Source organism: Gorilla gorilla, chromosome X (assembly GCF_029281585.2).
Source record: "Gorilla gorilla gorilla isolate KB3781 chromosome X, NHGRI_mGorGor1-v2.1_pri, whole genome shotgun sequence".
NCBI lineage: Eukaryota > Metazoa > Chordata > Mammalia > Primates > Hominidae > Gorilla > Gorilla gorilla.
In genome coordinates this window covers 33,948,806-34,197,572 of record NC_073247.2, presented here as the reverse complement: position 1 = coordinate 34,197,572, position 248,767 = coordinate 33,948,806, and the positions used below count along the sequence as shown (strand labels likewise).

General features: G+C 40.5%; 1 protein-coding gene, 1 long non-coding RNA gene and 1 other non-coding gene across 5 annotated transcripts; 2 read left to right on the top strand and 1 right to left on the bottom strand.

Annotated features, from left to right (window-relative positions):
* Positions 1-13,943: 13,943 nt before the first annotated feature.
* PRDX4 (peroxiredoxin 4) lies at positions 13,944-36,055 on the bottom strand. Of its 3 annotated transcripts, none has more exons than XM_031005948.3 (7): positions 35,615-36,055; positions 28,697-28,814; positions 25,216-25,332; positions 21,073-21,195; positions 17,844-17,974; positions 16,666-16,700; positions 13,944-14,056 (listed from the first exon to the last, which is right to left on the bottom strand). In XM_031005948.3, the coding sequence occupies exons 1-7, from the start codon at positions 35,811-35,813 to the stop codon at positions 14,006-14,008; spliced, it is 774 nt and encodes a 257-aa protein (XP_030861808.1). In that variant the 5' UTR covers positions 35,814-36,055; the 3' UTR covers positions 13,944-14,005. The 3 variants fall into 3 exon arrangements, with proteins under 3 accessions (XP_030861808.1, XP_030861806.2, XP_055232355.1); XM_031005946.3 differs by lacking the exon at positions 35,615-36,055 and adding an exon at positions 32,521-32,899; XM_055376380.2 differs by lacking the exons at positions 13,944-14,056; positions 35,615-36,055 and adding exons at positions 14,275-14,340; positions 32,521-32,846.
* Positions 36,056-39,793: 3,738 nt separating this feature from the next.
* LOC129530073 (uncharacterized) lies at positions 39,794-238,880 on the top strand. Its single transcript, XR_008675604.1, has 3 exons — positions 39,794-39,852; positions 40,749-41,003; positions 238,601-238,880. It is a non-coding gene; the product is annotated as an uncharacterized lncRNA (long non-coding RNA).
* Positions 196,617-196,719, top strand: LOC115932569 (small nucleolar RNA U13). The gene has a single exon (XR_004068833.1). It is a non-coding gene; the product is annotated as a small nucleolar RNA U13 (small nucleolar RNA).
* Positions 238,881-248,767: the final 9,887 nt, after the last annotated feature.

The following is a 248,767-nucleotide window of genomic DNA, read 5'->3' as shown; positions in this document are numbered from 1 at the left end:
CAAGAGCAAAATTCCGTCTCAAAAAAAAAAAAAAAAAAAAGCTCTCAGCAGCGGAGAGTGGGGGCCTGAACGGGTTGCCCACTATGAGGTTGGGGTTGGGGATTTTGCTGACTGGGAAGGGGAAGGAATTTGCTTAGTCTGTGAGCTGTCTTGGAGAAAGCTAGACTCAGCTTGGCCCGGGACCAATCAGGAGCTGAACTGATGATTCATTGGGGCTACTCAGCTTGGTCCGGGACCTATCAGGAGCTGAAGTGAAAGCTTGGCCCGGGGACCAATCGTGCTGAAGTAATTCTTAGAGGCCGGGCTCACAGTTGAAAGAGGAAAGGAAAGTGCCCACCGGAGTCGTCGGAGCCCACAGTATTCATGCCCACGAAAGGAGAAGAAACTTTTTCCCGGGAACCTGCTGATTATACAAAAGACAAAGACATTTCTGTGTCAGGTCTCGTTCCCTTATCTGAGTGAGCCGGAGGTTTGTGCAAGTTTTTATCTAAGTGGGCTGGAGGTTCTCCGATCTGTGCAGCCGCGGGCTTGTCTCCAGGCACACCACCACCCTGTGCTACTTCCCTTATCGGTGTCTGCAGCTTGATTTTTATCCCCAGGCTGCTTTCTCTGTTATGTGGGGATGAGGCACTGACCCGTGGGTTGGGGGCTCTTTGGGGACCCTTCCCTTGCTGTCTACCTAAGGAAAGCTAGCTAACTCCTCTCAGCGTGATGGTGCACACCTGTAGTCCCAGCTACCCAGGAGGCTGAACTGGGAGCATTGCTTGAGTCCAGGAGTTTGAGGCTGTAGTACGCCAAGATCACGCCACTGCACTCCAGCCTGGGCAACAAGTGAAACCCTGTCCCCCCAACCCCCCCCCCAAAAAAGAAAACTGACATTTGTTCATTGTCTTTCTTTGAATTCTACTGAGATTGAAATTAAATTGCTTATTGTCTTTGTTGTCTTTTTGTTAAATTGCTCACGTAATTTTGGATACCAGAATCTTCACCCCAAATCTGTCCTCTACCAATACAGATATAAAAGCTAGAGGTTTTGGTTTTTAATACAGGACTTTTAAGAAGATGAGGTGACGCAAACTAACGGATATACACTAGGTTCTGGATTATTAGTGTTATGTCCCTCTCAAAGAATAAAGGAGAATTTTTGACCGGGAGCGGTGGCTTACGCCTGTAATCCCAGCACTTTGGGAGGCCGAGGCGGACGGATCACCTGAGGTCAGGAGTTCAAGACCAGCCTGGCCAACATGGTGAAACCCCGTCTTTACTAAAAATACAAAAATTAGCTGGGCATGATGGCAGGTGCCTGTAATCCCAGCTACTCGGGTGGCTGAGGCAGGAAAATCGCTTGAACCTGGGAGGCAGAGATTGCAGTGAGCCGACATGGCGCTCCAGCCTGGGCGACAGAGCGAGACTGCGTCTGAAAAAAAAGTTAAAGGAGAATTTTTACCCAGCACCAGCACTGCTAAGTTCTAGCATACATCTTCCTCATGTGAGTTGGACATTGTTTTATATTAAATAGTCTGTGCTGAGATCCCAGTTTTACTTCAGGCATTTATTACCAAGTTCTTAGTTTTTGCCTCCATGCTTCTTGAATGTGTAGTCTTTGAGGATGCTGTCTTTTTCACTGGTTTCTTTAGGAGAGTTTACTTCATTCTAGTATGCTTTGCAATGTGTTGGGCATGCCCATGTGATTCTGTGGTAACCCAAATCTTCTGTCAACATGTTCCACCTGATACCTGTGTTTGCTCTGATCCAATCTGCTTTCTTGCACCTTTTTGAATAGAGCCAAGCACTTGACTCCTAGAGAACTGAAGTTGCACCCAGCTCCCCTGGGGTTTCAACATTTTTCTTTTTCTTTTCAATTAGTTTGTGCAGTTTATCTTTCTAAAGATATACTTGGTTCTGTGGGATGGCTGGGCTCACCTGGGAGGTTCTTCTGTTCTATGTGGCATTGGCTAAGGTCACTCAGTCAGCTCTGTTCATCTGGGAGTTCATCTGGGGCTGGGACATCTGGTGCCTCAGCTGGGGTGGCTGAGGTGGCTGGCTACCAGCCTGGTTGGATTTCTTTCTTTCTTTTTTTTTTTTTTTTTGAGTCAGAGTCTTGCTTTGTCACCCAGGCAGGAGTGCATTGGCACTATCTTGGCTCACTGTAACCTCCGGCTCCCGGGTTCAAGCGATTCTCCTGCCTCTGCCTCCTGAGTAGCTGGGATTACAGGCGCCCACCACCGTGCCCAGCTAATTTTTATTTTTTTAGTAGAGATGGGGTTTCACCATGTTGGCCAGGCTGGTCTCGAACTCCTGACCTCAAGTGATCTGTCTGCCTCGGCCTCCCAAAGTGCTGGGATTACAGGCGTGAGCCACTGTGCCCGGCCTTGGATTTCTTTTTTTTTTTTTTCTTTTTTTCTTTTCTTTTTTTTTCTTCTTTTTTTCTTTTCTTTTTTTTTCTTTTTGAGGTGGAGTCTCGCCCTGTCACCCAGGCTGGAGTGCAATGGCAAGATCTCAGCTCACTGAAACCTCCGCCTCCCAGGTTAAAGTGATTCTCCTGCCTCAGTCTCCTGAGTAGCTGGGATTACAGGCACGTGCCACCATGCCCAGCTAATTTTTGTATTTTTAGTAGAAACAGGGTTTCACCATGTTGGCCAGGCTGGTCCAGAACTCCTGACCTCATGATCTGCCCGTCTCAGCCTCCCAAAGTGCTAGGATTACAGGCATGAGCCACCGTGCCCACCCGGCCTTGGATTTCTTAAATGGTGGCTTGAGGGCTCTAAGAGCAGCCAGATTCCCGGGTCTTAACCACAGCACCCTCCTTCCTCTCAAAGCCATTTTCTTGGAGGGATCAGTGGTGTCACTGAAGGTGGTAAGGATGAATACTGGGAAAAGGCCACTGATTGGATGATTAAGAGGTCCCTATTAAAAAGAAAGTTTCAGCCAGGCACAGTAGCTCATACCTGAAATCCCAGCATTTAGGGAGGCTGAGGCAGGAGGATTGCTTGAGGCCAGGAGTTCAAAACCAGCCTGGCAACATAGTGAGACCCTATCTCTACAGAAAATAAAAGAATTAGCCGGTCATGGTGGCACGTGCCTGTAGTCCCAGCTACTTGGAAGGCTGAGGCGGGATGATTGAGCCCAGGAGTTCGAGGCTGCAATGAGCTGTGATAGTGCCACTGCACTCCAGAGTGAGACAACAGAGTGAGACCCTGTCTCTAAAAAAATAATAAGTGCTGGGCGCAGTGGCTCACGCCTGTAATCCCAGCACTGTGGGAGGCCAAGGCAGGTGGATAACTTTAGGTCAGGAGTTCGAGACCAGCCTGGCCAGCATGGTGAAACGCCTATAGTCTCAGTACTTGGAGAGGCCAAGGTTGGTGGATTGCTTGAGTCCAGGAGTTTGAAACCAGCCTGGGCAACATGGTGAAACCCTGTATCTACAAAAAATAGAAAAATCAGCTGGGCCTGGTGGTGTGTCCCTGTAGTCTCAGCTACTTGGGAGGCTGAGGTGGGAGAATTGCTTGGGCCCAGAGGCAGAGGCTGTAGTGAGCCAAGATCATGCCACTGAACTCCAGCCTGGGCAACAGAGGGAGACCCTGTCTCAAAAAAAAAAAAAAGAAAAGAAAAGAAAAAGATGTAATCATATAATTTTTATATGTGGCTAACACATATGTGTCAGGCACTGTACTAGTGACATTAAAATGTATACTCTCATTTAATCCTTACAGTAATTCTTTGAGATCAGTACTATTATTACCCACATTTCGCAGGTGAGGAAACAGGCTTAGAGAGGGAAGGTAACTTCCTAAAGCCTAACTTGTAACTATATAAGTGGGAGAGGTGAGACTAGGTCTAGAATTTTGGTCCTTTGCCACATTTCTGACATATTTTCTCAGCTGTTATAGTAAAGGGTTAACTAATGCCATCTATATATGGATCAGAATGCAGTCAAGTCTCAACCATAAGAATGAATTATGGCTGAAATGTTCTGGGCATTTGGTTTATTTCCTCTTAGAATAAAACTTTTGCTACAATTGTGATTGACTCTCTAAATTGACTTGTGGTTTTTTTTTTCTTTTGAGATGGAGTCTTACTCTGTCGCCCAGGCTGGAGTGCAGTGGCACGATCTCAGCTCACTGCAACCTCTGTCTCCTGGGTTCAAACAATTCTTCTACCTCAGCCTCCCGGGTAGCTGGGAGTACAGGCACCCGCCACCACGCCCAACTCATTTTTGTATTTTTAGTAGAGACTGGGGTTTCACCATGTCGGCCAGGCTGGTCTCAAACTTCTGACCTCAGGTAATCCAACCTCCTCTGCCTCGCCTCCCAAAGTGCTGAGATTACAGGTGTGAGCTACCGCGCCCAGCTGACTTGTGTTTTCTTTCCCTTCTGTTGGCAGCAAGTAATGAACTTACTATAAAATAGGAAACAGAAAAGAGGAGTTAAAAGAAGGGATTAGGGCCAGACGTGGTGGCTCATGCCTGTAATCCTAGCACTTTGGGAGGCTGAGGTGAGCGGATATCTGGAGCCCAGGAGTTCAAGACCTCCTGGCCAACATGGCAAAGCCCCATCTCCACAAACAAATGAAAAAACTATCCAGGCATGGTGGCACGCATATGTAGTCCCAGCTACTTGGGAGGCTGAGGCAGGATAATCACTTGAACCCGGGAAGCGAAGGCTGCAGTGAGCCCAGATCGCGCCACTGCACTCCAGCCTGGGTAACAGAGCGAGACTCTGTCTCAAAAAAAATTATATATATATATCGGCCAGGCACGGTGGCTCACGTCTGTAATCCCAGCACTTTGGGAGGCCGAGGCGGGTGGATCACGAGGTTAGGAGTTCGAGACTAGCCTGACCAACATGGTGAAACCCCGTCTCTACTAAAAATACAAAAATTAGCCAGGCGTGATGGCGGGCGCCTGTAATCCCAGCTACTCAGGAGGCTGAGGCAGGAGAATCGCTTGAACCCGGGAGGCGGACGTTGCAGTGAGCTGAGATCGCGCCACTGCACTCCAGCCTGGGCAACAGAGCGAGACTTTGTCTAAAAAATATATATATATATATAAAATATATATATTTTTTAGACAAAGTTTATATATATATATAATATATATATATTTTTCTAACTATGGGCTTGAAATTAGTGGGACATAAAAATGAGTGGGCTTGAATATTTAAAAAAAGAAAAAACATCAGAATGCATCATGCATAGTAATGTTAAGTGTTGTGTGACACGTTATGTATGCACATGGTACACACATCTACGTGAGTACTAGGTCACAATGTAAAATATACTTCTGCATGGATTATGGTTAAAAAGTTTGACCTTCCATCATGGATGGAAGCAGTATACTTAGTAAAGTTCACATACCTATTTAAGTTGTGCTTAGTTTTAAATTGTTCTGAATTTCTAAGTTATTTTCCTGTTTTTTAATAAATTAAATTTGTAAAAACATTAGTTTGACAGTTAATTGTTGCTGTTTTAGTTTAGGGTAACGCTCCCCCGCGTTATCCCCCACCCCCGCCGCACCCCCCCGCCCCCACCTGCCCCGGCTTCGCAAGTGGCTGTTTGCTTTCTGTGGGCTGGGTGCCATCTTGTGGCCTTTGTGTTACAGTGCAGTGTATTCCCTTTAACACAACTTGGAAATCCTGTTTCTGATGTCCAGAGTGAACTGTACAAATAGCCAGAGCTTGAAGTTAATGAAATCAAGACTACAGATTCCATTCTTTTTTTTTTTTTACTATTATTTGAGACAGGGTCTTGCTCTGTCACCCAGGCTGGAGTGCAGTGGCTTGATCACGGCTCACCGCAGCCTGGACCTCCTGGGCTCAAGTGATCCTCCCACCTCAGCCTCCCAAATAGCTGGGACCACAGGCGCACACCACCAGGCCTGGCTATTTTTAACAATTTTTTTATAGAGTTGGGGTCTCACTCTGTTGCCCAGGCTGGTCTCAAACTCCTGAGCTCCAGTGATCCTTCTGCCTCGGCCTCCCAAAGTGCTGGGATTACAGACATGAGCCACTGCCCCCAGCCTTGATTCAATTCTTAAAATTTCCATCTGGCCTTGGCCCCACATTTGACCCCTAACCCTAGCCAATCAACTCTAAAATATGTGCCATTTCCCAGTAGATAATCATCAAAGAGGAAAACCAGTCAGTGCTTGGTTCTCTCGACATTGGGTGATAAGTACTGTCTTCTTCTGTAAGGGCTACTTGCAGATGATATGGCCTTCAGTGGAGAAATGGGAAATGGGTATACACCTCTTCTTCCCTGTGAAACCTTCCCTCATTCCATCCCTGATTTTTCCTGTGGTTGTTTGTGCTCACCATGGAACCTCCACAGGAGCTGGCGTTTTTAGCACTTATTCCAAGGTATTGCAATTCCATTTTTAAATATTTATTTATTTATTTACTTATTTATTTGAGACAGGGTCTTACTCTGTCACCCAGGCTGGAGTGTAGTGGTGTGATCATGGCTCACTGCAGCCTCAACTACCCCAGGGCTCCAGTGATCCTCCTGCCTCAGCCTCCCGAGTATCTGGGACTACAGGTGTGCACCACCACATCTGGCTAATGTTTAAATGTTTTGTGGAGACAGAGTTTCACTATGTTGCCCAGGCTGATCTTGAACTCCTGGGCTCAAGTGATCCGCCTGCCTTGGCCTCCCAAAGTGTTGGGATTACAGGCGTGAGCCTCTGTGCCTGGCCATAATTCCTTTCCTTACATGCTTATTTCACTTATGAGACTGTGGGCTTCTTGAGGGAAGGAATTGTATCAGATCTTTTTATTCCTATTGTCTAGCAAAGTCCCTTGCACATATTTAGGTAATAAATGTTTTTTGTGTGAACAAATATACGATTTAGGTGAATTTGGGTGTTCGAGTTGGCTTTTGAATTTGTTAATTAAAAAAAATTGTAAGTTTAAGACTCAGGAAGGAGGCTCTTTTAAAATATATTTTTGGGCTGGGCACGGTGGCTCATGCCTGTAATCCCAGCACTTTGGGAGGCTGAGGCGGGCCCTTCACTTGAGGTCAGCCTGGCCAACATGGTGAAACCCTGCCTCTACTAAACATACAAAAATTAGCCAGACATGGTAGTGCTTGCCTGTAATCCCAGCTACTTGGGAGGCTGAGGCAGAATTACTTGAACGTGGGAAGCAGAGGCTGCAGTGAGCCGAGATTGTGCCGCTGCACTCCAGCCCCTCTCAAAATAAATCAATAAAATATATTTTTAGCATTTTACATAAATGTACAATATTATGCTAAAATTGTTATTTAGTAATAGGATTGGTAAAAATTACTTTGCTATATGAAACTAAATACATAGTAACTATGATAAACATTTTCTTTTCTTTTGAAAAGCTAGGTAAAAAATATAATGAGTTTATAGAAGCATCTGTGTGTGTATATATACATATGTATATATATGTGATATCATTATATATATATGTGATATCATTATATATATATAGCTTTTTGTCCATGGTTCCTGGCTCATAACTCCCATAGCCCTTATTATTTCCCAAGTGATTAAGCAATAAGCATATCTTTTGTTAAAGTGTTCGTCCTTTAGTCCTTGGTTCCTGAAGCAGCTTTGGAAGTGCTTCAGAGCGATCAAAGGAAAAGACCGTCTTTGGTTTTAATGTGCGGGTGCTGTAGGCCTCAGAAGCAGGGCTCAGAAAACAGCCTCTCCCTCTGACCTTCTCATACCCTCCTTTTTCACCTGCTCCTTTGTCTCTCCAAGGCAGGCCATAGAAACTGAAAATATAATCTGCCCCCACCTTTGTATTTGGAGCCAGTCATAAAGGAATTCTCTGACCTATCTTGTCTGATTGTAGGTCATAAGATCCTCATTTTAGAAAGGGTCCTGCCCTCTACCCAGGAGGAAGGAGTGCCGTGCAGAGACGCCAACAGGAATCTGAACAGACAGGCCTTGCTAGGATTCCCCACTCCGTCTATTAGCATTAGATCATGCCCTTTTTGTCCAATCACGTTTTGCACTTGATCTTAGCCAAAAGGCCGAGAAGCGATCCAATCACATTTTGACACGGTTGTCCATGCTTCAGTCATGCCTATCCAATGAAGTCTCCATAAAAGGCCCAAGAGGACCAGGTACGCAGAACTTCTGGACAGCTGAGCTGGTGAAGGCTTGCAGGAAGGTGAACAAGAATTCACCCATGTGTTGGGATGATGGTGCACCCCAACTCCACGGGAATAGAAGCTCCCGTGCTCAGGACCCTTCCAGACCTCACCCTGTGTGCCTCTTCATCTGGGTGTTTATTCGTATCCTTCAAAATATCCTTCATAAGAAACTGGTAAGTGTAAGTGGGCATTTCCCGGAGTTTTGCAAGCTGCTCTAACAAATGAATTGAGCCTAAAGAGGGGGTCATGGGAACCCCAACTTGAAGTCAGTCAGTCAGAAGTTCCAGAGGCCTGTACTTGGGAGCTGGTGTCTGAAGTGGGGGCAGTCCTGTGGGTCTGAGCCCTCAACCTGTGGTATCTGATGCTATATCCAGGTGGACAGCATCAGAATTGAATTGGATCAGAAGATTCCTGGCTGGTGTCCACTGCAGAATTGCTTGCCTGTTGGGGGGGAAAATCCCTACACATTTGGTCACAGAAGTCTTCTGTATTGATTGTTGTCATGTGAGAACAGAGGAAAAACAGTTTTTCTTTTTCTTTTCTTTTTTTCTTTTTTTTTGAGACAGGGTCTTGCTCTCTCTCACCCAGGCTGGAGTGCAGTGGTGTGATCACAGCTCACTGACGGCTTGACCTTTTGGGCTTAAATGATCCTCCTGCCTTAGGCTCAGGAACAGCTGGGACTACAAGTACAAGACACCACGCCTGGCTAATTTTTATACTTTTTGTAGAGATGAGGTCTCACCATATCGTCCAGGCGGGTCTCAAATTCCTGGGCTCAAGTGATCTTCCTGCCTCGGCCTCCCAAAGTGCTGGGATTATAGGCATGAGCCACTGCACCCAGCTGTAAAAGTTTTTTGACCCTATATATATGTATGAATATATATAGACACACAAATACATAGATATGTGTATATATATTCCCCTCCACTGCAGACACCTTTATGAAACTTTTTTTTTTGAGAGAGAGTCTTGTTCTGTCACCAAGGTTGGAGTGCAGTGACATGACCTTGGCTCACTGCAACCTCCGCCTCCTGGGTTTAAGCGAGCACGTCCAGTTAATTTTTGTATTTTTAGTAGAGATGAGGTTTCACCGTGTTGGCCAGGCTGGTCTTGAGCTCCTGACCTCAAGTGATTGGCCCGCCTCGGCCTCCCAACGTGCTAGGATTACAGGTGTGAACCACTATGCCCGGTCTATGAAATTATTTACCTGAAACACATATTTTGTTGCATCTTATATATTAATAACCTTGTATTCAAAGATTTCTCAGTGACATAGTGTTGTCACAAAGTTCATAGGGGGGTTAGGATACCAAAATATCATTAAATAATAAAATAGTAGTTAATGTGTTTGAGAACAAAATATACAACCTGGAAACCTAGTGACAGATGGGAAGTTTAGGATGTAGGGTTAGATGAGCTCTTGGACAGAGAAGAGACAATGGGGATGTGGGGGGGAGGGCGTGAGGAATGATCTCTTGTGTGAGATTCTAGGGACTAAGAAATCCCTGAAAGAGCTGTCCACCATGATCACTGGAAACCTCAGAACACTGGCCAGGTTTAACTGTGAAATATTCAACAGAAGACTAGAAATTATAGGGAGAAGCAGGGAATAATAGATGTAATTCATATATTAGTGCACTGGAAAGATATTGCCTGGTGTGCTTCATAGAAACTTCAGGTCACTTCCGTTTATTTGAGATGGAGTCTCATTCTGTCGCCCAGGCTGGAGTGCAGTGGCGCGATCTTGGCTCACTGCAACCTCTGCCTCCCAGGTTCAAGCCATTCTCCTGCCTCAGCCTCCCAAGTAGCTGGGATTACAGGTGTCCACTATGAAGCCAAGCTAATTTTTTGTACTTACTAGAGATGGAGTTTCACCATGTTAGTCAGGCTGGTCTTGAACTCCTGATCTGAGGTGATCCACCCGCCTAGGCCTCCCATAGTGCTGGGATTACAGGTGTGTGCCACCGCGGCCAGTCAGTCACCTATTTATTTACATTTTTTTTTTGAGATGGAGTTTCGCTCTTTTTACCCAGGCTGGAGTGCAATGGCATGATCTCGGCTCACCACAACCTCCGCCTCCCAGGTTCAATGGATTCTCCTGCCTCAGCCTCCTGAGTAGCTGGGATTACAGGTGTCTGCCACCATGCCCGGCTAATTTTTGTATTTTTAGTAAAGACAGGATTTCTCCATGTTGGTCAGGCTGGTCTCGAACTCCCGACCTCAGGTGATCTGCCCACTTTGGCCTCCCAAAGTGCTGGGATTACAGGCGTGAGCCACTGCTCCTGGCCTCCTATTTATTTTATTTTATTTTATTTTATTTTTTTGAGACGGAGTCTGGCTCTGTCGCCCAGGCTGGAGTGCAGTGGCGTGATCTCGGCTCACTGCAACCTCTGCCTCCCGGGTTCAAGCGATTCTCTTGCCTCAGCCTCCCCGGTAGCTGGGATTACAGGCATCCACCACCATGCCTGGCTAATTTTTGTGTTTTTAGTAGAGACGGGGTTTCCCCATGTTGGCCAGGATGGTCACAAACTCCTGACCTCAGGTGATCTGCCCGCCTCAGCCTCCCAAAGTGCTGGGATTACAGGCGTGAGCTACCATGTCCGGCCTTATTTACTATTTTTTAAATGTTTGTGGGCAGGTCATCTCTTGATCTATTATTTTGGGTAAGCTCCTACTGTTGTGGCATTGTTCTGACCTCCTGCTGTACAGGCAGCTACTAAATGATACTGGTCTCCTCCTTTCCTTAGTCTCTAGAGCGGGTTTTCTCAACATTGCCACAGTTAACATCTTGAAGCAGATAAGTCTTTGTTGTGGGACTGTCCTGTGCATTGTAGGATGTTTAGCAGCACCCTTGGCCTCTACCCACCAGATGCCAGTAGTAATTTCAGTTTTTTTTTTTTTTCTTGAGGCGGAGTCTCACTCTGTTGCCCAGGCTGGAGTGCAGTGGCGCGATCTCGGCTCACTGCAAGCTCCGCCTCCTGGGTTCATGCCTTTCTCCTGCCTCAGACTCCCGAGTAGCTGGGACTACAGGCGCCGGCCACCACGCCTGGCTAATTTTTTTTGTATTTTTTTTAGTAGAGACGGGGTTTCACAGTGTTAGCTAGGATGGTCTCGATCTCCTGACCTCGTGATCCACCCGCCTCAGCCTCCCAAAGTGCTGGGATTACAGGCGTGAGCCACCGCGCCCGGCTGTATTTTCGGTTTTGACAATAAAAACATCCCAGATATTGCCATGTCCCCTGGGGGCAAAATCTCCATCCCTCCCCATTGAGAAGCACTGCTCCAGATTATGGTAGGTCAGCATCTTCTGGGAATAGGTCTCTAGTAGCTGCATCCTGGTTAGGCCCAGGGTCCATCCTCTCCAGTAAGGCAGGGGACTATCCTTTCTCAACTCTTTTTCCGGTCTTGTAAATGGCCACGAGACCATCTTTAAGATGTAAGCTTGGATTTATGGACTTTCAGAAGTCAGCTCTTTGAAGGGATAGTTTATAAAAGGCACTGACAAAAGGGGTGCATTTAGTGCTATTTTATTCGGAAGCTATGTATATCACTCAGTTAATATGAAAAGTGGTGAGAGGCCAGGCGCTGTGGCCCACACCTGTAATCCCAGCACTTTGGGATGCCGAGGCAGGCAGATCACTTGAGGTCAGGAGTTTGACACCAGCCTGAGCAACACGGCGAAACCCCGTCTGTACTAAAAATACAAAAATTGGCCAGGCATGGAGGCACATGCATGTAATCCTAGATACTCGGGAGGCTGAGACAGGAGAATCGCTGGAACCCAGGAGGTAGAGGTTGCAGTGAGCTGAAATCGTGCCACTGCACTCCAGCTTGGGTGACAGAGCGAGACGCCATCTCGGAAAAAAAAAAAAAAAAAAAAAGTGGCAAGTCAGGGTGTGTATCTTCACTTACTTGTGAGTACCAAGAAATTACTATTCTATCAGTACCCGCTTCAGTAATCAAATACTGAGCTCCTTGAGGGCAGAAATGTGTTATTTGGTCATTGATGTACGCCAAGTGTTTAGGTGGTCAATAGTTGCTGAATGTTGAATGAAACATTAATGACTGGTTTTTCTGAGTGGACCTACAAATAGTTCTCCTTGTAAACCATACTAAAATGAACAGGAGGCTAGAAAAGCTCCAAAGAATAGAAACTATTAATCAAGAAGATGCTGCTGGTGCATGCTTGTAGTCCCAGCGACTTGGGAGGCTGAGGTAGGAGGATCGCTTGAGGCCAGGAGTTTGATGCTGCAGTGAGCCATGATTATGCCACTGCACTCCAGCTTGGAGTGTACGTGTATGAATATATACAGACACATAAATACATTGATGTCAGAGTGAGACCCTGACTCTTAAAAAAAGGGATACCAGCTTATTTCATGAGTAAAACATTTGTACTTTTTAGATTGGAAGGAAAAAATCTGCATATAGAATTCCCATTGTATTGGACCTATTGACAAGGTTATCACAAACCTGTTTAGATATCAAAGTACTAACAGTCTTCAACTTTACTAATAGATTGGTTTATAAAACTTCAACTGTAAACTAGCATTAGAACATACTCTGCTATAGAAAAAGGTTATAAATGGCAGCTGGATTCCTGTGTATCTACAAATCACCCGCCATTTGCGACAGACCTCAATTTCAGCCAGAAGCCGAGTAATCCCCCCACCACTTCTAGTGATGGCCTTTCCCCGGGAGAAGGGCTTTTTGTATTAAGAGAGGGGATGGCTGGGCACAGGGGCTCATGCATCTTCCCACACTTTGGGAGGCCAAGGCGGGTGGATTGCTTAGGCTCAGGAGTTCAAGACCAGCCTGGGCCACATGGTGAAACCCCATGTCTACAAAAAACATAAAAATTAGCCGGGCATGGTGGTGCATGCCTATAGTCCCAGCTACTTGGGGGGCTGAGGTGGGAGGATTGCCTGAGCCCGTGAGGTTGAGGCTGCAGTAAGCTGAGACCATACCACTGCACTCCAGCCTGGGTGACAGAGTGAGACCCTGTCTCAGAAACAAAACGAACAGAGATTAGCAGATTAGCATGGAAGACAGGATGAAGTTAATTCTCCTGGGTACCTGGTCTCTTAACTACATGGCATGTCTACAGATAATGACAATAAAGCAATTGCCATATTGGGGTGGCAAATGGGATGATGAAGTAGCACTGGAGTTCAGCTTTGTATATGGTCATTTGTTAAGAGCTAGTTATATGTATTTAAGGATTCAAATTTTGTTAAACTAAATATCTAACTTACTTATAAATTTGGTACAAGCTGAAGATGTAGATTTAGAGATGGGGGCGGGGGCAAAAGGCTTTATGTTATTACAGAGCAGTGGGCCATGGGGCCAGCTATTCCTATTACTGTGGAAGGTGAGTGTGCTCACAACCCGTTCTTTACCGCTACCCTCAAAGGTATGGAGAGGTGAGCCACAGTGGAGTGTTAAGAGCTCAGAAACTAGAATTAGCCTGTCTGGGTGCAAGGTCGGATTTTGCCTTTGCTAGCTAGCTATGTGACTTTGGGTAAGTAATCTACCTGCACTTCAGTTTCCTCATCTGTAAAATAAAGAACTCAATGAGTTGCTGTGAGGATTAAATAATGCCCCTAACCTGGTTAACACAATGCCTGGCACATGGCATGTACCCCGTAAATGTCATTATTGCTATTACTCAGTTTGATTCAATCTCCCATTTCTTCCTTTGGAAAGACAGAGAATAACTGCTTGTCTTTTGGCATCAGTGTCTAACGCTAATGCTAAATATCTTTGGACTTTGATGTGGATTTTTATATTCTCCAAGAAATTACTACTGCAACACAATGTGGTAATGAAACCGTGAACTTTATTGAGAACTTTCAAGCATCATAACTTGAAGAAGTATTTCTCAATTCAGTTTATCGAAATACTTCAGCTTTCCAGCTGGATCTGGGATTATCTGTTAAAACAAAACAAAAAAAGGAAATTATTCATTTTAAAGCCAAAGTACATAATGAGTAGTCTGACATTAGTTGCCCATGCCTTGACTAAAAATTATTTTTGTATATCAGATTGTATATTTAGGAAAAAATGAGATTTGTCCTGCCTACTAATTTCGGCTATTCCAAAAGACAAATATTTTTATTTTGTGTGAATAAATTAACATCTGTACTCAAGCACCCCAAAACTTACTTACAGCTCTTCTCTTGGCCACCAGGCTTTCATGGTATCTTCAGGTTTGATCTAATTAAGTCAAACACATTTAGAGAGCATGGCTACAGATGTTAATGTACTTTTAAAATCATGCTGCTAAAATGATGGTATGCCACAATTATCTGAAAAGGAGGCAGGTGTTCACTAAGGGCTTACTAAAGTCCAGAATACAACTTTTAAATCTCAAGCTGCAAAGTAAAAAAAAAAAAACAAAAAAAAAAACCCAAACTCAAATACATCAAGCACTACTGTCAATAGTTAATGAATACTGTTGTGTTCCCTCTAAGAGCATCACAGCCTTAGAAACCTGTTAGACTTAAAAAAAATTTCCAATATAATTTGACCTCACATTATGTTATTTGCTAGTTATAGGTAAAGTACATCTATCTTTATATATATAAAAATAACTTATTGTAACTTTTGTAATGGACTGATTCTGAATCAATTTCTGATGGGTTTGCAAAACAGTTTTGCCTTTGAGGTCAAAGTTAATGTTACAATAGCAAACTTACTCATCTCTATGTTAATCTGATGGATCTCAAAGGGGATTTGAAATTACACATTAAAGGTACTTTGACCACTAGGTACCTTAAAGTATAAATCAGTCACATTAGTTTACATTTGTTGATTATGAGGCTTATAGAAAGAAATATGAATCAGAAGCTGCTGGCTTAAGCAGCAGCTTAAGAAGCCTTAAAAAGCATTTCAGACACATCTTCAAGGTAGGGGGCACTTCCCCCTGGAGGTGCAGCAAAACCCTCTGTGACTGATGAAAACATCATCTCCAATCACAGGCATGTGCTAGGTGTCCAAGTTCCCAGAGATCAGTGAGAGCTCCCAAGAAGTACGATTTCACTCTGAAAGGTATTATAGGATGAGTACCGGACATTTCGGAAAACATGTTGACTATTTACATGATTAACTTTTGGGGGTCACAAATCTCTGAGAATCTGGTGAAAACTATGGATTCTCCCTCCAGAAAAATGCATACGTGTTATCACATACTGTGGTGGTCATTCTTTTTAATTTTATTTTTGATTGATTGACAAATAATAGTTGTATATATTTATGTGTTTGGACATTCTTTCAACAGACTCACTATATGGAAACTATTCAAAGTATTATGATAGGCAGTATTTATTAGTGAACAACACAGCCAAAGTCCCTGCCCTTGGAGTTATATCCTAATTCTAATTTTAGGTTGTGGTAATAAATGCTTTTATAAATAGGTTGGTTGGGCCAGGTGCGGTGCCTCATGCCTGTAATCCCAGCACTTTGGGAGGCTGAGGTGGGTGGATCGCTTGAGGTCAGGAGTTTGAGACCAGCCTGGCCAACATGGTGAAACCCTGTCTCTACCAAAAAATACAAAAATTAGCTGGGTGTGGTGGTGCAGGCTTGTAGTCCCAGCTACTTAGGGGGCTGAGGCATGAGAATTGCATGAACCCTGGAGGTGGAGGTTGCAGTGAGCCCAGATCATGCCACTGCACTCCAGTCTGGGCGACAGAGCAAGACTCTGTCTCAAAAAAGAAAAAAAAAAATTATACAGCCTCCTAAATGAAAGAATATACGTGTTTCAATCTTTTCTTTCTTCATGACAAGGAGAGAATCATTATCTTCAGTATTAATTGAGCTAGATTTTCTCAAAACCTCTTACTGTGCATAGAAAGGTTTTGCTTGTGACTGTTTTCTTTGTCCGCAATACAGGAAGAAATTCGATACATGACCTGTAAGACCTCTGAATTATTCTACCAAGTCTCCACTCTGCCCTACTTTTTTTTTCTCGAATGGTGTATTTATCTGTATACCTGGCTTTAAAATTCACAGCATCACGCCCCATATTCTGCTTTCTCCGGTTTCAGCTACTCTTCCTACAGGCCAAAGAATGTCTGTACTCTGATTTCTGCTTAGCAATGTTTACTTCATTTACAAAATCAAGACAGTTCTAGTAACAAGGGAAGATTATTCTAAGGTTATCATTTTTTTTTTTTTTTTTTTTTTGAGAAGGAGTCTTGCTCTGTCGCCCAGCATGGAGTGCAGTGGCATGATCTCGGCTCACTGCAACCTCCACCTCCCGGGTTCACGCCATTCTCCTGCCTCAGCCTCCCAAGTAGCTGGGACTACAGGCACCCACCACCATGCCCGGCTAATTTTTTTTTTTTTTTTTGTATTTTGGTAGAGACGGATTTCACCACGTTAGCCAGGATGGTCTCCATCTTCTGACCTCGTGATCTGCCCGCCTCAGCCTCCCAAAGTGCTGGGATTACAGGCGTGAGCCACCGTGCCCGGCCAGCATTTTTTTCTATTTTTTTTAACTCTAACCATCAACTCAACATAAAAAAATATATATATACTTACTGTTTCACTACCAGGTTTCCAGCCAGCAGGGCAGACTAAAAGAAACAAAAAGAGGCAGAAGACATTTTAAAAACAGAATTCAGTTACCTTCAGCAACTGACTTTTTCTGTTTCTATATGAAACTGAATAGAATATACTAATAAGAACATTTCCAGACCACCAAGCACATGACTTCTATTAGCCTCCTGTTGACACCAAGGAATTTTAGTCATGGAGCTCATAAGCAGGCAGCTAATCTATTTTCATTTTTACCAATTATGTTTAGTTACATTTAAAATATAAGAAATCAAATTGATTGCCCCTCTAATACAGTTGGAAAGTTTGGGAATCTGGTGAGCTGAAAGGCCTGGGCATGGCAAAAATTCCTCCAAATTTACATAAACTTCCAGTATGCTTGTTTGCCATGTATCCTGCAGTACTTTGTACTGATGACATGATTCACTGTTTGTCAAAAGAGACATTAGAATGCATCCTGACTCAGTGACATTTTTAAAAGGAATATATAATGTGTTCTATTTTAGCAAAACGATGAACTTGTAGATTACAAATGTGATACTGAATAAGCCCAGAGATTACATTACTATACTTCATCTTAGCTGAAAGGCAGAGAAGTGATCAAGGATTATTTAAAAGGCTAAATTCAATAATGCAAAGAGGCAAATGAAAACTACATCACTAAATGTTGCCAGATTGACACATTCTAAGCTTGCAGAAACATAATTTTAAAAATTGCAGTAGCAGAAACTTTTGTCTTTGAGTTTATCAAAAAGGACTATGCAAATAGTGAATATTTTTGCATCTCATTTAGTAAGCAGAATATATTAGTTTATATATATATATATATATTTTTTTTTTTTTTATTTTTTTTATTTTTTTTTATTTTTAGTAGAGGTGAGGTTTCACTGGGTTGCCCAGGCTGGTCTTGAATTCCTGAGCTCAAGCAATCCTCCTACCTTGGCCTCCCAAAATGCTGGGATTTCAGGCATGAGCCACCATGCCTGGCCTGATATTTCGTTAAAGCACTGTAAATTATAATTTGGTCTGTTAAAAGGATCTGCTAATAATTTGTAAATAATCAGAAAACTTTGGAAATATCCAGATTACTTTTACGATAAGAAACCTAACTAATTATGCTATCTTTCAAACTAAAAAATCAAAAGGTTAGAAGGGAGAGGTACCTTCTCCGTGTTTGTCAGTGTACTGGAATGCTTGAACCAAACGTAGTGTCTCATCCACTGATCTACCCACAGGAAGATCATTCAGAGTAATTTGTCTTAGGATTCCTTTGTCATCAATAATGAAGAGACCTCTGTAACAAACAGAAGAATGGTAGAGATGAGGCCATTTCTTCTCATTTATGTATTGTGAATTCCTATACCATGCACACAGAAGGATGCTATACAGAACAAACACCACACTACCTACCTCCTCCAATGGTATACACACACACACACACACACACGTACACACACGTGTGTGGACATCCCTCCCTCAATCTAATGTATAATTTGGAATTATCACTGTAAAACTGCAGCTTTAAAAATTTGTTTTTGGCTAAGAAATGTACCAGAGTATTTACAGTTGTTCACGATAATCTGACCTTTAAAAACTATATGCATATGTGCATGTATTATTTTGAAAATAAATAATAAATTTTTTATTTGTTTTCAAACAGGATCTCACTCTGTTGCCCAGGCTGAAGTGCAGTGGCATGATCTCGGCTCACTGCAGCCTCAACCTCTTGGGCTCAAGTGATCCTCTTGCCACAGCCTACTGAGTAGCTGGGACTACAGGTGTGTGCCACCATGCCCAGCTAATTTTTGTATTTTTTTGTAGAAACAGGGTTTCGCCATGTTGCCCAGGCTAGTCTCAAACTGCTGGACTCGAGCAATCTACCTGCCTCGGCCTCCCAAAGTGCTGGGATTACAGGCGTGAGCCACCATGCCCGGCCTTAAAAAAAAATTTTTAAAAAGAAACTACTGGCTCAGGTCAAATAATATAGCTAATGTTAGATAATTTTACTTGGTTAATGTTCAAATGATTCCACATTTTAAAACTGCCTCAGTCTTTTTTGGGGCATATTTATTCTTGGAAATTAACTTAGTAACAGATTTTATGAAAGCAGAAAACATTAAATACTTAGCAAGTACAAAAGAGGGGAAACTACTGGTAGCAATACATGATACAATACAATGAACCTTGAGAACATTATGCTGCGTGAAAGAGGCTAGTCATAAAAGCACATATTGTAGGATTCCATTTATATGAAATGTCCAGAATAGGCAACTATAGAGACATAAAGTAGATTTGTGGTTGCCTAAAGCCGGGGGAAGTGGGTTAGGGGAAACAGGGAGTGACTGCTAATGTGTATGGGGTTTTTTGGAGCATGAAAACATTCTAAAATTGTGGTGATGGTTGCACAACTCTGTGAATACACAAAAACCACTGAAATGTATTCTTTATTTATTTATTTTTTTTGAGACGGAGTCTCGCTGTCGCCCAGGCTGAAGTGCAGTGGTGCGATCTCGGCTCACTGCAGGCTCCGCCCCCCGGGGTTCTCGCCATTCTCCTGCCTCAGCTTCCCGAGTAGCTGGGACTACAGGCACCCGCCACCACGCCTGGCTAATTTTTTCTATTTTTTTAGTAGAGACGGGGTTTCACCGTGTTAGCCAGGATGGTCTCGATCTCCTGACCTCGTGATCCGCCTGCCTTGGCCTCCCAAAGTGCTGGGATTACAGGCGTGAGCCACCGCGCCCGGCTATGTATTCTTTATTTTTAATTTTAATTATCTTTTTAGAGACAGGGTCTCACTCTTGTTACCTAGGCTAGAGTGCAGTGGTGTGATCATAGATCATTGCCACCTTGAACTTCGAGGCTCTAGCGATCCTCTTATCTCAGCCTCTTGAGTAGGCTGCGACTACAGGAATGTGCCACCACAACGGCCTAATCTAATAAAAAAAATTTATTTTTTTTTTTGTAGAAGACAAGGGTCTTGTTATGTTGCCCAGACTAGTCTCAAACTCCTGGGCTCAAGGGATCCTCCCACCTAGGTCTCCCAAAGTGCTGGGATTACAGGCATGAACTACCATGCCCAGCTGAATTGTATTCTTTAAATGGGTATTGTATTATATGTGAACTATATTCCAATAAAGTTGTTATAAAAAAACACAGGATTATAAAATACTGACACTTTCACATAAAACATTCAAGAAAAACTATTGGCACTACAAAGCAAATCAATACAACCAAATTACAACTGTTTCACACTAAAATTGCCCCCTTTTCAAAGAATTCTATTAATGTTTGTTAGCTCAAGTAACCCAGTGAGAGCGTCTGGGTAAAATATTTCCTTAATTTTTCCTACTCCAAAGACACAGGTTTGCTAAGTAGTATGACACTTGTATTTAGAAAAAAACATTACTGGAGTCAGGTTGCAAAAAAGGAAAAAGAAATGGACAAGGAGTTGGGGGACCTGGATTTAAGTCTGGGCTCTGCAGTTAAATTATTATATAACTTTGGCTAAGATCACGGAACTCTATGAATCTGTCTCTTTTATCTGTAAGATGACAGGGTGGGTGAAAGACCTCTAAATAATCTTCCAGCTCTAAAAGTCTATGATGCTAACATAGTTTAATCAGGGTAATATAAACTAACAGTTTAAGTTTAGTAGTTTAAAGACTAATAGAACAAAGTAATATTTTTCTTTCTTTCTTTTTTTTTTTGAGATGGAGTCTTGCTCTGTCGCCTGGGCTGGAGTGCGGTGGCGTGATCTCGCCTCACCGCAACCTCCGCCTCCCGGTTTGAGCGATTCTCCTGCCTCAGCCTCCCGAGTAGCTGGGACTACAGGCGTGTGCCACTATGCCCAGCTAATTTTTGTATTTTTTGTAAAGATGGGGTTTCACCATGTTGGTTGGCCAGGATAGTCTCGATATCTTGACATCATGATCCGCCCCCCTCGGCCTCCCAAAGTGCTGGGATTACAGGCGTGAGCCACCATGCCCAGCCAATTATTATTATTTTTCACTCTGTCGCCCAGGCTGGAGTGCAGTGGCATGATCTGGGCTCACTGAAACCTCCGCCTCCCAGGTTCAAGCAATTCTCCCACCTCAGCCTCCCGAGTAGCTGGGACTACAGGCATATGCCACCATGCCCGGGTAATTTTTGTATTTTTTGGTAGAGACAGGGTTTCACCATGTTGGCCAGGCTGGTCTCAAACTCCTGACCTCAAGTAATCTGCCCACCGTGGCCTCCCAAAGTGCCAGGATTACAGGCTTGAGCTACTGTGCCTGGCTTCAAAATTATATTTCTTGATCAAAATTTGTTCTTCTATTTCATAAATAACATCTATTTCAAGGAGGATTATAAACACGCTTGGATTTGTCATAATATAAAACCACTGAAAGGTACCTAAGAGTGTGGCCTGAGTCCTCTAGGTATACACCATAGTCCTTTGAGATCTGATGGGTCAAATCTGAAAGAAGTGGAATCCTTATTGGCCCAAGTCCTCCTTGTCTTCGAGGGGTATTAATCCTGTAACAAACAGAACGCTTACCTCTCAGAGCTAAGTAAACGGCATATATTAAAACAGCACTCTTTCTCTATACATGCACACGCACACACGTGAAATACACACATTCTTTCACTAACAACAACAGGCTAATATACTATTTTCTTGCTTTTCCCATTTAATATATTCATATCCTTTAAACATTAAAAATATATATACACAACACATTTTTATTTTATGTTTTTGAGACAGGGTCTTGCTCTTGCTCTGTCTCCCAGGCTGCAGGGCAGTGACGTGATCATAGCTCAGCGTAGGCTAAAACTTCTAGGCTCAAGCGATCCTCTTGCCTCAGCCCCCTGAGAAGCTGGGACTACAGGTGTGCACCATCACACTGGGCTAATGTTTTAAACACTTTTTCGTAGAGATGGGGTGTGGCTTTGTTACCCAGGCTGGTCTCGAACTCCTGGCTTCAAGCAATCCTCCTGCTTCACCCTCCCAAAGTGCTGGGATTATAGCCGTGAGCCATTGTGCTCAGCCTACAACACATTTTTGTTTTTTCTGAGATGGAGTCTTGCTCTGTCGCCCAGGCTGGAGTGCAGCAGCATGATCTCGGTTCACTGCAACCTCTGCCTCCCAGGTTCAAGCGATTCTCCTGCCTCAGCCTCCCAAGTAGCTGGCATTACAGGCGTGTGCCACCACACCTGGCTGATTTTTGCAGTTTTAGTAGAGTCAGGGATTTACCATGTTGGCCAGGCTGGTCTCGAACTCCTGACCTCAGGTGATCCACCCGGCTTGGCCTCCCAAAGTGCTGGGATTACAGGCGTGAGCCACCGTGCCTGGCCTATAACACATTTTTAATGTATGGATACACAGATACTCCTTGACTTAAGATGGGGTTGTTTCTTTTTTTTTTGAGATGGAGTCTTGCTCTGTCACCCAGGCTGGAGTGCAATGGCACGATCTTGGCTTACTGCAACCTCTGCCTCCCAGGTTCAAGTGATTCTCCTGCCTCAACCTTGTAAGTAGCTGGGATTATAGGCACCCGCCACCACGCCCAGCTATTTTTTGTATTTTTAATAGAGACGGGGTTTCACCATGTTGGCCAGGCTGGTCTCAAACTCTTGACCTCAGGTGATCCGCCCACCTCGGCCTCCCAAAGTGCTGGGATTACAGGCCACTGTGCCCGGCTGGGGCTGTGTCTTGATAAACACATCATAAATTGAAAATATCATTAGCTAAAAATGTATTTACTATCCCATAAACCCACTGTAAAGTTGAAAAATTATACGTCAAACCATCATAAGTCAGGAACATCTTTACTGTATTTTACTTAATTCCATGATGAAGATTTAAACCATTTACTTTTTTTGCTTTATAAACACTGCTGAAAACATCCTTGTATTCTTACTTTTATACACTTGTCTAATTGATTTCTGAAAGTGAAACTGATAGATCAAAAGATACGTAGTATCATAAGCATAACCTTAGTAGTGTGATCATAAGATAAAGCCTTGAACAGACAGGCAGGATACAAATGGATGACATTTTAATATTCTGAGAGACAAATGCAAAGTCCACTTGAAGCAGTGAAGGAAGTTAGTTATAGTATCAGATGCATCAGTCTTCACTACAGGTTGAGTATCCCTTATCGGAAGTGCTTGGGACCAGAAGTGTTTTGGATTTAGGATTTTTTCCGATTTTGGTATATCTGCATACTTACTGGCTGAACATCCCTAATCTGAACTCTGAAATGCTTCACTGAGCATTTCCTTTGAGCATCATGTCAGCACTCAAATTTTGAACTTTGGAACACTGTGGATTTCAGGTTAGGGACGCTCAATCTGTATTCTGTAACTTGAAACCAGGAGACATGGGCTGATGCTCTAACAGGAGGGTACTGACACAGCAGATAGAAAACAAAATGACATTGCTCTAGATATCTGGAGCCCCAGTTCTGACACCCAAGTAGAAATCTCCGGTTGATGTGAACCCTATCAGGCTGAGAATGTATCCCCAAATTTCCTTGGGAAAGCAATCCCAAATTATTTGGGATGACATAACTTTTTCCTTAGTGGATATGCATTTTAATCCTCGGAAGATTTAGAATTACTACAGAAGTGATGAAGCACAGCCCGGGCAACATGGCAAGACTCCATCTCTACAAAAATAAAAATTAAAATAGGTATGGTGGTGCAAGCTTGCAGTCCCAACTATTTGGGGAGGTAGAAGGATTGTTGGAGCCCAGGAGTTCAAGGCTGAGGGAGCTATGATTGATAGTGCCACTGCACTCCAGCCTGGGCAACATAGTAAGACCCTGTCTTTCCTTTTTTTAAAGGAAATGATGAAGCAAATTAAGCCTATATTTTAATTTTTGTTTTTTTTTGAGACAGGATCTCACTCTATTGCCCAGGCTGGAGTGCAGTGGTATGATCTTGGCTCACTACAGCCTCGACCACCTAGGCTCAGGTCATCTTTCCATCTCAGGCTCCCGAGTAGCTGGGACCACAGGCATGCACCACCAGACCTGGCTAATTTTTTTTATTTTTTGTATAGATGGGGTCTCACTATGTTGCCCAGGCTGGTCTTGAACTCCTGGGTTAAAGTGATTCTCCTGCTTTGACCTCCCAAAGTGCTGGGATTATAGGCGTGAGCCACCATGCCAGGCTATTTTAATATTTTTATATTAAGAAATAATCAGTACATATTTATATGTTAAGTTATTTATAATGTTTAAGAGAATTTGGCATATTAGAACTACTTAAGTATTTGGGAAGGTTTGTCTGAAAATTGAGATACTTAAGGAATTCAAATATATTAAATATATAACTGCATTTAAAAATACTTATGGGAATTAATTTCTTAGGGAAATGCAATTAATTAAATTGTAGCTCACCAAGCAATGAAAATTTGTTATACACACACAGATTATAAATGAAAAAAGCTCGTGTTTCAAATTTGTAACTTTAATAAATTGAATATTATGTTTTAAAACCAATAGTTCTGAATCGTTTTTTTTTTGAGATGGAGTTTCACTCTCGTTGCCCAGTTGCCCAGGCTGGAGTGCAATGGCGTGACCTCGGCTCACTGCAACCTCCATCTCCTGGGTTCAAGTGATTCTCCTGCCTCAGACTCCTGAGTTGCTGGCATTACAGGCACCTGCTACCACGCCTGGCTAATTTTGTATTTTTAGTAGAGACGGGGTTTCTCCATGTTGGTCAGGCTGGTCTCGAACTCCCGACCTCAGGTGATCTGCCTGCCTCGGCCTCCCAAAGTGCTGGGATTAGAGGCATGAGCCACGGTGCCCGGCCCAATTCTGAATGGTCTTTATTGTGCACAAAGTTTTCTGCACAAGACTGTGGACACTATAAAAACTCATATTAACATGTAAATTTCCAATTTTGAGACATGTTGCCCAACTGCTCTCCAGAAATGCTAAACAGCTGTGTGTGAGTGCCGTTTCTTCAATTTTTGTCCACAGTGGATACATTTTTTCAATCTTTTAAATCTTGGCCAACCAGACAGGGAAAATTGGCATCTCTTGTCATTTTAATTTGCAATTCTTTATAACGAATTTAGGTAAAACATCTTTTTATGATTAATGAATTTTTAAACATTTTTTAAAATTAATTTTTAAAAAGTATTGTTTCTTCAAAATTGTAAAAGCTGAGTTTGACTATATAACTGTGTAACAGAGAAATGGCATATTTTAAAGATTTTTTTCCTCCAGATTATGGTAACCCAATTTATCATAAGCATATAATTCAGTGGTTTTCGCTATAGAAATCACATCTATTGCATTTAACTTTTCCCCTTATTTTGAAATGTCCTATAAAATCCTTAAGCATTTTTACTATAGCAGCTGATATTACTCTTCTTTTTTTAACCTGGAAAATGTGTAGTTACATGTATTACTCTTAGATAAAGCTATTCCTGAATTGTCTCATAAATCACTATATTCTTATATCATATCAAGAGTTATCTGTCCATGCTTTAAGAGTAAATCCATTCTTTTTTTTCTACGAATATAAGTGTAAGATACTGACCAGGCCAAATGGGTAAACTGTGAATCAACAGAGCATGCTACCACTTCAGTATTTATAGATCTGAATTCTTCAAGTCTGTCGCCAAAAGCGATAATTTCAGTTGGACACACAAATGTGCTGAAAGGTAAAAAAAAAAAAAAAAAAAAAAAAATTCAGTATTCTCCAAATAAGCATATACCTAAACTTTCAAATGACAATTTTTACAAATACCTTTAATAATAAAAATGCACATTAAGAACAATTTTATATTTGAACCTTTTCAAAATGGAGTAGTCTAAAAGACTGTCATTTAATCAAATATTTAAGAAAGAAACATATTACAGAGTTCCCAACTGCATCTCAATAAACTTTCTTATTACAACTTAATAGATCAGTAGTCAACCAATGTTCCCTTCTCCCTTATAGCAATAGCCACCCCTCATTTTATTACTTTTATTTAATAATACCTTTTATTTATATAGTATTTCATAGCTTTCAAAGGATCTATACAAATTTTATGTCATTTCACTATGTTTTTTTAATATTCCTATACCAACCCTATGAACTAGATGCATCTATGTGTATTTTGGAGAGGAGGCAATGCTTTCCAGTACCCCCACCCCTCCTTTCTCGATAAGGTCCTCTTCCACCTTGTCTACCAGTCCTGTGCAGCCAGGGATTTTATACCTTAATACCCTCATGTTGTCAGGCCATGTTTAGAGAATATTACTAGGGTGGCATTTTTTCAAACTGTGGTAGGGACTCCTTAAATTAACTGAGTTCCAAACAATATTTTTAAAAAGTGAAATCGAATAGAAAACAGGAGACTCTATCATACATAGTAAGGGTAAATTATGAAACACATATTTATATATACAAATACATATATATGTTTGTCTTCAACGGTGATGATATTCAAAATATTTAACAGTCTTAACTCAAAGCTGGCTTTAGTTCTGGAGGTTTCTGAAAGGGATCAGGCAGGAGGACTAACTAGTTGGCGAGGAAAGGGAAGTGGCTATTTACCACATGATGAGGGTTTTTCGGTATTTTAAGAAGCATGGCTGTGCTGGTGCATCCAGATGGAATGTTACCGTATATATATGTGCCTGTGTACTGGCTGACAACGAAAAATGTATTTCCTACTGTGAGACATGGTCAAGAAAGTTTGAAAAACATAGACTTAGTTAGGGCACAAGTTCCTACCAGATACCAATACAGGATTTTAACATGTTTCAGTTATTCAGGTACAGCACTGTCATGTCCAAGTAGACAGTTCTAATCTCGGATGATGTCCCTGGAAACCTGGGCTATAAAATGTATTTTTAATATTTTCTAAAGGGTAGGAATGGTCAGTCTCAGCCTTCCTTTATTTTTTTTTTTTTTTGTGGCAGGGTCTCACTCTGTCACCCAGGCTGGAGTGCAGTGGCGCGATCTCAGCTCACTGCAACCTCCGCCTCCCGGGTTCAAGCAATTCTCCTGCCTCAGCCTGCTGAGTAACTGGGACTACAAACGCCCACCACCACGCCCGGGTAATTTTGTTTGTATTTTCAGTAGAGACGGGGTTTCACCTTGTTGGCCAGGCTGGTCTAGAACTCCTGACCTCAGGTGATCCGCCCATGTTGGCCTCCCAAAGTGCTGGGATTACAGGCGTGAGCCACTGCACCCAGCCTCTGTCTTTCTTCTTATTTCAAGGAATGCTACCTAGAGATACATTTGACCAACTTCTTAGTGAAGACAGAAAAAGTTTTGGCAGGAAACTGAAGGGTTACGTTTGTAACTTTCCTCCTTGTAGGCTGTGGCAAATGCCCCAGAATTCTTCCTTCTCTAACCAGGCACAGTCCAGCATTACATGAAAACAGGAAGAGGCTATCTTAGCTCCTTGTCCCAGAAGACCATTGCTAACAACATGCTCCAATTAACTATCTCTTACCCGTTATGGAGTTATGAATAACAGTGGAGAAACACAGAACATATTTTTCTGCTACATGAGACTAATTTCCAAATTCAGGGTGTTAGTCGTATATATTTAACATACATGTTAAACTTCTGGTTTTATAACAACATGAATTTAGAAGGCCTGTCATTTTTTATGTCTACTGAAATTTCTACTTCTGGTTTCTATTAGAAATTAAGCTATACTTAAAAAAATCAAGTCACAATATGAGTTGATTAGAAAGAAGCAAGTTCTTATCATTTAAAAGATTATATATTATGCAGACTCATAACTTTAGTCTCAATGTAATAATTTTCATGAGAATTCTTCCTATGTGGCTTAGAGCGGGGGTTGGCAAATAGGTCAATAGGCCAAATCCAGCAGAAAAAATTTGTTAATCCCTGGCCTAGAAACAACCTATAGAAATGAGCTTAAGTATACCCTCCCTGCAAGTTTAAATTTGATCTATGTAGTTCCAGATTAGTCCTAATGGAAAAAGGCACAGTGGCAAAGATAGAGGAGGAAACTTATAGTTATTTGTTGTAACCAAAAAGTAAGTTCCAAGAGAATAAAAGATAAAAATTGACATAACTCTTTTTGGTCTCTTCTCACTTTCATGAATTTTGAAAAACACTCAAAATAGTGTTTTGTAAAATAAAATTAAATCCTCAATGTGAATAAAGCTGTAAGGGTATTTACTTTTAGTCAACTTTCTGACCATATACAAAAACCCTCACTGTCACAGAGTTAAAAAAAAGACGAGAAACCCCACAATAACCATAACATATACACAGGTGTTATTCCTTATTCCTTAAGCAGTATATAATATTTTCAGCAAAATGTTCAAATCCCAGAAAAGCAACAGATGCAGCAAAGAATAAAAATGGAAAAACCACAGTTACATGGTATCACTAGAGAAAATGACTTAATTTTCTTTTTCTTTTCTTTTCTTTTTGAGATGGAGTCTCGCTGTCGCCAGGCTGGAGTGCAGTGGCACTATCTCAGCTTACTGCAACCTCCGCCTCCAGGGTTCAAGCAATTCTCCTGCCTTAGCCTCCCGAGTAGCTGGGACTACAGGCGCGTACCACCACGCCCAGCTAATTTTTGCATTTTTAGTAGAGATGGGGTTTTACCATGTTGGCCAGGATGATCTCGATCTCTTGACCTTGTGATCCACCTGCCTTGGCCTCCCAAAGTGCTGGGATTACAGAATTAATTTTCTAATCAAGAGAGATACAGTAAAAAGAATTATGGCATAGGTCTTGCTATTAAATGCTTTCCAATATATTATCAGTCCATTTTCTTGCCTTAGTAGGTATAGCTTAATGAATATATTGTAGCTTTCCTCTAATTATTCCATTATAACATAATCATGTAGACATAAGTATTGAGGTCGGTGTGTTATGACTCTGAAATATATGGTAGATGTTACCTTTTTAAATACATTTCTTTACTTCAGCTTGCCTTTTTAAAAACCAAGAGCTGAACAAAATAATTTGTTTGATACTCCTGAAAAATAATTGATAAAGACTGAGATTTTACTAGCTATTTACATGTATTACTTACAAATCAAGTGGGTAGAAGAAAAAAACCAAGTATTTCCCACGATAATCAGTTAACTTCAGCTCCTTAAATTCTCCATCGATCACAGCTGTTCCTTCCCAGTAGGGCGCTGGCTTGGAAACTAAGAAAGAAAAATACATGATGTTCTGTAACACTGAGAAAGTTGGTGGAATGGTAGAAGGACATCTTTAGAAAATCACTAAAAATCAGGGCTACCTTTAGATCTCTTTGGCAGTCTGGTGAAGCTTACAGACTTCTTAAAAGAGTGTTATTGAATGCAAAAAGGAAAATACATAGAATTACAAAAGAAACCAATTGTATTTAAATGCAATTATCAAAATATTAAAAAATTGGTGATATCATAATACATGTGCTCTATAACACTTCAAAACTGCAAGATCTAGTAGTAATCTGACAACTACGTAAGATAATGATGAGTGAAAATGGCGTTTCAGGATACCTGCGATAACCATATGTAGCAAGAAAATAAGTGATTCTATTGGTGAAAGGTACAAGCAAGTGCTGCTGAAGATAGTGTAGTTTGTTGCTGACATTCATAATAGAAGGAAACACTAAATTTCAGATGGGGGTTAGTGAAAATAAATACTTTTTTCCCCTATTCATGCTCACAGACCCCTTAAATTCTACCCTGCACTAAACCCTCCTGGATACTTCACTATAGTCCCGCTTCAAGTTGTCAACTTCTTACATTTCAAATAATTAGATTTTCTCTAATGGCAGTCTTCCAGATGTACTAGTTTGTCCAGCTTCTGACATACACATGGAGAACCTGCTGCAGATGAGGCTACACAAAATGAGGAGGGAATGTACAAATATGTCAGGCCAGAAGTGTAAAATCCCAGACCATGGGATCATTTTCCTAGAGGGCTTTGAAAGAAGACTCCCTTGAACAGGTTTCAAGTGACCCAGTGGAAACTGAATAGTTCATGCTGCTCTCTTGTAAGGGCGTACAGTAATTTTAGCCAACACACTTAGATACTAATGCACCTTCATGCTCTGTTAACACATTCAGATAGCACTTATACTTTCAGACCCCTTACAAACACTGAAGTCAATGCTTGCTTCTAAGTTTGGCTAAGGGTCCTAGAAAGTAAGGCTTATACTTCTCTGTAACAGCCACCATTTATGGTCACTCCAAAATAGAGACAAACAACATGAATTTCTCTTAAAAATTAATATATAACATATGATTACTTATCTTGAGCCAGCATCCTACCTCATATATATAATCCTGATCTGATTAGGTAAAGGCCAGGAGGGAGAAATAGAGACAGCAGAAGAGTATTCAATTATATATACTTTAAATAAATTACTTAAAATGCTACTCAAGTGAGAGGTTATAATAATTGTAATGATCTATTACAATGACACGCCTTAATGATTTTAGCATACTGGGAAAACCATATTTGAAAAATAAATTTTGTTCTGAAAATTGATTTTGGAAATATTTGGTTAAGAATGGTAGTTACTTTGCTAAGATCTATAAATGGAATTCCCAAAGCAATCCCTTGCATTAAAAAAACAAAAATTGTCTTGAATATAAATTATGTAATTAACATAAAGATTCTGGTAAATGCAGAGAAGTACAAAGAATACTTAAATCCTCTCTCTCCATAAACTCCCATCAACTACTGTTAACATTCTGATGTCTTTCTAGTCTTATTTTTTTTAATTTTAGTTATTTATTTATTTTTTTTTTGAGACAGAGTCTCAGTCTGTCGCCCAGGCTGGAGTGCAGTGGTGTGATCTGGGCTCACTGCAACTTCCGCCTCCCGGGTTCAAGGTATTCTCTTGCCTCAGCCTGCCCAGTAGCTGGGATTACAGGTATGCGCCATCACACCCGGCTAATTTTTGTATTTTTAATAGACACGGGGTTTCACCATGTTGGCCAGTCTGGTCTCGAACTCCCGACCTCAGGTGATCGGCTGGCCTCGGCCTCCCAAAGTGCTGAAATTATAGACGTGAGCCACCACACCTGGCCTTTCCGTTCTTTTTTAAACACAAATTTGCCACGTGTTGCATCCCGCCTTTTTTTCTCCTTAAAGGAAACAGTAAATTAATTATGAAGTTTTTGATATTACTAAAAATTATTTGAAAATATGGCCTTAATGGCTCCATAATAGTCTTTACTAACAAAAGTCTTTGTATCTTTAATTCTAGATAAGCCTACATGTGACAGAGAAATGTAGTAAACAACTAAAATGTTAAGTTTTGCTGGTAAAGGGAAAGCTTTGAAGTAGATTTGTTTCCTATGGAAAATATATGTAATGTAAGTAAACATTTAACTGGCTGACATATTTAAAATACTTTCCCAGGCAAGTAAAACCAGTGGGACTTGGAAATACTGATTTTAAAATTTAAGACTGGTTTTGTTAAAAATCTCAAAGTAGGCCGGGCACCGTGGCTCACGCCTGTAATCTCAGCACTTTGGGAGGCCAAGGCAGGCGGATCATGAGGTCAGGAGTTCCAGACCAGCCTGGCCAATATAGTGAAACCTCGTCTCTACTAAAAATACAAAAATTAGCCGGGTGTGGTGGTGCGCGCCTGTAGTCCCAGCTACCTGGGAGGCTGAGGCAGAAGAATCGCTTGAACCCGGGCGGCGGAGGTTGCAGTGAGCCGAGATCGCGCGACCGCACTCCAGCCTGGGTGCCTGGGTGACAGAGCGAGACTTCATCTCAAAAAAAAAAAAAAAAAAAAAAAAAAGTCCCAAAGTAGTTAACTGAAAGTACTTACTTTCAGCAAGTAAGAACTGTAAATGTTTAAGAGGACAAAACAGTTTTTCTCATTTATCACTCCCAACCCATCCTAAGTCATAACAACATTCCATTTAACTCTAGGGATTCAGAATTGTGAAGCATTACTTTTTTCACTGAATACTGGCATGGAACATGCTGTAACTGACCCATAAAAACCAACTACACACCTACAGAATGTCAAATGATCTGCAGGAAAAGCAGGTTACTGAATAGCAAGCAAGAGACAGCCTTTATCTATAGCCACTGTTCACTTTTGGTTAATTTTAACATCCAGATGTAGCAGGCTACAACTTTTCACAGTATCTACTTCGTCTGACGTGTCATTCCTGAAAGTGGCCATTAGCTTTGTACACTGGACAGAAATGCAAATAATCAAAAACCAAATTGGCAGGACACAAATTTGCCACGAGGTTTATCATCAACCCAAATGCATACTTCTAACCTTTTCCCCCATTTCCCTCAAAAGTACACTCTGTAATAGGTTCTTCGTGTCTGAGAAACATAAGGAATATCCATTAACTACACAGGCTTTGGGGAAGGTGGCTTTCAGTAATAATCTTTGTAAGATGCAAACAAAAAGGAAGAAAGAAAAATGAAATGTTTGACCTCCCGAGCACTGTGTTTAGCAACTTTTCTGTTTAATCAAACTTTTTGTGAATCATTATTCAACCTATCAATGTCTTCCTTCGCTGAAATAGTACCTGAAAAAGACGGGATGTGCTGAAGGCACTTTGAGATGTTTCAGGAACTGTTTCAGTATGCCCAACATCCTCGATGCAAACTCGGGACTAGGGCCACCCACTTTCCCTCAGCTGCGGCTTTTGGGGTAACCACTACCTCTTCTAAAATCTGATCAGTGGAAACCATACCTTTCTTCACAGCTAGAACTCCCCTTTATTCCCCTCCCCGCCCTCCTAGGAGAGAACCAGGCCCGCCCAGGGCCCGGAGGCAGCCCAGGGGGTGCCGCACAAGCCCAGACTCCGGGGGTGTAACCGGGGTACACGTGTCTCCGGAGTCTCCCCTCCCACCCTTTGGCGGGACACCACCTACTCTTCGCTTTGCTTAGGTGCAGGGAGTGGTCGGCGACCGATACCCGGGATGCCTCTCCCGGGTAGACTTGTCCACCCGCGTAGAAGTGGCACTCCTCTTCGCGAGTCCGGGGCCTCTCCTCTGTCTCCCAGCCCTGCACAGCTCCAGCCGGCAGCAGGAACAGCAGTAGCGGCAGCAGAAGCAGCCTTCGGTGGCGGCCTTGGTCCGGAGTTGTCGCGGCTAGCAGCGGCAGCACCTCCATGACCACGCGAGCGCAGAAACACGTCCCTTGGCGCGAGCGCCGCTTCTGCCGCCGCCGGGCAGCTACAACCGCGTGCACGACGCCCGCGCGAGCCGGGGCGCGGCCTCGCGAGACCTGCTCCGCCCCCTACCCCCCTCTGCTCCCCGCCCCGCCACGTGGGCGCCGGCCGCACCTCCCCCATCCCAAGCATGCATTTGCGCCTGCGTCCCGCGGCGGACCAGGACCGGGAGCGTTGCCCAACTCTGCGAAGGCAGCGGCAAGGTCTCCTGACCTCCGCGCTGTTTTAGACATCTTTCCACGTCCATCTCTTCCACAAAGCCTCACCACTGCACACAAGCCCCTCACAAGCGGAATCTAACCTATATGCTTGTGAATGGCTTGCATTTTATACTTCTAATAAGCTTTTTAAAAAGTCACTTAACGTTTTTAAAAATTATATTTACTTGACAAATCATAATTATATACATTCGTGGGATGCAATGTGATTTTTTGAAATATGTATCCAATGTGGGATGATTACATCACATTAACTTATCCATCGCCTTGTTTACCTATGACTTTTATGGTGAGACATTTCAAATTTACTCTTATTCATTTTGAAATATACATTATTATTGACTGTATTTACCCTGCTGCTTACCAGAGGTTGGGAAGTAGGGAAGGCGAGGCGAGAGGGAAGGAATGGGGAGTTAGTTGTTGGTCAGAGGTTACCAAGTTCCAGATAGACAGGAATAAGTTTCAAGATCTAATAGACATTTACTAATTTTTTTTCTTGAAGTGATTTGTGTGAACGGGGCCATGATCTGCACTACTTGCAGTTCTTTTAAGTCCTGGAAAAACTTAGGGAGGGTAGGTCTAACGTTTACTTTCCGCCAGCATGCAAGGGCGTACAGGCAGTTTTTAGTGACCTAATCTATTGTTTCAAAGACAGCTTTTTTAAAAAAAAATTTAAATGAAGACTTGAAAAGTTACCAGAAAACTCTCCCAGCAGTGTTGTTCCTTTTTCTGACAATTACCCCATCACCCAACCCCTGGCCTTTTCCCTGCCCTCCCCACCCATCTCCCCGCCGTGGGCACCGCCCCGCTTGCCGCTGTAACCTGCCGTGTGCGTATGCGTCTGCGCACTGGGGGCAGGCCCAGGCCACCGAGCGTCCACCAACTGGACTAAGACCACCTTGTGTCGTCACTTGTGACCGATCTTCTGCACTCCCACCCTCAGCACTGTTTTAGACCCTGTTCATCCTTCTGGGCCCATCTTGTACACAAAACTTCGCAGGTGACTGGCCTCGCGCCCTCAGCACTGTTGTAGGCCTTCTCATCCTTCACACCTATTTCTTCCACAAAGCTTCGCCCATGGCTGTCTTCCCACCATTGAAGTGCCAACGACCCTCGCCGCCAGCACTTGTTAGACATCCTTCCACGCCCATCTCTCCCAAAAAGCCTCCTCATCCCACGCCACCCCCGCCCCTCAAAAGGGAAACTAACCTTTCTGCCTCTGAATAGCTCGCGTTTTATCCCTCTAACAGACATTTCTTATTCTTTTCCTTGCAGTGATCTTTGTGAACAGCCATGACTCCTCTCTCGAGTCGGAGCCCTTTTCAGGTCCCCAGAAAACTTGGAGAAGAAAAGTCTAACCTGAAAAGCCATATCCCTAGACCATTTCTTCTCTTCCAGCTGGAAAGGAACTATGGGGCAAACAGGCAATGTTGCAACTTAACCCTGTGTTAGGTTTTGTTTTTTTTTTTTTAGACAGAGTCTCGCTCTGTCGCACAGGCTGGAGTGCAGTGGCGCAATCTCGGCCCACTGCAACCTCCACCTCCCAGGTTCAAGCAATTCTCCTGCCTCGGCCTGCCGAGTAGCTGGGATTACAGGTGCGCGCCACCACGCCCAGCTAATTGTGATCCGCCCAGCTTGGCCTCCCAAAGTGCTGGGATTACAGGCATGAGCCTGTATGATCCCAGGGTGCCCTCTGTCCTCCTGCAAGTGCTTGTTATCTTTCTTTTTAAATTAAATTTTTTTTTTTGTGGCTACATAGTAGGTATATGTATATATATATGTATATGTATATATATATATTTATGGGGTATATGGGATATTTTGATTCAGGCACACAGTGTGTAATAATCACATCATGGCAAATGGGTTATCCATCACCTCAAGCATTTATCATTTGTGTTACAAACAATCCAATTATACTCTTTTAGTTATTTTAGGGTATACAATTAAATTGTTATTGACTATAGTCACCCTGTTGTGCTATCAAATACTAGGTCTTATTCATTCTAACTATATTTCTGTACCCACTAACCATCCCCACTTTCCTCCCCAGCCCCCCACTACCCTTCCCAGCCTCTAGTAACCATTCTACTCTCTATCTCTATGAGTTCAATTGTTTTAATTTTTAGCTCCCACAATTAAGTGAGAACATGTTAAGTTTGTTTTCTGTAAGCACCTGTTATCTTTCTGAATCCTGCAGAAACCATCCTAAGTTTGTCTTTCCTCTACTAGACTGTGGGCTCTCTGGGGCTGAAATCAATGTGTAATAATAGGTCTTTGTTTCCCAAAGAACCTGGCCCACAGTAAGCAACTGACATTGCAAACACCTGATTTTATAAATAACACCTAATATGGCAGACAGCCTCAGTTTCAAGTTGCTTTCACATATTTTATCCTTACTCCGTGTGAAACAATCTTTTGTGGCAGATAGAAAATCTCCCCTTTCCAAACTCATCCCTCACCCTAGTTCTGCCCATTGTATACTCTGCTTTCTGCCTCCCGGCCCCTGCTTCCTGGAGGTAAAGGATGAAAAAGGTGATGCCAGCCTCCTTCTGCCGAGGGAGGGTGTGTCCTTACCCATAACATTATCTGGCAGCTCTTCACTTTCTGGTGGCTCATAGATAGGAGGCCTCTGACGAGGTGGCTCTCGCTCCCAGTCTTCTCCTTCCCTGGCCTCCTGTTCCACGTGGAAGGGGAATGGGACTCGGGGGGCTCGGGACTGAGTCCCAGGGATTCGGTTCAGGCCTGTGCCCCGTAGTCGGCTTCGGTGATCCATGGTGACTGTTGGACAAACAGCCACAAACCTCAGTGAATTCTAGGCCCAAAATTGGGCCTCTAAGTTTGGACCTGGGAAAGGAAGCTTGAGGAAAGCGTTATGTCCCTACACGTCTTTGCTCTGGGCTGAGCTGAGATGCCCTAGCTGGCAGCAGAGACTGCCCACCAAGTGGGCCCCTGTGGCCCACTGGAGAGAGTGACCAGATCGGCCAGCTCTCAGGCACCTACTGTTCGTCTCTCAGTTCTGTTGGAGCCCCCTGGCAACTGACATTCTGGGTGGCAGTTGCTCTGAATCCTTTCATCCAATGATATTTGTGCAGACATTGTGATGTCACAGTGACATCAACAAGGAAGCTTGAGGTGGGGGCCCTGCCCTCAAGATACTTACCATCCAGCTGGAGTCAGTAGCCCATATTAATAATACAAAACCATCAGAGACAGGGGGCAGGTTCCAAATCCAGGATGCCCCTCAGAAACACTTGGGGAGCTTAAAAACATTCTGTCTGGGCGCGGTGGCTCACGCCTGTAATCCTAACACTGTGGGAGGCCAAGAAAGGCGGATCACTAGAGGTCAGGAGTTCAAGACCAGCCTGACCAACATGGTGAAACCCGGTCTCTACTAAAAATACAAAAATTAGCCGGGCGTGGTGGTGCACACCTGTAATCCCAGCTACTCAGGAGGCTGAGGCAGGAGAATTGCTGGAACCTGGAAGGCGGAGATTACAGTGAGCCAAGATTGCGTCACTGCACTCCAGCCTGGGCAACAGAGTGAGACTCCGTCTCAAACAAACAAAAAAACAAAACCAACCAACCAACCAACCAACAAAACCATTCAAGTGCTGTGATTACAGGCCCAGAAGTGATGTTTCCTTCTTTTTTTTTTTTTGAGATGGAGTCTCGCTGTGTTACCCAGGCTGGAGTGTAGTGGCATGATCTCAGCTTGCTGCAACCTCCGCCTACCGGGTTCAAGCAATTCTCCTACCTCGGTCTCCCGAGTAGCTGGGATTACAGGCACACACCACCATGCCTGGCTAATTTTTTGTATTTTTTTAGTAGAGATGGGGTTTCACTGTGCTGGCCAGGCTGGTCTCGAACTCCTGACCTCGTGATCCGCCCGCCTCGGCCTCCCAAAGTGCTGGGATTACAGGCATGAGCCACCGTGCCCGGCTTAGAAATGATGTTTCAATACGTTTTTGGGAGGCCCCAGGCATTTTTGGTTTCACAAATGGGCACAAATAGGTTTCACAAATGGGCAAATTAAGAACCACCACTGATGGTAGTTAAAAGCACAGGTTGTGGAGTCAGGTATTTTTAAATTCAAATAGGAGCTCTGCCATGTATTGGCCTTGTGGCCTTGGTAAGTTTATTCAACCTCTCTGAGCCTCAGTGTGTTTATCTGCACATGGAAGACAGTAATAGTTTCCCTATGTTGTGAAACTGAAATGATAGGGTAAATGTTAAGCCTCACTTTGAATGTGGGCCAGACTTAGGTACTCACTTCTGATGAATATGGCAGAAGTAATGCTTTGTTGCTTCTGAGGCTGCGTCATAAAAAGATACTTTCTGTCTGTCTTGTGCTTAGATTACTCATTCTGGGGGAAGACTATCTGCCCAATTTTTAAATTGAGACAAAATTCACAAAACATGATTTTTTCATTTTTAAGAATAAAATATAAAGTGGTTGTTAGCATCATCACAATGCTGTGCTTTGTGCTCACCACTATTTGATTCCAGAACACTTATATATACACCCCTAAAAGAAGCCTCATACCTATTAATCACTCTCAATTTCCCCCTTCCTCCTATCCAACAAGCAACATCCCCCCATACAACAGCTAATTTACTTTTTCTCTCTCTAGATTTGCTTATTCTGGACATTTTATTTAAATGGAATCATTTGTGTCTTCTTTTACTTAAGCATAATGTTTTCAAGATTCATCCAAGTTGTATCATGTTAGTACTTCATTCCTTTTTTATTGTGGTAAAATATACATAATGTAAAATTTACCATTTTAACCATTTTTAAGTATTTTTACCATTTTTGCAGTTCAGTGACATGAAGTACGTTCACACTGTTGTGCACTCATCACCACATCCTCCGGAATTTTTTCATCTTCCGAAACTCAAATTGTAACCAATTAGCAATAAATCTCTGTCTCCCTTTCCCCCTATGCACTGGAAACCAATATTCTACTTTCTGTCTCTATGAATTTGAATACTTCTAGACACCCCATATAAGTAAGATCATACAATATTTGTCCTTTTGTGCCTGGCTTCTTTTACTTAATGTTTTCAAAGTTTATCCATGTTGTAGTGTGTATTGGTACTTCTTTGCCTTTTATGGCTTAATAATATTCCATTGTTGATATACCAATTTTGTTTATCCATTGATAAATTGATGGATATTTGTGTTGCTTACACTTTTAGGCTATTTTGAACTATGATGCTGTGAACATTCTCATACAAGTTTTTGTGTTAACATATATTTTTAGTTCTGTTGGGTATATACCTAGAGTGGAATTGTTGGACCATATGGTAACTCTATGTTTAACTTTTTGAAGACCTGCCAAAGCGTTTTCCACAGCAGCTGCACCATTTTTCATTCACACTAGCAATGTTTGAGGGTTCCAATTTCTCTACAGCCTCTTCAACACTTGTTATTGCCCATTTTTTTTTTTTTTTTTTTTTTGGTTATAGTCATCCTAATGGTTTGAGATTGTATCTCATTGCAGTTTTGATTTGCATTTCTCAAATGACTAATGATGTTGAGCATCTTTTTATGTGTTCTTTGGCCATTTGTATATCATCTTTGGAGAAATGTCCACTTAAATCTTTTGCCTATGTAATAATTGGGTTATTTTCCTTTTGTCGTTGAGTTATACAAATTCTTTTTATATTCTGGATACTAAACCCTTATCAGATGTATGATTTACAAATATTTTCTCCTATTCTGTGGATTGTCTTTTAACTTTCTTGCTAGGGTCTTTGATGTAAAAAAGTTTAATTTTGTTGAAGTACAAGTTGTCTCTGTTTTTTGGTTGCTTGTATGTTTGGTGCCATTTTTAAGAAGCCATTGCTTAATCTAAGGTCATGAAGATAAAAACCTCTCTTCTTCTTCTAAGAGTTTTATAGTTATCGTTTTTATATTTAGGTATTTGGTCCATTTGAGTTAATTTTGTGTAACATGTGAGGTAGGGATCAGGAATAGTTTTTGAGCACTTACTATGTGCCAGACACTGTCACTGGGAGGCAGCAGTAACAAAATAGACATGTTCCTGCTATTATCAAGCTAAAATTCCACTGATGCTCACAAATATTAGTCAATGGTCACGTAAATGTTCATATGTAAACTTGATTTCACCACACACTGTTTCTGATCTACAGCGGGGACCCGGAAAGTAGCAGGTTTGTGGGAGAAGGGCATACCCTTGCATGGTTCGCAAAGTTGCAATATAGCCTTAGGGCTTGGTGATATGGAGGAAATCCTTGTCTGACACAGTAAATGGGGATATTTGCAGGTTCCTTGAGGGACCTCAGAGTACATGACCCTGCCACATCCAGTGTCTTTCCTCTGGCCACTTAGGCTTCCCCTCAGTCCCTAGGCCTTTTGTAGCCCATCCCTGTGTTGGGGTCCTTCCACCCCAGTGGGTGGCCCACTTAGCTATTTTTCCTTTTAAGGTAATCTCAGGCCACTCTCTTTTGTGGGATCCTGTGGGGAAAAGAAAGAGAGATCAGACTGTTACTGTGTCTATGTAGAAAGAAGTAGACGTAAGAGACTCCATTTTGTTCTGTGCTAAGAAAAATTCTTCTGCCTTGAGATGCTGTTAATCTGTAACCCTACCCCCAACCCTGTGCTCACAGAAACTTGTGCTGTGTCAACTCAGGGTTAAATGGATTTAGGGCTATGCAGGATGTGCTTTGTTAAACAAATGCTTGAAGGCAGCATGCTTGTTAAAAGTCACCACCACTCCCTACTCTCAAGTACCCAGGGACACAAAACACTGCGGAAGGCTGCAGGGACCTCTACCTAGGAAAACCAGGTATTGTCCAAGGTTTCTCCCCATGTGATAGTCTGAAATATGGCCTTGTGGGAAGGGAAAGACCTGACTGTCCCCCAGCCCGACACCCGTAAAGGGTCTGTGCTGAGGAGGATTAGCAAAAGGGGAAGGCCTCTTTGCCGTTGAGATAAGAGGAAGGCATCTGTCTCCTGCTCGTCCCTGGGCAATGGAATGCCTCGGTGTAAAACCCCATTGTATACTCCATCTACTGTGATGGGAGAAAACAGCCTTAGGGCTGGAGGTGAGACATGCTGGAGGCAATACTGCTCTTTAAGGCATTGAAATGTTTATGTATATGCACATCAAAAGCACAGCACTTTTTTCTTTAACCTTGTTTATGATGCAGAGACATTTGTTCACATGTTTTCCTGCTGACCCTCTCCCCACTATTACTCTATTGTCCTGCCACATCCCCCTCTCTGAAATGGTAGAGATAATGATCAATAAATACTGAGGGAACTCAGAGACTGGTGCCGGCGTGGGTCCTCTGTATGCTGAGTGCCGGTCCCCTGGGCTCACTTTTCTTTCTCTATAGTTTGTCTCTGTGTCTCTTTCTTTTCTCAGTCTCTCATCCCACCCGACGAGAAACACGCACAGGTGTGGAGGGGCAGGCCACCCCTTCAGGATCCATATTTGTTCCTTGGAAACACAGATTTTTCTGCATTTGCTGGTAGTTCAGGTTGTGTCCAAGCATCCCATTTTTATTGTTCCTTCTGCCAGGAACTGCTCTAGCCCCAGCCTCTAGACTTTACTTGTATGAGTCAAATACTATTTCCTGCAATCCTTAACCTGCAGGAGATAAAAGCCAAGCTTTCTGAAGTTTTTTGTCATTTGCTTGAGGTAATGGGGAAGCAATATTTGTTCCTCTTTCATTCTAGAAGAAGTCATCCACCAGGTTGTGAGGACATACAAACAGCCTTTGGAGAGGCCCACGTGGGAAGAAACAGATCTCTCATTAACTACCAGCACCACCTTGCCAGCCTTGTGACTGTATCGCCTTGAAAGTAGACCTTCCACCTGCAGTCAATTTTGATGTTGCAGCCCCAGCTGACATCTTGACTACAGCCTCACGAGATGCACTGGGCCAGAACCTCCCAGCTCCGCCATTCCAGAATTCGTGATCCACACAAACCGTGAGTTTGAGAAATGTTTGTTATTGTTTAATTTTGCAGTTTTGGGGAAATATAATTAATATGCATACATTTTGCTATTTTAAAGTGTATAGTTCAGTGATTTTTAGTTTATTCATTATTATTCGACAATTACCACGATCTCATTCCAGAACATTTCCATTAACCCAAAATGATACCCCATACCTCTTAGCAGTTACTGTCGGTTCTCCCTACTTCGTGTTACCTGACAACCATTAATCTACTATCTGACTCTATGGATTTGCCTATTGTGGATATTTCTTATAGATGGAATCATGCTGCTGTGAACATTTGAGAGTAAGTTTCCATGTTCAATTCTATTCCAGTCGTAGGTAAATACACAATAGAATTGAACATAGGTTCACATGGAAACTTACTCTCAGATGTTCGTAGCAGCATTATTTATATGCAGATCCCCCATATATGTGACTGTCTTTAGGTCTCTCTGGATTCAAATCCACCTGGTTATTCTCAGAGAGTTTTCATACTGGACTATCTCCAGTGTGATATCGTCCACACACTTTTGAGCCTGGGTGTTTAGTCTTGTGGGTTTTCTCAGGGAGCCTGTTTTGTAAACTTAAATACTCACTTAGAAACGTCTTGGTATTTGTTGGATATTGATTTCACTACAGCTTCATGAATCTAGGCAATGTGACTGATCAGTACAGGTAGCGCTTCATTTTGGTGATCACCAGTTTCTTGTGTTATATTCATTTTGCTATTCATATAGCAACATGTCCGTCCTCTAGGCTCTATGCGTGGCATGGACTGGCTCCATGCCAGTCCAGAAAGCCTGAGCCCAAGTTTGTGTTTTAGGCAGTAGAAGCACCTTGAGTGGTTTGTTTTTATGTAGGCCCCCGGCCTGAGCTGATGAGCTTTCAGAGGGACTGGGTGGTCACTGGTCCAGAGCTTTTGACTCCATGGGATTTTAACTCCTTCCTCCGGGAGGCTGCTAAGGCCATAATGTTCTATTGGAAAAATACAGGCGAGACCCTGTAGGCTGAAATGGGATGCTCTCATTTGAGCATCATAGCTGTGAAGTGAGACATTATCATCTCCTGTCTCAGATGTTATCTGTTCACATTTGTCCGGGCTTTTCTAGGAATGGTTTCTTCTTTGAGATACATTTTTGATATTGCCATCCCACAATTGTTGGAGGGAAGGTAGACCCTTTTCTAAACGGTGGACTTTCTTCCAGAACACGTCTTCATCAGCAGTTTGTTGAGAAGCCTTTGATGGTAATAAAGAGATGGTAATAAAGAGGTGGTAATAAAGAGAAGGAAACTGCCTTGGGGATCGGTTTTTCCCATGTCTAGGAGGAAATCTCTGGAAGGTCCCATAGACATCTGTTGACTTTTAAATAACCAACCATCCTGTTGTCACTTCTAACCAGTTAGAAGCCCAATGTACTATATCAATCGAAACCCTATGCTCCTAAAGACTGAGGCGTTTCTGCCTACTCTATTTTTATTTATTTATATTTAGTAATTTTTTTATTTTTATTTTTATTTTTTTGTAGAGGCAAGGTGTCACTATGTTGCTCAGGCTGGTCTTGAACTTTTGGCCTCAAGCTATCCTCTCACCTTGGCTTCCCAAAGTGCTGGGATTATAGGAGTGAGCCACTGCACCCAGCCCATTTCCATGAACTCTTAACTGGAGCATTCATGGATTTTGTCATCCTGTCAGTGATGTGTATATATATGTAATAGGATGGATATAGTAACTCTTTTTTTTTTTTTTTTTTTTTTGAGACGGAGTCTCGCTCTGTCGCCCAGGCTGGAGTGCAGTGGCACGATCTTGGCTCACTGCAAGCTCCGCCTCCTGGGTTCAAGCCATTCTCCTGCCTCAGCCTCCTGAGTAGCTGGGACTACAGGCGCCCGCCACCAAGCCCGGCTTATTTTTGTATTTTTAGTAGAGACGGGGTTTTGCCGTAGTCTCGATCTCCTGACCTCGTGATCTGTCTGCCTCGGCCTCCCAAAGTGCTGGGATTACAGGCGTGAGGATATAGTAACTCTTTTTGCCTTTCCTGTCTTCATCTCCTCTCCCCTTGACCACCACTCTTTTTTTTTTTTTTTTTTGAGACAGGGTCTCGATCTGTCACCCAGACTGGAGTGCAGTGGCACAATCGTTGTTCACTGCAATCTCCACCTCCCAGGCTCAGGTGATCCTCCTGCCTCAGCCTCCCAAGTAGTTGGGACTACAGATGTGTGCCACTACACCTGGCTAATTTTTGTATTTTTAGTAGAGATGGGGTTTTACCATGTTGTCCAGGCTGGTCTTAAACTCCTGACCTCAAGTGATTCACCCGCCTTGGCCTCCCAAAGTACTGGGATTACAGGCGTGAGCCACTGCAGCCGGCTGTAAAAGTGTGTTTTTAGAGTTTTTAGTGGAATAATAATTTGGGCCTTGTCCTTGGCCTTGCATGTCTCTGTGCATGAGATGACATATCTGGTCTGGAATGTGTGGCTGAAAAAGTTGGCCCTTTTATTAGACAAGACAGCACACTAGTTAGGTTGGTTTCTAAGACACATCTTCTCACCTAAGTGGTAGGCAAGAGGGGCAATAAAGTTCCTCCACTAGGAGATTGTAAATTCCATGTTAGGATGGATAAGGCACCAGGGATCCATGGCACTGGACTTACTGTGGTCAAGCCATTGAATGAGATGAGATTCTTATGACTGTGTAACACAGATAGGGTGGATTAGGAGAGCTCAAGGCTCCCTGGAATCCTTGTCTACACGATGGGTGAGTGGGGAGTGTAGGGGTCCTCCCACTGTCCAACAGTGGGCCAAGGTAGGGGTAAATGGGCCTGCTGTGTGTGGGCCAAGTTAGGGGGAAGATAAGATAGTTTCTTTGGGGTCCAATAGTGTATGTCACCTGTTGCAAAAGTTTGGAAGGTTAGGCAGCAAGAGGTAAGATTGAAATCATCTGTTTAATTGGTGCCTAATTATTGTTAAAGGTACATTTTTTGTAACCCCAGAGGATGGCTGAAAGCAAGTACAAACTCGTGCTTACTGGTGCCAGTTGTTCCCGTGGTGTGTCTCGCACCTCCTTATTTTCTGGGCTTCCAGCCAAGGAGAGTAGATGGTCTCCTGGAAGCTGGTATTGTAGTGTCTGTGTAAAAATTATTTATAGTCTTTGTTTCTGTAAAAATTGTCTGAATGCAGCTGGTAGAACTTGTAGCGAAAAGATAAAAAAGTTAAAAGTGATCTTATCATTGAGAGGCCTGTGAGCTGATTCATTGTATGCACTGTTTACTAATGTGTAATTAATTTTGAAATGTGTTATATGTTGAATTGTGAATGCTCAAATCTTATCGGTGAAAAATTATTCTTTTTTTTTTTTTTTTTTTTTTGAGATGGAGTATTGCTCTGTCACCCAGGCTGGAGTGCGGTGACGTGATCTTGGCTCGCTGCAACCTCTACCTCCTGGGTTCAAGCAACTCTCCTGCCTCAGCCTCCCGAGTAGCTGGGAATATAGGCATGCACCACCATGCCCAGCTAATTTTTGTATTTTTAGTAGAGACAGGATTTCACCATGTTGGCCAGACTGTTCTCAAACTCTTGACCTTGTGATCCACCCACCTCGTCCTTCCAAAGTGGTGGGATTACAGGTGTGAGCCACCGTGCCCGGCCTGAAAAATTCCTCTTATGCCTAATGCTTTCACTGTGTTATAATCTCTCAACTGGCAAATTGAAGGTGTCAACCCTATGGCCTCAGATGCACACCAGCAAGGGAAACTTAAGATCCCCAACAAAATCCGGGGCTTACCTGCCAGTTATGATACTTGAAATAATGTAAGTGGTTTCCCTCACTGAATCCCATTTGTAGTCAAAGAACAACTATTGTCTTTCACCAAATAAAGTATTCTGTGTTCCTGAGAGAACAGTTATAGCTACAAAATGGCTGCAAAAGTTGGCCTGTTTATTTTAAAGTAAAAGAGGGAAAACTACATGGGGCTCTGCCACACCTGGTTTTTCACAGATTGATTCCATCATATTTTTAATTCCCTTTTCCCGGAGGCTGATAAGGTCATAGTGCCCTTTTGGAAAAAATACAAGTGAGATCCCACAGGTTGATTGGACAAGTATGGAACAGGACTTGAGGAGCAATAGCAGACCTCATTGATAAAGTGGTGACAGGGACAGTCTATTATACAGAAATGTACTGAGGTCCACTCCTACAGTCAGTAGGAAAGAAGTGATATTGAGGATGGGCAAATGCCCAGTGAGGCAATATGTGTTTGGCTCCTTGGTTAGCAGATGAGGGAGTCCTGTCAGTTGTGCTGGAGGACAAGGGGTGAAGATCACCCCATCATCTATGATCCACCCTATGTTCCAAGCCAGTCTGGCCATGACCACATTGCTAATCACAGGAGGAGGACTGAGAGGCTTATCCTCCCTTGCTGAGATATGTACTCTTCAGACTGACATTTATCACATTTAGTACATTTTATACCACCTTTCTACCTAGATCTTTCTCCTGTTTTTTTTTTTTTTTTTTTTTGAGACAGAGTTTTGCTCTTGTTGCCCAGGCTGGAGTGCAATGGCCCGATCTTGGCTCACTGCACCCTCCACCTCCTAGGTTCAAGCAATTCTCCTGCCTCAGCCTCCCGAGTAGCTGGTATTACAGGCGTGAGCTACCACGCCCAGCTAATTTTTGTATTTTTAGTAGAGCTGATGTTTCACCATGTTGAAACAGGCTGGTCTCGAACTCCTGACCTCAGGTGATCCACCCACTTTGGCCTCCCAAAGTGCTGGGATTACAAGCAAGAGCCACCGCACCTGGCCCAGATCTTTCTCCTTTTAAGAACATACAAGTCTAGGGTAGAGGATGTGGCCCTTCCTTCTCTAAATGGAACTGGAGGCTTTATGCACCAATCAAGGTATGTTGGGAACTTGATGTAGTCAAGGGTTGAGGACTTAAAGTAGTCAAGCCTTTTCAGTCCTTATGGGCATGGGGACACAAGTCACTTTGGCTCTAAGAAGTCCCAAAGGGCACGGTCAAAAATTTATTTTGGATGTGGGAATAACTGTCAGATTGGACTATGGACTGATGTGAGTTTACGGGTGGGCCTTTTTGGGCCAATACATAGGCAATATATTACAATTGATACTGCTGAGTGTTTTGTGGAAAGAGTTGTGTTAAGTATACGTAATTCTTCTCTTGATTGTAAGGGCTATTTCCAGTGGGGGAAATGCCATGATAGAGTAGTGGTAGTGGGTCGAATAGGTAACCCAGAGCCTGCCAGCCTTCTCCAACCCAGCCGTGGGGCATAAGTAAAGCAGTATAGGGTTCCATGTTGGGGGCTGGTGAAAGGAGTTCCTTTAGTTGATCAAAAAAGCCTGTAGTACTTGATGCTTCCCTGTACCATATCACAAGCTCAATATGGCAACAGTCCTCATTTTTGCTCCACTTGCAGATATCAAAGTGATCACAGAGCTCATTGTTGAGAAAGAATGGCCTGGTTTGTGGTGGTGGACATGCTAATGCTTTCCTCAGTACCCCTGCATTATTTTTTCAGAGGCTTTTTGGCTTCATAGATTATATGTTCACCTGCTGCCTCATAATAACCAAAACATTGTGATTTCTCATCAGTGGATAGGATGAAACCTACAAAAGGCGGAAATCTAACCGGAGGTGTCCTGGTGTCTTTAAATGATGACATTATTCTGATTGTAAGGGCTATGGACACAGTATTGTCTGTGTTTAATAGTCCAATATCTGAGTGACCAGCACTGGCAGATTAATCCTGACAAGAATCAACAGCCAGTCATTTAGATATAGTTCTGGTGAACCATGTGGGTTGGTGCCCAGAGTATAATCTTTGAGCCTGTTCAGGAAAAACTGATGGTCTTAAAACTGCCCTAAAACCAAATTTGGCACAGAACATTATAAGCTTGTTTAGTATTGGATATATTTCATGCACATAACATAGAGATTCTGTCAGCTCATTACATAAGATTGCTTGAAAGGCATTCAACTTGACCAACAGCCTGCCTTAGAAACTCTCCAACAAGTTGTCTAGATCACCTTGCCACTGAGGCAAGTCACCCAGAGGCATTTTGAAAGAAAGTGTCAGTAACTGCTATTAATGCAGACAAAAACTTACAGCAAAAGACATGGCTCTTTCGTTAAAGGTAATAGCACATTTTGGGATTCATTTGCGGTCCTTGTCTGAAACTATCACTTGATATATGTCACTTTAGAGGCTTTTGATGGCTTGTTAGTTGGTGTTGGTGGACATCAACAGAGTAACAAGACAAGAGCAGGTCTTGATACACCCTGAATTCTTTATTATGGGATGAATCCCAAATGAGAATGCTATTAAAGTGAGTTTTGGCTAAGAAACATTCATTTTAAAGGGAAAAGGGTATTTCCAGAGAAGAAGTACATCAGGTAGTAAAGGTATCTTGGAGGTGTAGGAAAAAGTGTCCAGTCACCCTCTAGCTGTGGCTGTGTCAGATGCAGGGACTGTGCCACCTTGATGTTCCTGGTGGCTTTGGTGCATCCAGGTTCCTGAGTGTTCCTGAGTCTTGTTCATGGATACATCCACTAAGTTGAAGGCAGATGGGGTGTAGTAGGCTGCAGAAATTGTACAATCTGTACAAAACCTGCTTGCTTCTGTGCATGAAAAGGAAATTCTGATGTATTGGTTTAGATATAGGCTGCAGTGCTTGCCTTAGAAATGGCCCCCCAATTCACCTTGTTATATTTTGAATCACTCCTGGGAAGGTGCCCATGGGCTGACAGTGTGGACTAATGCCTGGCAGGGGGCCGACTATATGATCAAGTCTCAGCCTCAGAGGTGGCAGCTGTAATCATGTAATTGCATAAAATACATACTTCCTATTTATGCCCCATGTAAATCCTTGTGGATAAAATCCATTTGGGGATGAAAATTAGTGGAATTAATAAGCTCATCAGACATGTCCTGCCCATGTTGAGATAATGGCTACCTTGATAGACTATGTAACAAGGCATGGTAGTCCATCTGCAATTCAGGATCTGGCCCCAAATTAAGACTTACTGTTTCCAGCATATGAGACCAAGGGAGTCTGGCAAATGTGTCCAGGGTGCCAGCTGTCTAGTCGAGTAGAAAGATCTCTGGATCCCACATGCAGATAGTTCAGACCTGGCGCTGTACCCTTTCTCAAGGTTACCACTGTTCATGGGCTGCAGTAGATCCCTTTTCTGTGTATGGCCTTGTCAATCCTGTGCACACAGCAGATGTGGAATTCTTTGAAATAACTGTTAGTTGGACTGGTTTAATATTTGGATTCACCAACCACATGCAGTTACACATTGGTGCAACCTTTACAGCAAACAGTACTCCCTGCAATGAACTATTTAATTCACATACTATCCCCAGACAGCAGGTGCCATTGAAAAATGACTCAAATTCTCAAAGAAAATGGGTCATTACACATTACATACATATATCAAAATATCGCATGTACCCTCAAACTATGTACAACTGTTATTTATTGATAAAAAATAAAACAACAACAAAAAACCTTAGCAGAGGGGACGGTTCCAAGATGGCTGAATAGAAACAGCTCCAGTCTACAGCTCCCAGCGTGAGTGATGCAGAAGATGGGTGATTTCTGCATTTCCAACTGAGGTACTGGGTTCATCTCACTGGAGCTCATTGGACAGTGGGGGCAGGAAAGTGGGTGCAGCCCACCAAGTGTCAGCCGAAGCTGGGCAAGGCGGGAAGCGCAAGGGGTCAGGGAATTCCCTTTCCTAGCCAAGGGAAGCCGTGACAGATGGCACCTGGAAAATTGGGACACTCCCACCCTAATACTGCACTTTTCCAACAGTCTTAGCAAGCAGCACACCAGGAGATTATATCCCACACATGGCTCTTAGGGTCCCATGCCCACGGAGCCTCGCTCATTGCTAGCACAGCAGTCTGAGATTGAACTGCAAGGCGGCAGCGAGGCTGGGGGAAGGGCGTCCACCATTGCTGAAGCTTGAGTAGGTAAACAAAGCAGCCAGGAAGCTTGAACTGGGTGGAGCCCACTGCAGCCCAAGGAGGCCTGCCTGCCTCTGTAGACTCCACCTCTGGGGCCAGGGCATAGCCAAACAAAAGGCAGCAGAAATCTCTGCAAACATAAATGTCCCTGTCTGACCACTTTGAAGACAGTAGTGGTTCTCCTAGCACGGAGTTTGAGATCTGAGAATGGACAGACTGCCTCCTCAAGTGGGTCCCTGACCTCCGAGTAGCCTAACTGGGAGGCACCCCCCAGTAGGGGCAGACTGACACCTCACATGGCCGGGAACCCCTCTGAGACAAAGCTTCCAGAGGAACGATCAGGCAGAAACATTTGCTGTTCAGCAATATTCGCTGTTCTGCAGCCTCTGCTGCTGATACCCAGGCAAACAGGGTCTGGAGCGGACCTCCAGCAAACTCCAACAGACCTGCAGCTGAGGGTCCTGACTGTTAGAAGGAAAACTAACAAACAGAAGGGACATCCACACCAAAACCCCATCTGTACGTCACCATCATCGAAGACCAAAGGTAGATAAAACCACAAAGATGGGGAAAAAACAGAACAGAAAAGCCGAAAGTTCTAAAAATCAGAGCACTTCTCCCCCTCCAAAGGAATGCACCTCCTCGCCAGCAACGGAACAAAGCTAGACAGAGAATGACTTTGACGAGTTGAGAGAAGAAGGCTTCAGACGATCAAACTTCTCCGAGCTAAAGGAGAAAGTTCGAACCCAACGCAAAGAAGTTAAAAACCTTGAAAAAAGATTAGACGAATGGCTAACTAGAATAACCAGTGCAGAGAAGACCTTAAATGACCTGATTGAGCTGAGAACCATGGCACGAGAACTACATGATGAATGCACAAGCTTCAGTAGCCGATTTGATCAACTGGAAGAAAGGGTATCAGTGATGGAAGATCAAATGAATGAAATGAAGCGAGAACAGAAGTTTAGAGAAAAAAGAGTAAAAAGAAACGAACAAAGCCTCCAAGAAATATGGGACTATGTGAAAAGACCAAATCTACGTCTGATTGGTGTACCTGAGAGTGACGGGGAGAATGGAACCAAGTTGGAAAACACTCTGCAGGATATTATCCAGGAGAACTTCCCCAACCTAGCAAGGCAGGCCAACATTTAAATTCAGGAAATACAGAGAATGCCACAAAGACACTCCTTGAGAAGAGCAACTCCAAGACACTTAATTGTTAGATTCACCAAAGTTGAAACGAGGGAAAAAATGTTAAGGGCAGCCAGAGAGAAAGGTCGGGTTACCCACAAAGGGAAACCCATCAGACTAACAGCAGATCTCTCAGCAGAAACTCTACAAGCCAGAAGAGAGTGGGGGCCAACATTCAACATTCTTAAAGAAAAGAATTTTCAACCCAGAATTTCATCTCCAGCCAAACTAAGCTTCATAAGTGAAGGAGAAATAAAATCCTTTACAGACAAGCAAATGATGAGAGATTTTGTCAGCACCAGGCCTGCCCTACAAGAGCTCCTGAAGGAAGCACTAACATTGGAAAGGAACAACTGGTACCAGCCACTGTAAAAACATGCCAAATTGTAAAGACCTTCCATGCTAGGAAGAAACTACATCAACTAACGAGCAAAATAACCAGCTAACATCATAATGACAGGATCAAATTCACACATAACAATATTAACCTTAAATGTAAATGGGCTAAATGCTCCAATTAAAAGACACAGACTGGCAAATTGGACAAAGAGTCAAGACCCATCAGTGTGCTGTATTCAGGAAACCCATCTCATGTGCAGAGACACACATAGGCTCAAAATAAAGGGATGGAGGAAGATCTACCAAGCAAATGGAAAACAAAAAAAGGCAGGGGTTGCAATCCTAGTCTCTGATAAAACAGACTTTAAACCAACAAAGATCAAAAGAGACAAAGAAGGCCATTACATAATGGTAAAGGGATCAATTCAACAAGAAGAGCAAACTATCTTAAATATATATGCACCCAATACAGGAGCACCCAGATTCATAAAGCAAGTCCTTAGAGACCTACAAAGAGACTTAGACTCCCACACAATAATAATGGGAGACTTTAACACCCCACTGTCAACATTAGACAGATCAATGAGACAGAAAGTTAACAAGGATATCCAGGAATTGAACTCAGCTCTGCACCAAGTGGACCTAATAGACATCTACAGAACTCTCCATCCCAAATCAACAGAATATACATTCTTCTCAGCACCACATCGTACTTATTCCAAAATTGACCAGATAGTTGAAAGTAAAGTACTCCTCAGCAAATGTAAAAGAACAGAAATTATAACAAACTGTCTCTCAGACCACAGTGCAATCAAACCAGAACTCAGGATTAAGAAACTCCCTCAAAACCGCTCAACTACATGGAAACTGAACAACCTGCTCCTGAATGACTACTTGGTACATAACGAAGTGAAGGCAGAAATAAAGATGTTCTTTGAAACCAATGAGAACAAAGACACAACATACCAGAATCTCTGGGACACATTTAAAGCAGTGTGTAGAGGGAAATTTATAGCACTAAATGCCCACAAGAGAAAGCAGGAAAGATCTAAAATTGACACCCTAACATCACAATTAAAAGAACTAAAGAAGCAAGAGCAAACACATTCAAAAGCTAGCAGAAGGCAAGAAATAACTAAGATCAGAGCAGAACTGAAGGAGATAGAGACACAAAAAAACCCTTCAAAAAATCAATGAGTCCAGGAGCTGGTTTTTGGAAAAGATCAACAAAATTGATAGACCACTAGCAAGAATAATAAAGAAGAAAAGAGAGAAGAATCAAATAAATGCAATAAAAAATGATAAAGGGGATATCACCACTGATCCCACAGAAATACAAACTACCATCAGAGAATACTACAAACACCTCTATGCAAATAAACTAGAAAATCTAGAAGAAATGGATAAATTGTTTGACACATACACCTTCCCAAGACTAAACCAGGAAGAAGTTGAATCTCTGAATAGACCAATAACAGGCTCTGAAATTGAGGCAATGATTAATAGCCTACCAACCAAAAAAAGTCCAGGACCAGATGGATTCACAGCCGAATTCTACCAGAGGTACAAGGAGGAGCTGGTACCATTCCTTCTGTAACTATTCCAATCAATAGAAAAAGAGGGAATCCTCCCTAACTCATTTTATGAGGCCAGCATCATCCTGATACCAAAGCCTGGCAGAGACACAACAAAAAAAGAGAATTTTAAATAAATATCCCTGATGAACATTGATGCAAAAATCCTCAATAAAATACTGGCAAACCGAATCCAGCAGCACATCAAAAAGCTTATCCACCATGATCAAGTGGGCTTCATCCCTGGGATGCAAGGCTGGTTCAACATATGCAAATCAATAAACGTAATCCAGCATATAAACAGAACCAAAGCTGAAAACCACATGATTATCTCAATAGATGCAGAAAAGCCTTTGACAAAAATCAGCAGCCTTTCATGTTAAAAACTCTCAATAAATTAGGTATTGATAGGATGTATCTCAAAATAATGAGAGCTATCTATGACAAACCCACAGCCAATATCATACTGAATGGGCAAAAACTGGAAGCATTCCCTTTGAAAACTGGCACAAGACAGGGATGTCCTCTCTCACCACTCCTATTCAACATAGTGTTGTAAGTTCTGGCCAGGGCAATCAGGCAGGAGAAATAAATAAAGGGTATTCAACTAGGAAAAGAGGAAGTCAAATTGTCCCTGTTTGCAGATGACATGATTGTATATCTAGAAAACCCCACCGTCTCAGCCCAAAATCTCCTTAAGCTGATAACTTCAGCAAAGTCTCAGGATACAAAATCAATGTGCAAAAATCACAAGCATTCTTATACACCAATAACAGACAAACAGAAAGCCAAATCATGAGTGAACTCCCATTCACAATTGCTTCAAAAAGAATAAAATACCTAGGAATCCAACTTACAAGGGATGTGAAGGACCTCTTCAAGGAGAACTACAAACCACTGCTAAACGAAACAAAAGAGAATACAAACAAATGGAAGAACATTCCATGCTCATGGATAGGTAGAATCAATATCGTGAAAATGGCCATACTGCCCAAGGTAATTTATAGATTCAATGCCATCCCCATCAAGCTACCAATGACTTTCTTCACAGAATTGGAAAAAACTACTTTAAAGTTCATATGGAACCAAAAAAGAGCCTGTATTTCCAAGACAATCCTAAGCCAAAAGAACAAAGCTGGAGGCATCACGCTACCTGACTTCAAACTATACTACAAGGCTACAGTAACCAAAACAGCATGGTACTGGTACCAAAACAGAGATATAGACCAATTGAACAGAACAGAGCCCTCAGAAATAATACCACACATCTACAACCATCTGATCTTTGACAAACCTGACAGAAACAAGCAATGGGGAAAGGATCCCCTATTTAATAAATGGTGCTGGGAAAACTGGGTAGCCATATGTAGAAAGCTGAAACTGGACCCCTTCCTTACACCTTATACAACAATTAATTCAAGATGGATTAAAGACTTAAATGTTTGACCAAAAACCATAAAAACCCTAGAAGAAAACCTAGGCAATAGCATTCAGGACATAGGCATGGGCAAGAACTTCATGTCTAAAACACCAAAAGCAATGGCAACAAAAGCCAGAATTGACAAATGGGATCTAATTAAACTAAAGAGCTTCTGCACAGCAAAAGAAACTACCATCAGAGTGAACAGGCAACCTACAGAATGGGAGAAAATTTTTGCAATCTACTCATCTGACAAAGGGCTAATATCCAGAATCTACAAAGAACTCAAACAAATTTACAGGAAGAAATCAAACAACCCCATCAACAAGTGGGCAAAGGATATGAACAAACACTTCTCAAAAAAAGACATTTATGCAGCCAACAGACACATGAAAAAATGCTCATCATCACTGGCCATCAGAGAAATGCAAATCAAAACGACAATGAGATACCATCTCACACCAGTTAGAATGGCGATCATTCAAAAAGTCAGGAAACAACAGGTGCTGGAGAGGACGTGGAGAAATAGGAACACTTTTACACTGTTGGTGGGAGTGTAAACTAGTTCAACCATTGTGGAAGACAGTGTGGTGATTCCTTAGGTATCTAGAACTAGAAATACCATTTGACCCAGCCATCCCATTACTGGGTATATACCCAAAGGACTATAAATCATGCTGCTATAAAGGCACATGCACACGTATGTTTATTGCGGCACAATTCACAATAGCAAAGACTTGGAACCACCTCAAATATCCATCGAGGATAGACTGTATTAAGAAAATGTGGCATATATACACCATGGAATACTATGCAGCCATAAAAAAGGATGAGTTCATTTCCTTTGTAGGGACATGGATGAAGCTGGAAACCATCATTCTCAGCAAACTATCGCAAGGACAAAAAACCAAACACCACATGTTCTCACTCATAGGTGGGAATTGAACAATGAGAACACTTGGACACAGGAAGGGGAACATCACACACTGGGGTCTGTTGTGGGGTGGGGGAATGGGGGAGGGAAAGCATTAGGACATACACCTAATGTAAATGATGAGTTAATGTGTGCAGCACACCAACATGGCACATATATACATTTGTAACAAACCTGCACATTGTGCACATGTACCCTAGAACTTAAAGTACAATAAAAAAACCAAACCAAACAAAAAAACCTTAGCAGAATGGACAGCTGATGCTCAGCTTGCAGTGGAGCACAGGCTTAAGAAAGTCAGTTTCGATTCTAAATGTGACATTTTCCCAGCAGGTTTCCTCCATTTAAATTAAATGTTTGTTTATGAGATTAGGAAAAGCAAGTGAAGGCTTTTATTCAGGACACAGAAGAAAATGCCTACCACAGTGACAATTCCCTCTAACATTTCTTTCCTCCTTCGTCCACCTCAATATTCACATCTTTAAGGTTGGAAATGGACTAATGTCGCCTGACCCAGTTTTGCTCAGAGTTTTGGCAAGATAGTGTGGTACCTCACCTTAGGATATGGGGTCCTAGACATTTATTGTTTTGACCTTCAGAGCCTGTGCCAAAATACTTACATCCAAAAGCATATTGCTTTCAATATTGTTCAAGACAGACTTTCAGGAACTTGTCTGACCCACACCATCTTGCCTCAATGCAGCCTTAATTGTGGGTCTGAGGATACATTTAGTTATCTAGTTTACGTATTTCAAAAGTGAATGTAAGCCAGTATTCCTTCTTTCTGCCATTCTGTGAGATGTCAGCATGTATGCAGACCCTGTCACAGGTTGACTTCCTTCTGCTCTGTAGACTTGAAGCCTTCTGGTTGTTCTTAGAGATAATTTTTATATTGTATTATCTTTATATCTTTAAGTGGGGGTATTTAGACTAATGGTTATTCTCTGGGAACCTGTTTTGTATTTTTAAAGGTACTCTGAAAGGACTTGGTGATTGTTGGCTTTTGAATTCACTGTACCTTCTGGTGCCTACTAAATCCACATGTGTAGTCCTGTAATTTTGCAAAAATCATTTCCTCCTATTTGTATTCTTTCTGCCTTTTGGATCATGACATGTTGTGTATCCAGTTGTTAGGCTAGGAACTGCAATCCCAAGTTTGCAATGAGGTGGTTGGCAGCCCTCAGAGGGCCTTATCTCCATGTTGGCCTTTGGCCTCAGCTCCCGCACAGAGTGGATTTTCAAGGCCCCAGCTGCTTTTGACAAATGAACTTGATAGAATTTTTTTTTTTTTTTTTTGAGACGGAATTTCGCTCTTGTTGCCCAGGCTGGAGTGCAATGGCGCGATCTCGGCTCACTGCAACCTCTGCCTCCTGGGTTCAAGCGATTCTCCTGCTTCAGCCTCCTGAGTAGCTGGGATTACAGGCATGTGCCACCATGCCCAGCTAATTTTTTTTTTGTATTTTTAGTAGAGATGGGGTTTCTCCCTGTTGATCAGGCTGGTCTTGAACTCCCGACCTCAGGTGATCCACCTGCCTTGGCTTCCCAAAGTGCTGGGATTACAGGCATGAGCCACCGTGCCTGGCTGGAATTTTTAACCTACCTTCTAATTCCAGAGGCACCTAAGGTCACAATGCACTTTTAGAAAAATGCAGTTGGTAGTGAAAAGGGTAGGAGGAGAATCTGGATGTGTTCCATGGTCGTTGGAGAACAAATCTCATTTAGGAAACCACATATATGGGAGATGAGTATGTGGAAATAAATTTTATTAGGATGCTCCCTGCTCAGCTATGGCTAGGAAAGCGTCCTTGAATGATTGGGGTCCAGTCTTCATTGTGAGTATCATTGCATTTTTTTTCATAGATAGCACTCAGCTTAATAAGAACATGGGAAACATGGGAAAAAATAGAGAAAGAGCACAAAGGGGAACAAAGGGATAAAAGGGGCTTGAATGGAGAGAAATTCAGGAAGACAAGGCAGGTATAATGTGTGTGTAACCCAATATCCCTTTATCCCATCTTTCTGTGAGATGTCAGGGTACATGCAGACTGCCACATGTATGACTGCCATCAGCTCTTTTTGGGTTAGTAGCCCCTTTTTATTCCCAGAGGATCATCTCCTGTATGAAATTCTCCTTCCCTCCTTTTAAGCAGGGGAATTTATACTAGTTGGTTTTCTCAGGGGGGCCTTTTTATTTTTTCATATTTTCAATATCCACTGAAAAATGCTAGAACAGTAGGATTGTGCATAGCTGAGAAGTTGCTATGTATCTCCTACCTTAGGGCTACCAAACATTCCAGAGAGGAGTGCCATCCTGCAGTCCTCATTATAATTTCTTGGCTGTCCGATTTCTCTGGAGCATATTCAGTTAGAAATTCGTTCACCATGTCCACAGTTGTGTTGTTGTTGAGCTGCCTTCATGGAAACAAAAAGAAAGTAACTTTCTTTTTATGTGAAACGACTGGCTTGAGAATGTTCTTTCCTTGTATGGGAAGGAATCTCAGGAAGTTCCCATAGTCATCTGGCTGCTCTTAACGAACTGTCCTGCGGTCACTTCTAAGCAGGTAGAAACCCAATCTAGAATAATACATTAACTATAATCATCATGCTGTACGTTAGATCTCCAGAACTTACTCATGTTATAACTGAAAGTTTGTACCCTTTGACTAGCATCTCCCCATTAACTTCATCCTGGTAACCACCCTTCTCCTGTCTTTCTATGAGTTCAACTTATTGAGGTTCCACATATAAGTGAAGTGACAAGTAATGCCAGCAGATCCTGTATGTTTCCATTTCTTCGCAAGGTGTCCTAGTGCCTCACTTTAGATTATGGCAGTATTTGACATTTATTATCTTGGCCTTTGGAGACCAAGGCCAAGTCTGATAAGGCTGGCTTTATCAGATTAGTCGGATAAGGCTGCCACAACAAAGTAGCACCAACTCAGTGTTTAAACAACAGAAATTTGTCTCACAGTTCTGGAGGCTATAAGTCAGAAATCAATGTGTTGGCAGTTGGTTCCTTCCAAGGGCTGCAAGAGAAGGCTCTGTTCTAGGCCTCTGTCTTTGGCTTATAGATGACCGTCTTCCTATTCACATGGCATTCTCTCTGTATATGTCTGTGTCCAAATTTTCTCTTCTTAAAGGACACACGTCATATTGGAACAGGGCCACCTAATGTTTTTGTTTTAACTTGATTACCTCTGTAAAGTCCCTATCTCCAAATAGTGTCACATTATGAGATACTGGGTGTTAGGACTTCACATATAAATGTTCTGTAGGACACACTTCAATCCATAACAGAGCCTCTGCCAAATCTCTTACCTGAGATAATGTGCGTTCGACTTCCCATTCAATGCAGGCTTTTAGGACGTGCCTTTTCTGGGTCTGGGCATCTTAGTCCCTAGGATTTTGCCACTCACTCCTCTGTTGTGCTCCTTCTTTTCTTTTCAAGTGTTCCTCTTGGATGCTTTGATTTTAATACGATCTCAGGCCACTCAACATTATAGCCTCCACATGCAGACACTGGAAAGCGCAGTTCTTTCTTGTGCATGTGATAGACGTGTGGTTCACTCACAAGTCAGTCTCTTATTGTATCTTCCAGCAAGAGCATTCCAGCCACAGGTTCTGGACTTCATTTGTGTGAGTCTGATATTAATCCCTGTTTTTGCTAATTCCAGGAGGATATAAGACAGACTTTAAAAAAATGGCCTTGTTGAAATATCACTGATATATTAAAATTAGATATATTTAAGGTATACAACTTGTTTTGATATACATATATATCATGAAATGATCACCACAATAAAGCTAATTAACATATTCATTACCTCTACAGAGTTACCTTTCTGTGTGTGTGTGTGTGTGTGTGTGTGTGTGTGTGTGTTGAGAAGATTTGATTTAAGATATATCCTCTTAGCAAATTACAAGTATAGAGTACAGTACTGTTAGCTATTGTTGACTATGCTGTAAATTAGATCTCCAGAAATTATTCATCTTGGAAAACTAAAAGTTTGTACCTCTTGACCAACATCATCCCCTTTCCCCTACTTTCCATCCCTTGATAACCATACTTCTCTGTTTCTGTGAGTTTGACTTTTTTAGATTCCACACATAAGTGAGATCATGCAGTAGTTGTCCCTCTGTGTCTGGCTTATTTCACTTAGCATAATGTCCTCCAGGTTCATCCAAGTTGTCACAAATGGCAGCATTTCCTTCCTTTTTTGAGGCTGAATAATATTACACACACAGACACACCACATTTTCTTTGTCTATTCATCCATCCACCAACAATGAGGTTGTTTTCATATTTTGGCTATTGTGAATAATGCTGCAGTAAACATGGGAGTGCAGATATACAGATATCTCTTTTAATTCTAATTTCAATTCCTTTGGATATGTACCCAGAAGTGGGATTGCTGGGCCATATGGTAATTCTATTTTTACTATTTTGAGGAACCTCCATACTGCTTTCCATAATGACAGTGCTGATTTACATTCCCATCAACAGTGTATAACATCCTTGATGACACATATCTTTTGACTCTTTGATAATAGCCCTCCTAACAGTTGTGAGGTGATATCCCATTGTGGTTTTGATTTGCACTTCTCTGATGATTAGGGGTGTTGAGCACCTTTTCATATACCTGTTGTATTGTCTTCTTTTGAAAAAAGGTCTATTTAGGTTGTTTGCCCATTTTTAAACTGAGTTGTTTGGGTTTTTCTTTTCCTGTTAAGGTGTAAGAGTGGCTTATATATTTTAGATATTAATACCTTATCATATATGGTTTGTAAATATTTTCTACCAGTCTCTAGGTTGCCTTTTCATTTTGTTGATTGTTTCTTTTGTTGTGCAGAAACTTTTTAGTTTGACATAGTCCCATTTGTTTACTTTTGCTTTCGTTGCCTGTGTTTTTGGTGTCATATGCAAGAAATCATTGCCAAAACCAATGTCAAGGAGTTTTTCCCCTGTTTTCTTCTAGGAGTTTTATAGTTGTAGATGTTATGTTTAAGTCTTTAATCTGTTTTGTGTTGGTTTTTGTTTATGGTGTAAGATAAGGGTCCGATTTCATTATTTTGCATGTGGATATCCAGTTTTCCCAACACCATTTATTGAAGTGACTATCCTTTCCCTATGGTGTATTCTTGATGCCTTTGTTGAAGATTAGGTGAGCATATATGCATGGGTTTATTTCTTGGGTCTCTTGTTTTGTTCCATTGGTCTATACATCTGTTTTTATGCCAGTACCCTACCATTTTGATTATTATAGCTTTGTAATAGAATTTGAAGTCAGGAAGTGACTCCAGCTTTGTTCTTCTTGTTCAATATTACTTTGGCTATTCAGTTTCTTTTATGGTTCCATATACATTTGTTTTTTTCTGTTTCTGTAAAGATGCCATTGTGATTTTATAGGGATTGCACTGAGTCTGTAGATTGCTTTGTATAGTATGAACATTTTAACAGTATTAATTCTTCCAATCCATGAACATGGGATGTCTTTGTATTCTTTGTCTTTTACAATTTCTTTTATCAGTGTTTTGTAATTTTCACTGTACAAGTCTTTAATCTCTTTGGTTAATTCCTAAGTATTTTTTTTTTTTTGCTAATGTAAATGGGATTGTTTTCCTAATTTCCCTTTTGGATAGTTTGTTGTTAGTGTATGGAAACACCACTGATTTTTTAATGTTGATTTTGTATCCTACAACTTTACTGAATTTGTTTCTTAGTTCTAAGAGTTTTTTTTGTGTGTGTATGTATGTGTGTGTGGAGTCTTTAGGGTTTTCTAGGTGTATGGTCATGTCATCTGCAGACAGAGATAATTTTACTTCTTTCTTTCTGATTTGGATGCCTTTTATTTCTTTTTCTTGCCTGATTGCTCTGGCTAAGACTTCCAGTACTTTGTCAAGTAGCAGTGGCAGGAATTGTCATCTTTGCTTTGTTCTGGATCTTAGATGAAAAGTTGTCAGTTTTTCCTCATTGAAAATGATTTTAGCTGTGGGTTTTTCATAATGGTCTTTATTGTGTTGAGGTAAGTCCTTCTACACCTATTTTGTTGAGATTTTTTATCATGAAAGAATGCTGGATTTTGTCAAATGCTCTTTCTGCATCTATGGAGATGATTATGTGGTTTTATCTTTCATTCTGTTAATGTGGTATATCACATTAAATTTTGCATATTGAACCAAGGGACAAATCTCACTTGGTTGTGGTATATAATCCTTTTGATGTGCTGTTGAATTTGGTTTTATAGTGTTTTATTCAAGATGTTTTGCATCTATGTTTCAGGAATATTGGCCTACAGTTTTTTTTTTTTTTTTCTCTTCTGCTATCTTTGGCTGGCTTTGAAATTAGGATGATGCTGGCCTCATACAATGAGTTTGGAAGTGTTCCCTCTTCTTTTACTTTTTGGAAGAGTTTAAGAAGGGTTGGCATTTTTTCTTTGAGTAATTGGTAGAATTCACTCATGAAACCATGTGGTCTTGGCCTTTTCTTTGTTGGGAGGTTTTTGATTATGGATTCAGTCTCCTTATGTGATACTGATCTTTTCAGGCTTTTTGTTTCTTCTTGATTTGGTTTTGCTAGGTTGTGTATTTTTCAGAATTCATTTCTTCTAGGTTATCCAATTTGTTGGTGTATAATTGTTCGTAATAATCCCTTATAATCCTTTTTATTTCTGCATCATTTATTGTATTGTACTTCTTTCATTTCTAATTTCATCTGAGTCTTCTCCCTTTTTTCTTAGTCCAGCTAAGGGTTTGTCAATTTTGTTTATCTTTTCAGAATACCAACTCTTAATTTTATTGATTTTTAAAATCGTTTTTCTATTTCATTTATTGCTGCTGTAATCTTTATTATTTCCTTCCTTCTGCTGACTTTGGGTTTCATTTGTTCTTTTTCTAGTTCCTTGAGTTATAAAACTAGCTTGTTTAACATCTTTCTTCTTTTTGATGTAGATGTTTATTGCTATAAACTTCCCTTATTACGTTTTTGCTTCATCTCATAAGTTTTTGTAAATTGTATTTTCATTTTCATTTGTATCTAGGTAGTTTTAAAGTTCCCTTTTGATTTCCTCTTTTGCCTAATGGTTGTTCAAGAGTGTGTTATTTAGTTTCCATGTGTTTGTGAAATTTCCTATTTTTAAAAAAAATTGAATTATTTGGCTGGGCGTGGTGGCTCACGCCTGTAACCCCAGCACATTGGGAGGCTGAGGTGGGCAGATTACCTGAGGTCAGGAGTTCGAGACCAGCCTGGCCAACATGGTGAAATCCCGTCTCTACTAAAAATACAAAAATTAGCCAGGCATGGTGGCACACGCCTGTAATCCTAGCTACTCAGGAGGCTAAGGCAGGAGAATTGCTTGAGCCCGGGAGACAGAGGTTTCTGTGAGCCAAGATCATGCCACTGCATTCCAACCTAGCTGACAGAGCAAGACTCTGTCTCAAAAAAAAAAAAAAAAAAGAAAATTAAATTATTTTTTATTTCTTTAAAAAATATATTTTTAGAGATGGGGGGTCTCACTATGTTCTCGCTGTGTTGCTCAGGCTGGTCTTGAACTCCTGGCCTCAAGTCATCCTCCCACCTCAGCCTCCCAAAGTTCAGGGATTACAGGCATGAGCCACCATGCCTGGCCTGTTTTCTTTCTGTTATTAATTTCTTGTTTTATTCCACTGTGATCTGAGAAGGTACTTGGTGCGATTTCAGTCTTCTTAAATTTTTTAAGAGTTGTTTTGTGACCTAACACGTGATCTATCCTGGAGAATGTTCTGTGCGCCCTTGAGAAGAATGTGTATTCTTCTGCTGTTCAGTGGAAAGTTCTGTATATGTCTGTTAGGTCATTTGGTCTATAGAGTTGTTCAAGTCAGCTGTTTCCTTATTGATTTTCTGCCTGGATGTTCTATCCATGACTGAACATGAGATAAGAAAAGCTTTCTAAAACTCTGCCATTTGCTTGAAGGTAGGGGGAAGTTCTCTATGCCTTTTCTCCTCTGGATGGAATAAAAGTCTGTCATTCTTTCTCAGGGTCCACATGTCCACATGGAGATCACAAGCCTTTTTTCTGCAGGAGACAGAGGTACAGGTCACTGTCTAGCTAGCCCCTTTTTGCATATTCTGGCAGAGGCATCTCCAGCCCCAGATTCTCTTCATACATGTGTCAGACACTAGTCTCTCTATCTAACTCAGGGCCATGAGTGAAGCTTGTGGGACCTGTTACATTTGTATCATCCATCCCATAATCCATCATAAATCTTCAGTCATGCAAATCAGAGTTCTACAGAGAAACACATGGTGGATGATAGATGGCACCAGCTTCCTCCAACAATGAGGGACCTTTTGACTTACGCATATCCTAGGAGGAGGGCATTGCATGTGCGTTTTGTCTTGGTGACCTTCACATATCTATATAGGCCATGTAGGGACAATCTTATAGCATGGCTCATTTGAGTGTGGTGAAATGCCTAGAGATCATTCTGGAACATGAGCAAATGTGAGACCTATGAGAAATTGCTCAGAGGCCATGTCCCACTCATTTTCCCACTCATTGTGTGGCGTGGATGGTGGCTATAGCAGTGGTGGGACAACCCTTGGGCTCCTGGGTGGCAAACGCTTGTGATAGTGGCGCCTATGGCAGGCTGGGTGGGCCATTCCCCAGCCCCCTTGTTGGTGTGTGCAGGTAGGTGCTGGCTATGATGGTAGTAGTAGGCTGGGTGGGCCTGTCCACATGTATCCAAGAGGAGTGCACAGATGCCAACAGTAGTGGAAGGAGCATGCCCCCAGGTGGCATGTTTGGGTACTGAAGGGGGTGGTATCAGGCTGGGCAGGCCTGCCTTCAGGCCCTCCCCAGTGGTCCATATGGGCACAGGCTGTGGTGGGCAGGGCAGGGTGATTCCCTAGGCTCCCCAGCAGTGTGCTTGGGTGGTGGCACAGCAGTGGCAGCGAGCGGGGATAGTCCAACTTCAGGGTATGTGCAAAGGCACTGTGGCCCTGCTGCTTGTGGGGAGGATGGGTTTGCTGTCAGTGGCAGCAGCTGCAGGCAGGCAGCTCTTAGGCTCTGGGGAGCCTGTGCTTCAGCTCTGGTAGTGGCTGCCATGGTGGTGGCAGCAGCAGCAGCTGGGGGAGCCAGTCCTCAGGGTACATGCAAGTGTGTGTTGGCCCTGTTGCTGTTGGCGGAGGGGGGAAGAGGGGGCCAACTCACTGTCAATGGTACCTGCTTTTGTCCTTAGTGGTGGCAGCAGCAATGGCTGCTTTGGGGGAGAATCTGGCCTTAGGGTGCATTTAAGTTGCAGTCCTGCTGGTGATGGGAGCGGGGTTGCTGTCAATGGCTGTGGCTCCAGGCTGGTGAGTTTCAGGCTCTGAGGAGCATGTGACTTGGCTCCCTTTGTCTTTGGGGCAGCCTCCTGGGTACACTGCACTGCCCATTCCTGGGGTGCAGGGCAGTGTGTGTGCCAGAGTGCTGGGGAGCCTGCTGCTTTGCTGTGTCTAGCTGGTGTCATACTGCTGCAGACCTCTGGGTGGATGTGAGGGGATGTTAGTGGGGCTCCAGGGATGTACAGATGCAGGGGCTGTTGGGTCCCCGGGCAGAATGCAGTATGGTGGGGGTTGGGCTCTCAAAATGGTGCCATGCTACAGCTGCTTAGGACTTGGGGAGTGTGTGGGACCCAGTGTGAGCAACTTCTCTAGAGCAATGCCATCGCATGGTCTCCAGGCAGCTCCCCATGCTAGTCTTAGGGCCTGTGAGGGTTGAGGGGCTCTATTGTGGCTAGCATTATAGGAGTCTGTAGAGGGAATGTGGACCACTGGGGATCTCTCACTTACCCTTTCCCCACACTGGGGAGCCTCTGGGCTCCCATCTGATACTGGCTGAGCTGATTTGTGTGCCTCTCCTCTCCTTCCATGCCTTGGATATTTCCTTTCACTTCTCTGTTGAATTCCAGTGTTCTCTCTTAGATGCTCTATTCATAGTGTAGCTGGATTAGTTTTTATTCTACCTTGCCATGTTTGTTGGCTGTGGGCAGTTATGGAGCATTGTGATAAAGATGGTGACTATAAGGTGATAACTAATAATGTGTTCCTGGTGTGGCCAGGATGTCTGAGGGTGGGAGATGTTCTAGGATGGTACAAGGTATATGTGGAAGGAATCGGTGAGCCACATAAGGATGATCTGGGCATACTGTGTAGGTAAGGTAATGGGAGGATTATAAAAGGCGGATAGCTCTAGGGAGTGGTCATCCCACAGTTATTATATATAGATCCATGAGTCTTTTCTCAAGCCTTTTTTCACAGTAAGACTGATGGTCCCTGTACCCCTATGACTTTGGTGCTCCTCTGTTGTTCATCTTGTTGCTCTGATTGTTTCTTCTATGACTAGTCTTTCTCTTTCTAACCTCTAAGTTTTGGTGTTTTCCAAGGACATGTCTTTAAACTCCTCGTCTCAGGCTCCTCCTTTGCCAAATCTCACAAGTGTGAAGATGTCTCCATACATATCTCCTCTCTTGACCTCTCCCATTGCTTCCGGCTTTCTGCCCTAACCTCTCCACTTGTTCCTTTCTCTCTTATGTAAAATTCTGGTTGGGAACTCCAGACTGGCATCAGGCTGCTATCTTGTTACGCTGCCATCTTAAACTCTTTGCCTTCCTTCACACGGCCAGGGATTGCTCACCACCATGTCTAGCCCCTAGAAGGAAAGGCAAGGGCAAGGGGCTAAAGTCTGTAGCAGGGGGCCTGGACATTTCCTCAGGTAAAACTTCCAATTCTGTAAAAGAAGGAGAGTATGAATGTTGATCAACAACTAGCCTTCTCTTTCCCAGATAGCTTTACTATTCATCATGTAGCAATTTAGTATTGTAACCAAATTTGGAGTGCATTAATGTAGAGGATTATTGGAGCTGCCCTCTCTCCATTAGCTGACATCATGTCCTTAGGACAGAGAAGTCTGAAAGGTCATCACATTGCAATGCTAGCTTTCTTGTAGTTCCTTTTGTTCTTTCTGTCATTCTCTACTAGTGACTTTACGTATCCCAGTTATTTTTATAGATTTGTAAACTTAATGCTGCTTGTTTATCGTAAGCTCAGTTCAAAGCTACTGTGGAGGTGGGAGGGGGTGGATGATGATAGATTATTTAATGGGTACAGTGTATGATATTTGGGTGATGGATGCTGTAAAAGCCCTGACTTCACCACTATGCAATCTATTCATGTAACAAAATTACACTTGTACGCCTTAAATTTATACAAAAAAGCTATATGGGCCAGGCGCTGTGGCTCACGTCTGTAATCCCAGCACTTCGGGAGGCCGAGGCAGATGGATCATGAGGTCAGGAGATCTGAGACCATCCTGGCTAACACAGTGAAACTCTGTCTCTACTAAAAAAATACAAAAAAATTAGCCGGGCGTGGTGGTGGGCACCTGTAGTTCCAGCTACTCGGGAGGCTGAGACAGGAGAGTGGCGTGAACCTGGGAGGCAGAGCTTGCAGTGAGCCGAGGTTGCGCCACTGCACTCCAATGTGGGTGACAGAGCAAGATTCCGTCTCAAAAAAAAAAATAAATAAAAAATAAAAAAGTCATTGAATAAATATTTATTGTGATTTTTTTCAAAAAAAAAAAAAAAAGCTATATGGAGGTGGTGTTCATTGAAGAGCACCAAAGGGGATAAGGCACTGGGGACCTATCTTGCTGTTTTTGTTAGAGGTGTTTCTTGGTGTTGGGTAAAGGTAATGAAGTAGTAGAATGACTGTATTAAAGCAAAAATGTTTCAGTGTAAAGTTCAGTAATTCCACTAGATGGTAGCAAAAGGTTACATGTTGTACCCTCACAGTGACTGGGTTATTGATAACATCTTTAAAACTAGTAAAACGATTCTGGAAAAGTGAAAATTACATCTGAAATATTGGTTCCTTTGGAGAGGGTAAACACACTGGGTTCAAACTTCTAAAAGAAAGTGCTGAAAAAAGTTGTTTTCTCAATAGAATAGTCTTTGTTCAAATGGTAAGAAAACACCAGTCTCAGGTCTGGAAAAGCACTTTATTTGAGCAGTCAACAACTTACATCTGTTGGTTGTGTAAGGACCCCTTCACTTTCAGTTGTCCTAGTGCCTTCTTCCAGGAGGAGCCAATGATCTGGCACCCCTCCCAGTCAAGGGGCTAAGACTTCAGGTAGAAACATTCATTGCTGATAAAGTTTTTCATTCTAGGTCTTAAGTCCGAAGTGCATTACTCTGTACACATCTTTGTACAGAGGCTTCGGAAGAGCACCTGCATGGCTGCTATGGAACATACAACACCAAAGGGGGTTAGCTATTAGTGTACATTTTGAAACTCTTTGATATTCTTTGGGTATGATGAGGATTTGGTTGTGTAGGGGGCCTCAAATCACTCCCAGACAAAGACCCACTTGGGAGTTGCGAGAGAAAATTTGTGCTGAGCATTATTTTCTGACACCCTTTTGCTCTGAGTTGGATTGAGATGCCCCTGACTGTGGCAGGCACTGACCCCAAGTGGGCCCTAGTGAATCTCCTGCCTACTGGAGAGTATCCATGTTGGCCATCTCTCATGAATACTTCAGTTCCCTTGGAACCTCCTAGAAACTCTCTTCCTGGGTGGCGGTTGCTCAGAATCCTTCTAGTGCTTGCTTCCTTCGGGCAGATATTGTACTGTCACAGTAGGTTCCACAAGGAAGGTTGAGGTGGGAACTCTGTCCTCAAGGCACATACCATCCAGCTGGAGTCAGCTACCCATATTAATAATAGAAACCCATCAGGCTCAGAGGGGGTAGTTCTAAACCCAAGATGCACCTCAGCAACACCTAGGGATCTTAAAAACCATTCAGGCGCTTGGTCCCCAGCCCCAAAGATGAGTATTTAACTGGTCCTTTGGGCCACATGCATCATCTTTGCTTTTGCATATAGCATGTCTGGTTAAGAAACACCACTGGTGGAGGTTAAGAGCACAGGTTTTGAGTCAGCAGTTTGTACGTTCAAAAACGAGTTCTGCATATGTTTATTGCAGCACTATTGACGACAGCAAAGATATGGAATCAACCTAAGTGTCCATCAATGGATGGTTGGATAAAGGAAATGTGGTATGTATATACCATGGAATACTAGTCAGCCATAAAAAGAATGAAAGAAATCATGTCTTCTGCAGCAACATAGATATAACTGGAGGCCATTATCCTAAGGGAAATAATTCCTGAAACACAAAGTCAAATATCTCATATTCTCACTTTTTTTTTTTTTTGAGGTGGAATCTTGCCCTGTCACCCAGGCTGGAGTGCAATGGCGCAATCTCGGCTCACTGCATTCTCTGCCTCCTGGGTTCAAATGAGTCTCCTGACTCAGCCTCCTAAGTAGCTGGGATAACAGGCACCCACCACCACGTCTGGCTAATTTTTGTATTTTTAGTAGAGACAGGGTTTCACCACGTTGGCCAGGCTGATCTCGAACTCCTGACCTCATGATCCGCCCACCTCGGCCTCCCAAAGTGCCGGGATTACAGGCGTGAGCCACTGCACCTGGGCAGCCATATTCTCACTTTTAAGTGGGAGCTAAACAAAGGGTACACATAAATATATAGAGTGGAATAAAAGACATTGGAGACTACAGAAGATAGGAGGGTGGGAGAGGGTGAGGGCTGAAAAATTACTTGTTGGATACAATATTCACTATTTGGGTGATGGATACACTAAGAGCCCAGATTCTACTACCATGCAATATATGCATGTAAGAACTCTGCACTTATACCCCCTTGATATGATTTAAATCTCTGTCCCCACCCAAATCTCATGTTGAATTGTAATTCCTAATGTTGGAAGTGAGGCCTGGTGGGAGGTGATTGGATCATGGGGACAGTTTCTCGTTAATGGTTTAGCACTATCCTCCTAGTGCTGTTCTCGTGATAGTGAGTGAGTTCTTGGGACATCTGGTCACTTAAAAGTGTGCAGCCCCTTCCCCTTCTTTCTCTCTTGCTCCTGCTCCCACCATGTGAGATGCCTCACTCCTGCTTTGCCTTCCGCTATGATTATGAGTTTCCTGAGGCCTCCCCGGAAGCTGAGCAGAATGCCAGATCATGCTTCTTGTATAGCCTGTGGAACTGTGAGCCAATTAAACTTTTTTGCTTTTTGGAGTCTCACTCTGTTGCCCAGGCTGGAGTGCAGTGGTGTGATCTCAGCTCGCTGCAACCTCCGCCTCGCCTCCTGGGTTCAAGCGATTCTTCTGCCTCAGCCTCCCAAGTAGCTGGGATTGCAGGCATGCACTACCATGCCCGGCTGATTTTTGTATTTTTAGTAGAGACGGGATTTCACCATGTTGGCCAGGCTGGTCTCAAGCTCCTGACCTCAGGTGATCCACCCGCCTCGGCCTCCCAAAGTGTTAGGATTACAGGCATGAGCCACCACTCCCGGCCATTAAACTTTTTTCCTTTATAAATTACCCAGTCTCAGGTATTTCTTTACAGAGTGTGACAGCTCATACAACCCTAAATCTATAAGAATAAAAAAAAATACATTAAGAACAAAAACAAAAATGACTTCTGGCAGCTATTGGCCTTGGGAAATTTATTTGATCTCTCTGAGCCTCAGTTTCCTCATCCGTAGATGAGAGAGAATAATACCTTCCCTATGTGATCGAGTTGAAATGATAGGATAAATATGATTTACCCTGAGTGTGGGCCAGACTTAGGGACTCACTTCTCTTAAATGTATAAGATGGAAGTAATGTTTTGTGACTTCTGAGGCCTGATCATAAAAAGAGAATAGCTTCTCTCTGTCTCTCGCTGGGATTACTCATTCTGGGGAAAATCATCTACCGAGTCATTGAAGATACTCCAGCAGCCCCCAGAGAGGCTCATGTGGGAGGAATCTGAGGTCTCCCACAACCTACCAGCACTACCTTCCCAGCCTTGTGACTGTACCATTTTGGAAGCAGATTTTCCAGCTCTAATCAATTCAGATCACTGCAGCCCTGGTTGACATCTTGACTGTAACCGCATGAGATGCCCTGTGCCGGAAACACCCAGCTCAGCCGTTCCTGAATTCGTGATCCACACATAAACTATGAGTTTGATAAATATTTATTGTTTTATTTTACAGTTTTCTTGAGATACAATTCACCATTTTAAAGCATATAGTTCAGTGGTTTTTAATATAATCACAGTGTTATGGAACAATTGCCACTGTCTCATTCAAGAACATTTTCATTATTCCAGAAATGATACCCTATATGTATTAGCAGTCACTCTCAGTGCCCCTACTTCCCATTACCTCACAACCACTAATCTTCTATCTGACTCTATGGATTTGCCTATTGTGGATATTTCCTATACATGGAATCATGCAATGTGTTACCTTTTGTGAATGGCTTTTTTCATGTAGCATAATTGTTTTCTAGGTTCATCCATGTTGCAGCATGTGTCAATCCTTCATTCCTTTTTATGGGTGAATAATATTTCATTGTATAAACATTTTCTCTATACATTTATCAGTTAATGGACATTAGTTTGTTTCCACTTTTGGCTATTGTGGATAATGCTGCTATGAACATTTGAGAATAAGTTTTTCTATGAACATATGTTCAATTCTATTGTGTATTTACCTAGGACTGGAATTGTAGGATATGGTAACTCTGGCTTTGTGAAGGCCTGCCAAAGTGTTTTCCACAGTGGCTGCACTATTGCATGTCAGCAATGTATGAGGCTTTCAATTTCTCCAAATCCTTGCCAACATTTGTTATTGTCCCTGTTTTTTGATTATAGCCATTCTAGTAGATGTGAAGTGGTATCTACTGTGATTTTGATTTATATTTCCCTAATGACAAATGATGTTGAACATCTTTTCATTTGCTTTTTAGGACTTTGTATATCCTTTTGGGAGAAATGTGTATTCATATGCTTGCCCATTTTAAAGTTGGGTTGTCCTTTATTGTAGAGTTTTAGGAGTATTTTGTTTATTCTGGTTACTACAACCTTATCACATATATAATTTGCAATTATTTTCTCCGATTTCGTGGATTGTCTTAACTTTCTTGATAATGTCCTTTGGCGCAAAAGATTTTAATTATGATGATTTCCAATTCACATATTTTTTATGGTTTATCCTGCGCCTGCTGTTTTACTTATGAAACTCTTATGTAACACACTTGCAGATATTTACAAATATTTTTCTGTCTAAGAGGTTTATGGTTGGTAAATAGGAGAAGTGAAAAGGGAGATTATGAGAAGCAAGAGAGGAGAAACTGGTTGAGGCTCAGGTTCTTTATAGGTGGATATTATTTAGGAACACATACATATGGAAGATAGGAATGACAAAATGGATTATTTTAGAATCTCTGTACCCAGGTACTCCTAAGAAGCCTCTCGTAGCATTGGGGACCTAACCTGAGAACCACTGCATTCTTTATAAATACCACTAGCGGAATGAGTGAGAATGGGAGAGATGTGGGGAAAGTAGACAACGAGGGGAAAACTGAGGAAGGAGCAGAGAAAAGAGGACACTGAGAGAATACTGGGAAATTGAGGTTGAGTAAAGTGGGGTAAAACCTGTGTTTCTTTATCCCATCCTTGTAGGAGTAGTCAGAGATCAAGCAGACCCTCCACATATGTGACTACATTTAACTCTCCCTGGGCCTGAGTTATCTTGGTTATTCTAGAGAGAATTTATATATTGGATTATCTCCAGTGTGATTATGTCCCCATATATATTTTTTGAGACAGAGTCTCACTCTGTTGCCCAGGCTGCAGTGCAGTGGCGTGATCTCTGCTCACTATAACCTCCACCTCCTGGGTTCAAGTGATTCTCCTGCCTCAGTCTCCCGAGTAGCTGGGATTATAGGTGCGTGCCACAATGCCTGGCTAATTTTTTTTTTTTTTTTTTAGTAGAGACAAGGGGTTTCACTATGTTGGCCAGGCTGGTCTTGAACTCCTGATGTCCAGTGATCCGCCTGCCTCGGCCTCCCAAAGTGCTGGGATTACCCATGTGAGTCACCACGCCTGGCCGTCCCCATACTTTTAAGCCTAGTTCAGACACTAGTTACTGTCCCCCTCAACCTTCATGGGCATCAGCCAACTTTTCTGAATCTCTTTGTCAATGGTTTGCATCAGGGGGAAAGCAATCATTGTTCCTCTCTCATGAATGTGGAGAAAATGTGATGTTTGGACTTGAGGGTTTTGGGACGCAGCCTGTTTTGTATATTTAAATGTCTCTTTAAAAGACTTAGTATTTGTTGGCTGTTGATTTCACTGCAGTTTCAGGCATCTAGTCAAACTGGGCTGGCTAATGTGGGGATCCCTTCATTTTATAGAACACCAGTTTCTGCATTTTTTTAAAATTATTTTTTAATTTTTTTGAGACAGAGTCTTGCTCTGTCACCCAGGCTGGAGTGCAGTGGCGCGATCTCGGCTCACTGCAAGCTCCGCCTCCCGGGTTCATGCCATTCTCCTGCCTCAGCCTCCCGAGTAGCTGGATCTACAGGCGCCCGCCACCACGCCTGGCTAATTTTTTGTATTTTTAGTAGAGACAGGGTTTCACTATGTTAGCCAGGATGGTCTCGATCTCCTGACCTCGTGATCTGCCCGCCTTGGCCTCCCAGAGTGCTGGGATTACAGGCGTGAGCCACCGCGCCCAGCCAGTTTCTGCATTTTTACTCCATTTTCCTGTTGTAATGTGACACTTCAGGGTACTAGGTGATTTCTTTTGTAATTTTAAAGGTCCCTTAGAAAGTAATAGAAAAATATATTTGTGGATGGTTGAAAGGTCACAGTGTGTCATTATCTCTGGCATTGTGCTATCAAATAGTGACAATGTGGATGACTCTCCTGCAGTCCTTAATATGACTTCTAGGTTGTCATATAACTTTGGAGCATAGTCAAATTGGACTTTGATCACTGTTTCTTCATTCAAGTCCTGTTGAACTGATGTGAATAAAGTCTAACAAAAAGAAAGCAACTTCATTCTTTTTCCTACGAAAACTATGTTGCCTACCTGTTCTTCTCATGTATGGGAAAAAAGCCCAGGATGTTCTCATAGCTTTTCTGGTTACTGTCATAAAGCTGAATGTCCTGTGGCTACTTCCATCTTGTAAGAAGCTTATTCTAGTGTAATAATCAATACATCATTTCCTGAATCTTGGGCAAGATCTTCTACTCCCAGATGAGGCTTGCTTGAGTATTGGAATCCTGCGAGTGACGTGCATATATGGGTTGGGAGTGGAAATGGCACCCATTTTTTGGCCTTTATTTTCTCCATCTATACCCCAGTTGAGTATTTGCTTATTTTTATCCCCCTGATGAGACCTTGAGAGAGCAAGAGAAGGGCTCAGGGAGAAAATCACACTCTTGCATGATTGGCTTTGTAATGTGGGTATGGGGTTCTGAGATAAGAAATCCTGAGTGGAAGATCTCATGGGGACTTCAGACATCATGCCCCTGCCCGATGCAGGGCCTTTCTTCTGATTGGTCACTTAAACTGCACGCCCCCCCACCCCATAGTTCCTTGGCCTTTTGTGGTATCTCCCAGTACTGAGCTCTTTTTGTACCTCCATGTGGTTCTCTTGGCTGACATTCCTTTAAAGGTATTCTCAGGCTCTTTTTTCCCCCCAGGTCCACAAATGGATTCTGGAAATCAAGTATTTTTCTTTTGTAAATGGTAGAATTGCTGTTCACTTACCAGGCAAACTTTTGCTGTGCTCCAGGGGCACCCCCAGTCTCAGCTTTCTGTTTTTCCTTGTACAAGTCAGTTGCTAGTTCCTGTGTCCCTCAACCTTTATGGGCATCAGTCAACTTGTCTGAATCTCATTGTCAGTGGTTTACATCAAGTGAGAAGCAATCATTGTTCCTCTCTTACAAATGTGGAGAAAATGCCCACCATACCAACAACTCTCTCTAAGAATTCTTTTCTCTCTCTACCTCAAATCTTATGTGTGTGTGTTGATTAGAAGTTGAAATTCAAGGTATTGGCTGGGTTTATTTTTTCTGAGGGCTGTGAGGGAACAATCTGGTCCAGCCATCTCATTTTGGCTTGTAGATGGCTGTCTTCATGTTCAAATGGCATTCTCCTGTATTTGTGTCTGTGTCTAAATCTCCTCTTATAAGGACACTATTCATATTAGAATAGGACCACTATAATAACTTTATTTTATCTTGATTACTATTGTAACCCCCCGGTTTCCAAATAAATTTGAGCTTTGAAATACTGGATGTTAGGTATTCAACATCTGAATTTTTGAAATACATGATTCAATCAATAACAGAGCATCTGAAAAATCTCTTAAATGAGAGGACTTGTGTTCAACCTCCTATTTAAGGTAGGCTTTCAGGAATGTTTTTCCTCTGCCTGGCCACTAGATGTGCCCTAGCCCCTGGGAACTTTTGGCCCACTTTTCTGTAGGGCTTCCTCTTTTATTTCCAAGGGTTCTTCTTGGGTACTTTAATTTTAATACAGTTTGAAGCCATTCAATATTGTAGCCTCCACATGTGACACTGGAAATTACAGCCTTTTCTTCTGCATGTGGCAAAAGTGCAGTTTGCTCTCAAGCCAGCCTCTTATTGTATCTTCTGGCAGAGAAGCTTAAACTCCAGGTTCTTGACTTCACTTATATGAACTTATTACTAACCCTTGTGTTTCAACACTCCAGGGGTGTAAGACAAGGCTTCAGATGCTCTTTGCCATTTGTTTGAAGCGAGGAGGAAGTTCTTTTCATCCTTTCCTCTTGATGGTGGAGAAAATCCCATCACACTCCCTTTCTTATTGTCCATATTTCCACATGGAGAATATAAACTTTTCTTCTACAGGAGATAGAAGTCACTACCCAATGAGCCCCCTTTTGTAAATTCTGGAAAGGATAGACACAGCCTCAGATTTTTTTTCTAATGAGTCAGACACTAATCTCATATTCCTATAACTTAGGGCTGTGAGTGAAGTTTACTGATGCTGTTTCACTAGTGTCATTCAAACCATCCCTCTTCCCCTCATTCATCGTGGTGGGTCTCCAGTTATACAACTTAGAGTTCTATAGAGTAACACATGGTGGGTAATGGACAGCACCAGCTTCCACCATGAATGGGAAGATATTTTGACTTACAGATGTTCCAGGAGGAGGAACTCCCAGGTGTTATCCATGTGTAGGGCACTGCATCTACATTTTGTCCTGGTCGCCCTACAGATACCCATATAGGCCACCTAGGGCAGAGCTTGAGCATGGTTTATCTAAATGTGGCAGAATGCCTTGCAGTCTTCTCAGAATGCAAGAGGATAGGAAGCTTGTGAGGTATTGCTCTGAGGCCATCTTCCACTCACCTACGTATCCTCCTTGAAAAGTTTTTATGAGGCAGTTTTTCATCTTCTCCGTGGTCTTTTGGGATGAGGGCTTTGTGCTGCCCATCCACCACCAGAATAGTGCTGCAGAATAGAAAACACCTTAATGTTCACAACACTGGTACTCATAAACAGACCACATTGGTAAATTATTTGATGATAAGGGCCATGTGATCTTTCACCTTTGTCTCTGAGACACCTGCTCTCTTGAGTTGATAGTTCATGGTAGACATAAATCTAAGAAATGCAATTCCTCTTTGTTGAGTATCCATCTGTGTTACTGGGAAATTGAAACAGTTTTCCCCTGGCCATTACCTATGACCACAAGTGAAACAGTAGCTGCTGGTAGAGTGCAGTCACTTATATAGAGATGTTCTGAAGTCTACTTCTGCAATGAACAGAATGGAAGGAACATGAAGGATAGGTTTGAGTAAAAGCCGGATGAGTCTGTAGAGGTTTCCTCCTCCACAAACAGATGAGGGAGCACTGGCAGTCGTGTTGGAGGGAGTGAGCGGAGATCATTGTTTTGCCTAATCACCTACCCAGTGTTGTAAGGAGATCACCATTTTGCCTAAAAATCTACCTGATGTTTTAAGCCTGCCTGGCCATGACTACATTGCTGATGATATGAGGGAGACCAAGAAGACCTAGAAAACCTTGCTAATGTCTGTGCTGTTTGGAATGTTGTTGATCTAACACCTTCAACACCACATTTCTACCCAGACTTCTCCTCTTTCAAGAGGAAATAGCCGGGTGCGGTGGCTCACACTTGTAATCCCAGCACTTTGGGAGGCCGAGGCGGGCAAATCGCTTGAGGTCAGGAGTTCGAGACCAGCCTGGCCAAGATGGTGAAATCCCATCTCTACTAAAAATACAAAAATTAGCCGAGTGTGGTGGCACATGCCTGCAATCCCAGCTACTCGCAAGGCTGAGGCAGGAGGATTGCTGGAACCTGGGAGGCGGAGGTTGCAGTGAGTCAAGATCGCGCCATTGCACTCCAGCCTGGGAGACAAGAGTGAGACTCCATCTCAAAAAAAAAAAAAAAAAACAAATAGGTCTAGGGTAAAGTTGAGGTCCATTCTTCTCTAATAGCAACTAGAGGCTTCATCCACTTGTCAAAGTGTGTTGGAGGCTTGACAACACTTTCCAAACTTTTTCAGTCCTTATGGATGCTGAGGCACAAGTCCCTGTAATGCCTTGAAGCCTCCATGGGCATGGTACAATTTTTACTTTGGATGTGGAAATAAGTCTCAAATTAGACTGATGTAAGTTTATGTGTGGGCTCTTATGGAACAGTACACGCAAGATGTTGTAACTGATATTATTGAGTGGATTGTGGGAAGAGCTGTGTTAAGTATTTGTGATTCTTCTCTTGATTATAAATGATGTTTCCAATGGGGAAATGCCATGATTGGAACAGTGGTGTTATAGAACCAAATTGGGGTCTGCTTGCCCGATGTAGTAAAACCAGATATCCACACTGAGGTTTCTGCAGCAATAGAAAAGAAGGTGTTTATTTGCAGAATGCCAAGCAAGGAGAACTAGGCAGCTATTGCTCAAATCCTGACCTCTTTGGTGGCTTGCAGGTAAGGCTTTTTAAAGGCAGGGTTAAATTTCAAGAAAGCAGAAGCTACAGGCAAAATCATAAATCAATGCATCGAGGTTACACACTGGGTTTGGCCTAAAAGGGTAGGATATGTTGAAGCGGGGCTTACAAGTTGTAAGTAGATTCAGAGGTTTTCTGATTTGCAATTGGTTAAGGAAGGAAAGCTTTGTTTAAAAATTTTGGGTCAGCAGAAAAAAATGTTAATTGGCTTTGGAGTGTGACTCCAAGGCCCTCAGGAAGAAATTTAGAACAGAGAACAGTGGTCAGAGTTCACCACTGAACAGTCTTCAGTTCCCCTTTATTTGAAGTCTACGTGCCAGTGGATCCATTTGGTGGGGGTCCTCAGTATGTGTGTGTGGGGGTCCAAGTTTCTGAAAGATAACTCAGGGACATATGTTAAGGAATTATCTTTATTTTATTTTATTTTATTTTATTTTATTTTTGAGATGGAGTCTCTCTCTGTCACACAGGCTGGAGTGCAGTGGCACGATCTTGGATCACTGCAACCTCCACTGCCCAAGCTCAAGTGACCCTCCCATCTCAGCCTCCCGAGTAGCTGGGAGTACAGACAAGTGCCACCATGCCCAGCTAATTTTTTGTATTTTTGATAGAGAGGGGATTTTGCCATGTTGCCCAGGCTGGTCTTGAGTTCCTGAGATCAAGCAATCCTCCCGCGCTGGCCTCCCAAAGTACTGGGATTACAGGCGTGAGCCACCATGCCTGGCCAAGACGTTATCTTTAATTTCTATAGGGGAACCAACATCTCTGGACTCTAACTTCCTTGGCTATTGTTTTAGGCTACTATTACCCTTTTCCTAAACAAGTTGCTTATTTACTTCTCAGGGCTAGCTGGGTGCCTGGAATTTCCCTTGAAGGGAACTCAGGATTTTCCTTTATTTCCATGCTCAGGGAAATGGTCCCTAAAAACAGAGTCACTACTCCATCTCAGTGGTAGTGAGTTGAGTGGACAACCGGGAGTCCACCAGGCTTCCACAGCTCAGCCATGAGGTATAAATAAAGCAGTGTAGGATACTACGTTGTGGCGAGGGACAACGAGGGGAGGAGGGTGAAAGGAGGAGGTTCCTACCCTGATCAAGGATGTAATAGAGGCAGAGGTGCTTAATGAGACTATATGACTTTAGAATAGCCCTGTTATGTCCCTGAAAAAGCCAAGGATTCTTCACATCTCACTGTGCTGTATCATCAGTTTAATTTGACAGTATTTGACAGTAGTCTTTTTTGCACTTGCAGTTCCTGATATCAGGATGCTCTCTCATCCATTGCAAAGACTGGGATCCCTGGTTAATGGTGGTGGACACGTTGATGCTTTATTCAAGTAACCACTGCATCCATGGGATCGGAGTCCATTTGCCTTCATGGGCCTTCATAGCGGGTGCCATTGAAACATGGCTTGGATTCTTAGAGATGAGACTGAATAAGACAAGTGGAAAAGCGAAACTCAGGTCCCAGAGGAGCACATACTTATGAAAGCAAGTTTGGGTTCTAAATGTGGCATTACATATATGTTTACCATGCTGCCACAGAGAATCTATACTCTCCCAAGATTTTTCACAAGTGGACATAGTCTAGACGTGGAAAAGATTGAAACCTTACCAGCGCTGTCTTGATACTACTACATGGATGACATGATTCTAAATGGAAGTTCTAAGGGTAGAGTACAATTTGCTGAAGGTAGATGGTCAGATATCTGAGTGACTAGGGCTGGAAGATTAAACCCTGAAAAGAACTGGGAACTAGACACTGACATAAAGTTTTGTGAACAATGTGGGCTGATGCTCAGAGTGCAATCCTTGAGTCTTTAAAGAGAATCCGATGGACTAAAAAAACTCCAGCTAATCTAGTTTTGAATAGCATATGATAAAAAAGCCCACCTTATGATAGGCTTGTTAAGTATTGGATATACTTCATTTCTCACAGAGGAACTTGCTTAACTAATGACATAAAATTACTAGAATGGCATTCAGTTTTACCAAAAACATGCCTTAGAAACTCTCCTGAAGGCTGTACAGAACACGTTTCCACATGAACCAAGTCTTGAGGGAAAGTGGCACCGATTGGCATTTATGCAGATAGGAACTTGTAGCAAAAAGATGTGGCCATTAGATGAAGGAAGGCTTTGGGATTTGTTTGTGGCCTTTGCCTGAAACTGCTACCCGATATACCCCATTTGAGAGGCTATTTCTGGCTTGTTAGTTGTTGCTGGTGAACATCATGAGAGTAACAAAGCAAGAACAGGTGTTGTTATGTCCTGACTTTCTCTATCATGAATTTGGTGTCAAATGAGAACACCATCAAAGTGAATATTTCCCAAGAAGCATCCATTTTTAAGTAAAAGTGGGATATCCAGGGAAGATGTGAAACAGGAATTAATAGTGTCTCAGAGGTACAGGAAAAAGTGTCCAGTCACCCTCTAGATGTGGCTGTCTCAGATGCAGGGACTATGCCAGCATCTCAGGTTTCTGGTGGCTTTGGAACACTCAGGTTCCTGGGATACCTGGGTCTGGTTTATGGACGCATCCATAAGTTAAAGGCAGACAGTTTCTACTCACAGCAGAAGCTGTGCAACCCCCAAGAAATCTGCTTGGACCTGTGCATGGAAAAGGGAATTCTGCTTAATGGGTGGCGATATGGGCTGTGGTGCTTGTGCTGGAGAGCCTCCCTGTAAATGCACCTTATTACATTTTGGCTCACATCTGGCCAGGTGCCCATGGGCTGACAGGGTAGATGATTGGTGCCTAGTAGCATGACAAATGGTTGGTCAAGTTTCAGCCTTATGTATACAAAAAATACCAGCAGATTTCTCAAGTAACATTTCTCCTGTTCATGCCCATGTGGATGCCTATGGATAATGACCCTTTGAGGATGGGAACTAATAAAGTTAATAAGTTAAACAGATCTGCACTGCCCAAGTTAGGACAATTGTACAGGGCATGATAATCCATCAGGATCTGGCTCAAAAACAACCAAGTGATTCCAATTCCAGCACGTGAAGACAAGAAATCCTGGGAAATGTTCCCAGAGTGGCAGCTAAACATGAATATAAAAGGGATCTTTGTGTCTCCTAGTGAGAAGTACTAGACCTGGTGCCCTAACTTGCTCTCCAAGGTACTGCTGCTCAGGGACAGTAGTGAATAGCTCCTCAAAGAATGGCACTGCCATCCCTGCCCACATAGCACATGTAGGCAAATATGCAAGGACTCTTAGTGGGACTGTGTTTTATATTAATATTTGGAATCAATGACCACATCCAATCAGACAATGGTAGCACTTTCACAGGAAACATACCCAGCAGTGTGCAGCTTCACGGGATATTCAATGGACCATTTATTCTCCATATCATTCCCCAGTAGTAGCTGCCATGGAAACATGGCTTGGATTCTCAGAGATGAGATTGAGTAAGACAAGTGGAAAAGAGAAACTCAGGTCCCAGAGGAGCACACACTTACGAACGCAAGTTTGGGTTCTAAATGTGGCATTTTCCCAACTGGCACCTCCCATTTGAATAGTATGTTTAATTATGAGTTTCCAGAGTGGGTGGGTGTTGCCCCAAGTCAGGATAGGAAAGAAAATGCCTACTGAACTAACAACACTCTTCAAAATCAATCCTCCTTCTTTTCATATCCTTAAGGTAGGTGGTGGAATAACGTCAGCAGGGCCAGTATTAGACAAGATTTTGCTAAAACAAATAGCTCACAATCTCATTTTAGAATATGGAGTCTTTAGGCTGGTCTAAAGGTAGTGAGTTATCTCAATTGATTGTTTACAGTCAGTTACAGATCAAACTCCTTGTTCTACTCTTTCCGCCTTTCTCACTACTGCACTTGACTAGTCTAAAAAAAAAAAAGCAACATGGAGTCTTTGTAATTTATTGTTTTGGCTTTTGGACCCTCTGCCAAATTCTTACATTCAAGGATGTGTTGCTTTCAAAATCCTTTTCAAGAGTGGATTTCAGAGACATGTCTGACCTAGGGAACCTTTGCTCACTGCACCTATAGTTGTAGGTACTGTGGGCGCATTTCCTCATCTGCTTTACATATTTTTAAAATAGGCTGGGCGTGGTGGCTCACGCCTGTAATCCCAGCACTTTGGGAGGCTGAGGTGGGTGGATCACTTGAGATCAGGAGATCAAGACCAGCCTGGCCAACATTGTGAAACCCCATCTCTACTAAAAATACAACAATTAGCTGGGTGTGGTGGCGTGTGCCTGTAATCCCAGCTACTCTGGAGGCTGAGGCAGGAGAATTGCTTGAACCCAGGAGGCAGAGGTTGCAGTGAGCTGAGATCATGCCACTGCACTCCAGCCTGGGTGACAGAGTGAGACTCTGTCTCCAAAAATAAAATAAATAAATAAATAAATAAATAAATAAAATGAAGAGAAAGGCAGTATCCCCTTATTTTATCATTCTATGAGTTGTCAAGATGCATGCATGCCCTGGCCAATATGTGACTACCTTTAGCACCCTCTAGAGTTAATGTCTTTTTCTTGTACTCAGAGATAATATTTCCATTATTTTATCTTTAGTGCAAATGTATTTGCTATCTTCTAAGTTAGCATATTTAGACTAGTAGGAATTCTGTAGAATCCTTTTTAATATTTTCAAAGGCCCCTTTAAGAGATCTGGGTTTTGTTTGTTGTTGACTTTACTCCAGCTTCTGGTGTCTATTCAATCATTGTGTATGACCCGTGAATATAGCCCTTCAATTTAGCAAATTCCAATTTCACATGTTTGTAATTTTTCTCTCATTTAGATTGGGACATGTCAGGGCTCCAGATGCCAAGATAAGAAACCTGATCCCAACTTTGCATGTGAGCTGATGGTGGTATCTCAAGAGGTCCTGTCTCCATGTTGGACATGGTCAGAGCTCCTGCATGGAGTTGGGGGTCAGAAACTCAGCAACTTTTGGCAGATATACTCCATGGAATTTTTAACAACCTAATCCTGGAGGCTACTGAGGTCACATGGTCTTTTGGAAAAATGTTAATTTATTCATTAAGTTAAACATATTGAATGTGAAAAAGGAAGGAGGAGAACTTGGATGGGATCCATTGTCATTGGAGGGAAGATCTAGTTTAGGAAACCATACATATGGAAGATGAGCTTGTGGAAATTGATTCCATTAGGATTCTCCGTGCCCGGCCCCTTCTAGGAGTCTCCTTGAATGGTTGGGGTCCTGCCTTCAGTCAGAAAATCACTCCATTCTTTGTAGCTATCAGTCAGCATAATAAGTGAGGTGTGGGAATAAGTAGTGAAAAATGGGAAAGGAGAAAGAAGGGAGAAAAGAGGGGTGAACTAGGAGAAATCCAGGAGCCAAGACAGGATAAAATGTGGGGAGAAGCTAATATTCCTTCACCCCCTGCCACGTTTTCTGAGTTGCCAGGGTGCATGTAGACCCTGCTGCATGAGCGACTGCCTTGAGTTCTCTCTGGCTTGGCAGCCTCCTTATTGTTCTTAGACGACCGTCTCCAGTGTGAACCTGTTGCCCATCCTTCAAGCAGGGGATTTCTCTGCCACTGCACTGTGGGTTTTCTCAAGGGATCTTTTTTTTCTTCACACTTTTGAAGGCCAATTAAAAAATTAGAAAACCTTAGGTTTGTGCATAGGTGAGAATTCATCATATGTCATCATCCCTTGCCTTGGGCTATCAAATAGTCCATAGTGGAGTGCTTTTCTGCAGTCTTCACTATGACTGCTTGGCTGGCCTCTTTGTTTGGAGCAGATTTAGATATGAATTTGTTCATTGTGTCCGTAATTGTGTTATTGTTGAGCTCACATTCATGGGTGCAAAGAAAAAGTAACTTTCTTCTTGTTATGTATTAAAGTGGCTTTGGGATCTGTTCTGTCCTTGTCTAGGAAGAAATACCGGGACTTTCCCATAGTTATTTACACTTAAATAACCAAACATGCTATGGTCACTTAAAGGCAGTTAGAGGTCCCATCTAGATTAATCACAGCTCTCAATTCCTGGAATTGAAAAATTCTTCCCACTCCTATTGGCATCTGGCACTTAATGGCTCTGTATCACTGGGACAGGTATTTAATCTCTCTGATCCTAAGTTTCTCTATGTGTAGATGGGAGATATTTCTTGACCCTTTCTATGTGGTGATGCTGAAGTGAGACGTTAAATATAAAGCCTTAGTACAGCTTTTTATACTTTAATACTGTAAAACTTCTGCAATATATCAATCAAATACCAGATTCTGGCCGGGTGAAGTGGCTCATGCCTGTAATCCCAGCACTTTGGGAGGCTGAGGTGGGTGGATCATGAGGTCAAGAGATAGACCATCCTGGCCAATATGGTGAAACCCTGTCTCTACTAAAAATGCTAAAATTACCTGGGCATGGTGGTGCAGGCCTTTAGTCCCAGCTATTTGGGAGGCTGAGGCAGGAGAATCGCTTGAACCTGGGAGGTGGAGGTTGCAGCGAGCCGAGATCGCACCACTGCACTCTGGCTTGGCAATAGAGCGAGACTCCATCTAAAATAAATAAATAAATAAATAAATAAATAAATAAATAAACGAATGAATGAATAAAATACCAGATTCAGTATAAAACGTACAAGTTCAAAGGAGTGTGAGCTAAGGTTCCTAAAGCTGAAAGTCACAAATGGTTGTCCTACACCTTGCTTTTAGGACATTTGAACTTTGAATGTAGCCCCTAGACAAATATGAGTAAGTTAATAGTTCATCATTTGTATGTGTAGTCAAGGTTGTATAATAGGAAGAACAGATTTCAAACATGATTTCCGTTTTAATTTACATTTTGGAGAATGAGCAAGAGAGAACGTTTTAATTCCTGGGACACCTCTCTGAGTATTCCTTATGGCTTGGCACTTGTGTTTTTCTTTGATTGTCTTTAAAAAATCAAGGTGGCACTGATTGGTATTGGCTTGTGGAGCAGGCCTTATCCATATGTAGAAAGTCACTCACTGAATGTCATTCCATGATCCCCTGAAAAGCACGTGCATCTCCAAATATCTCCCTCAGCTGTGCCACTGACTGAAGTCTTCTCATTGAATCATTTATGTTTTGTATTGAGGAAAGTCCCATTCTTGCTGAGTCCTGATAATGGTTATAGAGGGAAAACTGCAAAAAATATATCTTCATGACATAATTTCAGGAATACTTTTGAGTACCTCCAGTGGCATTCACAGACTGTAAACCAATGTTGTATAAGTGTTTAGATGTAAAGCAATAACTGCTACAATGATAACATACTTTTCTTTATACTGCTTTCATCTTTCCTTGGTGACCTACAGGATAGGATGCAGATGTTAGCTTGGACAGCTGTAACATAGTGCTATACAGAGAGAGTGGTCAGAGATGGTTTTATGAGGAAGTGATATTTGAACACCTGAGGACAAGGAGGGTGAAACTAGGTGAAGAAATGGCCTGGGTAGAGGAGGGTGGTTTAAGAAAGGGCATCCCAGGGACCCAGAAAACAATATGGAAGTCTTGACACTGCAAGGCATAAAGTGACTCCAGGAACTGCGTGAAATGCAGGGACTGTGTAACATAAAGCACTCAGCTTAATTTAGAGAGGAGGAAAGTGAGCCTAGGAAAGGACACCAAGCTAGAAACTGACAGAGACTGGCTTTGAATTCAGATCTATGGCATCCACATTTTGAGAAATGCACCTTTTAAGAACTGGGTGGGTGAGCCTTTTCACGTTGCTTTCCTAAAATAGGAGAAATTGATTGCGAAAAGGAAGAGAGGAAACCTTATGGAGGCTGATATGGTTTGGCTGTGTCCCCACCCAAATCTCATCTTGAATTCCCATGTGTTGTGGGAGGGACCCGGTGTGAGGCAATTGAATCATGGGGGCAAGTCTTTCCTGTGCTGTTCTCGTGATAGTGAATAAGTCTCATGAGATCTGATGGTTTTAGAAAGAGGAGTTCCCCTGTACAAGCTCTCTCTTTGCCTGCTGCCATCCGTGTAAGACATGACTTGCTCTTCCTTGCCTTCTGCCATGATTGTGAGGCTTCCCCAGCCACGTGGAACTGTAAGTCCAATCAAACTTCTTTCTTTTGTAAATTGCCCAGTCTTGGGTATATCTTTTTCAGCGGTGTGGAAAAAAAACAGACTAATTCAGAGGTCCAGGATGTTTTGTAGGTAGATATACTTTAAGAAAACCTACATATGGAAGATGAGAAGGGAAATGTGTTTCATTAGGACTCTGTGCCCATGTAGCTTTAGGAAAGTGTCCTTGCAGGATTGGGGTCCTGACCTAAGTCAGAGAACCACTGTACTCTTTACAGATATCCTTTGGCATAGTGTGGGAGAATAGGAGAGACTAGGAGAAATCAGAGAAATAGGGGAATGTAGGAGAGAAGGGGAGGAAGAGTGGACAAAGGTGAATACTGGAAAGTGGTGATGGATAAAGTGAGGGAAAGCCACTGTTCCTTTACCTCCCATTGTAGGAATTGCCAATGTGCATGCAGACCCTTCCACATATATGACTGCTTTCAGATCACTCTGAGCCTGAATGCTCCTGGTTATTGTCAGAGAGAAATTTTATTGGGTCACCTCCAGTGTGAAGTTGTCCCTGATTTTTCAAGCCTGGGTACTTTTTATTGTGAGTTTTCTCAAGGAGTCTGTTTTGTATATTTAAAGGTCCCTTAAGAAGACTTGGTGTTTATATACCTTTGATTTTACCACAGCTTCTGGCATCATGTCAATTGGAACTCACTATACTGGGGAGCCCTGCAGATTGATGGACACCAGTTTTTGCATTTGTACTCAATTTTTCCATCGTAATGTGACATGGTGGGATTTAGATGTTTTCTTTCATAATTTTGAAGGCCTTATAAAATACTAGAAATATATGTTTGTGGATAGCTGAGAAGTCATAATGTTTCATAATCTCTTGCCTCATGGTATCCTTAGTACACACCTATATGACTCTCCTGCGGTCCTCACTATGACTTCTGGGTTATCATACAACCTTGGAGCATAGTCAGATTGGAATTTTATCACTGTTTGTTCATTAGAATTCCTGTTGAAATATGTCAACTGGGTCAAAAGAAAGTAGTTTATTATTTTTCTTTTTCCCTGTGAAAACTGGCATAGAGACCTGTTCTTTCCATGTTTGGGAAGAAAGCTAAGGTGGGTGCCATAGTTTTTCTGGTTATTCTTACATAGCAAAGTGTCCTGAGCCACTTTCAACTGTAAGAAACCTGCCTATTTCAGTATAATAATCAAAACCTCAATTCATGAATCTTGGGGACTGATCTTTCAGCCCCAGGTACATATGTTCTTTCTGCATCTGCACCCCAGTTGACTGCTCATTCTCTTTCCTCTGATGAGATCCCCACAGTGGGAAAGACTTAGGGAGAAGAACACACACTGGCATATTTGGCAAAGACATGGTATGATCTGGGGGCTCTGAGATATGGAGGAAATCATGAACTGATGATTTTAGGAAGCACTTTTCCTTTCTTCAGATACCTCAGATTTTATATTCCTGCCACAGGCAATGCCTTCCCTGTGACTTATCACTTAAAGTCCTTCTCAATCCCTAGGCCTTTGTGAGCTCTACTTCTGTTGGGGTCTTTCTTCCTCTGCAGGCAGTTTTCTTGAGTGGCTTCCTTATGAAGTACTTATCAGGCCTCTCTTTTTCCCAGGATGACATGCTGACCCTGGAAATCAACATCCTTCTTTTGTAATTGGTGGAATTGCTTGTTCTCTCACAAGTCGTACTCTTAGTGTCCCCTTTCCAGGAATATCTCCAGCCACAGCCTCTTGATTTTCACTGTGTGAGTCAGACACTAGTTCCTGTGTCTCTCAACCTTCATGGGCATCAGTCAGGCTTTCTGAAGCTCTTTGTCAATGGTTTGTGGCAAAGGGGCACAAACCATTGACCCTCCCTCATGAGTATAGACAGAATGTCCAGCACACTGACAAAACTCTAAAAATTCTTTTTCTCTCTATTCTACCTCAACTATTTTATATTTCTGAGATGGCTTAATGGGCTAATGCTGGCAGAAACTCATTCTATTTATTTGCTAGGTGGTCAGCAGCTCACTTTAGAATACAGGAGGTTTTTTTTTTTTTTTGAGACAGAGTCTCACATTGTTACCCAGACTGGAGTGCAGTGGCAAGAATATGGGAATATTTGATATGTCTTGCCCTTTGGAGACTGTATTGATTTTCTAGAGTTGCCATAAGAAAGTACCAAAATGCGGAGGCTTAAACAACAGAAATTTTTTGTTTCACACATCTAGGCCTAGAAATCCCCTGAAATTCAATGAAAATATTGGCAATATTGGTTGTAAGGGAATTCAGGGAAGGTTGTGAGGGAATAATCTGTTCCAGGCCTCTTTCCTTGGCTTGTAGTTGACTGTCTATATGTTCACATGTGTTTTCCATGTATATGTGCCTGTGTCCAGATTTATTCTTCTTGTAAGGACACTGGTCATGTTGGATTAGGGCTACTTTAGTGACCTCATTTTAACTTGACTACATCTTTAAAACCCTTTCTCCAAATAAGGATACATTCTGAGGAACTGGTTGCTAAGGATGAACATATGAGCTTCTTCTTTTTGGTAGGGGGTACATAATTCAATCCATAACAGAGCTTCTGCCGAGTTTCTTTCATGAGAGGGTATGTATTCAACATCTTATTTAGTGCAGGCTTTCAGGAACGTGCCTTTACTCTGACAGGCCACAAGAGGGATCCTAGTCCCTAGGATTTTGTAATGTATCCCTCCGTTGTGTGCTCCCTTTTCTTAAAAGAACCCCTCTTAAAAAAATACTTTATTTATTTTATTTTTAAAATATAATTTTAACTTTTATTTTAGATTTAGGGGGTACATGTGCAGGTTTCTTACATGGATATATTGCATGATGCCGAGGTTTGGGGTATGATTGATCCTGTCACCCAGGTAGTGAGCATGGCACCCAATAATTAGTTTTTAAACCCTTGCCCTGCTTCCCTACTTCTAATAGTCCCCATTGTCTATTGTTGTCATCTTTATGTCCGTGTGTACCCAATGTTTAGCTCCCATTTATAAGTGAGAACATGTGGTATTTGGGTTTCCATTTCTACGTTAATTCACTTAGGATAATGGCCTCCAGCTACATCCATGTTGTTGCAAAAGACATGATTTTGTTATTTTTTATGGCTGCATAGTATTCCATGTGTATGTGTACCACATTTTCTTTTTCCAGTCTACTGTTGATGGGCACAGAGGTTGATTCCATGTTTTTGCTATTGTGAATAGTGCTGTGATGATCATGCAAGTGCCCGTGTCTTTTTAGTAGAATGATTTATTTTCCTTTGGATATATACCCAGTAATTGGATTGCTGGGTCAAATGGTAGCCCTGTTTTAAGTTCTTTGAGAAATCTTCAAGCCTCTTTTCGTTGGATTGTTTGTAACTGAAAGAATAAATGCTTGAGGGGGTGAAGAAAAAAGAATACTCTTAGACTTTGCTTCATGTTTGGATTCACTGACAGTGATACCAGGTTTACAGGAAAAAAGTACTCATCTTGGGAAGCTACCTGGGATGTCTACTGGACCATTTATACCCTGTATAATAGGTAGCACGTACTATTGAAAGATGGCTTGGATTCTTAAATAATATATTGAAAAAGAGGTATAGACTACTGATGTTCAGCTCCCAGTGGAACACGTGGTTAAGAAAGTCAGATTGGGCTTGAGTTCCTTCTGGTAATTTGCTAGAAGGTTACCTTCCATTTAAATAGAATGTTTGATTATATATTTTTGGAAGAAGGGAGAACCAGACTCATGATGAGAACCAGATTCATGATGGTGGAGAATATGCATACCACGTTGACAATTATCACTTAAACATTTTATATTCTTTCCAGTGAAACTATTTTTTTTAACCTTTGGCCATAAGATAATGCCAGCAGAACCAGTTATGGTCTTTTTCTTTGCAAGATGGCCTGTCTCCTCAATGTACAATATAGTTATACTGGGCATTTAATGATTCACCCTTTGGATCTTTGCCATATCTCTTGCATGAGAGGATATGTTGCTTTCAACATCCTGTTCAATGCAGATGTTTAAGAACGTATCTGACTAACTGAATCTTCAGTCACTACTCTTTTTAAATTTGTGCAAATTTATGGGATACATGAGAAATTTAACAATTATATATTATGCATACTAATAAAGTCAGGGTATTTAAGGTGTCCATCACTGAAGTACAATACATTTTGTAAAGTATAGTTATCCTACTTTGCTACCAAGCGCTGAATTTATTCCTTCTATCTTTTTTTTTTTTTTTTTTTTGAGGTGGAGTCTCGCTTTGTAGCCCAGGCTGGAGTGCAATGGCGCGACTTGGCTCACTGCAACCTCGGCCTCCCGGGTTCAAGCAATTCTCCTGCCTCAGCCTCCCAAGTAGCTGAGATTACAAGCATGCGCCACCACACCTGGCCAATTTTGTATTTTTAGTAGAGATGGGTTTTCACCATATTGGCCAGGCTGGTCTCAAACTCCTGACCTTGTGATCTGACTGCCTTGGCCTCCCAAAGTGCTGGGATTACAGGTGTGAGCCACTGTGCCTGGCCTCCTTTTATCTTATTGTATGTTTGTACCCTTTAACCCAATTCTCTTCATCCTCTCTCCCCTCCATTCATCCTTCTTAGTCTCTGTTATCTATTTTTCCACTCTATACCTCCATGTATTCAAATTTTTTAGCTCCCACATGTAAATGAGAACATGTGATATTTGGCTTTTTTCCCCTGGCTTATTTCACTTAAGATAATGATCTCTAGTTCCATCCGTGTTGCTGCAAATGACATGATTTAATTTTTTAATGACTGAATAATATTCCATTGTGTATATATAACACGTTTTATTTATGAATTTATCCACCGGTGGACATTTAAGTTGATTCCATATCTTTGCTATTGGATAGTGCTATGATAAATAAGCACATACAGTTAGGTACACGTATCTCTTTGATATATTGATTTCTTTTCCTTTGGGTAGATATGCAGTAGTGGGATTGTTGGATTAAATGGTAATTCTATCATTAGTTTTTTGAGAAATCTGCATACTGTTTTCCACAGTGGCTGTACTAGTTTACATTCCCACCAAAAGCATATAAGTGTTCCATTTTCTCTGCATCTTTGCCAACATCTGTTTTTTTGTATGTGTCTTTTTATTAATGGCCACTCCGACTGGGGTAAGATAATCTCTCATTGTAGTTTTGTGATATGGTTTGGCTGTGTACCCCACCCAAATCTCATCTTGAATTCCCACATGTTGTGGGATGGACCTGGTGGGAGGTGATTGAATCATGGGGACAGATCTTTCCTGTGCTGTTCTCATGATAGTGTATAAGTCTCACAAGATCTGATGGTTTTGAAAAACGGAAGTCTCCCTGCACAAGCTCTCTCTTTGCCTGCTGCCACCTATGTAAGACGGGACTTGCTCCTCCTTGCCTTCCACCACAATTATGAGGCTTTCCAGCCACTTGGAACTGCCCCAACCACATGGAACAATTTACAAAATTTACGTGGCTTCCCCAGCCATGTGGAACTTCCCCAGCCACATGGAACAATTTACAAAAGAGGTTTAAGTCCAAGTAAACCTCTTTTGTAAATTGCCCAGTCTTTGGTATGTCTTCTTTTTTTTTGAGATGGAGTCTCATTGTGTCGCCTAGGCTGAAGTTCAGTGGCCCGATCTCAGCTCTCTGCAACCACTGTCTCCCGGGTTCAAATGATTCTCCTGCCTCAGCCTCCCGAGTAGTGGGGATTACAGGCATGCACCACCACGCCTGGCCAATTTTTGTATTTTTAGTAGACACGGGGTTTCGCCGTGTTGGCCAGGCTGGTCTCGAATTCCTGACCTCAGGTGATCCGCCCACCTCGGCCTCCCAAAGTGTTGGGATTACAGGCATGAGCCACCGTGCCCAGCTGGGTATGTTTTTATCAGCAGTGTGAAAACAGACTAATACATTTTGATTTGCATTTCTCTGATGATTAGTGATGTTGAGCATTTTTTCATATGCCTGTTGGCTATTGGTGTGTCATCTTTTGAGAAATGTCTATTCATGTCCTTTGCCCACTTTTTAAGATTTTTTTTTTTCCTGTTGAGTTGTTAGAGTTTCTTATATATTCTGGATATTAGTCCCACGTAAGATGAATAGTTTGGAAATATTTCGTCTCATTCAACAGGTTGTGTTTTCTCTCTGTTGTTTATTTCTTTTCTGTCTAGGACCTTTTTAGTGTAATTAAGTCCCACTTGTCTATTTTTGTTTTTGTTGCATTTGCTTTTGAGGTGTTAGTCATAAATTCTTTGCCTACATCAATGTCCAGGAGAGTTTTCCTTATATTTCCTTATACAGTTTATACATTTCAAATATTCTTCTGTCCTACGACATAGCTTTATGATCCTATCAAGTGATAGTGATTGTATACTGCTGTGGCCTTACAGTTACCCTAAAAGAGGAGGTTTGCCTGAGCAGAAGGACATGGGGTGGTATATCCATCTGGTGTGGGGCTTCCTCATTCTCTTGCCTAAACACATAGGTTTTGAGTCAGTCATTTTTGGTTACAATCTGAGCTCTACCACTTACTGGCCTTGTGGTGTTGGGAGAGCCATTTTAAATCTCCGAGCCTTATTATCTTCACCTTTCCATGGGAGATACGTCATGATTCTCCTTATGTGTTAAAGATGATATTAGATGCTAAGTATACAACCTTAGTACAGGTCCTGATACTCAGTGTTGTAGGTCCTCTTATTAATCATTGAAATGAAATGTTAGATTCCGTGAAAAATGTAGGAGTTCAAGGCAAGGACAGTAAACTAAGGCTCGTCAATTGAGAGTCACAAATGATTGTCTTAGACTTGTATGTTAGACCATTTCAACTTTGAGAGTAGCCTCTAGTCGAATATTGTCAGGTTTTAATTATCCAACATGTGTACCAGTAGTCAAAGTTAGGAGGAAAGGACATGTGAATGGAAGATTTCAAAATGTTTTTCATTTACATTTTGGAGGAAGAGAAAAAGAGAGCACACTAATTCCTGGAAATCCCCTCTTGTATTCCCCACTGGCCAGGCACATGCATCTTTCTATGCTATTCTTAAAATATCAAGTTTGTGGGAGTTGATATTTGGCTCATGGAGCAGATTGTATCCACATGTATACAGTCACTTAGGTGATGTGATTCCAGGAGCCCCTAGAAGTCTATCCATCTCCAACTGTCTTCCTCCATTATCTGTACCATTGTGGGCTATTCTGTCATTGACATTTATTCTTGCTCTGTCTTGGTTATACAAATTAATCTATTAAAACATGACATTATATTAACTACTAATTTCTGGAATAATTCTGAATGCATATCACAGTATGGAATAGGTACTAACCAAAAGGACATGTTTATGCCCTTAAAGTACTAAAAGACTAGGGGAGTTATCAGTAATTTACAGTTTGGTTGTATAACTGTAAAACTGTAATGTGATAAGTACTCTGTTGATTCTCTTGGGAAGAAAAACAGGCTACCATGAGAGCCCATTGTATAGAACACAGAATTTATTCCTGAGTGGGGTCAGAATGGGTGACTGAGTGATGAGGGCAAACTTTCCTCAGAATGTCACATTTGAGTACCTGAAGACAAGATGGTTGTAACTAAGACAAGATGGTTGTAACTAAGTGTAGAAATCACCTGGGTAGAGTGGCAGGGTTAAGAATCAGGAATGAACATCTCAGGCATCCAGAAAACAACAATATGGAACTTTGGCACTAGAAGGGATAATGTAAAACCCAGGACCTGGGAGAAATCCAGAAAGTATGTAATGTGACTTACCCATCTTAATTTCGAGTTGTGAAAACTGAGCTTAGAGAAGGGGACTAAGTTAGAAATGTCAGAGATAGACTCTGAGTATGGGTTTTCTGAATCCTGATCAAGTACTGTGTTCCCTATTTTGAACAACTCTCTTTAAAAATTCTTTCCTCCTTCTTCCACCTCAACTCTTTTATATCTCTGTGGTGGATGATGGTCTAATACCAGCAGAACCTGTTTACGTCCATTTGTTTTTAAGTTGGCCTAGCAACTCACCTTAGAATCTGGAAGTAGGCTGGGCACAGTGGCTCACCGCCTGTAATCCTAGCACTTTGGGAGGCTGAAGCAGGCAGATTGCTTGAGGTCAGGAGTTTGAGACCAGTCTGGCCAACATGGTGAAACCCCATCTCTACTAAAAATACAAAAATTAGCTGGGCGTGGTGGTGAGCGCCTGTAATCCCAGCTACTCAGGAGGCTGAGGCAGGAGAATCGCTTGAACCTGGGAGGCTGAGGTTGCAGTGAGCTGGAATTGTGCCACTGTACTCCAACTGGGTGACAGATCTAGACTCTGTCTCAAAACAAACAAACAAACAAACAAACAAACAAACAAACAAACAAACAAATAATATGGAAGTATTTGGCATTTATTGTCTTGGCCTTTGGAGCCTTTGGCAAGGTTCTTTTCTGAGAGGGTGTGGGTTGACATCCCATTCAATGCAGGCTTTCAAGAATGTGCTTTTCCTCTGACTGGTCATCATATGCACCCTAGCTCCTGTGATTTTGTGACTCATCCTTCAGCTGGGATACTTCTTTTCTTCCCATGTGCTTTTCTTTGATCCTTTCCTTTTAATATGATCTCAGGCTATTCATCCTCCTAGTGTCCATATGTGGATATTAAAAAACACTGTTCTTTCTTCTGCATGTGGTGGAAATGCAGTTTACGTCCAAGCTAGCCTTATTGTACTTTCTAGTCATGGCATCTTCAGCCCCTGGTTCTTGACTTCACTTATTTTGCAAACTTAAGAGAATACAAGGCTGGCTGGCTTTCTTTTTCTTTCTTTCTTTCTTTCTTTCTTTCTTTCTTTCTTTCTTTCTTTCTTTCTTTCTTTCTTTTCTTTCTTTCTTTTTTCTTTCTTCCTTCCTTCCTTCCTTCCTTCCTTCCTTCCTTCCTTCCTTCCTTCCTCTTTCTCTCTTTCTGTTTGGCTTAGAGCAACACAATTTTATTATCTTAACAATTCTGAAGGTTAGAATTCTGGCATGGGTTTTATTGGGTTAAAATCAAAGTGTCAGGCTGCTGTAACAAATTGCCAAAAACTAAATGGCTTAGAACAACACAAATTTATTATCTTAACAATTCTGGGGGTTAGAAGTCTGGCACTTACTGGGTTAAAATCAAAGTGACAGGATGGGTGCAGTGGCTCATGCCTGTAATCCCAGCACTTTGGGAGGCTGAGGTGGGTGGATCACCTGAGGTCAGAAGTTTGAGACCAGCCTGGCCAACACCTGACAACAAAATGCTGCAAATGAGGACAAAGGTGTTTCAGAAAGTGCCTGTGTTGGAAAGGCTAGATCGTAAAGCATTAAATACAACTGTGTATCCAAGACCCAGTTTGGGTTAATATATGGGATAACCAGGTAGTTTTAACCTCTATGGCTAACCCCATTTCTCTATTTATATAAACAGAGCTAGCACTGCTATATTGACAACTACCAATATACTGCTTTGTCCTTTAAGATCTAACTGCCACACAAGGCTTAAACCACTAAACCAAGTTTTTCTACCAAGGTACAAGGCTAGCTTTCTAAAGCTGTTGGTCATTTGCTTAAAGAAAGGGGGAAGTGATCTCTGTCTCTCTTCAGCATGTATAAAATCCCATCACACTCCCTTTTGCGGGATCCATGTATCCACATGGAGAAAACAAACCTGTCTTCTGAAGGAGGTGGTAGTGCATGTCACGCCCCAGTTAGTTCTTTTTTTTACCTTCTGGCAGGAGCAGTTCCAGCCCCAGATTCTCTTCATATGTGAGTGAGACATTAATGTCTTTGTCCCTCTGACTCCAAGGTTTTGAGTGAAGGTTCTTGAAGCTGCTGCACTTGTACCAGTCATGCTCTCCTTCATCTTCTGTCATGGGTCTCTAGTCATATGGTTAGAGTTCTAAGGAGAAACATGTGATGTGATGGATGGCAGCAGGATCCTCAAACAAGGGGGTGATCTTATGACTTATGGGTGTTCCAGGAGGAGTAACCCTCGGTGTTATCCATGTGTGGGACATTGGCTCTGCATTTTTACCCTTTCGACCTTATACATACCCATATAGGTCATGCAGGCAGGGAAAAGCTTGAAGTACAGCTCATCTGAGTGTGGCAGAACACCCTGTGGTCCTCTCAGAGTGCTAGAGGATGGGAAGGCTGTGATGTGTTCCTCTGAGTTTGTGTCCCATTTGCCTCCTTTCTCCCTTGAAAGGCTGTCATAAGGCAATTTCTGCAGGAAGTGGAAGTACTGCACCTTGACCCTTCTAGCAGTGTAGGTAGAGCCCTGTGTTTTCTCGCTTTGTAATTCAGACACTAGGCCTTGTATCCCTTGAAATCTCATGAATATGGCTATAGTTTTCTGAAGGCCTTTGTTATTTGCTTGAAGCAACAGTCAAGTAATCTTTGTTTCTCCCTCACAAGAGTGGAAAAAATGCCCACCCCACTCCCATTCTATGCGTCCACATATCCACTGCAGAGAACACAGCTTTTTTTTTTTTTTTCAATTGCTGGTGGTAGCATTGTAGTTCACACCCAAGTGAGGCATGGGCAACTTCAGACCCAACTTCTCTTCCTAAGTGAGTCAGACACTAGTTTCCTTATCCTAATTCTGGGGGACTTGAAGTTCCCAGGGACTGACATTCACCAAAATTTCCTGCCCTTTCTTTATTAAGCACTCCTCTGGATACTACAATTGTTCAACTAGACCCCAGAGCTTTATAATAGTTGCTTCAGATAGTTCTTGCCAGCTCAGTGGTTGTTCTGGTGGATGGACCTGCCTATTCATGGTGCCTCCAAGTCTGCTATCTTCCATGACCTTTCTCAACATGTTTTCTAGATATTGTCAGATTTTCCTGGTTGTGTATGACAGATCATTTTTTAAGCTCTTGTTTGAGTACAATAACTGTGAAGTTATCATTATAATCTCCTGTGTAACAGATAAGGTGACCCTCTCAAAAGTATTTGGCCATGTTTGCACAGCCCATTCCAAGAAAGGTGTCTTTTTGTTTGGTCATTTTTGATATTATCATTCCACAATGTTTACAGGGAAATAGAAGCCAGACCCTTTTATAAAAATCCAAAGAGAGGACTTCCTTCCAGAACAGATCTTCATCAATACTTTGTGAAACTTTGGTAAGGGTAAAGAGAAAGTTACTTTCTCCCCTTCCTTACATTGAAAACTGGCTTGGGGATCTGTCTTGCCCATGTCTGGCAGGAAATCTTTGGAAAGTGTTTATAGCTGCGTGGTTGCTCTTCAATGACTGAACATCCTGTAATAACTTCCACACTCTTAGAAGCTGTGTCTAGTGTAATAATTAAAACCCTACACTCCTGAATACTGGGAAATATCTGTCTACTCCAAGATGGTTTCTGATTGAGTTTTTAGTCTAGCAGGTGATGCATGTATATGTATATATGGGATTGACAGATTTTACCTCTTTTTACCTTTCTGGTTTTCATCTACTTTCTCCTCTTGACCAACACCCTTGATGTGGTCTCCATGGAGAGAGGTGAATGTGCATAAGAGCACACCCTTATATGGTTTCCAAAGTTACAATGAGGCTTTTGGATTCTGTGATATGGAAGAAATTCTGAGCTGACATTCTCATGGATGCATTTTGAGCTTCCAAAAGGAACTGCCTGGCTCTACCATATCCACTGCCTTTCATCTAGCTGGCTACTAGACTCCCCCTCAGTCTGTAATCTGTTGTGAGCCACACTGCTGTTGGGGTCATGTGCCTCTTTGGGCACTTCTTGACGTTTTCCTTTTGAGAGAATCTGAGTAAACTCACTTTCACGGGATTGTCATGTTGACCATGGAAAACACAGAACTTTCTTCTTTAGGTAGAAGAAGTACAGTTTACCTTCAAGTCAGCTCTCTCATTGTATATTCTGGTTGGCATTTTCAGCCCTAGGTTGTTGACTTCATTTGCACGAGTCAAACGTTAGTTCCTATGTCTTACTAACTGCAGAAGACACATGTCAAGCTCATGCCAACCTTGGAGAACACAGTCACTGTTTGTGCAGGGCAGCTCTATCCCCGTCTTCTTTTCCTATGTGAGCCAGATACTAGTGCCTGTCTCCCTTTATTTTTATTTTTTTGTAGAGACAGGGGCTTGCCATGTTGCCCAGGCTGGTCCGAAACTACTGGGCTCAAGCAATCCTCCCACCTCAGCCTCTGAAAGTGCTAGGATTACAGGCATGAGCCTCTGCACCCAGCCTCTGCCTCCCTTTAGTTGAAGGGTCTGTGGGTTGAGCTTCTGACTAGACACTGGACTTCCCCGAAAACCCCAGAGTTATGTGGCCCTCACTTCAGTTGGAGTTTTCTGTCTTTCCAGATTCTCCTTTTGGGAGCTTGCCTTTTAATACAATGTTTGTTCACTAACTTTTGCAGCGTCTATATATTGACCATAAAAACACTGTTCTTTCCTCTGCAAGTGTTAGAAGTGTCATAAGCCAGTCCTCTATTATACGTTTTGATCTGGGCAGATCCTGACCCAAGTTCTTAAACTTCATTTGCATGAATCAGATAGTAGTCCTAGTCCTAGTGTCCCTCTAACTCCGGGATACATAAACTAAGTTTTCTGAAGCTGTTATTTGCTTGAGGCAAGGGGGAAGCAATCATTGTCCCTCCCTCATGTTGGTGGAGAAAATGCCCACCACCATTCTCTGAGAGGGAGTGATAGCATCCCCTCTAAGCAATTGTATGTTTCATTTTTGGATGGACAAGTCATTAGGATGGGTGGCACCTCGGATTGTTCAGGATGGGTCACTGGAGGATGAGATGCCTCAATTTGGTCAAACAGCAAGGGCACACTAGGAGAGATCAAGACTCCCCTGGACCTGGTAGAGCAGTGGGGGCCAGATTATGAGAGGTATGGCTCCCTCGGGTCTGGTAGCCCACCCTTGTCTACAAGGACATGAGAGTCCTTCCACTGTTTAGTCTTCCAGGGTGTGTGGACCAGGTTAGGGGTAAGACAGATTCTCTGGGATCTGATAATGTATGCTACGTATTGAAGAAAGTTTTGGGGGTTAGGCAGCAATAGGTGGGATTGGAATCACCTGTCTGATTTGTGCCTGATTGTTGTTATAAGCACATTTTTTGTGGCCTTAGAATGGTTGAAAGTATGTGAAAATCTTTGCTTACTGTGCCAGTTGCTCTACCTGTATGCTCCCCCTTTTATTTTTCAAGCTTCCATCCCAGGAGAGTAGAAACTTCCACCCAAGGAGTTTCCTGGAAACTCACGTTATAAAAATATCCATGGTCTGTGTTCCTGTAAAAAGCGTCTGAATGCAACTGTATAACTTGTGGTGAAAAGATAAATAATTAAAAGTGATTTTGTCATTTGGAGACCTGCAAGCCAACTCATTGTATACAGTACATAATAATGTGTAATTGGTGTTGAAATGTGGTACATGTTTGAATTGTGAATGTTCATATGGTTTCAGAGAAAAATTCCTCTGATGTTCAGTTCTTTCACTTTATAATGGTGTTTTGTTAATTGGTAAGTTGAAGGTGTCATTCATTCTCTATGGCCTTTGATGCCCTCCAGCAAGGGAGACTTGTGATCCCCAGCAAGATTTAGGGCATATTTGCCACTTCTAATACTTTTTTTGTAAGCAAAAATGAAATTTACGTTGGATGTGTACATGCCTCTCAGATTGGACTATGGACTAATGAGAGTTTATGGGTGGGCTCCCCTGGTCAAATAGACAGGCAAGTTGTTGTAATTGATACTGCTGAATGTGCTGTGGGAAGAGTTGTGTTAAATATTTTCTTGTTTGTAAGGGATGTCCTTGTTTATAAGAGATGTTCTCAACGGGGAAATGCCGCAATAGAATAGTGGTAGTGGGGCATTAATACAACTGGGAACCCACCAGGATTCCCAACCTAGAGGCATTGTTAAAGCAGTTTAAGATACTGTATTAGTCCATTTTCCCACTGCTGATAAAGACACACCTGAGACTGGAAAGAAAAAAGAGGTTTAATTGGACTTACAGTTCCACATGGCTGAGGAGGCCTCAGAATCACGGCGGGAGGCAAAAGGCACCTCTTATATGGCGGCAGCAAGAGAAAAATGAAGAAGAAGCAAAAGCGGAAACCCTTGATAAACCCATCAGATCTCGTGAGACTTATCCACTATCATGAGAATAGCACGGGAAAGACCAGCCCCCATGATTCAATTACCTCCCCTGGGTCCCTCCCACAGCATGTGGGAATTCTGGGAGCTACAATTCAAGTTGAGATTTGGGTGGGGACACAGCTAAACCATATCAGATACTGAGTTGGGGTGGGGGGTGGGACATGTGAAAGAAGGACCCTTAACTAATCAAAAAACCAATATAGTAACTGAAACCTCACTGTCTTTTTGCCATGAGCTCAATGTAGCAGTAGTCCTCCTTGTTCCTTTACTTCCAGATATTGTAATGGTCATGGTCATGTGCAGAATGAATGGCTTGGTCTGCAATAGTGGACATACCAATGTTTTTTTCAGATCCCATTGTGTGTTGAAAGTCTAATTAGCTTCTTGGGGATCTGATGCAACATGTATTCACCTTGCTGCCCCAGTGTGACCTAAACTTTCCCATGATTTCTCACTGGTGGATAGGCCGAGTCCTAGGAAAGACTGAATTCTCACCAGAGGTGTCCTGGTCCCATTATATGACTGGCATCATTCTGATTGGAAGCACGAAGGACAGCATATTGTCTGTGGTAGATAGACGGTCCAATATCTGAGTAACCAGCACTGGAAGATAAATAACCCTGATGAGACCCAGTAGCCAGAACCCAGATAAAGTTCTGATGAAACATGTGAATTGATGCCCAGAGTATACTCCTTGAGTCTGCTCAAGAAAAACTGATGGCGTTAAAAACACCAGAAAAACAAATTTGAGAGAGCACGTGATAAGCTTGAGCAGTATTGAGTTGACTTTATACCTCATGTGGGGATCCTGCTCAGCTCATTATATAAGATTACTCAAAAGTCATTTGAGTTGACCAACAACCTGCCTTTGATATTATCTGTCAAGCTGTACAGACCATTGTTTTACTCAGGCCAGTCACTCATGTTTTGAAAGAAAGTTTTAGCAATGAATATTAATGCTCACAGGAACTGTGGTAAAATGTTGTGGCCACTAGGCAGTGGCATTCTTTGGGATTCGTATGTGGTCCTTGCCTAAAACTGCCACCTGATATACCACCATTGAGAAATGACTTCTAGTTAGTGACATTGAGAGAATAACAAAGCAAGAAGTTGAGGAGAGGATGGAGGAGGCCCAGAGTCAGGATGGAGAAGAAAATGTCTACCACAGAGACAACTCCTTTCTAAATTCTTTTCCTTCTCTTTCAACACAACTTTTTATATTACAGAGGTATGTGATGGGCTAATCTAGTAGAATCAGTTTAGGTCAAGTTTTTGGTGAGATGTCTCAGAACCTTGTTTTAGAATACAGAGTACTTGACATTTATTGTTCTGTTCTTTGGAGCCTCTGGCAAGGGTCTTTTTTAATTTGTAATTTTTATGGATACATAATAGTTGTACATATGTATTTTCACCCTTATCTTAGATACTGAGGTACATTAGCTTATTCACTTTACTTACCTCAAATGTGAGGGTGAGTCAGCATCACCCCTCATTCTTTGTGTTGTTAGCATGCATGCAAATCCTGCCATGTATTTGACTTCCTTCAGCTCCTTCTGTACTCAGTGCCTCTGTTGATCTCAGAATTTTTATGTTGGATTATATCCAGTGCAAAATTATCTGCCAAACTTTCAAGCATAGATATCTCGGCTAGTGGATGTTTTCTGAGAGCCTTCTTTGTTTTTCAAAGTCCCCTTAAAAAAAACTTGGTATTTGTTTACTCCAGCTTCAGGTATGAATTTGATTCTGGTGATCAGTGTGTGTAGCGTTCAATTTAGCAAAACCTAGTTCTCGGCATTTGTATTCTTTCTGGCATTTGGATTACTACATATTGGAGTTCTACACACTAAAGTAGGAAGTGAGATTGCCACTCTGTGTTGGTGGTGGCAGCTTTAGGGGCCCCATCTCCAAGTGAACCTGGTCCTGAGCAACCATATGTGTGGGGAGGTCAGTTCTCATATTTTTTTGGACAATTTATGCTGGGGCTCCAGGCACATACATATTTAAAGACCTCTTGAAAAGTCTTTATGTCTACTGGATTCAGCCATCTGTTCATTCTGGGCCAGCCAGTGTGTAACCCTTTCTTTTGCGAACACTTTTCCCCCTCACATTTGTACTCAATATTTTGGTTGTATTGTAATATGCCAGAGCTTCAGGCACACAGTGATGAGTTCTAGGCTTGGCAGGAGCTCAAGTTGACATGTGTTGTGGTGGCAGCATATTTCTACTATGGCCCCACCATCATGTTGGATCTGCAGTTCATTTTCCAAGTCATCCTTGTTGTGCCTTTTTTTAAGGTTGCTCCATCCCCAGATTCTTGTCATCACTTGGAAGAATGAGACACTGGTTAATGTGTTTCAGGGGACATAAGAGAAGCTTTCTGAACCTCTGTTATTTGCTTGAAGTAAGAATCAAGTGATCTTTGTCCCTCCCTCATGAGTGTGGAGAAAATAACCACCAACTCTTTTTCTTAGGTTCCACGTATCTCCCATGGAGAATATATTCCTTTTTCCTGCATATAGTGAAAGTGTAGTTCTCTCCTAAACCAGTCCTCTTCTTGTGCCTCTGACAGGGGCAGCTCTAAGTCTAACTTCTCTTCCTCAGTGATTTAGCCCCTCTAGCTTCTGGGGGCTTAAAATTTCACTGACATTTTTCAGCCTTTTTCTTCTTCACATGCTCCCCTGATGCTGTAAGTGTTCAACTGGTTTGCAGAGCTATAAATTTAATGCTCCAGACAGATTTTGCCAGCTCAGTAGTTGTTCTGGTGGACAGATTGATGCCTAGGGTCTCCTACTCTGCCATCTGATGTGAGTTCTTTTGATACCTGGAGTCCAGATCATTTGGAGCTCCCAGGTGTCTACATTCTGGGCAGTGCACCCTTTCAAAATGGGAGTTAGTGAGATTTTCTCCTTGTTTTTGTAAATTGACAGACTTTGTGAAAGGGGATGGAGGAAGGCCTGCCTTAGTTCCAGAATCCTTCATACATTGATGTTCTTTAGGAAAACATACAATTAAAAGATGAGAATGGGGAAATTGATTCCATTAAGACTCTCTGTGCTCGGGTTTCTCCAAGAAATTTCCCTTGTAGGATAGGAGTCCTGATTGGAGCCAGAGAACCACTGCATTCTCTTCTTACATTCATCAGAAGATTGATTGAGAATAGCAGAAAAGTTGAGTAATAAGAGAATCTGGAAGAGAAAGGATGAAAGGAGATGTAGGAGACTACCAGGAGGTCATGGCAGGATAAAGTGAGGGAAAGCCAATTGTCCCTGTACTTTCAAGCCTGAGTATTTAGTCTTGTGGGTTTTCTCATAGAGCCTGTTTTGTATATTTCAAGGTTCCTTAAAAAACTTGGTATTTGTTGGTTATTGATTTCACTGCAGCTTCAGGCACCTAGTCCAATCAATGGGTAAACCTTCATTTTGGATAACACCAGATTCTGCATTTTTACTCTGTCTTCCTACTGTAATGTGACATGTTCATGTTCCAGGCCTTGTCTTGTCTTTTTTTTTTTTTTCTGAGACGGAGTCTCGCTCTGTCATCCAGGCAAGAGTGCAGTGGCATGATCATGGCTCACTGCCACCTCTGCCCCCAGGTTCAAGCGATTCTTGTGCCTCAGCATCCCGAGTAGCTGGGACTACAGGCACGTGCCACCACGCCTGGCTGATTTTTGTATTTTTAATGGAGATAGGGTTTTACCATGTTGGCCAGGCTGATCTTGAACTCCTGACCTCAAGTGATCCACCCACCTCGGCCTCCCAAAGTGCTGGGATTACGGGTGTGAGCCACCACGCCCGGCTTTCAGGTCTTTTCTTTTGCCATTTTGAAGGCCCCTTACGTTATTAGTAAAACATATTTGTGGATAGCTGAGAAGTCAAAATGTGCCACTATTTCCTGCCTTGTGATATCAGGTAGTGCATATGATGGTAGCTCTCCTGCAGCACTCACTATGAATTCCAGTTTGTCAAATAAATTTGGAGCATATTCACATTAGAAATTCACCACTGTTTCTTAATTCAAATTCCTTTTGATGAGTTCCAAGAGAAAGTATTCATTTTCTTTTTCACTATGCAAACTGGCTTGGATCTGTTGTTCCCATGTCTGTGATGAAAGTCCAGGTAGGTCCCATAGACTTTGTTTCCTCTTATGAAGCCAAATGTCCTGTAGCCATTTGCAATCTTTATGAAGCTGATTACAGTGTATAATCAAAGTCCTAATTTCTGAATATTGGGAATTATCTTCCACTCCCTCCTGAGGCCTGCTTAAAGATTGGAATTCTGCGTGTGATATTTGTGCATGGGTGTTGGGTGGAAATAGGCACACAGGTTTTGCCTTTTTTCCATGTTCTCTCCAACTGTGCCACTGTTCATTTTCATTGATGCTAAACTCAGAAAGAGGAAGACTCCAGAAGAGCACATTCTTGCATAGCTGGTTAAGTTGTTTTGTGGGCATTGGGCTTTGAGATATGGAGGAAATACTGAGCAGAGCCTTTCGTGGGGACATTTTCATTTTTCTATAGGGACCTCAGACTTCATGTTCCTGTCACATCGAGTGCCTTTTATCTGACTGATCACTAGGTTCTCACTCAGTTTTGAGGCCTTTTATGGCCTTCACCTCTTCTGGGGTCATTTGCTTCTCCAGCAGGTTTTTTTGATTGACATATCTTTTAAGTTACTCTCAGGCCACTCTTTTTCCCAAGGTCCATATATCAACCCTGGAAATCAAAGATCTTGCTTCTGTAAAGGTTGAATTTGCTTTTCAATCAAAGGTACACTGTTACTCTCCCTTCTTTGGGGGTACTTCAAGCCCCAGCATGTTAATTTTACTGATGTGAGTCAGACATTAGTTCTATGTTTCTCAACCAGCCTACCAGGGCATCAGTCAAGTTTTCTGAAGCTCTTGATTTGCAGTCAGTGAGTGATTTGTAGTGAGGAAGAAACAGTCCCTATCCCTGCGGATAAAATGCTGAATACACTGACAGCTTTCTCCCTAAATTATTTTTGCTTCTTCCATGTCAATTCTTTTATTTATTTATTTTTTTGAGACAGAGTCTTGCTCTGTTGCCCAGGCTGGGGTGCAATGGCATGATTATAGCTCACCGAAACCTCAAATTCTCGGGCTCAAGTGATTCTCCTGCCTCAGCCTCCTGAGTAGGTAGGGCTACAGGTGTGTGCCGCCACACCCAGCTAATTTAAAAAAAGATTTTTTTAGAGACAGGGTCTTGCTATGTTGCCCAGGCTGGTCGTGAGCTCCTGGGCTCAAGCAATCCTTCTGCCTTGGCTTCCCAAAGTGTTAGGATTATAAGCATGAGCCACTGTGCCCAGCCTCAATTATTTCATATCTCTGTGGTGGACGGTGGTCTAATAATATCCATTTGATTCCACTTAAAAAGTATTTTAGTTTTAATTGACACAACAATTGTATATATTTATGGGGCACAATGTGATGTTTTGATACATGTATACATCATGTAATGATTAAATCTGGGTAATTAGCGAATCCTTAGCGTCTTACTTTAGAATATGGGAGTATTTGTCATTTATTGTTCTGGTGTTTGCAGCCTCTGACAAGTCTGTTCCCTGAGAAGGTATTCAATATCCTGTTCACTACAGGCTTGCAGGATCATGCCTTCCCTTGACTGCCCACTAGAAATGTTCTACCTTCTTGAATTTTGTGAGCCATCTCTCTGCTGTGCCCCCTCCTTTCTTTCTAAGGGCTCTTTGTGGTGTTTTCATTTAATACAGTCTCAGGCCACTCACCCTCACAGTGCCTATATGTGGATATTGGAAAGCACAGGCTTTATTCTGTATGTGATACATTTGTAGTTCACTCCCAAGCTAACCTTCTTATTGTACTTTCTGGCAGGGGCCCATCCAGCCCAAGACTTTGACTTCACTTGTGAGAGTTAGACATTACCCCTGTGTTTTTATGAGTTCCAGGGGGATATAAAGCAAGCTTTCTTAAGTTCCTTGTCATTTGCTTGAAGTAAAAGGGGAAGTAACATTTGTCCCTTCCTCTTCAGGGTAGAAAAAAGCCCACCATAATACCTTTCTCAGGGTCCACATTATCTACATGGAGAGCACAAATGTTTCTTCGACAGGAGGCAGAATTAATTGTAGTTAACTCGCAAGGAAGCCCACTTCTTCTCTTGTAAGAGGAGCAACTCCTGCCCCAGATTCTTTTCCTATATGAATCAATTGGTATCTGTGTTCCAATAAGTCAGGATCATGAGTGCAGCTCTTGGAATCTGTTGCTCTTGTGTCAGCCGTCTTATCACTCATTTAATAATCCATCGTGGGTCTCCAGTCGTGCAACTGAGTACAGAGAAACAGGTGGTAGGTAATGGACAGTGTCAGCTTCTTCCGTGGATGATTATATGACTTATGAGTGTCTGAGGAGGAGGAATGTCCTGGTGTTAACCACATGTAGGGCATTGCTCTGCATTTTTGCCCTGGTGACCTTGAACATATCCATATAAGCCACAGAGGGATAAGCTTCAGCAAAGCTCTTCTGAGTGCGACAGAACACTTTGTGATCCCTCTAAAATGCGGGACAATGGGAGGCATGTGAAGAATTGCTCCAAATGCTATCTCCCACTTGCCTCTTTATCTCTTATGAAAGCTTGTTATGGGGCAGTTTCTCTTCCCCTCTGTGGTCCTTTGAGATATAAGGCTTTTTCCTGTCCGTTTACCTCCAGAAGAGAGCTACAGAATAGAAAACATGTTAGTGTTCACAGTTCTGGCACATTGTAAGACCATGCTGCCCAAATCTTCGGTGACATGGGGCCAAGTGATCTTTCACTATTGTCCTGAGTTCCCTGCCGAGTTGCAAAGGTGGTTTGAGCTAGACATAAATTGGGTAGGACCACATAAATCTAATAAAAGCATTATGTAGTTATTGTGCACCCATCTGTGTCACTGAGAAACTAAAACTCCTTTCCTCTGGCTACTAGCCCTGACCATAAATGAATTCCTCCCTGCTGATCAGTGGTGGTCATTTACAGAAATGTATTGAGGCCTGTTTTTCCAGTGAGCAGAAGTGGAGGGACATTAAGGATAAGTTTGGTCAAAACTTTAATGAACTATAGGATTCCTCCTTGACAAGCAAATGTGGGAGCTCTATCAGTTGTGCTGGAGGGGAAGGAGTTAAAATTACCCAATGGCCTATTGACCATTCCGGTATTCCAGCCACTCAGCCCATAAGCACCTGGGTAATGTTTAGAGGAGGAACTCGAACACCTAGAAAATCTTTCTGAGATCTGTTTTCTTCTGACTGTTTATCTAACACATTCAACACCACCGTTTCTTGCTCTTAAAAGGAGTTCTAAGGTAGAGTTTAAGACCCTGAACCTTCTCTAACTGGACCAGAAGGCTTTACCCACTGGTCAAAGGATACTGGGGGGACTTGACAGTAGACATGTTTTAAACTTTTTCGGTCATTATGGACGTGAGGCAGAAGTCACTCTGCTGAGTGGAAGTATCCATACGCATGGTCAAAAATGTACTCTGAATGTTGAAATATCTCTCAGATTCGACTATGAACTGATAGGAGTTTATGGCTCTGCCTCTATGGTCCAATACACATGCAAGTTGTTGTAATTGACATATCTGAGTATTATGGGGAATAACTGTGTTAAGTGTGTGTAATTCTTCTCTTGATTGTAAGGGATGTTTCCAATGGGGAAATGCTATGATTAGAACAGTGGTAATGATACAAATGAAAAACCTTAAGCCCCACAGACATCTCCACTAAGCCAATAATGACCAATAAAGCAGTGTAGGATTCTACGTTAGGGACCAAGTGATAAGAGATTCCTACACTTATCAAGGAACTTATAGATACAGAGTTGCTTAAAGAGACAGTAGCACACTACAATAGCCTCCTGTGATCAGTGAGAAAAACCAGTGCTGCTTGACCCCTCACTGTGGATAACTGCAAGCTTTTTGTGGCAGCCTATCCTCCTTACCCCTGCTGTTTTAGATATCATAGTGGTCACAGACTCCATTGTACAGATTGAAGGGCCTGGTATGTAATGCTGGATATGTTAATGTTTTCTTCATATCCCACTATAATCAGGGGATCAGAGCCTTTATGGGGCTTAGCATGCAAAATAAGCTCTATTCTGCCACATAGACACTTAACCCTTTACACGATTTCTCACAAGTGGATTGGTCAAGACCTGCGAAAGACTGAGTTCTCACCAGAGTCCTGGTACCAGTAAATATGACTGTATTCTGATTGGAAGCAGTAAAGACAGCATATTTTCTGTCTTAGATATACAGCTGAAATTTGAATAACCAGCACCAAAAGTTTAATTCTGACAAGAATCAGTGGCCTGCCACCCAGATATAGTTCTGGTGAATCATGTAGGCTGCTGCCCAGATAACAATCCCAGAGCCTGTTCAAGAAAAACTGATGGCCTTAAACCTTCTGAAAACCAAGTGTGGCATAGCATATGATATGTTTGACCAGTATCACATGAATTTCTTATCTCAAGAGGCCCCCGTTCATCCCATTACGTAAGATTATTGGAAAGGCACCACTTTGACCAACAACATGCCTTAGAAACTGTGCAACAAGCTGCACAGACCACCTTTCCACTTGGGCCAGTCATCAGTGCCCACCATTTTGACACAATGTGTGAGTAATCGACGTTTATTGAGAATATAATGACTGGTAAAGCTGTAGTCCACAAGGCAGTGGCATTCTTTTTTCATGACCTTTGCCTGACATCACCACTCAATGTATGCCATTTGATAGATGATTGCTGCCTGTTATCAGGTGCTGCTGGACATAGAAGAAGTCACAAGCAAGAGCAAGGGTTGTAATGGCCTAACTTCCCTATCATGGGACAGGTCTCAAATGAGAACTCAAATAATGTAGGTATTGCCCAAGTAATATCCATTTTTTTGAGACAGGGTCTTGCTCTGTGTCCCAGGTTGAAGTGCAGTGGCATGATCAGGGCTCACTGCAGCCTTGACCTCCCAGGCTCAAGCAATCCTTTCACCTCAGCCTCCTGAGTAGTTGGGACCACAGACATGCACCACCATGCCCAGCTAATTTTTAAATTTTTTTGTAGAGATAGGGTCTCACCATGTTGCCCAGGTTAGCCTCTGACTCCTGGGCTCAAGCAATTCTCCTGCCTCAGCCTCTCAAAGTGTTGAGATTATAGATGTGAGCCACCATTCCCAGCCATAATATCCATTTTTAAGTGGAAGTGATATGTAACTTGAAGAAGTAAACTGGGCATTAATGGTGTCTTAGAGGTGCTGGAAAAAATGTCCAGTGACTCTCCACATGCAGTTGACTGACATGCAGGGACCATGACAGCACTCTGTCTTCTGCTGGTTTGGGACACCCAGGTTCCTCAGGATACCTGGGTTTAGTACATGGATACATCTGCTGAGCTAAAGACAGACCAGTTATAGTAGCTGTGGGAGGTATACAACACCAAAGAAAACTGCTTGTACCTATGCATGGAAAAGGGAGTTCTGCTTAATGATTGGGATGGAGGTATGGGCTGTGCATTTTACCTTGAAAATATCCCTTAAATACATCTTTTTTTTTTTTTTTTTTTTTGAGACGGAGTCTCGCTCTGTCGCCCAGGCTGGACTGCAGTGGCGCGATCTCGGCTCACTGCAAGCTCCGCCTCCTGGGTTCACGCCATTCTCCTGCCTCAGCCTCCCGAGTAGCTGGGACTACAGGCGCCCGCCACCACGCCCGGCTAATTTTTAGTATTTTTTAGTAGAGACGGGGTTTCACCGTGTTAGCCAGGATGGTCTCGATCTCCTGACCTCGTGATCCACCCGCCTCGGCCTCCCAAAGTGCTGGGATTACAGGCGTGAGCCACCGCGCCCGGCCAAATACATCTTTTAACATTTAGATGGACTCCACTATTCACAATAGCAAAGACTTGGAACCAACCCAAATGTCCAACAATGATAGACTGGATTAAGAAAATGTGGCACATATGCACCATGGAATACTGTGCAGCCATAAAAAATGATGAGCTCATGTCCTTTGTAGGGACATGGATGAAGCTGGAAACCATCATTCTCAGCAAACTATCACAAGGACAAAAAACCAAACACCACATGTTCTCACTCATAGGTGGGAATTGAACAATGAGAACACTTGGACACAGGAAGGGGAACATCACACACCGGGGCCTGTTGTGGGGTGGGGGGAGGGGGGAGGGATAGCATTAGGAGATATGCCTAGTGTAAATGAGGAGTTAATGGGTGCAGCACACGTGCATGGCACATGTATACATATGTAACAAACCTGCACATTGTGCACATGTACCCTAGAACTTAAAGTATAATAATAATAAAGCAAAAAACAAAAAACAAAAAACATTTAGATGGACTCCTGGAGGGTCTGGTGGTGTGATGACTAGTTTATCCAGTCTCAGCCTCCGAGGTGGTAGATACTATTAGTCGATTTCAGAAGATGCATACCTGTTCATGGCCCATGTGACTATGCATGGATTAGGACCCTTTCAGATTAAAATTCTAGGAATCAATAAGCTGATAAGGCATGTCCTGCCCAACTCAGCACCGTAGCCACCTGGATAGACTCTGCAACAAGTCATTGTGATTCATCTATTATTCAGGACCTGGCCCAAGCACAAGACCTAGTATTTCCAGCACATGAGGCCAAGGAAGCCTGGAAATGTGTCAAGAGCATCAGCTACATGGTCGAGTAGAGTGGGGATCTCCACCTTCCAAATGCAGAGGTGTTCAATCTATCCCATTCCCTCTATTCAAGGTTGCTGGGCTGGGTATGGACTACAGTTGATTTCTTATCTGAGTAGGCCACTGCCAACCTTCTGCCCAGCAGATGGAAGAATTGTATGTAAGTTTTTTCAGTCAGATATTTAAAATAATTTTACTTATTTTTATATATTTAGTGGGCACAAGTGCGGGTTTCTTACATGCATATATTGCATAGTGATGAAGTTTGGGCCAGAGTTTTAAGAAATTATTCTGTTTCAGGGGGTACACGTGCAGGTTTGTTACATGGGTATGTTGTATAATGTTGAGGTTAGTGTTTTTTTTTTTTTAAGACAGAGTCTCTGTTGCCCAGCCTGGAGTGCAGTGGCATGATCATGGCTCACCGCAGCCTCAACCTCCCAGACTCAAGCCATCCTCCCACATCAGCCTCCTAAGTAACTGGGAAAAATGGCTAGAATTCTTTTTTTTTTTTTTTTTGAGACGGAGTCTCGCTCTGTCGCCCAGGCTGGAGTTCAGTGGCGCAGTCTCTGCTTACTGCAACCTCTGCCTCCTGGGTTCACGCCATTCTCCTGCCTCAGCCTCCTGAGTAGCTGGGACTACAGGCTTCCGCCACGACGCCCGGCTAATTTTTTGTATTTTTTGGTAGAGACGGGGTTTCACCGTGTTAGCCAGGATGATCTCGATCTCCTGACCTCGTGATCCACCTGCCTCAGCCTCCCAAAGTGCTGGGATTACAGGCGTGAGCCACTGCACCCGGCTTAGAATTCTTAAAGAAAAAAAATTTAAATAGAAATGTATGACTGATGCTCAACTCTCAGTGGAGCACACACTTAAGAAAGTCAGTTTGGGTCTACATGTGGCATTTCCCCAGCAGGAATGTTTAATAATTTTGTTGGGGAGAGGAGGAGGAGAAGAGCGGAGGCCTAGATTCAGTCTGAGGAAGAAAATGCCTACTACAATGATAACTGCTTCCAAAGTTTCTTTCCTCTTTTTCTACCTCAACTTTTTATATTCATGAGTTCAAAAGGAATTAGATGTCTGCTGACTCAGCTTCGATCAGGTTTTTGTTGATTAGTAGTTTATTATCCTATATGTTTCTTATTTTGGCATTTAGCGCCTTTGCTAAATCTCTTTGTTTGGCAAACCTGAAAACATATTGCATTAAACATCCAGTTCAAGATAGGCTTTCAGCAGAGTGGGAGAGGGGCAAGATGGCTTACTGATGTGGCTGGAAAATGCCTCTTCCACCAAGAGAAACCACAATTTCAAGTAAACCATCACACTCTGAACAGATCTTTTGAGAGAAATCACTGAAAATCGATAGAGAGGTGACACAGACACCATAGTTGAAGAGGGAGGAAGCTGGGAAGCCTGCCTGGAGACACTGGGCATGAGGACAGGTCCCTGGCCATGAATGAGACCTAAGGAAAGTGTGAGTGAAGGAACTCCAGGGCACAGACTCCCACGGCTAACTTCTGGGATCCCAACCATAGGAGTTTTTACGACCTGCATAGAGATTTGAACTGGCAAGGGGAGCCACCCAGAGATCAGACAGTGGCAGAACTTGAACCTGTACAGAGCACAGAAGGTTGCTGAGTGGTGCAGCTGCAGGAAAGCATGACCATAGCTGCCTATCCTCCAAGGCTTTCCATTTTGCAGTCAGTGGCTGCTGTTCCTGCTGTCTGCCGGGCTGGCAGAGAGCAGGGCTGCTACTGCTGCGGAATTGGGGCACACCTGATTCATATGCCCCTTTGCTTGCTGGCCCCTCCCAAGACTGCCTGCGTGGATGCTCCTGCAGGAGGGTGACCACAGCACAGCCCCTGCTGCCCTGCTTGAGTACCCTGCCTGGAGGCCTGGGAGCAGTTTGACCCTGCCAGCATAGCTAGTTAATATAGTTTGGATGTGTGTCCCTGCCTAAATCTCATGTTGAATTGTAATCCCCAGTGTTGGATGTGGGACCTGGTGAGAGGTGACTGGATCATGGGGGTGGATTTCTCATGAATGGCTTAGCACCATCCCCTTGGTGCTGTCCTTGCCGCAGATCTCTCATGAGATCTGGTGGTTTAAAAGAGTATGGCATCTTGCTGTCTCCCTCTTGCTCCTGCTTTTGCTCTGTTTCCCTTTTAAAACTGAATGCTTTTAACAGCACCCAAGTCACCTCTTGAATGCTTTGCTGCTTAGAAATTTCTTCCACCAGATACCCTAAATCGTCTCTCTCAAGTTCAAAGTTCCACAAATCCCTAGGGCAGGGGCAAAATGCCACCAGTCTCTTTGCTAAAACATAACAAGAGTCACTTTTGCTCCAGTTCTCAACAAGTTTCTCATGTCCATCTGAGACCACTTCAGCCTGGATTTCATTGTCCATATCATTATCAGCATTTTGGTCAAAGCCATTCAACAAGTCTCTAGGAAGTTCCAAACTTTCCCACATTTTCCTGTCTTCTTCTGAGCCCTCCAAACTGTTCCAACCTCTGTCTGTTACCCAGTTCCAAAGTTGCTTCCACATTTTTGGGTGTTTTTTCAGCAGTGCCCCACTCTACACCAGTACACCAATTTAGTGTATTAGTCCATTTTCACGCTCCTGATAAAGACGTACCTCAGACTGGGTAATTTATAAGGAAAAAAAGGTTTAATGGGTTCACAGTTCCACGTGGCTGGGGAGGCCTCACAATCATGGCAGAAGGCAAAAGGCACGTCTCACATGGCAGCTGACGAGAAGAGGACCTGTGCAGGGAGACTCCCCTTTATCAAACCATCAGATCTCGTGAGACTTATTCACTATCACAAGAACAGCACAGGAAATACCTGCCTCCATCATTCAATTACCTCCCACCAGGTCCCTCCCACAATAAGTGGGAATTGCGGGAGCTACAATTCAAGATGAGATTTGAGTGGGGACACAGCCAAACCATATCAGCTGCTTTGATGCATCCAAAGCACAATCAAAATTTTACTTTGACTTGATTGAAAATAGTCCTCATATTGGATAATGGACTTATGTATGTTTATAGTTGAGCCGTTTCATGTCAATACATATGAAAGGTGTTATAAACTGGTACTGGTAAGTGTATTGTGGTAAGAGTTGTGTTAAGATTTGTAATTATTTTCTTGATTGTAAGGGATGTTTCCAATAGGGAAATGCCAATATAGAACAGTGGCAGTGGGATAAGTGAGCGATCAGAGCCCACCAGGCTTCCTCAGACCAGCCATGAGGTAACAACCAAGTGTGGTAGGATGCTGCAATTTGGGGTTTGGTGGTGAAAGGAGGACTCTACACTGACCAAGGAAGTAATGGAAGCAGAGATGTTTCACAAGACTATGGTATTCTACAACAGCCCTATTTTACCAGTGAAATAATCCAATGGTTTTTTTTTTTGTTTTTTTTTTTGAGACAGATTCTCACTCTGTTACCTAGGCTGGAGTGCAGTGGCACAATCTCGGCTCATTGCAACCTCTGCCTCCCGGGTTCAAGCGATTCTCGTGTCTCAGCCTCCCAAGTAGCTGGGATTACAGGCACGAGCCACCATGCCCGGCTAATTTTTTTTTGTATTTTTAGTAGAGACTGGGTTTCACCATGTTGGCCAGGCTGGTCTCGAACTCCTGACCTCAGGTGATCCACCCACCTTGGCTCCCCAAAGTGCTGGGATTACAGGCGTGAATCCAATGGTTCTTGACACCTCACTGTGTTGACTCATAAGATCAATATGACAGCAGTTTTCCTTATACTTGCCCTGCTTTTCCAGACATCATAATAGTTGTGGAGTCTATTGCACAGCATGAAGAACCTGGAATCCTGTGGTAGACATATTAATGTGAAGCTTTCTTCAGATACCACTGCAACCATATGATCAAAGCATATTTGACTCATAAAGCTCATATGACAACATATGTCCACTGTGCTGCTCCACATTGACCTATACTTTCAAGCAATTTTTCATCAGTGGGTATTCCATGACCAAAATAAGACTGAAACCTCGCCAGAAGGGTCCTGGTAACCTTACATGATGATGTTATTCAGATTGGCAGGCTATGGGCAGCATACCATATACCTGAGAAAGATGGTCTGAAAACCAAGAGACCAGGGCTGGAAGATTAACCCAGGCTCATATTAGCAGCCAGCCACTAATGGAAAGAATGTGGCTGATGCCCAAAGAACAATCCTGGAGCTTTTTAAAGAAAAACTTACGGCCTCAAATCTATAGCAACCCACATGAAGCATAAAATATGATAACTTCATTCAGTACTGGATGCATTTCATACCTACTATGGGGATCCTGCTTAGCACATTACCTAAGATTACTTGAAAGGCTTACACTTTGGACAACAACATGACTTACAACCTCTTCAACAAGCTGTACAGACCAGATTTTCTCTCAGCCTGGTACCCTTGCATTATGTTTTGAGAGAAAGTGTCAGTGACTAACATTTTTGCAGGACCCAGTGGCAATACGATGTCTTCACCATTTGGGATTTGCTCATAGTGCTTGCTTGACATTGCTACCTGATATACTCCATTTGAGAGATTATTGTTGGCTTGTTACTGGTTGCCAGTGGACACTGAGAAAGTAACAAAGCAAGACAGGTGGTGTTATGCCCTGATTTCCATACCATGGGATTTGTCCTAAATGAAAATACCAATAAAGTGGGTCTTGCCCAAGTAACATCCTCTTTTTTTTTTTTGAAATTGGAGTCTTGCTCTGTTGCCTAGGCTGGAGTGCAGTGGCGCGATCTCTGCTCACTGCAACCTCCGCCTCCCGGGTTCAAGCAATTCTCCTGCCTCAGCCTCACAAGTAGGTGGGACTACAGGTGCATGCCACCAAGCCTGGCTAATTTTTTGTATTTTAGTAGAGACAGGGTTTCACCATGTTGCATGTTGCCCAGGCTGGTCTGAAACTCCTGAGCTCAAGCAATCTGCCCGCCTCGGCCTCCCAAAGTGCTAGGATTACAGGCGTGAGCCACCACGCCCAGTGTAACATCCATTTTTAACTGTAACATATATATCTAAGAAAGACAGATACCAGGCATTAATGATATCTCAGATCTATAGGAAAGTGTGTTCAGTTACTCTCCAGATAAGGCTGTCATAGTTGCAGCAACTGTGACACCTTGGACTTCTTGGTGGCCTTAATATAACAAATTTCTGGTGGATATCTACATCTTGTTCAGGGACTTATCATCTAAGATAAAGGAAAAGAGGTATGTGGGCCAGTGCATCTGTGCAACGTCCCCCAAACTGTTAACAATTACATGGAAATGAAAATTTTCAGAGTGAAGATCTGGGCTGTGTTGATTGCCCTGGAGATCAAGTTCCCAAATATACATTGTTACATTTTGAGTGACTCTGGAGTAGCTGCCAATAGCCTGGCAGCGTGGGCTGGTGGCTGATGGATGAAGGACTAGATGACACATAGTCTCTGTGGGGATGAATCTTAAAAAATTTTTTTTTTCAATAGCTTTTAGGGTACAAGTGATTTTTTGTTATATTAATGAATTATATAGTGGTGAATTATGAGATTTTAGTGCACCCCTCACCCAAGTAGTGTACATTGTACCTAATGTGTAGTTTTTTAATCCCTAGCCCCTTCTTACCCTCCCCTCTTCTGAGTCTCTGAAGTCCGTGATCTCATTCTGTATGCCTTTGCATACTAGTAGCTTAGCTCCCACTTATAAGTAAGAACATATGGTTTTTGGTTTTCCACTCCTGTGTTACTTAGAGAATAATGGCCTCCAGCTCCATCCAAGTTGCTGGAAAGGACATTATTTCATTCCTTTTAATGGATGAGTAGTATTCCATGGTGTATATATACCACATTTTCTTTATCCACTCATTTGTTGACAGGTATGTAGGGTGGTTCCACATCTTTGCAATTGTGAATTTTACCGCTATAAACATATGCGTGCAAGTGTCTTTTTAATATAATGACTTATTTTCTTTTGGGTAGATACCCAGTAGTGAGATTGCTGGATTGAATGGTAGATCTACCTTTAGCTCTTCAGGGAATCTCGTGGGGATGAATCTTAGCAGCAGAATTCCCAAGACACATACTTCCTTTTCATGCTTTATGTGGATAACCATGAATAAGGATTGTTTTAGTATCAAAATCAGAGGAACCAAGAAGCTCAACAGACATGTCCTGCCCAGGTTAGGGCCATGGTGATGTGGATTGACTATGCAACAAGACATGATAATGTATCTACAATTTGAGACCTGGCCTCAAAATATGATCTAGTGTTTCTAACACACGAGGCCAAAGAATTCTAGAAAAGGTACAGAGTGTGCCTGCTGCACATTCAGGTAGAGAGAGGATCTCCAGGTCCCATAGCCAGAAGTACCAGAACTGACCCCCGTACCCTCTTTTCAAGGGTACTGATGATCATGGATTGCATTAGATTACTGTTTTTAGTATCACACAGCCAACCCATTTCCACAGCAGACAGGATAATTCTATGCAGGTACTCTTAGATTTTTCTACATGGCTGGATTCATTGACTGCATATAATCAGATAATGATGCCAGGTTTATAGGAAGTACCCATTAGTGGGCAGCTACCTGGCTTGTTTGCTTCATGCTCTGAATAATAGCCAGGTAGCGTGTTGTGTTGGAGAATGGCATGGATTCTTAAGGAATAGCCTAAAAATTAGAACTAGATGACTTATTTTCAGCTCCCAGTGGAGCACATGTTTAAGAAAGTCAGTTTGGGTACTAAATGTGATAATTCCTCAGAAGGGTACCTCCCATTTAAATAGAATGTTTAATTAATTAATTATTTTTGTGGTGGAGTCTTGCTCTGTCGCCCAGGCTAGAGTGCACTGTCATGATCTCGGCTCACTGCAACCTCCGCCTCCTGGGTTCAAGTGATCCTCTCATCTCAGCCTCCCGAGTAGTTGGGACTACAGGCATGTGCCACCATGCCCAGCTAATTTTTGTATTTTTAGTAGAGATAGGGTTTCACCATGTTGGCCAGGCTGGTCTTGAACTCCTGACCTCAAGTGATTCACCTGCCTCAGCCTCCTGAAGTGCTGGGATTACAGGTGTGAGCCACCGCACCCAGCCTAATTATTTAGTTAAGGAGTGGGGATAGTTGGCCCAAACTCATGATGGTGAAGAGTGTCTCTTACATTGACAACTCTCACAAAATGCTGTATTTCTTCTATTTAATAACTAAATTATTTAATATCTTAGGGCTGGGCCATGTGACAATACAGTGGAACCAGTTATGGTCTATTTCTTGGCAAGATTGTGCAGCACTTCACTTTAAAATATTGAGTCCTGGGCATTTAATGTTTTATCCTTTGGAGTATCTGCCATATCTCTTACATGAGGGGACATATTGCATTCAATATCTTTGTCTCTGTAATTTGTCATGTTTTTGAGTTTTGAATGTTTATTTTGTATGAGAAAAAAATTCCTGATTTCCAAAGTTTTCACTCTACAATGATGTTTTGTTGATTGGCAAGTTGAAGGTGGCATTCTTTATGTCCTTGGGTGCCCCCGGCAAAGGAGAATTTAGATCCCTAGCAAAATCAGGGCCCGCCTGCCAGTTATTATACTCAAAATAACTTAAGTGAGTTCACACACTCAGTACTGCTGTCTTTTTTTTTTTTCTTAGACATTTTTTTTTTTTTTTTTTTTTTTGGGAGATGGAGTCTCTGCTCTGTCGCCCAGGCTAGAGGGCAGTGGCGCAATCTTGGCTCAGATCAGATCCTGATGGTTGAAATAAGACAAATGGATTGTGTCCTATTAGAAAAAAATGTCCAAGAATTCTACGTTCTGAAAGAAAACTTGTTGCTCCTACAAAACTGTTGTAAATACTGGCTCATTTATCCTGTAGTAAAAGAGGCAATACCACACAGGCCTTTGACCAACCTCTTTTTGAGGAACTTACTACATGTGATTTTAACCCCTTTTCTTGGAGGCTGGTAAGGCCACAGTGCCCTTTTTAGGGAATTAGGTGAGAATCTGCAGGTTGACTGTCCAAGTATGGTACGGTATCTGCAAGGCAGTGGTAGACCTTTTTGAAAAAGTGTCTGGTGTAAAGGGGCAGTTGGTTATTTAAAAATGTGAAGTCTATTCCTACATTTAGTGGGAAATAAGTTATTATTATTATTTTTTTGAGACCGAGTCTCACCCTGTCACCCAGGCTGGAGTGCAGTAGCAGGATCATGGCTCACTGCAGCCTCGATCTCCTGGGATCAAGTGATCTTCCCGCCTCAGCCTCCTGAGTAGCTGGGACCACAGGCGCACGCCACCATGTCCTGCTAATTTCTAAACTTTTTTTTTTTTTTGTAGAGACGCGGTCTCACCATATTGCCTAGGTCTTGAACTCCTTGGCTTAAGCCATCCTCCTGCCTCAGCCTCCCAAAGTGTTGGATTTACAGGCATGAGCCACCATGCTTGGCTGAGAAGTAATATTGAAGAATTTTGGACAAAAACCCATTGAGCCTGTATATACTTGACTCCTTGTCTAGTAGATGAGGGAACCCTCTACATCGTGCTGGAGAAGAAGGAATGGAGATCACCCAGTCGTCTGTGACTGATCTCTCATTTTTTAAGTTAGTCTGGCTATGACATTCTCATTAATGACAAAGGAGGACCAAGAAGACCTAGAAAACTTTGCTGAGTTTGATGCTATTCATAAGGTTATCTAACATCAAGCACTCCACCTTTCTACTTAGACCTTACTTCTTAGAAGTAAAAAAGAGTCTAGGATAGATGTCAAGGACCTTTCATTTATAATAGCAAATGGAGGCTTTATGTACTGATTTGAGTGTATGGGGGAATTGACTGTTCCCAGGTTGAACAATCTTTTCTGCAATTTTGGACACTGGGGAACAAATCGCTGTGCTGTGTAGTGACCCCTGATGTTCTTATGAAGATTTACACTGACTCTCAGGCTGAAGAATGTATTTAAAATGAGTTTTGAGGTGAGTCCTTTCTGGCCAATACACATCCAAAGTGTTGTAGGCGAGACTGCAGAGTGTATTGGCCAGAAAGGATTCTCTTAAACACTCATTTAGTCTGAGAGTAAACATCCTTCAGTCTGAGAGTCAGTAATTCTTCTTGTGATGGTAAGGGATGTTCCCAATGGGGAAATGCCACAATTAGGATATGGTAGTGGGACGAGTTGACAACCAAGATCCCACTAGGCTTCCATGGTGCAAGCTGTGATATATCAGTCAAGCCATGTAAGATACCAGGTTGAGGGCAGAGGATGAAAGAAGGTCCATACACTGATCAAGGAACTAATGGAGAGAGAGGTGCTTAAGGAAAGTATACTACCCTGTATTAGCCCAGTATAGTTGGTGATAAAATACAATGAGTATTTGATGCCTCACTGTGTCATACAGCAAGCTGAATGCAGAGTAGTCCTTGTGCCTGCACTTCAAGGGTTAATGATCATGGGATCCATTGCACAGACCACGGGGTCTTGTTCTTGGTGGTGGACATGATAATGCTTTCTTTCAATCCCACTGCATCCGTGGGATTGGAGCCTATTTGACTTCATGGGGCTCAGATTACAACACATGTTCAATGTGCTGCCTCAAGATGACCTAACACCTCCCTTGTTTTTTTCAACATTACATAGGCCCAGAAATACAGAAGATTGAAACAGCAGCCAAGCTGTCTTGGTAACATTACATGGATGACATTATTCAAATTAGGTAGACTAAGGAATACATACTGTCTGTCTTAGGTAGGTAGATTGATATCTGAGTAACCAGAACTTGAAGATTAACTCTATAAGAATTGGGGGCCAGCCACTGAAGTATAGTTTTTGGAAACCATGTTGGTTGATGTCCAAAAACAATCCATGAATTTGCTCAAGAAAAACTGATACTCTAAAAGCCTCCAGGAAATCATATTCTGCACCACTTATAATAAACTTTTTCAGTATTGTTTTACTTTATACCTCACTTTAGGATCTTGCTCAGACCATTGCACAACTTATCTTTAAGTAGATGTAATTTGACCATCAACCTATTTTAGAAACTCTCTGGGCAGCAGTGTAAGTCCACCTTTCTACTCAGATCATTCTCTGTGCAGTATTTTTGAGAAAGTTGTCAGTGAATGATATTGATACAGACTGGAGCCTGCAGCAAAAAGATGTGGCCATTAGAAAGTAGAACCTTTTGGGTTTTGTTCTTAATGCATGACTGAAACCACCACCTTATGTGCCCCATTTGAGAGATTTATTAGTGGGTGTTATTGTACATTGGGCAAGTAATGAAGCAAGATCAGGTGTAATATGGCTTGAGTTTTCTATCACAGAAGAGTGCCATATGTGAACACCAACAAAGTAGATATTACCTAAGGAATATCCATTTATAAGTGAAAGTGGTATATCAAAGGAATGCATAAACCATGCATTAATAGTTTCTCAGAGGTATAAGAAAAAGCATCCAGTTGCTTTCTAGATGTGGCTGTCTCAGGTACAGGAACTGTGCCCAGCATCTTGGCCTTCTTGGTGGCTTTGGTACACTCAGAGTCCCCAGGATGCCTGGATGTGATTTATGGACTTATCAGCTAAGTTTAAGACAGAAGGATTTGTGAGGTGTAGAAGCTGTACAACCCCCAAGAAAACTGCTTGCATCTACGTGTGAAAAGGGACATTCTACTCAGTAGTTGGAGTTACAGGCTGTGGTGCTTGCCCTGGAAATCACTTCCCAAAATGCACCTTCTTACCTTTCGATTAATTCCCAAGCATGTGTCCATTTGGTGAAATGTGGACTGTTGCTTGGATGCAGGAAGCCTGATCAAGACTCAGGCTTAGAAAATATTATCAACCAATATCATAAGACACACAACTCCTACTCATTCACCATGTGATGTGCATGGATAAGGAGCTTTTGAGAATGAAATTCAATGGAATCAACAAGCTGATCAGACATGTTTTGGCCAGGTTAGTACCAAACAATCTGGATAAAGTATGCAACAAAGCATGAAAATCCAACTTCAATTCAGGATCTGGCACCAAAACAACACCTACTGATTCCATCCCATGAGGCCAAGGAAACCTGGAGAATGCGCCTAAGATGCTGGCTATACAACCCAGTGGAGGGGGAATCTCCTTTTCAGATAGGCAGAAATACCAGACTTGGTACCCTAACCTTCTTTCAAGGATACTGCTGGCCAAGGATGCAGTAGGTACCTTTATAAAGAATGGCATTGACATCCTCATTTGCATAGCAAGGGGAAACAACATACCAGAACTCTTATTTGGACTGTGTCTTATATTTGTATTCAGCAATCACATTCACTGAGACAATGGTGGCACTTTCAGAGGAAAAGTTACCCAGTAGTGAGAGGCTTCATGGGACTTCTGGTGGATGCAACCATGTGCCACATCTTTTACCAACATCAGGGACTATTGAGAAATTGCCTGGATTCTTAGAGAAGAGACTGAATAAAATAGGAGTACGAACCAGACTAAGGTCCCAGTGGAGCATAAGCTAAGAAGGCAAATTTGGGCTCTAAATGTGGCATTTCCCCAGCCAGTACTTCCCATTTAAATAGAATGTTTAATTATGAGGCAGAGGAGGGGTTGAGGATGCCCAGAGTCAGGATGGGATAGAAATGCATATCTCATTGTCCACACCCTCCAAAATCTCCCTCTTCCTTCTTCTACCCAAATGTTTTATATCCCAGAGGTGGGTGATGGGCTAATGTCTGCTTAACCATTTTTGGTCAAGGTTTTGTGATGATAGCTGAGAACCATGGTTTAAAATTTGGGGTTCTGGGAATGTATTATTTTTTCTTTTGTACCCTCTGGCCAAACTCTTATATTCTAAGATATATTGCTTTCAGTATCCTGTTTAAGGAAGGCTTTCAGGGATGTGTCTGATCCACAACATCTTTACGCTTTACACTCTTTTTTTTTTTTTAGACGGAGTCTTGCTCTGTTGCTCATGCTGAAGTGCAGTGGCATGATCTTGGCTCATTATAACCTCCGCCTCCCAGGTTCAAGTGATTCTCCTCCCTCAGCCTCCCGAGTAGCTGGGACTACAGCACTAGCATATCCACCTGTAGTGGGTATGCTACTCCTGGCTAATTTTTGTATTTTTGGTAGAGATGGGGTTTCACCACATTGGTCAGGCTGGACTTGAACTCCTGACCTCAGGTGATTTGCCTGCCTTGGTCTCCCAAAGTGCTGGGATTACAGGTGTGAGCCACTGTGCCTGGCCTACTCTCTACATTCTTATTAGGTAATTGGGTGGATTAATTTATTGAGTTTACTTGTTTAAAAAGTGAGGGAAGCCTGTGTTCCATCATACCATCATTCTAATTGGTGGAGTGCCTGCAGATCCTGCTACTTAAATCTGGAGAATTAACATTTAGTAGGTATTCTCTGGAGGCCTCTTTTCTATTGTCATTGGACCCTTAAAAAGGTTTGGCAGGTTTTGTCTGTTGCCTTTTTCCAACTTCAGGTGCCGATTCGATTGCTATACCCAGTGTGCATAGCCCTTCATTTGAGCAAAAATGAGCTCCCTACATGTGTACTCTTTCTTCCGTTTGGATTGCAACATCAGAGCTGCAGACAAGGTATGAAGCATAAGCCCAAAGTTCCCTGAGGTGCTGATGGAAGCTCTGGAGGCCCCATGTCCATGTTTACCGCATTCCAAGCTGCTGTGTAGACTAGGAGGTCAGGGTGCCATATGTTTTTGAGAGATCTACTCCTTGGATTTTTAGCCTTCTTTTTCTGGAGCCTGGTAATGTAACAGTGCTTTTTGGGAGAAAGAGATCATATCCTGATGGTTGAAATAGGACAAATGGATTGTGAAAGGATGGGAGAGCATTCTAGATCTGCTCTATGTTAATTTTGGATACATCTAATTTAGGAAACCATACATATGCATGATGAGTATGTTGAAATGCATTCCATTAGGATTACCTTGTCCAGCTACCCATAGAAATGTCTCCTTGAATGATTGGGTACCTATCTTCAGTTAGAGAATCTCTGCATTGTAGGTAGCTATCACTCAGCATGATGAATGGGATCTTGGAAGGGTTGGGAAAAAAGAGGGAAAGTAGAAGGCAAAGGGAAAAGAAGAGATAAAAGTAGTGTGACTGGGAGAAATTCAGGAATACCAAGGGGTTATACTGTGCATGTAACCCTGTATCCCTTCATCTCATCCTTTTCTGAGTTGTCAGGGTACATGCAGATCCTCCCATGTATGTGACTAATTTCAGGTATGTCTTTTTAGGAGCCTTCTTGCTGTACTTGGAGGGTCATCTTCATTGTGTACTTCTCCACCCTTCACCCAATAGTGGGTGATGTGCTAATGGCAGCAGATCCCGTTTGGGTCCATTACTTTTCAAGCTGGCTTAGCACCTCACTTTAGAATATGGAAATATTTGACTTTTTTTTTTTTGTCTTTGCCTTTGGATCCTGTAATTGTTCACTAGGATTGCCATAGGTAAGTACCACAGACTTGGTGGTTAAGCAATTGAAATTTGTTGTCTTACAGTTTTGGAGGCTCAGAGTGAGAAATCAAGGTGTTTGCATGGATTGTTTCTTCTGAGGTATGTGAGGAAAGGGTCTTTTCCAGGACTCTCTTCTTTGCTCGTAGATGGCCACCTTTGTCTTCATGTGACATTCTCCCTGCAGATGTATCTGGGTCCAAATTTCCTCTTCTTATACCAGTCATATTGGATTAGGACCATGATAATGACTTCATTTTAGTTTGGTTATTTTGTAAAGACCCTCTCTCCAAAAGATAGCCTCTGCCAAATTGCTTATTTGATATTGTGTGTGTTGGACATCTCATTCAATACAGGATTTCAGGAATGTGCCTTTTCTTTCACTGGCCGCTAAATGTAACCTATGCCCTTGAATTTTGTGATCTTCCTTTTGAGGCTCCCTCTTTTCATTCCAGGGACTCCTTGAATGGTTTAATTTTAATACAGTCTCAGACCACTCATCATGGTAGCAAGCACATAATGTCTTTGGAAAACACAGTAACCTGCATATGGTAGAAATGCAGCTCACTCTAAAACCAGGTATTTTATTGTACCTTCTGAAAGATGCAGCTTCAGTGCCAGATTTTTGAGTTCATTGTGTGAGCCAGATACTAATCCTTGTGTTTACAAACTGCAGGAGACTTAAAACAAGCTTTTTGGAGGTCTTTGTCATTTGCTTGAAGCAAGGTAGAATTAAACTTTGCCCTTCCCCTTTTAGAGTAAAGAAAAAGCTTGAAACATTTCCTTTCTCAGGGTCTATGTGTCCACATGAAGAACATTAACCTTACCTCTGTAGGATAGTAGGGGAGCAGTTCACTTGCTAGCCAGCCCCCAAAATAGAGGACCAATACAGGTACATAAATATAACTGATACTGCTGAGTGTATTGTGGGAAGTTTTGTTAAGTGCATGGAAATATTCTATTGATTGTAATGGATATACCCACAAGGGAAATGTAACCATTAGAACAGTGTTAGTAGGATGAGTGGACAACCTATATCTTACTAGGTTACCCAAGGCCAGCACTGCAGTGTCAGCAAAGAGGTGAGGGACTGATAGAAGCAGATGTGCTTAAAGAAGCTACACCATCCTACAATAGCCACAGTTGGCCTGTGAAAATAGTCAGGGTCAATGGACACCTCAGTGTGAATTATAACTAGTTTAATGTGGCAGCTGTCTTCTTACTCAATAATTTTCCAGGTATCATAACAAACTAGGAGTCTATTGTGCATCCTGAAGGGCCTTGTATGCGGTAGTGGATATGCTATTGCTTCCTTCAAATCCTGCTGAATTAATATGATTAGAGTCCATTTTCCTTAAATGGTTGGATTACATTATATGTTAAAATGACAAGGCAATGAGACCCATACTTTATCACCAGTGGATAGGCTGAGACTTAGAAAAGACTGAAACCTCACTGGAAGTATTCTGGTACCATTACACAGATGACATTATTTGGATTGGAAGTGCCAAGGACGGCATATTGTCCTCTTTAGAGAGAGGGTACAATTTTGAGTAATAGGCTCTGAAAGATTAAACCTGTCAAATATCAAGGAACAATCATCCAAATAAAGAAAGGACATCCACTGAGGTTTTTTTCCTCCATTCGCCCTTCATGTTTAAATTCATATGTTTATGAAACAGGCTTATAGTCTGTTAATGCCCTTAAGCTATGTCATTAATATAACATCCAGTAATGGTTTGTGGTTTTGTTCATGGTGCTTCTCTGACCTTGCTACTGCCTATACCTTATTTCAGGGATGAATATTGGCTTGATCCTGGTGTTGGTGGATGTCAGTAGAGCAACAAACCAAGGGTAAGGGTTGTTCCATCCTGGCATCCCTTTCAATGAAAAGTAAAATGAAAATCCCATGAATTCATTCTTGCCTATGAGCGTCCTTGTTTAAATAGATGTGATATAGTAAGGAAAGAATAAACTGGGCATTATTGGTGTCTCAGAACTAAAGAAAATGTATCCAGTCTTTCTTCAGCTATGGCTGCCTTAGATGTAGGGTTTGGGATGTTTACTTGGGCTACTTGTTGGCTTCAGTACCTCAAGTTTTTTTTGTGTATGCTTAGGTCTGTTTCATTGACTTATCAATTATGTTAAAGGCCATTGGGGGTATGTGGGCCAATGCAGCTGTGCAGCTCCAAAAATGTGTTTACAGTGTGTCTAGAGAGGGACCAGATGAAGCACTCATTCTGCTTAGTGAGTGTTATTCTGGGCTGTGGTGCTTGCCATGGGGAACAAACCCTCAAATGGCCTTGAGAGGTTGTGTTGCTTGCAACACCCTGTTCAATACAAACTTTTCGAGATGTGTCCGATTCAAAGCATCTTCACTCACTGCACCCTTAAACATACCGTCGTGTATGTTTGTTTATTCATTTAGACGTTTCAAACAGTCCTGTATCCTAGGGCACAGGATAGCCCTTTCAAGAAGTAGTGCCTGAGTACCACTGTTTCCTCAGCATAGTTTTTGCTTATGCTGCTTCCCTGACACCACCACTGCCTGGATCCCATTTCAGGGACTAATATTGGCTTGTTCCTGGTGCTGGTGGACATCAGTAGAGTAACAAACCAAGGGTAGCAGTTGTGACCTCCTGGTATCCCTTTCAATGAAGGGTCAAAGGAAAATCTCATAAATTAGGTCTTGCCCAATGAGCATCCTTGTTAAGTGTAAGCGGTATACCAAGGTGGCAAGCAATCTGGGCATGAATGGTGTCTTAGACCTGCAGAAAATGTGTCCAGTCACTCCATGTATGGCTGCCTTAGATGGACTGGGACTTCTTCTTGATATTGATGGCTTCAGTATGCCATGTTTCTTACAGACGCCTGAGCCGGATTCATAGACGTATCAACTAATTTAAATGCCAGTGGGTTATGTGGTCAGTGCTGCTGTGTAACCCCAAAGAAAGGGATTTACAATAATTGTACATGGAAAGGCAATTCTGCTCAATGAGTGGAGTTCTGGCTTGTGGTGTTTGCCACGGAAAACAAGCCTGAAAATGCTCCTTTTTACAATTTTTACTGACTCATGGGCAGCAGCCAATGTCCTGGCAGTGTGGACTGGTGGCTGGTGGCCAAAAACTAGATGATTAATTCTTAGACTCTTTTGGGATAAGCATTATCAGCAGAATGCCAAAGATACACACTTTCTGTTCTTGCACTATGTGAATGGCCATGGATAAAGACCCTTTGGGGGAAAATTAGTGGAATCAACAAGCTCATCAGACATGTCTGCCCAGTTTAGGACCAGTGCCATCCACAATTTGGGATATGGACCCAAAACAAGACCTAGCAATTTGAATACACAATGCCAAGGAGCCTGGAAATGTGTGCAACTTGTTAACTGCACAGTCAAGTATGGTGGGATCCCCAGGTCCCATAGCCGGAATTACTTGATGATACCCCAGGTTCCTTTTAAGTGTACCCCTGGTTATGGCTGTATACCTTTTCTGAGTATGATACTGCCAAACTTATTCTCACAGAAGACATGGAAATTTCCTGCCAGGACTCTTAGACTTTGTTTCATGTTTGGATTCCTTGACTGCATCCAGTCTGACTGAACATTACTGTGTTTATATGAAGCTATACCCAGCATTTTCAGCTACCTGTGATGTTTGCTGAACTGTTTATGCTCTCCATAAAATTTCAGTAGCAGGTGTCATTGAAGGATGGCCTGGATACTTAAAGAAGAAACTGAAAAAGAGAACCAGATGACCAATGCCCAGCTCCAGTGGAATTCATGGAATACATGGTTTAGAACCAATGGAATACATGGTTTAGAAAGTCAGTTTGGGTTTAAATGTGGCAATTCTGTAAGAGATTTGAATAGAAATTTCTCAAACATACCATGGCAAACAGGCATATGAAAAGGTGTTCAACATCATTGATCACCAGAGAAATGCACATCAAAACTACAATGAAATATCATCTCACCTTGTTAAAATGACTTTTATCCAAAAGACAGGCAATAACAAATGCTGGAGAGAATGTGGTGAAAAGAGAACCCTCATTTGCTCTTAGTGGGAATGTAAATTAGTAAAAACACTATGGACAACAGTTTGGAGATTCCTCAAATAGAGCTATCACATCATCCAGCAATCCCACTGCAAAGTATTTACCCCAAAGAAAGGAAATCAGTATATCAAAGAGATATCTGCACTCCCATGTTTGTTGCAGCACTATTCATAATAGCCAAGATTTGGAAACAACCTAAGTGTCCATCAACAGATGAATGGATAAAGAAAATGTGGTATATATACATAATGGAGTACTATTCAGCTGTAAAAAGAATGAGGTGTTGTCATTTGCAACAACATGGATGGAACGTCATTATGTTAAGTGAAAAAAGTCAGGCACAGAAAGACAAACTTCACAGGTTCTCACTTATTTGTGGGATCTAAAAAAATAAAAACAATTGAACTCATGGAGATAGAGAGTAGATGGATGGCTACTAGAGGCTGGGAAGGGTAGTAGGAGGGCGAGTAGGGTTGGTTCATTGATACAAAAAATAGTTACAGAGAATAAATAAGACCTACTATTTGATAGCACGACAGGTGTCTATAGTGAACAATAATTTAATTTTACATTTAAAAATAACTAAAATAGGGTAATTGGATTGTTTGTAACACAAACAATGAATGCTTGAGAGCATGAATACCCCATTTTCCATGATGTGATTATGCATTGCATGCCTGTGTCAAAGTATCTCATGTACTCCATAAATATATACACCTAGTATGTACTCACAAAAATTAAAAATTAAAAAAGTGTGATGATACCCCAGAAGTGTACCTCCCATTTAAATAGTTTAATTATGTCTTTTGGGAGTGAGGGGGGTATGGCCCAGACTCATAATGGTGAAGAACAGGAGAACATATCTACCACATTGACAACTCTCACTAAAAATTCTTCGCGGAACTATCTTATATTTTTGAGCTGGGCCATGGGACAATACCAGCAGAACCATTTTTGGTTTACTGTTAGCAAGATAGCCTATACCTTACTTTAGAATATGGTTCTACTGAGCATTTATTATTTTACCCTTTGGAGTTTCTGCCATAGCTCTTACATGAGGCACATGTAACTTTCAATATCATGTTCAATGCAGACTTTAGGGATGTGGTTGACTCACAGACTCATCACTAGCTACACCCTTAATAGTAGGTATTATGGGCTCATTTCCTTGTGCACATTACATATTTTTAACAAGCCAAATACCGGCTCTTAAAGGATTTTGCCTGCTCTGCTACCTCTAGTAGATTCTACCTGAATGATTGAGGTATGGTCCTCATCCTGATAACCACTGCATTCTTTGTATATTATCATTCAGTGTAATGAATGAGAACACAGTAGACATGGGGAAAAGTAGAGAAAAAGGAAAAATGGGGACGAGAGAGAAAAGGAGAGCAAACTTTGATAAATTCGGGGAGAACTATGGGAGTGCATAATGTGTGGGAAATCAATATCCTTTCATCCCATCATTCTATGAGATGCTGGGGTGCATGCAGACCCCACCACGTATGTGTTTCCCTTCAGCTCTCTCTGGTTCATAGCCTTCTTATTTTGAAGATATTTTCAATATTTAATCATTTCTAGTGGGAAATTCTCTCCACCTTTCAAGTAGGGACATTTGGACTAGTAGGTTTCCTCAGAGAACTTTTCTCCTTCATATTTTTGAAGGCCATGTTAACATAGTAGAATATTAGGCTTTCACCAAACTGAAATGTCTTCATGACGCATCATTTCCTGCCTTAGCTGCTCTAATAGTCCAGGGTGGAGTGCTCTCCTGTTGTACTCACCATGACTGCCTGACTGCCCAATTCCTTTGGAGCATATTCAGATGGGAATTTGTTCACTGTATCAGACTTTCTTTACTTTCCCCCATGTGTACTGTGTTCTCATCCATTATAATGAATTTCTGTGGCTTGTCCTCATGAGATGGAAATAAGTGAGTTTCTTATTCTTCTGCTTACCTATGAAAACTGGTGTAGGCATTTTTTCTTTCCTTATCTGCCCATAGTTATCTGGTCCCTCTTAAGTAATCGAAGATCCTGTGGTTGCTTCCTAGCAGTTAGAAGCCCATCTTGTATAGTAATCTAAAAACTAAACCCCTGAATGTTGAGGATTTCTGCCTATTCCACACTGGCACTTCAATGAGGTTTGCATTTCTACAAATGTACTATGCATACGTACATGTGGCATAGACCCAGTCTACCTCCTTTTTCCTCTCTTATATCTTCTCCTCATGATTTTTCTTATCTCTCTAGACACGGGCCCAGGGAGACAGGATAATGGGAGAAGGTCACATCCTTGCATGGTGGGGAAGGTAGTAATGTGAATTTGGGGCCCTGTCTTGTGGAGGAAATCCTGAGCTGTTGCTCTTTTGAGAGCATATTCAGTTTCCTCAGGAACCTCAGAGTTCCTTTCCCTGCCACATCCAGTGTCTTTGCTCTGACCACCCAATAGATTCCCTTTTAGTCCCTATGGCTTTTATGATCCCCCTTATGTTCATCTCTTCCTGTTCTACCATGCATTCCTCTTGGGTGCTTTTATTTTATTTTATTCTTTTGCAATTATCTTTTTAAAAAATCTCAACAGTTATTGGAGAATGGGTGGTGTTTGGTTGCATGGAAAAGTTCTTTAGTGGTGATTTCTGAGATTTTGGTGCATCAGTCACCTGAGCAGTGTATACTGTACCCAATGTGTAGTCTTTTATCCCTCACCCCCTCTCACCCTTCCCCCGCCCAGTCCCCAAAGTCCATTATATCATTCTTATGCCTTTGTGTCTTCATAGCTTAGGCTCCTACTTACAAATGAGAACATATGACGTTTGGTTTTCCATTGCTGAGTTACTTCACTTAGAATAATGGTCTTTAACTCCATCCAGGTTGTTGTGAATGCCATTATTTCATTCCTTTTTATGGCTGAGTCATATTCCATGGTATATACATATACCACATTTTCTTTATCCACTCTTTGGTTGATGTGCATTTAGGCTGGTTCCATATTTTTGCAATTACGAATTGTGTTGCCATAAACTTGTGTACAAATGTCTTTTTCATATAATGACTTCTTTTCCTCTGGGTAGATACCCAGTAGTGGGATTGCTGGATCAAATGCTAGTTCTACTTTTAGTTCTTTAAAGAATCTTCACAAATGTTTTCCATAGTGTTTGTACTAGTTTACATTCCCACCAGCAGTGTAAAAGTGTTCCCTTTTCATCACATCCATGCCAACACCTGTTATTTGTTGATTTTTTAATTATGGCCATTCTCGCAGGAGTAAGGTGGTATTGCATTGTGGTTTTGATTTGCATTTCTCTGATCATTTGTGCTGTTGAGCACTTTTTCATGTTTGTTGGCCATTTGTATATTTTCTTTTGAGAATTGTCTATTCATCTCCTTAGCCCACTTTTTGATGGGGTTGTTTGTTTTTTTTTCTTGCTGATTTGTTTGAGTTCCTTGTAGATTCTGGATATTAGTCTTTTGTCAGATGCATAGTTTGCAGGTATTTTCTCCCACTCTGTGGGTTGTCTGTTCACTCTGCTGATTATTTCTTTTGCTGTGCAGAAGTATTTTAGTTTAATTAAGTCCCATCTATTTATCTTTGCTTTTGTTGCATTTGCTTTTGGGTTCTTGGTCATGAAGTCTTTGCCTAAGCCAATATCTAGAAGGGGTTTTCCAATGTTATCTTCTATTACACAATCTTTATGGTTTCAGGTCTTAGATTTAAGTCTTTGATTCATCTTGAGTTGATTTTTGTTTAAGGTGCGAGATGAGGATCCAGTTTCATTCTCCTACATGTGGCTAGCTGATTATCCTAGGACCATTTGCTGAAAAGTGTGTCCTTTCCCTTTTATGTTTATGTTTTTGTTTGCTTTGTTAAATATCAGTTGGCTGTAAGTATTTGGGTTTATTTGTGGGTTCTCTATTCTATTCCATTGGTCTGTGTGCCTATTTTTATACCAGTACCATGCTGTTTTGGTGGCTATGGCCTTATAGTATAGTTTGAAATCAGGTAGTGCGATGCCTCCAGATTTGTTCTTTTTGCTTAGTCTTGCTTTGGCTATGTGGGCTCTTTTTTGGTTCCATATGAATTTTAGAATTGTTTTTTTCTAATTCTCTGAAGAATGATGGTGGTATTTTGATGGGAATTGCATTGAATTTGTGGATTGCTCTTGGCAGCATGGTCATTTTCACAATATTGATTTTACCCGTCCATGAGCATGGGATGTGTTTCCATTTGTTTGTGTCATCTCTGATTTCTTTCAGCAGTGTTTCGTAGTTTTTGTTGTAGAGGTCTTTCACCTCCTTGGTTAGGTACATTCCTAAGTATTTTATTTTATTTTATTTTATTTTATTTTATTTTATTTATTTTGCAGCTATTGTAAAAGGGGTTGAGTTCTTGATTTGATTTCTCTGCTCGGTCGCTGTTGGTGTATAGAAGATTTGTGTATGTTAATCTTGCATCCAGAGACTTTGCTGAATTCTTTTCATCAGTTCAGGAGCTTTCTGGAGGAGTCTTTAGGGTTCTTGAGGTAAATGATCATATCGTCAGCAAACAGTGACAGTTTGACTTCTTCTTTACTGATTTGGATGTCCTTTATTTCTTTCTCTTGTCTGATTGCTCTGGCTAGGACTTCCAGTACTGTTGAAGAGGAGTGGTGAGAGTGGGCATCCTTGTCTTATTCCAGTTCTCAGAGGGAATGCTTTCAACTTTTCCCCATTCACTATTATGTTGGCTGTGGGTTTTTCATAGATGGCTTTTATTACATTGAGGTATGTTCCTTGTATGTTGATTTTGCTGAGAGTTTTAATCATAAAAAGATGCTGGATTTTGTTGAATGCTTTTTCTGCATCTATTGAGATGATCATGTGTTTTTTGTTTTTAATTCTGTTTATATGGTGTATCGTATTTATTGACTTGCATATGTTAAACCATCCCTGCATCCCTGGTATGAAACCCACTTGATTATGGTGGATTATCTTTTTGATATGTTGTTGGATTCCATTAGCTAATATTTTGTTAAGGATTTTAGCATCTATGCTCATCAGGGATATCAGTCTGTAGTTTTCTTTTTTGGTTATTTCCCTTCCTGGTTTTGGTATTAGAGTTATACTGGCTTCATAGAATGATTTAGGAAGGGTTCCCTCTTTCTCTATCTGGTGGAATAATGTCAATAGGATTGGTACCAATTCTTCTTTGAATGTCTGGTAGAATTCTGCTGTGAATCTGTCTGGTCCTGGACTTTTTTTGTTGGTAGTTTTAAAATTACCATTTCAATCTCGCTGCTTGTTATTGGTCTTTTCAGGGTATCTAATCCTTCCTGATTTAGGCTAGGAGGGTTGTATCTTTCCAGGAATCTTGGCATCTCACAAATTATCTTCATTATGTATTTTAATTTTAATATCAAAATAGTGTATGATTTATGATGAAATGTACAGATCTTAAGTATACAGTTTGATGAGTATACAGGCAAATACATACACATGTATGACCAAAATCCCAATCAGATATAGAATATTTCTGTCACTCTAGGGGGTCCTTTTTTGCGCCATCATTGAATATTAGTCACTAATATCCTGGCTATTCTCCCTTTTTGAGAATTTGGTGCTGAAACCGGGATTTCATAATTGTAGCAGAAGGAACAATCATCTCTGAGTAGTGAGACGTGGGTTCAAATCTAAGTTTAGTCAAAAATTAGCTAGGTATCACACCACTGCACTCTAGCCTGGGTGACAGAGCAAGACTGTCTCAAAAAAAAAAAATAGCTAGGTGATATTGGGAGAGTCATCAAAATGCTTTGAATTTCTTTTATTATATGTCAAATGAAAGCGTCTGATTGAATAACTCTTATTGGTCCTTTAATTTAAACATTCTAAGTCTAAACTGTTCTTTAGGAGGACTCTTTTCTCCTTTCCTCACGAGCAAAATAGTTGGGTGTTTCTTTCAGCAACACCTTTGCTCCAGGGATCACTATCAAGAGCCAAGTCAATTACCTTGTCTGGAAATAGAAACTGTTTTGTGTTCTACTCAGAGCTTAGGTGATGGGTAGTGTGACCTTTTTCAGGATGTTAGGGGGATTTCCTTCACACCTCAGCCCTCCTGATTTCTCAATTAAATGAGAGCAGCGGGTTGTATAATCAACAGAAGTCATCCTTGGGCCACAGCAAGGTGAAGTGCCACTTTGGCTCTTCTCAGATTTCTCTTTAAGGTAGTGACCACTGAGGTAAGTGTCCACTTGGGAATGAAATAAGTGTTGAATAATTATATTTCTCTTTGATGAATAAGATGGAGTTTGCCCAAGACTTTAGGGCCATTACATAAGAGATGTGTGCTTGTATACTGCACAAAAGTGTTCAGAGCAAGAAGACTTACCGTAAGGCCTCGTGGTGACCCTGGTCTGTTGGAACTCCATTTCCCAAGTACATTCATGCATTGTTTGATGAGATCACACACACACAAACACACACACACTCACACACACTTCATTTTATTAATAGCTAAGTTATTTTAAAAATGGTGTGGTTTTCCATTCAATTTTTTTTTTTTGTAAAGTTGCTAAGATGGAACACTTGGGACTTGGCAGTAGTTTCATATTTGCTTGGCCTGTCTCATGAAAATTGATTGGAGTCTTGTTCATGTTCTTTGAAAGAATAAATTATTAGTTAGCCATTTAAGTGCATAATTTAGGATTTAATATGGATAGCACATTTCTAGTGTAATTTGGTTTGGAATGATTCATACTAGTTGAAAAATTTAAAATAATGTTCACTTATGAATAACTCATTTTTCATTTTTTAAGCATTCTCAGGGAGTCATAGGCATTCATAGGACTTACTATTAGTTGTTTCTTATCTTCATGACTGGGTTTCTGAACCATTTTTGAATTAAGGAAGAAACACTGGAACGCATAATCTCTGATAATTAGATCTTGAGGAAATGATTATAACATTTACTTATGTAAACTTCCACAGGAGAACAGAACAGAAAATGAGTCCTTTCAAGATATACCTTAAAAATCCACTTTCTCTTTAAGTTTCATTAGTGCTATTTATGCTTGGTTTATAAAAATTAATTAGTGCCCTTAGGAAGAAGACCTATGTTAACCCCTTTTGGGGTAGTTTGTGCAATTTACTTGATTTCTTGGTGATTATTATTGTCTTCCTTATATGTCTCTAGGTATTTTTTTTAGTACATGGATCCATTTGCTCCGTTCTAGTTATGCTTTAAAGACCTCAGTCAATTTGCAAGATAATGGCTCAAATTAAGTATTTGACCAGAACCCAGAGGAAACTAACCAGGCCACAACTCATATTAGCCATTACCTTGGCCTCTTTCCTACCTAGGGAGCGTGACATGTTCGGTTTTCCTTTGTCACACATGGGGATTAGAAGGGGAAAGGAGAGAAGTACATTGTTCTGGAGGATTGTATTATTATTCCCAAATACTAGCTCCCTTAGTGATGAGAAATTTAAATGTCCTTGCTTGTTGCCATGTGAGTTGTTGTGCCTCCTTGAAGGTGGAGTTTACAATACCACTACACTGACTTTTGGGCTTTATGTGTAATATAATTTAGCCAATGGAATGTGAGTGGGTGTGATGTATGTCACCTTTGAACATCACAGACTTCTACCATTTCTCTTTCTTGTCTTGTCTGCCATTAAAATGTCATGTTCCAAATAGGAGCTTCTCCCTCAATCTAGATCCTAGAACGAAAACACATATGGAACTACAACAGCAGACCTGCAGGTGTCAACACATGATATGAGCAAGAAATAATGTTTTTTTTTTTTGCAATTTGCTAACATTCTGAGATTGTTTCGCAGCAAAGCTGACTAGTACACTTGCTCTCTCAAGGTATCAAGAGGGAACTTGGGATATTCTAGGATAGGAAGTAGAAATCCTACTTGCACATTTTGCTATGCCTGTGGCTTTCAATCATTTTGACCACAACCCACAATAAGAAATGAATTTTACATTATTACTCAGTACACTTAAACATATGTGTGTATATACACAGTATATACAGAAACAAATATATATATATATTATATCTGTAAATAGCCATATATATGAAAACAAGTTTCAGGAAACAATTTTTACTCTTACATGCACTTGAATATTTTTTTCTTTTTCTATTTTGATTTATTTCCCTAAAAATGCTACTTTTGACAAGCTTTTAATTTAATAAAAAATTAATTTTATAATTCACTAATGGGTCTTAATCCTTAGCTGAAAAAACACTGATTTAGAGAAAACCATTCTTTATAAAATGAAGCTGAGAGAGACTATACTCACTCACAGTTACACTGCCATTGTTTGGAATTTGGCAGAGTTTAGGTGCACTTGTAATGTTCACACAGTCAAAATATTATCTGTTTGTAAGAGAAGAATGGAGGCCACTTGGATATGATGGAAAGAGAATTAGAACTTGTCACTGTTTTGCTCATGGCAACTGATACAATGAGCATTAAAATTAGCACCTAACAAAATCAAGGCCAAAAGATATATGTGTAAAAACACCCTGCAGAATTGCAGAGATTGGCAAGAACAAACCAAAGATGAAATCTCATAAAATATTAGTATTAGGACCTATCCATAAAAAGTAACAGTTTGTTCAAACTACCTAACATTGTGAACTTATGCTCTTTTAAACTTAAGTGTGCAGAATAGAGATTTGAGTCAAGACGTGATGTTACAGATCATGAAAATATTAATCCTGGTAATACACATTGCTCAATCATAGATGTTTAAAGTGACACATGGAATATTTCAGAGAGTGAAAGAACTTTATAGACCATCAAATTTTATCTCTTCATTTTACATACAAAGAATTTGAATTCCTAAAAAATTAAGAAAACTGAGAGCATGTGCTCTTTTAGACTTTAGGAGTCATCCTAGCATGCCTTATATTCTGTTTACCTCAGTCATTGCCTTTATAAAAGCTAGTATGGTCTTCTCAAGAGGAAACCTTTTTTTAATTATTATTTTCTTATACCTTTTATACTTCAGGTCAAGAAGAGGGATAGTAGTTCTATTACAGCTTCTAGACCACTTTTCCTCCTCCCTCTTGCAAACCTCCTGCTCTACTAAGGCTCATGGAAGTGGTATACTACTCTATCCTCTTTTGTAGTGCTGTCACTTACCAACCGTGTTGGGTCTTGTCCTCATTCATGCTGCTTTCTCACACTCTTATTTACAATACTTTCATCATTCCTGATGAATTCAGTGTTCATCAACTTGGTCTCAATCCATTAACTTCTTCATTACCAGTGTGCTTTTACTGCCACTCTCTATTAGCAACCCACTTCCAAAGTCACGCTCAGTAACATCTCATTAACCAAAACCACCCATCCCTGACATCTCAAATTCAAATAGCTCCATTTCAGATACCTGTATCCTTTAGTTTCAGATTACTTGCTTAACTTCCAAAATTATAGCTGATATTTGACTTCATCAAGGTCTCTCATCCATTGACCTCATCATTCTCTTTTGGGGTTGGGGTGCTGTTAATCTTGTCTTAATCTCAGCCCGATTCCATGGTTCTTCACTATGATCACATTCTTGCAAATAACCTTAATGTCCTTGTCTTCTCGCCATTGTTATTATTTGGAAAATCCCAAACTTCAGTTTCTTCTGTATAGCTAAACTGTGATGAATTCAATCATGTACTTGGTGGACTCATCCCACTTTCTGTTAATGAACACAAAACTCAAATTTGTACTTTATGTTTGTCTTAGTCAACTTGGGCTGCTATAACAAAATGTCATAGATGAGTGGCTTGAAAAAACATTTATTTCTCACAGTTATGGAGGCTGAAAAGTCCAAGATCAAGGCCAACATATTTGGTGTCTGGCAAGCACTTTCTTCTTGGTTTGTAGACTGCAACCTTCTTGCTGTATCCTAACATGGTGGAGAGAGACAACATCTCTCTTCTGCCTCTTTTAAGGACATGAATCCCATCATGACAGCTCCACCCTCATGACCTAATTGCCCCACAAAAGCCCTCACTTCCAAATGCCATCACACTGGGGATTAGGACTTTGACATATAAAATTTTGGGGCAAAGGCACAAATACTCAGTCCATAGCAATGTAGATGGAAAATGACATTATGTTTCAATAGAAAGCTTGTTTTTTCATTCTTCAAGATGACTATTTCATATCTCTCCTTTTTCTTCTTTTTCCTACTCTGAACTAATAACTTTGCTTCAAACCACATTGAGAAAATGAATCATACAGGAATTCCACCAGCCCCACCATCAAATCTGTAAACTGCCAATCTCTGATCCTGTTTCCTTTCCTTATTTCCTGTTATAACTAGAAACACTGGAGGTATCTTTAGTAATAGGAGTGAAGGCAGGGTCAAAACCAAAAGTACTGTTCAACAGTCTGTATATTAGGTGGTAAGACTTTCAATTTCTGGCAGTAGTGGGCAAGACTATCTAGACTAATTTCTAGCTTAAAACAAATACAGGAGGCGGTTCGAAGATGGCCAAATAGGAACAGCTCTAGTCTACAGCTCCCAGTGGGAGCGACACAGAAGATGGGTGATACCTGCATTTCCAACTGAGGTACCAGGTTCATCTCACTGGGACTTGTCAGTCAGTGGGTGCAGCGCATTGAGCATGAGCCAAAGCAGGGCGAGGCATCTTCTCACCCGGGAAGTGCAAGGGGTCAGAGAATTCCCTTTCCTAGCCAAGCAAAGCTGTGACAGACAGCACCTGGAAAATCGGGTCACTCCCACCCTAATACTGAGCTTTTCCAATGGTCTTAGCAAACGGCACACCAGGAGATTATATCCCGCACATGGCTTAGAGGGGTCCCACACCCACAGAGCCTCGCTCATTGCTAGCACAGCAGTTTGAGATCAAACTGCAGTGTGGCAGCGAGGTTGGGGGAGGGGCGCCTGCCATTGCTGAGGTTTGAGTTGGCAAACAAAACAGCGGGGAGGCTCGAACTGGGTGGAGGCCACCGCAGCTCAAGGAGGCGTGCCTGCCTCTGTAGACTCCACCTCTGGGGGCAGGGAATAGCCAAACAAAAGGCAGCAGAAACCTCTGTAGACTTAAATGTCCCTGTCTGACCACTTTGAAGAGAGTAGTGGTTCTCCCAGCACAGAGTTTGAGATCTGAGAATGGACAGACTGCCTCCTCAAGGTGGGTCCCTGACCCCTGAGTAGCCTAACTGGGAAGCACCCCCCAGTAGGGGCAGACTGACACCTCACATGGCCGGGTACCCCGCTGAGATGAAACTTCCAGAGGAACGATCAGACATTTGCTGTTCAGCAATATCCGCTGTTCTGCAGCCTCTGCTGCTGATACCCAGGCAAACAGGGTCTGGAGTGGACCTCCAGCAAACTCCAACAGACCTGCAGCTGAGGGTCCTGACTGTTAGAAGGAAAACTAACAAACAGAAAGGACATCTACACCAAAACCCATCTGAACGTCACCATCATCAAAGACCAAAGGTAGATAAAATCACAAAGATGGGGAAAAAACAGAACAGAAAAACTGAAAATTCTAAAAATCAGAGCCCCTCTCCTCCTTCAAAGGAACACAGCTCCATACCAGCAATGGAACAAAGCTGGTCAGAGAATGACTTTGATGAGTTGAGAGAAGAAGGCTTCAGACAATCAAACTTCTCCGAGCTAAAGGAGGAAGTTAGAACACATTGCAAAGAAGTTAAAAACCTTGAAAAAAGATTAGATGAATGGCTGACTAGAATAAACAATGTAGAGAAGGCCTTAAGATGACCTGAAGGAGCTGAAAACCATGGCATGAGAACAACGTGACGAATGCACAAACTTCAGTAGCCGATCTGATCAGCTGGAAGAAAGGGTATCAGTGATGGAAGATCAAATGAATGAAATGAAGCGGGAACAGAAGTTTAGAGAAAAAAGAATAAAAAGAAATGAACAAAGCCTCCAAGAAATATGGGACTATGTGAAAAGACCAAATCTACGTCTGATTGGTGTACCTGAAAGTGACGGGGAGAATGGAACCAAGTTGGAAAACATTCTGCAGGATAGTATCTAGGAGAACTTCCCCAATCTAGCAACGCAGGCCAACATTCAAATTCAGGAAATACAGAGAATGCCACAAAGATACTCCTTGAGAAGAGCAACTCCAAGACACAAAATTGTCAGATTCACCAAAGTTGAAATGAAGGAAAAAATGTTAAGGGCAGCCAGAGAGAAAGGTCGGGTTACCCACAAAGGGAAGTCCATCAGACTAACAGCTGATCTCTCAGCAGAAACTCTACAAGCCAGAAGAGAGTGGGGACCAATATTCAACATTCTTAAAGAAAAGAATTTTCAACCCAGAATTTCATCTCCAGCCAAACTAAGCTTCATAAGTGAAGGAGAAATAAAATCCTTTACAGACAAATGCTGAGAGATTTTGTCACCACCAGGCCTGCCCTAAAAGAGCTCCTGAAGGAAGCACTAAACATGGAAAGGAACAACTGATACCAGCCACTGCAAAAACATGCCAAATTGTAAAGACTATCAATGCTAGGACAAAACTGCATCAACTAACAAGCAAAATAACCAGCTAACATCACAATGACAGGATCAAATTCACACATAACAATATTAATCTTAAATGTAAATGGGCTAACTGCTCCAATTAAAAGACACAGACTGGCAAATTGGATAAAGAGTCAAGACCTATCAGTGTGCTGTATTCAGGAAACCCATCTCACGTGCAGACACACATAGGCTCAAAATAAAGGGATGGAGGAAGATCTACCAAGCAAATGGAAAACAAAAAAAGGCAGGGGTTGCAATCCTAGTCTCTGATAAAACAGACTTTAAACCAACAAAGATCAAAAGAGACAAAGAAGGCCATTACATAATGGTAAAGGGATCAATTCAACAGGAAGAGCTAACTATCCTAAATATATATGCACCCAACACAGGAGCACCCAGATTCATAAAGCAAGTCCTTAAGAGACCTACAAAGAGACTTAGACTCCCACACAATAATAATGGGAGACTTTAACACCCCACTGTCAACATTAGACAGATCCACAAGACAGAAAGTTAAGAAGGATATCCAGGAATTGAACTCAGCTCTGCTCCAAGTGGACCTAATAGACATCTACAGAACTCTCCATCCCAAATCAACAGAATATACATTCTTCTCAGCACCACATCACACTTATTTCAAAATTGACCAGATAGTTGAAAGTAAAGCACTCCTCAGCAAATGCAAAAGAACAGAAATTATAACAAACTGTCTCTCAGACCACAGTGCAATCAAACTAGAACTCAGGATTAAGAAACTCACTCAAAACCACTCAACTACATGGAAAGTGAACAACCTGCTCCTGAATGACTGCTCCTGAATGACTAGTGGGTACATAACGAAGTGAAGGCAGAAATAAAGATGTTCTTTGAAACCAATGAGAACAAAGACACAACATACCAGAATCTCTGGGACACATTTAAAGCAGTGTGTAGAGGGAAATTTATAGCACTAAATGCCCACAAGAGAAAGCAGGAAAGATCTAAAATTGACACCCTAACATCACAATTAAAAGAATTAGAGAAGCAAGAGCAAACACATTCAAAAGCTAGCAGAAGGCAAGAAATAACTAAGATCAGAGCAGAATTGAAGGAGATAGAGACACAAAAAACCCTTCAAAAAATCAATGAATCCAGGAGCTGGTTTTTTGAGAAGATCAACAAAATTGATAGACTGCTAGCAAGACTAATAAAGGAGAAAACAGAGAAGAATCAATTAGACGCAATAAAAAATGATAAAGGGGATATCACCACCGATCCCACAGAAATACAAACTACCATCAGAGAATACTATAAACACCTCTATGCAAATAAACTAGAAAATCTAGAAGAAATGGATAAATTCCTGGACACATACACCCTCCTAAGACTAAACCAGGAAGAAGTCGAATCCCTGAATAGACCAATAACAGGCTCTGAAGTTGAGGCAATAATTAATAGCTTACCAACCAAAAAAAGTCCAGGACCAGATGAATTCACAGCTGAATTCTACCATAGGTACAAGGAGGAGCTGGTACCATTCCTTCTGTAACTATTCCAATCAATAGAAAAAGAGGGAATCCTCCCTAACTCATTTTATGAGGCCAGCATCATCCTGATACCAAAGCCTGGCAGAGACACAACCAAAAAAGAGAATTTTAGACCAATATCGCTGATGAACATTGATGCAAAAATCCTCAATAAAATACTGGCAAACCAAATCCAGCAGCACATCAAAAAGCTTATCCACCATGATCAAGTGGGCTTCATCCCTGGGATGCAAGGCCAGTTTAACATACGCAAATCAATAAACGTAATCCAGCATATAAACGGAAACAAAGACAAAAACGACATGATTATCTCAACAGATACAGAAAAGGCCTTTGACAGAATTCAACAGCCCTTCATGCTAAAAACTCTCAGTAAATTAGGTATTGATGGGATGTATCTCAAAGTAATAAGAGCTATCTATGACAAACCCACAGCTAATATCATACTGAATGGGCAAAAACTGGAAGCATTCCCTTTGAAAACTGGCACAAGACAGGGATGCCCTCTCTCGCCACTCCTATTCAACATAGTGTTGTAAGTTCTGGCCAGGGCAATCAGGCAGGAGAAAGAAATAAAGGGTATTCAATTAGGAAAAGAGGAAGTCAAATTGTCCCTGTTTGCAGATGACATGATTGTATATCTAGAAAACCCCATTGTCTCAGCCCAAAATCTCCTTAAGCTGATAAGCAACTTCAGTAAAGTCTCAGGATACAAAATCAGTGTGCAAAAATCACAAGCATTCTTATACACCAATAACAGACAAACAGAAAGCCAAATCATGAGTGAGCTCCCATTCACAATTGCTTCAAAGAGAATAAAATACCTAGGAATCCAACTTACAAGGGATGTGAAGGACCTCTTCAAGGAGAACTACAAACAGCTGCTCAACGAAATAAAAGAGGACACGAACAAATGGAAGAACATTCCGTGCTGATGGATAGGAAGAATCAATATCATGAAAATGGCCATTCCGCCCAAGGTAAGTTATAGATTCAGTGCCATCCCCATCAAGCTACCAATGACTTTCTTCACAGAATTGGAAAAAACTACTTTAAAGTTCATATGGAACCAAAAAAGAGCCTGCATTGCCAAGACAATCCTAAGCCAAAAGAACAAAGCTGGAGGCATCACGCTACCTGACTTCCAACTATACTACAATGCTACAGTAACCAAAACAGCATGGTACTGGTACGAAAACACAGATATAGACCAATGGAACAGAACAGAGCCATCAGATATAATACAACATATCTACAACTGTGTGATCTTTAACAAACCTGACAAAAACATGAAATAGGGAAAGGATTCCCTATTTTACAAATGGTCCTGGGAAAACTTTTGGGTAGCCATATGCGGAAAGCTGAAACTGGATCCCTTCCTTACACCTTATACACAAATTAATTCAAGATGGATTGAAGACTTAAATGTTAGACCTAAAACCATAAAAACCCCAGAAGAAAACCTAGGCAATACCATTCAGGGCATAGGCATGGGCAAGGACTTCATGTCTAAAACACCACAAGGAATGGCAACAAAAGCCAAAATTGACAAATGGGATCTAATTAAACTAAAGAGCTTCTGCACAGCAAAAGAAACTACCATCAGAGTGAACAGGCAACCTACAGAATGGGAGAAAATGTTTGCAATCTACTCATCTGACAAAGGGCTAATATCCAGAATGTACAAAGAACTCAAACAAATTTACAAGAAATAAACAACCCCATCAACAAGTGGGCGAAGGATATAAACAGACACTTCTCAAAAGAAGACATTTATGCAGCCAATAGACACATGAAAAAATGCTCATCATCACTGGCCATCAGAGAAATGCAAATCAAAACCACAATGAGATACCATCTCACACCAGTTAGAATGGCGATCATTAAAAAGTCAGCAAACAACAGGTCCTGGAGAGGATGTGGAGAAATAGGAACACTTTTACACTGTTGGTGGGACTGTAAACTAGTTCAACCATTGTGGAAGTCAGTGTGGCGATTCCTCAGGGATCTAGAACTAGAAATACCATTTGACCTAGGCATCCCATTACTGGGTATATATCCAAAGGATTATAAATCATGCTGCTATAAAGACACATGCACACGTATGTGTATTGTGGCACTATTCACAATAGCAAAGACTTGGAAGCAACCCAAATGTCCATCAGTGATAGACTGGATTAAGAAAACGTGGCACATATACACCATGGAATACTATGCAGCCATAAAAAATGATGATTTCATGTCCTTTATAGGGACATGGATGAAGCTGGAAACCATCATTCTCAGCCAACTATCACAAAAAGAAAAAACCAAACACCGCATAGTCTCACTCATAGGTGGGAATTGAACTATGAGAACACTTGGACACAGGAAGGGGAACATCACACACCGGGGCCTGTTTTCGGGTGGGGGAAGGGGAGAGGGATAGCATTAGGAGAAATACTTAATGTAAATGACAGGTTAATGGGTGCAGCACACCAACATGGCACATATATACAAATGTAATAAACCTGCATGTTGTGCACATGTACCCTAGAACTTAAAGTATAAAAAGAAAATTTTTCAAACACAAAGGTATATTGTATCTGTACAGTATGATTTTTTTCAACATCGAGATTATAGTGCACATATTGTTAAACCTGCATTATCAATATTATCTAATTAACCTTCAAAAATTCTATTTTAATGGCTGAAAATTATTCCATCACAGGAATTGGCCAAATTTATTTAGCTAATTCGTAGTTGTTGGACATGTAGATTACATCTAATTTCTCACTAGTATGAATAGCACCATGAGGAACAACTTAACTCTTTACATCTTTGTGCATTTGTCTATTTCTTTGTAATAAACTACACTCACATTCTACTAATAGTGTGCATAGAAGAATGTTTGTTAAGTCTCATATAGGCTCTTATATGTCTATTTTTATTTCTTGATAATTTTTTAAGCAAAACATGCATTTTATTGGTTGGCTCATTATGCTCTTATTATGTCATTTTGGCTGTCATTAAGCTGCCTTCCCACTAGTAGGTCTGGTGCACCATGTGGCCCTTCTAAGGATGGTGATTGTTTTGTATCTAGCCCTCTTTCTGGTTTTACCTTATGATGTGAATTAGCCAAATTTATAAATGAGGTGAGGAATACAATCTGAGTATAAAGGCAAATATACATAGGTATTAACATGGTTTATATTATGATTTTCTTAGCCTCTTGTACCAATCTAATGGTTTTTACCCTATAGTACACATAACAGATGGCATTCACATATTGAACATATCCAATGGGGCACCATGGAATTTGCACAATTCTTGACATGCTACATACAATGACACTCCTTTTCTCTTGCTCTATAAAACATTTTGGAATCCATGTTAGTGCAGGTAATGTTGTAATAGGATAACTTCTCTAATTTATACCAAAATAAATAACTCACAATCATACTTCCTTAAAATATTATTAGTAGCAAATTATTTGCCATACAATTGTAATAGTATAAAATTCAGCTGCTCTAACAGAGATTAAAATCAACGATGCCTTAAAGAGGACAGAAGCTCATTTCTTTCTCAAAGTAAAATCCGAGCAATTATGGCAGCTCTCTACTGAAATGTCACCAAGGGCCCAGGTACCCTCCATCATGTTGCTCTGCTATCCTTAGAATATTGACCTTATCCCACATGGTCCAAGATTACTCTCCTAATATCTGAATTTCAGCCAGCAAGAAAGGTATAAAATGGCAGTGGAGGCCATGTCCTTGACACTAAGGACATGACCCCAAAGATGTAAACTCTAGCTAATCTTTCCTTGACTACAACATAGACACATGGAACCACACCTACCTGCAGACTAGTATGGGAATGTCTTAAATTGGGGATGCTATAAATCCATCTAAAAAGCAGGAGTTCCCTTACCATGAGTGAGAAGGGGGACAGTTAGAAGCGTCTGTTGTAACATTTCCCATGAGCGTATTGCTTTTGGATACAATCATTCCCCCTTATCTACAGATTTGCTTTCCACAGTTTCAGTTACCCATGGTCAACCATGGTCTGAAAATATTAAATGGAAAATTCCAGAAATAAACAATTTGTAAATTTTGAATTGCATGCCATTCTGAGAAGCATGATGAAATCTCATGTTGTACCACTTCATCCCACCCAGGACGTGAATCATCCCTTTGTCCAGTGTATCTGTGTTTTGTATGCTACCTGCCCATTAGCCATATGGGTTATCAGTTGGACTGTCAGGTATCACTGGTCTTATGTTCAAGTAACCTTTGTTTTACTTAATAATGGCCCCAGAGAGCAAAAGTAGTAATGTTGGCAATTTGGATATGCCAAAGAGAAGCCAAAAAGTAGTTCCTTTAAGTGAAAAGGTGAAAGCTTTCAACTTAATGAAGAAACAAAAAAAATTGTATGCTGAGGTTACTGAGATCCATGGTAAGAATGAATCGTCCGTGAAATTGTGAAGAGGAAAGAAATTCGTGCATAGTATATACAGGGTTCAGTACTATCAAAGACTTCAGGCATCCACTGGAGGTCTTGGAAGGTCTTGGACTGCTGTACTTGATAACAGTTGCCTTAACAAGTTCAGTCTCCTGGACCATAGTAGTATCCAATTGACTCCTCTTGTCCCAAATGAGCAGACTGCATTTCCTTTGGTTCTGTGTCTGGATCATTAGATATATCAGTGGACTAAGCAGAAGATGGGAGACATGGTTTGAGACGTACCTTGTTCAACCTTTAAACTGTTCTTCTGTTCAGAGTTTGAGTTTTAGTAAGAATCTAACTTAGGCTGAGATACTGGTCTTATTTTGAATAGACCAAAATGGTTAGCCTTACCATTTTCTACCTTGTTTACTCAGGAGAAATAATAAGCGGAATCAAATGGAAATTATCATGCCTTAGTTATTAGCATTCAGAGGATAAAGCGTAAGCGCATTAAGAAAATGTAAAAAAATTCTATCACTGCCATTCTAAAATGTGCTCTTAATGTGTCTCTCTTTTTACCCAAAGTAAAATAACCAAGTCAGAGTAAGACATTTTAACTTGAAAAACTCCAGCTCAAACTTTCTTGGTTGGGATAGAAAGGGGCAAATGGATCGTGGTAAGGTGAGATGTGTTTATCTTTTACATATAAGATGCCTCATTTATATTCTTGCCTGAAGTTGACCTTGAACCTGGTTTCATTATATGAAACTGGGAGGAATAGCCCTTGAACAGTCCTTAGTTGTGACTGATGTGATCCTGGAATGCTTGGGGCCCATTCAGATCACGTGGAAGGAAATAATCCAAACAAATGAACATTCCTATTAATGTGTGTTTTCCAGATGCAGCATGAGCCTTTGATTTGTATTCAGTTCAGGGCATATGTAGCAATTTGGAAGGTGTAATATTCTTTTTTAAAATTAAAATGTAAAATTTCCTAGCCCAGGACGAAGCTGAAGAAAGGTGTAATATTCATCAGGTTTAGATAGGTGAGTAGATATGAGTAACAGATTCTTCTGTGTTCTGCAGCATAGCTCTGAAACTCAGTGGGCTCTGAAGGTGCTTTATCCTCAAATAATTTAACAGGCCTCATGAAGATAATGAAGCAGGAGTTAAAAAGAGACAAACAAGTTTTCGTGTACTTAGCTAACTCACTCCAAGGACAGTAATAGATAGGGCCCTGGCAAAGCTTTGATAACACTATCTGAAAAGCCAAAGCCGAAAGGAATGGGCCCCAGACACCCCCTCAGAGCAAGTTTAGGAAAGACAAATTCCTTTACTATCTCTGCATCCCACTTACCATTACTCAATTTCCCAAGTTTTGTAAGTTTCTGTTTTTCATTTGATGCAGCTGCAAGGTCACAGGCCTTGCTAGGGAAATGAAACCTGTCACTGAATAACTGCCTTTGTTCTCCTTCTGTAAGCCTGCTTGCTTGCACCACGAGTTTCACGCCATTGGCTTCCCACCATGCCATTCAAACTAGCCAACTCCCTTTCAGGAGTGTGTATAAAAGTAAAGCCCTGTCTTTGTTCAGGGCCTAGCCTTTGGATGTGAATCCACTGGGCCAGTGGCCACTTAAATAAAATCCTCCTGTTCTATCCATTGGTCTCTCTGGTCCTCTGATTCCTGCAACAATAACAATCAAACTCATCTCTCACCCTAAATCCATTCCCTTTGCTAAATCCTTGTTTTAAAGAAATATAGGTCTTTCTAGGATTTATCTAGGGGAATGTAGCTGGAGAAAGGCAATTTGCCAACTTCTACCTATTTCCTAATGCCCTTTTGTCTCTGTCCAGCTGGAGAATGTGATGGCTTTTAACCTTTAGACCTAGCTCGTCTCAGTTACTGTAAACATGAGTTCCAAACCTGATTCTCATCCCCATCAGAGGGCATTTGGAATTAATATATGTTTCTTCCTGGTTTCAGGTCTTCCTGGAACCAGATTAAGAGCACCCACTGAGCCATGTGTCCCAGCCTTCAACAAGGATGGCCTGTTCTAATTCCTGGTTTGCATAAAAAGTCTTCTTAGGGGCTGAGCCGCCCTATTCTGCATGCTAGGCTGCTTAGTTAAGGTCCTAAGAATCTGCCTAGAGCCCACCCTTGCCAATCTTCCCTTGCCCTGTAGCCATGTATCTGTCCTCTGTTATGCTTAGACCCAGGCTTACAACCCTGCTCCTGAGCCAAGAAGATGCTATGTGTCAGACTCTACCCATCACATACAAATCCTTGATTATTGGTATCTATGTGGGTAGAGGACTTTTTGGACTGTGACAATTGGGCTATAGATCACACCTTGAGAGCCCAAATCTCCTAGGCACTACCTAATCCTTGTTTACCTCACTTTCCCTGATGAGTGGTCACTGGAATCTAGCATTCCTTACAGCTGTCCTGAGTAAAAGAAAATGCATCCTCTATCTGTTCAACCTGTCCTGGTGTAAACTTTCAGAGTTGAGTCATTTTTCTCTATTAATCTTACAATATCCTTTGATTAGGGAAACATCTCATGTGCTAGAACACTTTAGTGTGTCATTGTGACCAATATTAAAAGAAATCTAAAGTTCACGTTGAATTTGATGACATAATCCATTGAAAACCATGTTTTATTTTGTAGAGAAAAGAAGGAAAAGGAATTAGAAAAACACATGTAGCTTTAGGCATAAATTAAAATTTTCATAGTAGCTCCTTTCTAATATTAGTATCTATTAAAATGTTAATTTGGCAAAACATGAGCCCTGAAAATAACTATCTTAACTTTCATATACTCACAAATGCTTAGATTTGTAATGTACTTTTATTCCAGTGACAGGTATTCTGACTGGCTTAGCGCATCAGGTATAGATCTGTAGATCTGAGTTTTGCTAAAAAAGTTATCATATTAGAAAATATTGGAAACTAAAAGAGAATAAATTAATATTTGTACATAAAATCTTGGTCACCATTGGTGACTTTCTTCTTTCAAAGCTCAGAGATATGTTTATGTCCAGCATTAACTTGTAGTCAGCAAATATTTATTGAGCAATTACTATTTGTGGGCATTGTTCTAGGTGTTGTAATACAGCAGTGAATAAAGCAAAGTCTCTGCTGTTATGTAATATTCCTGTGATGCAGTGATTATATATTAGGTTGGTGAACTGGGTGGGGTGGTGGGAGTGTAGCAAATGATGAACCAGGCATGGAACACTTCTTCTCTACTTGTCTTCTTAGCCAATGGCTTTCGATGGGATATGGTGCAGTAAGAATGTCTTAATTTGGGTTTTCCCAGAAGCAGACTTCAGTGTAAGAATGCAGTGCAAGTAGTTTATCTGGAGGTGAGGGAAATATTGCTAGGGGAGTAGGAAAGTGAGACTGGGAAGAGAAGGCAGCCAAAAGAGTCACCGTTGTGAGTGATTGGCACTTCGTCTTATGAGAAAACTCTAGGAAACAGAGCCTCTCTCCTGAGGGGATAGGAAGCTGGGATGTTTATGCATCATCTCTCATTAGTCTTGGTTGGGGGCTTCTGAGGGCAGGGTTAATCTAGGTCTGGCCTGCAGTGTGAGCAGCAAGGTGGGTTTTGGTGGCCTGAAAAAGTCCTCAGGCATGGCCGATAGGTTCTTGAAGTGGGAAATCAGATGGTATGCACTGAGTTGATAAGGATTGAAGTAAGAAGATGTGGGCTGGGCTACTGAGATGTTGAGGTAAATTTGTCTTTCCGTAGTGTATGAAATAGTGCTCCTGCTTTTTTTGTTTTGTTTTCTTTTTTTTTTTAAGACGGAGTCTCGCTCTGTCGCCAGGCTGGAGTGCAGTGGCAGGATCTCAGCTCACTGCAACCTCTGCCTCCCGGGTTCAAGCGATTCTCCTGCCTCAGCCTCCTGAGTAGCTGGGACTGCAGGCACGCGCCACCACGCCCGGCTAATTTTTGTAGTTTTAGTAGAGATGGGGTTGTTGTGTGTTTAGTAGAGATGACCATGTTGGCCAGGATGGTCTCGATCTCTTGACCTCGTGATCTGCCTGCCTCGGCATCCCCAAAGTGCTGGGATTACAGGCCTGAGCCAGTGCTCCCGGCTGCTGCTGCTATTTTAAAGCTAGAACTGATGCATGGCAAAAGCAAACTTAAATTATTCTAAGACTTTGTTAGATATGTAGTAAGGTAGAACGGTATGACACAGTGGATTAACTTTAACATTAGAATTTTCTCATATGGCTTGGTAAAGATACACTTGCTAGAAGATGGAACATTGTTGGGCAAACACTAGATGGTGCTGTTCTTTAGGTAGAGAAGACAGTCTGCAACTAGATTTTGGTGCTGATCTATTATTACAGTTTAGCATACAATTTTAAAACAGTTGGGCTTCAATCGATCAAAAAGTATTTACTGAACACCCATTAAGTGTCAGAGTTGATCCTGAAATAGTAAGGAAAATAGTATTAAGTCGAGAATGACAGCAAAGCACAAAACTGAAGCAGCAGCTTTCCAATTTAAATAGCCTGGATTTTTCCTTTCTTTAGAGAACTTAGAGAATTTATGTAGCATAAGAATTTTCTTTATCCCCAAAGAACTTTGTATTAATGGAACAATATTTACTATCAGTTTTGATAATACTATTTCATGAATATTATATATCCAGTTACTAATTAAGTATATTTGCCATTTGACTTTACGATTAAATGTAAAAACATGATGTGTTCTGTAAAATACTATTCTAATAAACTTCTAAAATATAACACCTTCTTGAACTTTCCCACATTAAATCCCACTAGCTTTAATTACTCCAAACTCTTAGTATTACCCTGAGTAAATTTAGGGAGTCTTTATAGCAGTGCTTCTTAAACTTTAATGTGCATAATAGGCACCTGGGGATTTGATTAAAAATAAGATTCTGAGTCAGTGGGTCTGGGGTGGAGCCTGAGATTATGCATTTCTCACAGGTTCCCACATGATGCTGATGCTACTGATCCACAGACAGCCCTTTGGGTAGATTTTTACTTGTAGATATGGTAATTGAGTTTTGCCATGGTTAGAAACATGTTTTAATTTTAATTTCCTGTAGGAGATTTTTCTCTGTGACTCTCTCTCTATCTTCAACTTCCTTTTCCCACATCTTCACCATGTTCTTATAATTTACTGTATGTTGCATGCAGTAGTCACTAAATAGATGTAGATGATGGATGGGAGAAGAAACTTGCTCCATAAAACATGGAGTGTTGGATAGCTTTAATTTGTCCCTTCAGAGCCATTCTCCTCTTGTCTTCGCCTTGTTCTCTGGCCTGGGATGCTAACCTGTATGAACCTCATCAAGGAGCTCTTGTTTTCTCTGGCTTCCAGGTTGGTTTTGCTCATGGGGGCCCCAGTGAAAGGTGAGAGAGAGATAGAGAGAGAGAGGAGAGTGAGATCAATTATTTATCCCTTGGCTCCCTCCCTGTAAGGTCACCTTGGGCTGTCTGAGAACGTTTACTGAAGTTCAGTAACCTTTTCAAGGTGTCCACTTGCATACTATTCTCTCCTTTTAGGTTCTGGAAACTACTCCTTTCCCCTTTTCCTTTGGGCCTAGGGGTTAGTAACTGCTCCTATATTATTAGCTCTGTGATACTTACAGTTCCTTGGCATTTTGCCCATACTCCTTAAAAGAGTTCCTTTTTTAAAATAAATTCTCCTCAAGTTAACCTAATTTGAGTATGCCAACCTGTTGGGATGCTGACTGAAACACTAGGTTACCCATGACTTCAGAAATATAAAAAGGTAAAATTTGCTTGAGCTGTAGGAAGACATAAAATAACACAATGTGATATACTTATCACTTTTCTGGTGAGAACATTTAAAATCTATTAACAATTTTCAAGAAAATAATACATTATTATTAACTATAATTAACATGTTGTACAAGTTCTCTTGAACTTATTCCTCCTGTAATACATGTTAATTACATTGATCTAGCCACTTCACAGTGTATACATCCATGTGTTTCAAAACATACCATACATGAAAATTATGTACAATTTAAAGCTGTCAAATAAAAAAGCCAGGAAATTATGGAAAAAAATGTAAAAGACACAATTTGAGACATGTAGAAAAGGCTCAATTTTGACAAATAATTTTATTGCTTTACAATTCCAAGAACATGTCAGCATTGCATGACATTATCAACTCTGTTGGGGCAATGACTGAAATTTGGCTTAGGTTTTTCATTATCTTTGTGGTGTTTGAAATATTCAGGCAAATTTTGTTTCTCTTGTCAGTGTGGGTCAGAGTCCAAGTTAGATATAGCCAAGCAGGGGCTTCTGGCTCATTAGAGAATATTTCCCAGACTGCTGGTCTATATCCTCATTGCAATTGATGATGACAGACAACAGAAATAATAAACTTAACTTACTTTGAAAAACAACAGTAGTTATTGTCTTTCTTTGACTCATTCTTTTATCTGAACAGATTAGCTTTGCTGTTCTCTCATCTGAGTCCATTTAATATTGTGCATGTATATGGGAGTATAAAGGTTCTTAATCTAAGTTTTTACTAGAGAAAAAGAGTTTTATTGTGGTCTGATTGTAGGAAATCTCACTTTATGTGAAATGTGCCCATAACCCTACTTAATTTGCACCTATTAAAATGTCAAAAAATGGTACATCTTGAATTTGACCTGGAATATTCCAGCGTGATAAAGTTTTTAGTCCTCTTAAGTGTGGCAGGGATTTTCTTCTTGGCTGCATTGATTCCTTCTCCATTTGAATGTAACACTTGAGGCTGCAAGCTCATTTTCCTAAGTAAATGGTCACGGTGTTTACCAGAATTTTGTTGCTATGGCAGAGAGCTCATCATTGGGATTTTTTTAAATGGGGGAAATTTCATGGCATGTTTTCAAGGTTATTACCCAAAGCTGCATATATATATAACAAGGTTTTATTTTTCTTTTAAAGTTATTGTCAGAATAGATGCCAGTATAGCAGTTTCAGTTGCTCAAATGATCGCGGCTAGCAAGAACTTTTTAACTTGAGACTATTAGGAAATCCAGTTGGAATGTTTAGAAAAATAAACTATCATACTGCCTCACTAATTGATTTCTTCTGTACTTTAATCATCCATCCATCCATCATCTGGGATTGAAAACAAGTGCTAAGTGTGTCAAGAGGAAAAATAGATAATCTGTTTTCTCATGGAGCTCATCTTCTTAGATGAGTAGCATGTATACACAAATAAATTATAATTTATTTTGGCAATGATAAAAGTATTAGGTACATGATATAGAGAAAGGAGGGCCTAAGCTAATTTTGGGGGAGAGAGATTGGTTAGAAGACCTTCATAGAGAAGTTGACATCTGAGTAGGGTTTTGAAGTTGGAATAGAAGATGAGAGATGGTGGGTAGTTAGGATCCAAATTATAAAAGGTCTTATACCTTCTGCTAAGGAAGTTGGTTTGATTTTTATCCTGTAGGGAATCATAAGCTTCTAGATAATTTTACCTAGGAAAGAGATATTATCAAATTTGCATTTTGGAAAGAACTTTTCAGGAATGATGTAAGAGATGCACTGGAAGAGAGGGGTGGAGTTGTGTTTATATGAGGCTGGAGGTAGAGAAAGCAACTAGGAGCTATGCAAAGAACCCACACAAGAGCTAAAAATTGCTTAAACTAAGTGAGAATGAAGAGAAAGCGGCAGATTCAAGAGATAATTAGGAAGTAGAATTGGCAAGACAATATCTGAGAAATTATTACTAAAATATAGAATATATAAAAGAGAATATGTTGGGAAGATGGATGGGAAGAGAAAATGATTTTATGTTTTTGATATTTTGAGGTTGTAGTACCCCTAACAGATAACTAGACTGCTATATAACCTTGGATAACTGCTAAGTAAGTCTGGAGTAGAGACATGTGTTTGGAAATCACAGAATAGTTAAAACTAGAGGAGTAGATGGGATGTTTGAGGGGCTGAGCGCAGGGCATACTCCCCAATCTGTTTTTCTGTCTCCATGCTTTTCTTTTGTGCAACACTCTGATCTCATGTTGCTAATTGCTGATGCTTTCCACCAGGATGAGGAGGGAGGGGGGCGTGTCCTAAGCCCAGTTAAGAATCACTAGAAGCTTGACTAAGAAGTTCCTTATAAATGTAGTAAAAGATTGAGGAGAAGGTGAAGTCCCAGAATCCAAAGAAACAGGGTTTTAAGAAAGCAAAAACCCAATTGCTCAACAGGGGGTTAGTTTACTGTAAAAGTAGAAGAAGACAGAAGGGAAAACTTGATATTGTTCTTGGCAATGGTTGTTTGGATATGACACCAAAAGCACAAGCAACAAAAACAAAAATAGACAAGTAGGACTATCTCAAACTAAAAAGCTTCTGTACAGCAAGGGACACAATCAACAGAGTGAAAAGGCAACCTGCCTAAAGGGAGAAAATATTTGTAAACCATTTATCTGATAGGAGGTTAACATCCAAAATATATAAAAATTTCCTACAACGTAAGAGCAGAAACCCCCAAATCTGATTAAAAAGTGGGCATAGGACTTGAATAGACATTTCACCAAAGAAGTCATACAAATGACCAACAGTTATATGAAAAGGTGCTCAATATCATTAATCATCAGTTAAATGCAAATTAAAATCACATTGAAATACCATCATACACTTGTTAGGATGGCTATTATTTAAAAAAAAAAGAAATATTTTCAAGGATGTGGAAAAATGGAAACCCTCATATACAGTTGGTAGGAACCTAGAATGGCGCAGTAACTATGGAGAAAAGTATGAAGGTTCCTCAAAAAATTAAAAACAGAACTACCAAATGATCCAGCAGTCTCCCTGCTAGATATATATCGAAAAGAATTGAAATCAGGATTTTTTTTTTGTTTTTTTTTGAGATGGAGTATCGCTCTGTCACCCAGGCTGGAGTGCAATGGCACAATCTCGGCTCACTGCAACCTCTGTCTCCTGGGTTGAAGCAATAATCCCGCCTCAGTAGCTGGGATTACAGGCTCGCACCATCATGCCCGGCTAATTTTTGTGTTTTCGTAGAGACAGGGTTTCACCATGTTGGCCAGGCTGGTCTCAAACTCCTGACCTCAGGTGATCCACCCGCCTTGGCCTCCCAAAGTACTAGGATTACAGGCGTGAGCCACCGCACCTGGCCTGAAATCAGGATCTTGAAGAGATATATGCATTTCTATGTTCATTGCAGCATTATTCATGATAGGCAAGATTTGAAAACAACCTGAATGTCCATCAGTGGATGAATGGATAAAGAAAAAATGTGTTATATAATGTTATATAATAATGGAAGATTATTCAGCCTTAAAAAGAAAGAAATTCTGCCACATGTGATAACATGGATGAACCTGGAAGACATTATGGTATGTGAAATAAGCCAGTCACAGTAGGAAAAATACTGCATGATTCCGCTTATATGAGGTATGTAAAGTAGTCAAACTCATAGAACAGAAAGTAGAGTGGTAGTTGCCAGGGTCTATTGAGAGGAGGAAAAGGAGAGTTGATAAAAGTGTGTAAAGTTTCAGTTATGAAAGATGATTAAGTTCTAGACATCAGCTGTACAACATACTTTCTATGGATAACAATTCTGAGTTGTGCACTTAAAAGTTGGTTAAGAAGGTAGATCTCACATTAAGTGTTCCTACAGAAAAAGCAAAAACAAAACCACAAAGGGGCATGAAGAAACTTTTGGAGGTGATTGATGTTTATTATCTTGATTGTGGTGGTCATTTCACTAGTGGGTGCATATGTCCAAACTCATCAAGTTGTACACATAAAATATGTGTGATTTTTGTATTTCAATTTTGCATCAATAAAGCTGTTAAAAAGGGAGAACATTTAAAAAATTTAAAACATGTATAGTGATAATCATACTTAACAGGTCTAGCTCCAGCATTGAACGTGGATGACTCTGAAGTCAGAAATTACTGAGAAGGACTCTCAAGCATTTGAAATGATTGTCATGGACTGCTTTGTTAAAACCTTATGTCTTTCATAAGCTTATTTCACTTCATTTTGAGCAAGCTTTGCTATTTTTAATACCTGCAAGTATTTTGAACGTGTTTAAAATTATTTTCTTCAGAATCTGCCTAATCATTGTCTTTTATATTCTGAAAATTATTCCTCCGCTAAAAACAAGGGTGCAAATTCTGTTTTTCTAGAAACAGAATGATATACTCAAACTGATATGAGAAATCAGGGTTCAAACACGGATATAATAGTAAAATTCCTTCTATCTATACTGTGGCTAACATTTGGTGGATTCAATTTGCAAAAACTGCTGCATGAGAGAATGCTACATGCAGGCCCCCTGCTGCTTCTAGTTTTGCTGCTGTTAATCAGACTTAGTGCAATAATAAAAATGTCAAGCTCTGCTACACACAAGCCTACCTCAGAGATATCACACGTTTGATTTCAGACCACTACAATAAAGTGAGTCACACAAATAAAGTGAGTCACGCAAATTTCTGGTTTCCGAGTGCATATAAAAATTATGTTTACACGATACTGTAGTCTATTGAGTATGCAATAGCATTATGTCTAAAAAGAACAATGTACATATCTTAATTGAAAAATGCTTTATTGCTAAAAAATGCTAATCATCATCTGAGCCTTCAGTGAGTTGTAATCTTTTAACTGGTGGAGGGTCTTGCCTTGATATGGATGGCTGCTGACCGATCAGGGTGGTAGTTGAAGATTGGGCTATCTGTGGCAATCTCTTAAAATAAGACAACAATGAAGTTTGATGCATTGATTGACTTCCTTTCATGAAAGATTTCTCTGTAGCATGTGATGCTATTTGATAGCGTTTTACCCATAGAGCTTCTTTCAAAATTGGAGTCAATTCTCTCAAACCTTGTCACTGCTTTATCAACTAAGTTTATGTGATATTCTAAGTCTTTGTTGTCATTTCAACAATGTTCACAGCATCTTCTGCAGGAATGTATTTCATCTCAAGAAGCCACTTTTTTTCATCCATGAGAAGTAGCTCCTCACTCATTCAAGGTTGATCACGAGATTGCAGCAATTCAGTCACATCTTCAGGCTCCACTTCTAGTTCTCTTGCTAGTTCTCTCACATCTGCACTTTCTTCCTCCACTGAAGTCTTGAATTCCTCTCAAAGTCACCCATGAGGATTGGAATTAACTTCTTCCAAACTCTTGTTGATATTTTGGCCTCCTCCCATGAATCACAAATGTTCTTAATGGCCTCTAGAATGATGAATTCTTTCTAGACTTTCTTTTATATCTAAGAGACATCTGTACCCCTGTGTTTATTTAATTTTTTAATGCTTTGTAATATCCTTTATTTAAAAAAAATTTTGTGGGTACATAGTGGGTATATATATTTATGCATTATGTGAGCTGTATTGATACAGGCATGCGATGCATAATAATTATATCAAGGTAAATGGGATATCCCTCACCTCAGGCATTTATCCTTTGTGTTACAAACAATCCAGTTATACTCTTTTAGTTATTTTAAAATGTACAGTTAAATTATTTTTGACTATAGTCTTGTTGTGATGGCAAATACAAGGTCTTAGGCGTTATGCATTATTTCTATGTTTTTAAGTACCCACTACCATTCCCACTTTCCCCCCACGCTCCTCTACTCCCCTTCCCACCCTTTGGTAACTATCCTTCTACTCTCTATCTCCATGAGTTCAATTGTTTTAATTTTTAGCTTCCGCAAATAAGTGAGATCATGTGAAGTTTGTCTTTCTGTGCCTGGCTTATTTCACTTAACATAATGATCTCCAGTTCCATCCATGTTGTTGCAAATGACAGGATTTCATCTTTTTTATGGCTGAATAGTATTCCATTGTGTTTATGTACCCCATTTTCTTTATCCATTTATCTGTTGATGGACACCTAGGTTGCTTCCAAATTTTGGCTATTGTGAATAGTGCTCCAATAAACATGGGAGTTCAGATATCTCTTTGATATACTGATTTCCTTTCTTATGGGTATATATACCTAGGAGTGGGATTTCTGGAACATATGGTAGCTCTATTTTTAGCATTTAGTTCTTGTTTTTTTTTTTTAAAACAAGGTCTTTTTCTGTCACCGAGGCTGGAGAGAAGTGCCATAATAATAGCTCACTGCAGCCTCAAACTCCTGGGCTCAAGCAATCCTCCTGCCTTAGCTTCCCAGTGTGCTGGGATTGTAGGCATAAGTCACCATGGCTGACTTATTTTTAGTGTTTTTAGGAACCTCAAAACTGTTCTCCATAGTGGTTGCACTAATTTTCATTCCCCAAAACAGTGTATGAGGGTACTCTTTTCACCACATCCTCGCCAGCATTTGTTATTGCCTGACTTTTTGGGTAAAAGCCATTTTAACTGGAGTGAGATGATATCTTGTTGTATTTTTGCTTTGCATTTCTCCAGTGAGCAATGCTGTTGAGCACTTTTTCATATTCCTGTTTGCATTTGTATATTTTCTTTTGAGAAATCTCTATTCATATCTTTTGCCCATTTGTAATCAGATTATTAGATTTTCTCCTCTAGAATTGTTTGAGCTTTTTATATATTCTGGTTATTAATATCTTGTCAGGTGGGTAATTTGCAAATATTTTCTCCCATTTAGTGTCTTTTCACTTTGTTGGCTGTTTCCTTTGCTGTGTATAAGCGTTTTAACTTGATGTGATCCCATTTATCCCTTTTTGCTTTGGTTGTCTGTGCTTGTGAGATATTGCTCAAGAAATCTTTGACCAATGTAATGTCCTGGAGAGTTTCTCCAATTTGTTTCGTAGTGGTTTCACAGTTTGAGGTCTTAGATTTAAGTCTTTAATCCACTTTGATTTGATTTTTGTATATGGTGGGAGAGAGGAGTCTAGTTTCATTCATTTGCATATAGAGATGCAGTTTTCCCAGTACCATTTATTGAAGATACTGTCCTTTCCCCAATGCATGTTCTTGGCACGTTTCTCAAAAATGAGTTGAACGTAGATGTATGGATTTATCTCTGGGTTCTCTATACTGTTCCATTGATCTATGTGCCTGTTTTTATGCCAGTACCATGCTCTTTTGGTTACTACAGCTTTGTAGTATAATTTAAAGCCAGGTAATATGATTCCTCCAGTTTTGTTATATTTGCTCAGGATAGTTTTGGCTATTCTGATTCTTTCGTAGTTCCATATAAATTTTAGGATTGTTTTTCTATTTCTGTGAAGAATGTCATTGGTATTTTGATAGGGATTGCACTGCATCTGTAGATTGCTTTGGGTAGTATGCTTTGGGTCATTTTAACAGTACTGATTCTTCTAATCCATGATGATGGAATATCTTTTTACTTTTTTGTGTCATCTTTAATTTCTGGCATCAATGTTTTACAATTTTCACTGTAGAGGACTTTCACTTCTTTGCCTAAGTTAATCTCTAAGCATTTAATTTTATTTGTAACTATTGTAAATGGGATTACTTTCTTGCTTTCACTTTTAGGTTGTTTGCTATGTGGAGTCTTGCTCTGTCGCCAGGCTGGAGTGCAGAGGTGCGATCTTGGCTCACTGCAACCTCCGCTTCCCGGGTTCAAGTGATTCTCCTGCCTCAGCCTCCTGAGTAGCTGGGACTACAGGTGCTCGCCAGCATGCCCAGCTAATTTTTGAATTTTTAGTAGAGACGGGGTTTCACCATGTTGGCCAGGATGGTCTTGATCTCTTGACCTTGTGATCCACCTGCTCTGGCTTCCCAAAGTGCTGGGATTACAGGCATGAGCCACCACGCCCAGCCCGAAATGCTACTAATTTTTGTATGTTGATTTTATATTCTGCAACTTTACTGAACTTATCAGTTCTAATAGTTTTCTAGTAGCATGTTTAATTTTTTCCAAATATAAGATCATATCATCTGCAAACAAAGATAATTTGACTTCTTCCTTTCCAGTTTGGATGCCCTTTATTTCTTTCTCTTGTCTGATTGCTCTAGCTAGGACTTCCAGTACTATGTTAAATAACAGTGGTGAAAGTGGCTTTCCTTGTTGTGTTGCAGATCTTAGAGAGAAGGCTTTCAGTTTTTCCCCATTCAGTATGATACTAGCCATGGGTCTGTCGTTCTGTCGTATAAGGCTTTTATTATGTTGAGATGTGTCCATTCCATCCCCAGTTTTTTGAGGGTTTTTATGATGAAGGGGTGTTGAATTTTATCAAATGCTTTTCAGCATCAATTGGAAGGATCATACGGTTTTTATCCTTCATCCTTCATTGTGTTGATAAGATGTATCACATTGTTTGATTCTCATATGTTGAACCATCTTTGCATCCAGGGATAAATCTCAATTGGTCATCGTGGATGATGTGCCTAATGTATTGTTGAATTCTGTTTGCTAGTATTTTGTTAAGGATTTCTGCATCAATATTCATCAGAGATATTGGCCTGTAGTTTTCTTTTTTTGATGTGTCTTTGTCTGGTTTTGGTACCAGGGTAATACTGGCTTTGTAGAATGAGTTTGAGAGTATTCCCTCCTCCTCTATTTTTCAGAGTAGTTTGAGTAGGATTGATATTAGTTCTTCATTATATGTTTGGTAGAATACAGCAGTGAAGCCATTGGTTCCTGGGCTTTTTTTACTGGGAGACTTTTTATTATGGCTTTGATCTCATTACTTGTGATTGGTTTTGGATGTCTCCCTAGTTCAACATTGGTAGGTTATTTATGTGTCTAGGAATTTGTCCATTTCTCCTAGATTGTCCAATTTGTTGGCATATAGTTGCTCATAGTAACCACTAATGATCCTTTGCATTTCCATGGTATCAGTTGTAATGCCTCCTTTTTCATCTCTGATTTTATTTATTTGAATCTTCTCTCTTTTTTTCTTAGTCTGGCTAAAGTTTTGTCTATTTTGTTTAACTTTTCAAAAAACCAACTTTTTGTTTGATTGATCTTGTGTATTATTTTTTTCATTTATTTCTGCTCTTTTATTTTTTTTTCTACTAATTTTGGGTTTGGTTTGCTCTTGCTTTTCTAGTTATTTAAGATGCATTATTAGGTTGTTCATTTGAAGTATTTCTTCTTTGGATGTGAGCACTTAATAGCTATAAACCTCCCTTTTGGTACTGTTTTTGCTGTATCCTATAGATTTTGGTATGTTGTGTTTCCATTATCATTTGTTTCAAGACATTTTTGAATTTTCTTCTTAATCTGTTCATTGACCCAGCAGTCCTTCAGGAGCCTAGTGTTTAATTTTTATGTGTTTGTATGGTTTCCAACATTCTTCTTGTTATTGATTTCTAGTTTTATTCTATTGTGGTCAGAGAAAATGCTTGATATTCAAGTTTTTTGAGTGTTTTAAGACTTGTTTTTTGACCTAACTTATGGTCTATCCTTGAGAATGACCCATATGCTGAGAAAAAGAATGTGTATTCTTCAGCCATTCGATGAAATGTTTTATAAATATCTATTTGATCCATTTGGTCTATAGTGGAAATTAAGTCCATTTTTCGTTGTTGTTGATTTTCTGTCTGGAAGAGCTGTCCAATGCTGAAAGTGGGGTGTTGAAGTCTCCAGCTATTATTGTATTGGGGGCCTGTCTCTCTCTTTAGCTCTAATAGTATTTGCTTTATATATCTGGGTTCTCCAGTGTTGGGGACATATATATTTAAATTGTTATATCCTCTTGCTGAACTGGCCACTTTTTGATTATATAGTGACCTTCTTTGCCTCTTTTTATAGTTTTTGTCTTGAATTCTATTTTGTCTGATTTAAGTATAGCTACTCCTGCTCTCTTTTGGTTTCTATTGGCCATGGAATATCTTTTTCCATACCTTTATTTTCAGGCTATGTGTATCTTTATAGGTGAAATGTGTTTCTTGTATTCAACAGATAATTGGGTCTTATTTATTTATTTATTTATTTATTTTTATCAATTTAGCCAGCCTATGTCTTTGGATTGGAGAATTTAGTCCTTTTACATTCAATGTTATTGATAAGTAAGGATTTACTCCTGCCATTTTGTTGTTTGTTTTCTGGTTGTTTTGTGGTCTTTCCCTTCCTTCTTTCCTACTTGTTTCCCTTTTTGAAGGTGATTTTCTTTGGTGGCATGTTTTTCTTTTCTTTTCTTTTTTTAGACAGAGTCTCATTCTGTCACCCAGGATGGAGTGCAGTGGCACCATCTTGGCTTACTGCAACCTCTGCCTCCTGGGTTCAAGTAATTCTTGTGCCTCAGCCTTCCAAGTAGCTGGGAATACAAGCATGCCACCATGCCCAGCTAATTTTTTTTTTTTTTTTTTTGTATATTTAGGAGAGACAGGGTTTTACCATGTTGGCCAGCCTGGTCTCGAATTCCTGACCTCAAGTGATCCACCCACCTTGGCCTCCCAAAGTGCTGGGATTACAGGCATGAGCCACTGCACCCGGCCTCTGGTGGCATGTTTTAATTTTTTGCTCTTTTTAAAAATCTGTTTTAGGCTTTTTGATTTGAGGTTACCATGAGACTTAGAAATAATATCTTATAGCCCATTATTTTAAACTAGTGACAGCTTAACCCTCATGGCATAAACAAACAAACAAGCAAAGAAAAAACTAATGAAAACTCTACATTTTGACTTAACGCCCCCCACTTTTTAAATTTTTGTTGTTTTGATTTATCTATTATTATACTGTCTGTCTTGAAAAGTTGTAGTTATTATTTTTTATATGTTCATCTTTAGTCTTTCCATTAAAGATGTGAGTAGGTTACACAGCACAATTATAGTTTTATAATATTTTGTGTTTGGGAGTGTGTTTACTATTACCAGTAAGTATCATACCTTCAGATGGTTTCTTATTACTGGTTAATGTCCTTTTCTTTCATATTGAAGAACTCCCTTTAGCATTTCTTATATGACAAGTCTGGTGTTGATGACATCCCACAGCTTTTGTTTTTCTGGGAAAGTGTTTATTTCGCCATCATGTTTGAGGGTATTTTTACTGAATATAGTATTCTAGGATACAAGTAATTTTCCTTCTGCACTTTAAATATTAATATATTATCCCTCTCTCTCCTAGCCTTTAAGGTTTCCACTGAAAAGTCTGCTGCCAGACATATTGGAGCTCCATTGTATGCTATTTATTTCTTTTCTTTTGCTGCTTTGAGGATCCTTTCTTTATCCTTGACCTTTGGGATTTTGATTATTAAACGCTTTGAGGTAGTCTTATTTGGTTATATCTTTCTTTGGTTATATCTGCCTATGTTTGATCAAGGCCTTGGGGATCTACAATCAGCAAGTAGCAAAGCCAGTCAGGCCTTTGTTCTTCCTTTCAGGACAGCAAGTTTCCCCCAGGCCCCAGGTGGGTCCAGAAATGCCATCCAGGAGTCAGGACTAGAGTCAAAAACCTCAGAAGTCTGCCTGGTATTCTATTGTATTGAGGCTAAGCTGGCACTCAAACCACAAGACACAGTCCTTGTCACTCTTCAGTTCCCTTTCCAAAGGCAGAGGAGCCTCACCTCATAGCCACCGCTGCCCCTGGCCACCAGTAGTACTGCCAGACTACCAGCCAATGTTCCCTTAAGGCCCAAGGGCTCTTAAGTCAGTTTGTGGTAAATGTTGCCTGGTCTGGGACTTACCCTTTAGGGCAATGGGCTCCTCTCTGGCCCAGGGCAGATCCAGAAATGCCATCCAGTAGTCAAGTCTTGGGATCGGGGATCCCAAGAGCCTGCTTGGTGGTCTACCCACCTGTAGTGGTGTTGTTACCTAACGTGCAAGACAAAGTCTCCTTTACTTTTCCCTCTGCTTTTCTCAAGCAGAAGGAGTTTTGCCCCATATCCACTGTAGCTGGTAATGTGCTGAGTCGCACCTGAAGCCAGCCAGTGTCAGATGCTCACCAAGGCCTTCTATGTAGTACCTGTGTATCATTGCTGGTTATTAAAGGCCCAAGGGCTCTTCAGTTAGCAGGTGATTAATGCTGGCAGGACTGGGGTTTTTTTTTCCTTCAAGGCAGCAGGTTCCCTTCTGGTCCAGGGTGTGTCTAGAAATGTCTGGGAGCCAGGGCCTGGAACGGGGGCATCAGTTTTGGAGCCACGAACTGTTCAGCCTTGGGGTTAGGGGACGCATGATGCTAGCACTCTCTTAGCTGCCCCAGCTGGTGTCTCAGTATGTCTCAGCACCCTCGCCCGCAGTGTACTGTCTCTGGGCCTAGTTAAGCCCAAGGACTTGCTTACAAACTGCAGTCCTTATGGCCCAGACTGCCTATCAAGTTTACTTAGAGATTGAGAGCACCTTGGCCCTCGGTGGTGAGGTTTGTGGGCACTCAAGTTTCGCCCGCTTGTATTGGCGATACCCCTCTAGCTAGGACTGGTTTAAATGCTCCCTCTGTGGGCGGGTGTCAGCTGAGTTTGTTCGGGTTTTCCCTTTTGCTCTGACAGGACAGCCCTGAGTTCAATGCCTCACAATTGCTGTGTTCCCTCTCCCCCAGCGCCCAGAGACATTTTCTGCACCAAGCTGCTCCTGCCAGGGGTGGGGAAAGGGTGGCGTTAGTGATTTAGGTCTGTTTTTTCTATCTCTTGAGTACCTCTTTCAGCAATATGAAGTTAAAAGCAGGTACTATTACTGCTCACTTGATTTTTGGTCCTTATGAAGGTGTTTTTTTCTGAGTAGATAGTTGTTAACTTGGTGTCCTTGTTAGGGGGGGTGATCAATGGAGCTTTCTATTCCACCATCTTGCTCCCAAGTTCCGTACATTCCTTTTTGTATCATACTTTTCAAAGCTATATTATAACATGATAGACACATACACACACACGTGCATGCGCACTGTATTTGTTCCCTAGAGCTACTATAACAAATTACCACAAACTGCGTGGCTTAAAGCAACACAAATTTATTTTCTGAAAGCTCTGGAGGCTACAAGTACAAAATCAATACGTGGGCAGGGCTGGTTCCTTCTGGAAGCTTGGGAGAAACTGTTCCATGCCTCTCTCCTAGCTTCTAATGCAATCCTTTGCACTCCTTGGCTTGTATAAACATCAGTCTAATCTATCTGTGTCTTCACATGACATCCACATCACTCTAATCTGTCTCTGTCTTCACATGACATCCTCCTTCTGTGTCTATGTCCAAATTCCCCTCTTATGAGGATACTGGTCATTGAATTAGGGCCTATCCTAATCTAGTATGATCTCATCTTAACTTCACTACATCTGCAAAGATTGTACTTCCAAATCAGATCTTATTCCCATGTTCTGGGTTGACATTAAGTTTGAGGGATGCTATGCAACCCTGTGTGTGTGTGTGTGTGTGTGTGTGTGTGTGTTTTCTGAAGCATGATATTTAGTGGCTGCATATTTTTCATGTAGTTAACTGTGTTATTTTTCTAATTTTGCTCATCTAGGCTATTATTAGTAAGTTTCTATTTTAACTAACACAACAGTAAATGTTTTTGCATATAAATCATTGTATGCCTCTCCAAAATGTTCCTTGCAACAAACTTCTAGGTATGGAATTTGGCATTGATTCCATTACTTTTAACCCAAGTCTTCACAAGTTACTTCTCATAAAATCACTTTGGTAAGTAAATTCCAGACAACTTCCTGTCCTCATGCTAGACTTCTAGGTAGTGTCGTTCTTTGTCTTTTAATTTCAAAAATTTCAGAACTGTAATAAGAAATAGCTCTGCTGAAACACACACATACATACACACACACAGATGCACAGATATCTTTTTATTTTATTTTTTGACAAACACCTTCTAGCTGGCTCCCTGTAAACCTCTTACATGGTTATGTTTAAAACCTATGCAAAGAAAAGTAGTCAAAATCACCTTTCATTATATTTCCCAAAACACCAGTTAACCACAATTCAATGAGGCATGTGCTGTTTTCTCCTCTAGTATGAATCTCTTGTAAATACAGAAAGAAAGCATTTGTGAAATATTTTTTTGTCAAAATACAATTTGGATGTCATAGTACAGTGGGTGTCCCCCTGTGGGTGTTTCTGATGCTTACAAAGTAGCCAGCTACTCTTGGCTGAAGTGGAGTCACTGCTAAGTACTAAACCCTGTCATTTACACTTGACCCTTGAACAACATGGATTTGAACGACATAGGTCCACTTATATACAGGTTTTGTTAACCAAATGTGCTTCAAAAATACATGATTCACAGGATGTGAACCCTATGTAGTCAGGTTGAATTTTAGTATACACGGGTTCTGCAGGGCCCACTGCAGGACTTGAGTATGCACGGATTTTGGTAGGTAGGTGCTGGAACTAATTTCCCACATACAGTGAGAGACGACTGTGCTGTATTTGGGAGGGAAGTTTGTTGCTATAGGAATTCTTCCTGTAAAACTTAGGAGAGATACATAGGAAATACCTGTATCTTATTTCTGATGCAAAGTTGACTTTTCAGCTTGATTGGCACATAACAGTCATTTTGGATAAGCTAGTTTGATTGCATGAGTGGAATTTCTATAGGAGGGTAAGAAAAATTAACGTTTTTACTAATTTCTGAGCTTTTGGCATGGATAAAGCTTTCTACTGGTTTTGTTGTTGGGGAGAAATCATTTCTTTAAAATTTAATGACTAAATTATGAGAAACTCATAAAGTTGTATCACTGTTGCTCCCTTTGGTACTGTTTTTTGATAAAGCCCAATGCCATGACCAACAGTCTTATAATTAAAGCATTGCAAGCTAGGGCTGGAAAAATTACATTGGCTTCAAGTATTTTACATGGGCTTTATTCATATTGGTCTGAAATTTATAAACAAGCAATGGCCTGAAGAGAACAGATTCAAATATACCCTATGCATAGGTTTTGGTATTAGGATTATTCTGGCCTAATGAATTGAATTGGAATGTCTTATTCCTCATATTTTTCTGAAAGATTTTATGTAAGATTGCTATAATTCTTTCTTAGATGTTTGATAGGATTCACAAGTGAAGTCCACCTTGCCTTCAGTTTTCTTTGCAGGAAAGTTTATATTAATAATTTCCCTAAAATAGATAAATCTTTTCATATTTTCAATGTCTTTAGTTAGTTTTTATAAATTATAAATTATGTTTTTCAAGGATTTTAAAAATTCATCTATATTTTCAACTTTATTGGCATAAAGTTGTTCAACTATTCCCTTATTACCTTTTCATTATCTGTAGAATCTGTACTGATACTCTCACTTTCATTCCTGATGTTGGTTAATTTATGTTCCTCAGTTTTTTCTTTATCAGACCAGCTAGAAGTTTATCAATTTTATTAATCACATAGACAGGCAACTTTTACTGTTTGTTTTTCTGCTTTCTATTTGATTGATTTCCCCCTTTCATTTTTATTAGTTTCTGTTTTCAACTTATTTGACTTTTGCTCTTTTAAAATTCTAGGTTCTTAAGGTAGAAACTCTTTTATCTAATATAAGCATTTTAAATCTGAAAGTTTTCCTCTAAGTACTGCTTTAGAGAAATCATATACGTTTTGATACATTATGTTTTCGTTATCATATAATTCAAAACATTTTCTAATTTTCTTGTGACTTCTTTTTTGACCCATGATGTATTTAGAAAGTATGGCTTTTCCAAATGTCTACAGATTTTCTAGTATCTTTAAAAATTGGTGTCTAAATTAATTCTATTGTGGTCAGGCAATAATTTCTTTTTTAGACTTTTTGGTTCACGGTACATGTGCAGGTTTGTTATATAGATGGTGTGTCATTGGGGTTTGGTGTACAGATTATTTCATCACCTAGGTGATAAGCATGGTACCTGATAGGTAGTTTTTTTGGTACTCACCCTCCTCCCATCCTCCACCGTCAAGTCTATTGTTCTTTTCCTGATGTCTCTGTGTACTCGATGTTTAGCTCCCACTTATAAGTGAGAACATTCAATAGATATTTGGTATTCTGTTCCTGTGTGAGTTTGCTTAGGATAATGGCCTCCGTTTGCATCCATGTTGCAGCAAAGGACATGATTTCATTATTTGTGGCTGCATAATATTTCATGGTGTGTATGTACCACATTTTCTTTGTCCAGTCTACAATTGATGGGCATTTAGGTTGATTCCATGTCTTTGTTACTGCGAATAGTGCTGCGATGAACATATGCATGCCAGATGGTTGTAGGTGTGCAGCTTTAGTTCTGGGCTCTCTTTTTTTTTTTTTTTTTTTCTGGGCTCTCTATTCTGTTCTATTTGTCTATGTGTCTGTTTTTATAGTAGAGCCATGCTGTTTTGGTTACTGTAGCCTTGCAGTACAGTTTGAAGTCAGGTAATGTGATGCCTCTGGCTTTGTTCTTTTTGCTTAGGATTTCCTTGGTTATTCAGGCTTTCTCTTGGTTCCATATGAATTTTAGAATAGGTTTTTCTAATTCTGTGAAAAATGTCTTTGGTAGTTTGATGGGAATAGCATTGAATTCAAAAATTGCTTTGGGCAATATGGCCATTTTAATGATTTTGATCCTTCTTATCCGTGAACATGGGATTTTTTTTTTCATTTGTTTGTGTTGTCCCTGATTTTTTTCAGCAGTGTTTTGTAATTCTCATTGTAGAGCTCTTTCACCTCCCTGGTGAGCTGTATTCCCAGGTATTTTATTTTTTGTATGTGTCTATTGTGAATGGGATTGCATTATTGGTTTGGTACTCAGCTTGGATGTTGTTGGTGTATAGAAATGCTACTGATTTTTGTACACTGATTTTGTATTCTGAAACTTTGCTGAAGTTGTTTATCAGATCAGGAGCTTTTGGGTAGAAACTATGGGGTTATATAGGTATAGACCCATTTTGTCTGGAAACAGAGATAGTTTGGCTTCCTCTCTTCCTTTTTGATGCCTTTAATTTCTTTCTCTTGCCTGATTGCTTTGGCTAGGACTTCTAGTACTATGGTGAGTAGGAGTGGTGAGAGTGGACATCCTTGTCTTGTTCCAGCTTTCAAGGGGAATGCTTCCAGCTTTTGCCCATTCAGTATAATGTTGGCTGTGGGTTTGTCATGGATGGCTCTGAGTTTGAGGTATATTCCTCCAATGCCCAGTTTGTTGAGGGTTTTTAACATGAAGAAATGTTGAATATTATTGAAAGCCTTTTCTCCATCTATTGTGATGTAGACAATCATGATCATGTGGTTTTTGTTTTTAGTTCTGTTTATGTGATGAATCATTTTTATCAATTTGCATATGTTGAACCAATTGTGCATCCTAGGGATAAAGCCTACTTAATTGTGGTGACTTAGCTTTTTGATGTGCTGTTGGATTCAATTTGCAATCATTTTGTTGAGGATTTTTGCATCTATGTTAATCAAAGATGTTGGCCTGAAGTATTCTTTCTTTGTTGTGTGTCTGCCAGGTTTTGTAGTAACAGAATGCAATTCAAAATGGCATAAATAATAAGAAAAATGTATTATCTCACATTTTCGGAAGCCCAGAGGTTGATGCCCAGGGTTTTCTCAACAATGTCATCAGGGGCTCAGATTTTCCATCTTCCTACTCTTCCATCTTTAGCATGCCAGCTTTCCCCTGCACACCTGCTCTTCTGATGGTATGAAGATGGCTGCCTCAGTTTCCAGGATCATATGCAGATACAACAATATCTAGTAGAAGTAGAAGATACACTTTTTAAATAGAAATTTCAATTACTCAGAAAAATAGAGAGAACAATATAAAAATTACCCATGGATATGCAGATGTAATGTAGATGTAATCATTGTTAACATTTTAATATATTTTCTTGATTTTTTGCTAAATTATTTTAAAGTAATTACCAATATTATGAAATATCTTTAGAATGCACCTTTACAAAACAAAGATAGTTCCCTAACTAATCACAATATTACTATCAGACCTAAAACTTATAATTATTTCTTAATAGAAACTAATATTCCAGTCTGTGTTCAAACTTTACAATTTTCCAAAATTTAAAAATTTTCCCAAAAATGTCTTTTTTGTTTGTTTGTTTTTGAGACTGAGTCTCGCTCTGTCATCCAGGCTGGAGTGCAGTGGCATGATCTTGGCTCACTGCATCCTCCACCTTCCATGTTCAAGTGATTCCCCTGCCTCAGTCTCCTGAGCCACTGTGCCCAGCATAAAAGTGTCTTTTTTACATTAATTATTTTAATTTGTTTTTCTATGATCTATTATATCCTTTACCAATTTTCAACTGAAGTGTTTTTTTAAATTGATTTTAAGAGAGCTATATAAATAAATGACATTAATACTTTGTCAATATTTTTATGCTAGCTTGCCTTTTAACTTTTTGGGTTTTTTTTGACAGATAAAATCTAATCAAGGATTATGCAGTGCATATTGTTGTTATATCTACTATGTCTCCTTTAATCTCCTAAATCTCTTCTAGAATGTCTTGACTCTAGAACATTGTCTTCTTTTTTTTTTCCTCATAAAATTGAAGTATTGAAGGGCCCAGTCCTGTTGTCCTGTAGAATGACTCAAATCCAGGCTTTGTCTGAATTTTCTTGATGCATTTCTCTGTCCTCCATATTTCCTGTAAACTGGATATTAGATCTAAAGAGTTGTATAGATTCAGATTAAATATTTTTTGGAAGAAATACTTCAGAGATGAGGCTGTATATTTATTGCATTACACTGAGTCATATAATGTCTGATTTCCTCATTTTTAGTGATGTTAAAATCAATCACATAGTGATGTTAAAATAAGGGGATTTCAGCTCAATCTTTTTATTACAAAATAACATTTTATAACATTTTTTCTCTTGCAACTACTAAATAATTTTGGAGTTGATATCTTGGCTCTGGATGAAACTATCCAGTTTCTCTTTTCATGTAATGGCTTTATTTATTTTCTGACAACGAAGACCCAGAAGAGACACTTAATGGCTTTAGCTTCCACTGAAGATAGCTGCCTGAATCAATTATTTCATTAGAATTTACAAAACCATATTTATTAGCTGAAATTCTTTTTATTATTATTATTATTATTATTTTTATTATTATTATTATACTTTAAGTTTTAGAGTACCTGTGCACTATGTGCAGGTTAGTTACATATGTATACATGTGACATGTTGGTGTGCTGCACCCATTAACTCGTCATTTACATTAGGTATTTCTCCTAATGCTATCCCTCCCCCCTCCCCCAACCCCACAGCAGTCCCCAGAGTGTGATGTTCCCCTTCCTGTGTCCATGTGTTCTCACTGTTCAAGGAGCAATCAACTAGGGCTATTTATTAGGTTACTCTCAATACCATTTCTACTAGAAAGGCAAGATAAATTGTTACCTCTTAAATTTTACCAGTTTTCAGAGTAAGGTGTTGGTGTAATGGTGACAATTAAGTTTGCTTCTTTGTTTTTACTTTTAAAAATATTAGTTTGAGCTCATGTTTTAAAAAAATATTCAAAGATTTCAGCCAATTATAGTTCTTATTCTTTTGATACTCAAGTCCTCCCAATTTTGGTCAAGGGGAGACCCTTCCTGATGGCTATTATGTCATTCTTATGTGACTCCATTCATCTTTGGAAGGCCCTTTGCTTTCTGACAAAACAAGATGTCTATTCCCTGTTTACCTTGTACATTCTCTGAAATTAGATGTTCATTCAGGGAACCCTAGTTAGTGTGCTTTTCATTCGGGATAAAGAAATATTCCCAAGGCTGGGCGCGGTGGCTCACGCCTGTAATCCCAGCAGTTTGGGAGGCTGAGGTGGGCGGATCACTTGAGGTCAGGAGTTCGAGACCAGCCTAGGCAACATAGTGAAACCCTGTCTCTACTAAAAATACAAAAATTAGCCGGGCGTGGTGGTGGGCACCTGTAATCCCAGCTACTCAGGAGGCTGAGGCAGGAGAATCGCTTGAACCTGGGAGGCGGAGGTTGCAGTGAGCCAAGATTGCGCCACTGCACTCCAGCCTGGGCGACAGAGTGAGACTCTGTCTCAAAAAAAAAAGAAAAAAAAATTCCCAGAAATTCCCTAGTGTACTTCCCCTTTTATTTCAGAATTATGTGACATTCCCATTCCTGAAACACTCCCTGGCTAGAGGAATGGGATGCCTGTTTAATTTAGTGAAGCACGTGGGCATGTGGACGAGGCTTTTAGAGGTTTCATTAGAAAGGATAAAGGCAGGGTAGACAGGATGGAGTAAATACTTGCTGGGTAGCAAATTCAATGACTTCTTTACTAATCAAAGTCACAAATTGCCAGTTTATCAATGTACATTGAGAACTCTCATTGGAAAGGATAACTACCCACAGTAATTTATACACAGGACGCCCATTCTGGAGGCAACAAACATTACATGTTTGCTTGGTAAGAAATAGGAATTAAATGGACTTAAGATATACCCCTATTAGGTTTTGTAGCTGGTTGCAAAAGTATTTTGGTGTTTGTAACCATAACAGTTTAACATAATTAGGGCATTATCTTGCCAGAAATATTTCTGATAAACGTTAACATATTACTGCATCACACTCTGGATTAAGGCAATCATGGATTGGAATGCCAGCTCTTCCACCTACTAGCTGTTTATTACCTAATTTCTTTTCTTTTTTTTTTTTTTTGAGATGGAGTCTCGCTCTGTTGCCTGGGCTGGCATACAGTTGTACAATCTCAGCTCACTGCAACCTCCACCTCTCCTGAGTTCAAGTGATTCTCCTGCCTCAGCCTCCAACGTAGCTGGGATTACAGGCATGCACCACCACCGGTTAATTTTTTGTATTTTTAGTAGAGATGAGGTTTCACCATGTTGGCCAGGCTGGTCTTGAACTCCTGACCTCAGGTGATCCACCCACCTCGGCCTCCCAAAGTGTTGGGATTACAGACGTGAGCCACTGCGCCTGGCCTATTACCTAATCTTTCTGAGCCTTGGTTTCTGCATCTATCAAGTGGAAAGAGTAAAATGCATTTCATCGAGTAATTTGAGATGCAACTGATATAAAGCACCTAGGCCAATGTATACATAGTAATCAACGAATGTTAGTTTTTGACACAGCCTTCCTCCTTCCTCCCTTTTCAGTTTTCGCAAATTTTCTGTCTTTATTCCTCATTTTAGAGAAGTTGGTTTCCAAGACTATAGTTTATCTCGCAGTAGTTATATTTTAGATTTCATTTCAGAACATAACCCAACTCCTGTTATGGGGTTTAGAAAATCATTCTTTAAAAAATTATTTTTAATTTTTGTGGGTACATAGTAGGTCTATATATTTATGGAGTATATGAGATGTTTTGATACAGGCATGCAATGTGTAATAATCACATCATGGAGAATGGGATATCCATCCCCTCAAGCATTAATCCTTAGTGTTACAAACAATCCAATTATACTCTTATTTTTAAATGGAAAATTAAATTATTATTGACTATAGTCACCTGGTTGTGCTATCAAATACTAGTTTTTTTTTCATTCTTTCTATTTTCTTGGTACCCATTCACCATCCCCACTTCCACTGTACTCTTCCCCTACCCCTCCCAGCCTCTGTTAACCATCCTTCTACCCTCTATCTCCATGAGTTCAATTGTTTTGATTTTCGGATCCCACAAATAAGTGAGAACATGCAATGTTTATTTTCTGTGTCTGGCTTATTTCACTTGATATAATAATCTCCAGTAACATCCATGTTGTTGCAAATGACAGGATCTCATTTTTTTATGGCTGAATAGTGTATATGTACCATTGTGTATATGTACCACAAATTGTTTATCCATTCATCTGTTGGTAGTTGCTCAGGTTGCTTCCAAATCTTGCCTATTGTGAACAGAGCTGCAACAAACATAGAAATGTAGATACCTCTTCAATATACTGATTTCCATTCTTTTGGGTATATACCCAGCAGTGGGATACCTGGGTCATATGGTAGCTCCATTTTTAGTTTTTTGAGGAATCTCCAAACTGTTCTCCAAAGAGGGTGTACTTATTTACATTCCCACGAAGAGTGTACAAGGGTTCCCTTTTCTCCACATCCTCGCCAGCATTTCTTATTGCCTGTCTTTTAAATAAAAGTTATTTTAACTGAGGTGAGATGATATCTCCTTGTAGTTTTGATTTGCTTTTCTCTGATGATCAATGATGTTAAACACCTTTTCATATGCCTGTTTGCCATTTGTATGTCTTCTTTTGAGAAATGTCTATTCAAATCTTTTACCCATGTTTTGATTGGATTGTTAGATTTTTTTTCTACAGAGTTGTTTGAGCTGCTTATATATTCTGGCTATTAATCCCTCGTCACATGGGTAGTTTGCAAATATTTTGTCCCATTCTGTGAGTTGTCTGTTCACTTTGTGGATTGTATCCTTTGCCATGCAGCTTTTGAACTTGATGCGATCTCATTTGTCCATTTTAGCTTCGGTTGACTTAGCTTTTGTGACTTGTGGGGTATTACTCAAGAAATTTTTGCCCAGACCAATGTCCTGGAGATTTTCCCCAATGTTTTCTTGTAGGAGCTTCATAGTTTGAGGTCTTGATTTAAGCCTTTAATCCATTTTTATTTGATTTTTGTATATTGTGAGAGAGAGAGGAGTCTAGTTTCATTCTTCTGCATGTGCATATCCAGTTTTCCCAGCACCATTTATTGAAGAGACTGTCTTTTCTGCAGTATATGTTCTTGGCACCTTTGTTGAAAATAAGTTCACTGTACATGTGTGGATTTATTTCTGTGTTCTCTATTCTGTTCACATTGTCTATATGTCTGTTTTTATGCCATTATCATGCTGTTTTGGTTACTATAGCTCTGTAGTATAATTTGAACTCAGGTATTGGGATTCCTCCAGATTTATTTTTGCTTAGAATAACTTTGGCTATTTTTGGTCTTTTGTTGATCCATATAAATTTTAGGATTATCTTTTTCTATTTCTATGAAGAATGTCATTGGTATTTTTATAGAAATTGCATTAAATCTGTACATCGCTTTGGGTAGTATGAATATTTTTAACAATATTGATTCTTCCAATTCATGAACATGGAATATTTTTCTATTTTTTGGTGTCTTTTCAATTACTTTCATCAGTGTTTTATAGTTTTTATTATAGACATCTTTCACTTCTTTGGTTTAGTTAATTTCTAGATATTTAATTTTCTGTGGTTATTGTAAATGGGGTTACTTTTCTGATATTTTTTCAGATTGTTTACTGTTAGCATGTAGAGATGCTACTGATTTTTGTATTGAGTTTGTATTCTGCAACTTTACTGAATCTGTTTATGAGTTCTAATAGTTTTTAATGGCATTTTTAGTTTTTTTCAAATATAAGATCATATTTGCAAACAAGGATAATATGACCTCTTTGTTTTCAATTTGGGTGCCCTATTTCCTTCTGTTGTCTATGTTGAACAACAGTGGTATAAGTGAGCATCCTTTTCATGTTGCAGATCTCAGAGAAAAAGCTTTCAGTTTTTCTCCATTCAGTATACTAGCTGTGAGTAGGTTATATATGGCTTTTATTATGTTGATGTATGTTTCTCTTCTATTACCAGTTTTTGAGGGGTTTTTATCATGAAAGGATGTAGAATTTCATCAAATCCTTTTTCAGCGTCAATTGAAATGATCATGTGGTTTTCATCCTTCATTCTCTTAATATGATGTATCACATTGATTGATTTGTGTATGTTGAACCATCCTTGGTTCCCAGGGATAAATCCAACTTGGTCACAATGAATGATCTTTGTAATGTATTGTTGAAATTGTTTTGGGAGTATTTTGTTGAGGATTTTTACATCAATATTCATCAGAGATATTGGCATGCAGTTTTCTCTTTTGATGTGTCTTTGTCTGGTTTTGGTACCAGGGTAATACTGGCCTTATAGAATGAATTTAGAAGTACTCCTCCCTTCTCTTTTTGAGAATAGTTTGAGTATGATTGGTATTAGTTCTTCTTTAAATGTTTAGTAGAATTCAGCAGTGAAGTCATCGTGTCCTGGACTTTTCTTTACTGAGAGACTTTTTACTATGGCTTTGATCTCATTAATTCTTATTGGTCTGTTCAGGTTTTGCATGTCTTCCTGGTTCAATCTTGGTAGGTTGTACGTATCTAGGAATTCGTCAGTTTCTCTAATTTCCCTATTTATTGGTGTATAGTTGCTCATAGTAGTTGGTAATACTAATTTGAATTTCTGTAGTATCAGTTGTACTGTCTTCATTTTAATCTCTGATTTCATTTATTTTGGTATTTTCTAATTTTTTCAGTCAGGCTAGAGTTTGTCATTTTTGTTTAACTTTTTGAAAAACCAACTTTTTGTTTCATTGATGTTTTGTATTTTTTTCATTTCAGTTACACTTATTTCTGCTGTGACATTTATCATTTCTTCTACCATTTTGGGTTTCGTTTGTTCTTGCTTTTCTTGTTCTTTTAGATGCATAGCTACATTATTTACCAGAAGATTTTCTTCTTTTTTAATGTTGGCACTAGTAGCTATAAACTTCCCTCTTAGTACTGCTTTTGCTGTATCCCATAGATCTTGGTATGTTGTGTTTTCATTATCATTTGTTTCAAGAAATTTTAGGTTTTTTTTTCTTAATCTCTTCATTGACCCACTGGTCATGCAGAAGCATATTGTTTAATTTCCGTTATTTTTATAGTTCCAAAATTCCACTTGTTATTAATTTCTAGTTTTATTCCATTGTGGTCAGAAAAGATGCTTGATATTATTTCAGTCTTTTGGAATGTTTTAAGACTTTTTTGGTGATCTATCATGTGGTCTATCTTTGAGAATGATCCATATGCTGAGGAAAAGAATATGCATTCTGATGTTGTTGGATAAAATATTCTATAAATGTCTATTAGATCCATTTGTTCTATAGTGCAGATTAAATATGATGTTTCTCCGATGTTTTTCTGTCTGGAAAAATCTGTCCAGTGCTGAAATGAGGTGTTGAAGTCTCCAGCTATTATTGTATTGGAGTCTATCCCTCTTTTTAGCTCTAATAATATTTGCTTCATATATCTGTGTACACCAATATTGGGTGCATATATATTTAAACTTGTTATATACTTTTGCTGAATTGACTTCTTTATTATTATGTAGTGTCCTTCTTTGTGTCTTCTTATAGTTTTGGTCTTGAAATCTATTTTGTGTGGTCTAAGTATAGTGACTGCTGCTCTTTTTTTGGTTTCCATTGGCATGGAATATCTTTTTCCATCCCTTTATTTTCAGTTTATGTGTGTTTTTATAGATAGTGTTTCTTGTAGGAAACAGATCAGTCGATCTTGCCTTTTTAATCCATTCAGTCAGCCTGTGTCTTTTGATTGGAGAGTTTAGTCCGTTTTACATTCAATGTTATTATTGATAAGTAAGGACTTCCATATGCCATTTTATAATTTGTTTTCTGAATGTTTTGTGGTCTTCCCTTCCTTCTTTCTTTTCCTCCTGTTTTCTTTTTGGGAAGATTATTTTCTCTGGTGATATGTTTTAGTTTCTTGCTTTTTATTTTTTGTGCATCCATTGCATGTTTTTTGTTTTGAGGTTACCATGAAGATTGCAAATAGTATCATATAACCCATTATTTTTACCTGATAACAATGTAACACTATTTGCATAAACAAACAAGCAAAAAGAAAACTATTAAAAGCTGTACACCTGTACTTTCTCCCCTAACTTTTTTCACTTTTTATGTTTCTATTTATATCTTATTGTACTATGTTGTGAAAAGTTGTTGTAGTTATGATTCTTGATTTGTTCATCCTTTGATCTTTCTACTTAGTATAAGGGTAGTTTATACATCATCATTACAGTGTTATAATATTATGTATTTTTCTGTGTACTTACTATTACCAGTAAGTTTTGTACCTTCTCGTGATTATTTATTGATCATTAATGTCCTTTCTTTTCTGATTGAAGTATTCCCTTTAGCATTTCTTGTAGGACAGATCTGGTGTTGATGAAATCCTTCAGCTTTTGTTTGGGAAAATCTTTACTTCCCCTTCATATTTGAAGGATATTTTCACCAGATATATGATTCTAGGATAAAAGTATTTTTTCTTTAGCACTTTACATATGTGATGCCATTCTCTCTTGGCCTGTAAGGTTTCCACTGAAAGTCTGCTGCCAGGCATATTGGAGCTCCATTTTGTGTTATTTGTTTTATGTCTCTTGTTGCTTTTAGGATCCTCTATTTATCCTTGACCTTTGGGAGTTTTATTATTAAATGTGTTGAGGTAGTCTTCTTTGGATTAAATCTGCATGGTGTTCTATAACCTTCTTGTACTTGGACGTTGATATATTTCTGTAGGTTTGGGAAGTTCTCTGTTATTATCCCCTTGAATAAACTTTCTTCCACTGTCTCTTTCTCTACCCTTTCTTTAAGGCCAACAATACTTAGATTTGTCATTTTGAAAGTATTTGCTAGATCCTTTAGGTGTGCTTCATGGTTTTTTATTTTTTATCTGTTTCCTCTGATTGTGTATTTTCAAATAGCCTGTCTTCAAGCTCGCTAATTCTTCCTTCTGCTTGATCCATTCTGTTATTAAAGAACTGTGATGCATTAGTATGCCAGTTGCATTTTTCAGCTTCATAATTTCTACTTGATTCTTTTAAATTATTTCAATCTCTTTGTTAAATTTATCTGATAGAATTCTGAATTCCTTCTCTGTGTTATCTTGAATTTCTTTGAGTTTGCTTAACACAGCTATTTTGAATTCTCTGTCTGAGAGGTCAGATATTTCAGTTTCTCCATGATTGGTCCCTGATGACCTATTTAGTTAATTTAGTGAGGTAATGTTTCCTTGGATCATCCTGATGCTTGTAGTTGTTCATCTGTGTCCGGGCGTTGAAGAGTTATGTATTCATTTTAGTCTTTGCATTTGGGCTTGTTTGTACCCTTCCTTCTTGGGAAAGCTTTCTAGATATTTGTAAGGATTTGGGTGTTATAATATAAGCTATATCTGCTTTAGGGGATACCCCAAGCCCTGTGTTGCTGTGGTTCTTACAGACTTGCAAAGGTACTACCTTGATGGTCTTGGATAAGATCTGGGAGAATTCTCTGGATTATTAGGTAGAGACTCTTGTTCTTTTCCCTTACTTTGTCTAAAACAAAGAAGATCTCTCTGTTCTGAGTCACCTAAGCTGGTGATGGAGTGACACAAGCACCCCTGTGGCCACCTCTACTATGACTGCTGGGTCTGACCTGAAGCCAGCACACTCAGTCTCACCCAAAGCCTGCTGTAACCACTTCTTGGCTACTGCCTATGTTTGCTCAAGGCCCTGATGCTCTACAGTCAGCATAAGGCAAAGGCAGCCAGGTCTGTATCCTTTCTTTTAGGTCACTGAGTTTCCCCAGGCCACAGGGAGTTCCAGAGGGGCTGTATGGGAGCCAGGGACTAGGTTCAAAAATATCAGACGTTTACCTGGTATTCTATTGTACTGTGACTGATCCGGCACCCAAACCAGTGGACATAGTCCTTTCTACTCGTCCCTTTCCTCTCTGAAAGCAGAGCAGCCTCTCCCTATGGCCATCACCACCACAGGCCCATGGGGAGTTCTGCCAGGCTATTGCCTATGTTCCCTTAAGGCCCAAGGGCTCTTAAACCAGCTTGTAGTGAATGCTTCCTGGCCTGGGACCCACCCTTCAGGGCAGTGGGCTCCCTTCTGGCCTAGGGCAGGTCCAGAAATGCTGTGTAAGAGCCAAGTCCTAGAATTGGGATCCCCAAGAGCCCACCTGATGCTCCACTCTCCTGTGGCTGAGCTGGTACCTTAGGTGCAATAGAAAGTCCACTTTACGTCCACTTTACTTTTCCCTTTGCTTTTGTAAGCACAATGATTCTTGCCCTATAGCCACTACAGCTGGGAATGTGCTGAGTCTCACCTGAAGCTAGCAAGTCTCAGACTCTCATCCAGAGCCTTCAACATAGTACCTGGGTATCACTGCTGCTTATTCAGGGCCCAAGGCCTCTTCAGTTAGTAGGTGATGAATGATGCCAGGACCGGGTTCTTTCCTTCAAGGTAGCAGATTCCCTTGTGGCCCATGGTGTGTATTTTTGTCCAGGAGCTAGGGCCTGGAGAGGGTACCTCAGAACTCTGACTGGTGCCCTATTCTGCTGTGTCTGAGCTGGTATCCAATATGCAAGACAAAATACTCCCCACTCTTCTCTCTCCTCTATTTAGGCAGAAGAAATGGGTCTGTTTTGGAGTTGTGAGCTGTGCAGCCTCGGGTTAGGGGAGGGGTGATGTCAACATTCCTTTAGCCACCTTCGTTGGTGTCTCAGTAGGTCACATGCCCCAGTCCACTGTCACTTTGCCCAGCTTAGCACTAGGACTCACCTAGGGGTTACAGTCCTTGTGGCCTAGATTGCCTTTTGAGTTTATTTAGAACCCCAGAGAACTTTAGCCTGTGGTGGCGAGGTTTGCTAAACTCAAGTTTGGACCACTGGGATCGGCGATTCCCCTCTGGCTAGGACTGGTTTAAACGCTCCTCTGTGGGTGAGCATCAGCAGAGTTTGGTCCAGTTTTCCTTTCTGCTATAACAGGAGAGCACTGAGTTCAGTGCCTCACAATTACTGGGTTCTCCCACCCCCAGTGCCCAGAGATGCTCTCCACACCCTGCCATTGCTGTTGTGGGGATGGAGGAGGAGTGCTGTTGCCAATTCAAGACTGTTTTTTCTGTCTCTTCAGTGTCTCTTTCAGTGATATGAAGTTAAAACCAGATAAGGTGAGTGGTCATCTGATTTTTGGTTCTTATGAATGTGCTTTTTTGTGTGGATAGTTGTTAACTTTATGTCCTTGCAGTGGGGTTTGGGGAGGATGATTGGTGGAGCCTTCTATTCTGCCATCTTTTTTTTTTTTTTTTTTTTTTAGTATTGATCATTCTTGGGTGTTTCTCAGAGAGGGGGATGTGGCAGCGTCATAGGATAATAGTGGAGAGAAGGTCAGCAGATAAACACGAGAACAAAGGTCTCTGGTTTTCCTAGGCAGAGGTCCCTGCGGCCTTCGGCCCTGTTTGTGTCCCTGGGTATTTGAGATTAGGGAGTGGTGATGACTCTTAACGAGCATGCTGTCTTCAAGCATCTGTTTAACAAAGCACATCTTGCACCGCCCTTAATCCATTTAACCCTGAGTGGACACAGCACATGTTTCAGAGAGCACAGGGTTGGGGGTAAGGTTATAGATTAACAGCATCCCAAGGCAGAAGAATTTTTCTTAGTACAGAACAAAATGGAGTCTCCTATGTCTACTTCTTTCTACACAGACACAGTAACAATCTGATCTCTCTTTCTTTTCCCCACATTTCTCCCTTTTCTTTTTGACAAAACCGCCATCGTCATCATGGCCCGTTCTTGATGGTCGCTGTCTCTTCGGAGCTAGTGGGTACACTTCCCAGACAGGGCGGCCTGGCAGAGGCGCTCCTCACATCCCAGACAATGGGCGGCTGGGCAGAGGCGCTCCTCACTTCCCAGACGGGGCGGCCGGGCAGAGGCGGTCCTCACTTCCCAGATGGGGCGGCTGGGCAGAGGTGCTCCTCACTTCCCAGACGGGGTGGCCGGGCAGAGGTGCACCTCACTTCCCAGATGGGGTGGTGGCCGGACAGAGGCGCTCCTCACCTCCCAGATGGGGTGGCGGCCGGGCAGAGGCGCTCCTCCCATCCCAGACGATGGGTGGCCAGGCAGAGGTGCTCCTCACCTCCCAGACGGGGTGGCCGGGCAGAGGCGCTCCCCACCTCCCAGACGGGGTGGCGGCTGAGCAGAGGCACTCCCCACCTCCCAGACGAAGAGCTGCCGGGCAGAGGCTCTCCCCACATCCCAGATGGGACAGCTGGGCAGAGGCGCTCCTCACCTCCCTGACGGGGCAGCTGGGCAGAGACGCCCCTCAACTCCCAGATGGGGCGGCCCGGCAGAGGCGCCCACTTCCCAGATGGGGCAGCCGGGCAGAGGCGCTCCCCACCTCCCAGACGAAGGGTGGCCGGGCAGAGGCGCTGCTCACTTTCCAGGCGGGGCAGCCGGGCAGAGGCGCCCCTCACCTCCCAGACGGGGTGGCTGGGCAGAGGCGCCCCTCACTTCCCAGGTGGGGCGGCCTCTATTCTGCCATCTTGCTCTTCCTCAGGGTTTCAAAAATCATTCTCTTCTATCAGTAACCAATGTCTTTAAGAGTACTTTTAGATGAGTTGTCTACTGGGGAGGCATCTACTCTTTATATGCAAGCTCTTTTATTTTATTTTGTTTGCTAGTTCTTGTTAACTGTTATTTCAGAGGGGATATCTTCCAATCTTTCAACAAATTCAGGAGCACATCTGTTGGGGGCCTTCTTTCCTCCTTGTATTGACTACAAAGAACTCCCAGAAAGAGGTCTCTAACAGCTCAACAGATCAAAGTAGACAAGAAGAAGCAAGATAGATCTCCTTTCTCTTAATGCACTTGGTAATTGCCCTTCACAGCTTTAGACATTCATGGGAAAGTGAATGCACAATCAGCCTTGATTATCTAAAGAAGCTAGTTATCTATCAGCTTATGGAGATTTTGGGCTGAGACGATGGCGTTTTCTAGATATACAATCATGTCATCTGCAAACAGGGACAATTTGACTTCCTCTTTTCCTAATTGAATACCCTTTATTTCCTTCTCCTGCCTGATTGCCCTGGCCAGAACTTACAACACTGTGTTGAATAGGAGTGGTGAGAGAGGGCATCCCTGTCTTGTGCCAGTTTTCAAAGGGAATGCTTCCAGTTTTTGTCCATTCAGTATGATATTGGCTGTGGGTTTGTCATAGATAGCTCTTATTATTTTGATTGCTCTTATTATTAGGTCCCACCAATACCTAATTTATTGAGAGTGTTTAGCATGAAGAGTTGTTGAATTTTGTCAAAGGCCTTTTCTGCATCTGTTGAGATAATTATATGGTTTTTGTCGTTGGTTCTGTTTATATGTTGGATTACGTTTATTGGTTTGCATGGCAAAGTCTCAGGATACAAAATCAGTGTGCAAAAATCACAAGCATTCTTATACACCAATAACAGACAAACAGAAAGCCAAATCATGAGTGAACACCCATTCACAATTGCTTCAAAGAGAATAAAATACCTAGGAATCCAACTTACAAGGGATGTGAAGGATCTCTTCAAGGAGAACTACAAACCACTGCTCAATGAAATAAAAGAGGACACAAACAAATGGAAGAACATTCCATGCTCATGGGCAGGAAGAATCAATATCGTGAAAATGGCCATACTGCTGAAGGTAATTTATAGATTCAATGCCATCCCCATCAAGCTACCAATGACTTTCTTCACAGAATTGGAAAAAACTACTTTAAAGTTCATATGAAACCAGAAAAGAGCCCACATCGCGAAGTCAGTCCTAAGCCAAAGAACAAAGCTGGAGGCATCATGCTACCTGACTTCAAACTATACTACAAGACTATAGTAACCAAAACAGCATGGTACTGGTACCAAAAGAGAGATATAGACCAATGGAACAGAACAGAGCCCTCAGAAATAATGCCACATATCTACAACCATCTGATCTTTGACAAACCTGACAAAAACAAGCAATGGGGAAAGGATTCCCTATTTAATAAATGGTGCTGGGAAAACTGGCTAGCCATGTGTAGAAAGCTGAAACTGGATCCCTTCCTTACACCTTATACACAAATTAATTCAAGATGGATTAAAGACTTAAATGTTAGACCTGAAACCATAAAAACCCTAGAAGAAAACCTAGGCAATACCATTCGGGACATAGGCATGGGCAAGGACTTCATGTCTAAAACACCAAAAGCAATGGCAACAAAAGCCAAAATTGACAAATGGGATCTAATTAAACTAAAGAGCTTCTGCACAGCAAAAGAAACTACCATCAGAGTGAACAGGCAACCTACAGAATGGGAGAAAATTTTTGCAATCTACTCATCTGACAAAGGGCTATGAACTCAAAAAATGAACTCAAACAAATGAACTCAAACAAATCTACAAGAAAAAAATCTACAAGAAAAAAACAAACAGCCCCATCAAAAAGTGGGCAAAGGATATGAACAGACACGTCTCAAAAGAAGACAGTTATGCAGCCAAAAGACACATGAAAAAATGCTCATCATCACTGGCCATCAGAGAAATGCAAATCAAAACCACAAAGAGATACCATCTCACACCAGTTAGAATGGCGATCATTCAAACGTCAGGAAACAACAGGTGCTGGAGAGGATGTGGAGAAATAGGAACACTTTTACACTGTTGGTGGGACTGTAAAGTAGTTCAACCATTGTGGAAGTCAGTGTGGCGATTCCTCAGGGATCTTGAACTAGAAATACCATTTGACCCAGCCATCCCATTACTGGGTATGTATCTAAAGGATTATAAATCATGCTGCTATAAAGACACATGCACACGTATGTTTATTGCGGCACTATTCACAATAGCAAAGACTTGGAACCAACCCAAATGTCCAACAATGATAGACTAGATTAAGAAAATGTGGCACATATACACCATGGAATACTATGCAGCCATAAAAAATGATGAGTTCATGTCCTTTGTAGGGACATGGATGAAACTGGAAACCATCATTCTCAGCAAACTATCGCAAGGACAAAAAACCAAACACCGCATGTTCTCACTCATAGGTGGGAATTGAACAATGAGAACACATGGACACAGGAAGGGGAACATCACACACTGAGGCCTGTTGTGGGGTAGGGGGAGTGGGGAGGGATAGCATTAGGAGATATACCTGATGTTAAATGACGAGTTGATGGGTGCAGCACACCAGCATTGCACATGTATACGTATGTAACTAACCTGCACATTGTGCACATGTACCCTAAAACTTAAAGTATAACAATAAAAAAAAAACAAGCTAGTTGTCATCTCCATCAACTTTGCCTCTGTTACTTTTCTCTGCTCTTTGACCCTGCTGACTGACCAGTTTACTGTTCATTAACAGTTCTTAGAAAGGTGGGCAGAGAGGGAAAATGTTGTTACATTTTAATCAGTCTACTTAGGTTAAGAAAACAGTTCATGTAAAATGGATTCATCAAAGTGGAGGAGAAGGACGAGATTTAAAGAAAAAACAAAATGATGGATGGGTTTTTTTGGTATATTATTTGTAATATTATTCATGATTCCCCAGCCCTAATGATTATGGCAAATTGAGAGCTGTATTTATTTAAAATAAATATTTTATTTATTTTAAAATATTATTACATAGCATGATCTTAATTTTGCACATTTTTTCAGATTACAATGAGCCTCTATTACTTTCATAATAAGAATAAAAGATGACAACTTTGTTAAAGTGCACTTTGAAAGGTGAAGAACACATGGGTACAGTGTTTTAATATTTTCTAAGTATATGTTACTTACTACTTAAAACTTTTCATTTTATTTATTTATTTATTCATTTATTTATTTTGAGACGGAGTTTCGCTCTCGTTGCCCAGGCTGGAGTGCAGTGGCGCGATCTTGGCTCACCGCAAACTCTGCCTTCCAGATTCAAGCGATTCTCCTGCCTCAGCCTCCTTAGTAGCTGCGATTGTAGGCATGGGCCACCACACCCAGCTAATTTTGTATTTTTAGTAGAGACAGGATATTTCCATGCTGGTCAGACGGGTCTTGAATTTCTGACCTCAGGTGATCTGCCTGCCTCAGCCTCCGAAAGTACTGGGATTACAGGCGTGAGCCACCGCACTTGGCACGACTTAAAACTTTTATAAGATTGACTAGGCAGATGGGAGGTGGAGCAAGACGGTGGAATAGAATGCTTCACTGATCATCGCCCCAACAAGGGCACCAATTTAACGACTATCTATACAGAAAAATTCATCTTCAGAAAAACCAAAAATCAGAGCACTCATAGTACCTGGTTATAATTTCATATCACTGAAAGAGACAGTGAGGAGATAGAAAAAATTGTCCTGAATCACGATGCCCACTCCCCTTCCTTGCGGCAGCAGCGGCGTGTTGTGGAGAGTCTCTCTGGGTGCTGGGGGAGGGAGAGCGAACATAGGCAGCAACCAGGGAGTGGTTACAGCAGGCTTTGGGTGAGACCCAGTACTGTGCTGGCTTTAGGTGAGACCCAGTGCAGTCATAGCGGTGGTGACCACAGGGATGCTGGTCTTACTTACTTCACCCCCAGCTGTAAGTGGCTCAGAACAGAGACACAACCTCCATTTGTTTTAGAGAAAGTAAGGGAAGAGAACAAGAGTCTCATTTTCATTGATGCTGAAAAAGGACTTGATAAAATTCGACATCCCTTCATGATAAAAACCCTCAGAATACCGGGGATGGAAGAAACATGCATCAACATAATAAAAACAATATATGACAGACCCACAGCTTGTATCATCCTGAATGGCGAAAACCTGAAAGCCTTTTCTCTAAGATCTGGAATACCTCAACGATGTGCACTGTCACCACTCTTATTCAAAATAGTACTAGAAGTACTAGCTAGAGCAGTCAGATGAGAGAAACATATAAAAGGCATCCAAATTGGAAAGAAGTCAAATTATCCTTTTTTGTAGATGATATGATTTCATATTTGGAAAAACCTTAATATTACACAAGAAAACTATTAATACTGATAAACAATTTCAGTAATATTGCAGGATACAAAATCAACATGCAAATTCAGTAGCATTTCTGTACACCAACATGAACAATGTGAAAAAAAAATTAAAAAGTAATCTCATTTACAGTAGCCACCCATAAAATTAAATAGCTAGAAATTAACTTAACCAAAAAAGTAAAAGATCTCTATAATGAAAACTAGAAAACATTGATGAAAGTAATTGAAGAGGACACCAAAAATGGGAAAATATTTCATATTCATGGGGTGTAAGAATCAACATTGTTAAAATGTCCATAGTATCTAAAGCAATCTACAGATTCAGTGCAATCCATATCAAAATAACCATGACATTCTTCACAGAAATAGAAACAATCCTAAAATTTATATGGAACCACAAAAGACCCAGAATAGCCAAAGCTATTCTATGCAAAAAGAACAAAACTGGAGGAATCACATTACCTGACTTCAAATTATGCTACAGAGTTACAGTAACCAAAACAGCATAGTGCTGATATAAAAACAGACACATTGAATAGAAACAGACACATGGACCAATGGAACAGAACAGAGAACACAGAAACAAATCCATGCACCTACAATGAACTCATTTTCAACAAAGGTGCCGAGAGCATACACTGAGGAAAAGACAGTCTCTTCAATAAATGGTGCTGGGAAAACTGGATATGCATATGCAAAAGAATGAAACTAGACTCCTCTCTCTCCCACCAGATATAAAAATCAAATAAAAATGGATTAAAGACTTAAATCAAGACCTCAAACTATGAAGCTCCTACAAGAAAACATTGGGGAAAATCTCCAGGACATTGGTCTGGGCAAAAATTTCTTGAGTAATACCCCACAAGCACAGTCAACCAAAGCTAAAATGGACAAATGAGATCACATCAAATTCAAAAGCTTCTGCACAGCAAAGGATACAATCCACAAAGTGAAGAGACAACCCACAGAATGGGACAAAATATTTGCAACTACCCATGTGATGAGGGATTAATAACCAGAATATATAAGCAGTTCAAACAACTCTGTAGGAAAAAAGTCTAACAATCCAATCAAAACACGGGAAAAAGATTTGAATAGACATTTCTCAAAAGAAGACATACAAATGGCAAACAGGCATATGAAAAGGTGCTCAATATCATTGATCATCAGAGAAACGCAAATCAAAACTACAAGGAGATATCATCTCACCTCAGTTAAAATAACTTTTATTTAAAAGACGGGCAATAAGAAATGCTGGCGAGGATGTGGAAAAAAGGGAACCCTTGTACACTCTTGGTGGGAATGTAAATAAGTACAACTTCTATGGAGAACAGTTTGGAGATTCCTCAAAAAACTAAAAATGGTGCTACCATATGACCCAGGTATCCCACTGCTGGGTATATACCCAAAAGAATGGAAATCAGTATATTGAAGAGGTATCTACATTTCTATGTTTATTGCAGCTTTGTTCACAATAGGCAAGATTTGGAAGCAACCTGAGCAACTACCAACAGATGAATGGATAAACAATTTGTGGTACATATACATGATGGAGTACTATCCAGCTATTAAAAATGAAATTCAATCATTTGCAACAACATGGATGGAACTGGAGATCATTATGTTAAGTGAAATAAGCCAGGCATAGAAGGACAAACATCACATATTCTCACTTTTTTGTGAGATCTAAAAATCAAAGCAATTAAACTCATGGAAATAGAGAGTAGAAGGATGGTTATTAGAGCCTGAGAAAGGTAGTGGGGGGCTGGGAGGAGATGGGGATGGTTAACAGGTACAGAAAGTAGAAAGAATGAGTAAAACCTACTATTTGATAGCACAACCAGGTGACTATAGCCAATAATAACTTAATTGTACATTTTAAGTTACTTAAAGAGTGTAATTGGATTGTTTGTACCTCAAAGCAAAAATGCTTTAGGGAATGGATACTCAATTCTTGATAATTTGCATATTTTATATTATATTCCTGTATCAAAACGTCTCATGAAACCCATAAATATATATATAGCAACTACATACCCACAAAAATAAAAACAAATATTTTAAAAAATTTTGACCAGGCAGGTTCCTTTAAGAGGCTCATTATATCCTGTGGAATAGATACAAAAGAAATGCTGAAGGACCAGAGTAGATGAGAATCTTTGGTAACTCAGTATTGGGCTCAGAAATGTTCTTAGAGATAAACTTTTTGGTAAATAATCCTGAGGCCTTGGAACTCCAAGGGCTTCATTTTACCTTCACACTAATCTTTGTAGGAAACAAAATTTAGGGATTTAGGGGTTCGTGTCTTTCTCTGGATGCTTATTTGACATTTAGAGTCACAGACATTTGGAATTGCATCTCTTCCCTATCTTACTATCTTTCCCTAGAATCAGACCCTGAGGCTAAGACACGAGTACAAGTGCAGTCAGCCCTCTATATCCATGGGTTACACAGCAGTAGATTTGACCAACTGTGGATCAAAAATATTCAGAAAAAGGGGATAATTGTGTCTCTACTGAATATTTACAGATTTTTTCCCTTGTCTTTATTCCCCAAACAAGACAGTATAACTACTTACATAGCATTTGCATTGTATTGGGTATTATACGTAATATAGAGATAATTTAAAGTATACAAGAAGATGTGCATAGGTTATATGGAAAAACAACACTATTTTATATAAGGGACTTGAGCATCTGTGGATTTTGGTATCTGTGGGGAAGTCCTGAAACCAATCCCTCATGGATAGCAAGGGGCAACTGTAATTAATTTGGAAATTGATCCCAGGAAACACTGACAGGAGAGTGGGGACGTGAATTGGGGAAGGGAGGGGAGGGAGGGGTGGGAAAAGAGGAAGGGAAGGGAGGACACAGGGAGAGGACAGGAGGAGACAGGAGGGGAAAGCAGAAGGGGAAGGGGAAGGAGAAGGAGAAGGGGAAGGGAAGGGAGTGTTATCAAGCCAGTTAGCATCAGGGGTAACTGGAGCATGATTCCACTAGGAATACTGGGAGCCAGCGTGGAATAAGTGTTTCAGAGCTATCCCTTTCAGTCATAGGTTGAGGGCTGCTCCTGAGTGTATCAACTCCCTGCTGTTTCTAGCATGTTGCGGGTGGCAAAGTGGGCTCTGGTAGCGACAGCAAACCCTCAGGTGGAGAGCTGCAGGTGCTGGCAGCTGGCAGTCAGCCAGCTTACAATGGTAAGGCCTGAGGTTAAATGGGCAGTCTCTGACATGCCTGCCACACTTCCTCTTTCATAGGAAATTGTAATGTTAAAGTACTTGTCTGTGTGGGAACAAAAGCAATTCCAGTGTTTCCTTGCTTGGAAATGAGGGCTGGGTTATAAAACACAAAAGTATATTTTGTAACAAATGGCAATAAAGTGTACACCACTGAGCAGATGACCACTGTGGGTGAAGCTCAGTCTTACTAGGGGCATCTGAGAGATAATATAAAACATCCTTCAGAGTTATTCCATCCAAAGGGCAAGGAAGCTAGGGATTTTATCCTCCAATTCTATCATTTCTGGCTGAGAACTACTCCTGGGGTAACTAACTCCCGGCACTTCCTGTCTGCCCTCATATGAGAAAGCCCTCAGGTGGAAAGCTGCAGGTGCTGGCAGTGGGAGGCAGTAGGCATGTCCAGGAATGGTGTGAGCCAGAGGTGATAGGGTCAGGCTGCTATATGCTACATGTGGTGTGACCTGGACAGCAGTTATGAACAGTCATCCCTGTGCAGACCGAGACGGGAGGTAACCTCTTTTTCTGATATGTGGTGAGCAGCAGGGCCTAAGACCTGAGCTCTGATGACATCCATGGTTGAGCTCTCACAGAGACTGCATCAGGAGGGTAACAGAGAAGTGCAGAGCCCATGTGGAGTACCCTTTAGAAACATCTGACTTTGGGAAGGTGTGACAGAGGGATTGGAAAGTCACAACACTTTATTATGGTCTACTTTTGTGTCCTGGGCAATCCAGGTTCCCATAGAATTTTAGTGCTAGAGGGAGCACTGGGCATCAACCTCCCCCATACAGAATCCTGCTGCTGCTTCCCATCTGCTTGCTGTGGGGGCTGTGAGTGTAGCTCCATCTATTCCGTTACTGGATGCCGAATGAGCCTGGGGCTGGGTCAGGGATTTGGGATGGTGTAAGAGCTATTAAGATTTCTCACATAGTAGAGCATCTGCAACACAATTAGACCTTTTACACTGCCAAGATTCACTCCCTCCTACATTTCTACTGCATGTTGGTGTGCTAAAAATACTTTCCCAGCCTCTTTCATATATTCTAGTCAGTATCTTCTTCATATGCTTGTTAATTGCTGCTGCAAATTGGTTCATAAACCTGTTTTGTTCATCCATCCAGGGAAATTTAGTCATCACCACCATCAACTTCCATAGTATGTTTGAATCTGAGGATCCAAGGGAAGTTGAATGTTACTGTGAAATACAGAGGCAAAAATATTGTGCAGGAACTTTGATCAAAGCTCAGTAGCTTAGCTGGCCTAGCTTTTCTGTTCAGCTAGGCTATCAATGCTGGATAAATTATTGAGCCAAACTAAAAAAAGGAAATCCTTACTTATTTCATGCTTATGTTCCCATTTATATTATGTATAATATTTTATTAGGAGAGCACAATTGTTTCCTTTAATGAGATTTAAAATTTTTCTTCCATTTCAGTATGTGATTTTATTTTGTCTATGGAAAAATGTTCTTTCCCACACTTCCCCAGAAAAATACAGGTATCATTTTTATAATGATAATTATAATGATAATTCTACAAAAATAGTATTTGATAAACTTTGCTGGGAACCTTTTTGTTTCATTCATTAATCAGTTAATTCCATCAAATATGTACATTGTGCTCCTACTAATGCCTATCAGTGTACTCAATGCTGGAGATACAACTATGAACAAAATAGGCATGGGCCACATCCTCATGGAGATATGGGATGAGAGGGCAGCTGCAACACCTGTGTAGCAAATGCAGCCCATGTAACTCCTTGAGAAATTTACATGATAGAGAAGGCAGCTGGTTGAGCTCTAAGCTCAGCTCTGTTTTGTCAGTCCTTCCTTCATTCCCTGCTCCTTTATCCCATTTCCTGTTATCCTTCCGTCTAGAAGGGATTTTTCTGGGGTACCTTTTCTTTCTCGTGGCTGGGTTCCCCTGGTGCTGATTCTTGTCACAGAGCCAGCTCTTGAAGGTTGTGGAAGGAATGTCACCTTGTTTTTTCTCTTAAATTGTCCTTATATATTTAGAAATCCAAAATGATTTACAGCAATGATTCATAACCTGCAATCCTGGGACTGAATGGCTGAATCTCAGGAGCATAGGAACAAAGAATGGGTGAATCCCTCAGATTCAGACCTTTATTTGTCTTAAGCATTTGGGAATTATGCATTCAAGCAACGCTCTCTTTTTCTCAAATTTTATCTGGTGTGTGAGCAGGTGGGTGAAAGCTTGGTAGGTGTCCCGGGCTCGAAAATGCTGTGAAGAATTCTAACAGCTCCTGCCTGAACCTTCTGACAGTGAAGCTGATTTGCACCTGAGCCTGCAGTTTTGTGACTGTGAGCCATATTAAGTATGTGCTTATTTAATTGCCCTCTTTGCACACGGCTCCTTTCTGTACTTTTGAATTTGATCTGTTCCCTGCAGAACAGACTTGACTATTTTTAACTGGTTGGCATTCAACACATTGTTGTTTCCCTTTAAATTTGTTGGTGGGGTAAATTAATTTAGAAAAGCTGTGGAGATAAACATTTAAAGGAGGCTTGTTCAGGACATGCTAGACTCGATTCACCATCTTTCCATGCTGCTGTTAATGCAAATAAATTGCTTTTAGTCACATTCCTGAGTTTGCCTCTCTCATGTCAGGATATTGTTCAGTATAGATGCTGCAAAATGGAGAATTTTTCCATTATTTGTTCAGAGGAGTGACAGAAAGATACACGTTCACAGCAAAGAATAAGTTGAATTTAAGGAATATATTAAGAATAAAATGGCCTGGAACTGTGATCGAGAAAAGGAAAACATTCACTAGATGGGCAGACTGTATACTCATAGTAGTATAATTAATTTACTAGTCATTCATATTATCTCAGATTGATTAATCATGAAAAGGGACTTAACAGAATAATTCAGAGTGTTCTATTTACAGGACAAAAAACAGGGACAAATTTGCCAATTAAAGTGTTGCTTTAAATATTAGTGTTTCTTCTCAAAGATTTCTTTTTTAAGGAGGAGATGTTTGAGACCAAGAACCTAAATAAAATAAATATGAAATGGTGCTTCATGCTATCACGCTCCTGGGTGGTTGGTGTATCTGCTTCAAATTAAGGATTTGGTGTCATGGAAACAGCTTGTTCATTTGGAAAGCTGCTGCCACTCTGTGGGAAGGCAAAGGACCAGTATGTGCAAGTGTGTATGTGTTTAACATTCCCTATCAGCCCTCAGCAAAACAAATAACCATTCCTGCCAGAAAGTATAGAATTATATGGGAGGGTTAGACTTTTACTTTTGGCATTAGAGTTTTAGAACAGAGCACATGAATCATCTGGAGAATAACGTTAGAATGAAGATTCTGATTCTATGGATTTGGAGTGAGGGCTGAGATTCTGCATTTCTTAGGAGCTCCCAGATGATGCCTATGCTGTTGGTTTAGAGATCATATTTGGAAAAGCACTGCTCTAAAGTTGTTAACAATTTGGCTGAACATTAGAATCACCTTCCTCTTTGGCTAGTGTGAATTAATGTTTGGTCAACATTTTAAAAGAGTTTTAGTTTAAATCACTGCTTTTTCTACTTTCTATGTCAATTTTAACTTTTGTCAAGAGCTAAGATATCTTGGCAAATAAAAGAAGGTAAAAACTGCACATGTTTAGTATACTGCTCTAAATTGGGCATTGCTTGTAGACTACCAGATTACACTAAAGTGTGAAGACCTGGAGGGAAAACAGTTTGCAGTCTCCTGCTCTTATGTGGAACCAAGAAGCCTTATAGGAGATTAATCTGCTAAGAGCTGTGACTCTTTGGCACCATATCCGATTGAGAGTGCCCACTGTAGTGGGTTGAATAGTGCCCTACAGAATATCACATCCACCCAGAGTTTCAGAATGTGACCTTATTTGAAACTAGAATCTTTGCAGTTGTAACTAGTTAAGATGAGGTCATACTGGATTAGTGTGGGCCCTAAATCCAATCACTGGTGTCTTCATATGGGGAGTGGACACACAGACACAGAAGGAAGAAGGCCATATACAATGAGGGCAGAGGTTTGAGTGATGGTGCTATATCTCAAGCTTTTCTAAGGATTGCAAGATACACTAGAAGCTAATAAGTGGTAAGGAAGAATTCTTCTCTAGAACTTTCATAGGAAGCATGGTCCTACTGATCCCTTCGCTTTAGGCTTCTGGACTTTAGAACTGTAAGAGAATACATTTCTGTTGTTTTAAGCCACCAAGTTCGTAATACTTTGTCATGGTAGTCCTAAAAAACTAATATACCCACCATAACATACTGAGCTGCACTGAAATCTGGTCTCATCAAGGTTGAATAAAATATGCTTCTCTTTCCTTGGGATGGACAAATATTTTATTTCCTAGGGGAAGTGTGTAATTTTTATTCTATGAAGCCATAAATTTAAATCCCTGAATAAATTCAGGGACCATCTATTATCCTGTGATTATGAATAGCTGGTGTTTAAGTACATGGTTCCAATCACAGCTCTGAAATAATAATGAAGTAGTGGATCTTTCATTCAGTTTTCTTCAGCATCCTTAGGTTATACTTGAAGAGCTCTGTAGTAGTTGTGAAACTGATTTCCTGTGTATATTAGTCCATTCTTGCATTGCTATAAAGAAATACCTGAGACTGGGTAATTTATAAGGAAAGGAAGTTTAACGGGCTCACAGTTCTGCAGGCTATACAGGAGGCATAGTGGCTTCTGCTTCTGGGGAGGCCTCAGGAAACTTACAATCATGGTGGAAGGTAAAGGGGAAACACGCACATCTTACATGACTGAATTAGGAGCAGAATACGATCATGCCTTCCCAGCAGTCCCCCCAAAGTCTTACCTTATTTCATCATTAACTCAAAAGTCCAAAGTCCAAAATCTCATCTGAGACAAGGCAAGTCCCTTCCACCTATGAGGCTGTAAAATCAAAAGCAAGTTAGTTACTTCCAAGATACAACGGGATTATAGGCATTGGGTAAATACTTCCATTCCAAAAGGGAGAAATTGGCCAAAAGAAAAGGGCTCCAGTCCCCATGCAAGTCTAAAACCCAGCAGGGCAGTCATTAAATCTTAAAGCTCCAAAATAAAATTCTTTGACTCCATGTCTCGCATCCAGGGCACACTGGTGTGAGGGGTGGGCTCCCAAGGTCTTGGGCAGCTCCACCTCTGTGGTTTTTCAGGCTTCAGCCTCTGCAGCTGCTCACACAGGCTGACGTTGAGTGCCTGTAGCCTTTCCAGGTGCAGGGTACAAGCTGCTGGTTGATATACCTTTCTTGGGTCTGGAGCACAATGGCCCTCCTCTCACAGCCCCACTAGGGAATGCCCCAGTGGGGACTCTGTGTGGGTCTCCAACCTCACATTTCCCCTCTGCACTGCCCTAGTAGATGTTCTCCATGAGGGCTGTGCTCCTGCAGCAGGCCTCTGCCTCAACATCCAGGCTTTTCCATACACCCTCTGAAATCTAGGCAGAGGCTGCCAACCCTCAACTCTTGTGCTCTATGCACCTGCAGGCTTAACACTACTTGGAAGCCTCCAAGGCTTATGGCTTACACCCTCTGGAGCAGTGCCCTGAGCTGTAGCTGGGCCCCTTTGAGCCATGGGTGGAGGTGGAGCAGCTGGGATGTAGGGAGCAGTGTCTGGAGGCTGCCTGGGACAGTGGGGCCCTGGGCCTGTTCCACAAAACCATTCTTCCCTCTTAGGCTTCTGGGTCTGTGATGGGAGGGCCGCCTTAAAGATCTCTGAAATGCCTTCAAGGCCTTTTCCCCATTGTCTTGGCTATCAGCACTTTGCCTTCCTTTTAGTTATGCAAATTTCAGCAGCCAGCTTGAATTCCTCCCCTGAAAATGGGTTTTTCTTTTCTACCACATGGCCAGGCTGCACATTTTCCAAACTTTTATGCTCTCCTTCCCTTTTAAATATAAGTTCCAGTTTCAGGTCATTTCTTTGCTCATGCATATGAGCATAGGCTGTTAGAAGCAGACAGACTACTTCCTGAACACTTTGCTTAAAAATTTCTTCTGCCAGATACCCTAAATCATCATCACTCTCAAGTTCAAAGTTCCACAGATCCCTAGAGCTGGGGCACAATGCCTCCAAGTTCTTTGCTAAAGAATAACAAAAGTGATCTTTGCTCCAGTTCCCAATAAGTTCTTCATCTTCATCTGAGACCTCATCAGCCTGGCCATCTCTGTCCATATCATTATTAGCATTTTGACCACAACTATTCAATAAGTTTCTAGGAAGTTCCAAATTTTCCCTCATCTTCCTGTTTTCTTCTGTGCCTCCAAACTCTTCCAGTTTCTCCCCATTACCCAGTTCCAAAGCTGCTTTCACATTTTCAGGTATCTTTATATCGATGCCCTACTCCTTGGTACCAATTTTCTATATTAGTCCATTCTTGCATTGCTATAAAGAAATACCTGAGACTGGGTTATTTGTAAAGAAAAGAGGTTTAATTGGCTCATGATTCTGCAGGTTGTACAGGAAGCATAGCAGCTTCTGCTTCTGAGGAGGCCTCATGAAACTTATAATCATGGCAGGAGGCAAACGGGAAGCAGGCACATCTTACATGGCCAGAGTAGGAGCAAGAGAGGGGGAAGGTGCCACATACTTTTAAACAACCAGATCTCATGAGAATTCATTATTGCTATGATAGCACCAAGGGGGATGGTGTTAAATCATGAGAAACTGCCCTCATGATCCAATCACCTCCCACCAGGCCCCACCTTCAGCATTGGGGATTACATTTCAACATGAGATTGGGGTGAGGACACAGATTTAAACCATATCAGTGTGATTCACCATAACTCTGTAGATGCTTATTGGATCAAGGTAAAGTGTTTGATTTCCTGGTAAAACAGTTAACTTTGTGTTAGTTCTTGGCCATAGACTGCTCATTTAACCCTGGCTAGAGTCCTTGAAAATGTTGATCAGAATTGAAATTGAGTAAAGATGTCTGGATCGAGTTCAACATTCTAACTGACAAAATATTTCAAGGACAGAGCCTTCTAAAAAGTGAGTCAATAGGTGTCTACTTCTTGTGCAAAGGACAGGATGCTGCTGCTGCTGCTGTGAATGATGGTTAACATAATAGGTATTTTTGGGTCAGCAGTTTCACTCTTCATCAGCATTAATTCATAGTTTGGAAAATTGAATTGTGTTCCAGGTTTGATCTCAATCTGTGCTAGATTTGTAGGCACAATTGAGATGGCTTTGAAATGTATTAAGTTAATTATTAATGCAGCTGCTTTGATTTTGAGGATGAAATTAATTTCATGGATTTTTATCATTGTCTCAGATATAGCTTTGGGAGTTCTGGGGAGATATTGAAAATATTGCTTATTAATTTAAGTCTTAGAATCCTACGTCAAACCTGACAAATTTTGATCAGGGTTTTGTGGCAATTCCCAGTCAGGTGTAAGCAACTTAACCTACAGGGTACTTCTGTCAGTGCATATTTGCTATTGTGATTTACGTTCTAATAGAGGTTATGAAAAAAGATCTTGGGAGTTATTGTCTTTTCAGCAAGATACCGTGCTCTCAAGAAAATAGTTTAGTAAAAGGCTTTCTGGAGTGCAATGTTAAAACAGGCCCACTCTGTATAGTAAATATTAATTGGTAAAATATCTCAGTAGAGATGGGGGCAAGGAAATGAGATTCATGCTTTTGCAGGGTTTGAATAATGATTTTATTACCCTAAGATGAAAGAAAGAAGTGGATTTGTCTTAAAGCATTTGAGATTTGAGAGAAAAATTTTAAAAATGCTGTATCATAAGGCAGCATTTCAGTTTCTCAGAGGTTAAATCAACTTTGCAGTAGGTTTAGTTAACTAAAGAGGAATTTGGAGATCCCTTTATAGTTCCCGAGCATGACGCTTGGGTGTTCACATGCATGTGTGAGATGTACCACCCTCGAATCTTGTTAGACGTTGGCACATTACCCGTCTGACCTGACAAAAAAATAAAGAGGAATTTGGCAGAATACTAGTTGATTACATTAAGAAGATGACTATCACTCCGGCTGCCCATTCTGTCTTATTTGGTATCATTTATTACAGGGATGGGTGCTTCCTTAAACATCTTTCCTATTTCTTATTTTCCTTCCATCAGAAAAAAGTCCCAGGAAAGTTGCAGAGAGACCCTGAGGTACTATTGTTGCAGAACTTTCTCCTTAGTTCAGCTCACACCGGGCTCTTGTCACATGACCAGGAAACATTAGGCTCGCAGACACGTAGAAGGGTGAGGAAAATGCAATTTATTGGGCAAAAAGGAAGAAGGAAAAATAACGCTCAGCAAAGTGAGAGTCCTGCTAGCAGGTTTCCTGCCTCACAGATTGAATCCCAGGTCACCACCCAGGAACAGGAGAGGCCAGGCTCCTTCCCCCTGCAGATGGCACGAACTTCCTGAGACTCCACCCAATCTTCCCAGTGAGCAGGTGGGCATTATTCTGAAGGAATCAGTTGGGAAAGGGCAGGCTTCTTCCAGGACCAGCAGTCCAGTTTTTCAGCCTTCAGGCTGTTTTAGGCTTGAAGGTGGGGTTTCACCAGGGACTCTTGGCTGTCTCCTGTCTATCACTATGAGCAGATGGCTTTTATTTGTCCTGTTTGTTTTCTTTAAGTTATTAGAAGGAAGAAAGACTTAACATGATAGGATACTCATAGAAGAGTATTTCAGTGCTCTACATATGCCTGCCTAGGAAGAGGATTAAAGTGAATGTTTACTTGAGTGCCCATCAAGTGCCAGGTTTGGTGCTATAAGTGCACATATCCCAGCAGCCCTCTAATGTATGGATTATGATTGCAACTTCATTTTTAGGATACTGAGACTCAGAGAAATGATGTAATTTGCCCAAGATCACACAGCAATTAAATAGGATTTAGTTAGTCTGACTCTAAAACCCAAGTTCTTTTCATTGCACCACATTACCTTTCAAAAAGTAAAATACATAAAGTGTAAAGTTCCATCTCCATGTTTCCCAGGCACTTTGACCTTCTGGGAGATGGTGGTTAAAAGGTCAGGCCTGGAGCCAGTTTGCCTGAGTTCAAACTTCACACCTGCTAATAGCTGTGTGACCCTGGGAATGTTGCATGCCCTCTCTGTGCCTCATTTCTTCATCTGTGTCATAGGAGCCAAGAGAAAACTGCCCCTTGGCCCCGTGAGAGTTTGCTGAAAAATCCGCTGACAAAAGGCAGATTAATAAGAGAAAAGGCATAGAAATGTATTCATGTGCATTGAGGGAAAATCACAGAATGATTACTCCAACCCTCTAATGGGGTACAGAGGCTTATATATCATCTTGAGGCTACAGAAAGATTGTGATCTTAGAGCATGGCCAAAATAAGTTATGGTGGAAATCAGGTTACAGTGGAAAGACAGGTTATGGGAGGGGGAGAAGAGGAGGCTTAGCTAACAAAGGGAGTTTTGTTATGTAGAAGAAACCTCACTGGTAGCAGTCCTCAGAGAGCTAGTGAATGTTTCTTTCAGGACTTGAAAGGTGTCAGACTCTCAGTTCATCTTTTGAACAACGGAGGGCCTCAGAGACAGCCTGGCTGCATCCATGCAGATTTTCTCTACAGATACATATCTTCCCCACAAAAGAAAGCTTTTTAGCTATTCTTGTATTTCCAGCCGTTCTGAATAGCCATATTGAAATATGTCAAGGAAATATATTTTAGAGTGAAATATTTTGGTTTCCTTCAGTATAAAGGGTAGTAATATTAGCTTCTACCCAACAGGGTTGCGGTAAATCCAGAATGAGCAGCTAGAGCAGTGCCTGACATATGGTGGAGACCAAGTTAGTATTTATCATTGAGCTTTGTGATGACACTATTTTATCAGCGGAGGAACTAACTAATTTGCCTGGAGTGGCACAGCTAGAATGGAGAAGCGCAGCTGAAATAGAGTTTGAACCCAGCCTGATAATGTTCCCAGGGTTCTTTCCATTACATCTCAAGGAAAATTAGCAGGAGTCACTGAGAATTAGGGAGGACACAATGTACTCTTCTGAGTCCCTGAAATGTTTGTGTTGGCTTCTCAGAGAGAAAAAAAAACATATAACAGCCGTTCTCTGGGATATGAAAAATCCAGTGTCCATAACCAGAGGGCTCTGATTTCCAGTTTCAGCTCAGGAAGCCAGTCATTAAGAAGGCCCTCACAGCTTCCTCACTCAGTGTTTTCCCTTAGAATCCTGACTTACTGTAGCCTGCACCCTTTTTCCCTCCCCCCAGGACTCCCCACCTCCAGGGCTGGCATGATCCCTAGAATTACTGTGGAGGTAGCAAAGAACTGATGATCAGCATGAAGTGGCTGTGATTTGGGTCTCCTTGCAGAGCTAAGCCTCACATTGGTTGCTGTAGTCCAAGCTTTGGGGAAGATGGCCATAGTACTGTGTGCTAAGCCACTTCTGCCTATTGTTTTTTTTTTTTTTTTTTTCTTGAGAAGGGGTCTTGCTCTGTTGCCCAGGCTGGAGTGCAGTGGCACCATATCAGCTCTCTGCAACCTCTGCCTCCTGAGTTCGAGAGATTTTTGTGCCTCAGCCTCCGAAGTAGCCGGGATTATAGATGTGCACCACCATGCCCGGCTAATTTTTGTAGTTTTAGTAGAGACGAGGAGCAAGAGTCCCAGTGCACTTTGGGGTGAGGTGTGTGAAGTGTCGCAAGTAGCATGAGGGAGACAGATGGGAAAACTGCTGGCAGGTTTTAACTAGGGCTGCTCTTGGCTGGCTGGGCCTGGAAAACTTACTCAGGCCAGCAGGAACTCTTAGCAGCTGCTGTTTGCCTAGAGCTGGGCTATGATTAGAATGTGTCACCACCTGCTCTACCGGTCACTGACTCACCTGGCATTGTGCCGATTGCTGGATCAGAAGGAGAAATCCTTGGTTTTCCTTGGTTACTAAGCCACAGCTGGGGACTGTGGTCGGCTTCAGAAAATTTCTGACATCCCAACTCTATTATTTTAACTTAAACGATACACAAGACAAAAAACCAATACGAGACAGTTTCCATATACCTATTTGATTAATTTGCCAGTCACTTATTCATTATTAGTTAACAAAAGCTATAAGCATTTTTTATCTGAGGTTTCATAGCTTTCATTTCAGATGGTAGTAATATAAAGATGAGTAAGACTTGGTACTAGCCCTTGGGGAGGGGGTCATGGTCTGACACAATACTTCACTGTAACATAGGAATCCAGAATAAGAACAGAAAGTCAAAAGCCCATATTATTTTGGTAGTTTATACTTCTCCAAGTTATAAAAAGAAGTCACAACTCAAGCCATATCATGACTAGTGCTTCTATACGTGTCATTTATCTCATTTGAAAACAGCTTTTTAACTGTCCTAAACTCCTCACCACTCCTCCCTCCAATTTGTAAGCTCTTTCTTCAAAACCTGACTGCAACCTCACCCTGAGATATCTTCTTAGTTATGCCCCATTTGATTCTGATTCCTACATATTTCTACACATAGGACTTTTATTCCTTCTTACAGGATTCCTTGGTATTTATGGTGGGCTGTTCATTTATCCTGAATGTACTTGTATTTGGGGGTATATAAAGATGTGTATTTTCATGTAAATTTTATTGAAGTAAATTTTATTTTATAACATGTAAATTTTATTTTATAACATGCATATGGAAGAGGGCACATATTATAAGTGTGCAGCTCAATTAATTTTCACAAAGTGGACATATCCATGTAACCCGGACCCAGATTAAGAAACAGACCATTCCCAGCATCCAAGAAACTCCCCTTGTGCTCCCTTCCAGTCACTACTCCCTTGAGGGTAATCACTCACCTGACATCTAATAGCATAGATTAGTTTTGCCTGGTTTTATACTTGATATAAATGGAATCATATGGTCTTTACTCTCTTGTTTATCATTTCTTTCTGTCAACATTCACCTAATACATCTTAACTCTACTGAAACTCAGCCTTGTTTGAGAAATTATTCATGTTATTGTGTGTATTTGTGGTTTTTTCACTTCCATAATTGTATACCTTTTCATTAAATGAATATACCACAATAATTTTTCACTTTATTGTAGAGGGCCATTTGCGTTGTTTCCAGTTTTTGACTCTTGTGAATAATGCTGCTATTAATATTCTTGTAAATATCTTTTGAAGAAGATATATGTACATTACTGTTGAGTACATACCTAGAAGAATTCCTGGGCTATAGGGTATATATATGTTCATTCAGTTTTAGTAGATACTGACAAACAGTTTTTCAAAGTGATTATACAAATTTACATTCCCACCAACATTTTATGATAATTGTAATTGCTGTAAATCCTTACTAACACTTAATCTTGTCTTTTTCATTTAGTTATTCGAGTGAGCATTTTGTGAATACATACACATATGCATACATGCGTATTTGTGAATATGTTAATATATATTTGAAAATCATACATGTATTTGCAAATCATATTACCGATTGCATGTCTGTGTTTCCAATGCAATTATGAGCTCTCTGAGGGCACGGTCTATCTTTTTTAATTGTTTTGTACATTTTTATTCCATAGTATAATGCTCTATACCAAATTCATAGTCAATAGGCTGTTGCTAACTGACTATATAACCCAGAATGGTGAAGAATTAGGCTGGTGATACAGAATAAAATAAATACGGGTCATTTCTCATTGTTTTTATAGCTTTTAAATTTCAGAAGTGCTCAAGGTCCTGTAACCTTAAGAAAACTCCTCCATCGTGCATGGTGGCTCATGCCTGTAATCCCAGCACTTTGGGAGGCTGAGGCAGGAGGATCACTTGAGCCCAGGAGTTTGAGGCCAGCCTGGGCAACATGGCAAAACCCTGGCTCTACAAAAAATACAAAAATTAACCGGATGTGGTGGTGCACGTCTGTAGTGCTAGCTACTCTGAAGCCTGAGGTGGGAGGATTGCTTGAGCCCAGGAGGTAAGGAGGTCAAGGCCGCAGTGAGCTGAGATCGTGTCACTGCATTCCAGCCTGGGCAACAGAATGAGACCTTGTCTGAAAACAAACAAAAACTCCTCAACACAGTTAAGATAAACAATAATGAAAGACCTATTTGCTCTAAGGGAGAGGCAGAATACTTCTAACATGTTAAGTAGTGCTGTTTCTTGGTAGAGTTGTGAGGTCACCCATGTTTATTGATACTGTTTTCAGATTCCCTGCATCTTTTTAAAAACTGTGTTCTTCCTTTTCTCTCATGTTCTCATGTTCCTGGTGTAGGAGTCAAGAGGAACTCTTGGCCCTCTTAAGGCTTGCTAAAAAATCAGTTACATGAGGCAATTGGTTAATAGGAGAAAAGGCATATAAATTTATTTAACGAGTATACACAGGAGCCTTCAGAGTGAAGACCCAAAGATACAGGGGAAATTGTCTATTTTTATGTTTAGGTTCAACAAAATACGGACAGCCATGTAGAAATATGATTGGAGGAAAGGGGTATGATATAATGCTAATACACTGAGTGGGGAAACCCATCAAGGCCTGTCTGTCTAGATTTTTCTTGGCCTCTCTGAGCATCCATTCCTTCCTTCTGGGTGTGGGGCGGGACCCAATAGATCAGATGATTTTTTATAGCCAGTTTTTATATATAAAGGTGGAGGGGAACTTAGAGAAATATTTTTTAGGTTTTATAACTAGCTTTAGGGAGGAGTTCTGGTTTCTGTGACTTGCCTTGGGAAAGAGAGATTTTAGTTTCTATGGCTAGCCCTGGGAGAGAATGTGATTGAGAGATAGGAGGGCAGGGAAAGGTCAGAGAAAAATTTTTGCTTCTGAGACTGATTCTGAGGCCTTTACTTTTGGGTATTGTTTTCTGAAGCTCAACATTCCCCAGTATGAAACTTCCTCAAGAAGTTTCTCAATCAGAAGTTGGGTTGGTGGGTTGTCTTTTAAGCCATTTGAGTAAGTCTCTAAGTCCTGATAATAGGCCAGTTCAGTTGAATAGTTAATATTTATACTTGTATCTCATTTTAGGCAGTGATGTTATAGATGGACTTTCGCCAAAGTCTGGCTTCTATATTATTTGACAATCAGATAAGAGGCATTTCCATGGAAACAAAATAAAAATAAAGATTAATGGCTAGAATAAACTGTAAACTTAGTTTTTGAGTCCAGAGGGCAGCCAGTTGAGAAGATTTTTAGATGTTGGGCTGGAAGCATCTTTAGATGAAGTGAGAGCAGATAGTGGCAATCTGATAATTTTTCTGGTTTGTAGTTTATATCAGATGTTTTAGTGAACTTTTTGAGTAGTCTATACATCAACAAACATGAAGATTGCTTTTTTTGTTGTTTAGACTAAAGGTACCTTTTAAAGTTTTAAGACTTGGTTAACCATATGACTTAACCAAGGATGCATGAAGCATCTATAAAAGGTACAAAGCAGTCCTCATAAGATCTAGAACCATCCCAAAGACGGCTTAAAGAAAGAAAAGTTGGCCAGGTGCGGTGGCTGGGATTACGCCTGTAATCCCAGCACTTTGGGAGGCCGAGGCGGGTGAGTCATTTGAGGTCAGGGGTTCAAGACCATCCTGGCCAACATGGTGAAATCCCGTCTCTACTAAAAATTCAAAAAAATTAGCTGGGCATGGTGGTGGGCCCCTGTAATCCCAGTTACTGGGAGGCTGAGGCAGAAGAATCGCTTGAACCCAGGAGGCGGAGGTTGCAGTGAGCCGAGATCATGCCACTGCACTCCAGCCTGGGTGATAGAACGAGACTCCGTCTCCGAAAAAAAAAAAGAAAAAAGAAAAGTTTTCTTAATAACAAATGAAGTATATATAATCCACATTTTTGTTTGGCCATATTTTTTAGGGTCTCGGTTTTATAGCTGACCATGTATACATAAAGGCCCAAAAGTCCAGATGTCGTCTCAAAAAGAGGAAGACAGGGACGGGCACGGTGGCTCACGCCTGTAATCCCAGCACTTTGGGAGGCCGAGGCGGGCGGATCACGAGGTCAGGAGATTGATACCATCCTGGCTAACACGGTGAAACCCCATCCACTAAAAATACAAAAATAAAATAAAATAAAATAAAATAAAAATTGGCCGGGGGCGTTGGCGGGTGCCTGTAGTCCCAACTACTCGGGAGGCGGAGGCAGGAGAATGGCATGAACCCGGGAGGCGGAGCTTGCAATGAGCCGAGATAGCACCACTGCACTCAGGCCTGGGCGAAAGAGCGAGACTCCTTCTCACAAAAAAAAAAAAAAAAAAAAAGAGAGAGAGAGAGAGAGAGAGAAGAAGACAGGAAATCAAAAGCTCTCTGTACAAGGGAAAATGACTTATAACAAATGGGTACCCCCAAAACGTTAAAAGTCACACAAATATTAAATGAATCGGATTTTTTGACCAGGAGTGAAACCCAGGCAATGGCAGTAAAAGTGTGGAATTTTGTCTATTAGAGCACAAGGCAGCATGGCTTCTGTTGTTATTCCTTCGGGGGATTTTTCATAAAGGATTTTTAACTTTGTTTTAGGTTAGCTTTTTGTTTTTGTTTTTTAATTTAGTTAAGAGAATTTTTAAGGCTAGTTATGACACTATTATGTATCTTTTTAAAAAACTGACCTTGTCATAAATACAAGGTAATTGTTTAGAATGAGAGATCTCTAAATTTTTTTTAATTAAGAATTTTAGTCAAATTTAAAGGATTTCTCTTTTGGCCATTGACAACTAGAATTTTTAATGGTGTAGTTTGTTTTAATAGCAACTCTATTTAAAAGTCTCTTATGTAAAGTTTGGGATGTCATTTTAAGGCATAGAAGGAATAATTTTAAAGTTCTCTCTCAAAATAATGTACTCTCAGGAATAGGCTGAGATAGCAAATGACTCTTGTCACAGACAGTTAAGGGTGGTGTTTGCCTCTGATAACCCACAGATTTGTGTGGGAGGACTGCCAGTCACAGGTCCCTTAATCTGTGACACTGGGTAGGCCCTCCTGGGATTGGACTTTTTTAGTATTAACTAGGCAATAAGGGTTGAGAAGACAAAAGCTCCTTATGGGTGGGACATTGTATGACAAACCCTCCTGAGGGCTTGGCACATTTGGAACAAAAAAAATCTTGTGTTCCCAGCGATTTTTAGACTGGTCACCTGATGTCACCCAAAAATCATGGCCCCATATGGTGAAGATCAAGAGAGTTCTCCCACTTGATCACAAGTCAAATTCTCAAGGACATAAAACTAGAGAAGAAGGAACTTTATCTGGTACCCCTCTTTATGACAGAACAATACAGAAAGAAAAAGACAAAGGAAAAGACTATTTCTGGGAGGAAATGGATTAAACAATATGGATATTTATAACCAGAAAGTATCAAAAAGTACACCGGAGACTAGTCACTGGAACCCCAAGACTAGTCATAATGATTTTTTCCCATTAATTAAAATCTCACAGGAGACAAACAGTGATTTATATCATCTGTTCAACCAGATTGCACAGAGAGAGAGGTCGAGAGCCTGACTGGGAAGAGATTTTTACCCTATTACCAGCTGATCAAGTTCTGGATTTTTTTTACGGTGGCTTTCGGAAGAGCAGAGCAGCTTTGGTGACCCTGCACATAGCACCAAAACTGTGGGAGCTAAAGTCATTGCTCTCCTAAAAGTTCACTGAAAAATCACTGACATGAGGCAGATTAATAGGAGAAAAGGCATATAAATTTATGTAACATGTATATGTGGCAGCCTTCAGAATGAAGACCCAAAGGTAAAGGTAAAATTGCCCATTTTTAGGTTCAACAAGGTATGGACAGCCATGTCCAAATATGATTGGAGGGAAAGAGTATGATCTAATGATAAAAGATTGAATGGGGGAACCCATCAAGGTTTGTCTGTCTCGATTTTTCTTGATCTGTCTGAGCATGCATTCCTTCCTAAGGTAGGTCAGATAATTGTTAATAGCTAGTTTTTATATAAAGAGGAAAAGGAAAAATTAGAGTAATATTTTTAGGTTTATGACTAGCTTTGGAAAAAAGGGGTTCTGATTTCTGTAACTTGCCTTGGGTAAGAGAGATTTTAGTTTCAATGGCTAGCCCTGGAGGCAAATAAGACTGAGAGACAGATGGGCAGGAAAAGGTCAGAGAAAAGCTTTTGCTTCTGAGACTGCTTCTGGGGCTTTCATTTTGAGGTATTGTTTTCTGAGTCCCAACACTGGTGAAAATTGTTTGGTTTAGGCTTTCAAACCTCAGGTCCAAACCTACTCTAATAAGAGTCTGGTATTATTTAGTAATGTGCTTCAAAGGTTTGTATAGTCTCATACTGTCACAGAATGCTAATGTTGGATATATACCTTGAAATTTATCTAACTTCACGATTGTTGTCCTAAGCTCCACAAATGACCTTAAGAAGATATATCAACCCTTTAAAAATGAATGCAAAATTTCCTCAATACAACTTATCCAACTAGTAGCAGAGCCTAGGCCAGAACCTAGATCTCATTTCTGGATCATTGCTCTTTTTATAAAGTATATTTGGTATTTACTTTGGCCTAGACAAGAGCCTTTTTATTTTCCTAGGTCTATTCCTTAGACTGTTAGAGGTTTTCCAACTCTTTTCAGGCCTCTGGTCTGAATGACATTTTTGTGTTCATGGCTTTTCTTGGAAGGGACCATGGATACATTAAATGCTGCCACCCATCTTGGCTTAGATGAGTCCCTTCCCTCATCATGGAGACGCAATCATACCAAAAGACAACACTGAGAGGAATGAGGGGGAAAGTCCTTTCAGTGATCTGCAAATTATGTCAAAGCTTGTCATCTACTGGCCATTTTGCAAAAATGAACTTAGTATTAAACATAATGTATGATGGAAATGTAAATTTCCAAAATATGACATCTTCAGCTGATAAAGACTGAAAAGTGAAGAGTGGGTTGGTTCCAAAGTGCTCCTTGAGTTTGTTTAATTAGCATCTTCCTGCTTGTGGAGATATGACAATTAGGAATAGGATCCATGACCAGGTTTGAAATGTCTAGTTTCTCTTCACTAAGGAAAGTAATAATTTAAACAGTTTAACAAAGTACTGATTTGATTTATTTAGAAAAGAGCATACTTTTTATTTAATTTTGAAATTAATTTTAAGGTTTATTTAATTTATGCAATAGTCCCTCTTTCAAGGTTGAAACTATTGTTTATTTATACCCCCAACTGAGTTTACCTTCTCTAAAGAGGTTAAAAAAGGTGTGTTTTATGAGGACAGGTCTCAAACTGGAAACATTTTACATTCTCTTTTTACAAGATTAATCTTTTTACAAGATTAAGAGATTTGTTGATGTTTTCACTGAGGGACCACATTTTCCTAGCAGTTGGTAGGAAATGAAAACTATTAGCCACATTGAATTTGGTTAGAATTTTATGAGAGCGTTTTAGGAATGATGAGTTAATTGGGGGCTAGGAAGGAGGGAGGAATAGAGGGCAGCAACATCTTTTTTTTTTTCCCCTCAACTTTGGGACCAAGTGCACTGACTTTCTTTTTTCTTCTTTATCTTCCACTCCTTCTGCTGGTCCTCTTGAGACATTTTTGCCTCAACTTCATCATGGGTGTCTATCCAGTATTTCTCTAATGTTTCCTTTCTTTATCTAAAGCTTTAGTATACACGGTGAAGGGATTAGATGACACTGAAACTGAAGGGGAAACAAATGTAGAAAATGTCTAGAGAGTGATCTATTACAGATTAATTCTGAAGTAACCATTCCCTCAAGTCTTCTCTGATGTGAATAGTCAATAAACACAAGTCTGGTTACACGTAGTTTTATGTACCTTTCACATAACTTTCAATTTTATATTAAAAATGTAGCTCTGGCCTTTTTAATTTTTTTTTTTTTTTTTTTGCTATTTCCCCCTAAACAGTTGTATCAAAGTGTTTTTATTAGAATGACTACATGATGTTAAATTAAATATTTTTTCGTTTTGAAATAATTTCAGACTTAGCAAAAGTTACAAAAATAATACAAAGAATTCCATTATATCCTTCACTCAGCTTCCACAAATGTTATCACTTCACATAACCACAAGAAATGTATAGTTCTGAAGCTAAATATAGCATCTAGTATAATTCCTTTCCTGGTCTCAAGTGTTTACCCAAGTGGTCAGAGGGAGTGAGAGAAACTGAGTCATAGGTTATCTGGACTTGGAGGGTAAATTTATGGCAGATAGATTAGAACTTTTTTTTTTCTTTTTTTTTTTGAGACGGAGTTTCGCTCTTGTTGCCCAGGCTGGAGTGCGATGGCACCATCTCGGCTCACTGCAACCTCCACCCCCTGGGTTCAAGCGATTCTTCTGCCTCAGCCTCCCGAGTAGCTGGGATAACAGGCATGCGCCACCATGCCTGGCTAATTGTGTATTTTTAGTAGAGATGAGGTTTCTCCATGTTGGTCAGGCTGGTCTCGAACTCCCGACCTCAGGTGATCCCCCCACCTTGGCCTCCCAAAGTGCTGGGATTACAGGCGTGAGCCACTGCACCCAGCCCAGATAGATTAGACCTTTAAGACAAAAGTGGCCTGAGGACAAATGACTTAAATATGAGTTTTCCCTACTTGTAGAAGTTAAAGGAATATCCAGATGGTAACATTTTGTTTTTAAATACAGTAATTTAAAATGTAATACAATATTTTAAATTCAGGAGCATAGCTAAATTTTTTATATCACCGGTAATGATTCTGAAAGGGTTATTTACCCTCTATTAATCCCAAGGCAAATAAATAGCATATCCCATTATTCTGGGATGATATGGGCTTGTAGTTCAGAGTAGAGGTTCTGGATTCAGATTTTCTGGGTTTGAATGCCCACTCTGTAAATGTTCTTTAACTGTAAAAAGTTTAGGGGTTTTGTGGAGCAGGCAATTGTCATAAATAGAGCTTTATAGAATCTTAGGGATTTGATCACTGAATATATCTTTATATGTTTCTTGCCCAATTCAGAAAAAAATCAAACAAAAAACTGTGATCTTAGGATGTTTTATTTGGGTCCTTCAGGCTGTGAACTCTTAAGATTTTTAGTGTTCATTGGGTACAGCTATAACTGTTGCTTGATTGTTCTTTATGGTATTGAGAGAAGAGAGACAGACCCTCTCATGTTGTTTTATATTGTTTTATACTCAGAAAAGGAAAGAGAAGCAAAACTAAAAGGCAGGTAGTCTGGCGCCTGGGAACCAGACCCGAAACCAGGCCTGGGCCTGCCTGACCTGAGCCTGGTAGTTAAAATTCGACCCCTGATCTAGCAACTGAGTTTATCTATAGATTGTAGAAAGACATCGTGAAACTTCCCGGTCTGTTCTGTTTCACTCTGACCACCGGTGCGTGCAGCCCCTGTCACGTACTCGCTGCTTGCTCAATGGATCACGACCCTCTCACGTGGACCCCCTTATAGTTGTTAACCCCTAAAAGGGACAGGAATTGCTCACTCGAAGAGCTCAGCTCTTGATAGAGGAGTCTTGCCGATGCTCCCGGCCAAATAAACCTCTTCCTTCTTTAACTCGATATCTGAGGAGTTTTGTCTGCTGCTTGTCCTGCTACAGTATATATTGTAGTTAGTATAATAAAACTGGAATAGTGCTGAATGTAAGATGAGGGAGGCATTAACCCCACAGAACTACACAGAACATGTTTTCCGACAGAAGGTGGTTATGACTGGAAGAAGCTACGGAAGAAGCATGTTAGGAAGGCAAAAATTATAGCTATCACAGTTTCCTACAGGTATATCCAAGTAGAACGATAAGCTGGAGGGGACCTTCATGATCTAGACCGAAACCACTTTTGCAAAAATAATAACAGTGAGAAAGTTATGATAGTTCATAGGTCTGATCTAACCAATTCCATCCTGCTTCTAACCTTCAAGCTGCCCTTGTTCATTCCTGAGCATAGGCCAAACTAACTTTGAGAGGAATGTAGTTTATAGTTTAACTTTGATGATAACAGCCCTTTCGCAAAACAAACTCCCTTCTTGCCTGAGGACCAGATTGCCTTTGTAGGACTAACAAATTAGCCACAAGATTTGCAACTTCCCCAATTACTCCTGCAGATAATATCACTATTGTAGAACCTAAGACTGGCCTTTTGAGATATCTTTTCAGGTTTTTGCATTTCTGACCACCGATGGCTCCACTTGGGCCTGCCGACTCTTCCTGTGGCTCCCATCCAGGAACTGACTCAGCTCAAGAGGACTTCCTGTGATATAATCTCTGACCCAACCAGTCAGAACTCACCACTCCCTTGCCCCCTACCGGTCAAACAATGCTTGAAAAACCCTAGTATCTGAGATTAGGAAACTGATTTGAGTAATAATAAAACTCTGGTCTCCCATTCAGTCGGCTCTGCATGAATTAGATTCTTTCTCTATTGCAATTCCCGTGTCTTGATAAATCAGCTCTATTTGGGCAGTGGGCAAAATGAATCCACTGGACAGTTACAAAACCAGTGGGTCACCACCCTGGCTGCAGCTTAGAATCACCTGAGGAGCATTAAGGATGGTCCTTGCTTCAGATGTATCCCAGGGATTTTTGAATGGGGTAGGGCCCAGGCATTAGAAGTTTTAAAAAGATCTCCAGGAATTCTAAGGTGCAGTCAGGATTAAAGACCACTGATATAAACCTATTACAACTTCTCTGAAATGTAGAGACACTAAAACAGCTTGTCCAAGACTATGCAGCTAATACATGGTGGAGCTGGCTCCAGGCCTGGTGCTTTTTCTAATATTCCATGCCTCCTGATTCATTAACTTCTCAAATTTTATCTCCCTCTCCACCTTCCTCATACACAGTCCTACATTTTGACAGGACAAAGCATACAGTCTTCTTCTGGGAGTGAAATGGGTGTGTTTTGGCTCCAAGAGGTAAGTTACTTCTTATGGACACACACTTTTCCTCCAAGGGGAGCATATTTTATTTACCCTACTTCATAGCACCATAGGGGTTTCACAGAGATGTTAAGCAGCAGGAATTCTTTGGGGGATAAAGAAGGCATTGTATTAAAAGGGCATGACAGATCTTTGGAAATACAAAGAGAAAACAAGGTTAGGAGCCTCCTGCATCTTTGAAATTTTAGTTTAAAAATGAATTCTAAGGTCTTGGGGTTTTTCTAGAACATATGACATTTCTGAGATAAAGGTCTTTTTAAAAAATCTACATTGCAGGACATGTAGGCTTTTTTGAGTTTTAAAGAGCAGTATTACAGAAATATTTGTGAGAAACTGGTAAGGTTTATATGGAGAATGTATATAATTTTTTAAATAAGTTTTTTCCCTTTTTAAAATTAAACAGTATTTCCAACATGTAAAAAGAAGAAATATAATGAATATCTGTGTACCTACCTCCAGCATTTTCAAATCATAACATTTTAATATAATATACTGAAGGAGTGCAGGGACCTTCATCCCCCAATATGGCTCCCTGCTAAAATGAGTAATTTGAATTAAAGGCTCTTAGAGACCAACAGACACTGGAAGAAACTTTTCCCCTATCTACATAAAAACCAGAAGGACCCACCAGGGAGAACAATTGTTCTTCCTTCCCTTCCCTGTTATCTCATTATTTATTGTAGAAAAGACCAAGAATGTAACCAGGACTGAACAGACCCTTTCACAAAATAGTGTCTGTCTCTCAGGCTCATTCAGTTTTCTAAGGGAAACTCTTACAAGTTAATCTCCGTTCCTTGATCCACTTATTCTCCCTAGCAAATCACTTATTGCCCCTCAACAGAATTACCTATATTCCCCATCTCCCTGCTCTCCTCTGAAATAAGGCTATATAAGTATCTGGGCCCTATGAGACATATTGAGTAATCACTCTGCGATTCTCCCCTGTGCATGCTAATACATTTGTATGCCATTTCTCCTATTAATCTGCCTTTTATCAGTTAATTTTTCAGTGAAATTTCAGAGATCAAAGGGGGAGTTTTCCCTTCACTCCTGTAGTAGTATAATATAATATTGTGTATACAAAGTTAAATATACCAAAGTGAAATATATATTATAATGAATACTCATGTAACCTTTATTCAGTTTTAACAATTAGCAACATTTGCCAATCTAATTTTCACCTATCCTCCTCTACCCCTTCTTAAAATTTTGCTAGAATGTTTTTAAAGAAAATCCTAGACATGATGTTGTTCAGTTGTAAATATTTTGGTATGAATTACTGAGATCATTTGTTTCATTCACATGACCATTGTGCTATTGTGACAACCCAATGGATTCTCCTTTCCTGCTGTCTAGACAGGGCCAATTTATTAATACAGGGGATTGCAATAGAGAAAGTGTTTAATTCACACAGAGCTGGCTGTCCAGGAGACTGGAGACTTATTACTCAAATCAGTCTCCCTGAGAGTTTGAGGATTGGAGTTTTTAAGAATAATTTGCTGCGTAGGGGACCAGTAAGTTGGGAGTGCTGATTGGTTGGCTCGGAGATGAAATCATAGGGAGTTGATGCTGTCCTCTTACGTTGAGTCAGTTCCTGGGTGGGGGCCACAGGACTGGTTGGCAGGTCCAGGTGGAGCCATCTGGTTGTCAGAAATGCAAAAACTTGAAAAGACATCTCAAAAGGCCAATCTTAGATTCTACAATAGTGATGTTATCTTCAGTAGTAATTGGGAAAGTTGCAAATCTTATGACCTCTGGAATAATTGCTGGTAATTATGTAGAATTCAAGCTCCTCCCATCCTCACTTGGTGGCCTTTCATTAGTTTTACAAGAATATTTTAGTTGTGGGGAAGGACTAATATTTAAACTATAAACTAAATTTCTCCCAAAGTTAGCTTGGCCCATTCCTAGGAATGAGAAAAGACAGCTTCAAGGTTGAAAGCAAGATGGAGTTGGATAGGTCAGATCTCTTTCACTGTCAGAATTTCCTCAGCTATAATTTTTGCAAAGGCAGTTTCACTATTATTGTACCTGAAGAATTAGTAAAATGTTCTTAATGTTATCTAATACCCAGACTGTAATCAAAATTTTCCAGTTGTCTTGAAGTTTTTTTGATTTTTTTATAGTTGTTTGTTCTGTATAGTAACTTTATCATCAAAAATTTTAAACAGAACCCAAAGAGGAGAGAATAGTGCACCCAATACATTCAATATCTCATCACCCAACTTCAGTAGCAGTCAAATGTAGTTTTTAAAGAGTGAAAACCTGATTGCACACCTCCTCTGCTGTATTTGATGTGTTTCAATTCTGAGCATGTTTTTACAAATTTTTATTATATGCAAGTAATATATAGTATAGACACTATATGGTATTATTTGCATGCTTCGAGCCTTACTTGAATTTTATACACATTCTTTAGCAATATGTCTTTACTCGAGATAATATATTTTTAGGTTTATTATTTTAATGCTTCTTTCCCCTTCATTTACTAACTTTTATTAGATTTTTCAGGTTTTATTTGTTCTTTTTCTGGCTTCTTGGGGCACAATGTGAGGTTGTTTATTCGGGCTCTTGTCAATGTAGGCGTTTATTGCTATTGAAGGAAACCAGAATATTTTACCCCAAAATATCCTTCTTTGGCATGTTTCCATATGTCTATTCAGAGGGGCTGCAAACCACAGGAATACTTGTGAAAGGCTGTCTTTTGTGGAGAAGATTTGCATCCGTACAGAAAATCTACATTAGTGAGGTAAACAGCAAGGTAAACAGCTGAGGCAAACAGGCTTTCTCTGAGGCTGACTTATTCTAGGCTAGCAACAGTTAACTTACAGGGAAAGGAGACTAACGTCTGACACCTTAAAGGTCTGACAGAGAAACTTACCACAGGCTACCACCTAACATGTCTCCTCAGTGACAAGTGAGGTGCTTAGGAGCAGAGGCAGTATCTTGTTCTCTTTTTTTTATTATTTTTAATTTTTATGGGTACATAGTAGGTGTATATATTTGTGGGATACATGAGATATTTTGATACAGACAATGTGTAATAATCCCATCAGGGTAAATGGGGTATCCATCACCTCAAGCATTTATCCTTTGTGTTACAAGCAATCCAATTACACTCTTTTAGTTATTTTTAAATGTACAATTAAATTATTGACTATAGTTACCCTGTTGTGCTAGCAAATACTAGACCTTATTCACTCTTTCTATAGGTTTTGTAACCATTAATCATCTCCACTTCCCCCTCCCCCTCCCCCACTACCCTTCCCAGCCTCTGGTAACCATCATTCTACTTTATATCTCCATGAGTTCAATTGTTTTAATTTTTAGCTCCCACAAATAAGTGAGAACATGCAAATCTTGTCTTTCCATGCCTGGCTTATTTCACTTAACATAATAATCTCCAGTTCCATCCATGTTGTTGCAAATGACAGGATCTCATTCTTTTTTATAGCTGAATAGTACTCCATTGTGCATATGTAACACATTTTCTTTATCTAGTCATCTGTTGATGGACACAGATGTTGATGTTTCAAAATCTTGGCTTTTGTGAATAGTGCTGCAATAAACATGGACGTGCAGATATCTCTTTGATATACCATTTTTTTTTTCTTTTGGATTGTTGGGTCATATAGTAGTCCTATTTTTAGTTTTCTGAAGAACTCCATACTGTTCTCCATAGTGGTTGCACTAATTTACATTCCCACCAATAGCATACAAGTTTTCCCTTTTCTCCACATCCTTGCCAGCCTTCGTTATTGCCTGACTTTTGGATAAAAGGCATTTTAACTGGAGTGAGATGATATCTTATTGTAGTTTTGATTTGCATTTCTCTGATGACCAATGATGTTGAACACTTTTTCGTATACCTGATTGCCATTTGTATGTCTTCTTTTGAGACATGTCTATTAAAATCTTTTGCCCATTTTAAAATCAGATCATTAGATTTTTTCCTACAGAGCTGTTTGAGCTCCTTATATATTCTGGTTATTAATCAATCCCTTGTGAGATGAGTAGTTTTCAAATAATTTCTTCCATTCTTTGGGTTGTCTTTGCACTTTGTTGATCGTTTCTTTTGCTGTGCAGAATCTTTTTAACCTGATGTAATCCCATTAGTCCATTTTTGCTTTGGTTGCTTGTGCCAGCGGGGTATTATTCAAGAAATCTTTGTCCAGTCCCACTTCCTGGAGAGTTTCCCCAATGTTTTCCTGTAGTAGCTTAATAGATTGAGGTCTTATATTTAAGTCTTCAATCCATTTTGTTTTGATTTTTGTACATGGTGAGAGAGAGTGGTCCAGTTTCATTCCTCTGTATATGAATATTCAGTTATACAATATTATTAACTATAGTCCTTATCCTGTACATTATTTGTTCCACCTAACTGCAAAGTCGTTAGGTGGAATTTTGACCTACTTTGACCTACTTCTTCCCGTTTCCTTCCCTCCTCACCTCTGCTATCCAACTTTCTACTCTTTGTTTGTATTTATTTGACTTTGTTAAAAAGTCAAATAAGTGTGAGATCATACATTATTTGTCTTTCTAAGTCTCACTTATTTCACCCAGCATAACGTCCTTCAGGTTCATCCATGTCATCCCAAATGGCAGTATCTCTTTCTTTTCTGAGGCTGAATAATATTCATTGTGTATATATACAATGATTTATTTATCTAATCATCTGTTGATGGGTACCTAGTTTGCTTTTATATATTGGCTAGTGTTAATAATGCTGCCGTGAACATTGAGTTGCAGATAGCTCTGCAATGTGCTGATTTCATTTCCTTTAGGTACATACCCAGAAGAGGAATTGCTGTATCATATTGTAGCTCTTTTTGAAAATTTTGTGAGGAAGCTTCATACTGTTTTTCATAATGGCTGTAACAATTTACATTATTATCATCAGTGTACAAGAGTTCCCTTTTCTTCACATACTCACCAACACATCTCTTGTCTTTTTGATAATAGCCATCTAACACCCAAATCGGTATGAGTTAATATCTCATGGTGTTGTATTTCTTTGATGATTAGTGATGTTGAGCACCTTTTCATATACCCATTGTCCATTTGTATATCTGCTTTGTAAAAATTTAGGTCTATTTAGGTCTGTTGTCTGATTTCTAATTTTTTTATTATTGAGTTGTCTGAATTTCTTATATATTTATATGTATATGGCTAGCAAATATGTTCTCCTATTTTGTAGGTTACTTTTTCATTTTGTTGATTGTCTCCTTTGCTGTGGAAAAGCTTTTTAGTTTGATATAGTTTAACTGGTTCATTTTTTATTTTCTCGCCTGAACTTTTGGTGTGATATCTAAAAAATCATTACCCAGGCTAATATCATGAAGTTTTCCACTCAATTTTTTGTTTGGTGTTTTACAGTTTTGGGTCTTATGTTCAGGTCTTTTTTTGTTTGTTTATTTTTGTTTTTGTTTTTTTTTTTTTGAGACGGAGTCTTGCTTTGTCGCCCAGGCTGGAGTGCAGTGGCACGATCTCGGCTTACTGCAAGCTCCACCTCCCGGGTTCACGCCATTCTCTTGCCTCAGCCTCCCGAGTAGCTGGGACTACAGGCGCCCACTACCACGCCCGGCTAATTTTTTGTATTTTTAGTAGAGACGGGGTTTCACCGTGTTAGCCAGGATGGTCTCGATCTCCTGACCTCGTGATCCGCCCGCCTCGGCCTCCCAAAGTGCTGGGATTACAGGCGTGAGCCACCGCGCCCGGCCTGTTCAGGTCTTTTAATACATTTCAAGTTGATGTATGGGGTTAAAGAAAGTTCCAGTTTCTTTTCTTGTCTTTTTTTTTTTTCCTTGTGGATATCTGCTTTTCCCATTACCATTTATTAAAGAGACTGTCCTTTTCCCATTGTTTACTCTTGGTGCCCTTGTGGAAAATTAGTTGACCATATAGGCTTGAGTTTATTTCTGGGGTTCCTATTCTGTCCCTTTGGTGTTTGTCTCTGTTTATGCCAATACCACACTGTTTTGATTATTATAGCTTTGTAATATAAGTTGAAATCAGGAAGTATGATGCCTTCATTTGCTTTTTTGTCTTAATATTATTTTGGTTAGGAGGGGTCTTTTGTGGTTCCATACACATTTTAGAAAAGGTTTTTTTTTTTTTTTTTTGTATTTTTGTGGAAAATGCCATTGGATAATTGTTAGGGATTGCATTGAAATTGTAGATCACTTGAATCACTTGGGTAGTATGGACACTTTAACAATTTTATTTCTTCCAATCCATGAATATAGTTTATCTTTTCATTTATTTGTGTCTTCTTCAATTTTTTTCATCAGTCTTTTATAGTTTTTAGTGTATGGATCTTCTACTTACTTGGTTAAATTTATTCCTAAACAGTTATTCTTTTAGGTATTGTATATGGGATTGTTTTCTTGTTTTTTTTTTTTTTTCCATAGAGATTATTATTGGTGTAAAGAAATGCCACTGAGTTTTGTATGTTGATTTTGTATCTTTCTACTTGGCTGAATTCATGTATTATTATTTTTGCAGATTCTTTAGTATTTTCTACATATAGGATCATGTCATCTGCAACCAGGGAAAATGTTACTTCTTTTGATTTGATTTGGATGGTTTTCATTTCTTCTTGTCTGATTGTTCTTGCTAGTAATCCTAGTACTATACTAAATTTGACAGAGATTTCTTGAGTGCCTGGAGCTAAAAGCAAACAAACAAAAACAAAAAGACAACAACAATACACACAAATGGAAAACATATCTCTCAGCCTTTCCACATTACCTGTGTTTCAGAGTTCTACGTCCATATTTAGGCTTGCTTGCACTGATTCCAATATTCAGCCCAAAATGAAAACTTAGGGTTCTCTCTGTGTTTTCTAAGTATACATCTTACCCTTGGCATTTATGTTGCTTCATAAATTCCTTGCTATACATAGGTGCTATTGAATTTCCCAATTTTCCAAAGAAATTTTTCCCAACTTTAGCTCCCAGGCCTTACGCATTTTATTATATATTGCAACATTAATCTTTTGTCCCAGGTGTTGATGGGTTTTTAGTTGGGCTTGCAGTGTTTTTGAGTGGTGCCTCTTGCTTTTTCTTAGTGAGTCTGAGTTAGGTGAAACAGAGATAAGTTCCTTTTATCAATAGCCTGCCACAGACACGCTAGAATAGACATAAATGATAATCTGCAAATAAGGTCTGCTCTGTTCCTTTGGCACCAGTGATCAGAGTCTTACACTGGGAATGTGGGCTAAGGCTCCTGTTGTGGCAGGGAAGACTTGGAATAAAGGCAAATAAAAATGACCCAAAGCTTTCCTACTGTTTTGAAGTTGCTTTTATTCTTAATTCAGTGTTTGCTTGATTGTTGTAAACCTTTGACTGTTTTCCAGTTCTGAAACAGTTGGTTTTGACAGTTTCTGCTTGTGTTTAATTTGTTGGGGTGGGGGTGGGCACAAAAAAATGAGAGCTGCCTACTCTGCCACTTTTCTCTGAAGTGTGTCTTGAAGTTCCTTTTTTTTCCTTCTAGATTTTTTTTTTTTAATTATACTTTAAGTTCTGGGATACATGTGCAGAACGTGCAGGTTTGTTACATAGGTATACACGTGACATGGTGGTTTTCTGCACCCATCAACCCATCATCTACATTAGGTATTTCTCCTAATGCTCTCCCTCCCCATCCCCTCACCTCCCGACAGTCCCTGGCAGGTGATGTTCCCCTCCCTGTGTCCATGTGTTCTCGTTGTTCAATTCCCACTTATGAGTGAGAACATACGGTGTTCGTTTTTCTGTTCCTGTGTTAGTTTGCTGAGAATGATGGTTTCCAGCTTCATCCATGTCCCTGTAAATGACACAAACTCATCCTTTTTTATGGCTGCATAGTATTCCATGGTGTATATGTGCCACATTTTCTTTATCCAGTCTATCATTGATGGGCATTCGGGTGGGTTCCAAGTTTTTGCTATTGTGAATAGTGCTGCAATAAACATACATGTACATGTGTCTTTATAGTAGAATGATTTATAATCCTTTGGGTATATACCCAGTAATGAGATTGCTGGGTCAAATAGTATTTCTGGTTCTAGATCCTTTAGGAATCGCCACACTGTGTTCCACAATGGTTGAACTAATTTATACTCCCACCAACACTGTAAAAGTGGTACTATTCCTCCACATCCTCTCCAGCATCTGTTGTTTCCTGACTTTTTAATGATCGCCATTCTGACTGGTGTGAGATGGTATCTCACTGTGGTTTTGATTTGCATTTCTCTAATGACCAGTGATGATGAGCTTTTTTTCATATGTTTGTTGGCCACATAAATGTCTTCTTTTTAGAAGTGTCTGTTCCTATCCCTTGTCCACTTTTTGATGGGGTTATTTGTTTTTCTTCTAAATTTGTTTAAGTTCCTTGTAGATTCTGGATATTAGCCCTTTGTCAGATGGATAGATTGCAAAATTTTTCTCCCATTCTGTAGGTTGACTGTTCACTCTGATGATAGTTTCTTTTGCTGTGCAGAAGCTCTTTAGTTTAATTAGATCCCATTTGTCTATTTTGGCTTTTGTTGCCATTGCTTTTGGTGTTTTAGTCATGAAGTGTTTGCCCATGCCTATGTCCTGAATGGTATTGCCTAGGTTTTCTTCTAGGGTTTTTATGGTTTTAGGTCTAACATGTAAGTCTTTAATCCATCTTGAGTTAAATTTTGTATAAGGTATAAGGAAGGGGTCCAATTTCAGTTTTCTGCATATTGCTAGCCAGTTTCCCCAACACCATTTATTAAATAGGGAATCCTTTCCCCATTTCTTGTTTTTGTCAGGTTTGTCAAAGGTGAGATGGTAGCAGATGTGTGGTGTTACTTCTGAGGCCTCTGTTCTGTTCCGTTGGTCTATATATCTGTTTTGGTACCAGTACCATGCTGTTTTGTTCCTGTAGCCTTGTAGTATAATTTGAAGTCATGTAGCATGATGCCACCAGCTTTTGGCTAAGATCAAGTGTAGTATCTGTTCTTATCAGTTTGAAATTCCTTTTAAGAGAAAACATCTACTCATTACCAGTTCAGGAGGGATAGTCTTACACAGATCAGGTGATTACATCTCCTGGAACATAGTTGATGGAACCATGGACTATGTACCTGACCTGTGGCTTGGCTTAAATTTTTTTGTTGGTCTATCAGGTCTATTCCCTTGGGAATCCAAACTGAGAAAATAAAGTAATTGGCATCAGGAACTGAGACTGAAAGAATGTATATAGAGAGCTGGGTACCTCAGTTGGAAATGCAGAAATCATCTGCCTTCTGTATTGATCTCACTGGGAGCTGCAGACCAGAGCTGTTCCTATTCAGCCATCTTGCCAGCCACCCCATTGGTTCTCTTTCTCTGGAGAAACTTGACTAACACATACATTTTACCTGGTATTCACACTATCGTCTCTGTAATTCAACATAGTATCATAACTCTGCAATGATAGCCAACTTAGATGTTAGGTGTGAAAGTCTTGTCTCACAAATATATTAACAACAAACATTTTTGTGCTCTTTTATAGGTATAAACTGGTCACAGCATCTAGCTCAACATTAAGAGAACATGTGTGTGTGTGTGTGTGTGTGTGTGTGTGTGTGTGTATGGGGGAGAGAGAGAGGAATACACATGAGAGCTACAGAATATGTTTATCATTCAAGAAACTTGAGTAACTGCATAACTTTGACTTTAAAATTTAGGTTAAAACTTGATAACTTTCATATCCTGTTTAGTGACGTTAAAAGAATAAATGGTTAGTGTGAAAGTAATCTTTAGTCCCATTACAATGATTTGTTTTAAATCAGATTTTAATTTATTTTGAAATTTCAAATAACATTAGAAAAGGGCATGAGATATTTATGCTTGGTAAAAAGGGAAATCATTTGGAAAAAAGAACTGAGAAATACTACTCCATGTCATTTACCTAAATTTGTATTTCTGGTAATAAGACAGGAGGAAAAATGGCCCAAGTATCCCTTCAGCTTCATTCAAACATGGGCCCCTGAGGTGCCTGCCAATTGACTCAAAAGGGCATTTATCCCAAGGAGAACATGCCACCTGCCACTTTTCAATCAGCAGCACTTCCGCCAGAACCAAGCAAGTGCTCAAATCTCCCCAAGGGATTTCTATTTTTTTGACTCAGCATGTAAGCAGGCTGACTGATTCTGGTGTCTCATCCATTTTAGAAGCTTCTTATAACAGCAATACCAAAAACCTTATAGACAGTTTAATTGCTCACCGTCAGTCTTATACAGCTGCTCTGGGCACATTTTCCTCTTCTCCTCATTAAAACAAATACAGAATGGTTGTCTGACTTAGTGCCTGTTTTGCCTTCTGTCTCTGCTATCCTATTGGGAGACAGTTCTCTCCCTTCATATGTGCTTCTATATGCCTCCTTTGAGGAAATACTGTTGTAACACTTCTTGGAAAAGCCCACCTGAGATGCATTTAGCACTGTTTCCATACGGAGCCTTTCTACTGTGGGTATCCTAATGTAAATAAGGAGAAATATTTACATAGTCCAGAGGTATGTTCAAACTTCTCCTGGCCTTTAAATTTGGCCAAACAAAAACCATGGAGAGCAACTGCTTATTTTTAAAGAATGGATTAATCCAGTTATATCTAGTGTTTTCCCATGAGTTGGTTTCAGTTGAGGCATTTCCTTTCTTTTCAATCATTTTATTTCTCTTTTTTATTATTAATGTTGGAGGCCTTGTAAGAGAAATATAAGCTGTGTTAGGGAACTGATGAAAGCATATTTCCTAAAAATATGAGCAGCAGTCATGGAGGCCTCTGAAGACAGTGCCAAGTTCTAACTGGGCTCCACAGGTTGTGAGAAACAGGAAATCACATAAGAAGCCTTGTGAAGTGGAGTTTGTTGTGAGGATACACAGGCACTGGTACTGGAAAAACATTAGAAGCCAAGAAAAATCTAGGGATTGGCTGTTATCTCCTCTCACACAGGCTACATGATCTCTTGCTTATGGTTTCTCTGTAGCTCTCAGAGTATCTGCTTCCTTAAAATCTAGCCTGCCATGAGGCCTCCTGGCTGCTGATTATAAATCATGAGACCTCTCTATATACATTCCTTTAGTCACAGTTCCTGATGCCAATTGCTTTATTTTCTCAGTTTGGATTCCCAAGGGAATAGACCTGATAGACGAACAAAAAATTTTTAAGCCAAGCCACAGGTCAGGTACATAGTCCATGGTTCCATCAACTATGTTCAAGGAGACAGAATCACCATTCTATGTTGAATCATAGAGACGATGGTGTGAATACCAGGTAAAAAGTATATGTTAGTCAAGGTTCTCCAGAGAAAGAGAACCGATGGGGTGGCCGGCAAGATGGCTGAATAGGAACAACTCCTGTCTGCAGCTCCCAGTGAGATCAACGCAGAAAGCAAGTGATTTCTGCATTTCCAACTGAGGTACCCGGCTCATCTCAGTGGGACTGATTAGATAGTGGGTGCAGCCCAAGGAGGGTGAGCCGAAGCAGGGTGGGGCATTTCTCCAAAGAAGACATACAGACGACTAACAGGTGTATAAAAACATGCTTAATGTCACCAATGATTAGGGAAATGTAAATCGAAACCACAATGAGATAGCACCTCATACTTGTTAGAATGGCTGTTATCAAAAACACAAAAGACCAAGTGTGATCAGGTTGTGGGGAAATTGGAACACATGTACACTGTTAGTAGGAATGCAAAATGGTGCAGCCTCTATGGAAAATAGTATGAAGTTTCCTCATAATATTAGAAAAGAGAACTATTATATGATCTAGCCATCTCACTTCTGAGTATTTTACCAAAAGTATTGAAATCAGGATCTTGAAGAGATATTAGCACTCCCATATTCACTGCAGCACTATTCACAATTGGCCAAAATGGAAACAACCTAAATGTTTGTTTATGATTGGGTAAAAAAAGTGGTATATACATATACATTGGAGTATTATTTAGCCTTAAGAAAGGAAATCTTCCAATATGCAACAACATGGATGGAACTTGAGGACATTATGCTAAATGAAATAAGCCATTCATAGTAAGATAATTACTACATTATTCCACTTATATGAAGTATCTAAAATTGTCAAACTCATAGGAAGCAGAGAATAGAATGGTGCTTGCCAGGGGTTGAGGGAAGAGGAAATGGAGTTGCTAAATCATCAGGTAAAGAGTTTCAAGATGAATAAGTTCTGGAGATCTGCTGTATGGCGTTGTGCTTGTTTTGTATGTACTTAAAAATCTGTTAAGAGGGTAGATCTTATATTAAGTGTTCTTACTGCAGTAAAATTTTAAAAGAAAAGAAAAAAAGAGTAGAAATTAGATAAGGAGAGGAGAGTGAATTAGGGTTTTCTATCTTGTAGGATCCTATGTTTTTTTCAGAGAATGCCCTGACCCTGAAGATGCTATACTGAATAGCTCCTAATTCCAGTGTTAAGCCTTCAAAACTTTATTGTAAAACTGTCTCTTCAATGTCCATTAGTAATGTTGAGAACTCACAGTAGGACACTTGATTGTTTTGGAAAGGCCAATATATAGCCAATGAGATACTTGAAAGAATGTGAAGAGACTGATTACAAAGTTTATATACGATAAGCATTGCTCCAAAGAGGAAACAATTCTCTAGGAAAAAATGATAGCTAGTCTATGGCTGAACTTCATTAAGTAGTCTAGGTTGACCTTGGGCAGCCATGTTGAATTCCAGTTTGTTTGTTTGTTTGTTTGTTTATTTATTTTGTGGGCAACCTATACAGCATACCTTCTAAGCTGGCTTGTATTATCTTTGTCTAACTGAGACATTAAGTCCTTCATATGATGGATAGACATTGTAGAAAACATCTCAGATAGGTTTTCATGTATAATCAATCTAATATGCCAAGAAAAAGCAACAAGCTGTCTCAATTCAGTAGTCAAAACTTGGTGAGAAGCCAGCCGGTTTTAAGGACTACTTTAGAATGAGTTTTTATCAAGAAATATAATAGAACAAGAAAAGAAAGAATTATTACCAAGACTAAAGCCTGGCATACAGCACAAGCTTCTTTTTACTGTGCCTGTAAGTCCCTTTGCCTTGTTTTTATTTTCTTCCTTTGGTCTGCACTCAGAGCCAAGTCTAGGGTGTTTTGAAAGCTCACAATGCGCCCAGAGGCTCTTTTTTTTCTGGAAATGGTGCAGTAGTAGCCACTTAATATTGTTTCCCTCTATTGTTATTCTCTTTTGAGCTGAGTCAAGTGTCCTACAGGCTGTTTGGGCTCCATTTCATCCTCCACTGCTTTGTGGGTGTATCATTTAACCTCTTTTCAGTTTAAGGGGTTCTAAACTTGAGGGAATAAAAGCCTTTAGATGTTTTAGATGTTTCTTTTCTATTTTCAATCGCCTTCAACATGATTTTGGCTACAAACTTTAAACTCGGAATCCTTAAAAACCTTTTTGTGACTCGTAAGCAGCAGGGTAAAATTTATTTTTCTTGGCATGACCAATGGGTCTTTAGTATGTAACACTAGCATATATTTTATAATCCTGTGTCGGGGATAACTTGTCTAAATAGGATATATACTTCCACACCACCAGATCTTTGCTCACACCAGAATCTCTGCCCTAAAAACCCTTTCCTCACTACTCCTACTCAGCCTTCAAGATCCAACTCAATATGTCACTTCTTCTATAACTTTAACTTGTACCCCACCCAAGATTAATTTCTTCATAACAACTATTTCATTCAGTATGGGCTAGGTTATACTGCAGTAGCAAATGGCTTCTGTATTAGTCAGGGTTCTCCAGAGAGACAGAACTCATAAGATATAAGTATATATGAAAGGGAGTTTACTAGGGAGAACTGGCTCACATGATCACAAGGTGTCTACAAGCTGTCTACAAGCTGTCTACAGCTGGGGAAGAGGGAGGCCAGTAGTGGCTCAGTCAGAATCCAAAAGCCTCAATAGCAGGGAACCCAACAGTGCAGATTTTGGTCTGTGGCCAAAGGCCTGAGAGCCCCCGGTAAACCACTGGTGCAAGTCCAACAGCCCAAAGGCTGAAGACCCTGGATTCTGATGTCCAAGGGCAGAAGGAAGCATCCAGCACGGGAGGAAGATGAAAGTCAGGAGACTCAGCAAGCTAGCTTATCCCACCTTCTTCTGCCTGCTTTGTTCTAGCCGTGCTGGCAGCCGAATGGAGGGTGCCACCCACATTGATGGTGGGTCTTCCTCTCCCAGTCCACTGACTCAAATGTCAGTCTCTTCTGGCAACACCCTCACAGACATGCCCAGAAACAATATTTTACCAGCTATGTAGGCATCCTTCAATTCAGTCAAGTTAACACCTAATATTAACCGTCACAGCTTCAAAATCTCAGAGACTTAAGTTTATTTCTCATGTATGTTACATATCCATTTCAGGTCTGCTGTGTCTTTCCTCTGAATCATTTTTACTCTTGGGCCCAGGCTTGCAGAGCAGGCTTTGTTTGAGATGCTGCTGATCAATGGGCATAGGGAAAATAAAATATAGTGGAACCAAGCAATGGCTCTTTGCTCAGAATGTTGCATGTCAGTTCTGCTCATATTTCATTGGCTACAATAAATCATATGTCATTAGTCAACAGGATGAGGAAGTATAATACATGCTTAGAGAGGAACAGCTGATATTTTGAATGTTAATACTATCAGCCCAACAATTCCCAACAACACTTTGCTTATGTCACCACTGTATTTGTTATATACTGTTATTGTTTATATATCTTGTCCGTTTGGGCTATGAATTCCTTAAAGTTAGGGAATGCATTTTATTCATTTATATCTACAGTTCATACTGCATCATCAAAGTACATAAGAAATACTTGATAATTATACTTGATAATTATTTGTCCACCAATTGGATAGATAAATGAATAAATATTTTTGGCTTGAATTCAGTTGGAACGTTTGCAAAACAAAATCCTACTCTATTTAAAGGTGTTCAGTATCTCGGGAAAATGTATGTTGGTGAAATATCCTTATGGTATCTTTTGGACCTCATGCTTGAATCATTTTTCACAAAATAAAAAATCTTTGGAAGCCAGTTGACATCATCATTAGTCACTGGAGATCATCCATTTGACCTCGTAAAAACACAGGCATGCCACATTTCTCATAAGGTCTTTAAGTTAGTGGAACATCCAGCAGTAAGAATACATTCTTGTCCTTTCCTTTCAGAGATGACACAGATGATGATTTACCCTTCTCCTCTTTGGATGTGGAGGAGTGATCTTGTACATAAGTGAACCTTGGAGTATTAAATCAAATTTGTCCTTAGGACAGGGCTAACCTCTCACAAGTGACCATATAAAAGATGTTGCTTTAAGTGGCTCCAAGAAGTTTTCCCTGCTCCCAAATGACTTTGTCTATAGTCTGTCAGGGCCCCAAATTTCCCCATTAGAGCTACTACCATGTTTTAATTCAGTGTGTGCTAGTTCTACTTTGCTTCTGCTCCTTTCTCTATGCCTCTCTTTAGAGGCAGCAGTTGTAGCTTGGCACTTTTTTCCCATTGTCAAGAGCAGGCATTTTTGTGTTTTTATAATTTAACTTGGATTGAGAAATGTAATTTATGTGACAAATATCTATGAAGTATATTACTGGGTTTTAGACACTATGCCTTCTCTTAATGTGTTCAAAACCTAGATGTGAAGACAGACAAGTAAACTGAAAATTTTTCTATCATAAATTCTATGATAGAAGAATTCCTGGGGTACACAGACATGGGCCATCTGTAAGATGGGGGTGGTCAGGAGAAGATGACATATGACTCTTGAAGGAGAATTGGATGTTAGACAGTATCTAACTGGGCGATAGGTATTTGAGATTGAGGAAACACAATGTATCTCTATGATATGTAGCATGAAGGTGGGGAAGATATGTTGAGCCTTTTGTGATCTGGCTGAGCCTTGGATGATGTTTCTAGCAAATGAGACTGGAGAGGTGAGGAAGGCTAGGTCATGCAAAGCCTTACGTAAGACATTAATGGTGGCTGGGAAGATGGCTGAATAGGAAGAGCTCCGGTCTGCAGCTCCCAGCGAGACCAACGCAGAAGGCGAGTGATTTCTGCATTTCCAACTGAGGTACCTGGCTCATCTCACTGGGGCCGGTTAGACAGTAGGTGCAGCCCACGGAGGGTGAGCCGAAGCAGGGTGGGGCATCGCATCGCCTGGGAAGTGCAAAGGGTTGAGGAACTCCCTCCCCTAGCCAATGGAAGCCGTGAGGGACTGTATCTCGTGGAACGGTGCATTCCAACCCAGATACTATGCTTTTCCCATGGTCTTCACAACCTGCAGACCAGGAGATTCCCTCAGGTGCCTACACTACCAGGGCCATGGGTTTCACGCACAAAACTGGGCGTCTTTTTGGGCAGACACCAAGCTAGCTGCAGGAGTTTTTTTTTTTTTTTTTTCATACCCCAGTGGCGCCTGGAATGTCAGCAAGACAGAGCCATTTACTGCCCTGGAAAGGGTGCTGAAGCCAGGGAGCCAAGTGGTCTAGCTAAGTGGATTCCACCTCCACAGAGCCCAGCAAGCTAAGATCTACTGGCTTGAAATTCTCACTGCCAGCACAGTAGTCTGTAGTCTGTAGTCGACCTGGGATGCTCCAGCTTGGTGAGAGGAGGCATGTCCACCATTAATGAGGCTTGAGTAGGCGGTTTTCCCCTCAGATTGTAAACAAAGCCGCCTGGAAGTTCGAACTGGATGGAGCCCACCACAGCTTGGCAAAGCCACTGTAGCCAGACTGCCTCTCTATATTCCTCCTCTCTGGGCAGGGCATCTCTGAAAGAAAGGCAGCAGCCCCAGTCAGGGGCTTATAGATAAAACTCCCATCTCCCTCGGCAGAGCACCTGTGGGAAGGGGCAGCTGTGGGTGCAGCTTCAGCAGAATTAAACATTCCTGCCTGCCAGCTCTGAAGAGAGCAGTGGATCTCCTAGCACAGCGCTTGAGCTCTACTAAGAGATAGACTGCCTCCTCAAGGGGGTCCCTGAACCCTGTGCCTCCTGACTGGGAGAACCTCCCAGCAGGGGTCAACAAACACCTCACACAGAGCTCTGGCTGGCATGTGGTGGGTGCACCTCTGGAATGTAGCTCCCAGAGGAAGGAACTGGCAGCAATCTGCTGTTCTGCAGCCTCCGCTGGTGATACCCAGGCAAACAGGGTCTGGAGTGGACCTCCAGCAAACTCTAGCAGACCTGCACCAGAGGGGCCTGACTGTTAGAAGGAAAACTAACAAACAGAAAGGAATAGCATCAAAATCAACAAAAAGGATATCCACTCAAAAACCCCTTTCAAAGGTCACCAACATCAAAGACCAAAGGTAGATAAATCCAATAAGATGAGGAAAAACCAAGGCAAAAAGGCTGAAAATTCCAAAAACCTCTTTTCCAAAGGATCACAGCTCCTTACCAGCAAGGGATCAAAACTGGATGGAGAATGAGTTTGACAAATTGACAGAAGTAGGCTTTGGAAGGTGGGTAATAACAAACTCCTCTGAGCTAAAGGAGCATGTTCTAACCCAATGCAAGGAAGCTAAGAACCTTGAAAAAAGATTAGACGAATTACTAACTGGAATAACCAGTTTAGAGAACATAAATGACCTGATGGAGCTGAAAAACACAGCACAAGAACTTCATGAAGTATACACAAGTATCAATAGATGAATCTATCAAGTGGAAGAAAGGATATCAGAGATTGAATATCAACTTAATGAAATAAAGTGTGAAGACAAGATGGGGAGAATGGAACCAAGTTGGAAAGCACTCTTTCAGGATATTATTCGGGAGAACTTCCCCAGTCTAGCAAGACACACCCCCAAGACACACCAACATTTAAATTCAGGAAATACAGAGAACACCACAATGATACTCCTCCAGAAGAGCAACTCCAAGACACATAATGATCAGATTCATCAAAGTTGAAATGAAGGAAAAAATGTTAAGGGCAGGCAGAGAGAAAGGTCGGGTTACCCACAAAGGGAAGCCAATCAGACTAACAGAAGATCTCTGCAGAAACTCTACAAAGCCAGAAGAGAGTGGGGGCCAATATTCAATATTCTGAAAGAAAATAATTTTCAACCCAGAATTTCATATCCAGCCAAACTAAGCTTCATAAGCAAAGGAGAAATAAAATCCTTTACAGACAAGCAAATTCTGAGAGATTTTGTCAACACCAGGCCTGCCTTACAAGAGCTTCTGAAGGAAGCACTAAATCTGGAAAGGAAAAACCAGTACCAGCCACAGCAAAAACATACCAAATTGGAAAGACCATTGACACTATGAAGAAACGCATCAACTAACAGGCAAAATAACCAGCTAACATCATAATGACAGGATCAAATTTACACATAATAACATTAACCTTAAATGTAAATGGGCTAAATGCCCCAATTAAAAGACACAGACTGGCAAATTGAATAAAGAGATAAGACCCTTTCGTGTGCTGTATTCAGGAAACACATCTCATGTGCAAAGACACACATAGGCTCAAAATAAAGGGATGGAGGAATATTTACCAAGTAAATGGAAAGCAAAAAAAAAAAAAAAAAAAGCAGAGGTTGCAATCCTAGTCTCTGATAAAACAGACTTTAAGCCAACACAGATAAAAAAAAAGACAAAGAAGGGTATTACATAATGGTAAAGGGATCAATGCAACAGGAAGAGCTAACTATCCTAAATATATATGCACGCAATACAGGAGCACACAGATTCATACAGCAGGTTATTAAGAGACCTAAAAAGAGACTTAGACTCTCACACAAGAATAGTGGGAGACTTTAACACCCCACTGTCAATATTAGACAGATCGACGAGACAGAAAATTAACAAGGAAATTCAGGACTTGAACTTAGCTCTGGGCCAAGTGGATCTAAGAGACATCTACAGAACTCTCCACCCCAAATCAACAGAATATACTTTCTTTTCAGCACCACATTGCACTTATTCTAAAATTGATCACATAATTGGAAGTAAACACTCCTCAGCAAATGCAGAAGAATGGAAATCGTAATAGTCTCTCAGACCATAGTGCAATCAAATTAGAACTCAGGATTAAGAAACTCACTCAAAACCACACAACTACATGGAAACTGAACAACTTGCTCCTGAATGACTACTGGGTAAAGAATGAAATTAAGGCAGAAATAAAGAAGTTCTTTGAAACCAATGAGAACAAAGACACAACGTACCAGAATCTCTGGGACACAGCTAAAGCAGTTTTAGAGGGAAATCTATAGCACTAAATGCCCACAGGAGAAAGCAGGAAAGATCTAAAATCGGCACCCTAAGATCACAATTAGAAGAACTAGAGAAGGAAGAGCAAACAAATTCAAAAGCTAGCAGAAGACAAGAAATAACTAAGGTCAGAGCAGAACTGATGGAGACAGAGACACAAAAAACCCTTAAAAAAATGAATGAATCTAGGAGCTGGTTTTTTCAAAAGACTAACGAAATAGATAGACGGATAGCCAGACTAATAAAGAAGAAAAGAGAGAAGAATCAAATAGACACAATAAAAAATGATAAAGGGGATATCACCACCGATCCCACAGAAATACAAACTACCATCAGAGAATACTATAAACACCTCTACACAAATAAACTAGAAAATCTAGAAGAAATGGATAAATTCCTCGACACATACACCCTCCCAAGACTAAACCAGGAAGAAGTCGAATCCCTGAAGAGACCAATAACAAGTTCTGAAATTGAGGCAGTGATTAATAGCCTACCAACCAAAAAAAAGCCCAGGACCAGACGGATTTAAAGCTGAATTCTACCAGAGGTACAAAGAGGAGCTGGTACCATTCCTTATGAAACTATTCCAAACAATGGAAAAAGAGGGACACCTTCCTAACTCATTTTATGAGGCCAGCATCATTTTGATATCAAAACCTGGCAGAGACACCACCACCACCACCACCACCACCACAACAAAAAAAAAAACAAAAAAAAAAAAAAAAAGAAAAAAGAAAATTTCAGGCCACTATCCCTGATGAACGTTGATGCAAAAATCCTCAATAAAATCCAGCAGTGCATCAAAAAGCTTATCCACCATGACGAAGTCAGCTTCATCCCTGGGATGTAAGTCTGGTTCAACATATGCAAATCAATAAATGTAATCCATCACATAAACAGAATCAACAAAAACCACATGATTATCTCAATAGATGCAGAAAAGGCCTTTGATAAAATTCAACAACTCTTCATGCTTAAAACTCTCAATAAACTAGGTATTGATGGAACCTATCTCAAAATAACAAGAGCTATTTATGACAAACCCACAGCCAATATCATACTCAATGGGCAAAAACTGGAAGCATTCCCTTTGAAAACTGGCACAAGACAAGGATGCCCTCTTTCACCACTCCTATTCAACAGTATTGGAAGTTTTGGCCAGGGCAATCAGGCAATAGAAAGAAATAAAGGGTATTTAAATAGGAAGAGAGAAAGTCAAATTGTCTCTGTTTGTAGATGACATGATTGTATATTTAGAAAACCACATCATCTCAGCCACAAATCTCCTTAAGCTGATAAGCAACTTCAGCAAAGTCTCGGGATACAAAATCAATGTGCAAAAATCACAAGTATTCCTATACACCAATAATAGACAAACAGAGAGCCAAATCATGAGTGAACTCCCATTCACAATTGTTACAAAAAGAATAAAATACCTAGGAATAAAACTTACAAGGGATGCGAAGGACCTCTTTAAGGAGAACTACAAACCACTTCTCAAGGAAATAAGAGAGGACACAAACAAATGGAAAAACCTTCCATGCTCATGGATAGGAAGAATCAGTATCATGAAAATGGCCACACTGCCAAAAGTAATTTATAGATTCAGTGCTATCCCCATCAAGCTACCATTGACTTTCTTCACAGAATTAGAAAAAAACTGCTTTAAATTTCATATGGAACCAAAAAAGAGCCCATATTGCCAAGGTAATTCTAAACAAAAAGAACAAAGCTGGAGGCATCACGCTACCTGACTTCAAGGTATGCTACAAGGCTACAGTAACCAAAACAGCATGGTACTGGTACCAACACAGATATATAGACCAGTGGAACAGAACAGAAGCCTCGGAAATAATGCCACACATCTACAACCATCTGATCTCTGACAACCCTGGGAAAAACAATCAGGCCATAGGAAATAGAAGAGTCTAGGAAAACTAGGGGGTTTCTCATTCAGATAAATAATTAGATAGTGTAATTGTCCATGCAGATAAGGCAAAGTAGTAGGTTACGTGGCTGAAGAGGAAGAGCGTTAGGGTAGGAAATAATAAGACAGGGTTTTATGTACCCTAGAACTTTAAGTATAATTAAAAAAGGGTTTTAAATATTGGATTTAAGGAACTTATGTGGTACTTACATGGAAATATGGTGATGTCTAGTAGGTAGCTTACTCGATAGTATTGGAGGTCAGGAAATTTGGAGTAGAGATAAGTATTTAGGAGCTATAAGTGCATAGACTTCAATTAAAGTAAATGGAGGAAGGGAGGGAGGAAGGACAAAGAGAAGGAAGGGAATGAAAGAGATTAATGAATGAAAGAGAGAGAGATGAATAAAAACGATCATTAGAGGAAAGAAGAAGGCTATATCAGTCAGAGTTTTAATTCCAAGAAATAGAATTTGATATGAAGCTCTGGCTGATTTACCATAATTTCCAGGAGGCCAGGAGGATTAAGTGTGTAGGTTACATAGCCAAGATAAGTTTCCCAAATTATGCCAGATGGCTAGCTTGCTGCAGAACCCATTGCTGCTAGTATCAAAGACTCTACCAACCATAAACCAATTTTTTTTTTACTAGGATGGATTTAGCAAGGTTCCTGCTTCATTCTGTTACTACTTTCTTTATCAGAAAGGGTTCAGACAGGAAATAGATGGTGGGCTCCAAGTGGCTGTCAAAGAGAGTTTTAAGAAAGGATTATTTTCAAAGGAATAAGAAGAGATGATGAAGCATATAGGAGATAAAAAGAGGGGTAAGTCTTTATCACCCCTAGGTCTGAAGGGGCAAGCAAGCGAGCAATTATAGGAGTCTAACAAGATCAAGTGCTAAAGGAGAGGGGCTGTGGCCTTACATAGAGGAATGCAGCCATCACAGAAAGGAAGAAGTAGGGGAATAGATACCTCAACCTCATTCTCCTTTGGCCTCTGATCTCCTGCCAATGTTTCTTACTGGCCACATGCAATGAGGAGGCAACTGGCAAAGGAGTTCCAGGGGATGTGGTGTCTGAAAGTTAGTTTTCTGGGCACGCAGCAGGGTGGAAAAGGCTGGAAAGTGGATCCAGAAGGGTAAATGGGAATACTCAGCAGAGTTTCCAATTCACACCATGATTGCCAGAGCCCAGATTATGTGATCATGACTTGGCTTCCAGGGACCTTAGGGAAGCAAGCTTCTTACATTTTCAGAATATATACTGTGAAACTGGCTAGGTTCAAATCATAGGGGAGAAAGATTAGCCATAAAAATGCCAAGTGTCTTCTCAATGGTCAAGGATAGAGCCCTGGGAAACACCAACATTCAAGATGGAGGCGTTTAAAAAGCACACTTTGAAAGGCGACTGAAATGGTGTGACTTAAAGAGGAATGAAGGAAAACCAGTGGAGACAAGAGTAACACAAGCAGAATAAGCAGAATTATCAGTGTCAGGGATTCAGAAGTGTTGCCTGAGAAAAGAGTTGTTTCTGTAGGGTGGAAGACATGGAAACTCTATAACCAAAAAGTGAATGAGAGACGATGGGGTGCTGAAAGTGAATGTATATTACTTTTTCTAGAAGCTCGGCTTTTTTTGAGGAAAAGGAGAGAGACAGGATAACTCATTGGGGATCATGAATTTGAGAATTTAAAAAAATGAAAAGGAGACTTGAGTGTTGTTTATATGTGTGGAAAGAGCTTGTGAATAAAGGGGTAATGGAGATACATTAACCACCAGAAAGACACAGTACCTCTCTCTCTCCCTCTTATGTCTATGCTGTATTCTTATACCTACTACCTACCTGCTTTGTTAAAAAGTGAGATTATTCCACTTATGCTATTTATGGTTTGTACTTTTAACTTATTTTCATATCAGGAACTATATCGGTGCCATAATTTTTAACTGTGGTAAAAAATTGACGTAAAATGTACCATTTTAACTCTTTTTAACTGTAAAGTACATTAGGGTTAACTATATGCACATTGTTGTGTGACAGACTTCTGAAATTTCTTCATCTTGAAAACCTGAAACTCTATAGTGTTTGAACTATTCCCTTCACTGCCTCCCCACCCAACCCCTGGCAACCACGAGACTACATTCTATTTCTAAGAGTTTGACAACCTTAGATTCCTTATACAGATGAAATCATGCAGTATTTATCTTCATGTGAATGGTTTATTTCACTCATCATAATGTTCTCAAGGTTCATCCATGTTGTATGTTGCAGGATTTTCTTCTCTTTTAATGATGAATAATATTTCATTTTATGCATATAACACATTTTCTTTATTCAGTCATTTTTCGATGGGCATTGACTCTTTGGCTGTTATAAATAATGCTACATTAAACAATGATGTGCAAATATCTCCTTGAGATCCAGTTTCCAATCCTGTTACGTATATACTCAGACATGGGATTGCTGGATTATATGGTTATTCTATTTTAATTTTTAAAGGGGACTCCATACTGTGTTCCATAGAGCTACACCATTCCCACCAAACACCACACAGGGTTTTAATTTATGTACAACCTTGCCCACACTTGTTTTCTATTTTTTAAATAGCCATCCTAATAATGAGTATAAAATGGTATCTCATTGTGGTCTTGATTTGCTTTTACTTAATGATTAGTGATGTTGAAAATATTTTCATGTGTTTATTGGCCATTTCATTTCTTCTTTGGAGAAATGTCTATACAAGTCCTTTGCTCATTTCTGAATCAAGATATTTATTTTGTTTCATTTTGAGTTGTAGAATTTTTTAGATTTTTTGTTGTTAGTGTATAGAAACACAACTGACTTCTGCATGTTGATTTTATATTCCACAACTTCGCTGAATTTGTTTATTTTAACAAGTTTTTTTTTCTTTTTTTAGACAGAATCCCACTCTGTTGCCCAGGCTGGAGTGCAGTGGCATGATCACAGCTCACTGCAGCCTCAATTGTCCAGGTGCAAGCAGGCCTCTCACCTGAGCCTCATTAGCAGCTGGGTCCACAGATGTATGTCACCATGCCTGTCTAATTTTTAAATTATTTGTAGAGATGAGGCTGTCTATGTTGCCTAGGCTGGTCTTGAACTCCTTGGCTCAAGCAATCCTCCTGCCTCAGCCTCCCAAAGTGCTGGGATTACAGGCATGAGCCACTGTGCCCAGCCTTATTCTAACAGTTTTTTGTGTGTGGAATCTTTAGGGTTTTGTACATACAAGATCATGTCATCTGCAAACAGGTATAATTTTACTTCTTCATTTCCAATGTAATGCCTTTTATTTATTTTTCTTGCTTAATAGCTCTGGCTAGTACATTCAGTACTGTGTTGAATAGATTTGGCCAGAGTAGGCACTCTTGTCTGGTTCCTGATCTTAGAGTAAATTTTTTTTTTTTAATGTTGAGTATGATAGCTGTTGTTGATTTTTTTATATATGACACTTATTATATTGAGGTAATTTCCTTTTATTACTAGTTTATTGAGTGTTTTTATTATGAAAGTGTGTCAAATTTTGTCAAATGCTTTTCTACATCAATGGAGATGATCATGTGCTTTCTGTCCTTCATTCTGTTAATGTGGTGTATCCCAGTTATTGATTTTTATATATAGAATCTTCCTTGGATGTCAGGAATAAATCCCACTTGGTCATGGAATATAATCCTTTTAAAATGCTGCTGAATTTGATTTGGTAGTATTTTGTTGAGGATTATTGAATCAATATTTATCAGCAATATTGCTCTGTTGTTTTCTTTTAGTATCTTTGCCTGGGTTTGATATCAGGATAATTCTGGCCTCATAAAAATAAATTTGGAAATATTCCCTTCAATTTTTGGAATAGTTTGAGAAGGATTGGTGTTAATTCTTTTTTAAATATTTGGCAGAATTCTTCAGTGAAGCCATCTGGTCATGAGTTTCTCTTTGTTGGGAGGTTTTTGATTATGGATTCAATCTGGTTACCAATTATAGGTTTGTTCAGATTTTTAATTTCTTCATATTTAATCTTGGTAGGTATATGTTATTAGGAATCTATGCATTTTTTCTAATTTGTTGGCCTATAATCGTTCAATTGTTTCATAGGAGTCTCTTTTGATGCTTTTTATTTCTGTGGTATCAGTTGCAATGTCTCATCTTTCATTTCTGTTTTTATTGAGTGTTTTTCTTTTGTTCATTAGTCTGTCTCAAAAGTATTTGTTAATTTGTTGATCTTTTCAAAAAGCCAACCCTCAGTTTTATTGATTTGTTCATTGTTTTCTACTTTCTTTTTATTTCTTCTCCAATGTGTCTTATTTCCTTCTTTTAACTTTGATTTTATTTACTTCTTTTTTTTTTTTTTCATTCCTTGAGGTGTAAAGTCAGGTTGTTAATTTGAGATTTTTCTTCTTTTTGTATATAAGCATTTACTATTATAAATTTCCTTCTTAGGACTTCCTTTGCTGCATCCCATAGGTTTTAATATGCATTTTTGTTTTCATTTGTCGTGATATATTTTCTACCTTCCCTTATGTATTGCTCTTTGACTTATTATTTGTTCAGGAGTCTGTTTTTAAATTTTCACGTATTTATGATTTTCCAGTGTTTCTGCTATTGATTTCTAGTTTTATTTCACTGTAATTGGAAAAGATACCTGGTATGATTTCAGTTTTCTTACATTTTTTAAAACTTGTTTTGTGGCCTAATATGTGATTTACCCTGGAGAATGTTCTGTATGCACTTGAGAAGGATGTGTATTCTGCTGTTTTGCTTGGAGTGTTTTGTATAAGTCTTCTAGGTCCAGTTGTTCTGCAGTGTTCAAGTCCTCTGTTTCCTTATTAATCACATTCTTCTCAAGTGCATACAGAGCATTCTCCAGGTTCTCAATTTGTTGCCTAGGCTAGCCTTGAACTCCTGGGCTCAAGCAATCCTCCTGCCTCAGTCTTCCAACATGCTGAGATTATAGGTGTGAGCCACTGTGTGTGGCCTGGGATTTTTTTTCTGAATTTTTTTTTTTTTTGAGGTGGAGTCTCACTGTCACCCAGCCTGGAGTGCAGTGGCATGATCTCAGCTCACTGCAATCTCTGCCTCCCAGGTTCAAGTGATTCTCTTGTCTCAGCCTCCTGAGTAGCTGGGGCTATAGGCGCATGCCACCATGCCTGAGTCATTTTTGTATTTTTAGAAGAGACAGGTTTCACCATTTTGGCCAGGCTGCTCTGGAACTCCTGACCTCAAGTGATCCTCCTGCCTCAGCCTCCCAAAGTGCTGGGATTACAGGCGTGAGCCACTGCACCTGGCCATTTTTCTGAATATTTTTGATCCACAATTGGTTGAATCCATGGATGCAGAACCCATGGATGTGGAGGGCTGGCTGTATTTACTTTTACCAGAGAGCTTTATATTTCTGTATAGTTTTGTGTTGGTACTTAGCTTCCTTTTGTTTCAATGTGAAAGACTCTCTTTAGCATTTCTTGTAAGGCAGATACAGTGATGATGAAGTCTATCAGATTTTGTTTATATGTAAAGGTCTTTATTTTTCTGTCATTTTCCAAGGACATTTGTGGGATGTAGTGTTCCTGGTTGGCAGAATTTTTTTTCACTTTGAATACATAATCTCACTCCTTTCTGGCCTAGGTTTCTCCTGAGCAACCTGCTGATAATCTTATGGGAGCTCTCTTGTACTTGATGAGTTGTTTCTCTTGCTGCTTTCAAGATTCTCTCTTTGACTTTTGACAGTGATTATAATGTCTCTCACTGTGGATCTCTTTAGTTTCATCCTAGGTGGAACTCTTTGAGCTTTTAGAATTTTCTGTCTAGATTTGTGAAGTTTTCAGCCATTTTCTTTCTTAGATTTGGGAAGTTTTCAGCCATTATTTCTCCAAATAATCTCACGGCTCCTTTTTCTCTTGATCTTCTCCTTCTGAGATGCCCATATTTCATAAATTGATCCTTTGTATGGTGTCCCATAAGTCCCTTAGAACTTCTTCCCTTTTCTTCAAGTTTTTTGTTCCTTTGATGTGATAATTTCAAATGAGTGTTTTCAAGTTTACTGATTTCTTTTTTCTGCTTGATCTAGTCTGCTGAAGTCCTCTAGCAAATTTTTCAATTCAGTTATTGTATTTTTTAGCTCCAGAATTTCAGCTTGATTCTTTTAAAGAGTTTCTATCTCTATTGATATTCTCATTTTGCTCATGCCTCATTTTTCTAATTTTTGTTAGTTTTCTGTGTTGGCTTGGATTTCACTGAGCTTTTAAAGACAATTATTTTGCATTTTTAGTCTAGAAATTCATAGATCTCTATTTCTTTATGATCAGTTTCTGGAGATTTACTTTGGTTCTTTAATTGGGCAATGTTTTCCTGTTTCTTCCCATGCCTTGTATTTTTTTTTTCCTGTAATTTTGGCATTTGAAAAAACAACCACCTCTCCCAGTCTTTATGGACTGGCTTTATACAGGGAAAGACCTTCACCAATAAACCAGGCTAGAGATACTGGGGGCCTTTCAACCCTCTTCTGGCTATACATTTTCTCTGGGCTTGTGCATATAATTTCATAATTAAAGAGGTTTGCTTATTTCTTTTTCAGGAGCTTGTTTTCTCTTGCTTTTTCTCGTATCTGTCTGAAGTGCTGCAGGTTCTTTGGCACTGCAACAAGCTGCCAAGGTCACTTTTGTTCTCTGCAACCCAAGGAAATTTGCCATTAACCCATCAATGATTTAGTTCAGGTGAGGCAAACCAATCCTTTTCTGGAAGCCCCCTGAAAGGCTAGAATGGTAGACATATTAGGTGGTATAAAATAACAGTGGTTTTTGCCATGGAAAGTAATGGCACCAACCTAATATATTCCATTCTTTTTTCCTTTCAAGAGAGAAGCTATGATTTCGTCATTTTCTCCTAATCATGCCAAGCTGTGCTGACTTAGGGGAGGGGCTATCATAGGTAAATACAATGGCTTTTCTGACCTGTTTCAATGTGACTGTTCTTGGCTTTGTGCTTTCCTGTGGTACTGTAACTTCTTAACTTGTCCTGGAGTTCTCATAAGGCTTTTTGGACTATATACTGTTAAGTCAGTGTCTCCTTGGAGGAATAAAGCCTGGGGCTTCCTATTCTGCCATCTTACTAAGGTCATTCCAGATACCATAATTTTTAAACTGGAATTCCACTCTAATGAATCCACCATGATTTGCTTTACCAAACCCCTATTGTTGGAGATTTAGGTTGTTTTTAGTTACTCCTTATTTTAATCAGTTGTGGTAAATAATGTTTTAAAATTTATTAATGTTTATAAATTTATAAATTATATGAGACAACCGGAGATATTAAAATACAAAATAGTTTTGTGCTTTTGAAAAGGGAAATATAATCAATTCTGATAAATACTTTAAAAATTTCAGGGTAGAATATTGATCAATTAGGTGATTTTTATTATAATGCTTTTAAAAGGAAGGATTTAGCATTTATTTAAAAAGAAGAATGCCCTAGTTTTATTCCTTTGCAGAGACTATTGCTAGATTAGAAGAATAGAAAAACACTATAAACATGATACATCTTGATATTAGTAGAGCATCTGAAAATCGCTCTCATGACACTGCTATGGGCAGGTGAGACATGGGAGTGGTCATTGCACCTTTAAGTATAATTCACAGCTGGTTGATCAAAGAGCCTTGGTTAATGTATTGATGTTGATCTGGAGAATAGTGTGGTACTTAACAAAATATCAGCATATTTATCAGCTTTTTAGATGATACATAACTGGCAGAGACCAGAGATAATGAAATCAATATTAAAAATGTCCTTGATGGGCATAAATATTAATTTAAAACTAAAAGGTTCCAATTAATCATGGATAAATGTACATGCCTATATTTTAGCTTATGCAAAATCAAGTGCAGAACTATAGAAGGCAAGTGAGCTGGCTTGGAGGTAGCTTTTTTCAAGAATGTGGGTTAACTGCAAGCTCAATATGAGCCATCAGTATGCTATACTTTCTTAAAAAGGTAACAAAATCATGGTCAACATAAACAGAAGAGCAACCCAGTCTCCCTGCATGCCATCAAGTCTCCTCTGGAGTGGTGCATGCTATTATTGGTCTCCTCCTTGTTTAGTTGGACTGTGACAAAACAGAATAATCTGACAGATAACTTAAAAAATGGTTCCTTCAGTTATATCAATATTATATAAGGAGGGGTTGAAATAACTGAGGGTGTTCATTCTGGGGTAAAGAAGACTAAAAAGGGTTAAGATAATTCTCTCCAGATGGTTGTTGAAGTGTGTGTGATTTTTTCTGCATTCCTCTAGATGATAGGCCTAGAGGTTCACTAAGTGGAATTTATGAGGAAAAGGATTTTAGAGATAGTTTGTTCTAATCATTACACTTCTGACTACTGGGGGGGTCATCTTTATACCAAACTATCTATTGCTTAAGTGAGCTCACTGGTATATGAAGTAGGGAGCAGTAGTGTGGCAGGATGGAAAGACTGGTCTTTGAAGTCAGTTAAACCGGGGTTCAAATCCTTGATGATCTTGTAAAATTTTCTGAACCTTTATGGACTTTGATTTTCTCAGTTAAAAAGAGGAGACAACAATGTTTACCTTAAGATGTTATTATCAAAATGACAAATGTTAAGTTTCTGGCACATGGAAGTTCCTTCAACAATTATAGGCATTATTAGCTAGGATGTTGTAAAGAACATTCTCACATCATCTGAATATAGGATGGTTAGGTTGGTTAACTTCTAAGCTTCTTCAAACACTAAAATTTGGTTCTGAAATTGTAACCACTACTCAAAAAATAACTCATAGATATCACCTAAATTGGCAGAGTAGTGAATTCCAGGGCTTTGTCCCTCCACAAAAAATAATATTAGCTGCAAAAAATGGAGAGTATCAACTTTCACAGAACTCACAAATAAAAAGTTAAAGCAACCAGGGGAAATCTTTAGGAAGAAAGAAGCTGCCATAGCACTGTGTTAAGATAGCACTGTGGCATTTTTTTTCCCACTTGCCATTCCTTACTTCCAGATAGCCAGTGTCTATGAAAATGGCAGCCTGTACTCCTGGTGCAGGTTGCTAGTGCCAGAGGGGGAGATACGGACTTATTTCAAAGAATGATTGGTTATGGATTTATCTCTCTTGTGGAAACCTCAAAGACTGGTGCAAGGGTTGTCTTTGTTTTACCAGAGTCAGAGAATTCCCAAGAATGTGATGGCTTAACATTTTTCATTTCTGAATAAAAGGAAGTGCAGAATTTGGCCACATGAGTCAAGTGATAATTGTTGACACAAAAGATAGATAAACAAACAAACAAAAGCCTTGGAAGAAAAAGGTTGAAAGGAAATACAAAGAGGAATAAAAACATTTAAATGCAATCACATGTACTGAGGAATAGAGAAGGGCATGTACATGCTCACAACTGGATGTGTGCTTGGAGAAGGCCTAGAACTACCCTAAGGTTTTATCTGTGGTTGACTTTCAGGCTCTTTACAAAAAGGAAGTGAAGACTAAAGCAGAGGTGAAAGTGGCCTGGCTAAGCATTAAAGTGATATGCCAACCCTGAACCAATCCAGTATCTTGGAGAGTCTCTTTCTTTTTCTTTTCTTTCCTTCCTTTTTGTATTAGTTCCAGTCATTGAAGGCACTCTCTTTAAAAACACAGTCTGAACTCTAAGTTATAAAACACATACTTCAGTGGCTGCACATGGCAAATAATATAAAATTTACTTTTAAAAGTTTAGAAAAGTCACTATCCAAACAACAAGTCACAACAAGAGAAATAATGGATAGCATGGAGGAAGGAGAATCTGATGTCCAAGCTGAGACGTTATAATATTCAAAAAATTCTCTTTTCAGCAAAAATACATGATGCCTTCAAGAAACAAGAAAATATGATTCATTCCCAAGGAAAGAGAAGTTACTACAAATTGTCATTGAGGAAGCCCACGCATTGGCCTCAGTAGATAAAAACTTTAAAACAACTGCATAAAACATGCTCAAAGAGCCAAAGGAAACCATGGACAAAGAACTAAATATCTCACCAAATAGGATATTTCAATAAAGAGAAAGAAATCATTAAAAGGAGCCAAACAGAAATAATGAAGATGAAAAGTAAAATAACTGAAATGAAGATTCATTAGGGGGATTCAACAGCAGATTTGATCAGGCAAAAGAAAGAGCCAGTGAACTTGAAGATGCGTCAATTGACATAATCCAGTTTGAGAAGCCGAAATAGAAAATAATGAAAAATTGAACAGAGTCTAAGAGGCGACCTAATAGATATTTACAGAACATTTCATTTAATGGCTGCAGAATACACCTCATTCCCCTTACCACATGGATCATTCTTAAGAATAGACTATATGCTATATCACAAAACAAGTCTTAAAACATTAAAAAATTGAAATAATATCAAGCATTTTCTCTGACCACAATGGAATAAAACTAGGAATATAACAAGAGGAATTTTGGAAACTATACAAACATACAGATATTAAACAATATGCTCCTGAATGACCAGTCAATGAAGAAATTAAGAAGGAAATTGAAAAACTTTTTGAAACAAACAATAATGGAAACATAGCATACCAAAACCTATGGGATACAGTGAAAGTAGTACTGAGAGACTAAGAGGGAATTTTATAGCTATAAATGCCTACATCAAAATAGAGAAAAAACTTCAAACAAACAATCTAAGGATGCATCTCGAACTAGAAAAGCAAGAGGAAGCCAAACTGAAAATTAATAGTAGAAAAGAAATAATAAAGATCTGAGCAGAAATAAATAAAATTGAAATAAAAAATACAAAAGAGCAACAAAACAAAAGGTAGTTTTTCAAAAGATAAACAAAATTGATGAACCTCTAGACAAACTAAGAAAAAAAGGAGAGAAGATCCCACTAAATAAAATCAGAGATGAAAAAGCAGACCTTAAAACTGATATCACAGAAATTCCAAGGATCTTTAGTGGCCTCTATGAACCACTTTATGCCAGTAAATTGGGAAATCTAGAAGAAATGGAAAAACTTGTAGATACATACAACCTACCCAGATTTTTTTTTTTGGAGACAGGGTCTGGCTCTGATGCCCAGGCTGGAGTGCAGTGGCATGATCTTTGCTCACTGCAAGCTCTGCCTCCTGGATTCACGCCATTCTCCTGCCTCAGCCTCTTGAGTAGCTGGGACTACAGGCGCCCGCCACTGCGCCTGGCTAACTTTTTATATTTTTAGTATAGATGGGGTTTCACCGTGTTAGCCAGGATGGTGTTGATCTCCTGACCTCGTGATTCGCCTGCCTCCGCCTCCCAAAGTGCTGGTATTACAGGCGTGAGCCACCGCGCCCAGCCCCTACCCAGATTTAACCATGAAGAAATCTGATATATGAACAGACCAACAACCAGTAATGAGATTGAAACCAAAATAAAAAGTCTCCCAGTAAAGAAAAGCCCAGGACACAATGGCTTCTGTGCTGTATTCTACCAAATGTCTAAAGAAGAGCTAACACCAATTCTACTCAAACTGTTTTGAAAAACAGAGAAGGCAGGAATACCTTCAAACTCATTCTATGAGGCCAATATTACCCTGATATGAAAACCCGGGAAAGACACCTCATAAAGAAAAGATCACTATAGGCCAATTTCTCTGATGAATATTGATGCAAAAATTCTCAACAAAATACTAGCAAACCAAATTCAACAGTACATTAAAAATATTATTTGGGTGGAGCCAAGATGGCCAAATAGGATCAGCTTCAGTCTACAGCTCCCAGCGTGAGCGATGCGGAAGACGTATGATTTCTGCATTTCCAACTGAGGTACCGGGTTCATCTCACTGGGGATTGTCGGACAGTGGTTGCAGGACAGTGGGTGCAGCGCACTGAGCATATGCCGAAGCAGGGCGAGGCATCGCCTTACCCAGGAAGTGCACGGGGTCAGGGAATTTCCTTGCCTAGCCAAGGAAAGGGGTGACAGACGGCACCTGGAAAATCAGGTCACTCCCACCCTAATACTGCACTTTTCCGACAGTCTTAGCAAACGGCACACCAGGAGATTGTATCCCGCACCTAGCTCAGAGGGTCCTACGCCCATGGAGCCTTGCTCATTGCTAGCACAGCAGTCTGAGATCAAACTGCAAGGCCACAGCAAGGCTGGTGGAGGGGCGCCCGCCATTCCTGAGGCTCGAGTAGGTAAACAAAGCAGCCGGGAAACTTGAACTGGCTGGAGCCCATGATAGCTCAAGGAGGCCTGCCTGCCTGTGTAGACTCCACCTCTGGGGGCAGCGCATAGCCAAACAAAAGGCAGCAGAAACCTCTGCAGAGTTAAACCTCCCTGTCTGACAGCTTTGAGAGAGTAGTTGTTCTCCCAGCACGCAGCTTGAGATCTGAGAATGGAACAGACTGCCTTCTCAAGTGGGTCCCTGACTCCCGAGTAGCCTCACTGGAAGGCACCCCCCAGTAGGGGCAGACTGACACCTCACACGGCCGGGTACTCCTCTGAGACAAAACTTCCAGAGGAACGATCAGGCAGCAACATTTGCTGTTCACCAATATCCGCTGTTCTGCAGCCTCCGCTGCTGATACCCAAGCAAACAGGGTCTGGAGTGGACATCCAGCAAAGTCCAACATACCTGCAGGTGAGGGTCCCGACTGTTAGAAGGAAAACTAACAAATAGGAAGGACATCCACACCAAAACCCGATCTGTACGTCACCATCATCAAAGACCAAAGGTAGATAAAACCACAAAGATGGGGAAAAAACAGAGCAGAAAAACAGAAAATTATAAAAATCAGAGCGCCTCTCCTCCTCCAAAGGAATGCAGCTCCTCACCAGCAATGGAACAAAGCTGGACGGAGAATGACTTTGACGAGTTGAGAGAAGGCTTCAGATGATCAAACTACTCTGAGCTAAAGGAGGAAGTTCTAACTAATGGCAAAGAAGTTAAAAACCTTGAAAAAAGATTAGACACATAATTGTCAGAGTCACCAAAGTCGCAATTAAGGAAAAAATGTTAAGGGCAGCCAGAGAGAAAGGCGGGGTTACCCACAGAGGGAAGCCCATCGGACTAACAGCTGATCTCTCGGCAGAAACTCTATAAGCCAGAAGAGACTGGGGGCCAATATTCAACATTCTTAAAAAAAAGAATTTTCCACCCGGAATTTCATCTCCAGCCAAACTAAGCTTCATAAGTGAAGGAGAAATAAAATCCTTTACCGACAAGCAAATGCTGAGAGATTTTGTCACCACCAACTCTGCCATAAAAGAGCTCCTGAAGGAAGCACTAAACATGGAAAGGAACAACTGGTACCAGCCACTGCAAAAACATGCCAAATTGTAAAGACCATCGAGGCTAGGAAGAAACTGCATCAACTAACAAGCAAAATAACCAGTTAACATCATAATGACAGGATCAATTTCACACATAACAATATTAACCTTAAATGTAAATGGGCTAAATGCTCTAATTAAAAGGCACAGACTGGCCAATTGGATAAAGAGTCAAGACCCATCAGTGTGCTGTATTCAGGAAACCCATCTCACGTGCAGAGGCACACATAGGCTCAAAATAAAGGGATGGAGGAAGATCTACCCAGCAAATGGAAAACAAAAAAAGGCACGGGTTGCAATCCTAGTCTCTGATAAAACAGAGTTTAAACCAGTAAAGATCAAAAGAGATAAAAGAAGGCCATTACATAATGGTAAAGGGATCAATTCAACAAGAAGAGCTAGCTATCCTAAATATATATGCACCCAATATAGGAGCACCCAGATTCATAAAGCAAGTCCCTAGAGACTTACAAAGAGACTTAGACTCCCACACAATAATAATGTGAAACTTTAACACCCCAGTGTCAACATTAGACAGATCAACGAGAGAGAAAGTTAACAAGGATATCCAGGAATTGAACTCAGCTCTGCACCAAGCAGACCTAAGAGACATCTACAGAACTCTCCACCCCAAATCAACAGAATATACATTCTTTTCAGCAGCACACCACACCTATTCCAAAATTGACCACATAGTTGGAAGTAAAGCACTCCTCAGCAAATGGAAAAGAACAGAAATTATAACAAACTGTCTCTCAGACCGCAGTGCAATCAAACTAGAACTCAGGATTAAGAAACTCCCTCAGAACTGCTCAACTACATGGAAACTGAACAACCTGCTCCTGAATGACTACTGGGTACATAACGAAATGAAGGCAGAAATAAAGCAAGAGCAAACACATTCAAAAGCTAGCACACGGCAAGAAATAACTAAGATCAGAGCAGAACTGAAGGAGATAGAGACACAAAAAACCCTTCAAAAAATCAATGAATCTAGGAGCTGCTTTTTGAAAAGATCAACAAAATTGATAGACCGCTAGCAAGACAAATAAGAAAAGAGAGAAGAATCAAATAGATGTACTAAAAAATGATAAAGGGGATATCACCACCAATCCCACAGAAATACAAATTGCCATAAGAGAATACTATAAACACCTCTATGCAAATAAACTAGAAAATCTAGAAGAAACGGACAAATTCCTGGACACATACACCCTCCGAAGACTAAACCAGGAAGAAGTTGAATCTCTGAATAGACCAATAACAGGCTCTGAAATTGAGGCAATAATTAATAGCTTACCAATCAAAAAAAGTCCAGGACCAGATGGATTCACAGCCGAATTCTACCAGAGGTATAAGGAGGAGCTGGTACCATTCCTTCTGAAACTATTCCAATCAATAGAAAAAGAGGGACTCCTCCCTAACTCATTTTATGAGGCCACATCATCCTGATACCAAAGCCGGGCAGAGACACAACAAAAAAAGATAATTTTAAATAAATATCCCTGATGAACATTGATGCAAAAATCCTCAATAAAATACTGGCAAAGTGAATCCAGCATCACATCAAAAAGCTTATTCACCATGATCAAGTGGGCTTCATCCCTGGGATGCAAGGCTGGTTCAACATATGCAAATCAATAACTATAATACATTATATAAAAGAACCAATGAAAAAAACCCCATGATTATCTCAACAGATGCAGAAAAGGCCTTTGACAAAATTCAACAATCCTTCATGCTAAAAACTCTCAATAAATTAGTTATTGATGGGACGTATCTCAAAATAATAAGAGCTATCTATGACAAACCCACAGCCAATATCATACTGAATGGGCAAAAACTGGAAGCATTCCCTTTGAAAACTGGCCCATGACAGTGATGCCCTCTCTCACCACTGCTATTCAACATAGTGTTGGAAGTTCTTGCCAGGACAATCAGGCAGGGGAAGGAAATAAAGGGTATTCAATTAGGAAAAGAGGAAGTCAAATTTTCGCTGTTTGCAGATGACATGATTGTATATCTAGAAAATCCCATTGTCTCAGCCCAAAATCTCCTTAAGCTGATAAGCAACTTCAGCAAAGTCTCAGGATACAAAATCAATGTGTAAAAATCACAAGCATTTTTATACACCAATAACAGACCAATAGAGAGCCAAATCATGAGTGAACTCCCATTCACAGTTGCTTCAAAGAGAATAAAATACCTAGGAATCCAACTTACAAAGGATGTAAAGGACCTCTTCAAGGAGAACTACAAACCACTGCTGAATGAAATAAAAGAGGACAGAAACAAATGGAAGGACATTTCATGCTCATGGATTGGAAGAATCAATATCGTGAAAATGGCTATACTGCCCAAGGTAATTTATAGATTCAATGCCATCCCCACCAAGCTACCAATGACTTTCTTCACAGAATTGGAAAAAACTACTTTAAAGTTCATATGGAACCAAAAAAGAGCCCGCATTGCCAAGTCAATCTTAAGCCAAAAGAACAAAGCTGGAGGCATCACGCTACCTGACTTCAAGGTATGCTACAGTAACCAAAACAGCATGGTACTGGTACCAAAACAGAGATATAGACCAATGGAACAGAACAGAGCCCTCAGACATAATGCCACATATGTACAACTATCTGATCTTTGACAAACCTGACAAAAACAAGAAATGGGGAAAGGATTCCCTATTTAATAAATGGTGCTGGGAAAACTGGCTAGCCATATGTAGAAAGCTGAAACTGGATTTCTTCCTTAGACCTTATACAAAAATTAATTCAAGATGGATTAAAGACTTACATGTTAGACCTAAAACCATAAAAACCCTAGAAGAAAACCTAGGCAATACCATTCAGGACATAGGCATGGGCAAGGACTTCATGTCTAAAACACCAAAAGCAATGGCAACAAAAGCCAAAATTGACAAATGAGATCTAATTAAACTAAAGAGCTTCTGCACAGCAAAAGAAACTACCATCAGAGTGAACAGGCAACCTACAGAATGGGAGAAAATGTTTGCAATCTACTCATCTGACAAAGGGCTAATATCCAGAATCTACAATGAACTCAAACAAATTTACAAGAAAAAAACAAACAACCCCATCAATAAGTGGGTGAAGGAGATGAACAGACAATTCTCAAAAGAAGATATTTATGCAGCCAACAGACACATGAAAAAATGCTCATCATCACTGGCCATCAGAGAAATGCAAATCAAAACCTCAATGAGATACCATCTCACACCAGTTAGAATGGTGATCATTAAAAATTCAGGAAACAACAGGTGCTGGAGAGGATGTGGAGAAATAGGAACACTTTTACACTATTGGTGGGAATGTAAGCTAGTTCAACCATTGTGGAAGTCAGTGTGGCGATTCCTCAGGGATCTAGAACTAGAAATACCATTTGACCCAGCCATCTCATTACTGGGTATATACCCAAAGGACTTTAAATCATGCTGCTATAAGGCACATGCACACATATGTTTATTGCGGCACAATTCACAATAGCAAAGACTTGGAACCAACCCAAATGTCCAACAATGATAGACTGGATTAAGAAAATGTGGCACATATACACTATGGAATACTATGCAGCCATAAAAAGGATGAGTTCATGTCCTTTGTGGGGACATGGATGAAACTGGAAACCATTATTCTCAGCAAACTATTTCAAGGATAAAAAACCAAACTCCGCATGTTCTCACTCATAGGTGGGAATTGA

Coding starts and splice junctions, on each gene's coding strand:
- PRDX4 (XM_031005946.3), bottom strand. CDS start 32,761: ATGGAGGTGCTGCCGCTGCTAGCCGCGACAACTCCGGACCAAGGCCGC. Junction 17,975..21,072: donor GACTCAGGCCACACTCTTAG/GTACCTTTCAGT, acceptor TGTTTGTTACAG/AGGTCTCTTCATTATTGATG. Junction 14,057..16,665: donor GGAAACCTGGTAGTGAAACA/GTAAGTATATAT, acceptor TTGTTTTAACAG/ATAATCCCAGATCCAGCTGG.